Consider the following 243,793-nt stretch of genomic DNA (forward strand, 5'->3'; position numbering starts at 1 on the left):
TTTTTTTTAAACAGGCAAGCTTTTTGTTTAGAACAAGAACTAAAACAATCAGTGGAAGTCACCACTCTCCCACAAGGATAATATTAGAGAATCAGTGTGTTACTAAAGGGCAGTATTTTTGTCCTGGGTCTTACCAAAAGCAACCTCTTGCTGATATACTTCCTTTTCTCCAAAAAAGTTTTCACCAAGGGCAAGTCTGAGGTTTAAAATGAAGACTGCCGACTATTTAAGTAAAAATAAAATAAAATAAAATAAAATAAAATAAAATAATCAAATGTGCCTTTAATTAGAAGCATTTGCAGAGAGAGAATTTACAGTATGTTTATCTCTGTAATGCAAAAATGAAAATGATCATAAATTAATTTTTGTTAAGATGTTGCTATTTTTTTTTCCCTTTCTTCGTTAGTTCACTTTATACAAGTGGTTCCTTGTGGTTTGTCTAGGATATCAGTAAGCATGTACAATTAAGCCAGTGAGAGGAGTACTGCAAAACAGATGTGGACAGACCCAGGCATAATTGGGCGGGTAAACTGCTGGAAGCACCAAGCAGGGAAGGCCCAATCATGTTCTTGTTTTCTGATCTCTGGCAGGGGAATGCAGTTGGCTGATAGTGGGTGTTTTGAACAGCCCTGTGGCTTTGCGGTATTACTGTGCAATATCATTTGGGAGACCAGCTGGATTCCTGATGTGGAATTATTGTTCCCTGGCTCGGACGTGCTGTGGAAGCAGTGAGCCCCGCTCCGAACCTCTGGGGGCAACCTGCCTTGCATAGGAAGAACGGGGGAACAAGCTCTGAAAAGAGACAGCTTCACTCCTCGAGCAGATGGCTAGCAACTGCAGGAAACAGAATCAAAGTGAAGTGAAGGAGGCCCAAGAAATGTGGGGTGGATCCAGGACCCTCAGATCAAATTGGGAATAGCTGTGAATGAGTAGAATGGGTGTAAAGATACGGTCTCATTTGTCATTCCTAGTAACTACAGAAAATCAAGCTGGAGTACTGAATTAGCAAATATTGATATCATATAATTCATATGTCAGGGTTTTTGCAACCAGATTTTGTGCAGATCTGAAACAACATTTGCATACTGAAACTATGAAAATTTTGTATTTTTATGTAAAGCTATATGAGACATTCCAGAGACCTGTTCAAGTTTTCTTCAGTGTAAACTTTAAATTAAATATAACCACAGCAACCAGTTGCTTTTCTCTTAAGAATTTACTCTGGACCTTCTACAGTGTTTTCTATTAATAAAGATAGTGAGAATTTAATGTGAGCTGACTCACATACCCAATAGGAAAAGATGAAACAGCATACTAAGCAGTCAAACATCACTGTAAAATCTAAACCAATTGTACAGTTTAGAATAACAAATCCAAGTTTTTATGAACCAAGCAAGTGTGTTTCCTTTGTTGGCTCCTCACATCAGCACTGGCAAAGGATCATCGTCCTTTGCTCCTTTACATTTTGTGAGAGTTGATGCACTGGAAGAGGAACCTGCTTTCTCTAAGGAAGAGTGTGCAGAAGAGATTGGCTCCTCTCTCCACACCATACCCCAGAGAAGGTACTGCTGACTCATGATCAATGCTTGCAAAGGCAATATCTATTTTATGTCAGCTGTGAACACTAGCTGATATAAAGACTCTTCTTATTTGCTGCTACTAATTACTTTGAAAAAGAAAATGGTGCTATTAAAAGCCCCTTTTTTCTCTGCCAGCACAAATGAGAGTGTCTTCTCATCTATTTTTTATACAACAGTGGCTTGTGCCTGTCCAATTTGACCCTTACCAGTTGAAATGAATGTAGCAGTTCTTCATTCTGCAAATCCTAATGGCAATGCACGCTATATTTTGAACATGCTACATAAGCCACTCATTGTGGCCACACTTGTGTTTTGTGTAGTGGCTGTCAGCTGTGGCACTCTCATTCCCTTTCCAAGTCACAAGAACCCCTGGTAATCCAGCAACTAACTCTGTGAATTTGGAACTTCAGAATAAAACTGAGGTCACCGAGAACTTGTTTGAAGTTAGTTAAAACCATCAACTTTAAATAAATGCATTAAAAATCTTGGGGAGAGAAGGAGGAAAGAGAAAGAGGTGAGAAGAGTTGCTTATTTGTTCTATGAAGAAAGTCCCTTCAATGAACTGGACTGAGTTCAATCCTGGTGTTTTTTTTTGGTTTGGTTTGGTTTGTTTTTTATGTGAATATCAGTCAGAATTGGATCATTTAATCACAAAATATAATTTTATGGTAATGGGTATGAAATACCTGATTAAATTTACAGTCTTCTTGTTTTACATACCTACTGGTGTAGGTATTTATTTGGAGTTCAAGGCAGGTCCTTTATTTGCAATCCAATCTAAATGACTTACTGCAGGTCACTTCCACATAATATAAAAGTATAGTTTGGAGATAACGAGTCCTGTTTCTTTTCAGGAGATTTTCAGCATTTGCTATATGTTTATTGCACTTTGACCTCAACCAGAAACTGAAAAATAACTGTTCTGTATTTTCTTGGTACTTGTGAGTAATCTCGTTGGTTAAGTAACATCTGTGTAAGTAGTTGAAGTAAGATGCTCACATTCATTTGATGGGCTGAAGGGAAGAGCAAGAAATTGACAGGAAAAAAAAAAAAAGTAAATTTTCATAATTTTGTTTTATAAAGGTAGAAGTTAAACTACTAAGGCCATGTTGTACTTCAAACTGTTAACAATGCAGGTATTTGTGTTACTCCGGCTACTGTGGGGAGCTTCAGCTGTTGCTGCAGAATTTCTGGAAGCACACACTAGGCAATTCAAGACAGGACTCAGTTACCATGTGTGGGCCTGCAGTCATATAATCCCAATTTTACGAACAACAGTTCAGGTGGAAACCTGCAAATCTATTGGCATGTTATGTTTTCTCAGTCACTGGGCAAGAAGTGTTTATTTAACACCTTAGAATTAGAAAGGCTGTGAAAATAAGAAGGGCAGCAATAAAATATAAAACAGAGTGGACAATCACCAACATTATTTTAAAATTCAAATTTAAAAGGTAATATGGTGGGCAATTATGAGCCCAGTTCTGCCACTTCCCAGTTCCAGGAATTCCTTCCTATTTAAAATCAGTGGTATCTTGAGAATGCAGAAGACAGGTTAATTTCTATTGTGTTTGACTACACAAACAAAACCCTAGTGCAGTTCAGCTTCTCCAAATTCAGTCTTTGGTATACATGATTGAGTTTTTTCGGTCATGGAATTGCAAAATGAACATATGCTGAGGATTACATATGAGGGAAGAAAGGAAAACCTAATGTGACAAAATATGTACCCATCCATCATACTGGGTTTGCACACACATGTATCTAGGAAGAACTAGTATCAAATGCTCAGAAGGTCTATATTGCCTATGTGTTATGCCCAAGCTGTCTACAAAGTTTTCTTTTCAAAGAGCCGTGCATAAATAACACATGTGAATTCATTTTTGTGCTTTGCAGTGCAGGCATCTGCATTTAACAATGATGACCACAATAAAATCAACGTTTTCTTTCTGAGAAAGAACAGCTCCAGAAATAATTATCCCAAACCTATTTAGCAGCTAGCAGGTTGACTAATATGATGTAGTGCAATACAGATGTAGTCATCCAGAGGAGCCTGAATTCTGCAGAATTCTGCCCTCAACAGGTTGTGAGGTGTAGCCTTGCAATGGAGTATTTTGCTCCAGTTCAACATTAAATATTAATCTGCTTTCCATTTGTAGCAGAATTTGTGTTACTAATTTTTAATTCTGATGATTAAATAACTTTTTCTCCTAGGACAAGGGAAAAGCAGAAGTAGTTGATTAGCATTTGACAGTTTACTACATGTATATAATATCTTTAAAAGACCTTGCTTAGAAAGATACAGAGCATTTGCCTTCATTTATTCAACTGCTTTGGTTAAAATTCTGCACTACCTCCTCTGAGCTCATTATGTACAATAACATTTAGGCTTTAAAAATTATGGTGCAAATATTAAGGTTTGATGAATATCACATTTGCTTCAGTGAAATTAAGCTAGCAGAGAAATGCCTCCCTAGGCAAAGGGATTTGGGTTTGTTTGGGGGATATTGGCTTTTGTTTTGCTGCCAGGCCAATATATCTGTTCTAGTTTGGTTTAATAAACCAGCACTTGGGAGGTTGACCAAAATTCCATTTTCAATGTACAAGTTTAGCAGCCTGTTACTTCAATAGTGACTTTACCTCAAAAGCTTTCAAGTTCTAATGTGTACATCTTTGCTGTGTGTAAGCTTTCTGTGCTTTTCTTTTTTTTTCCCACTTTTTTTTTTCTTATTTTATCAGGGTATCACATGTGACAATGATGCAACTATTTTCCACATCTATCTTGTATTCTCACAAAGGCTGGTTGTTGTGTGAGGTTATCCTTCTCCCCCCTCCCCCCCCCCCCTTTTTCACTAATAAGGGTTGACGTAGAATTGGGAAATGTGCAGAGAAGGGTAAGGAGAACAAGAGGAATGGAGCAGCATCCATATAGGGAATGACTGAGCAAGCCATGTCTCCTTAGGCTGGAAAAGGACAGTTGAAGATGTCCTTTCAACATCAACTAAATCATGAGAGGCAGGAAGTGAGTAGATAGCAGTCTATTATTCACTGTCTTGAGCACTGTAGAATATCTAGTAAAGCAAATATTATGAAAAGTTAAAGCAAAAAAAAAAAAAAGTCATATTCTTTATTTAACTCACAGGCAAGCTATGAATCTCTTTGTCTCACAGTTCTGTGAATACAAAATCTGATGGGGAGTCAAAGGGAAACTACACAGGAATTGCATAAAATTTGCATGTGATGCAGACAGTCCAAGAGTGATGAATGGTTGCAGGCTGGGGCAGCCCTTGCTCAGCTCTCACAGTCTTCCAGGAATCTTCTAGGAATCTGCTTTTGGCCAGAAGTAGGACACTGGGGTAGACTGATCTTTGGTTTTACACAGTAGGTCTGTTCCTATAATTCCAGTTAACGTATAAATTCATCAGATGTGCTAAGACTCTTATCATAGTCACTATTAGCTAATTAAGACAAGCATTTGCAATATATCCTTACATCTCCGTGTTCTCTTTTCTATGTCCTCATCTATACCAGAAAAGTCTACCAGGTAAAATATATAATAAAGAGAGTGAGACAATTGTGCAAACTCCAAAAACATGCCTACACTTCACCATGTTGAGCTTAAGTTTTCTCAGTCCACCTTAAGTTGGTAATATATTACCTTTGTTTCATTTGGATAATAAGCTTGCATTGCATTGAAGATCAAAATTTTGACTGTAGATAGGTACTTAGACTCACGTGTCTTTGTGTCTTTGTTCTTAATCTAATGGCTCTTTTTTTCTTTTTTTCTTTTATTTATTTATTTTTTTATGATAACTTTTTCTCCCTTCTATTTGATACACTGAACATAAACAATAAGCTTCTACCATACCGCAGTTTGTTTTAATGCTAGGAGCCAAAGGGTTTGGCAGAAAAAGTTTTCGTTTTGGTCAACACAAGCATATGCTTCTGTTTTATGTAACTAATACTAAAATGAAAGTCCACAGCAATTACAGCCCATTTTTCCATTACCACACGTTTACCATTCGTAAGGTCTCTGTAGATCCAAGTTTCATGGCGAATGCTTTTTTGTTACTGCTCAACAATTGTATCTGATTTTTGAACAGTGAGAAGACAGGATCTCTGCCAAAATTTTTAAATCACCTATATAAAAATGCAAAGGCCTGGATGCAGAATTAAACACTTCTTACTTATCACAAACACATGTAAGCCTTTTATTATTATTATTCCTTTCTGCATATTCTGAAATGTTAGAATATCTTCTCAACGTATGCGTAGGGAGAGTGTGTTTTATTAGGCTTTTAGAGTCACTGTGTTTAGTTATCTCACACACAGATGGTCTATCATTGACTTTGTGACAGGCACCAGGGACAATCCTATCACTTCCTTCTGGCCAAGCTTTTAACTAGAAAAAAATATAGTGGTAATAGAATCAGCTAGATGGTATTATAATCCATTATAATTATATTATAATTGGTTGGACTTGATGATCTTGAAGGTCTTTTCCAACCTAAATGATTCTATGATTCTATAATTACTTAGGATTATGTGCTTTATTTTATGGGAAGAATTAATCGTAAACTGTAATTTCCTGGTAGTTTTTGATAAGGCTTTCAACAAACTAATTTTTCCTTCCTTTTCACGTACCTGCAGTTGGCAAACTGGTTTGAACTGGATCAACATCCCAGGCTGCTAAGTACTCCAAGAACACCAGTCGTCAAAAAAAAAAAACAGACAAATGTGGGAAGGGACATGCTCAGAAAGAAAAATCAGGAGAAATCCTGAAAGATTCATCAGACATTGTCTTTGAAACAGGAGCTTATTTTTCCTAGTATTTTTGTTCAATCTACTGTGTATCTCCAGACTCAAAAGGGAAAAAAAATAGAGAGGGAAAAGAAATTTTTAAAATGTATGGTTTACACTCTGCAGTGGATTATACTCCAAGAAAGTTTATCTGTGTACGAAAAAGGGGACATTCAGTCAGGCTAAATGGTTCAACTAATCCTCCAGCTGTTGACTCAGAGTAAATTCATGGCCCTTCAAAAAATCACTGATGTGACTGTCCCTTTGGGACAGCTGCAATAGAGATAGAGCAATCATTCAGGCTGCCTTGGGGCGATTCAACACAGCAAGGACTGAGATGCTTGTACTGACTATGCTCCCGTCCTCCACCTGCAGTGGGATGCTGTCTCCTGGGGCAGGAGCACCCCCAGCCAAGGACTGACCATGTGGTGAGGCAGGGCAGCTGCTCAACAGACTCTGTGGAAGGACTTGCTTCATGAATATTCCCTGTTGGACAAGGTCTGTCATTATGACATTTACGAGGCATTTCTGTGACTTCCCAGGGGTGAGGAGCTGAAGTGCCTTCAGCCAAGAGCTGTGCTTTCACAGTACGTTGAATAGGAGAAGAATGTGTGGGTGGAGGGCAGAGGTGCAAAAGAGAGAGACACAGTACAGTGGCAAGAGCCAAGCAGCACAGAACATTATGGCCTGATTCTCCAGAGATTACTTCAATTTGCAGAATTTAAAATAAATAAATAAATAAATAAAATGTAGGTACAGACAAAATTCAAACCAAAGAGTTTATAAATCCATAGGATGCCTGTGCTCTCCAGGGTACCATTTTTATATCTCTCTGAATTGGATCCTGAAGGTCATAGTCAAATTTTTCTTGGCTTTAGCTACAAGATCAGTGTGTGTTCTGGCTCTTTTCTTTTTAACCATTTTGTGTTTCTTTTTTAATACATTTTAATTTTCTCATTATAACCAAGAAGCAACTACAGAAAATTTTACACATATTGTAGCAAGATGAGGTTCTGGGAGAATATTCAGGAAAAAAATAAAATAAAATAAAATAAAATAAAATAAAATAAAATAAAATAAAATAAAATAAAATAAAATAAAATAAAATAAAATAAAATAAAATAAAATAAAGAGGTGCTGTTCTCCTATTCTGGCAAATGTGAACTCATCCCTACCACACTGTTGTATATATCTTGGTGTTTTTAGAAGATGTCACTGAAGAGATCAAAGAAGCTATCAGTTGTGATAAGAATCTCCATTTGTTGCCAGCCCTCTCTGAGAGCTTGTGTTTGCTTATAAAATGCCTTTTAAATATAAAACCATATATTTGAGCATTTTGCCAGCTTGTTAGTATGACCATAAGAGGTCTCAGACTCTCAGCTTTTATAACTATATTCCAAAACTAGAGTGTTTTCACGAACTGGCAAGTTTCTAGTTTCTGAGACAAAGTATGGCAAAATCCATCATTTCAAGCTATTAACACTTGTCCCCAGTATCCAATGTCTAAGGACCTCTACAGTTGTTCTCCAGTTACCCAAAAAATTACCTGTACTGCAGTAAAGAAATTATGTATAGCTAGAACTGCAATTTGGTTAACATAATATTTTACAAGGGTCACAAAAAAGGTCATATTTAAGAAGAAAAATATCATAAAATCTTCATTAACATGCTTCAAATACAGTAAAGATCCCTGATCATTTTGATACTTGTATTTCCATTGTTAATTCTGGAATACTTCGGCTGGAGACATGCTGAAGAATTTAGCCAGTCTAGTGTAGACTTCATTAAATAATTTTTCAATTGGGGACCAATATCTTGTTTTAATTTTGAGCAAGAGAACAGACCTCATGAGAAACCAAGTCTTTTGTTGAATGCAAGTGTGAGACACAGTGGTGTTTCCTGAAGTTGTGGGCTGTCTTCTGACCTTTTCCCTGATCTGCATTGGTTGATGACTCTTAGTAGTTATTTCTCTGCTTGAGTAACCATCCCTGGAGGTCTTTAAAAGACGTTTAGGTGTTGAGCTTAGTGATATGGTTTGGTGGAGGACTTGTTTATGTTAGGTCAGAGGTTGGACTAGGTGATCTTGGAGGTCTCTTCCAACCTAGACGATTCTGTGATTCTGTGATTCTGTGATTCTGTGATTGTGTTCTGGGACTAGACACTACCTTTTCCCAAACCTAGAAGATACTTCTCTTAGCAAATGCAGATACATTCCTAACAAAAAAAATCACAAAAGCAAGATGCAAATTTGGATTATACCTGATGTCAGCCACCTCTCCTAGCTCACATTTAGTGATACTTGCAAGTTACTTGAATACTAAGGGATTTCTTGGCTGTACCTGTCAAGGGGCTTGTGTACTGATTTTCCATGCTGGCTCTTGCCCCTGACTTTCTATGTTCAATAGACACAGAAGGTCCATTTTATGGAGGTATCTATGACTGCAATTGTATTTACATATCTCAAAATTCATTATTAACTTTAGGATCTCTGTCTTGCAGTCTTGGTTTAGTAGTTGTGTAGGCTTTGTCATTTATGTTGCTGAAAAGCTGCTACTGGGCTCATCTCTCCTAACAGCTTCCCAGGTTCATGCTTCTTATTTGGGAACAAGAATTAGTTGTCTAGTTCTCTGGTTATTCAGTATTCACCAGGATTTTCTAATAATTTAATGAACTATTTATGCATCTGTGCAGATACTCTACAAAAGAAAAAAAATAATCTCCTGTTTCAGAGCTGGAAAGCTAAACATGTCAAATAATATCATGGGCATTTGCACTTCTCCCTAGCTCACGTCTTTACAACTGTTTCTCACCTGATTGAACCACTGAGCTTGGTTCATGCACACAGCCACAGCCTTGTCCTGGGTGTGCATCTCCTAGCTGAGCCTGTTAACACTTTTGTACTGATCTTCTCTTCCCCACAACACAAAAAGCAGAAAGTGCCCTGTCCTTTTGGCTGCTATTACAAAATCAGAATGTCTGTTGTGTATCTTTGTCCCAGGAATACACACAGAAAAATAAATAAATAAATACAGCTTTTACACCCCAAATGCAGGACTACAGCATTCCTGATTTAATGTACTTTGTGTTAACAAGAACCTGTGTGTTAACACAGAATTTCAGAATAGTTGAGGTGGGAAAAGACTTTTTCTCCAGGCTAAATAATCCAAGCTGTCTCAGCCTTTCCTTGGATGTCATATGCACCAGTCCCTTTACTGGACTCAATCCAGTATGTCCATGTTTCTCTTGCACTGAGAAGGCCAGACCTAGATCTGACATTGCAGTTGTGCCTCACCAGTGCTGAATACAGAGGAAAGATCACCAATCTTGACCTGCTGGCAATGTTCTTCCTTACACAGCTCAGCATGCTGTTCACTTTCTTTGCCATGAGGACTGAATATGAGGCTGTCTCATGTTCAATTTGTCCATAGGACCCCTAGGGCCTTCTCTGCAGAGTTGCTTTGCAGCCCTTCAACCTCCAGCCTGTTCTGATTAATGGGGTTATCTTTCCCCAGCTGCAGGACTTGGCTCTTCCTTTTGATGAACTTCATATTTCTGTCAGTCCATTTCTCCACCCTGTTGAGGTTCTTCTGAATGGCAGCACACCACTCTGGTGTATCGACTGCACCTTCCAGTTTTGTATCACCTGCAAATTTGATGAGGGTGCACTCTGCCCCATCATCCAGGTCATCAAGGAAGATGTTGGACAGTACTGGACCCAGTAGGGACCCTTGGGGCACATCACCAGTTCCTGTGTCTTTTCTGGGTTGGGTTTAAACTTTTGAAGCTGCCTACAATTTCAAAGGTGACAATGACTTCAAGCAATCTTTGCATGTACGCTTTGCCTTTCCCATTCTTCAACAGGACTTCTATAGGCCATCAATCCCCAAGCCTGCTCTTTTTTTTAAAAAAAGTAAATCACTATATTATGTTGTCATTAAAGACTTTTCTAGGCCTGAACTGTTATTGGAAAGACCTAAAAATCCAGGTATTTCAAGGTATGTTTGACTCTAACATTCTCAGTACATTCCTAACAACCTCCAAAGACTGAATAAAACTGAAAGCACTGCTTTTTGAGGAGTTTCAGTGGCAATATTTTATCTGATTGTTCATTTTCCTATATAGCATGTATGCGTTTTGTATTTCAATGACAAAGGAAGAATTCACAAAGACTCACTTCAATGGGGAGGTATGTCAACGATAGGGAGTTTTGGGAGGTGATTTAGAGTAGGAGCTTAACTTTAGACACTCTGAATTGTACCTCTAAAGGAGCCTCTTTCTTTCCATTGCCTGTAGAGGAAGTGCAAAGAGATTAGCCTCCATCAACACTACTCTAAATGTCAATGCAAAAGATTGCATATGATGGCAGTTAGGAAATCAGATAGTTTAATGCAGCCATTAATTTAAAAAACAAAAACAAAACATTAAACCAGTCCCACCATACATTTTCAGAACTGTAAATGAACTAGAATTTCAATGTTTGGAAAGATTTTTGTAATTAATTGCATCTGTAGAGGCAACAAAATACTAACAGTGTCTGAAAAATTACTCCTCGATGCCCTTAGCACATTTAAGTGAGCAAAAAAAACCCACACAGTTTTTTCATAAGTGCACTTACAGTACAAAATGAAATAGTTTGAAGAACTGTCATTCAAAATATGGTATATAACTGTAGCAGCATATAAATAAAACAGGGTGAAAACTTAGTTAAAATATTTACACACACTGTAAGATTTAATGTTTCCCCCAAAAAACAACATTTACAAAGATGGTTGATATAGTAAAAAAAGCACTTAACCCCTGGACTGTGTGTATGCGTATTTCCTGGTAAAGGTTCATGGTCGTAGCACAAGGAACCATAAATCCAAGGAAGACACTGAGGTAAATGTGGGAATTAGATGCTCTTGGGTTCCATTACATGTGGACTCCAAACTGGGGTAAGAAGGTTGGTGCTTTTTGCTCTCCTTTGAGTAGGGGTGAGGAGTAAGGAACTGTACCCGTATTTTATTAATAGTCAAAATAATAATAATAATAATATAGTGGGCAGTATTCCTTTCTAAATTCCAGGCTTCATCAGTATCCACATTTTGCATCAATCAGGAGCCAGCAGCAATTTGGTAGGATTTAAACCAAGATAAAGATCTTTTTGTGTGTAGAATATTAATGCATTTCCTATATGAGCTACTGAAAATCCGGAAGGCTTTTTTTAGAAGGCTCATCCCAACCAGATGAATGAATGCTTCCAATGTTTATATATGTAAGTGATGTTTAGAGATCTGGACTCCTCTTAACTTTAAGAGAATTTTCTTCAGTTATATTTACCAGCATAGACACCATGTATCTATGTTATACACCACATTATGGATGAGAACACAGAAAACTATTATACACCCAAGATTATGCATTTACACTGTGGCATTCTTCTCTAAAATAATATTTCTGAAATGTTAAGAAACAGTCTGATTACATTCATTATTCATGTTAATTTCTTCTATTGTTTGTTACTGTGAAATGTTTTTATTAGAGTGTACGTAACTTTATCTACACAAAAAAATTCAATAAGGTGTATTCCAATGTAATGCAAATATGGGACTACAATACAATTCAGATAGGAATCATAGCCTTTCTCCAACATTTTCTCCTTCAGTAACTGTTGCAATAGAAGCCTATTTGAGGCAGAAGAATGAATTGCTACTTTAATGATTTTTTACTGAAATGAACAAGACCTCTAACATGCAAGAAAACTCAGCAGGGCTGTATGAGTTAAGCAGACTATTAAAAGAATACAATGTAGGAAGATGAACTAGACCATTCTAGTGCATATAAAACATTTTCTCATTAATGCTGTTTTATTCAGAACTAGTCAGAGATTTATTAAATACATTATCAGTTTACCAGAATTTCTTTTATTTTCAGTTGCTGTAGTATTTTTTTTCCTCTCTCTCTTTTCTCCTCCTAAGACTCTAGGATCGCTCAGTGGTAATTATTAACATGATATTAGTATTTTGGCCCCTTATATATAAATTCATGTTAGATATGCAGGTACTGAGCCATGGAAACACCATCGATTTTCAAATGAGGAATTCAGGGGGACATTCATGGTGGCTGAGTTATGGCAGATTCAGTATTGTGGCTGGGCTCTGTGCCAGCCTTACGATCCTTCCCGTATTACCAGCCATTGAGGGCATGCAGTCGCTGGTGGGGATGTCAGCCTGAGGCTGTATAAGAAAGCTGAGACCCCTGGAAAGCCAACCATATGAAAGGCAGGTCTGAGGCAGCTTGGCAGCAAGTCAGCTCCTAAGTAGTAATGTTTGTATTAAAGATATTCTGCCTTCCACACTTAATAGTAATAAAGTTTGATTGAAGACATGTTCAAATTGCACTCTGTCTGATGCCAGGTATTTAATATTAAGCAGTTTGGGGAGTTTTGCTATCTGAAGCAAAAGGGATTTAGATTTATTCCAGACTTTCACAGTAGAAACTTGCTTTATGGCCTGGAGCCACTGAAACAAGAAAAAAAAGACTACTGGAGGTCTGATCATCTTCCTTTCGGCAGAAAAACTCATGGTTCTTCACATGCCTTTCAAAATTGTCCCACTGTAGGAGGAGTTAGCTTTTGCTGCAGAACCAGGAAATCCCCATTTTGCCTTGAAACTGCTGCAGGGAGCAGGATGATTTTTATTTTTATTTTTCTGAAAACATGGAACTCAGGACTCCAGTGACGATAAGCTTTTGTCCTCCCTCTGTCTCATGCACAAATACATACTCCCTAACTCTTGTGTTTGCAAAGTTAAGTTTGCTGCAAACAAGAGGATCAAAAACAGAGAAGCAAATTAAAAGAGCTACAATATACATATTGGCTTCTTTGTGTGTGTGTGTGTGTGTGTGTGTCTGTGTCTGTGTGTCTGTGCGTTATTTAGAAAGCCTCCTGATCATAAGCCAATCCAATTATATCTGAAGCCTTACTCATGATATTTGAACACTCGATGGCATATCAGCTATCCTTGGGGATCCACAGCAGGCTATGGCTATCACATAAAACCTGTATTAGGTTAATACACAGCACTCCATCTAGAAGACAGATAGAGGGACAGCCTTGCCAGTACACATTCTTCATTTACTTTTCAGTGATGGGAAATACAATGCTTATATTTGAAACTCTGATTAAAGAATTTATTGGCTCAGCATTTCATATCACTAGCGAACAGCACACATGCAAGTATGTGTTATATTCATTTGGATTTGCATTTGCATGGATGGTTTTACCTATAATGCCACCAAAGACATTTACAGGATAAGAATTGTCAATAAAGTAATCTGTATACTTAAGGAGATAAAGCCCCACCTGGAGCATAAACAAAGAATTTCAGATTCAGAGCCATTGGCATAAAGGGTTTTGAAATGTGTCTACAGGATGTGTCTGCTGTTGAAAATAAGTGCAGGCAGCAAGAGGAAATTACAGTGCATCCTTCCACGCTGATTTATGGCCTGGGAAAGCAGGTAACTGGCTAAAGAATGCACACAAGTCACATCTTCTTGTGAGCTTTCGGTTATACCCTTGCAGCAACAGCTGGAGGTTGTTTCAGGCTCTCTGCTTAATGCAGAGAAAGTTTTACTCTTCCATCTCAATGCTTTTTTGTGTTTTTAACTTTTTTTTTTTATTATTTTTATTGTTCTATCCTGGCCTATTTCTAGGACAGGAAAATACTTTTCAGACAAACCTATGTGCCTCTCCTAATGACCCAGCGACCTCAATCTCCAATGCTTTGTGGTTTCCTGTTTGGGGAAGCGACAGAGCAGCAACCTAAGCTGTTGCAGCAGATTGCTCCCAGTTGACTGCAATGCATCTGCATTTTGAATGCTCTGTATTCCCCGACCAAAATAGTCGGGATGGCAGTGAAACATCTGCAATGAAGAGTGCATATTTCTTCCTTCTGCTGCTGGAGATGCCTGGCTAATTTGAAAACGTTTTCAGCTACAGCAACACGATAGTTTCAGCTTTGTGCTGCTGCGTGCAGCCTGTGTTTTTCCCTTGCTGCAGGGAGGAGGGGGAAGAGGAGAGGGAGTTTCCCTGATGTGATTACTTGTGCCAGATAAACTCTCCATAAATCTCTTCTTGAGGAATCCAGTTCATTAAAGCCCAATTAGACACCAATGGCTTGCTTTACCTCATTAAGGCTAATTTAAAGTAGTACTAACATCAAACTGCTTTTAGGGATTTACAGCCAGAGTTTCGGTGGACTGTGGACAGACAGATATCAAGACAAAGGCAGTTCCCTTTACCCTGCCTTTCTCTCACACTTTTGAACATAAATCAGTATCAAAAGAACATTTACTAAACCTGCAGCAGCCAAACTCTGAACATGTAACAAAGATATTACCAAATACAGTAATTCACCTGCAATTCTTTTGTTTCTTTATTTAAAGTGTAATATTTTTCCTTTTGCTAAACTAGGTGAAAAGACGAAGAAAAAAGAAAATAGGAAAAAAAATAGAAAACAACAACAACAAATACAAAAAGTTGAAGTTCCTACAGCAAGTTCCTATAGAATTGGCATTTGTTGGCATTACAACCACCCAGTAGACTGCAGCACTGCAAGAACAGGTTTATTCAGCTTCTGGACCAATTATATTTGCAAGAATCAGTTCAGTGAAGTCGGTAAAGGAGAAACGTATGGATATTATGAAATACTCGGAATTTCAAAAACTCTCCAGAACAAGGATGAGGTAAAAATGACCCAGGTAACATGCCCAGAATTTTCAGAGGTCCAAGTCTGTGTGACTGTGTATTTTTGAATTTTTGATCTTTTTCTTTCCAATCTGAAAGCAGAAATGACATTAACTGATGCTTCAAAAAAATCACTATCCCAGAAACAGCTCCAAGAGTACTACAGGAGACCACCTACACACATTTATGTGAACCTATAACTCTATTTATTTGGATTCATAAACTTGTGTTCCCAGAGGCTTAAAAGCAATCAAGAATTTTGATATGTAATCTATACTGCTTATCCAGGTTTTCTCAAGCATTTCCAGAGACATGAGTAGACTTGCATTGGTCTTATCAAGAGGTGTATAGGGGCATTGGTCTTGTCAATGTGTATAGGTGTATAGGGGTCCCCTTGTTTCTAGTCCCAGACTGCACACTGTACAGGTGGGTTTGCTCAGGTACCTTGCTTTAGAAGTTAGACCAGGTCCCACGTTGTCTTTTTTTTTTTTTTTTTTTAATTTTCAATCAACCATGATATTGCAGGAGCATATTGTTTTCTAAAGTGCTGCTAACAATATTTCAGAGGGTTTACTGGTGGCAAAATTTCAAAATTTTGAATAGCCATATTAGACAGAAGACTGAATGTTGCACTAAGCCACAATATGGGTATATATAGGCTCGTGTACACACACACGTACCCCTATGTGTGTACCCTATCTGTCAGATAAAGGATGTCACATTACACTCATTCCCCAAAAAGAGACAACCTCAGGAATTATTACAAGCCCAAATGTATGTTCTTGTATCTAAGACTAAACATACTTAGATACTTAGATAAAAGTATTCGGGTATAACACAGGCGTCGGTGCAATTTCTCAGTCTAAGACTCCTAAAGGTGAAGGGCCAGGTCACGTGAGTCAAGTGTTTGAGCGTTTGAACTTGAAGTCATCTTTTAAGTTCATAATAAAGTTGGACAGCAGCAAGACAGAAAGATTGAATCATGTTATTTTGTTGTACTAGAGACATTGCAAAAATTTGATCTATCAAGGAGAATTAATAGCTTAAAAAAAGAAAAACACAGTTCTTTTCAGTGAAACCCTCAGACAAACTGCAGGCTGGGAGCTCATCAAAGCCACTGGGCCATGCAAATATTAAAATAAAAAATAAAAATATTTATCCATCTCAAATGGAAAGTTATTTCTGATATTCTGACAGGAGGCTAAAGTTTTAGTGGCAAGAGAAAATAAAACAGAACTTTAACCTCAAGTCCTCCAGAAGTTCTGTTAAAGCTTGATAGTCGTGTATCTTAGTAACAAAGAGATAAATCATAAACTAAGACTTTTGGAAATTCCAAATATCCATAGTTGCCATAGCTCTCATTTCCCTTTGCTCTCTCTGACCCTCTCAGGGAGCATGGCTAGAAATTGGATCCTGAGAAAAGATCTCCCTGCTCTTGAAGCTTCGTTGTATTCTTTTTTTAATCGTGCTACTTTGTTTTTCCTAACAGTCACTGCTAAAAAATGTCCATCTTTTCTATGCTCCTTATCAATTTGAAAGCAATGGTACAATCTTACTGTTAAGATGTGCTTCATCTGGAAAAGTTTTCTCTGGTGAAGTTCATTGGAGAAATCTGGAGATAATTTTACATGGAAAACCTGAAACCTGTCATAGTAATTTAGGTGACATGAAGTCAGTTCTCCCAATTAAACTTAATTTCCATATTCCTCACAGAAAATTCAGTATCCAAAAAATTTTACATGCCAGCTAAGGGGAGTTTTTAGTAGGAACCATGAAGAATAGCTTTTCTTCTGCACTGCCTGGTCTGTGAGCAAGTCTACATTTACCCCAAAGTTAAAATCAACAGTTAGAAACTCTTAAAAACTCCAAACAATATGGTTTGGTGAGCAGCTGAGCCAGTCAGAGTCTGCTGCTACCAGAAGGCAATGCCTTCACCCACTGTTCCTCCTTGCACCCTCCTCCTACTCCTCCTCCTCTCCCTGCTGCTCCCCCAGGCATTGCAGTCCCCCTGAACAAGAAGGGAAAACAGAGGTGCAGGAACTAAATGACAGCAGCAGGATCACACAGTAAGCCAGAGGAATTCTGAGATATATATATTTTTTCAATTCCAGCCCTTGACACAGGTCCATGCTGTGCCTTATCTAAACAATCAGAGATAGGCCAGCTTGCAAAAACAGGAAGAGGTAAAATAAGCACAGGGCTCCTTTTTTTTTTTTTTTTTTTTTTTTTTCCTCCCTCCTTTCAGGAAAAAAAAAAAAAAAAGGCGGTAAAATCAAAGGAGCTGATTTTCTGCTTATGTTTGGAGGAAGGCATTGATCTCTAGATCAAGTTTCAGTTTGACAAGTAATACCAAATAATATCCAGGTTGTGCAAGTCAGAGATGAGTGCAGCAGTGTGATTTTTAGGCCTATGTCCCAAGGATGGGAGGCTCAGCACTGGTGGTATCCATCTGTCTCTCCTCACTTCACCCAATCATTTTTGAACCTGTTGGCCAATTTCAATCAAACATTCATGAAAGGGAGTGTCTAAGGAGAAAGACACAAGAATGAATGCTCATACAAAAGCAGGGATACAGTCTTGGGTCAATCACGAGACAGAGGAGAGGGCCATGTTATTGTGGTATGATGTAGGAGCTGCAGAGGAGGTTTAATGGTATTGCAGCAAAGCAGAAGAGAGGAGCTGAGGCCATTACACTGAAGAGTCATAGGAGACAATACCATAGGAGTCCAGGTTTTTTAATTCTGCCTTTTCTTTCATGTATGAATAAAATAGCTTTGTGGGTTTTTAAAAACAACATCAGGTGTCTGAAATTTTCTATTCTAAACCCTTTCTTTTGAGTGACTGTCTGCTGTCAAAGAGGCAGGAAGAGCTTATCTGTTTCAGTCTTTTTGGGAAGGAGATCCTAACCAGAAAATAAATACCAATACATTTATATGATTTTGAATCTTACATGTCCAAAGTTTTCTGAAACAAAAATAAACCCACAAGCCCACAACAATGTCTGTATTTATTTTGGCCTTTCAATGTGAAGTTTTTTTACCAATGTGTTCCCAGTTGCTAAAGTAAATGAAAAATTAGGTCTGAAATTTGAAATGAGACACCATAGAGACTGACCTAGGAAGAGAACCTCTTCCCCTAATTGTTTTCCAATGAGTCAAGGACAATGCAATTCCACTCCTGAGAAGCATGATGAGTTCAAGAGAAAGCATAAGCTGATGGGCACATTGTGGATTTTGCCCTTTGGAAATTAATGAACAAGGTTCCCGTGAAACAGCCCTAGTGTTTTCAAGTCCATTCAGAATTAATGATGGAAAATACTCCTGGCTGACTCAAGCCCAAAAAAGTAAAGGAATATCATCTTGCCCTCCCTCTGCCACCCTGCCTAGGAGAACTTCAGGGTTAAACAAATCTGTCCATGGGATAGCCACTGCCTTGAAATTCTCCACACTACCTAACAGGTGAGCAGCTGCAGCATTAGTAACAAACAGGAATTTCATCAAGACTCAGTCAGTATCAGCTTTGAGAAGAGTAATAACATGAACATGCTTTAGTTTATAAAGCAGGCTGCATGAAGAATATCCCAATATTCTGCTCAGTTGTGCTCTTGCCTTCAAACCAGACAGCAAGAAAAAATATGTCTGAAGGAAGATTTTGTGGCCTCCAGCACTTGATAAATTAATGCAAATTAATAACTGATCTGTGACGAGCTGTAGAACCAGGGCTGCACATTTGTATTGCTGCACAGAGGTATGTAGGGGTATAGTGCCTCAACATCAATCAACAGAGGAAGGGGAAAAGACTCCAAGACGGCTATCGCCCAAACAGCCAAGCAAAGCCCTTGTAGGCTTTCCCAGGGAGGCTGGAACACTGCCTCATTTATTCCAGATGTAACCTACAAGACTCATTTGTTCTGATGATGGCTAGATAGCTATATTTCATATATGTGTCTCAAATGGTAAGTGACTAGTGGTTAAAAATAGCAATCCCACAAGCACCGCTCACATTGGCGAGAAGGAGATGTGGGATCATGCTTTACAAGACCATCTTTTGTTCTGGGTCCATAAAGGCAGAGAACATGCCACTGAGAGTGGCACAAGATGACTCAGCTTGGTTGTCACATGTACTGTAGCTCAGAAAAAAAACACCAGCTCCTTAACATTTAAGTCCAATATTCAGCCAATGCTAACTTCTCTGGCTCTTGCATTTTTTCATCTATAAAATGAAGATATTCCATACATCACTCAAGTTCTGAAAGACCTAATTTGTTAGTACTTATAAATTAGTTCTGGTGTGGAAACTGTGCAATGACTGATCTCAAGAAACACTATCAGGGCTCCAGAGTTTCTTCATAGGAACAACTGTGATGAGATCCTCTTGAAATAAGTAAAAATTATTAACCAGGTATTGTTATTTGGCATCAGAAGATTCATGAGCAATCCTGCAGAACTGAATTGCTACTTTCTACACATAAAAGTGTAGCGTTTTTTTGAACACCGATATATTTTGGCCTAGAGATGTCTCCTGATACTTGGTAGATTTTCAGATTAACTGCAATATCATTTATTTTTTTTTTTTTGTATTTATTTACGAGTTTTCCCCCTTGAGGTTTGATCTTTATTACTTTCGAAAATATAAAGAGAGTCTGAAAAGACAGTCTGTAGGTAAGTGCAATATAATTAACAAAATTAATCAATGTTAGCAATATAGGAAAACCTCATGAAAACAAAAGCAACAGCTAATGTGTTAATAGACTGACTAAAAATTTCATCTCTCTTTAGAAAATCCTATAGTGAGAATGTAGCTCGAACATGAGGTTTAAATAAGGACATTCATTTAAAAATGCACTGAATCTTGCAGATCAAGATGAAATAATGTTGACGAAAATGTCAAAAAAAAAAGCAGGAATTTGGTGGGAAAAAAAAGCAAGAATTTTTAATTTATTTTGGTGATCAAAATGCAAATTATGATTTATTGTTTCCACTGCTGCTTAAATTCTTAAGAAAATTTGCATACCAAATATGTGTATTACTTTCAAGATTTTATATTTAATAAATAAATATATAAACACTCAATTGAAATATACAGTTCTGGGAAAAAAAAAAAAAAGCTATATTTTCATCTTTTCTTATGTACACCTGAAAGAGATCCATTTTGCAAAGTCAACGTCAATAGTTCTAATCAGGATAAAACTAAGCCCACTGTATGTTATCTCTGTCTTCAATGACCCTTTCTGGAGAAGAAATCACTCTGTTACAACTCTGATTTATGGATCGCTCCTGAAGTAAAATCATGTGAAAATATGAATGATTCTAAATTATGAATTTTGCTTTATTTTTCATAAAAAAAAAAAAAAAAAAAAAAAAAAACATGACTTTGTTAAAAGCATCTGAGAATTATGTTATTTACATTTCAATAAAACAAGTGATGTATTCCAGTATGCCTTCTAAGTTAGACATTGGCAGCATAACTTTTTGGACATGAAAATTTATTTTGAGAGTTCTAATGAAACGTAAGGGTGTGTTGTTTATAGCAAATAACTGCTAAAAGGTTGTTTGTTTGTTTTTTCCTTGTGATTTTGCTTAGGAAATATATCTTTGGTTTTAAAAGAGACATGACTTTTCTCAACAAATCACATGATGACAAAATTGTGATAAATAATACATAGATAATTCTTCAGAGAGTTGTTTATTGGAAGGGACAGAAGAAGTGAGAGAAATACAATAAAAGATAAAAAGAAGCAACTTTCATACATAAACTGGAATGTCTTGAGGTAAAAAATTAAAACAGAACAAAACAAACAGAATTTCCTCTACGTTTCCTGTCAATTCTGTGAAGAAACATTTACATCTTCAACAATGGAACAAACAGATTGAATAACTAAGGGGCGATTTTTCCCCTTACAGTAAGTTCAACCTCTGCACACCATTGCTTTCTGTACAAGAAATGACTGAAATAAGGAAAATCATTTGGATTTTCAGATTTTACTGTGCTAATTAGGCAGAGAAACATTAGGACCTGAATACTAGGGTGAAGTTGCAATTAGCTGAGATTTAATGAGCTGTGTAATGATAAGTGACAGGGCTATGTAACTTTACAGCCATAATTTCCTGACTAGATGAACTCTTAAACACTGCAATCTTATGTCCTACCCCAAGGCACATTGACCTTTCTAGCTGCCCAGAGGAGAAACAACTGCCTGCAAAGTTTTTAGGACCTACACAATATTTTAGCAACAGGAACTTCCTATAGTTTCAGGGCAATTTCTCACTCTGATCAGAGCAAGAATAATTTTCCTTGCTAGTCTAAACATTTTTTTTTTCCTGCTCCTTATGATCTAGTTTATGTGGATAGAAGATTTTGTCTGATGACAAGAGGATCATCTGAAGTAGCCACAGTTAGATAGGATATCAAGGGCATCCAATATCCACAGCCACTTCAAATACAGTTTGGGTGATGGAGAGGATGCACAAAGAAAGCCTATAATAAAACACCTCATAAAAGGGGACCAGAAATGCAATCCCAGAAAGAAAGTATAAACCAACAGTAGAAAAAATCAATTTGTAACATTCACAAACATCAAGGACAAAGTCTGCTAGATAAGCATGGGTCTGAGAATCAAATGATCTGAAACTATTAATTGCTTCTGATTATCCATGACTTTTGACAAGTCAGACTCTCTCTGCTAGTCTTAACATGGGGATGTTACAGCTTAAAAATGTTATTTAGAGTCAATGAAGTCTTCAAGTAAAAGAAATACTTTACATAGAATTTTAATCCTTCTAGGATAGATAAATTATAACACATGCCATACCTGTGTGATCACTTTCAATTTTTTCTTCTCCACTCTCAGGTTGCCTCCCTCAGTGCATAGCACGCATTTGTTGTAGCTGAGATAAGCACTCTGTGGAGCAGAGCCTGAATTTTACTCCTGGTCTGTTGTCAGCCAGCTCAGAGGGCATCCTGTGCTCTATACCTGGAAAGATCCAAAATACCTAGCTAGATTCTGTCCATAGTAAGATTTTGGAAGAATTTAAGTATCTGATTCAATAAAGATGATAAAAATCCCATTCTTCTACAAGAAATGTAGAAGGTCTTGGAGGCACCCAAGACCTTGCTAAATACCAGCACTGTGTATACATGCAGCAAGAGGCTGGGCTGAGCAAATGGGTTCCCATTCATATTCCTCCATGGTCCAGAATTTCTGCATAAGTCATGGAAGCATCAAACATTTTGGATCTGGCAGAAAGCCCAGCAGCATGGGTCACATTTATGGAAAATATACACAGATTATATATACATATATATATACACACGTATATGAAATATAGGTTTATATATATAGTAATATAATATATATATACACACACAGTATATGGCACTGCTTGGGACTGCAAAACTGAAAACTTTTTTAAGAGGGCGGCAAGAGAGGAAGTGATGAAGAAAACAGATTAAACATGTCATCCCCCAAATGCCGCATCTGTTATCTCTGCTTTTATATAACAGTGTGTTATGGTGGGTCTGTAAAACTAGCAATGTGATACTGGTGGTACACTTACTGAAATTCGCATGCAGATAGTTGTTCAGTTATGCAGTTTGGAAGTTTGGAGGCTGTGAAATGTATGGTGACATGGAAATCCTTAGCCATGTTACCTTTGCCTTTCTCCACTGCCTACCTTTCTGCTTTCTCAGTGGCTTGATGCATAGAATGATTTTTTTTTTCTTTTTCTGGGCCTGACTGAAAAATAGATATTTTTACTTTGCTATTTTTCTTATTCTCTTCCCTGATACAGTGCCTAGCCTGGCTGGCAAGTAATGTTTACACAGCAGAGAAGGCACAGCTGATGTGACAAAGAAGCAGGAGCACATTAAGCTGATTTTGCTATGAGAAGATTAATGTGTAATGATGCTGTGTGAGAATCTTGGCCTTATCTATATGTGAAAGGAGTCAAATACAATTACAACTCAGTTAACATCCTTCAGAATTAATTACTAAACTGTTTTTGTACTGAAAAGCAGGAGGCTTAGGCCTGGAAAAGAACTACCAATGCTTCATTTGCAGTATTGCCAATACTGCAACTCCTCAAGATCACCCCACAGTGAAGTCTCCATTATTTAATTCATTAGGCAAGGAGGAATATGTGTAAGGCTGATCTTAGCATTTCAAGGCTGTAAGTACTTTGCTGGGGAATTCTAAAATCTGTTTATTTCTGGTTTGTCAGACCAACAAGATGGGCTGCAGGCAGGGCTCCAGGACGCAGCTCCCTTCTGCCAAGCTTATTCTTGAGAGCATCCCTCTCTACCTACGTCTCTGGAAAAAGGCAAAGACCAGGCATGGAGGACATGGATTTAGTTGCAGACTTGGGGAACTCACTGCACATTGATATTCTGTCCAGGTAGTATTGCTGGGGGAAAGGCAGAGCTATGATTTGTCTGCCTTTGGGAAAAGGCAACTGATTCTTTTTTTCTTCAGAAAGGACAGGCTTGAGAAAGGACAGGATGTGACGAGGAAACCCCTTTTCAGCAGTACTGAGGGAGGGGAGGAGTGGGATAAGGAAGCATCCAAAGGTCTGAGACATCTGGTTACTGCTACTGCCTTTGACCCTGACAAGTCTATCTCCTATTCCTAATACATATTCATAGGGAAGCTGCATATCCACAAAAATCAGAGTTAATGGGCTGCTGATAGGCCTTGTTTTTCTTTATTTCCTCCCTTATCTTTACAGGCCACTAACTTGTGCACTTACCAGACTCTGCACAACAGCTTTCAGGGATGGGTGGATAACATCCAACTATGACAAAAGCTTTCAACAACCTTCTAAGGTCCCAGCTGAATAACTCAATCAGGAACACAAAGACCACAGAACAAAGTGCCAGTAACGATTACATCCAACCTTTCCCAAATAACTGCCACAACATGCACAACTACCCCTTGCCAAGTAGCACAGGAGTGAATAGTGATATACCACAAGCCTTCAGAAAATAAGCAGGAGAGTCCCACAGTCCACACTGGCAAAATCATTCCTTGTTCCTTGTGGTACATGCATTTTGTACCATGCTCATATACCAGTGGTGCAGCATAATCATGGGTGCCTGGATAACCAGTTTTCTATGTTAATGTTTTTTATGAAACCTTTCTCAGCCAGTCACAGGAGTTTGAAGAATACAGTGCATCATTCCCCACCCTACTCCCCACCCCTTTTTTCCTTTTTTTTTTTTTTTTTTTTTTGTTAATAACAGCAGCCACACATTTAATGCCAGAAGATGAAATGTATGAGAATTAATTCCTGAGGTCTTTTTCTGATTTCAGTATGAACAATAGAGTCAAAGTTGTGTGACAGCCTTGAAAGATGGCCAGATTGCTCATGTGCCATATTTTAATCACTGCCTATACCTGTTAGCATAATATTTCCTTGAAAGTGGAAGTATAAAACATCTGAAAATTTTTGATATTAATCTGTAAATAATGCAATGAAACTCTTAAACAGCTGCAAGAGGGAAAGGTACCAAATTCTTTCTACTTTAAAGACAGCTTGATATAATCATATGTCCAAGCGTCAGAAAAAATACAACTTAACTTCCAAAGCATAGCCTAGAAAATTGTCCAAGGGGGGAAAAACAAAACAAAACAAAAACAAAACAAAACAAACAAACAAAACTATTCTATGTTCAAGTACTGCAAATGTTTTCATAATATCTTGCACACTTTATCACTAGTGAAATAATATGAAATCATTAAAAACTTCTGAAACACAGTGGAATCTAATGTGATTTGAGAAGATGAAGCAGCAAGGAATTTACCATGGTTTTGATCCCTCCAGAGGACTGAGTCTGATTCAGTCATCTGTTTTGTAAGACTTTCCAGCCAAAAGTCCTCCTAATGCAGCAGCTCCTGTACATATAACTGTAATTTATCAAAACAGATAACTGATGGAAAATATCCATCTCCTGTTCCAGTGTGAGTAGTGCACAATGAAGAGTAAGTTACCATTTGGAAGCAATCACCTTCCCTCTCTTCTCTCCAGTTTCTCCCAGTAATTCCAGTAGTCTTGGAATTACTTAGTCCTGGAAGTCAAAGAAAAAAATTGTGGTTACATAACATGAGAAACCAGTTGCTCCTGCACATTGTTCGGATGGGTTTTCTAGGTCTGGCTGCTCTTTGGTGCTTTGGAGCATGAAGCAGTGAGTACCCAACACTTACAATGATTTCTTTCAGTGCCTGGCCAGGTAGGGAGAAAGGTCAGCACTGGGGCTCATAGGCCTTGGAAATGGTGAAGCCAACAGATTCCAGTAGCTGCAGGAAGCTCAGTGGTGCATTTGGGCAGGCAGACTGTTAGGAAATTTCTGATTTATAGGAAAAAAACTTGTGCAGAAAGGGACAAAACCACCAACTCCAGGTCATTAATTACATAACATTAATTACAACATTCACTGAGAGTCTGGGAAACTGGGAAATTTTCCTTCCATCCTTTCTTCCTCCCTTCTGTCCTTCTCTCCTTTCACCCTTCCCACCCTCCTTTCACACTCAGTGGCTGTCTCCCCATTATTAGTAAATGAGCTGAGGTTGGGGCATGGTTTCCAGCACTGGCCCAGCCTTCCTGCACCCCTGCATCCCGGCAGGAGGCTGGCCGTGCAGGAGATGTTGCTTTCCTGGGAGGGCAGTTTGGGGGCAGCCACTCAGTTTTGGAGAGGGAGTTGAGGTATGCGGATACAAGATGAGCCAGTATGCTTTGCCGTAAGGATATTAAATAGCCTAAGGCATCTTTAATTCAATAGTGTCAATGTAGCTATTGAGTCTAGGAAGTACATAAAGAGGTGATTTTATAAGGGATTAAGAAATAAAGTCTGCTGAATGGGAAGTGAAGTCTGTGAAAAGGTAGCTTCGTCTCGGTGACAAATGGGAAAACACAGCTATTATACATTCCCTGGAGGCAGCTAATGCATGAGATTTCACTGATTTTTAACTAAATGAGATGTTTAAAGGTCTATATTGTTATTCAGATCAAAGTGGGTTTTATTTAAAAAGATTTCATTTCATTAAAGAATTCTTACTTAATTTTTACCCCAAGTAACTATTAAATCCACCCATATTCTGAAGTTTTCTCTGTAAGTTCAGGGCAAGTGTGCTATGTCATTCATGCTTAATGAAATGCTTGAAAGCAAAATTTGGTTTATAAATGAGAAAAAGGGGACAGAAGTGGCTGAATTATTTCTTAGTGAATAATTTGCTCAAAGTGGAAAAAAACTCACACTGCAGCTGGGAAGCATGACAACGGTTGAAAATTTATTCAGACACATGGAAAATAAAGCATATTGCAGAGGGCTTAAGCTAATTGTAATCACTAAGTTAAAACCCCTTCTGGCTTTTGGACTCGCCTGGACCAGTTGCTCCCCTTTGTATTTGCATGCTGCACAGATAAGCTGAGCAATACTTGCCCCAGCAAGTGCTCAGTCAGGATCTGTGTGCTCAGTTCAGTCCCTCACTTCCAGCTTGTGGCATGCAGATATGTTCTCTGACAAGGACCGTGCTCTGCTTTGGAGGACAAAACATCCATCACTCAACAGCACAGACGTTGTGCAGCTAAAAAGCTTTGTAATTAAGAACCCTCACAATTGCATTCCATAATTTATTCATAGTATCAATTACAGAATTCCTGGTAGAGGAAGTCAAACTAATTATATCTTTAAGAATTTAAATTAGTTTCTTCTGTTCAATTAAGGCAAGCCAGAAACTCTTCGGGGTACCCACACTGCCAATGGCAAACTGTAATAGCTTTGCAGCAAGATGGCCTGCCAGAGCAGCCAGTGGAAGTTGGATCTTTGGGAAACAAAAGCTCCTCTAAAGCCATGTTAGCTACTTTGGTCTTGGGGAGTGACTGCTTAGCCTGCTTTTCATGTAAAACACAACCATCTTTATATACAGTTGTAACTCTACAACTTTTAGAAACAAGACCCATGGCCAGTACTGACCTTTCAGGATGATAAATAACCTCTCCCCACGCATAAACATGGGTGAAAGCAGGCGAGCTGTACATCAGGAAAAATTTGTCCAAGACCCCAGCCACCCTCTGGGGTGTGTCTTGTCCTCCTCACTAATGATGAGGTGCCTTTCCTGACCCCTCAGACACCTGAACCGAGGGGATGGATGTGGTCCTGTGTCCCCAGAACACAGCTTGGTTGTGTGCTGATGCCCCCCTCATGCAAAGGGGGTCCCCACAGGCTTCATGCTGGCGTTGATGGCTCAGGGGGGAGAGCTAGAGAAGCTCCCCTTCACACCCTGTGGCAGTGCTTTCCTCCCAAATGGCCTGGCACCTTTTCTTTTCACTGTGCCAAGGACATATCTGTGGCTTTTTATTTATTTATTTATTTATTTATTTTTTAAGGGAGCTTAAACTTTCACCCCAAACCAAAGCTACTGTATTTATATTAGACCCCCAAAAGAAAAGCCTGACATCTTGCAAAGAGAGTGGTGTTACCAACACTACCACTTATAGAGAATATTGTAAGCATTTTCCAACGTATTTTCAAGTACCAAATGAAAAAGCACTGGGTATAGAGTTTGTCCGTGTCTGCTCATGCCCTGATAAAAGAGCAGTGGGCCCCAGGACCCATCACAGCAGTTATTACAGGACATTCCTTCACATATCCCACACAGTGAGCTGCAGCTAGCTGCATTATAAATCCAGCTGTATTTTTAGGTGCATTAGTGGTCGCCTGACTACAGCTGAGGCTGCTCAGAGATCAGATGTTGGGTAAAGATTTTTTTTATTCCCCCCTAACAAGTTCTTTCTACTAACAAGTATAAACTCATTTTCCAGATATTTCACCCAAAAAACCTCAGAGCTGGAACTTCCATCTCCTGAGCTGGGGGGCTGATTACTTTAAGGGAATTTTCCAGGGGGATTAATACGCTGCCAAGTAGTTCATTGTATTTCCTGATTGTGAAATGAGCACATTACCAGATCAAGCAAAACCAACACCTTGCCTTTGATCCATTCCTCACAATACATCAGTAATCTTTGGTAGAAATCCACAATCTCTGGATCACTGCTGAGTAGATGGGCAGGAGGTGGGATGCGGGCAGCACAGAAGCAACAGGGAAGCTTATTTCTGCACAGAGGCAAGATTAAATACTAGGTGCTTGAAACCTCTTGTATCCATTAATACAGCTAACAAGGCTTTATTGTCTTCATTGTATTTTCAGTTACAGTTATGCAACTCCAGTCCAGTTGTAGAAAGTGCGGTTTCTCACATGGGTGGTTTTATTCAGTTCTTGGAGCAATGCAAACTGTGCAAAATCATGACAGTCTTCAGGCCTCTGTTGTAAGGGAAATTTTCTGGGAAAGTTGCTGTAAATTGAATTAAAAGTACCTCAAACAACACAGTCTGTACCTATTTCCTACATTATCATGCAGAGATGCAGTGGCATATTACAAAAATCACTATATGAATAAGAAAACTCTCTCATGATTTTTGAAATCTCTCTTCACTTCAAAGTCTTAAATCATTTTTTTCATCATATTTGTGTTGGAAGTGAGGAAATAAATGGCATCAAATACCTTTCCAAGTTCCAGAAGATGGTGCATTTTTCAACAGAAAAGAAGGTGGAAAAAGGCTTTAGTTATTTTTTTTTTTCAAAATAGTCATGCTTTAGATACCACAGCCACAATCCCACTTTCTCCCAAGACAGAACAACAGAGGGAAGCAAAGGTGTTATACACAATTCTTCTTTCCCCCTCTGTGAGAAAGTAGGTACTTAATTTTGTTTCATGCATGCCGTGGAATGAATTGAAGCTGATTATATTAAACCCACTTCCGGTAATATTTTAGCACACACGTGGTCAGTTGAACTCCACACTCATGAGATCAGATCTGCAGTTTTGTTTCTGGACACTGTGATGGGACACAAAAATATAGTTTGTGAAAAAGAAATGAAGGAGGTTTAAATTTAAAGTTTAGTCTTTTACATATCTCTTTGTAGCAAAACATAAAGAGTTTGAGCTGCTTTTTATCTTCAGACAGTCAGTAGTAAGTCTTCTATAAGTTATGTCAAACATCTGATCTCTTCCCAGAAGCAGCATGTATAACTAAGACTCATTTAAGATTTTGTTTTCCCTTTTTTTAGATAATTCCATACCAAGCATAAACAAAGGAATAGGAAGTGTAACTGGACATGTAATTTCAGCTTCTAATTTCATCACTGAAATGCAAGAAAATCAACAATTGGACTTCAGGTACCAAGAACATGCAATTGCTCGTATCACTGAAGCTTGTTCACAACATTGTGAGCAAGTCTACTGAAATCCTCAAATGACCCCTACTGTAAGGGGAAGAGCTTTGACAAAAAAAATGAGGTGGAGGAAAGGTGAGCCCAAGACCACGCAATTATGATGCTCTGTCTCTGATCTATGTGGAAAGGAATGCCTCTCCAGCTAGACACAAAGCTCTTGTATAAAACATGATTGAGCTTGAACTAAAGAGATATCAAGAAAGTCATTAAATCTTCAAAATATCTTTACTGAAAGTGTCTTACGGTCTAAGCTTTAACCTAAATGAACACATAAGCCAAATGTTAAGTGTATGAGTACTTTCTTTGAAATCAGCGGAGCTGCTCATACACTTGCATCAACATACAGTGAAATGGATGAGGAGAAAGAAAGGATAAACTAAACTTACACTAGCTGCATTTCAGATATTTCCTAATGCTGCTTTAAGAAAAAAAACATTTATCTACATTAAACTGTATGTTTTTTGCTTGTACACCAAGTGGCATTTGTTTGAGTTATACTTGGAGCTTGCTTGGCAGTAAAAGAAATTAGAGAAGTTAATATATTCTGCAACATTCTTAGAGAGGGAAAGAAGATGGTTTTCATTATTATATAGCAAACCTGATAATATCTGGAGAAACAATCACTGTAAGCCAAGACAAATATCCCTGTTTAAAATACAAACCCTATAATCAAAATTGTCTTCTGCTTAAATGTGTTTTCGGTCACTTTCTGATGAAGTTTAAATTTGAATCTCATTCCAGTATTAATATTAAATGACTGTTTACATTTCTTATATCAACCCCACAGTGAGAGAAGAGAATGCTTTCATAGTGTTATACAAAGTGCTCCTTCACACCTGAAAGGAATTGTATTGAAAGGAATTTTAATTTAATTTTAATTTAAGCAACTTCCAAATGATAACATAGCTCTAACATAAAGACAAGTCTAAAGTTATCAGTTCTCTGTGGAAGCTAATTTAGAGTCATTTGTACAGTGTAGAATGGATCTCTTACTTTTTTAACTACTTGTTTGTACTTACATTTGTTAAATATTCATTTTGTATTTCATTGTCTACAGGGACGGAAGTCTGTGCTTGACCACACAGAAAACTCAGTCTGAACAGAAATATCCTGGTCTTCCATGAATAATGGGTTTTCATTTTCTTCTTTTTCCCACTTACCACTAGATTCTGTTTGGTTTTGGGATACAATCCAATTTGAAATATTAAGGTCATTACAAACTTTAGTTTCCATTCAAATATCTGTGATACTTTGCCCAGTTCAAGGTGTTCTCATAGAAGCTTTTCAATCTGGATTTTAGCTCAAAAGAAGTAATGTTTTTTGAAGAGATCTCTGTTTTTATTTGTTTGTTTGTTTGTTTGTTTGTTTCCAGCCTTAAAAAGACACTGAGAGAAGGTTCATACATCATACATGCAGATAAATAACAAATCCCTGTAGGGCTGAAAGTGGACTGTCCTTACCTGTGTTACCATGGCAGTTAAAAAAACTCATTATGAGACAGCTCCTGTTCTGCCAGGCACAGTGAAAACAGACAACAAAAATACAGCCCCTTCAACTACTTTATAGGACTTCAACTTTTATTTTATAAGTCACTATGTTATCCATGCATTGTACTGTAAGAAAAGTTCAACTACTTTGGATGTTGGCTAATTATCACAAACTGTATCATTCAAAGTAAATGTAATGCACTTTATTTTCTTTAACAGCAACCAGTAAACACTAATTATCATTTGCCCTGAGGTTCTACTATAAAAGCAAAATGATCCTTATGTTTCAACATGTCTTATAAAATGGCCTGGCATGTATTTCTGTGAAGTATCTCACCTTGTTTAAATTTAGTCTTTGTGATTACCTGAAATTTAAGGTGAGTGAAGGTGCCATTTATCCCACTGTTTTATTGGAGGTCTTATCAGACACATTAAATCTCTTACAAAATTGTTCAGTTTTTCACTTTTGTGTCCCACAGCAAACCTTTCATTTCTAAACACCAGAGCTTGAGGTTGTGGAAGAAAGCACTGAGTCAGGCTTAGATGTGGTCTGCACCATCTTGTATGACTCTATGACATTTCTGTCACAAATCAGTTCCCTTAAGATGGCAGCCAGTGGGCTCAGAAAAATAAATTAATGATATCTTCTTAGTCACTGAACTTCTGGCCTGAACAAATACCCCTTGTCTAATGTACTGTGATAGCTTTTATTACTCACAACGATGTAATATGTGAAAGAATCTCTCAAATATACTAAATCAGAGACACAAAATTCTTACTTACATTTAAGAGTTCATACATTACTTCATTTTTACTGAGACAAAGATTAATGGAACAGCTAGTTAGTGTAAATCAGCTTTGTGGTCCAATAATTTTGTTATTGTAAGGTTATGAAAGTCACCTTCAAACATTTGTTTTCTTTCTACTTGACATTCTGTTGTTCAAAACATTTATTTTTCATGTGTATTGTGACAAGTTAAGGAACATCAACATCTCAGTCCCACTATGGCATTCAGAACCCAGCAGAACCAGGTCTTTCTAGTCATGTCATTAAATAGTATTATTTTCTTTTAGGAATTTAGATATTTAGATCCTTATCTACCCTGGTTTGGTAAAGAATTTGTTGGGCTGGAGAATAAACACAGTCTTTGGTGTTCCTAAGGCATCTTAAATTCCAGTTTGAGATAAATTTTTCATGTGTTTTGATCCAAACCTTATCCCAGTATGGAGCACAGAAGCAGATTACAGCATTTTGTTTTAGACATTGAGGACAAAAGCAGGCCCTGCATAAACAGGCATTTATGTAAGTTTTACTACACTGCTTTGCTTTCACTGGCCTTAAATTTACATTCAATCCAGACCCTGTAATATTCTGAGTGACAGTGTTGTGACTTTTCAACAAGGCTAGTCTGAAGCAAAGAATGGCAAGATACGTCAGGAAAGGTAAAATTCTTTATGTAGAAAATTTGAAATTGGCTTCCTGTAAAAAAAGATATAAACCAACAAAAAAGTCAGCCTTTGAGAACATCCACCATCAAACTCTGGTTACCCTAAAGTTATGTCTGTATTTAACCCCCAAGCAGGAAAAACCTTGTCTTCTGACATATAAACATCTCATCACTGGAGGAGAGCAAGTGGCTAAATGTGGACATACGTTTACAGGTTTTTATCTGAACTTGTTCCTACAGTTTCTGAATTGTATTTAATGAACTGTTTTTATAGTAGCCTCATGAGATATAACATGCAGCTTTTCCTACTTTACATTGGGGACACCTGCACAAGGGGTGCTATGGGCTCATTTTAAGCCTTTAAGGGCATTGAGGTAATTGGAATCAGTCAGCACTGGGACTAAGACAGAATTTAGGTCAGGTGAGTCCACACTTCACTGAACCAAGAGATTTTGCAGGTTTTGAAACAAGGGGACATTACACCAGTGGAGTGTTTGCATGGATTCATCCTCATCAGGATGATATGTGCCTTATGCAAATAGTCCCTCCAAAGCCAAACCAGGTACAACCGTAAAAGCTGGCAAGTGTCTCTACTCTCATTTTGCTGGGCAGTTTTCTTCACCTCCTAGCTGAATGATATCAACATCTCCTTTTCCTGGACTGGATGTCCTGGCACAGAGGATGGGCTGCTGCAGGGCCAGCTTGTCTTATTTTGTTGTTGTTGTTGTTTGTTTGTTTTTGTTTTGTTTTTGTTTTGTTTTGTGTTTTGTGTGTGTGTGTTTGTTTGTTTTTTGAAAATGTTAATGAGAGAAATATCATTAAAAATATTTCAAAGGTTGAACTAGATGATCTTAGAGGTCTTTTCCAACGTAAATGACTCTTTGATTATCTGCTTACTAGAGAAGTCGTAGCCCAGCTACAAAGAACAGACAGTACTTACAAATACATGGGATGAAAAAATATTTATCAAAAAGCAAAGTAACACTTTAGACATACAAATTATAATATTAATAAGGTAGAACTTAATGGGAGTTTATCTGTGATTAGAAACTGTCAATACCATAACCCTCTTGGCAGCTACAAGATGGCACCATCGGAAAGAGCAGTATCTCCTTGTAGTCCCTGGCCAGATGTGCCTTAAAACAGAGCTGCAGCTCTTGAATATGAAACTTATAAAGCATGTGGTTGAGCATGCACCAGCTCTCTAGACTTCAGTTCTTCCGATTTCCACAGGATAAGTTAAACCTTCAGGGCTCGCTGACATTTAGTTAAAAGAATTAAAACATCTCATGAAAGACGGAATTGTATAAATGCAGTCCGAAGGCACTCTGTTTGAAATTATAGCCATGGCAAATGCTGCAGACTGCTCTTCCTTCCCCTCAGCCCCTGTGGCACTGCAAGGGACTCCTCTGCCAGGTAGCTCTGACCCCCACAGGGCCCCTTCCCAACCTCCAGCTGCTCAGCTGCTTTCGATCCCACTTGCAAAATCCCTATCAAAGTAGGCAAATGAGACCACTTAATTACAAACAAGAGAATAAAGAAACAAAGAAAAGTAAAGATCGTGCTATAACAGGGTCACAAAAACTACCATGATAAGAAACTGCTCTGAAGTTGCTCATAACCTTGGTGCTAGGATTATTGGTGTGAGTATAGTACCCAATAGCTGACACAGATTTCCCATCCCAAGACTGGAGGGAGTACTAGAATGATTGATTCAGCGAGATTTAATATAAAATTACAGTGCTCTGTTGTGTCTTAGGGCAAAAGGATTTCTCTGTTAGACTGCTTAGCAATATATTTTAATTCAGCTTTCATATGATGACTATAGATTTCTGGTCTTTTCATTTTCCATTTCTTTGCCACATTCACATACTCAATTCCTAATGAGCAAAAATTGGGAATATCATAACCAAAGGCACTCAAGATTCTGTGGGCAAAAGCTGTTGAATCATCTGGAGGGTTTGAATAAAAAAATCTCATTACTTACACTGGAAATTGAGCAGTCCAACCGCATAGAAATCTGATCCTTTAAAGTATATTTTGCTGAATGATTTTATGTTGTTATCCAGGAATACAGAGGCATAGCATACAGTTGTTTTCAAGCTTCTAGCTCACTGCATATATCAGGTTTATTTAAATATTAGGTTTATTGAAACAGTGTCTATACTGTTTGTGACTGCAAAGAAAAGCCCAATGTCTGAGCAGAAGAACAGGTGCAGAGCATCTGGAACAGTAGCACCAGGGCCAGTGAACCACCTCATTCATCCCACTGAGCCCAAGGTGTAGTTTTATGATATAGCTGAGCCTCTGTGGACGCAAACTACTTGCAAAGTGGCCTTGCTCTCTTCCTCCCACTGCTTCCTTTGGGCCAGCTCTGGCAACTGCTTGAGCACAGAGTAAGACAGGTTGGGGAAATTACACAGAAGAAAACTTGCGCTGCAGCACCAGTCTGCCCCCAGAAAGAGGGAAGGGAGAAAGAAAAAACTCTTCTGTGCACTGAGAAGATGAGGAGAAACAGCTTTGAAATGTAAGATTCTTACTTCTCTTTAGGTAAGGCTTAGTGTATGATTAAAAACCTGCTAGTAATAAATATTTATTACCTTGTTAAAGATCCCTGAGCCAGCTCTGAAGGTGCTAACTTACCTACACAGCACTGTACCAGGCCCAGTGAGGTCCTCACTTGGGACCTTGCATTCTTCTGGGCTAGCTCAGATGTTGTACTGAAGGTCATTTGTGGGGTGACACATTGTATGCTGCGGTTCCCCAAGAGGCTTACATCTGTGACCTCCTCCTCCACCCCAACCAAGGGGTCCCACCCATCTCCTTGGGGAATAGCTGTGCACATTCCCATATTCACCCCTCTCTGTGTAAATACTCATGTAGCCATGATACACAAGAGAGGAAAGGTACATGATCTGGAGGAAAGGATAGAGCAGGGCTAGACTGGTTTTGGCACCCTTACATTGGCAGAACCCCAGGAGAAAATTTTGATGTGTGCTGGTGTGTGTTCATAGTATAGCTATGGCAGCAACTCTTTCTAGACTGGACTGGCCCATCTGTTGACAGTCAGCTTCCAATATGTGTCCTACATTGCTGTCATTTAAGAGACTGACTGCCTCCACTTGCTTCAGAGCCAAGGCCAAAGGGTCAACAGAGCCGTTGGACCAGAGCCCTGTCAGCAAAGACTGTGTAAATGTTTTGTGTATCTCAGTTCAAAGTCTTGCATAGGCAGACAATGGGGTGGTCGACTATCTACCCCTGATTTAGCCTTTGGGCTTTCTGATAGAAAAGTTTTGCTGTTGGGTTCAATTATAGTTAGAATCGATGACCCACCAAATAATAGTGAGACTTGCTTGTCTCAGTTATAGTATTTCCTATTTCATCTAGTTTCTCCACCACAGCATCTTCAGGAAATCAAATGCCAAATGAAAAGCAGCTGGCACAGGCTGAACCCAGCAGGAATGCAGTGATTCTGGTCGAGTGAAAAGGGAAATACTTCAAAAAGTCTGTCGTACGTAACTGTCATCTTCTCTTGCTTATATCTCTGCTCATGTCAGCATGCAGACCCTAAATCCAGATAATCCCATCATCAAGTTTAGCAAATCATTAGAGCATCAGCAAAAAAAAAAAAGTCTTTGACTTCTTGTAAACAAAGATCTGATCTCAAACTGTTTCATCATTCTCAATGTTAGAAAAGTGGAAGCAATGTGAAGAGTTTCATTCTGGCAGAAAAGTACAGTCTACCTGTTCTGGCAACTGCAGATATCCCTAATGTTCAGCCCTCTCTTTGTTTTCCAAACACTGCTGGTCAAATTTCAAAATTTAATCTTCACATTCCACCATCACCTCAAAATCCACATATCTGATTTCTCAGATTAATTATACAAGACCTAAAGAAAGTATTTTTTCTTATCAAAGGAGTTTAGTTTTCAAAAACAGAGTCTGAGGAATAAAATTCTAGCAGTTAAAATGGAATTAATCTACCCTTAAAGCATTCCTTATCATTTCCTTTTGGAAAAAGACTTTCCCCTTTCATATTATGTGCATATTTTCATTACCATAACTCTGCTTTTGCCCAAGGCAGGGGAGAAGAAATTTCCTGAAGCACAAACAAAAAAATAAGTTCAAGCATGATTCTATTAAGGGAAAGGCAAAGAACAGTGAACCAAGGCTTATTTACTCTCATAAATCTGAAGAAAGACATATATGTTCAATACCATAAAAATCCAGGTACCCTATAATATTTCCTATGAATAAAAAATATGAGGGCATCATATTTGCTCTGAAGGTGGACAGTGCTTATGGGAAAATGAGGCCAGGTTTCTGTTTCAGGAAACATGAGACCAGCTTTATACTATGTTGGTATAAAATGATCAGCTGAGGTGGATAAGTAGAACGACTGCATTTCCTAGCTTCTCCGCAAATAGCAAAGTTTGCATTTCACTTCTTTATAAAAAGAAGAAGGATTGCTTGTTTATATGTCTTTCCTGGCCTGTGCTGTATGAATTAACCAATTTCTGTGAAAACAGACTGACCTATTTTCCAGAAATGAAAAGCATACTGAAAGGAGCCCTTATACACTGGCTAACCAACAGTAACATCATTTTAAAACAAAACCAACCCTTGTCAGGTGGTTGGGTTTGTGTTTGTGTGTGTGTGTGTGTGTGTGTGTGCGCGCTTTTGCTGTGGTTCATTACTAATAAACAGCAGCTTTCCTAATGAAGAAGTCAAACAAGAATCCAATACTTTGGAGTAGCTGCAGAGAACACAACTATAATGATAACAATATCCTTCAACCAGGATTTGACATGTGTTAGAGGTTACTACTGCTGCCTCTCAGTATTACTCATCTACATATCCATGACCTGCAAAGTGAGTTTGAAGGGCTTTGCACTTGCACATGAACTTGCACTGCACCAGGTACGGCATAGCATGGTCCTCTCTTGGACTCCCAGCCATGCAAAGCTGACAACAATGCTTGGGAAAAGCAAAACCTGACTTGGTTCAAGCAGAAAGAAGAACCAGGACTAGCCATTTCATTGTTTCCCCAAACCACCAAAATACACTATCTGCTCAAGAGTTCTCTGAGCCGAGACAGCTTGTCCCACTGTTGTTTTCTTTTGCAGGTAGTGCTGTTGCTCAGTTGCCACAGGCAGGACCGTGGGCTAAGCAGGCCATGAGTATGACACATTACAATAGTCCGTGTGTTCATTTCATTCATACAAAAATTTCTTTGGAGCAAGGATGAAGACTTGGCTCTAATCCCATAAATGGGACTTGGCCATTAATTTCAGGTGGTCCAGGGTTTCACCTTAGACCCTTAAAATCTAACAGTGCAGACTGTGAATAAGTTTCAATTAAAAACAAAAAAACAAAACAAAACAAAATATAGAAAAGAATGTTTAAAAAGAAGCAGATCAGCTCTACCCTTTAAAAATCCATGCTGTCACATAGAATTCTGATGCAAACTATTACACATGAAAAAAGCCCCTCAGATGTTGCACTATAACTACCATACTATTTCTTCTTGAAGCACCATAAAATCCATTGTGCCATTATTGAAAAGTCGATGATGTGTGCTCCCTCAGCTGGTTAATTCATGCACATTTCCCAGAGCTATGCTATTGCTGCTGGCTGAGTTTTGTACAGCATGCTACAATATCTTTACATATGCAAACAGGTTTTTGTCCCTCCTCTCCCCACTCCACCCACCCCCCAAAAAAAAAAGAAAAAAAAAAAAAAAAAAAAAAGTTACAATAGAGATAACAGTGTGGTGTGGAGAAGCAAAAAGTACAACTCAGGCCCCTGAATATTATCTTGAGATGATAACAGTAGTACCTAGAGATCCCAAACAAAATCAAACATTGACACTTTCTTCTCATCTCCACACACTTAATTAGACTTTTCCCTAAAAAAATAAAAATAAAAAAAAAATAATATATATATATATATAAAAAAAAAATCCGTCCTTAAATGGAGAGCCTGAAGCAATATTTCTGTGCTCTTGTATGTGCACTTAAGATGTGACTGTAATTCATTCAGGGAAATATAGTGTTTTCTGCTATGGAATTTTCTAAAGCTTTATTATTATCATTATTATTGTTGTTATATTCATGTTTATTTTTTAAAGCATTGTCCTTTCAATGGAAAACATGCAGGACCGAGCACATACTCTCAAACACACAGCCTATGGAATGCATTCATTGTAAATATTCAGTGCAGGCTTAAAGAGGCAAGTAGAGAGCTTCTCATCCATCCAGCTGTAGTTTTACTTGGGACATCAGGACATTTAGTCTTGTCTCTGTATCAGTTTTTTTTTGTTGTTTTTTTTTTTTTTCCTTAACCAAGGAAAATTATTTGCCAGTCTTTTATTAAGTTATTTCTTATTCTTGTTACTCTCTCTTCCTTGCCTTCTTTTTCATGTAGATCTAATTGAAATGTCGTAGCCCTACTTTCTGTAATTAAATCACTGTAAAGTAGAATGCAACTTCAGTATGTTTAGTGAAAATATGTAGTTACAAGTCGGCACAGCAAATTTAATCATTATTTTTAATGTACACCCTTGGGATAGACTGAAGTATTATATGCTTCAATTTAAGTGGATGTTTCCTCAGGTACCAAGAATTAAAATAAGAATTAAAACCAGGGCTTCTATGAACTAAATTTCTCCAATGTATACTGTTTTTCAGTACCTATGTTTCTTTATAAATAGCCACATATATTACAGGTATCTTTCATGAAGAGCTGTGTTGGATTGTTTGGTACATTTTTAGTACGCACTTCATTTTTGGCTGTACTAGACAGGTAAGTTGAAAAAAAGTCATAAGAGTCTAGCTGTCCTATTTACCTATGCGAAATTGTCACTGAGAAGTGCTTCTGGAAAAGCAGCTTGCTTATATAATACCATCCTGGTATTATATGGTAAACTAATCACCTTTTTGGTTTGTTCTTATCAGAGATACAGATAAGATATCCCACAGTATGAACAAAATATTTTGCTTATAAGAAATTTTGCAGAAAGATGAAACTAAGAAAACTTCACAGACACAGCTGAATTCAGAGGAACATGGCAATCTGCCACAGCATCCTATGGAGACAGATTCCTGATTCTCCTTAATACCAAATTCATGAAAAAAGAACTGAAGTCTCAGAAAGGTCTCAGATTGTTTTCAGAGTTTGAAAGTATGCAACCTCTAGCAAACTTTCAGATAAACTCCAGGGCTTGGTGACATGGCAATTTTTCTAATTTCCAAATACGGCTGTGAGCGTAAATTTAGAAAACCAAGTTTGAGGATCCAACCTGATCTAAACAGTAGGAGCTGTGCTATCCAAATGAGAAACCATTGAAAATCTGATAACATAAAAGTTCCAAGGACAGTTTCATGGGATTATTGTAATAGTGAGTCCTATGAAGGTGGTAAAATGAAGAAAAAAAAAAAAAAAACAGCAACAATTCCAGGCAGGTCTCTGACCTTCAAGAATAAATCCAGTGAGAATAAGAAAACAGTAAAACAAAAGCATTGTCTGAAATTTATCTATATAATTTATCTATAGTAAGTTTTGGAAAGTTAGTTAGTAATTTACCTCATACGCTTTAACCTTAATGGTACCATCCACTGATAGACTGTTTTTCTGAAGTAAGTTCCTGATGGAACTGGGAAGGAATGTATATAAGAAAGACGTATGTGACTACTCTCCCTATGAGGTATATGGAGAATTTACATCCCCTTTCCCCCCTTTTTGTCAGGTGATCTTTTGCTAATCTGGTAACTAAACTGAAATATGCCAATAGAAACCTTAAGAAGTAGGCTCCAATGCAGAAAATTACGTTGTATTTAAAAAGCTTCCCATTCAGCTAGGAGGAGGAGTGCAGGGTTTACACCAGAAAATTCTTCCTACTCCACTTTGCCATAGGAAGATCCTAAATCTTCCCTTTCATCATTTTGCTCACTGGTCTCTGTCACTGAATGCAAGGCAATGAAGATTTATTTCTCAAACTCCCAAATAATTATAATGTAAGATAGTTTCCAGAGACTGGAGGCAGTACTATCCAAAGTCATTTCTCCACTAACATAGCAATCATTTTTCTGGTAGCATGGAAATTGCTAGTAAAACTGGTAAGTGTACTGGACTATAAATAAAAATATAAATCAGGCTTATATAGGAAATGTTCACCCTATTCAAGGAACACATTTTAAAGTATGATTATTTCAAATACACAGAAGGATTCTATATAGACTTTTCAGGATGTGATTGTTTGCATTGGTAGCCTTACCATTAGAAAACTCATTTTGCTAAGTTTTTGGCACTTTAAAAGATACACGGTTGTATTCTCTGTATTTGGTGTTGACTATGTAATTCCAGACTGAGCAGTTATCCAGAATTCACATATTTTCTGGGAAATGCAGCCAATAGTAAAGGACATCACAGGTCACAACATTTCTAAATTGACCTTTGGAGACAGCAGGTTTTTTTGCAGCGAGATGATATTTAGCATTTCCTGGCTCATTTGAAGGAAATTTGCATGGTGTCTATACAAGCATTAAAGCTGAACTAAGTTCTGTTTTTTTGTTGTTGTTGTTTTGGTTTGTTGTTTTTTTGTTTTGTTTTGTTGGTTTTTTTTTTTTTTTTTTTTTTTTTTTTTTTTTTTTTGATCCTGCATCTAGCCAATAGATATCATTCAGTCTCAGTAGAAATGGGATATGACAGTTTTCATCTGGTTAAGCTATAAACAGTACTGTTGAAGGAAACAGAGCTGTCCTTTTGAAAAGACAAAGGCAGCAAAGTGTAGCTGGCTTTGGCTGAAGCCCTGACCAAAAGGGAGGCCATTTTCTCTCTGAAACGCTGTATATGCCTCCATGATTACAAGCAGGCAGCAAACATGTTTAAGATTGGAGGGACCAGACCCAGGGTGATGAGTGAGAGAAATTTGTCAGGCCTGGTGGCAACTGTCAGCAGCAACAGCAAAGACTACTTATTTAAGTGAAAGAATGGAGGGCATAAAGGTAAAAATGGCCCACTTAAACTTAATTTCCTGTAGATAGACATGCATTTCTGGAGATTTTAAACTTGCCTTTGCTTTCCTCCCAGTTTTAGGGAAGGGGACTGTATTGGGAGGGGGGAAGATGATTGAAAAATGTGAAACTTATAAAGAGACAGCTGAAATCAGTTTTCTGCACTAGCCTTTGATTAGCTGTTCTCCAGCTCTAAAACCCTGAAGCTAAAGGAACTAAAAAACCAGCCATAAACAATGAACGCTTTGAATTAGCTTCTCTTCATATGTCATGCAAGAGGAGGGCAGTCACGTGCCCTCAGCAAGTGGCCACACAGAAGGTCAGCCAGAAGCTGCAGCTAAATCCAAGGGAGGGAACTAAAAGCTAAAGGCATCTTCAGGGACTCTCAGGCAAAGACACATTATGATCAAAATTAAGCAAAAACTACATTTGCTAACAGAGGAAAGCAGACATATTGTCAACCTACCTGAACCTATGGATGGGGTGTGTTTCCGGCATCTGGCCCCATGCAGCCCAGCACCTCTGACCTGTTTTCTTCAGTGCTCAGCCTCTTATATGATCACTTGTGACTGCTCAGTGACACAAGGAGACGATCAATCTGGAGGAAAGTGAGTATGTCTAATGCAGGAAATTCAATCCATCCACCAGAAGATTTTGTTCCTTAAAACACCATTAAAACTTCAAAACACCAGCTCACTATCTATCTCGACTAGGAACTTAAAAAAAACCCTTGCTAGTTAATAATATAAATAATTAATAATACAACTATAATATAATAAAAATGGCTGACTGTTTGGAAGAAATCATTAACATTTTTAAATCATTGTCCTATTCTGAAAGCCATTCAAGTAGGCCTGCAGAGATCCAGGCGTGAAGTCCACTGGTGGGCTTTTCATATATGTATGTTTATTTTAAAAATAGATGAAGGATGATGCTTGCAAAAAAAAAGATACTGGAGAAAAAGCTTTTTAAAGGAAAAAAAGAATTGATTGGAGAAGAGCCTAAAGACAGACACCATACAAATCCTATGAAAAGTTTCAAACAATATTTACTAGAGATAACATAGTTTAATTCTTGTTTTTGGGAACCAGGAATTGTAAGAATGAATTATGAGCCAAGAGATTTTTTTATTATTTTGAATCAATTTAACTATCCACCATTAATTTTCCCTTAAGTTTTCTGTTTCTAATTTTCCTTTCTTCATGTATTACAGTCAATTTGGTGCCCCAGAGAGATTTCTGAAGACCAGTGATTATCACTAAAAGCAGTAACTTCTTCAAAGCTCCTTTTTACTTAAATTTCTTTAAAGTGCAGGTGAGAAAAGTATGTTGAACTAAAAAGATTTCAGAAGTTACCCTGGAGATGTTAATGGTATGAATTTTTGGAAATCTAAAGTGCAAGTGCTCAAAAAACGAAATATAGTATTATCAAGGAAACAGAATTTACCTGTACAGAACCCTCCTTACATCATATTCATTTATTATATATCCTGTTGCATTACTTTAACTAGAGCTAAACCCAACCTAATAATAAAGCAACATTTAGGATGCATGAGAAGGTTAGCCCTAGCTCTTCATCACTGACAGTACCTGTGGGTTTTTGCCTACTTTCCCAGCATGTTGTTTCTTAAAATTAAAGTAAATAAATTATGCTTACAACCATTAGATTTTATGGAATCAAGACACAGTTTCCCATTTGGTATTCCAAACAAGCCCAAGAAAAACAGACACCATATTCCATTTTATCAGCCATTTAAAAAAAAAAATAAAAAATAAAAAATAAAAAACAACTAAACAGCTTTTCAGCTCCCATTATTCATCAATTCATCATTTGTGAGTTTCTGTCTGCCCCTCAGCCACTGCGCTTGCAACACTCCAGGAACTAAGGGAGCCATCCAGAGGAGCAGGCTTGCATAGCATAGGATGGAAATTATTTTATTTCCTCTAGTCAGGAAAGAAAAGTGTGCTAAAGTGAAGATGCTCATTTACCAAAGCAAAAAGAAAAAAAAAAAAAAAAAAAAGACTAGATGGTTATAAATAGATGTACACTTTCAAAGATGCAAAGGCAAATGCAACTGCCATTTCCCTGTGATTGCACACAGTTCAGAGAGCTCCCTGTCTCCAATGGTTTCTTTGTGTCTTAAGAGCCTGTTGCTAAAAGGTAGTTGGCAAGCACAGACCATTTGCTCTCAGGTATGAAGGAGGAAATATGCATTCAGTGTTTGCACTTGCAGGATTATCCTTGAAAGTATGAAAAATCCTGATACACAAGGCCACTTGCTTATCCATTGCTAACAGACTTTTTGTCAGCCCTCTCTTTTTCAATAAATGAAGTTTGCTATAAAAATATTATTACACACAACATTGTAGATGTTTACTGACATCCGCAAATGCTAGATGTTTCCCTAAGTTCACTTACATGTGCCACCAATTTCAGTGGCACATGTTAGAAATAGTTATAATACCAATGTTATAATATGAATATGGCTGTGGAAAATGTGCATAAAAGACATGGCAGCTACTGTATTTTCCCAGTATGTTCTGTATTATAAGTGTTGGACCATTTCCATTGTAAGACCTGTTTCCAGTTGCCCGATTTCACTCATGTTAAGTTGACATTTTCTATGCCAGTGTTCTGATCCAAGACAATTTAGGGGAGAAAAAATTCGGCTTTACTTGTTATCATTTCCAAGAGTCGTCTCAAAGCATCCTGAGGATATTCCCTTTAAACATGTCTTGTGTTTCTGGACTTTGAAGCAAGTATTTTGGCAGGATGGTTAGTAAGTTACAGTGTGCCAGAGGACATGAAGCCTATGAGGAAAGAGGGGAGGACAGGAGAAGACGGGGTGTTTGGGTTGAAGGTGGTGGAGGTGGTCTTCTCACCCACAAAGACAGGATATGGGAGTACAAGGAACTTGCACAAGGAAGTACAAGGAACAGGATATGAAAGAACAAGGAACTGTGCTGCAGGGAAAGGTGGAGGTGGCAAAAGAGAAGTGTCTGAGAGAGTCTGAGAAACCCAGAGCATGCTGATGTGAGAAAAAAAAAAAAAAAAAAAAAGACAATTTTCAGACAACAAGACTGAAAGAATTGGCTGAGAGAGAGAAAATATTTTGGCAACTGGAAAAATGGGAAGGAAAATAAAAAGTCAGGGCAGAGACAGGACTGGCAAAGAAAGAGATGGGAGGGAAAAGATAGAGCAGAGGGTCAAACTTAGGGTTAGAAAAAAGTGATAGAAGAAAATATGTCACAAGCACAAGGAGGAAAAATAAACACCTTTGTAAAAGAATGTAATTGTCAAGTGAAGGACTCAAACATTACAAGGTTTCCATGTCAAGGTTGCCTGTGAAACCCCACCCCAATCATCTTTGGGGCATTTTCATCAGAAATTCCAACTCAGAAGAGCACCCATTTGCTCATGACACCTCTTCAGTTTTGTTTGACCATGACAAGAAATTCAAAAAGAGGCTGAAAAAGCCTTAACCCATTATTCTGCTGGAAGTAAAGCCAGACAAAATACTATATCTGGATTTCTAATAGCTTAGTCTCCCATAAAATGGTACATGTTACAAAACACACTCAGTGCCAGCTGTATCAGAAGATAAATGTTAATTTTCAAGAGACATCAACAAGGAAGATGAAACATTATGACAGATTACACATGTATAACAAAGAAAACACAAAGAGGAGATAAGGCTGGTGAAAGCATTTGTTTTCAAAGTATGAAAGTAACAGAGAAACAAGCAATACAGAGTTCATTGCAAAGAAAATGCTGCAGCTGAGATCCTTGTTAGCAGCAAATGGGCCATGTTCGATAAACAGCACAAATAAAGATGGCATTTCCAATCCACTTCAGACCCAGAGGGGAACAGACGCATTGTCTGACTGCAACTGTTTAAGAAAGAAACAAAAGAAGCTCTTATATTGCTTCTTCAGTTAAATAGAATTCTGAGTTTTTATCCAGGATGGCATGAGTAGGTTTGCATTTGTCACAAACAGATTTTTTATAAGTATATTGGACAGTATTCTCTACATGTGTGTATCTCATCCATAACATCATCCTTTCCTGAAAATTATATACTAGGAAACACAACCTTTCTCAAACAAATAAGCAAGCAGCACACAGAAAAACAGGCAGAAACAGATTGCAGGGACATCTATTTGAGGGCAAAATGTAATTGTGATTTATGTTAAGAGGTAGGGAAAAAAAATCTAGCAAAGTTTAACAGGCTGCAGAAAAGTACAGAGAAATTATTTAAAAGCATTGTGAATATTTAAGATTTGCATCAATATCCCATCCATTATGATCATTAGGATGCAGAGTCACTGTTTAATCAGAAGAAAAAGTTCAGCTCAGGAAATCCCAATATAAAACAGCAAGGTGAGAAGTAATAGGAGGTGTGGGGCAATAACACTGAAGAAATGAGATGAGAGCATAGGCTGAATTTTGTTCAACTGTGCCTCGTCAAATTCACTATATTTCCTCTCATAATACAGCAAATAAATGTGGGTGCTACTGACAGTGTTGTTTTCTCCTTTATCTTTGCAACCAGACCCTTCAAATAAGGTTTTACCAAGATAATGATCTTTAATACTTAAATGCAGTTTGTTTCAATATAAAGAAAATACAGGAATTTCTGAAACAGGTTCCCTTATTTCCCATAAACCTTTAAAATATTCTAAATCTTATTTTCAATGGTGTCTGAAGTATTTAGAAGTTCCCTTTCCCATGGCCTTCTCTCTAACTCTCTTCTGATAACAAGACTTTGGAGAGTAAGTGTGCCTCAAAATCCCTTTTCTTCATCAAGCAGCCAGAAGAACCAGAAAGGATGCAGTAAAATGTCACTTTAATTCCTCTCTTCTAATAAAGTTAATTCTTCTGCATTTTGATGTAAGGGTGAAATACTTTTAAGGGTCGCTACTGACAGAGTTACAGTCACAAAACTGTGCTCAGCGTCCACTGAATTCTTTTGATGCCCCCTGCAGGCCAAGCTAGCTAGAAAGGCTAAATTCCTGCTGTAGGGAAAAAAAAAAAAAAAAAAAAAAAAAAAAAAAAAAAAAAAAAAAAAAAAAAAAAAACTGTGGGGGGGGGAACCCTGTAGGTAGGATCAAAATACCGATTTTATTAAGAAACAAAACAGCTTCCGTTTAATCTTGTCTCATGTAGTTACTGATATGCAGTCCTGACTGTTCCAACATGCACAACCAGAACTCAAAGCAACTCCAGATTCCTTTCCGCTGACCTAATTGTGCAGAGCAACGAAGGCTGACAGCAAGGCAGTGCAGAGATGGGCAACACCAAATAGGGGGATAAAATTATTTGTGCCCATGGTATGTGAGGCTTGGAGGAGCCTGCTTCATCGTAGTGAGGACATGCAGCTTCCTCTGGAGATATCAGCTTGCTGTCAAACCCCATCACCTCCCTCTGACTGTGAGTTGTACAGATGAGCAGACTTATGAAATTAGTCAAATCTGTCATGGCACGGCTAACACAGGGTCAGTCACCTTGGAGAAGGTGGGGGATTCTCATCTTGGCAACTTCTCCCTGCTAAATGCCCTCCAAGGCTCTGTACTACTGGCCAGAGATTCAGTCTTTGCTGGGCTCTGTCCTCCAACTTGGTGCAGTGTGTCAGGATCCTTGGGGACAATGTGATAAAACTTCACTAGCTGGTTATTTTTCATTATTTTCCCTTCTAACCTTGGAGACTGCACACTTTATATGTTTCTCATAAGGGATTTATTTTGCTAGCAGTTTGGAAAAGACTGGCTTTCTGAGATGAAATATTCTACTTCAGTACTCAAGAGGAAGGAAAATCTGTAATCACACATCATTAAATGAATCACCCCACTACACCAGCAGAATGTAACAGGATACAGTGTGCTATGAAAACCTGCTTTAGAAAGTTAAAATGACTCTTTCTTTAAAAAGCAGGATCAATCACCCATCAATTTTTAGAGAAGATACATGAGACCTAGAAGTCATGATGCCAATATGGTGGGGGTGATTCCCAGCAAAAGGGCAGATAAAGAAGAAGCAGAAGACAGAACTTTCTAAAGGATGTATGTGAGATGAGTTGCAGGGAAGAGAATATCACTGACAATAGATAATTAGCAATGGGAAATTAGTACAAAGGAATCTAAGGTTGTAATAACCTTTTTGTTCATGCTGTCATATGCTTTCCAGAAGAAAAAAGAAAAAAAAATCCCTCAGAGACACATCATCTAAGTTTGATGTATGCACACAGACTGATCTGGGATCATTCTGGACCTCTTAAATCAACCTGCAGCCGTTTGGAGCCAACAGGCAGCCACCAAGGGCCTTGTGGGTGGGAGGGGAAGGACACAAGGTGCAAGAGAGATTCTCCAGGGGGATCACTGCTGTTATCTGGCCTCTGCTACACAGATGTTAACTCCGAGCTATTTTGTGTGCTTCATTGATACCCAATGTCTAAGGTATAGTGCTTTTCTTCTGAAATGTCATCTTGCTGTTGTGAACCGTGAAAGAACTGCTGTGCAGAGTCTGGGGAGTGGTTTGCTTTGTTCTGTAGGGTTTATCTCTGCCAGCCTCTCACATGATAATTCTGCCTTGGCCAAGAGGAATGAAAAGGGATTGCTGTTTCAGGTCTTGCTTGATGTAAGGAAACCAGAATAACTTTTTGTATTTATTCCTTGGAGGGGACCAACGAAACTTAATTTCCTTCCCCAAAAGAAAGAGGAAATTAAAACAAGTGTTTAAAAGGAGTAGAATGTATGCTCAAAACACTTGTGAGGAAGTCAGTTCTGGTTAATCCACACCCAACAAACCACTATTTTGATAAAGTTTTCAAGGCATTATCTGTTTTTACTCATATGCTGAAAATTCAATATAGTTACAATTCAAAGGACTTCTTTATAAACACCATTGTTAGCCTCAGGACATCTTCTGATTTACTCTGCTAATGGACATAATTCAGACTTCCTTGTGCAAAAAAAAAAAGGGGGGGGCTGGGTGAGAAAAGGCCCTGGTTTCAGCAGACAGTAAGGACTGGTTAGGTTGTACAGCTGCACAGGGTGCCAGTGGGCAGACACAGGGCATTCAGGTTTGTAAGTCTGTCAGTATGAGGCATAAATGGATGGGCAGAGATCAGATATAAGGAAGAATCTTACATGATGTGAGTGGTGAGGTTGCCCAGAGAAGCTGTGGATGCCCCATCCCTGGAAGTGTTCAAGGCCAGGCTGGATGGGTCCTTGGGCAACCTGGTCTGGTGGGAGGTGTCCCTGCCCATGGCAGGGGAGTTGAACCTGATGATCTTTAAGGGTCTTTTCCAAGCCAAACCAATCTATGATTCTAGTCCAACATTGTGCATCTTATTCCCCCAGAAAATATTACTTATAAACACCCACACTTAAAGGATTTGATCTTTCCTTGACAGACTGTAAAGACATAGAGAATAAGGGAAAAATCACACTACCAGCATCTGAATGAGGGTAAGTGCTAAAAAGACTTTGTTTCATGCACCAGTCTTTGGGAGACCTGTTCCAGTGTGAAGCGCTGAAGTTGTATGAGTTGTAGGGTTTTGATCCTTTGGGATCCAGCTGAAATCTCCCTATCCTCTCCATCAGACACATCTCCAGACCACTACAAATGTCCTTCTTATATTGCCCAGCTCTGAGCACAAATACAGCAACACACACCTGAGCCAGGATCCAGAATGGGAACAGAAGTGCTTCTCCCATAAAACAGAACTTGTAAAATGGGGGGTGGAGAGGGAAAGTAATTTAACTTACTGTCTTATTTCTTCTGGCACAAGGCACATTGCTTGAACTAATTTTATAGGATTCTGTGTTTTTACTACATATTTAGTAGCAATTTGGAAAATTTAAGCAGTTTTTAACTTGTTAAGAGAGAGCATGAAAATGAAAACCTCTTTGGTTAACACAAATTGTAACTCTCATGATTTTATTTTCCAAATTTTGAGCAAGTTTTCAGGGCAGAGGTCTCATGTTTCTAAGAATTCCTTTGAAAATGAACTGCTTAGCAGTGTGTGCAGTAATATTTCAAGCACCAGCAAAGTTAATGATTCTGCTGTTTCCATATGAGCATACATTAGGCTGCATTGCTGAAGTCTCATTTAATCTCTTGCTTTGATTTTTAGTTCCCGCAGTTTCAGAAATTGGCAGTGACAGGGGTCTCCAGATACCCAGTGAGGCTCAGACAAGGAGTTTATAATGTTGTTTTCACTGTGTTGTGTTTTCAAAAGGTGTAAACAAGTGCAGCTCCTTCAGACTTCCTCTCGATGGCTTGCAGTGCTCAACCTCTTTGAACACAGACCTCTGCTGCCTTCTGAGGTCCCATGCCAGCTCAGCCAACCAGCAGAGCTGTTGCCTTAGACAGCATCACTTGATCATCCAAGGTAGGAAAATGTATCACAGGTCTGATACAAAAAAGGAATTGGCTGCTGTGCTTACTTTGCTTTGCCTAATGGTCTACCATGTCACTCAATTTTATCCCTATCTTAACATAGTATGAGAATCCTCTAGGTACCCTTTATCTAGTATCTCCTGCAGAACAAATTGCTTTCCCTTCTTTAAGTTCTTCTCACTTTCACAGCAATGCAGCAGAAAAAAAATGTTTCTGATGACTTATGGCAGGAAGCTGATAACATGCCCTCCTGGCATAACTGAAGGAGAAGTGGAAAGCTTTCATAAACACATTTTAAAAAGGCAAGATCAAAAACAGTACATTGCAACTTCAGAGAGGCCCAAATTAAAGAGTTTGCATTTATGTCCTGAATCTCTGGCACTCTGGGATTGTTCAGCTCTCAGATAAAGATATAAAGCTGATTTTCTATGTTATTACCAGTAAATTCTGAATTTTAAAAGCAGCACTTCTAAACATTTTTAGGTACTGGTGTCATTACTCTTTCCCAAACAATGAGAAAAGTTAAAAAAATAATAATATATGAGAAAAAAAAATAAAAAAAAAATAAAGAAAGACTACATAGTCTTCAAGCTATTCAGGTCAGAGGTCTTTTTCTTCTATGTCTGCAGTGCCCCACCAACCTGTGCTCAGGATCTTGAGACTGTGGGAAGAATACTGAGGAATATTTTCATTAGAGAAAATCTCCCGGATAAAGCCCTGAGGACTAGCTAACACCAAAATATTTTTCATATGCATGTTCTTTTCAAATCAATAATCACATAGTGCAGTGAAATAAGATCCATAATTTTGACATTATCAAACCAAAGAAAAAAAGTTTAAAAAAAGTCTGTCAGGCTTTCTGACTGTTCAGGACTGCTAGTAAATGAAAGAAAAAAACATTAATTTTGTGGAGTTTGACTTCAGATGTTATTCAAATAATTAGATAATAACCCTTCCTTGAAGTGTTCTGGCATTACATTTTTCAGCAGAAAAGAAATAAGGATTTTTTCCTAAGTTCATTTATACTTTCATAAGTATTTCAGCAATATAATACAACAACAGAATACATGTAGAAGATCCAACATCTTCTCAGCTCAGGATTCAGGAAAAGGTAGTTCACAAATGGTTGTAGCTCTAAAATGCATGCACAAAACTGGCAGTATAAAACAAGGCCTACTGTTCATTTGAGGACAGGGTCTATGGTGAGGTACATCTGTTTTAGCTAAAACACTGCAAAATAAAACAGCTAACCAACAAGTTTGCACCCATGCACTAACTTGTCCATTCAAGGCTTTAATTGCATTTATAAGAGAGACCATAAAATATGCAACAACAGTGCTAGAGCAAAGCCCAGCTTCTGTGACTAAGATAAACAGACACAGGAGTACTGATTCAAAGGGCCAAGAAAATTGTCTGAGGCTGGAGAGGATGGGAGGAAAGGTGGAAACAGCCTGAAAATAGTGTTAATGTGGCTTTGTGAATAACTTCTGGCCATTGTGTGAGTCCTGGGGAAAAGGCATTTCTTATTGCTGAAATGAAAATCTGAAAGAACTAGTGAGCAAGAAGGTTGCTCAGTGTCTTCAGGCACAGGAGGATCCATCCAGCCTCAACCCACTTATACCTGAAAGAAGAGCAACAACCTGAACAAGGAGCTGGAGTCACATATTTGCTGGTGCTGTTTAAATGATTCATTAGTTAAAACCCAAGCCAGAAGATGAAAGTGCCAGATTTTATTAATTCTTCCACTGTCAGAGCCTGAAACCAGTATCTCTTGCTCTGCAGGAAAGATCCATTCTGATTTTCTTGTCCATTAAAAATATCTACAGCAGACAGCACCAAAAGCTCCCTGCCCAAAATACTACTTAAGTGAGAAAACAAAATTCAGAGTTCCTTTCCTAATTTTATGAAAAAAAAGAGGCATCCTAAGGAAAACAAATCAATCTTCTTCACTCACCTACAACTGTAATTTACTGAAAGTCTTCACGATTTTGCAAAATATTACAGGTGAAGCCTCATTCATACAAAGGCCAAGCTGTATTGCAAACAAAGTTGCTTTCACATTGCTCTTTATAGATTGCACTAGAGATACAGACAGGTTAGACAAAGACCTTGGTAAATCACTGGATTAGTTTGGGCTCGGCAGTTTTTGGAACAGAGCTGTTTTGTGTTTCATAACCTATTGCAGTATTAATTTGGATTGTAAAGGCTGAAACAAGAGACTTGGTGGTTACACCTAGAGGTGTTTCCTAACCATAAGAACAGGATGAGCTTAATCTGCTCTTTTAGTCTGTCTTTACATTTTTCACGCTAAAGAAAAACATTGTAGAAAAAAAAGATAGTTGAATTGTAATACTGCTAAATTCTGAGAAAAAGCTTCAGCTTGGTCTAGCATCTGAATTATATTGGAAGTGATTCAGCTGAAGATGATACTAACTGTTCAATAAGCATTGTTCACTCCATGACTTCTTTAGACAGCAGGAATCAATAACGAGCAGTCCATTCACCAAGCACAAGTCATTGCAATTTAACTTTCTAGCACGTCCTGATTTCCTGACATGACCAATGCACAGACTGTTTTGCAAAGACGTTTAATGCAAATCAGCCATATTCTTTACCATTCACTTAATGTTAATTGCCCTGCACAGACCATGGAGAGGAGATTCTTAGCAGTAAATCCTTGTGGTAGGACTTCCTCAGCATAGCAGCAAAGAAGTGAGGCTGCAAATCAGCCTCTTGGGACTTTAGTCACACCTGAATGCTTAAAAAGACACCTGCTTCCTGACCAAGCTTCTTACAGTGTTCAGACAGGTTTTACTGACCCATCATTTCTATGGAAGCCTGGTTTTGAAAATTAATGTCCATTGACTAATTAATTGATATTAAAAGAATTTGACAGCACAAGCAACTTGCTCTGCTGGGTTCCTCTTGACTGAGGTCCAGAGACATGCCACTCTGGTTAAGTATGATTAACAAGACAGCAGGAGCCCACAGTTATGCTGCAGAACCTTTAGTTCACATTTTTACCTCTCTCCTGGAGTAGTATAGTCACATGCAAGTGATGTGTATGAATGCTAAGAAGAAGTAAGCTGATTTAGACAAGTTAATGTCAGTTACTGTAATCTCATAACACAATCATACATGAGACAGTGGGTTTTGGTTGGTTGGTAGGTTGATTTTTGAACCAAATCACTTACTTTCATATCAACACAGCTAATAATGTCACAGGTGAAAGGAAGGTTAAAAACACACTTTGTTTTCAAAGTTGAAGTGAGTGGTTAAAAGTCTGGTTTCTCTTTTGACAGATCCAAGTAAAAATACACTGAATATGATGGAGCAAAATACTTAATATAGGAATGTGGGAAAGGCAGGATTCTAGCTCCCCAGAGTTCTCTGAACACCTTTCCCTCCCCCATTGCATCAAGTAATGCAGGACAGAGAGCAGAAGACCTAGTAAAGCTGTGCTTCCCATTACCTTGAGCACACACTGTGAGCCGTGTGCTGCATTACTCAGCTGCACATCAGGATCTGGCTATTGCTTTTCATAATTTGTCTGTCAGAAAGACCAAACTTGGCTATCTTATAGTGGCAATGCAAAATTCATTTGTCGTGCTGACTTCAGTTAGAATTTGTCATTCTTTCAGTGCTTATTTTGTTCTTCTAGGCATTTATTACATTCTTCCCCAGTTCAGCACTGTAATTCCTGATGAAAAGCAGGTGAACAGAAGGCTGTTCAAACACCCCTTGTGCAGCTGTGCAGCAACGTTGTGCTACTTGTAGTCTTCTGCACATGAAGGAGATGAAACAGAAAATAATGCTAAACTGTGCTTTTGCAACAATATGAGAATCACATTTTTTCCACTCAGATAAAACCATTTGACCTTCATTGAACAGACTGCCCATCACTGAGAGATTTAAAATGGATTTAAAAAAGGAAACAGTTAGCAGGAAGACTTAGGTTTGAAAACACAGATTAGTGAGTAGACAACCAGGGCAGCCCAAGGCCACTTCCAATATCCAATACCAGTGACTCACTTCTTGAATTTCTTCATTTCATCTCATATGGTGCAATACCGTCACGGTGCTTCACTCAGCTAAACTCTCACCCTGCATTGTGCTGGGCATTGCACTCCCAAAAGCCTAAGATGGTTTTGTTTAATGGCCTTTGCTTGGAGACTTCGCTTCTGGGAGGGGCAGAGGTGGACCTTGCACCACCATCCCATAGGCACACATCTGTGGAAGGAGTCACCAAAACCACAGCAGCATGCTGAGGAGGGAATGAATGAACCAAAACAGCAATTAGGGGCGGTACCCTGTTGGATCAATGCAAATGTGAGAACTACTTCCTCTTAGTCCGTTTGATGCTATTGCCACTTTTTGACATAGGGAAAAGGGATGCAGGAAGATGTTTCTGCTGAAGTTGTTAATTTTTTATGAAGTTAAGACTTTGATACAAAGTCAGGGAAATAAGTGGAATTTACTTCAAAATGGGAGCTTTTAATTCAGTCTGCCTAAAGATAATCTTACTGACATGGGTAAAACCTGTGTCTAATATGTCAGCTTAATATTTTGACAGTGTAGTGTTTATGTGTTGCTTGGTAAGCTCTATTGTAGCCATCTGGTAAGCACATTAATTCTTCCAGAGAAGAGAGAGTGACAAACACAGCACAAATTTGCCCAGTTTACATGAAGGCTTTACACCCCACTATGAGGTCACAGCACCCTGCCTCTGGAGCAGTGCTCAGCAGCGAATTCCTTCGCTTTGGAGAATGCCAGCCACAGCCCTTGCACTCACAGGGACCGTGTGCCTTCCTCTCTCAGTGGCTGACATGCAATTCTGGGAAGCATAAATACAAGGAAAGTAACCCCTAGCAGACTGCCTGTGCCTGTGGGACGTGCCATCAAACCTCTTGGAAGTGCTACTGCAGCACTCCAGTATGTGCCAGTCTGGTGCCGTCACTGTTTCCACAACATAGCAGGAGCAAGTCACAGGAAATTGTGTGAAAGGAGTAACAGTATGCAGAGGACACACACACACACACACAGAAAAAAAAAAAAAAAAAAGCTACAACTTGGATTAGTAGAAAACAATTGAAATAAAAGCTGGCGGGCTGTATCCAGCAGGGTAGAAGATCTGCTTTCAGAAAACAGGCAGGAAAGGTGTGAGGGAACATGACTTCCTTTCACAATTGTTGGTTCCCCTACCTTGGCACAAAAAGAAAGCACACAGATTTTGTGTTTTTCAAGGTCACTGGAACAAAGCAATTCCTTTCATTTTAAACAGAACTGCTAAACCAAATTCTGCTACTCCTTCCATAGGTGCTAGTAGATGAGCCTTCCCATTGCCAGCTTTGAGATGTTCAAAGAGAAATAATACATCAGGCAGCACAGCTGGGGACGACACAGTCTCCACCTCTTTTTTTGGCACTAAATATTTCTGTCATCCCCTGCTATCCTCGTTTAAGGTTTTGCATTAAAAAAAAGGATCAGTCCTCTAATGTCATCCTCATCTCCTTATTCTCTTCCATGCAGGTAAGACACTTCCAGTCTGGAGTTGTTAATCAGGTCAAACAGGCTCAGGTCTAAAGGAATGTGCTTCTCACAGTGATTTGTCATCACTTCCAGCTAAGGCAATTGTTTTTGGGGCAGTGTCTCTTTAAGTCATCAGAAATTTCACCCCAATTCAGCAAAAAAATGTTTATTTATTTATTTATTTATTTATTTATTTATTTATTTATTTTTAATAAGGTGTTCCAAGATGACTAAACGGTTTATATTCAGGTTTCCACATCTAGAAGTACAGGTGTCAGATGGTCATTATAGAAGGATCTTTTTACTGACTTTCAGAAAAAAATGTTTGAATGTTTCCTACTTCCATTAAGTGAAGTGTAAATGCTCTGAAGCTTTGGTGAGCAGCAAGCTACAGTTTAGGAAAAGGATAAAATTCCTCTAACACAGGTCTTTCAGATGAGTGAAAAACAAAATACCTATTAAGATAGTAGGTAAAAGGGCCATCATCACCTGTCCAAAGTTACTGTGCTAGCCTTTGTATTCCAAAAACATTGCAATTAAAAACTGTGTTTTCATTGTTGTTATGTTGCTATACGGAGGGATGGGAAAACAGCCTTGGGGTGAGTGACATGTCTCATGAGCACTTCTGTGAAGGTGAAGAGGGTAAGAATTTGGCATCCAAGGCTGTTCTAACTTTACAGCATATTGCAAGATAAGGACAAGCCAAGACACTTCTTATTTATGTTGAAGTTGTTTCTCAGGAAATAACTAAAGGCAGAGGTCTTGCTGGTTTAAGGAAGTTCAGATTTTCTATATCTTTCGTCTACAAATAATAAGCTCACAGAGAAATCCTAGTTTTTTCATGTGAATGACAGACTATTAACTTTTAAAATGAAAGGTCAGTTTGGAGTGGATCTGGCACAGAAGAAAAAAAAAAAAAAAAAAAAAGAGAGAGAGATAAGCACATTACCTTGCCATCAATTCACAGCTCTGGCATCAGTGCTATTCCGTTCACTTCCACTCACAGTCCTAAGTAATACAGAGAATCCAGCTTACAGAAACTAAATCTGTACATAGTTAAATCCACAGCCATGGAGTTTGACATTACACTCAAAAATGATTTATTTCCTTTGGGTAAAAGCAAAATATGGAAGTTTCATCATACATGTTTGTCCCTGCAAATGAACTACTATAATTAAGGAAGGAGCTTGTGGTTAAGACATGTGACTAAAAGGCAGCAGTGACATGGGCTGTTTACAGCAGCACTACAGTTTACATAAGTTGTGTTTTGTGTCTGTAGAATAAGGATAATTTAGTCATAACATAAAATAGTCAAGATAATGTTTATTAAAATCCATCTGCAGAAATAATTCATAGGCATGCTTTATACCATATGCAAACACAGTCATGGTGAGAAACCATATTTTAATTCATTGAAAATGCATTTTGAACATTTTAATGAATACTAAACGCATCGAGAAGTTCAAGTTACTTACACGATCTTCAAACTTTCCTCTAATATTAAGAGTACTTGATTTAAAGGGAATTTTATTATGGAATAGGCTTGAAAAGTTTATAGTACCACTGATTAATTAATACATTCAGAGTGTGGAAACGTCAGGTTTCAACACATGCTCAATAATCAGAATGGCAATATCATTTCTGAATATCTTTCATCGCCCTCACAGTAATTCATCAGTTTTTAGAAGAACAGATTTCAAATTCAAGATTTGGTTATCAAACAAAGCGTACCTGGTAGACAGAGAAGAAGTATAGATTATTTCACAGTTCACAGAAGGAAAAATGCTAATCCTCTCCTGCATAATGCACTCTGCCCATAGGCCTTTTCTTTGAACAGCTTTAGCCAGAGGAATTCCATATTACTCCCATACATATCAACTGTAGAGAATCAAGACTTGTAAATTAGAATTTTATTATCCCTAACAAAGTTAAGAAAATAAACTTAGTATAATACGTAAGCATCATTTATTCTTCCATTTTATCTGACAAGAGCTTTTGGTGACTTCAGGAAAGACTGAAGTAAGAAATTAATCACTGCTAGTGGCCACTATCACCAAACGTGGCCAATTATTATTTTTGAATGAGGAAGTCACAGTAGCCAAAAAAAAATTATTCATAAACACAACAGCACAGCTTTGTGTCCTCAGCATAAACCTGAAAGACTTAAGCAATGAAATTATTGTATATATTTTCAGCAAAATCTCCGGATTAGTTTTGAATGAAGGTCTCAATAACTAAATAATTCACCCCTCTAGGACAACTGATGATATCATGTTCTTACTTGCTAATCTGAAAAGATTCCTCATTTAAAAGGTCAGAAAAGTACATAGAAACTTGCTTGTAGGTGTTGCAGCTACAACTGGGGTTGTTTGTTAATAGTGTGCAAAAAAAAAACCACCAACAAATGAACAACCAGTGACAGTTCCAAACGAAATAGACAAGCAGTGACTAAGTCAGGTGCTTGAGAGATACCAATACAAGTGTTTGGCATAGAACAGGCTGGCAGAACTGTGGAAATCAGCTCCTGTGGAAATCTCTCATTCTCTACTGAGAGTGGCTTGTACCCACTTTCCTTCAAGAAACTTAAAAAGTCATTTTGGATGGCACTCTTTGACAGGAAAGACCTTATCAAAGAGCTGTTTATTTAAAGGTCATAAATTTTCTACAAATTCCAGTATTCTTTCCTGAAAAGTATCTTGAAACAGTGACGTTAACAGAGAGATATCACTCTAGCACCAGCTTAACTGGTGTGTTTTCTTCTAGACTTGTTCCAGCATATCTTTCTGGTAAACTCATTTGCTGGTTCTTTTTGCCAGGAGAGACTGAGACAATACTCTCCCCTTCAGACTGTAATAGATTTGCATTCTGGGATTTATTTGCAAAACTAATTCGAGCACAACTTCGGTTAGGATTCATTTGTCTTCTATTTTGCTTTGAATGCTAAAAGGAAAATTTAAGATTTGTTAATTTATTGTTTCAGTTTGGATGGTAGAAAAATAAAAAAAGTCTCAGGGAGCCACACTAGAACAACAGTGTGGCCAGAACTAAAGTGGAGGAAAGGAAGTGCCTTCTCTTACCACATGTCTAGGTGAGAGAACTTTTTGACCCAGGGAGCTTCACAAAACCTAGAGAGTGCATTAGAAAGTCTTTGGCAATGTCTATATTGCAATGACATTGAACTAGACAAGACTGTCTTACTTCCTCTAGTGTAATGATCTCAGCCACTGTAGGATCCCATTTCACTATATGTAATACAAATCCTTATATACACAGACTTAAATAGATTAGGATTATTCTCAAACATGCAAAAGGCTCAAGTAGGAGCAATAAGACTGCATAAAACAGATATCAACTCTGTGATGCTGACACCATCACAATGCTCTTGCTGAAACAAGAAGCATGATTAGTAAAGAGAATAAATTGTCTTGCTAAAATGAATTCCTCATTCCAGTTCCTGAAAACCAAGTGGACAAAAAACAGTAAGGCAGACGTAATCTCTCTGGACAAGAAAAGCTGGAGTTTATTTAGGTGAAAGATTTAGTAGAACATCCAATTTACGGAAACTCCAGGTGGGACTCATTTCATGGTTGGATTCAGTTCCAGCAGAACAGAATCTGTTCCTCACTCTAAAATAGACACCTATGACCTGGTCAGCTGAATGGTTTTTTAAGCTCTGTTGATGATACTGACAAAGTCTTGACTGACTATAATGGGATCTAAATAACTAAAGTATCTAGGTGCCTAAATGTAGATGTCTTGATATAGTAGATCCCACCCTCTATGGGGTGACTTAAATAGTTCTTCTTAGTCATATTCTCACAGACAAGAAGATCAAGGACCCAAGAAGGCATCTTGACCTTTGTAAAGCCTGAAAGAAAATCAGAAGTCAAAACAAGAAGCAAAAAATAAAAATTAAAAATCAGTTTTCCATATCTGCTTATTCACAAGCTATAGTTTTGACTTTTAAACATATATTGAGATAAATTATAGCAATTAGAGAGAAAATTTGGGAAAAAAAAATCAAAAATAAATACAACTAGGCATCAAATAGATTGTATCTTGTTTCAAGGTCATAAGGACATTCTGAAGCATATTGAGTTTAGAATAACAAATATCTACAGCTTGGGATAGCAAACTGTAGTTTTAAGAAAAAAATATTTATGAATTGCAGAGAAAAACTGCTGCTCATGTTAATAACACTAAAAGAATTAACACTAAAAAAGAAACAGATTCTGGATTTTGGTAAAATAATTTACTGTTTTGACACCAGTTCTTCTCTGATGATTTGATCATAATTTATTTTCTTTGAAAATAGTGGCTTGATTCCTGGGTTTACTAACTTCAGTGACCTCATCTCTTGACTCCATCCATTGCACAAGTACAAGTTCTTCTGGCTTCTTTACTCTCCTTAATGACAAGTTCACACAGATTTTATCCAATACACTTCTTCCAAAGTATTTTCCAAGAGCTTATCTACAAAAAGAGTTTTATTGTATTGTGGTATCCTCTAGTTTCTCATGTTTTAGGGATTCACCCATCTTGCATCACTTCTAGAACAGGTAGGCAGACATTGCCAACACGGTATTTCTCTTCCATTTGCAGTGGTAGCTTCATCTCTAGTTGTGTCCTATGAAGTTATAATGCTTAATCATTCTCTGCTACTGCAAGATCCATAGGGAGTGCAGTTTCTAAGAAGATAGTCCAATTTGTTTGATGTCATAGTCCCTCAGGGAACTGCATTTACGACTGAGTTGAATGTTAATGTTCAGCATTCCATATTCTAAAAATGTCAAAAGGTCCACTGAATAATCTCTGTTGCTATTTCTTTGATGCAATGTCAAGGATAAATATTAATGGGTCTGCTATAAATATAAGCTTTTGTCCTTAAAAAAAAAAAAAAAAAACTTCAAAGAGTATAAAATCCACCCCAGAATCTTACATGTACCAAATCATGTACAATAAAGATTCGTTGTATAATGATGACATTAAAGTGCAGCACACAGTCTTGTCAGTAAAAATTCATTTAGCATTTTTTACTTACAGGCATCAGAGGGAAATGAGTTAAGACAGTCCTGATACAGGCTGTGACAGAAGCATTTGTCTTCCAATGCTTGCAAATAAGAAAAAAAAAAAAAAGGAAATAGGAACTGATTGAGAAAAATTTCACTGGATTAGTATGAAGGAACTGTTACTCACAGATATAATCTGTATAGTACACCATACTTGGTAGAAAGATTTTCCATCCAGCGTAAGAATGAAATCAGTAGTCATAAAAACAAAAAAAATGATGTTCAGCTATGCACTCGAGCTCTGACTGAACCTTTTGACAATTAGTTTGTGATTCTAGAAGTAGGGTAAGGTCTTTTATTAAGAGGCAAAATAATTTAAGATTCATTTAGTGACTAATGTTCTCTATTTCCAATGCTATGAGAACAACACTGTGTAAGCTAATTTTAACATGTGGAAAGAACATTTAATTTTATCAGAAGGAAACAAAGAAGAATCTAATTTATTCTCCACATGTGTGCATAACCCCCATTGATATTAATAAGAGTTAAGCAGCCTATGGAGAGGAAAATGGGCCCCCAGATGTGGCAAAATGTTTAAAGAAAATTATCTGCAGCTTTCTAATGACCACAGAAATAATTTCTTCTTCTGTACCAGTGGAGAGAGAAAACGGGCTTCATATCCAGCCAGTTATGAAAGGTTTGTGGATTTCCCAAGGCTAGATATATACAAGCAGCAGTACACAAATACACACAGACAATCACAGATGTGTATGTGGGTGGTTTCTCACATTATCATACAAATGTATCCTTCTCAATCATTGCCTCTTTCCAACCAGGCTGGTCTATGGCATGTGATGTCTGAAATTCTGCTGTTCTTCCCACTTGCTGTTGCCTCCCAGTTAGGGATGAAAGGAGATAAATTTCACTTACTTCATTTGTTCTTTGAATTTGAGTATTCCCCATGCCATCAGATGTAGCTGACAGGACCAAGAAAGGCTGGTAAACAATCTTATTTGCCTTGTGCCACATTGGGCCCTAATTCTACTAAGTAGCATTGTTTTGGAGGGTGAAACTTAGCAGCAAATTTCCTCAGCTACCCAGTAGCACTTCTGCAAAAGGGTGTGCTTTGACTTTGTCCTTCATGTTGTACCAGACATTTCCTTTTTTTTTTCTTTTTTTTCTGGATGAGCTTGGTTTTAACAGACAGATTTTAACTGAATGACTCACAACTTTCTTTTCACAATACTGAAATACTGCATCGCATGTTTTTTGTATAGCCAAGAACTTAAGATCTTGAACCAAATCATCCTCAACGCCCTCCATTCTACCCAGCTAGGCTCATGATGGGTCAATGTTTTTGCATATGCATGCTTATTTACAGCTATTTCACATACCCTTCCCCCAGTTTTATGTTTAATCTGATGTGCAATTCTAGAATCATATGGTTTGTGGTACTTGCCTCTTATAAAATTCGCTAGAATTTGCATTTCACTCAGTGTTTTTGCATGTTTCCAAATGTCAACGTAATAATGAGAGCAGGACTTCTGAGCTTTATTGTTATTGTTATTATTATTATTACTATTATTATTATTATTGATTTCTACAGAAGGAAAGGCAGATTGGCCATGGACACCTCTGCTTTTCTTTTGAGTTATGTACAATAGGATTTTCAGTCACTGAGGAAAGCTCATTTGTACTCTGGATTTTTTCCTGTCCTCTTCAGCTAGTCTTATGTATCATACAAAATGTTTATTCAATATTTAGTCAATTAGGCATGAAAGGGAGGAAGCCAAAAAGCTAGTTTAACCAAACATTCCCTTTTTTTTCCCCTAAAACAAATGAACAAACAAACAAATAAAAAACAACAACCATTTAGAAAATAAATAAAAAGCTATTACAGGTATTAAAGGCATGCCTTGGCTGTGAGGAGAAATTGTCTCTCTTCCCGGTATCGTGGTGTCATAGTTTACCTCTGATGTTGATTTTAAGCTGGAAACTTCACTTCTCCTTGGTTTTCTTTGTCAGCCATTCCATTGTCAGCCTTACATATTGATTTATTAAACCTTTATTTATGGTACAGACCATGTACATATTTATAGCAAACTATTTATGGTATAGATGTATTCTTTACTACAATAATTAAAATATTCCCTCAGTGGTGCTTTTATCTTTGCAGACCCAATATACCCTCCTATATCACAAATAACATGTTTTTAGATACAGACAGATTTACTCAAGGTATGACTGTGAGTTTCAAGGGAGATGTTTTGATGGCATTGCATTTGATGAAGGTTTGGTTTTAAGTGCACTGGAACCAAGACCTTGGGAATCAATGGAAAAACAAAAACCACCACCACAGCAACAAAAAGCACGGGTCAAATTCTGAATAGCTGGAATGGCTGGAATAGCCAGCAGAGGTGCCTAGAGTGTCAAGGAATGCCTTGAGATCAACAAAAAATCAAGTAATGCCTAGAGTTCAAAAGACTCAGCTCCAAGAGAAGGGAGTCACAGGCACTCTGTGTGGAGGGCAATGAGTTCTTGTCTTCCCTGTTTCACCAGAGCTGTTTCCCTTTAGGGTCAGGGCTGTCACATACTTCAAACAGACCTGACTCAGGAAATGAAAGGGGCCCAGCAGCCCAAAATGTTAAGAATTCCCATCCCTAATGCTTGGTGTCTCTGTACTCTTTAGTGTCTGCATACTAGTTAATTATATACATTTCAAAATGTGAGGTGAAGCTTGCCTTTTTTTCCTGGAAGCTTAAGCAATAATTGGTTGGAGCATACAAGCAGTCTTATCATTAACTTCTTGGTAGAACTCCATCATATCACTACTTATTCATTGCTTTATTTTTTTGACTAGATGCTTAGAGCTACAGCAAGGGATCTCAGGCTTAGGATAGATGCTTGGGAAAACTGAATTAGATAAACAAGGTATTCCATGATGTCGTGATGTCTTAGAATAAAATTGAGGTCTGGGATTCCCAGCAGCTAAGAAATGCAGAACTTCTTTGGTATTGACCCCTTTCTTACAAACCCATTAGTGCTCAAAATCTCATTTCTAAGCCTTTTCATGGTTGAGAAATGATAAAAGTAGATTTGTTGGTAACTGTGCTTACTTGACAGCTGCCTTTGGTGTAATGGTACTAAGCAGGTATTTGGGAGTTTTATTACTCAAGCGGATGTATTTTTATTTATAAATACAGCAAAGCTCTGATCTTGGTGAGTAGGAACATTTTTCTTTCCTAGTTTATTTTCTCCTCCCACTGCTACTAAAAATATAGAGATGTTGCCTTTTGGCATTACAATTTTTAATGTGGTGTATTAGAGTTTCCAAAGCACATTGCTTTTTATGATACATGGTAGCTTGAAGGAAAAGAACAGTATCCAGCAGGGAAATGAAGGGTGAAACACTGGCCTCTTTGAAGTCAGTGAGAAAAACTATTACTGCCTTCAGCAGAGGCAAGGTTTCATTCCAAGCATTAAGGGACAAATGTGGAGCCATATATTGATTTTATCTCTTAGGTAAAACTGTAGAGAAGAGAAATGCCTTCATCTGGAATCTAGGATGCTTAATATCAGTAGGCCTTTAGGAAATTGCATTATATAGCTGAATGGTATGTTGGCACAATGAAAAATCAAAAATCTCTGCATTTGACCTCTCATTCTATAAATGAAAAATAAATAAATAAGTAAATAAAAAAAAAAAAAAGAAAGAAAGAAAGAAAGAAAAAAAAAAAAGGAAAGAAAGAAAAATAATAATTAAAAAAAAAAAAAAACAAGAAACTAACAAACTAACAACCCCATAACCATCATAGTCTGTTAGATTTCTGTTTATGTATATAATACAAAGTATCCAGATCTGAACATATTTGAGAATAAAACAGCTGACCCTGTGGTTTATATTAGTAAACTACAAAGTAAGTGCACAAAAATACATTTAGATAAAATTGTAATAGAAGCAGAAAACACTTATTAAATTAAAAATGCATTAATATGGGATATCTCCTCTAGTAGCTGCCCCCCTATCATTTAAAATACTTTATTTATTATTTTTTTTTTTTACCAATTAGAATAATTTGGTATTGTAGTTAAACAGGGAAAATAGAGAGATAAATAATTCATGAACATCTGAAGTAAATAACTTCTAAATAGATATTTTGACTAATTTACTTTTGACAAATAAAAGAGTGAAGCTTTGTTTTTGCAAGAGTCTGATGAATGCAATTTTCAGTATTTTCTGTAGCTGAAATAAAATTTATTTTGGACAACTGCCCATTTAGTTTCTACAGGCTCTAAGCACATGACTTTTAGATAACAAATCAGATAGCTCCACCGCTATTCATGAATTTTGAGTATCATAATACATTTGTGCATTGAACAGTTGTCAAACAAATGCATTAGCTAAAATTTGTCAGAAAAAGGAAATGCAGTAAGGATGCTGGAATAGCAAACTAATTATTTAATTAAATCTTTATAGGTTTGCATACAATTCATACATGAGAAAAAAAAAAAAGACAGACCAATAAAAACTGTTCTGCTCTGAGCCTCATTCTTTCTTCCATCCTAATGAAAGAATAAAGCTGGGGCTTTGATATCACTGCATTGTCATGGTAATTGTGAAGCTGTGAATTCAACATGTTGACTTTACTATAGGTTCAAGAAAGAAGAAATTTTGAACTATCAGAAAATAATTTATTTAAATGTCAGTCTGGATAAAAGGACGTTTAATAGAAGCTATACATTGCACATCTCAGAGCTTCATTTTATTTTTAAGTATAATCTACTTGAAACAATTCCATAAGAAAATCTGAGCTAGTAGCAGTACATCCATATTTCATGTTGAGTTGATTAACACATAGTAACATGAGATCCAGAGTATTCAGCAAAGTGGACTGACTGTTAAGTTCTTCAACATCATTTCTGTTCTTCTCGTTCCACCTCTCCACCTACATCAGAGTCTGTCACAGTTATATCATTTCCGGTAATTGCAGACAAGAGGTTGAGAGTAGCTTATATACAGGCCTGACCTTCACACTAAACTGTGATCCATTTTGTTCAGAGAGAGGCGCTGCAGAATCATGGAGAAAAATCCTCCTTCCCTATCTATGTGGTAATTGTCTGATACCTGTTACCTGGAACAACAAAAAGCTTTACTAATGAGTCCAAAATTATGAGTATGGTTCATTAAAAAAGAAAAAAAATCAACCTTATATAGATTATACTTAAACCGTATCTAACAGATTTTTACTTTTTAAAATTGCATGAAATATATGAAAAAATAGATATCTACTTAAATATTTAGTAGCCTCACGTTTCATTGCTAGAAGAATTTAAATGTAATGATGTCATTCTCCAAACTACGAGTCATTTATTACTCTGTAAAGGATAACTAGTTTGGACTTTTAAATTCTCTTCTCCAAGGCAAAGGATTTGAAAATTGCTGCTTATTATTAAGAAAGGACAAGCCCACTAAAGTTCAATTTCACTAGAATTTTTTTCTGTACACTTTTTTTCTCTGATCAGGTCTAAAGGCAGTTATGTAGTTGACTCTAGTAATTTCAGAATCTTTATCAGCTTCCAATTACAGTTTAGAGCTTCACTATATAGAAAAACTTTGGAAACAACGTAATAAGGAAATTCTCTGCTCCAGTGAACTCTCAATCTGAGATTTAATTAAAATAGGATGTATGAGACAGGAAGAAAGATGAAAGGACAAATAGGATGAATTCATAAATTAGTCATGGCAGCAGGTTTAGCACTCACAAGTGATGACCAGGCTATTTGCTACTTTTTGTGTGTGTGTGTTTTGGCAGAGCTAATAAAATACAATAGTTGTCTCTAGTTTGTTCACCTATTAAAGATGCAGAGCTAAAAATTGCACTAGGTCTCAGGGGTCTCAAACCTTACTCTTTGGAGTATGAGGAAAAAAGTGAGAAATCACAGAGAGTTTTGAGCTACATCACCACCTGCTGTTGCAACCATTATGGCTCACATAATTTATTCATGCCAAAATGCAGTGTGCATCTGCTATTTACTGATATTTTGGTTTATGTTTCTTATTATGGCTTCTGCTTATATTGAGTAAAATTTTCAAGTACTGTGGAAAGTATATAAATATGGATTATATATTGCTTATAACGGTCTTTCACTTCTGTAATATCAAAGAATGAATAATGCATTTCCTCCCATTCCAGCTAAGTAATATAAACATCAAAAGAAGGATTAGCGTTTTAGGTCTTTAACAACACTAAATCTTTGTGTCATATGTCTTGCTGTCTTGTGCAGAACATTTATATTTCTATACCTATTACATAATCAAAGCAGTGGGCCAAACATACTTTCTTTCCTCTAATTTACATAATTAATTAAAAGCCAACATTTCTTGCCAACATATCTACACTCACACTGAAATAATAAATGCTAGTTTTCATCCTGGAATACATTTGCTAACTAGGTTTCAAACTCCTGTCCTCCCCACAAGGCGAAAGTTTATCATGCAGAGTAAGCCATTGCTGCTTTCTGATAATAACCCAGCCTTCAGATACAGTGGATTATGCAAGATGCCATAAACATAATCTGAGATGCCATTACTGCAAAGCTCGAAAGGCTGTATGGATCATGCTATGGATCCTACAGAGGCTTGGCTGCCAGGAGTCAACATGAAGTTTGTCTGTTAGCATTGGATGAGGGGGGATTCATGGCTAAGGAGACTCAAGATGCACTGATTGCAGGCCAGATTATTTTAGGAGAACTCTTACGAAATGGCTCCTGTGTAATGGAGACTTCAGCAAGTAGCAGACAGTGATATAAATGCTTGTTATAGATGAATTTATTTCAGACTGACTAAGCTAGACTGATGCAGAGCTTCATGCCTCTACAGGCCCCGTCTAGTGACCTACCTAATCAAAAAAAAAAAATTTTTTTTTGTCTCTACTTGTATTTCAGACCTCTTTCTCTGCAGCTAAGCAGGAAGCACTCTGCCAAGTCATTAAAATGAAGGAAGTTCTAAGCGGAGGTCTTTGCCTCCCCAGTGAAAGTGCCTACTTTGTATAAAGTTGAATGAGAGGAAACCAGGATGTTAAATATGTGTGAATACTTAGATATGCAATATGCAATTTAGTTAAAAGGGAAAAAACTCTGGAGTCTGGAAGGAAAGCAGCATAGTTCTGCCCACTTTCCTTTATTTGTTATTTTTAGGTTTTCATCCTGCTGTTTGGGGGAAGGGTGATATTCTGTTTGCTTCTATCTTATGGAAGCATAGAAACCTATTTATCAGCTAGAATTTGCCTTCTCAACTTCACAAAGTCATTGTAATGAGTTAGCTGTGATACTAATGACTCTGTGTGGTAGGCGGGTGGCCTGTCTGCAGAGCCTTTGTTTGGAAATAAGGACACTAACCAGGCTGTACCAGTTGTCTGAGGAACCAAGGCCACTCCTGAGGCCACCTGATAGCATGAAAGAAGTATAGACATACCCTCATCTGTCAAAGTCACAGTGGTTTATATTGATGGATCTCCAAATGTAGGCCCTTATCCTGCTCATACCTATAATTTTACTAAAATATGCCATTCCACCAGAGTTAATGGCAAAATGAAATTACGCACATGCTTGCACGCTTACAGATTCAGGACTGTACCATGAAATATAATTCTTTCTAGATGCATCACTTAGGTTTTTGCTGGGATCAATAGGTCTTGTGCTACTTACTGCAATTCTGTAGTATTTACTCATTATTAGTTATTTGAGAACAAAATGTGCATAAACTCTGGTTTGAACAGGAATCCTATTCTGTAAAAGTAAGACAGTGGATAATTAAAGAAAGGTACAGAAATAATATAATCCACTAACTGTTTGGAGAAACTTTTTAGATATTTTCATGGATTTCTTTGGAAACAGCAGCAATGCTTTAGGGTTCCTGTAATCTTCCAACTATTACTTTGGGCTTCCCATGTCTACTAGCATTTGGAATACGTTTCAACAGCAAGTATAATGTTATTTTAAATATTATATTGCTAGCTCAGGCAGACAGTCACTTCTTCAGAATTTAAATAGAGTCCAAGAGCTGATTTGGTAAGCTTCCTAATCCCTAGGTAAGTTCTCTCTCTCTCTCTATATATATATATATGTATATATGTATGTATATGTATATGTATATATATATGTATATGTTGAAACTCTGTCATTAAAAACTGCATTGAATGATTCTAGAAGCAAGGCAAGCTTCAAGAAATCTTCTCCAGGAAAGAGAACAGAGAAGTCTACAAATCATTCTCATTTGTAATACAAAGCATAGGTTGATATTTCCCCTCTGCAAGTCACTGTTAATGTCAATGGCAATGTCCATACGTGTGGGGTTTCTAAGACCATATATAGGGAAATGTCATTTTACTGAGTAACCCAAAACTTCTGGGAGATGGGGCTTCTCATAAAAGTTCAGCTATGCAAGCTGACAGTATCATCAAGTTCCATCAGGAGTGTAAAGAGAGATTTTTATCAGATTTTTATGAAGCATACAGGTGCAGAAAACCTGTGGACAGTCTACATCAAAGAGAGTATGCAGTCTACAATTTATAGTTTATTCTTGTTATCTGAGTGTTCCCACTTCTAGCAATGGATAAAGCCAGACTCTGCACAAATTAGATGAGGACAGAATCTGTTCGCAATTTCTGCAAAATAAAACTGGGATTTAACTGCACTGCCTTCACTTTACACTTGTACACTTAAAAAGGCTACTTTTGTTTCTTTCAGATTTGCTTTCCCTTTTATCTAGTAATTTCCCTCTAATTTTCTTGTTCTTTGCTGCTCCCAAGGAAAAGGCCATCCTGTCTTGAAATGTAAAAGTTTCTTTTAATCTACAGGACATTTCACTTAACTTTATTAATTTACTTTTAAATGTTGCGGAAATTGAGGTTACCTAACCTCATGCCTGCTATTATCACAAAGATATCAACATTTGCCTTCAAGTTTGTAACCAGACATTTCCATATTCAAGGACTTTGTACAGAAAATACTTCATTTGTATTTATTGGAATACCCAGAGTAGTCATTTTCTGACAAAATTCCTCTCTTGATTTATGGCTGGAAAGATCATTTAAAATTAATCATGAAAATTCTTTTCTCTCTGCAAAATCTCAGCAGAATGATTTTTTTCTCTTTTAAAAATATGATTTACCAAATTACTTAAATATTATTTGCCAAATATTTCTGGTCTAATATTTAGAAATATGATTAAATTTGGGGATCAAAATCCACTTTATTCTGAGTGAATAGATAGGTAAAAGGAAAGGTTTCTTTTCCCTGTAAGGATAAAAACATTATCTAGGATCAGATCTCTAGTGTAAGTGATCAAAACCAGGAGCATGAATATTCAACTAATATTCTCTAACATCTGCTATTTACTATTGCCAGGAACAGTCCACTAAATTTTATCACCAGAACATTAACAATAAGCAAAGTCTTAAGCACTATACATTCAGATGGTACAAATGGAATGTAATTTTGGACAAGTATGCAGGTAGATTTATTTTTGCAATATTCATTCAAAGTAAATATATATATGTATAAATATAAAATCACTTCTTGAGGTCCTTCAATATCTACTTTGCTAGCATGCTCCAGTTAAGAGGTTAGGGAGCACCCTCTTTCTTTTTGTCTGGGGTATCTTTCCCACAGATTCTATTAGTTTTGTTAACAACACTGTATGTCCCCAATCATATGACAGTTATCTGACTGTTTCTGGAAACAGATGAGTGCAGGATTATGAAGAAGAAAAATGAAGACATGTGACAGACTATGAGGAGACAAATTAGAAAGAAAGATACAGCAGGAGGAGCAGAAAAAATAAACATGTAAGAGATGAGTGAATACCACTTCATAACATGATGTACTCTATGAGTGAACAATTTACCATTACAGTCTTGACATTTACCATATTGCATAGCATACTACAATATTTTTCTACATCCCAGGTTTCAGCCTCCTTTTATGACCTAATCCAGAAGACAAAAGAACCCTCTGTCTTTCTCGTTTCGTGTTTTTTTTTTTTTTTTTTTTTTTCCCCAGCATTTAATCTTTAAAAACGTGTGACACAAAATATTTGGCCAAGGACCAAAAAGCAGTGACACGCCTGTAGTATTTTTCTGTATGTCAGGCGGTAATTTACAGATTAATAAGAGTTAGCGCCAAAGCTGGCTGTAAAGGTTTCTGCCTCTCACATGGCGTGAACTATCATTACAAAAGCAAGCCTGGAAAAGCAAGTCGCACCAGACGCGCCCCCGAGCTCCATGCGGGACTCCCGATGGGGTCGGAGCCCCGCACCGCTGCCGGCCGGGGCTGCGGGGATGGCGGGCACCGGCTGTGCGCTGGCCGCTAGAGGGGGTCTCGACACCTTTTTTCCCGAGGAGACATGGGACCCGGCTGGCTGGTGCAGCGAGCCCGGGTTTTATTTTGGCACGAGGAGGAGGGGAAGGGGCTGGGTGCGGGTGACAGCGAGGGCACGCAGTTTGCACGATCATTGGAAAGCTGTGCGGCTGGGTGGATAGGGCTTGACTTGCCGGAGAAACTTTAATGCGATTCCTCACTCGTCCCGAAGTAACTTTATTTTATAGCCTCTCTGTTATGAAACATGGAAGGCTTTCATAAATCATCATCAAGGCAAATGGGTTAGAGGCTTCTTGCAGATCACATGCCAACAAGACTTGCCATGCCGCTCGGCTTTTGACAACCATCTGACAGCTGACCACCTTCCTGCTGCCTTTTTGCCCTCATTTAATAAAATGAGATGGAAGCTTTGGCTGGCAATAAAGCGCTGCGAAGGGAACATAAAGAGCGGTCAGCAGAGAGGAGCTTTCAACTGATGCTTTCTTGGCTCGTCCTCTTAGGAAGTCGCCCATTAAGAGGCAGGCCAGTGCCCTCAGCACGGCTGACAGGCACCCCCGGGGGGGTGTCTTTCCCCCCCTCGCCCCCCGAGCCGCCGGGCCCCAGCTGCGGTCGCCCCCCCACACACCCCCGCACCACCTGCGGCCCCTGCAGGGCTCAGGGAGAGCCCGGGAGTGGCAGGGAGAGCCGGGGAGCGGCAGGGAGAGCCCGGGAGCGGGAGGGTGTGGGCTTCTTTTTTAAGAAAAAGGAAGCCATGTGCGGAAAAATAAAAATTAAAAATAAAAAAAAATAAAAAAAAATGAAGAAAAGTGAGGGTGAGAGGTGCCAGGCGGAGGAGGAAAGCAGCAAGCAGACAAAGGGCTGACACATGCCCTGCCCCAGGTGCGCAGCCCCGCTGATGGGGGCGCAGAGCCCCCTCGGCGGCAGCGCCGTGCCGAGGCGCTCAACAGGCTCCGGCGGGGGCACGGGCACCGGCACCGGGTAGGATCAGCTCCGGCCACCAGCCCCGTGCAGGTTTGGGGCTCGGCCGCTGCTCGGTGGGGCCACCGGGGCTCACCGGAGCGGGACCCCCCCTGCCCGCCGCCGCTTCCTTTGTGTGCGCGGGGGGAGCGGCGGCGGGTCCCCCACGGCGGGCTGTCAGCGCTGCCCGCCAGGAGGCGGGGAAGGGAAGGGACGGGAAGGGAAGGGAGGAGGAGGAGGTGGAGGAGGAGGGAAGGCGAGGCAAGGCAAGGCAAGGCGCAGGCAGGCAGGCAGGGCGGCTCTCGCGTCCCCGCCGCGAGGTGACCCCGCTCACCGTACGGAGAGGGGCGCTGGAAGCCCCGCGGGGTCTTTTGCCGGCCCCTCCGAGCGGCTTCGCCCAGCCCAGCCCCGCGGCGCGGCCGGCAGCGCCCCGGCGGGGCTCCGCCGCCTGCCGCTCCCCGGCGGCGCAGGAAGCGGGGCGCGGGCGGCGGCACTTGGCCATGGGCTGGCGGCAGCAGCGGCCGGGCGGCAGCGGGGCACCGCGCGGGGCTCGCAGCTAAGGGGCGAGGAAGAGGAGGAGGAGGAGGGACCATGGCAGCATCCAGTAACTCCAGTCTGTCCGGCTCGTCCGTTTCCTCCGGTAAGTTTCGCCAGCGGTGTCTCCCCTCCTTCCATTTTTACCTGTCCGCAGCTCGCCGTCCCGCCCGCCCCGGGCTCCGCCGAGATGCCCCCCCCTGTTCTCCCCGATCCCCCTGCGGGGGCGGTGGGGCTCGGCTCGCACCCCCCTCCAACCTTTCCCACCCTGCTTTTGTGTGGGGTCAAGGAGGGGGGTGTCAGCCACCCCCTCGGCAGGGCACGGGGAGAGCCCTCCGGCTCCCACGGGCACGTTTTGGGGGGTAGTGGGTGGCCGGGGGACATTCGGGGACCGCCTCGCCCGCCTGCACCCCCCCCGGGCACAGCGCGCCCCTCGCAGGGCACTGCCACTGGGGCTGCCCCTGGCCGGGGGTCGCGGCACCCAGGGCGTTTCGAACCACTTTAAAATACCCGCAACTGGTTCCCGGTTGAAAACGAACTCAGTAACTAGCTAAAAACGCTCCGGGTGAAAATATAAAATAAATTACACGCGCGGGGGCCGTGCAGGGGGCTGAGGATGCGCTGCGTGCCCTGGGGCTCGGTGGTGGTGGCATGGGGCTGGCATCCCGCCTAACGCCGGGAAACAGAAAAGTTGCGTCTGTGAGCGAGGCGGTCTGAAATGGAAAGCCTTGGTATAATAGTACCGCCGTCTGCTTCTTAGCTCACTGAGTTGTTATTTTAACGTGTGAGTGATAGTAGACCGAAGGAATTGGCAGGGAGCATATCCTCAGCGTTATCCTGGCGTTTATTGGGCTGAAGGAGTAAATAGAGGGATGAACAACTTTGGGGTTCAAAGGACTTGTGACTCAGTGTTTTATGTGAGGTGCCAGACTGAGAATTTGTAAAAGCTCTTTTTAAACATAGCAATATGTGCTGTGAAAAGCAGACAAGCTCCTTTGGCTATCAATACAACTGTAGAAAATATAAATAAATTTAAAAAGCAATGAACAAATGTTTCTTTTAAAGATGGTGTATGACTTACACAACTTACTATATGTGTCCCTGCTCCAGTATGTGCCACTTACAGCCAGATCCAAAGAAGGAACTGGCTCCTTAAAATACATATTTATTCCAACCCTTTTACTAGCAACCACTAACACTGCAAGCCCTGATTGCCTTAACCAGAAAGCACGTAAAAGAAGTAGGCATGAGAAATTGTGTTGTGTTCACATTCATGATGCAAGAGTCGCAAGACCGGAATGAAAACAAGCAAGAGTCAACCCAACTCAGTAGCCTACTAGTTAAGGTCCTCATCCAGGCAATGTGACTTTTATTTGATGGATCACATATGTGATTTTTACATCTGTTACGTGAAAAACTTAGAAATAACCCTAAAAAGCTGGATTAGAACCCATGATTCTCCTCCTTGGTGATCTAAGCATTAAGCTGCAGAAGCCTGTTCCCTGTGTGCTTTGCTTCTGTGCTCCATGAGTCTCCAAGACTTTCTGGCACATTGTGCCAGCCTCTGAGAAACACTGCTCAGCACAGGCTTCTGAATCCCCTCTGGCTGTACTGAGTCAGGCCCCAGGATCCATCCAACACTGAGCCCTTGCAGTCTGGGTTCAAATGCCTGATCTGAAAAGAAGAGTGGGAGTTCAGAAACATCATAGGTCTGAGCATTTGGTATTGGCTAACTCGAGGTGCCTTCACCTGCAGTTAGGTGAATCAGCACCAAGCTTAGCGTCTAGCCTGGGAACTGAGCTCTGCACAGGTGCACATACTTGAAAGTTAGGGGGGCTGGCTCTTGACAGCTCTCTGCTTTGTATGAAGCCCTTTGCTACAGCCTTCAGCAGTTTGTGGTCTATCTTTTGGTTTGTATTTTTTTGCAAGGACAAGAACAGCTGAGCCTTGGCCCACGCTTGGGGCTCTTAGATGCCACAGTAATGCAACTAATAAATATTGTCAAGTGCTTCATAAAATAACAGAATACCCTTCACTTTCAGACTTTACAAAGTTGGAGTGCTTTTTTTTTTTTCCCCAGTGCATTCAGTCTGTGGTGTGTTTTTTTTTTTTTTCTTTATATGTACTAATCAGAAGTTAAATTTGCTGCAGCATGCTGAAGTTTCCAATATTAGCAGACACACCATATCTGACTATGTGCAGCTGTATTTTGGCTGTCTGTGGTTTCAGTTCTCAGAACTCAGCAAGTCTTAGAGCATACTTTTTTACATAATCTTACCAAACAGTCTTGCTTTTAAATTTAATTTGGTAGAATTTATGTGTATGTTTAACTTACCAGTATGAAGACTTCCAAATGACATAATTATTTCTACTCAGGAGAAGAAGGAAGATTATAACACTACACTACACTTTACTAATAGAAACAAAGTTCATGGCTGATAGGAGAACACCAAGCTGCAGTACTCAGCTCTACCACTGACTTGATGCTTGGCCTTGATCAAGCTACATAATGTGCTGCTGGATCATTTGTCCATCTCTAGGAGCAGTGTAGTGTTTGTCCACCTCCTACAGAACTTCTGAAGCCAAATTAAAACATTGCTTATCTAATTCAGATCTTGAAATAATCTAGGAACTATTTTCCTACTTGCAAATACATTTTTAGCTTAAAAAAAAAAAAGTTTTTATTTATATGTGTGCATATGGGTGTATCTTAAGATACATATATATACAAACATTCTGAAAATAAATAGGACTGTTCTTCTTGAGAGCATATAAATAATTCAAATTTGAGAGCACTGCCAGGGTTTGCTCTTGTTTTGAGGTAACAACAGAAGTCCAGAAAGTAGTGTCTATAATATATGTGTTCAGTTTTGAGCACTACAATGTGATAATTAACAATCAAGTCTTCCTTAATTTCTTCTGGGTACTTCTCAGGGTACTAGCTTGTAGGAAGGGGGCATATGCATGAGTACATATTGAGCTGGTTGATAGCCAGATTCTGGTCCATCTGAACACATCTGAACACAGTGTGGTGCTAAGCATCCTAAGGTTTTTCCTAAGATTTCATTTAGGCTCTACTACCTGTATGGAAAGGCAAGGGTTAGCTAGAATCTGTCTTATAAGAAGTAAAAGGGTTTATTGACTGAGTGATAATAGTGGGAATTAGTGTTTGAATGGCAGATGGGAATTTTCATTCCCTTTTTTTTTAAAGGGATGATTTCTTCCATCTCTTACATACCTTTCTGAAAATATGTATAGTTCTCTGTTTTTTAATGTTCATCTCTACTCTTCTTTTTTAAAAACACACATTCATTATTTTGGTAAGCACAGCTATATTGTAGCCCCATTAAGCCCTGGGCAGGGGGGGAAATGTCAGTTCATGAACACTGGTGCTGAAACATGGGAATTTGTTTCTGCAAATTACCATTTGCCTCATCATGTTTCTGTTTTGATTCCTGCCAGTTCATGTCAAAAAGAATGTTCAACAAGTCAAAATGCTAAACAATACAAAAATATGTCATGTGAGAAAGCTGGCCAAGAATTTTATGGCGTAGATATTTTGCCTTCCCACCTACAGTTCTGTGAAGGTGCAAGTGGGATTTAGACCTTGAACTTGAACCACTTGAAGTTGTGTCTGTGTTAAGACCAGAATTTCCTTCTGTCCTGGAGCAGTCATTTGTAAGCACTGCCTACAAAGTGGCATGGCAGGGTGGCTTATTGGAACTGTAGCAGACGGGGTGCCGACATGCTTGGAGACCTATGAGATATAAACTAATGTTAATGCAAGTATTAGTATTTAGGGATGTGTTGCTCCTTTACTTTCACAGCTTGAGAACCTGTCTCTGAAGAAGAATTAGTGGTTTTGGTGCTGGTCCCAAGAGCTGCTGTGAGGAGGAGGCTAATCATAGTTCAGGAGCACTAGGTACTTGTCGTGGAGCCCATCTGACTGGAATCTATGATGTGTTTTTTTTTCAATAAGCTAGCAGCTGGTGGCAAGAAAATCTACAGGAAAGAGCAGTGGATTTTTGTGTTGCATTTCTCCATATATAACTCTCTCCTTTTGGAGACAGAACCTATGCTGCTCTTTGGATATTAACTCTTGCATTTAAATGTGTTGGGGGGGGGGGGGGGGGGAAGGATATACCATGCAGAGGGAAAAAGGTGGATCTGCTAAGCAGTTAAATTAAGTATTCTTCTTTGGACCTTGGGTAAATCTGCAAAGCATACGAACTGCTCAAATTATAATTACTTTCAATGGGAATTCCACTTCATTTTCCCACAATCTCTTTTATAGCAAATGCCCAGGTGATCTGTCAGCTTTATGCCTTGCAAGCCCCTTAAATTTTGTGCTTTTCTCTAGCTGAAGTGCTGATTCAACCATAAGTGGTATCTTTTCTTGCTATCCTGTCCTTGAAAGAGAACTGTGCATGTTTCTGTGCTTTCCTTCATGCTGCTTTCAATTTAAGATAGACCTATTTTCTTGCTGTTCTCCATCTTGGTGCTGACCCTTATTCTCATTCATTTTGATCTTATTTATTTATTTATGAAATTTCTCATCTTTTTCTGTCAAACCTTTTACTTCTCCCCCTTCATTACCACCTGTCTCCAGTTTACCCAGCAGCCAAATACTGATTGTTCATGATAGATGAACTTCAGGCTCCACTTTGTGGAATTTGAATTCAGTCTTGGTTGAAGACACCTCTGTACCTCTCCTCTGGTTTTCTGAGGAACAAAAAAATCCAACATGCTTCCCAACCAGTCTCCATGCAGTCATATTCATGGGTGTCGGTTGTCTCCGGCTCCATGCTGTTGTGCCATCCTAAGCTAGCAAAGTGGCTGGAAATCCCATCTGCCTTCAAGACTTTGAGTTCTTCTGAAAAAGAGCTCTGCTTGAAAAGCCTTCTGCCAGATAGTCTCCCTGTAGTGGGCGGGAAGGTTAGAGAGCTTGGACTTGTCAAGTAAGAGTCACAATCACACTGTCACATTCACACTGAAGGCAAGTGTAAATGCAAGTCTGCTGTAAGGAGGTGTGCCACTAGGCTTTCTCTTCCAGCAGGACTCAGACTATGCCAAAATCTTTGCCTTTAAAAGGCAAATATAAAAATATATGCTGGTGTACCCAGAGCTCCAAAGATAAATTTTCAGGTGCCAGAGAAGCCATGGATGCTGAAGGGATAGCTGTGCACCTTTCCACTTCCCACCTTGTCTGAGGCTTCTTCACGTGCTGTGTGTGTCCCAGGTAATACCCGTCACTAGGCCAGATGACTGAGCTGGAAACTCATAGATGAGCTTTCTGCTGCAGGCCTGGAGATGGGCTTGTGTGTCTTGTCTAGATATTTTTACTTTTTGGCTGTGTAGAATAATTAGCTGTTCTAAGATACCTATTCTCCCTGCAAACCTTTGGCTTTTGTAAACTGTGGCATCTATATAAAAGATGACTGTTATAAATTCTTCTTTTAAAATCACCAGTTATTGGTGATTTTTTTTTAAATTGAAAATTGAAAACTATATTTTTCTGTCCTGAAGCTCACAGAAAAATGCATTTAAGTATCATTTAACCAGTGATCCTAAATTAATAACAAAGTTTATGGTTTGAAAACTCATTCTTGTCATAAATTGAAAAGCGACAAATTGCTTTTTTCATAAATGAACAGAGATATGTTGTTCAAAGGCAGCATAGTTCTCAACTATGTATTTTCACACATACTGTGCATTTCAGGATAAAAAATGGCTTACTGAGGAAAGAAGAAAAATCTTTGATGGTTCTAGTAACTTAACAAGGTCAAAATAAAATATTAAAGGCTCATGACTCTCTAGGGGTCATGAAGGTGCTATGATGTGAAATAGGCAGATATATTATAAAAATGAAAGTCAACACAAGCTGATTTTAATTAAGATGCTAGTAAGTGAGAAGAAATGAAATTACTATTGTACACAGATTCAGAGAGATTCTAATTGGGGAAAAAGATTAGTAAATGAAAACAGATGTTTATTCTCAATGATCTAGTAGAAACAGCGTTGTGAAAATGGTACATGAAAGCTATTTAAATAACGCTGCCATTATGCTGATAAGGTGCTACTTCTGATTTTTAAAAGGGCAATGAGTGCTTTTTTTTTTTTTTTTGCTTTTTTTTTTTTTTTTCTTCTTCCTGTTCCTTATGCCAAGCTTCTGCTGGCCAGGGTGTTCTTGTTCTAAATTAAAGCTGAAGTCTTTTGTATTTGGTGATTATAAAGAACTCACCATTCTTATTAAAAATAATGAAAATTCAAAAGGGAATAATGGCAAAGTACCCCATCCTGATGTAATGATTGATCCAACAGTTAGCTACTGAATATGTAGACTGTGATTACTGAGAATAAAACATAGTGGAAACTGGTATAATACATCTCTGCTTCACAATTTAGCTTATATTTGTACTTGGTGAAGCAAAAGTCTTATTTCTCTTATGGATCTGCTTGTTTCAGAGGCATATGTGTAGGATCAGACGAACAGTCTTTCATGCTGTCGTTATGATGACCTTTTTGGATACCAGTTCAATTGACTAGTCCTTGCCTTCTGTTTGATGTTTTTAAGAAGGCTTAGCTATGCCAAACACTGAGCAATGATAGGAAGGAGTATTTTACAATACACACAATCCTCCTGTACAGCTGCACCCATAGCGTTTCACAAGGTTTCACTTTTCAAATTATAATCATTTGGCTACTATCATGCATAGGTAAGTTTTTAACCTGATGTTTTATGTGAAGAAATACGTTTTTTGTTGAGTTGCTTTTTTTATATATGCAACCAAAGCATCCCTTTGGCTAAAGGGCAGCCATAGCAGGGTAGCAGGGTTTGCCTCGGTTGCAAGGCTGAGTGCTGGCAGAAGGCATTCCCATGCTGGGGAGCCAGTCTGTTGTCGTTTGCTCTTCTCTCTTACAAAAGGAAGAGATACTTCAGAGATTAAATATTTGGAGAACTGTGTGTTAAGGAATGGCACATTAATATTGCATGAAGAAGCTTTTGTTGCAGGGAAATGTAGCAGGATTTATACAAGAAGCTTTAAACCTGTAGTTCTGTGTATGTCACATTCTTCACAGGTGTAGTCACAGTTTGTCTAAGAATTACATACAGTAGCTTGTGTAAACGTATAGCTTTAACTGCTAGGAATAATAACCCATTCTTGCTGTCTTTTTCTGACCTTTGATTATGAGAATGTAAATTCGAATTTTATATTTGGAGGCAGTTATTACAAACTATGAATCATGCACAGTTCAGCAATAATAGTTTCATCACCCTGTTTTACTCAGCAATAATCCAAATCCCAGGGCTGGAGAGTGACTGTAGTTCTGGTACCAGAAAACTGATGCTGCAATAATGTCCTTGTAACACTGATGTGCTTTAAAGTTTGCTGGTGACGGGGTTGAAACTTGGTCTCATGCATTTGGTGAGGTAAGGACGAATTAAGGGGCTTTTAAAATGCAGAAGAATGTGCAAGTGTCCCTTGCTTCACTCCTGTTGTTATTGATCAAGGTCATCGCAAAACAATTAGTTCAGTAAATAAGACATCTCTTCTGAGGATATCTTTATCAGGCAGTCTGATTCCCCCTAGACAAGGTGTCTCAGTTATAGTGTTGATACTGACAGTATGGAAAGTAGTAGGTGGGCCCTTTCTTACTGTCAGGAAATCACACGTCACCTACTATGACCTATGTGTCAAGTCATATTTCTGAATTTCTTCTTACGAGCTTGTCATGAAGGTATTCCTCTCCTTTCTTCTCACCTTCTTGTGTTCAAACAATGCTCTTAGCTTAAAAAAAAAAAAAAAAAAAAAAAAAAGTTATGAAGTGTCTTAGTGGTGGAAGTGTGTTTGTGGTGTTACGTTTTTTTTATTTCATCAAAGAAGAAAATCAGATGCTAGAGTTAGAGAACTTAGTTTGTAAATGAGATTCAGCTTGTTGAGCAGATGTTTAATTGCTAAAAATTTGTCTTGGCAGATCAATTGGTTAAATGTTTGGCTTCATTTTATGTCAAGAAAGAAAAATGAAAAGCATGTGTCATCAATGTTCATACTGGGAATGGCCATCACAAAGGCAGGCAGAAGTTCCTGGGAGAATACGGTTCTGTACCAGCAAAATTCTGGAGGGCCTATACTCTATTCAAAAGCAAAAGGAATCCACCGGCTATTTAAACATTAAATTTTCCATCAAAAGACACTGAATCTACGTTGTAATATTTTCCTGCTATGTGAAGCTGCACTGAATCCACCTTAATTCCCTAATAAACTAGATCGGTGTGCCCCGAAGCAATGAGGAGAGGACGAGGAAATCATGAGAGGCCCAGGCAAATCCTCCATTTTCAACTTTTCCAAGGAATGTACGTGGTTGCTGTTAAAGGCAGTAGTATTTTTGTGTGTGGATGAAATACTGCCTCATTCAGAATGAAATATATTTAACCCTGCCTATTGGGGGTCGCTGGTCCTGCATCACCTTGTGGAAAGATGTGCACAGTGAATCCTGAGGAGTGCTGGATATCAATTCAGATTGAATATAGAGTAGGCAGTTTCTACATATTGTGTGTGAGCATGTGTAGGTTAATAGTAAACAGCCTAGCTTGCACTTGGGAGTTTAGGGATGGGTACTGCCTAGCATAAAGGCATTAAACTCTTTGACACATAAAAGTAGAGACGCTGGTGACTGATGTGGGCTTTCAGCATGTTTAGATGACTTTATAGGCCATACATCCAGTGCTGTTAAGCACAATGGTTTATCATTTCTGTCTAAAGTCCATGAGCTGTATGTAGGCTGGGAAACCGCACGGGTGAAGTATATACACTATATGCCTGCCATATCCTCTTACTCTTCTTTAGGTGTCCACTGATAGTCACTGTGGGAGATAATCTACCCATCTGACCTGCTGTTGCTGTTCTTACAAATATAGCGGGTAGAGTTACTGCTGAATCAGCACTTCTAGGTCATGCTTTCTACAGCCAACAGCTTCTAAAGGATAGGAGAAATCTGGGGCTTGAAATACGGGGTGATGACATTCATTGTTCCAGTTTTAACAAACAAACTGAAAAACAAACAGCAACAACAAAAAAAAAACAACTCCTATGTTGCGAAGAGTTGTGATGGGAAGATCTTATTAAGGGTGTACTACATAGAACAGTGTATAGAAATAATGGAACATGGAGCATTCACCTGTTTCTGCCTTGGCAACTCAGGGAGAAAGTTGTCTAACTTCTCTGTGCTATGTTGTTAACTCAGTGCACAAAAATCAGTCAAAGTCAAAACAATCAGATTTGTCTAAAATCCTCTTTCTTCTTCAGAATGAAAAGCTTTTCCATTCTTTTCTTTGCTCTATGAACATACAACCCAGCTGGATTTATGATCCAGCTCTAGTTTGATCACATTTCAGTCTCTTTGATTCATGTATTAAGGCTAGGCATTAATGAACCTCTAAGAGCTAGAGCAGAGTTTTTTTATATAAGGTTCCAAGATTTAGGGCTTTACAAAAAAAAAAATAAAAAAAATAATAAATGTTGCTATCAAATTTCTGTAAAATCCATTACTTTTTTATTATTCTTTAGTGCATGGAAGTGTCATAAAGCTGAATTAATTGTTTGTAAATGATTTTGTTTTTCAATGAAAACCCCTTTATGAGCACAAGGTATTCAGTCCTGACCCTTCAAGCTGCTTGGTACCTTCTGTTCCCACTGCACTAAGGTACTAAATCAGCAGCTTACTGGATTGGGTGGTTGCTTCTCTGAGTATTTTTATGCAGTTTCCGTTAAAGCAGCATCTGTTGTTATGATGGGGCAAATTATTATAGGCTACACAGGAAACCTCCCCTCCTCCAAGTACTGGTACATAACATATTTAATATTTGGTGCATTTGTATCATATATATAGAATATGTCAATTCATTGATGATGAATTTCCAAGGATTATGTACAAGACTTAAATTATACATAATTTGTATAAATACCTGTTTCTCAAGAGAGCATGCTCTCCATAACTCCTGATCTCTTGCCAGGCAAACCAAGATGATAGACGGCTTTTGGCTTCATGCTGTGATAGCTCTCTATTTGTTTTATTTTGCAATCTGAAGCACACAGTTAGGTTGTTTTATGTTGACAAAATTATTTACTGAAAGAATATTGAACTTTTTGATGTCTAAACAAAACAGAAGGACAAATTTCAATTTTAAGCTTTCTCTGACCATGCTGATTTGAGTCTGACATATCAATATGTGTTGAAAATTTTGCTTAAGTTCAGAGAATAAAAGTGAGTGATGACTTAAATAGGAGTAGGTGTCGTGAATGAAACTGCAGCACTCATGGGTGAGTGTCTGGGGCTCAGAGACAAATTAAGCTTATGGAAATAGTGATTGACAAGAATGCTTTTTCCTCCTCTTCAGTTATGACACTAACAACAGCACTAAACCTGCAAACCCCTGAGAAATAAAACTGATGAACTGGAGAAGGACTGAGGTATATAGATGTCCAACTAGTTATGTTTTTTGAAATTAAGCAGATAGGAGAATGGGATATTTTGACTTACGTTGTGTAGACTGAAAAGTAGAGATTCCTGGATTCTCTTTGTAAAGTGGGCTGCTGTGTCAGACCATGGCAGTGAGCAAGGAAGAAATCTATAGGTTTTTAATGTAGGAAGTCCAGGCATTTTGGTAGTAGATAAGTACATCTCAGCATGTTAAAGAGAGAAGCCATAGGTGCACTGATGGTGCGTTAACAAACATTGTGTCATTAGTTCACATTGGGTTCAAGCCATATCAAGCATTTCTGAGGGAACAGACAAGCAGAGGAGGTCCAAGATATATCCAAAAGAATCACTTATTGATTGTGGAAAAACTAGATAATACCCATTCTTCCTGTGATTGAACTAAAAGTTGACCCTCAAACTGAAGAAACATCCTATGCAATAGTAGCATTTTAGGTACGTGTATGATAGATACAATGCGATGTCAAGGATAGGAGGTTTAAGGTGGAACTCCAAGAGCTACATTTCCATTGGTGCAGCTCCTGGTGTGATAGCCATGGTGGCTTTCAGTATTGCAGTTTGTGATTTCTCATGCAGTGTGAAAAAGTATCATGAACACAAAAGGAAAGTGTTTTCTGTGCATGCTGTTAGGTAACGCTATGTCATGTTGCTAAACAGTTGTTTTGTTTCCTTTCAGAAGTGATGGATTACTTGATTCAATCAAGAAAAAAAATCTCCTCCCAAATCCATTACATTGCTTTATACCACTGGTTTTAAAAATAAAGCTTAAAAAAAATAAATTTTTAGTGCAACCACAAAGGGTTAAGGGTATTATTTTTAATGATTAATGTAACAGTAAAACTTTAAGCACTGGAGACTTAAGAAGTCAATGCATACTGTGTGATTTCTGCTAGAACCACAAAATTTGGCAGATATGTACAGTTTATATATGGGTTTATCTGCACATTAAAATTATTTGAACATATGGTCTTAAGAGCTGTAATGACAAAATAGTGTTCAGACACAGAAGTATTCTGGAATAGCTATCCCTGAACACTATTCTGTTAAGTTAAAGTAATGTAGATCATTGACTGAAAAGGAGGAGAAATATAGCATTAATTATACTAATTTGTCAAGTAACACTGAGCTTCCCCTTTTTTCTTTTTGCCTTTCTGCGGGATGTATTCTTGAAAGCTGGTTGCTCCCTCTTTTCAGAGAAAGAATGCCTTTCTGTCATCAGAGACTTAAACCTGAATCTGCCATTTTCAAGGTTTTTTTTTCTTCTTTTATTTAGTTTGGTGTTGTTTAGCACAGGACCTGAATGTGTTGTGGTTAAACAAAGAAAACAAATAATAAAAGGATAAAGCAGCATGAAGATAAGCTGATTCATTTCAGTAAAACTTTGCAAAACAAAATAAATTGTTATTAGTTAGAAGAATTCCTACCATGCATGTAAAAAGTACAGTCAGGGCTGGAGGTCTGCATTGCTGAATGTTGTTAAAACACGATATAATAATTGCTGCATTTTTATTTGTGCTGAGATGTATTTATAAGCAGACAGTGGCTTTTCCATGAAAACAGGTTGATGACTGTATAAATGCAGACTAGACAACAATTTGGGTTCCAAAGTCTTGTAACTTGAAGAATGCTGGAAGCATTAGCATAGTTGGTGTAAACTGCAGTCAAAAGGGTGTAGAATTGGCACAGTGTTATTAATTACATGTATTGAGTGAATGCATGTATATGCTTAAGAAAATATCAGCAGGAATTTATAGGAAAATAGCAAGAATATGCCCCCCACTCCCTCCAGCCGTTTCTTTAATTCTGTTAACTAAGGAGGAGGCACATTACCTTCAAAGAGCTGCTGTAGAGGGCTTTGACTCATGAAAGCATTCTCTGTATTGTATTTGTTTCACTTCCTTTGATCTCTTTTGGTTTGATGAGTACGTGTCATCGCTTGGTTTTGCAATTGCTTCCTCTTGTGCAGATATGACAGTAATAAATATATTCACTGAAGGGTGTAATTTAAAATTTATATTATTCACAGTTATTGGCAAGTACTGTAGCCTAAATGGTGAAAATGAGGGGCAGTTTGGTTCAGTTTGAGTTTTTAAAACAATTGATCCATCTTATCAATATGCATAATAAGCTTATCAAAACAGACTTCTCAAAAATTAAAGATGAAAAAAATCAATATAAAATGATTGTAAGTGTAAGTGTAACTGAGTAGTGTAGTTTACATTCCCTTTACAGGAAAAGGCTTTCAGCTTCACCTCTTAAGCAGCTTTAGAAAACTGCATGCTGACTCCTGGCAATAGTATATTGATTGAAAGCTTCCAGAGTGTCTAGAAAACAGAAGTGTACACAAATTAGTCTGAAAGTGATGTGTCTTACAGAAAGTCCATCACTGTCTATGGTTTGTAAGAAATATGTTAACTTCAGAAGTACTGGATTTACTGCTGTTATGTAATAATCAAGAGCTTATTTTCAGCAGGATTTTTCTAATCTTTTTTTTTTTTTCATCATTCTGTAAATTTTTAACTAAGCCTCACAGCACCTGTTTCATAACTGGGGGACAAAAATGACAGAAAAATGAAAACACTTATTTACTACCAGGGGCTATAACTAAAATCAACATAAAGTTTAAATAAGAGATATTTCAATAAATATTCACAATTTTTAGATGGTAACTTGGGGTGTTTTGCCCATATAAGAGACATATTTAGAACCTTTTTTTCCTTTTGTTTGGTAAAATACAGTGTCACAAATTTCCTATATGTTGTGGTTCCCTTCATAAAAGTAGTTTAGGGCATGCTTTGTTGAATTATATTTCAACAGTTGAATTATATTTCTTTGCTTTTCCCTCCTTTCTCATATATATTTTTCATTCTCATTCTCATATATATTTCTCATTCCCTCCAAATGTAGATATGTCCTATGCTCAGGTTTGGGATTAGAATAGAAATATGCTTAAACCAGTGAAGTGACTCCAAGTAACGTCAGTGATGAGAGCAATTCTACCCTGCATTTGCGTTCCAACAGTTATTTAGTCTGATACTGATTTTCCCCATCCTTGATGATCAGACTCTTCACTAGTAAACGTTTCAGAACAGATTTATTCATTGATACATACTTGAAGAAGTTGATGCTGTTCATTTCTGAGTCTGTTGAGTACCATTTGGAATAGCAGCTGCTGAGGTAGTGATTTGGACGTGTCCCCTACTACCCTTGAAAGGAGAAACATCGTGGGCGCACAAAACCTTTCCAAAGTATCAACAACATGCAAGTCGGAAAGCATTTGCATATTTTAACAGATTTTTTTCCCTACCATGAATGTATTTATTTCACTTGCAGATACAAGTCTGATGTCAAGCAGAAATGACTTCAGAATTTTTTTGTATATCCAAGCCTCCGTAAACCTATGAGTAAGGGCATTTTCTTTCTGATCATCTGCCAGGTTGTGACAAACTTAAGGAAATGCGATCTTATGGGTAGGACTCCGTAGTCAGCTCAGTTTACTATATCCTGTGATTTAGCAGATCCTGCAGTCCATGTAATGGGAGATGCCAGCTCTCATTTGAGGGAACTTTAAGAAGGAATGAGGAGCTTACCTTCAGGTCTGCACCAGCTTTCTGAAATACTAAGAAAAAAAAAAGACTTTTGTAGTGGGGTTATTATTTGAAAACAAACAATTTTTAGGCCAAATTTTCAAGTTTCCACAAGTCAACAAGCTGTGCTGACTAGGCTATATATTATCTGTGTGTCTGGTAGTATTGTTCTTTTTAATAGTTTCTACCAATTTACCAAGTCCAATTGTCAGGTAACTGGGAGTTTTTTTGTGGAGCCCTTTATAAAACTGACATAATGTTAGTCCTCTTCCTGTCCTCAGATAATGAGGCAATTTTAAGAGACAGTCAGTCACAATGCTGTTTCACCCGTGAGTTTCTTATGAAGTCTTTACTAAACATCATCTGATCCGTACCAGTTGTTACCCTTCATGTGTTTGTTCTGTAAATTCCACAGAAACCTCAGTGTGAAATGTATGTAGTCCCTCGTAAAGAAATGTTCTGTTCCGGGGGCTTCCCTGGGCTCTGTGTTCTCTATGTGCATGTCTCAAAATACTCAATTATTTTCTGCTGTGGCCTGTGAGAGCTCCTTTTATGCCTTGATCATCTATTGGCCAGAGTGGTAGGCTATGAATTCAAACATGAAAAAGGGGTTGTTGTTAATTCTTATGTCTTCTGCAAGTCATTTCTCAGGCTGTATTTTGGCTTGTTGTATTGCATTTTCAGTTTGCTTTGGATTTATGGTTGTTGGTTTTTGTTTTGTTCTGATTTGTTTTTTTCATCTAACCTGCTATAGTTGTTGAGTCTTTCTACTTCCTTCATTCGGACATGACTCCAGCCTCCAGAAGGATGTTTCCTTGCTTCCAATAACCCCTGGTACCCTGCAGTTTAGCTCTGCCGTTTTCCTTTTCCACTTTTTGAAATCTTTTTTTGATAGGTGGCATATATTTGCTCTGGGCTCCAGTATGGTATCTCTGTTCACCATTCAGCCTGGAAGGGTTTAACTATGTTAGCTTCCCCATTTAGCTTCCTTTTAGCAAGATTTAATGTGTCCTCCAGGGTGACTTATAAATCAGATTTCAAAGGTTTTATCAGTCCTGTCAAAATTTCCTAGTACATGTATCAACACTACCTACAGTTACAAATCCATTAAAAATGTCCAAACTGTAAAAACCATGTGTGAATGTGTAAGCACGCGTGTCTGCGCATCATAGATAGGGAATAGATAATAGTTCCTGACAGGAAGAATAATTTTAAATGTAGAATCTGGGCAGTCAAATCTGGTTTCTGTTTGTTTTTATCAGGTTCTAAAACAGCAGAAAGTGTCTCTTAAGGTGTAACATCGCCTTCCTCAGCTGACACTGCCTTAGGGAGTGTCCAGCTTCTTCTGTGTCTAAGGAGTCTGGGAAGTGAGGTTTCGGTTGTGAGTTATTGCAGTCTGGAATTGGGATCAAGGTGGTTTAGCATGACAACCTGTACAATTACAAATCTAATGTGGAGCCAGAGTACTCAAACATTTATTTCTGTAAGTATCTGGAGCAGTCCCCCGGCATCTCTTTGTCACAACTGACTATGGTAGAGCTAGTGGGTGGTGAGTATGCATCAATGGGCCATAATAAGTATGGATTGATATGGTCTAAACAAGCTTAATAAAGTCCTGACACTTAGATGTTTTGTTGTTGTTGTTGTTTATTTGTTTGCTTTCTTTGAAAAATCTTTTTAGAGACTCAAAAAAAAAAAAGGGTAACTAGATCACATCATAACACATTGTTGACAGTCTGGTCAAAAAGGAGGGAGGAGCAGGATTAGTCATTTTTAAATATTGTAATTGAAGAAGGTAAAAGACTTCATAAACAATGAAACAAAGAGCAGACACTTGTTCTTTAAATAAAAATGATGCATTTTGCTTAAATTTAGTAGTAGAGTTGATATACATGTACTCAAAAGCTGTCATGTTGATTCTGGCCTATTCCAGGCAAGGAACAGAGTCAAGTGAACTTTTCCCTTAACCTTCAGACATAAGCTCCATTTATGACAATACAGTATTTTCCACGCTGTTTCTGAATCTTTCTGTATGTGTTTGCTCTTCCAACATCGACTGAGCTTTACCCAAAAGTGAGTTTATTTTTAGACGTTGCAAGAGGGATGGCTTGGGGGCATGAGTGAGGTTCAGAGGCAGAGCAGCCTGGTGGTGCACCTTCCTGAGAAATGCTTCTCCTTGCCTGGCCAAGCCTGAGCAGCTTTTTGCTACCTCAAGTAGGGCCCACTGCCCGCACCCAGTCCCCACTCCGTGGTACTCATTGCCTGCTCCTGTGAGCTGGTGGAGGGCATGGGTTTATAAACAGGGCTGATAGTGAAAAGCAGAAATATCCTTCCATAGCATGTGCTGGGCAGGGTTCTCCACTCCTTATTCCAGTACCTAAGCCTGTTTTTTCCTTCTCATGGCATGTAATTCACTTGTAACAGCTGTTACCCTCAGGCTTTACAAAGTGCCAGTTCCATCAGCACCAGCTCATTTTCTGATGGGAAAGTGTGTCCAAAGCTTCTTTTCAGTCTCTCTTCTTGCCCACATTTGTGTGTATGTTCTCATTAATGCCTTTAAAGTCTCTTGATGTGTGTAACAAGCCATGGCTTTCATGTAAAAATAAATATTAATTGTATGTGCATTTTGCTAATTGCTTATTGTTTGAGGCATTCTTAGGTTTTGATAGAGCACTTTTTTTTTTTTTTTTTTTCTTTTTCTGAATTTTAGCACAGCAAACTATACCAGGAGCTTTCTAAGACATATATTTGGTATTAAAAAAAAAAAAAAAAAAAAAGTGAAATGAAAAGATTTGTACAATAAAAGCTTATCACCAAGTGATAAGAAGCCACAAAGTTCCAAAGTTGAGAGCACAGGTGTACATCTTCACAGGCCACTATCAGCATCAACACTTAAATGTTATTGTCAGCCAACAAAACACTTTTTCAAAAAGCAAAATGTAACATAGTTTGTGCTTACAATATTGGCACCTCTCTGAAACACTGTTTTATTAGGTGTGTGAGCTGGAATTCAATAAAGTTATTTAGATGAAACATTCTTATTAGACAGAGAAGGCAATACCTCTGTAACACCAAAGAATTAGAAGAAAAAAGGGCAGAAGTGCACTTGTGCATGAACATTTTAGAGACCTGTTTCGCTGTTTAAATGAGAACACTTGATTATTTTTTATTTTTTTTCTTATGATGCAGCCTTATATAAATATATATATATATATATATATTATTTTTCCCATTCCTTTGAAGCAGCAAACCGGAGACTTCAGTGTTGTGTGACCCCTTGTATTAACTTGGACAAATTCCAAGAAAACTTTTCTGCTGGAAGTAGTACCAATTTTCAGGTTCAATATTTCCTACTACCTGGGTTATAAAGATACTGTGAATTTCTGTGCAGCTGATGATTTGTCTTTCCAATTCAATAAAGCAGATACTTGCAGCTTGTTAATTATTAATCCTTGAATTCAAAGTTTTCTAATCCTTTCACTTTCTGTTTTCTAATCTAAACTGTCCTTTTGAGCCATTCTAGATAAATAACACCTACAGGATATTATTGTTTACAATGAGAATTTTTAAACTGCAGTTTTCAGGTGCTGAAGAATTGATTTAACTTTCATGTGTAAACTATTTTACAATTTAGACTAAGACAATTTCAAAAACAGAGTGATTACCAGAGTCATGTCCTTTTAGGAAGTGGATTCTTCTAATTTAAACACACTCCATGAACATTTTTTAACCTGTCAGTAACTTGACAAGTTTAAATTTTCAGATTCACAATGATCTTAAGTGACATAATAGATTAAAGTGAGGAAAATAAAATCTTTATTTACATGAAACTCTTTGGTTCCATTGAGATTAGGGAAACAACTCGTTATACATCAAATAGCCTCAAAGGCAACTCCAGAGATTACACATATGCTAATTATACTTTTTGGAAATATATAAAAGTGTTTGAAAAACATAAACTTTTATATCTTTTTAACAGGAAGTAAATGCCCTTTATACTTAAATTTCTGGAACCTCTTAGGTGGAAGAGTAAAAAAGCTGTGTAGAGTGGCAAAATGGAATTGGCTCTGTATTTCTGCATATTTGATCCCTGCAAATGTTCAATAACATATAATGAGGATAAGTGAGAAATCCAACCAGGAACATAAAGAGAGGCTCATTCTTGCAATGAACACCATATGGATAGACATTTCTGCTTTTGCAGTGCATCACTGCTATCAGCGGGTCCCTGCATAGTCCATGGGTCAACAGAATAGAGCTGACTGCATCATCAAAATGAAGTGACAGCATGTCTCAATTGGTTGGCTAAATGTTGTGTGATATTCTTGATAATGAGGATGAAGCCTGTGATTATTTTGTTTCCATTAGCTGTTTCAGCTGTGTGCTTCATGCAGCTATTCTGACAGTCTTTATTTACTGTCTGGGATAGCACACGCATAGGCTTGGATTTGGATTGAAACCACTTAGTCCTAGCAACAATTAAGGGGTGTCTGGTGGGCAGACTGGGGGATGGAGGGCTACAATAAGGAAATCTGTGACTACAGGGGCATCTTAATCCTCTTTCCTTTATCCTGAGTCCTCTGAACTATCCATATCCAAACCATCAGGTCCCAGTTACGTCCTGCATGAGGCTCTACCTGTAACATTCCAGGTACTGTTCCTATCTGCCTTTTCCATGCATTTGATCCTATTTTCCTTTCTATCATGACTTCCTGCAACACTCCCTAGTTTCTTCCACTACCTCACAAATCTGTAAGCTCCTTGTTACAGTACCTTCCATATTTTTTTGCTTTCTTGGTTGTCCAAAAGCCACCATCTTTTTGTTACTCTGTAGTTATACGTGTGCTTACTGGCAAGTAAATGTGTGCTTGCTGAGAAGGTGGGGTGTTCGTCTGCAGGGTGATACAGTAGGAAAAAAAACAAAAACAAAAACAACAACAACAAAAAAAAAAAACGTAGGATTTTCCCATTGAAACCCATCAGTAGCATCAAAGCTTTTGAGTTCTCCCTGTCTATCCCTCTATGCTGAGTCTCTGTCAAGCTGTGGGATTTCACCAAACCTGCAGGAACTTAATGACTTTCAGATCTCTGTTGAATGGAATTGGGAAACAGGTTCAGAAGTTGCAGTAAACCCTATTCACCTAAGGGAAAAGCTTAAACTGCCATTTCAGAGCACATACTTAAGTGAAACTCAACTTTCCAGAGATGTGAAAGCTAGTTTATTGTTTCTCTTTGAGTGACTGAATGTGATGCCTTTCAGTTTGACTAGCTACATACTTTCAAAAAAAAAGGGGGGGGAGAGAGAGAGGGGAAGTATTTATTAGAATTTGAAACATGTCTAAGGATGAAATAGTATCAGTATTAGTGAACTTTCTGATTAATTAGAACACTGAGAAAATTTGTCTTCCTGTGACTTCATCAGAATTTTTCCCTTTCATCTTGGAGCCCATCCTAGCAATAATTGCTGTATCTTTATATCCGCTTAGTAAAGAGATTGCTGTTAAATCCTTCCATTCATTTCCAAGATGGTGCCTGTTCTAGGGCCAGGTCATGCACCACCGCACAGTTTGATTGATGGCACTAATACCTTATGCTCATGAGAGGCACAGAAAATTAAGGAATACACTATAAAAAGGGTTTGGAGGGTTAACTCCTGCTGCAGCCTTGCAGCACAGAGCAAGGTGAACAGGTTGGCAGGGGAATCTGGGAAGCATTTGCTGCTGCACGGGGGATTTGTAGGTGAAGAGGCTGTAAGTGCCCCAAGAGGAGCTTGGCGATGACACTGGAGTCATTGCTGCATCTGCTGTAAAATAAGTCGTGAAGTAAAACCAGTGTGCTAGTTTACATCTTCTAAAAAATGGCACTACAGAAAACATGTCTTTCCACGCACTGCTGGGAGATCAGTGCAAATCCAAGGGCATATGTTACGGTCTCCTTCAACCCAAATGACAAACCATCTCCTCCTTCAACCCAAATGACAAGCTGACTTCTGAATGATCACATCTCAACTCTAGCTGTTTTGCGAGCAGCTGTGCTACCATCAAAGTCTATCATACATTTTAAGAGTTCAGAATGCATTGATTCATGCAGTGGAAGTTGAATCTACTTTATTCTGTCTAGACGTGCTTTTAGCTGAAATGTCTTGAAAAAAAAGAATGTAGTTTTGTAAAAATATAAATATGACAAGTAGTGTCTGGATATAAGTGTGGGAAGGGACTACATAACTGTTTGATTGTGATGGTTACATGTGAAATCAGAACTTGTTGGCTGATGATAATGAATGGGCTAACACCTTCCCCCACAGTAAATCTGTGATTTTAAAATAAATACTTCTTGCATGTAGCATGCATTTGAATGACAGACATGGACACGGAAGCTCCCAGTTGCTCTTTTTACATACATTTCTGAACACTTAATACTTCACAAATACACTTGAAGTGTGATGTAATAGATTTCAGAGAGGTATGATTTATTCTGAAAATGATTTGGCATGTATTAGTTGGCAGGTAGAGAGATGAGGGGGTCCTTTTTTATATAGTTTTTTGTTTTTGTTTTGCTACTCTGTAAAGTACTGTGTAAGTTTTCACTGACAATTTCTGCCTTCTTAACCAACATATGGAAAAGCCACAATGTTGGCATGAAGTTATTTCCCAGTAATAGTGTCAGTGGGGTGTTATTTCACTGTGTTTAATGCAGGAAACTATTTTGTGTTCTGTCTGTAATTTCGGCTTTTCTGAATGTTTATTTTTGGATTCATAATGCTAATATTGACATTTTCTTCTGCATTTTGAAATGTCTAATATAAGGGATAATGATATCATGTAATATTTCCTGTTGATCTTGTGTTTTTCTTTTTGTTTTTAGTTCTGTCTCCTTTATGTATCTGTGATAAGTTTTTTGTGGCAGATATTTAAGAATAACTATTCTAGGAAAAGTTGCAATACAGAAATGCCACATTTTTATCTCTGAAAGTCCTCATTTATATTTTTCATATAGCACTAATACAAAACTTGAAGGAATTCTAACATTAAGATCCATCTTTGCTGTGTAACAATGAACCTGGTTCTCCTCTGTTGCCACAGAAAGCAAAGCTGTCAGTTAAGGTCAAATACTAATTCTCTACTAAAGGCAGTGATAGACAAGACAGGAAGAATGGAGTGGGATTTTCACATCCCACTGTGTTTCCTAGCTTACTGACCAAGCAAATTTGATTTGGGAAGAAACTGAGACGAAGTATAAAGGCTTCAAAGTCTTTTTAAATAATAATAGCCAACATTTTTATAGCTTATTGTAGATAAAACCCTGGCTGTGTTGAAGTCAGCATTAAAAGTCCCACTGACTTAGGCAGAGCCAGGATTTTATAGACAGTGCTGGTAGCACTGTCAGGATGTTCATTGATTCTCCATGGCCTTGTCTAGGAGGTGGGTAAGTTTTGTTACCTCTAACTTGCAGACCAAGATAGCAGGATGGAATAACTTCCTCCTGGCCTTGCTGAAAGTTGGTCAGCACTGGGACAGTTATTTTGGGTTTCACAGGTCTCAGTAGTTGTCAGTTCATGTCTGACACCATCTTTTACACAGAGCATTTTTTGCACTGTGTACCTACATATTAATTGAATATTCCATTGGCCTTGTTTTTTGCTTGCCCATCTTTCTACTAACCCTTTCATTTATCTTATACTTCAGCAGTTTTTTCCCCTTGCTAATTTACCATGGTTCTATTTCTGGCTATGAGATTTCCTCTCCTCCTTTTATGGCCATAACAGAGCCCACTTGTAAATCATCCCTCGTACTGCACTGGCTGCCTTCTTTCTGCAAAACGTGAGCAACTCTATCCTGTCACTGTTATGTACTGACATTTAGCAGATGTATTTTCATTGTTCCAGAAGTACTATTTTCTTAACATTTAAACATGGTTTTGTTATCGTTAGGCGCTTAACTTCTGAAAATAAGTTTACTAGCATTCAATGTCTCTTCATAAACTTAGACGATGTATTCTAATATATGTAAATATTTGTTCTGTGTTTTCCCTTCACACGGAAATAAACCGTACAAGCTTAATTTTTATATTTCTGCCAGTTGAAGACAGTTCAGTTGGGTGGTGTGAAATTCATTTTTCTGTCCTTGTATATTGTATTCTATACAAAACCTTAAATTACTTTCACAACAAAGACATCATCTGAACAAAGGTGGACAAGCCTGGTATATCCAACATCTTACACTGTGCTTCTGCTATCTTTCTAAATTTCCTATTCATTTCCCCAGTCTGTTACTTGTTGTGCTTGTTCCCAGTGTAATGCTGGCTTCTTTCCTCTATCAAATTAGATCTGTTGGAGTACCATGGCATGTATTGTGATTTAATAGTCATTAACTGGTTTTCTCGGTGGACAAAGGAAGGCTGGCACATCCGAACCACAGGATCTCTCTCCTTTCTCTTCTCCCCACGTGCTCCCCTCCAGCCTCAGGCTTTTCACCAGCTGGGGTCTCATCCGTGTTGCCTGTGATTTGGCATGCAGTTTTGTCACTCAGTAAAAGTAGGTACCCATTTCTTCCACAACTGTGGTGATTTTGTAATGGTGTCAGATGGCTTGTGGTAAGTGATCTGAATCGGAGTTTGAACATAATTTGTCAATATAAAGCACCCTTTCTATGTTTGTTAGTCCTTGATGTCTTGTTTTTCACGGGTACAGCAAAGTTATGCTGAAATTTGCAAGTTTAATTCCTTATAAGAAAATGCTAAAATGTGCCAATTTGTTAAGTAAATTGTCACTTGCTTTTTTCTAAACATTATAACCAGTTCTGGTCCCAAGATGGTGCCTTGTACCCTGCGTTTTTGTCTGGGAAAAATCCAAAATCCAAGCAGTGTATCTCTCTTGGTCCTGGTTGGGAAATCATTGATCTTTCCTCTGAGAAGTTCCTTTTTACCCAATTTCAACAAGAAAAGGTAAAAAAGTCTTTGGAACAAATAATTCTCTGTGATTGCTGCTAATATGGTGGCAGTTGTTTTTGGGAGTTGCTACCTTTGCTAGCACTTTGGGTTGTTCTTCTTTCCAAAGCAGCTGCTTGACCCATCCCTAAACTCCAGTCTAGAACTCACCAAATCTGTACCTAAACTGTGTGTACCTTTGCCTATGTCATCACATCACTGTTGATCTCATATATTTCCAGAGAGGAAGGGAGGGAAAGACAGAGGAGGTACTACCATATGTCTGACCAGCTCAATTTAGTATACGTTCAGTGACTGTACCAGGCTCTTCATTTTAAATGCTATTATCTACTGTTCATGGAGGCATAGCTGACATACTTGCACTGGATCACATATATTTAAATGCTAATAGTTGCTAAAAAGTACTCACAAACTGTGTAGTTTATTACCAGAAGGATTTACCACATGGTAATCACATTAAAACATTATTACCACATGGATTAGCACTATTTCCTTATCTGTATGAATTATCTATAGGTTGCTTCAAATAAAAAATGTGAATATACTCCTGTAACCTAAATGTGCCTAGGGGAATACCAGTCACGTATTCATCCAGAAATTTTGGAAATGCATCCAGATAGGTACAAACTGTGATATTCATTGATTCCTCAGGTCCCTGAGATACTGACTAATACATAACAGATGGTGATAGTAGGGTTCATTCAAGATTTTTGAGTATTCCAAGGTGCTTGATTCTGGGAGTGATCACTGAAATCCAAGGATACTTTATTTTTATGGAGGAATTCAGTATTACTGGAAAACCATTTCCATCAGCTCTCACTCTTCCTGCATTGTGTCTGCATTATGAACAGGCCAGATGGTGCCTTGCTGCATGTGAGCAAAGCAATAATTGCAGTTCTCAAAGTGAATGACTACATTTTGCAGCATGACACCAATTTTATATGAAAATGAGGCCCCATGTATTGACAGACACCAGCATAGTGAATCTGTGGCCCACAGAGTGGGAGTGGACTTGCATTCTGGCTATTCCCTCTTATTATTACTTATGTCCATTAACAAATGCCTATGTAAATTAGGGCTGTTTGAAGAGATGTTGGCTTTCGGTGATGTTTCAGAAATTATTCCCCTTCCTCTCCAAGGTTGCACATTTCAGGATTCTGACAACTTGCTTGCAGTTTTATGAAAAGACATTAAGTTTAGTAGTTATTATTTTGTGTTTTGAAATAAATAATAATAATAAAAAAAAATGGTAGAGCTGGAGATGATTTTCCTGCCATTTACCCTTTATCATTTATTCCAAAACATTTGCTTCTGAACTCTATACAAAGTTGTTTCCAGCTCCCAAATAATTTTACCAGGTTTATTGTTAAGTGCATTCTTGCTCCCCCCATTCCCCTCAACAGCTCTTCTGACAGAAGTCTCATTACTGAACCGTTTAGAAATGATTAAACAGCTGTCTTCTTCTCACTTTCCTTGCTCTTCTCTTTTCACTTTGCACTTCTTGTCATTCTTTTCTACTCTTGCCCTTCTCTCTGAAATCATGGTGTTCAGCTACGTGTTCTGTCTGCTGCCATCTCCCCCCACTTTCCTTGCTCAGGTCTCGCTTTCTTGAAGTCCAGGTCCTTGAACTTGCATCAAGGGGGAGAAAAGGGGGAAGCAGGTTGTCAGCTCCAGCAGGTCTTAATAGGAGAGGGATGGAAATTGGGGAGGGGAAAAGGGCTAGGGGGGAGAAGGTTGCTAGGGATTAGGTTTCCATCTGCCACTTTCTCATCTGCCCTTACTCAGGTCCTGTGCTGCCAGTGCTCCCTTCCTTTTCTGACGTAGCCCTGCTGTTGAAAAGAAGGAAAAAAGGGTGGGCTTTTGTTTGTTTAAAGGCATAAAAGCAAGAGGGAATTAAGCTAATTAGTCCATCCTTATTAGGCACCATTGACTGTAGAGAGTAAGCCTGAGTAAATTGAAGCTAGCTAAAAATCATTCTATAGCTACATTTACATCCAGGGGAAGCCAAAGGTCCATTTTTCCATTTTGCAAATTTGAAAAATACAAAGAGATGTTTTTACCTCAGTGTTAAAATTGAAATCTGTCATGTGAACAATTAATTGTATCACCAGTTGCTTTCTTCCCCCCTCAGTGATTTTCCAAAGAATGTGAAAACTTCTTAAACAACAATTTTGATTCATGCTCAAGTCTGCTTTGCAGTGTGTTACAGCTTGGATTGCATGTTGGAGTACCACTTCTAAGAGAAAACTTGTTACTGTATGTAAGTTTTCTGTTACTAACATAAATTACCTCAGGAAAACAGTAATAAGTACATTTATAGTATATTTACATGTTTTATGAATATGAGTGGTTTAGAAACAAGAGTGATAACCATGCTGGGAACATTGATAATATTACTAATGGATTGGAAATTGAGGCACAGGAGTAGTCTGTCGTCTGCACAGTGCAGAGACCAGAGTCAAAGTGAATTCTTGTGAGCCTCCACCTCCCACTTTGGTAGGACATGGCTGGACAGAAGGGAATCTGTCCATATTTTAAGTGATGCCAGATACTTATGGAAGTACACACATATACCACTTTCTCCAAATACTTCAGAGCATGACAGCCACACACTCTCAAGCATGGCAGCAAGCCCAGGAGCATTTGGAGGGTTGGGAACATCTTCCAGACCGTAATCCCTCCACTTGCCCTGCCTGTTAGACTAGAAAAGCAATCATGCAACTTGGTTCTGTCATTCTGTAACTGGTGGTGTCTTCCAAGCTGCTGGCAGGCTTTTTCTCTGGTGTGTGTATGTGGGAAGCCAATTTGCATCAAAAAATGCTGTTAACTTCGGACAGCAGCAGGTGCAGGTGTTCTCTTGCATATAGGGCACATATAAAAGAAAAATGTGCACTAGATTTCATTCCATGGACAGCACTGCAGTTTTTCTCTTCTTTTGTTTTGAAAGTAATCAGTTTAAAAAAATTATTATAAATGAGATAATTGCTCCTGTCATTCTCTGAAATTATGAGCATGAGCGTGTATCATTAGTATGTCTCTCTCCATGAGCTTTACCATATTTTTAGATGATTTGCTAGCTCTTGAAGAAACCAGTTTCGGTGAAGATATTTTCACACAGGGCTTTAAGACAGATAAGAAAAAACAGTCGTTTACAGTACTTGTAACAACACCTTCACCGATACGTCTCATTTTTGAGTATCCTTTTATCTACATGTCTAAAATTAAATTAGATCTCCATTACTAAAATTAGACAGAAGAGTCATTGGATTAGAAGTGCTTTCTTTCTGATCCTTAACTGAATGAAAGGAGCTTCTTTTGATAGAACTGTAATAGAATTAAATTCTCTATGTTTCATCTCCTGAAATCTTGTGGATGGAATATTAACTTTATTATATCCACCATACTAACAACACCTTAAAAGGTGGGTTGGAATTTTCTGGACAGGAAAATAAGGTTTATGTGAATAAGAGAGATTAGTCATTCAGCCTCACATTACCCTCACATACTGGATTTTTGTTCAAGGTAGCCTTTCATTTCCACCTTACACAGACAGAACCCCTGTTGTATTCAACACAAGTTTTGCTTGTCTGAGGCAGCATGCTTGCCCTAAACTTCAGTGGATGACACTAATACTTAATACAAAGCTTGTGCATAAGTATTTTTGCTAATTGGCCCCATTGCATTCAGCATCACTCAGCTCAGGCATCTGAAGAGTTTCAGGATTAAATCTACTTTTTGGCACTACTATGCAATGTATGTGTTTTGTATGCTCAAGTATTTGTATGTTGCTATAATGACTTCTTTTCCACTCCAGAAATCATCCATAGCTGAATCCCAGCCAGGTTCTCCTCTGCTGATGTCTCTGGCTCAGAAGTGTTGACTGAATCTTCAGTAGAAATTATACAAGGGAAGAGCAACAATCCCAAGAGCATCTATACCTTTAACACATCTGAGCTTGAGCATTGAACAGAAACATCAGAAAATAGTATACAAACCTTACATTTCACAGTGAGATATATCTTGTTAGCTGGCAAATGATTATTCTAGTATTAAAAAACAATTTCTTCCTTCTTAGAACCACAAAAAAATGGCTATGTTTTCCCACAATTTAAAAAATAACAAGATTAAATGCCTTTAGAGTAGTTCAGGATAGCTTGCACTTGGGAAAATTCAACCTTCAGGGTTGTTGCAGACGGTGGATTCATTTGGTGTGAAACCAGCTCTCCACAAGAGCTTTCCCATGCTGCTGAGGCTGCTGGGAGGTTCTGGCCAAGGGGATTGAGATGTGATTGAAAAGTGACATTTTTCAAGCACTTTGATTCACTGCCTATGCCAATCTCATGCTCTGAGGTTACTGGTGGCCTGCAGGGGTGCAGCAGGATATAGGATGGGAAGGAGTCCTCTCTGGAAACAGATTATGGCTCAGGACCACTGTTGGGCACAATTTAATTTCATCTGAACAGGGTCTGATCAATTTTCTGTGTATCTTAACACACAAAAATTAAAAATTAAAGAGAATAAAATGTAATTTCTTTGCCAACATTTTAATAGTTGTGTTTTTGTAGGGGAATGAAATTTACACCTCTTTGAATTTATCTGTGAATTTATCTTTGATATATACAAGCATAAACAGCATTTGCACTTCTTTGTAAAAACTAAGTGGCATAGCAGAGCAAGCTGGTGTTTAAATTTCTTTCCCATAATTGGGTCACTTTTTTCACCAAGAAATTTTCCAACTGCACTGAGGTTGTTTTAACATGATGCAATGTATTCTGTAATGTGAGCAATTCTCTTTCATGTCTTATGTGTCATTTTTAGAAACACAACTGTAGAGAAATATCTTTGAAAAATGTGAAGATATTTGCAGTTTTCGTGACCTTCTTTTATTAGTGGATGTTCAGGCTGTTACATCTTTTATGTCAGCAGTTCCCAAACTTACTTCTTTGGACTTTTTCCTTCCTCCAAGCCTTGAAGCACAGTTTTCAGCTGTAAGTTCAAGTGCTGTTCTGGAGTACAATGGCCCTTGTAACCCTGTTTCTGAGTGTCAAGATCCCATGTGAGCTTGTGCGCCCATATTCAGACCTGATGCCCTGTGCAGCCTGACCTTGCTGTCTTTCATAAAATGTGACAAAAATGACGTTTACCTAGCATAAAAAGATTCAGGCCTGCATGAAGGTGGCAATTTGTTGTCAGAGAGACAATGGACATCTAGTAGGAAGATGGAGGGTCTCCAGGGTTCATGGGGAGGCACTGACTGTGCAACATTGTTGGTCTCCTATGGAAGAAGCCTAGAAGAGAGCATGGAGCAGGAGCTTTGAGGTAAAAGCATTACCTACAGTAAGATAAATGAACTACGGACCAAAGATGAGGAGCTAACGAAGTTGTAGAAGTCTTGCTTCACCAACGAAATAAAAGAAATGTTCAGAAATGTATGAAAACACTTGTGGTGGGGATTAGGCTTAACTAGGGAAAGAGGAAGCATGTAAAAAGCAAGCAGACCTAAACATAGATCAAGTAAGGTGTCCTGGTTTCAGCTGAGATAATTTTCTTCCTAGTAGCTGGTAAACTGTCTTTGTCTCAACCCATGACTTTTCCCTTCTTTTTTTCTGACTCTTTCCCCCATCCCACTCCACTGGTGGTAAGAGAGTGAGCAAGAACTGTGTGATGCTTAGCTGCCTGCTGGGTTAAACCAAAGCATAAAGGTAGTGTGCAAGACTACATGTAGGTGGAGCATATTATTAGATTTAATCTGTCTTAATTTTAATTTTATATTCGGTTTTAAGAAATAAGATCTTGGACAAACTGTTAATTACTGAAAGCAAAATTGCTCCTATCATCTCTTTTTAGGTTAAAAGAGACTTGAAATGGTAAAGGATAGTGAAGTTCACAGAGAGACAGGATGTGACTGGAAACGTTTCCTTGTGCACAGTGAAACACTGATCTAAAAAGGAAGTGTTTGAAGGGTGGATAAATGTCTGCGTGTATATTTAGCCAAAAGTTCCCATTACAAAGGGAAGCAGTGACTGGAAGGATCGCCAGGATCAGGACACGCAGCAGTGGCAGCAGAGAAGCCATCTACCTGCAAAGGGGGAACACAGCCTTCTGTCTAGGCTGAGCACTGGCAAGGGTGGTCTGGCCCGAAAACATTTCTCTTATTTGCCTGGGGTCATTTCAACATCAATATAAATCATCACTTCAGATAATTCTATTTTTCACATGTTTCAATGAAAGCTTTCAAAGTATTTTACAAATAGTGTTTTGATGGATTTGTGTAATCTGTGAGGTCTGTACAAATACACCTATTTTAAAGATAAAGTTACTGAAGCATATAGATGTGATCACTATTTGAAATAAATGAGCGGTGGAACTGTAGGAGAAATTTGAAGTCCAAACTCAGTTTTGTTAATCCAGGTATATAAATAGTCCCAAGACAAAGGCTTAAAATTCACAGTAGCCTGTGAATTCAAAACTCTCTTTACAAATATAATTTTCTGCTTTTTATATATGAAATGTATTAAAAATATATATTTTCTGACTTTCTGATTGTTTATTTGAGGACAAGAAGGTAGCTTTATCTTTTTAGAACATGCAGTGTTTTCTGGAATGCTTGATCTAGAATTTATTTATTTATTTATTGTTATTGTTGACTCCACTTAACTCCATTAAAATAAAGTTGTGCATCTGACATTGTAATAATAAAAATTTGTACTGTCTTTCACTTCAGAATGCAGCTGAACACATTCTTTCTCTTGATATTTCTGATGAGTATGTGATAGCTGTAACAGTATTTCTGTGTAACTTATTTTGACATATTAACTTTTTGATGGGAATTTTCAATTGAGTGAATCTTTTCGCAAAACAAATACTTAATAAATTAAAAGTTTACTCTCAGACAGTGATGACTAAATTACAATGTAGGAAATATTATTCTGACAATAATTCAGGTATCTTAAGAGTGATTTGAGATTGTGGTCTCTTTACACAGCAAAGCAGCTGAAGAATAAACAATCCATCACCTCAGTGTATTTTTGCCAGTTTACAAAATAAGTAATGCCAAATGAAGAACAGACTTCTGGTTTCTAAAAGCAGCTTTGCCCTCCCATGGAGAAAAAATACTTTGGGGAAAAAATAAAAAATAAAACAACCTTTAATGTAACTAGTATATCACAAAAGAAAAGAAAAAAAAATATCCATTAGTTTTTCTTAGTTGTTGGGTTAGGGTCTTTAGTCATTAGTTGTCTTTCAAGTGTCATTTTCCCCATATGTATGGAGATCATTTCACTTCTCAGAGCACCAAGAATGTGTATATGCTGAAGGCAATATCTGATATATAAAATTCAAGGAGAAAAAAAAAAAAAAAAAGGCAAATTAAACCAGGGCTTAGAAATGCTGAGGAATGGTAATGTTTCATTACACTTTCAAAACACAAGAGTTATGTTGTTTATTAAAATAACAAGCATATGTCAGACAAGGCTTTTTCCCCAGTTAAAACCTATAGCAGGACTGACAGAACAGGTAGTGCTGTTCAAGCAGCATATATGCTAATTTCTCAATGCTTGAAGTTTATCCCTTTTCCTGCTTGCTAAATCTTCTAAGTTGATTAGTAATAAATCACTTTTAAGCCAGGGCACAGGGGAGTATGGTACAGAAGAAAATGCAAGGATGACAAGCTCATTTACTGGCTTAGCACACCAACATCTTGGGCATACTGCCATTAGTCATCTTGAGTTTGGAGTTCGGTTCAAAGAGATGCTTGTCAATGAATTTCCAAAAGGATGTGTTATTCATTTCCATAACGATGCTCGTGGTGACTGCACACTCCACAGAAGCTATGAAGAAACTGGAACTTCTTCTTTGTTCTTGCTCTGACATGGGAAATATGGTGTATACAAAGTAGCTGCTTTGGTATTAAAATTAATGAATAATTGTGCATTGTTGTCTGTCAAGAAGAAAGTTGAAAGCACACTTTTTAAAACTCACAGACTTTGCCAGGTGTCTTTCTGTGCGAACAGTTGTTCTGCAGTTCTGAGGAGAAAGTGCCCTGATTTGTTGGGTGGGACAGCCTCATCTGAATGGCCTTTCTGGGGCTACAGCAGCTGAGAATAAACAGAAAAACAAGGCTGAAGAAGCCCTGAGCCCTAACAGATAGCATACCCCCTGACATGTGTGAACTGTGTTCACATCAGTCCACCACCATCTCCTTTGAAAGAAGGGCAGTGTCAATGAACTGTCATTGAATAATGGCTCTTAATAAGCCTTTACTGGATGACAGTTCTAATGGCTGTCTGTATTTAAATGCTTCTTCTCACCCTGTTATTTAAATGGAAATTATGTCCATTTACCAAGTATTTTAGAACATTAAGAACACCAATAGTGAAACAAATATTACCTTAAGTTATAGCCAGGAGGAGGAAGAACTGCAATCTTCACACGTGAATGTATCAGCAGATAACTGCTGTGGTTTGTTTCCTGAGATGTGGAGTAGCTTTCTCTATGCAGAAACTGATTTTTAACACAATTCAGAAAATGGGTTGGTGGCCATTTCTGTCTCTTGTAGGAGTAAGGCCAGAAGGTGCCTTCTCAATATCCAGGGCTTCCTATTTTGGTTGAGTATGATGGAGACAAGGTTGTTGTGAGAGTCTAGCTATGGGTGAATCCAAGAAAGTCTCTAAGGATGTTGGCAAAGCCCCTTGACTGGGCCCTAGGTTAAGCGGAGGGAAGAGATGTTCTAGAAGGATATCTGAAGTAAATGTAAATGCAGGTCATAGAAAAAGAAAGTGAAAACCCCAGAATATGAATTTAATCCTACCACCTGGGAGAAAATCTTCTATTTACTTTTCTACCTCACTTGGCAGCATGAAGTATTCTGATCATGGAGGTGGATAAATCTGCCTTTTAAAGAGCTATTATGGTCAATGACAGGAATCAGTGATGTCATCAGAAAGCGTTTAGAAAATATTCTTTCAGAAAATGACGCATCTTTAATTTCTTAGAAGGAAGATCCTTGCCGGTGGAGAGCAAGGACTGGCTATTGACTGAGTAGACATGGAGGAAAAATCCTTACGAAATCCCCAGTGTTTTGGACATTTTAATAGGTCTTATTCAATAGCTTCTCAGCTAGCTGTCTTATGTGGCCATAATACTCACTGGAAATTGGGCCTTGGTGCCCCGAGTATTGCTGTGTGTTGGAAGTGAGCAAGCCTGTATATGCATTTTACATGACCTGCACTGCATAGATCCTACTTTAACAGTTCTACTATATTTGCAAGAAGTCTTGCTGGGTGAAGTAAACTTTCTATTACTTTTCAAGGATGTCAGTAAAATTAACTCTGTCAAAAACAATTTCTTTTTAGATAAGATTCTGTCTCTGAAGTCTTTTTTTTTTTCCCAGAGTAATTGAAAATCAGAAAATGGTAGCAAATGCTATCTTAATCTTTATACTTAACACTTTGTATTTTATTTTATGTTTTGACATCAACTTTTTAATACCAATGAGTTCAGAAGTAGTTGTACCTTCCCTAGCAAAACTGATTTCTCCTTCTGGTAACGCAGAACTTTTTTCTTTTTTTTTTTTTTTCCCTCTCTCTCTCTCTCTTTCTCTTTTTTTTTTTTTATATTTTTTTTTTCCTGTATAAGCACTTAATCAAAAATTGATTATACCAAACCAACTAAAAATGTCCAGGGGAACTTGAATCGGAAGAATTCCCAATACAGAAAATGAAAATCAAGTGCAGCTGGATCAATGTGATTCCTGTTCTTAGTTATTTATACAAGTAAAAGGAACTAGGCTATGCTAATAAGCAAGTCAGCCTTTGAAGTACAAAGCATATGCAAATGCGTAAGCCAAAATTTGGAGTTTGGAACATAATTAAATGAGCAGAAGAAATACTGAGGATGCAGAAAAGTTACTTAGTGGCCCACTTTGCAAGTGGAGTTTACTGCATTTTTTGAATCTGTCTTCAGGTCCCAAATCATTTTCATAGTTCTGATTGTAATTTCTCTTGTTAAGCAATACTGTAAGCTATTTCAATTCATGGATAGACCTTTTACATGTTAGCATTTATACTTCTTACCTGCCGTTTATGTAAATAAGGGACTTTTACACTTAGCTTTGCAATACTCAGATTTTAACAAGCACAGCAGTTTTAGGAATGCCTAAACTTATGTAATTTCGCTTCATAATTTTTCATAGCTTCTTTCTAGGAGCACCACTGAGCCAATATACTCACCAGCATTAAGGGAAAATTAAGGGGAAAGGCTGGCACAGACCTAGAAGTATGGAAAAGTGAACAATGAGCATATGGAGTTAGAAGATCAGGAAAATGGTAGGAAAAAAAAAAAAAAAAAAAAAAAGGACTTGTGAATAGATATAACTATTTTAAGAAGCCAATATAGAGAGTAAAGAAAAAGGAAAAATAACAGGGCAACAAGAGATATTTTAAACATTTGAGTGGTAGAAGAAATGAGTAAATTAAATTAAAGAAGAAACCTATAATTTTAATATGTAAAGTACAGGTATGTGCCTTCAAAGCATCCGAGGTCCATGCTGGCTTTTTTTGTTTGGTTGGATGGGCGTTTTACATTTTGGCTGTCCTTTGAAATCTGCAGGTGCTTTAGCTGAACATTTTGTGTGCTTCTTAGTACTATTATGAATTTTTAGGGAGCGTGCTGCAAGAGGTAGTTACCAAATGTCTCCGCTTTCATAAATAATGAAAGGTGAGTGCTCTGTAATGTGGGATAGAGCACACCCCACATTATCCAGAACATGAGAGAAGTTGTTCTGGGAAAATGGTGTTTGTAATATGCAGTCCCACTAATGGTATTGCTCACCTGGACAGGTGTTGCAGCATGAGGCTGTATACATATAAAATCTCAGGATTAGGTCTTAAGGAGCAGTATTAGAGTGGTACCAGAGTATGTGCTTGGATGCTGATTTACCACTAGATTTCTTTAGTGCATTCACCAACACACCAGAAGAGTTTAGTGACAGATTTTGAAGGCAGCATCTGATACCAGTGAAAGGAATGTCTAGGGAGAAATATGTTTTCTGTATATTAGTCATTGTTTTGCAAGACTGTTGATGACAAGATAGTAGCTTTTTGGTTTACACTATAAAGTTTCTTATATGACAGATAGAACTAAGAACAACAGTAACAAAAACAGAAATTGCACTTTATCTTAGAGGAAAAAGCTATGTAGGATACTTTGACACTTCCCAATATGTTTGCTCTTCTGCATCTTGTTTTCTTGAAAAAAGCTTTCAAAATGAAGTTGAAACATGGATTACGATGTATGCCTCACTTATGTGTCTCCAACTTTTTTAATAGGAGAAAATGCAATAGTTGTAATAGTATATATAGTAGTAATTGTGCAATGTAAATCTATAGATTGTTTCAAAAGAGAAAATACTCCATAATGAAAAGAGTCTTCAGAAATGTGTCTGGTTTGCTGAAATTTAATTATCAGATCAAAATCTTTTTTACCTCCAGAGGAGTCAGTCTCCAAATTCACAACTTTTAGAACAACTTCAACAAGTATAGAAAACATCCAAATCTAGAAATCTCAGGTAGTAGAAAAGCATTGATTTTTAGTAATATTGAGGGCAACTTAGAAAATATTGGTATCCAAAATAAATACATTGTTTTTTATATGCATTATTAAAAATCTGCTTTGAATTCTACATGTCACAGCTCTTACGAATATTTCCTACTTCTGATTCCTGCTTAACACAGGTCACAAAAGTAGTTGATAAAGACTGAAAGGAAATGATTGTTCAGCACTGCGCACTTGCAGTCTTCTTATTAACTTTGTTTGCATCCTGGTTTTTAAACATGTAATGACTGAATGTTTCACATCAAAAACAGAACTTTGAAGATGTGATATTATAGATTCTCCTTTCTGGGACTGGCAAATGTTTTGACTAGACATGTCTTTTATAGTCAAATTTTCTTATTGCCATGCTGCCCGTAATGCTTGAGCTCATGAGGTAATCACTGCACAAACAAGCATTTACCACTTCAGAAAGCTTTTTCATTCTTATTCTGTGTCCTACATAGTATAGGACACTTTTGCTGGCAGAAGTAAATGTGTTTAAAGATTACCCTTTTTATGAAATTTCTTACTTTAATTTGCTCTCTGTTCAACAAAGTCATCTGGGTGTGCGTTGTACAGTGTGGCTTCAGTCATAATTCTTCTGCTGAGGAAATTTACCAAAAGGTGCAGGTTTTTCAAGAATGCGGCTAAATACGTTGAGATTTCAGTTCACATGCACAAGTTATATATTATTCCCCCATGGAAAATGAGATTTTTGTATGTTAATATACTCTTTAGAAATGGCCTCTGTGTTCCCTAAATTCCAGGAGTAACTGCTGGCTCAGGCAAGCTGTCTAGTCCACGTGGTTGGTATTTAGATGGTATTTATTTTATTTTACTTTATTTTATTTTTCCAAATATGGTCTTGGGGGAAAAAAATGTTAGTTTGGTTTGATGTTGTCAGGCAATTTAAGATTTCACAGAAATACAATTATTTCTGAGAATGTTTACCTGTGTCAACATCTCGTAGCAATAGTTGAAATGCTTTTAGAGGATGAAGGGCCAAGATGAGTTATTATAATTGTCCAGAAAGAGGTTGCTTGAACATTGGATACCTCACGTCACTCCAGAAAGCTTTATGCCATTGCAGCCATGCTCATATAATCTAGGTAGACCTACAGTTGTCAAATAGATCAGTAACAGAGATGGAAGTTGGTGAGATCTGGAGAATGATTTTTATCTTATGTTGAACTAGAAGAATGATTATGAAGAATAGCAGTGCATGAAAACTGTTTGAACAGGGGAAGACACAGAAATTGCCTCCACCTTTCTGAACTTAAGTGATAGATAAGGTAGTGGGTAACACTGTGAAATGACAAAAGATACAAAGCAAAGAGAGTTTAAGAGACATGAGTTTTACATTTCAGAATAGAAAGGTCCTTTCTGAAGATTAATTGTCTTTTGGGACCTGTTAGAACTGGGTGTGTTAAAGAGTCTATCTTTCTTTTAATGAATTAAGACCTGAATGTTTTAGACAATAACATATATTTGCATGATGTGGAAAGTGATTTTTTTTAATGTTACATGTATTTATTCTGTAAGTTCAGACAAATGCCTTAAGGAATGAGGCTGGTATAATCAACTTCAATATTAACAAAATTTTCAGCAGGGAGAGGCTGTTAATACAAAATTAAAATGACAGTTTAGAATTATTTTTCATAAGAATTCATCACATATTGTACTGCATATGTTGCTAGAATGTTGCATAATCTGCATAATCTGGATAATCTATATTATAATAATTTACAAAAACTAAGTCACACAGATTCTGGTTTACCCCTTTGCATAGTGTTACTGCAGGAGTGAAGTTTTTATTTCACACCCGTCTTTCTGTGCAGTGAGAGGAATGCTTTTTATAATGGATTGACCTCTAGTTGCACACCCTTGTGCAATAATCATTTACATTTAAGTCTATAATTTGTTTTCTGATGTCTGTTACGAGGAAGTAAGGCATGACTATACGACTGTGAAACATCAGAAGTGTACAGTATTGTAAAATAACCAACCCAGCACTATTGATTGCATTTGTTTCTGTCATGCTTCCTGTGTTTTTGGTTTGTGCTACATATGAGGCTTTTCTAATAGGAAGCTTGATTCTGAAAGCAGTGGAGCATATCAACAATGAAATAATTGTATCGAGGCTGATAGTCAGAACTTTTACCTACATGGTTTTTGTTTACTTTATGGGCTTGATGCTAGTCTAGACCTGCCTCTAATGCTACTAGCTTCAAAGCTTCTTAGGTACGATGGGAGCCTCCCTCTGCCTTTTTTTCCTCCGGCAGCGTGGTTGTTTGAAGCTGCTCTTTGTTTTCAGTCTGTAACATCATAATGTTAGTCTGTGTATACCACAGCCATTCAAGTTCTTTCAACTGTATATAGTAATCACATTTATGAGAAAGCTGATGGGTTGTAGACAAAATGTTCATTGATGGTGTAAGAAAAAGGTGTTACCTTATCAGTAACTTTCAAATCACCTCTCTTGAAGAGTCTTGAATGGTGGAGAGCGTCCCTAATAATTCAAAATATTTGAAATGCAAAGATGAAAAAAAAATCAAAGCCAAATACAGAATACATTTTGAAGACTAATTAACTATACTTTGATAGTGTGGAGCATCCAAAATGAGGCATTTGGTAGGCCTGCAGGAATCCTGTTGCATGCGTATTTAGAATAAGTAGGCAATTGAACTTCTAGGGACATCACCATGTAACAAAACCTCAGTGCACGGAACTGAATGTATGTGAAGATTTTCATTTGACAAAAAGGAGATAAAAAATTGAGATAGAGCAGTGACATAGCTAACAACTGGTGAATAAGATGTGTTGGTTTTAGGTGAGCAGCTCTGAGAGCAGCTGGTTTCAACTTTTTAGAGATGAAAACTCTAGAGATGAAAAAAAGTTGCAACTTTCTAGAGATTAAAAGTTAGGATTATGAATCTACTCTTTGGAAAACATGACCAGAGTGCCAGCTGTGCCACAGTGCAAAGTCCTTAGCATTTGAGAAGTGTGAACAGTTAACATTGTGCTGATGAAGACAGAACTGGGAGAAAAGACAACCTCATTTTTAATACTTGATACTTGAACACAAGCATTTACATGTATTTTGCTAAGTAAATGCACATTCTTTATAACACAAGCTTTTTGTTGAATGATTTGCATGTTGCTTTTCCTTTTATTTGGTTCCAAGTTTTAATTAATTCTTAAATGTCTTATAGTATCTGATTTAGATACCATGTTCTGTCATAGGATGTTGACTTAGTATCTGAGTGTGATAAGAGTCACTCTTAATTACCAGGTGTAGGCTAAAGAGTATTTGGAATACCATTTGAATTTAAATATATGTTCTGTATGTATCTTCATTGCCTGAACAAAAATAAATAAATAATAAGAAAGGAACACAGCAATTTCTAACAATGAGTAACGTGGCTGGCAGGTTAATTGCAGGCTTAGGCATGAATATGCAAAGCTTGAGATGATTCATGTTTGCAGGAATAAAGGGACAATGAATGAAGTCTTTGGCTAGATGTACAGTTATGCCAGTAAGGCCTGACACCAGAGAGGATGAATATAATACTTCCTTGATTGGGCAATCACCATGATCAAGAACAAGTTTTTGTATGAGCAGAACTGAGTTTCCTATGGGTTTATAACACACTCTCTGTGCTGCACAACTTTGCCTCCTCACCACGTTCTTCACCACAATATCTGCAGCTGCAGTTCCCATGGTCTTCTGTGCTCTCTTGCCTCAAAGCAGTCTCTTGTGCTTGCCCCAACCATAACACTGCCTCTTCTCCTTGTGGTCCCTTAAATGCCAGCAGGGCAGGATGCAGTATATATTGCTCTTAAATTTACCAAACCAGACTCTTAAATCTCTACTGTGGCCTTTCTCACATTGGTAAGTCACAAATTATATTTTCAATCTTGAGAAAGCAGCTGATCAAATATAAAGGTAACCTTAAGGCATTGTTTAATTGAAAACAATATTGAGGCGTTCAAAGCTGGAATTTAAGTGGAAATTTTGCAGCTTGAAACCATATTCGATCTCTGTTGGACTGTATGATCACAATGGCTTTTAATGGCTTTTTCTAGTCCTTAGGATGCAGAGAGGCTTTTGACTAACTCTCAATTAACTCTCACCAACTGAAGAGGAAACTGAAGAACTATCCGTTCCATCTGTTACATATTTACAGATGAGCATTTGAGTTTTACCACTTCTTCAACAGAGAAGTGGCCAGCAGGTTGAGGGAGGTGATTGTCCCCCTCTGCTCTGCCCTTATGAGGCCCTACCTGGAGACTGCATCCAGGCCTGGGACCCCAGCAGAAGGCTGTGGACCTGTTAGAGTGGGTCCAGAGGAGGGCCATGAAGTTGATCAGTGGGCTGGAGCGCCTCTCCTATGAAGAAAGGCTGAGAGAGCTGGGGATGTTCAACCTGAAGAAGGGAAGGCTCTAGGGAGATCTCAAGGCAGCTTTTCAGTACTTAAAGGTGCCTTAAAAATAGATGGAGAGCAACTTTTTGCTCAAGCAGATAATGATAGGACAAGGGGGAATGGCTTTAAATTAAAAGAGGAGAGATTTAGTTTAGAGGTTAGGAGGAAGTTCTTTGCTCAGAGGGTGGTGAAGCACTGGAACTGGTTGCCCAGAGAAGCTGTGGATGCCCCATCCCTGGAGGTGTTCAAGGCCAGGTTGGATGAGACCCTCAGCAACCTGGTCTAGTGGGAGATGTCCCTGCCCATGGCAGTGGGGTTGAACTATATCATCTTTAAGGTCCCTTCCAACCCAAACCATTCTACATGTATGATCCTTTGATTCCTTTGCTGCGTCCTGGATTAGGAAAGTGTGTTTAATATATCCATGCTGAGTAATGGGAGTGGTGCTTCGTTGTGATTTTACAGCCAAAAGAAGCTGCAAGATTTGCAAGGTGACTTAGGGTACTAAGATGTATCTGAACAGCCGACAGCCGTCTAGCACAATGTGTTTTTAGCTGCAGCAGCACTTCACAGCAAACACATAATGAAAGGTAAAGTACTGACTGTATTTGTTGCTTCAGAGCAGTACAGTTGCACATGTGTTTCCCCCTGGTTTTGCTTTATGCTCTGTGACAGCAGTGCTATTTGGTGAGTGTTAATTAGCTCTGTTTTTTTTGTGTTGCTCTTTCAAATAGCCAGAGTGATGAAAAGAGATGGAATGAAAAGGAGCACTGGCAATAGTTTTGTTTCTTTGCTGGTTTTAAATGCTGTAGTTGGTTTTTTTTCTGTTTGGTTGTGGTTTTGTATGTTTCTTTTTTTTTTTTTTTTTTTTTTTTTTCAGTTTTCTGGACAAGCTGGGCCAATTCAAAAAACAAACAAACAAACAAACAAAAAAACCACGGTTAAAGTAGTTTCTTCTTTAAAGGGTGGGTACCTGTGGTGGTGGTGGTCTGTGTCAAAATGGGGTTACGGTGTCTCAGAAAGCAGTGACAGGTATTTTTTTGAAGGGCCACAGTGAGAAAGCAACTCAGGAAAGGCCTCCCCAAAGTGAGCCCTTGAGCTCTGAGAAGACCTAAGTCATGTGTTAAGGGTTGAGAGCAGACCAGTGACTGCAGTGTGTGTGTCACCAGTGAAACCAAGAGCATATTGCAGTGGCCATCACGTTAATCTCCTTGGAGAAGGAAGTTGTAAAACTGAACAACAAACCAAACAGCCTGAGTAATGCCCTTTGTACAAATAAATGTAAAGAACTCATCAGGCTTATTTTATCAAAAATGAGTTTGAGAGAGAGCTTGATTACAGTGTAGAAATTCCTTCACAGAGAGGAAATGGGATGTGCTAAAGACTTTGTTCAGTTAGTGGAAAATGAGTAATAGAAAGAGAAACAAGATAAAGTCAAAGTAGGAACAAGGTACTCATTTTAAAGTCAAAGGATGAATTTGTGCTGGGACTGGTGCTGTCCTTATGCCTTGATTTCTTCCACTCAGCACTGAATGCTTTTCAAAACGGTATGTTTCTATCAAATAGCAAAAATAATGATGTGATATATAGGACTTTATAAGGCTCAGGCCTGGTGTCCTGTGGAACTTAATAAAATGCCCGGATCACTTGGATTGAAGCCACTAGTGTAGCTGTTAAGACATCAGAAGAAAATGTATTTCAGATGCCTATTATACATGCTGACGCATTTCAGTGCAAGTACTTCAATGGTTAAGCTCTTGGTGTGAATTAGTCACAAACTTATTTCAATATAATGATTTCTGTTTGTCTTTTAAGCCTCTTATCACCTCACAACACTTTTATTTGTAGAACAGCATTACTAATTAGTATACACATAGTACTGAAAACAGTGGTAGGCAAACAGTGCTGGAGAGCCAAGAGAAGAAGGGTAAAATATTGTTTTATAGGCAATTCACAATAACTACTTTTTTTGCCTGAGTGAATGAATGGCATTGACCTTGTGGATACAGAGCAAAGTGTATGATGCCATTTTTCTATAAGCTTATTGCTTTAGCAGTATCTCAGTTGGAGAAGAGGAAGTTGGAGGGCGATGGGATTTTCAAAAGCATTAGGAAAAAACATTTGAAAAGGTATGCTAGGGTTAGGCAATGATAGAATTATCATTGGTGGTTGTTAAGACAACTGTAAGAACTTTTAAAATTATCAGTATTTATTCAGAGCTTATTTTCTTCTAAAGGAAGTGTTTAGGCAGGATTGCAGGATTTTGGGGTGTAACTTGACGAAAGGTTCCTTTACTATTTTTAGGAGTTAAGAAGCCTCTTTGTTAGCCATGCAGTCTTCTGAGTGATTTAGAAAATATAGTTTAACTTTATGTTGTTGGTGGTTTCTTTTGGCTTAGTTGTATGGCCTTTTCCTTTCTTGAAAAGGAGCTGCGAGGAAAGGTCAATGAGTACAGCTGATGCCTGCTGGAAGGGGAAAGTAGCTTGGCATACAAATCACCTGCTGATTAGGACCCTCCTCAGAAGAATCTGAGTGCTGTAACTGAAAGCAGTTTTGTATTTTGTTCACAGCTTCAGTGTTGGTAAGCACTAAGTACCCCCAATTTTGACTGTACTCAAATCTGAAAATGTTCATTTCGGGATGCAGTTCATGATCTTATACATTCTGGACCCTGTATCTTGTCAATCCCTTAATGAAATCTGTTCTTCCTCTTAACCTTCCTCTTTCCCCTTGCACACTGGTCTATACAAAAAGGAATGAAAGTCTGTCCTATTTAATAGAAAGGACAGTAAGAAACCCTGGATGAGTCTGAAAGAACTGTCAGTAATAATGGGATTTGATTCAAGATTAGGTACAGTGCTCCAGTATTTGATGTTCTCTCTCTTTTTTTTTTTTTTTCTTTCTTTTTTTTTTTTTTTTCCTTTCTCCAACTGTTCTACTGTGCCAAATGAAGCAACACATCATTGTTCTTATTTTTGCCATCCTACCATTTAAAGCTAAGTTTGGGTCAGGCGTGAGAATGATGTTCTGTTTCCTTCCCTGTCATTAGAGGGGCTTTGGGAGCTGAATGGCTTTTCAAGAGAGTTATGCATTTCCTTTTGTTTTTCTCTCCAGCACAGCAGGATAAGCTGCAAGCTGGTGAATTTTATTTCTCTGAAACATTCCCCTTGGAAACTAAAATGAAGGTTGTGCCACAAATCCAGCTCCAAGTACCCAGCCTGGGGAAGGGATGACATCTGATAATGCCCTTACAGGATCTGATGGGTGGTACAACAGTTACTGTCTGCTGGAGCCGTCTCCGTGATGGTAGCCTGACCCTTTGCAGACCTGGGAACTGAAATGATAAAATCTGCACGGAATGGGTATGACAGGAGAGGAAAAAGTAAAACTTCAGTGTTGTCACAGTTCTCTGTTCATTTGAGGAAAAAACATGCAAAATCAGTATTGCTAACCAACATTTAGTGTCACCTTTTTGAACTTCCTCTGTTGAAGCATGTTCCCACTAAGGAATGTTGGTTTTTATTCTGTCTCTTGCTGGAAATCTTAGGAAAATGGTGAGAGCTTGCATGTGGGTGTGCATGTAGAAATAGAATCCGCTCTTAACAGGGAAATCCGTCATCCATGTCTTATTAAAGTTAAATATGGCAAACATTGCTTCAGGAGCCCTAGTGTCTTCCATAAACTCTGATGTCTAACTTTCATTGTGTTATTACAACCATTAGTAGGGAAACAATAATACAAACTCAGAATAAATAATAAATATCGATATATAGATAGATAAATTGAGTCAGAAAAAAAAAGGTGATAATCTAATCTAATCTAATAAAAGAAATAGTGTTTTGCATTCAAAGTTGAAGGTGAATCCTCGCTTCATTCAAAGCCTTCAAAGAAGTCATTAGGAAAGATTAGACGTATTTTACAGAGGAAGAAAAAACTTAGCAGATCATGAAAATGCATGTGCTCCTGAGGCTAAAAGTATTTTTTGACAGTATTGAGCTTCATACGGTGTCATCTCTAACAATAGATCTAAGCTGAACAGGTGATGTTCCTCAAAAGACCTACAAGAAGGAAAATAAAATCCTTATTATTTAAAGGATATAAGTATGTATTAAAAAAGGAATGAAGATTACAAACTATTAAATGTGATTTACACAATTGGAGATTATCCGGAATGCACAGTGACGTTAACAGCTCCAACCCTTTCAGGTTTCCATAACTGCACAACAGCTACAACTGTGTATATTTGATAAAAACAGGTTTACTTGCCAGCTAAGGCACAACTGATGTTTGTGGTCTGCAGAGAGGTTTCAAGTAAATAAGCTTTGACTTTTGAAGTGATGTTAAAGTGGTTTAAATGGTTGTAACAAAACATGTGGAAAATGTCTCTAAATAATAGCACAAGAATTTTCATCACCCTTCGACAGAGAGGCTTGCATTCATTTTTGGAAAATTTTACCCTCTTAATCTAACTGCAATAGGAAAACAACAGCAACAACAAAAACCACAAACGTACATTAAGAACTGAATTTTTAAACTGCAGATTCTCGGTTCTGCTATTGTAACCTATAATTTAAGAGTGTATATTGTTATTGCATGCCTGCAAGAGAGTAAATCACATTAATGCTGGTGTTTAAATATCAGTTTCCTGGGGATGGCTGCAAAAAAAATACCTAACAGTTAAGCAGATCTTCACTTTTCACTTTACATTTGTTTAACGTATGCAGATGCCTTTGGAATGAGCCAAGTCAATGCCTCTCAAATGTTCCTTATGTAGGAAACTTCTTAAACTCAGGATTTAGAAACTAAAACAGTGATTTCCTGTCTCTGTGTCAAAAGAAATCATTTTAATTACTTACAATTCTGTTACCATTTCCTACCTTTGTTTTAAGAAGTTTGAAAGTATTCTTAGCTGAAATAAGTACAGTTACAGCTACTTTCTGAGCTGAGTTATAGGCGGCTTTGGGAGTTTTTCCTTATGATAGGCACTTAACATTTTAAGGTTAAATTCCTGTCAGGAAAAAGTGGTACAATGCTTCTTCACATTTTGTAGAGCCCTTAATGACAATAGGAACTTTGCCTATGTAGCAGCAGCAAAGTTTGTAGCAAAAATTTATACTGTGGATTGGAAATTAATTCTCCTGTGGTGACTTCACGTAAATAAAAACTCTTGAGGGGCAAATTTTGCACTCTGCTGAAATCAGTTTGATGTGTGTGTTTTCATCCAAGGATTGAAACTGATCCCATGAGATCTTTTCTCTAACAGGATTCTCTTAATTCATTTCAGCAATAGTATTTCAATTTTAGACAATTGAAAGTACAGCCTAGCTCTTAGTTATCTGGATGAAGTCTGTGCATATGCATGCATGTGTTGTACATCTCCTTTGTGCACAGACACATTCAGGACCTCTTCATAACCGCAGATGAGGAATTCTTAACTTCAGATTAATTGCCCTCCCAAAAGTCTGAAAAACGTAGTGATCAGGTTAAACAATATTTTTAACTGGTATTTCTCTGCTCTTTTCTTCGAGCACATAATCACATAGCAGCTGCTGTGCTGCAGAGGTAAAGACGAAAATCCTCTCAAAATCTCCACCATGATAGACTACTTGTTATACTGTTCTGAAGTGTCTTCTTTGTGGTAGGAGTGTAGAAATGTAGCTGTCTTGGTGGGAGGGCAATGGAGCAGAAGAGGGTTTTTATTCCATCCATCATACAGAGCACTCAGACTCTCTGGGAAGCATCTCTGTAGACTGTTAAAGTAGCATAAACGACTAGCTAAGGTTAGATCCACAACTTTTAGAAGGTTAACTTGTGAGAAATTCCTAGAAATACATTCCCTCTATACAAGGTTTGGACAATCTTAGCTCTGATGGAGGGACCAAACCAGCTTGTCTCAGCAGCTTTCCAGTATCTACTGGGTTCTGTCCAGATACCCAATGCACAAGCATGTCTTAAATGTGGTAGAGATTGAATCAGATTAACATAATCTGTTTTAAGTATAAATTACATGCCAGTCTGGGCCATCATTTCTGTGGCAGATTCATGCAGAAGAAGACAACCCTGATTTTTATCTTTTCTGAAAAGAATACGTCAAGTAATTCATCCTGTGGTGGCCCTGACTTATTCTTTGTGGCTTTTTACAGGCTTTCTCCCAGTGGAGTATCTCTGCCAATGCCATGCCACCAGAAGCTAATTAAAAGTTTATGTTATACTTATCTCTTCATCCACCATCGTAATACCATTTTATTAGCTTCGCACTCTGTATACCTATGTGCATTGGATCTTGACTAATCAGATAATTGGATGGATCTTGTTAATCAGCTTCTAATAAGCTTTTATTGGAGACTTTTGGCTGAGATTTTAAGACTACGTTCATCATGGTTGGCATTTCTGTTTGGATGTAGCATGATAAACTTTGAAGTCCAAATCTGACAAGTTTCACTGTTTGAAAAAAAAACCATGTCAGTGAGCTAGACCTGCCCATGTGATGGGAAATAAGGATAAAAAGAGAACAAGACATAAAACTTTTTGCAATTGTTCATAGAGCCAGTGCTGGGAAGTGAGAAAGGTACTGAGTTCTTGGTGTGCTCAGGGAGCTATCCTGGCAGAAGCTAAGAAGCATGCAGCTACTTACATAGCAGCTATTGCCAACACCAAAATGTGTCATTGCAGCTTTTTCCCAGCCCATCCTCAGTTGCTTATCATTGCTGTCTTGCTGTTCTCTCAGATTTTCCCACAGATATGCTTGTATAAGTTATTTCCTGACCTTATTCTGATCAAGATGAGCTTGGTTACTTTACACAACCTTAAAAAACATGACTTTGATTAACACTACTTGCTACATTTCTGGGAGCTGGGACATCTGGCAAGAGGGCTGTGCAGGGAAGCTGAGCAATAATCTTTTCATAGAAAAGTTGGTTGGAAGGGACCTTTAGAGGTCTTGAATCAAAACCATAGCCAGCAGCACATCTGGTGAACCATGATGTTTTATCCAGCTTTATCCAGCTCAGTCTTGAACACCTTCAAGAACAGGGATTGCACCAACTCTCTGGGCAGCCTGCTCTGCTGCTGCCTGACTGACGAGTTTTGTTTAATCATGTCCAGTCTGAACAATTCATGCTGTGGTTTGTGGTCATTGCCACTTGTTGCATCGTCTGCCACTACCCAGCAGAGTTTGACTCTGTCACCACTCCAACTGCTCTTTAAGCAATCGTAGACTGCTGTTAGACTGCCTCTTGGCCTCCTCTTTGCCACATTAGCAAATCTCCCTTAAGCTCTCATGTGGTTAAATAATGTGCCCTCTGTATTATTCATGAAGAAAACAACATTAACATTATTCAAGTTGTTAGTTCATGTTCAGTCTGGAGTCCACCATGACCCCCAGGACCTTTCAGCAAGGCTGCTACCCAACCAGTCAATACCAGTATGGAGTTAGCCTGCCCCAGGCAGAAAACCGTGTACTTCTTGTTGAATTAGATGAAATTTCAGTTGCCCCAACCCTCAGTTTATCAAGGTCTTTCTAAACTGAACCTCTCAGGGAGAAACTAAGTCAAACAGTAATTTCCTATTGTCCAAAAAGTTGCCAAGGAGTCTGTCTTATCATTCAAGTAGCTTATGAAGATACTGAACAATATCGGCCTGCTGTTGATGTTGGGGTACTCTGCTTAGTACCAGCTGTGAACCAGTTGTAAAGTCATTGATTTTCACCCTTCAGGAATGGCAGTATGACCAATTTCAACTGACCTAAAAGTTTGTTTCTAGCCTTTACCTCTTCAGCTCCCAAATGAGTATGAGGGGGGACACAGTGTCAAAAACCTTAATAAATCAAAGTATATTGCATCTACCTTTCTCTCTTCATCCACAGAGCAGGTCATTTTGTCACAGAAAGCAATCAGCTCAATCAAGCATGCTCTGTCTGTGTTGACTGTTTTTTATTGCCTTCTTGTCCTTCATGTGCCTGGAAGTGAACTCCAGGGAACACATTCCCTGTCCTGTCCAAGGAGTGAGGCGAGACTGACCAGCCGGTTGTTCTCTTGGTTTTCTTCTTGCCTTTCTTTGCTTTACACACAATATTCATATTTTTTGGCTGTTGAGAACCTACTCCAATCATGCAGTTTTGCACAGAGAGTGGCCACACAGTCACATCAGCCAACTCTTTTGGCACCCTTGAATGTACCCCATGTAATCCCTGCTATTTGAACAAATACACCTTGCGTTGCTGGTGGGTCCCTAACCATTTACTTCCCCACTGCCAATTGCCCATCTCTTTCCCCAAACCACAGTGGTACACGCAGAGGTCTGGAAGCAGGTTTTTCTGTATTTCCTGTCAGTGGGCTGTCTACCCCGTTCATCAGTGAACCCACATTTTCCCTGAACTTCCTTTTGTACTGGCATTATTTGTAGGAGCCCTTCTTGTTTTCCTTCACGTATCTGGCTAATTTAGCTGTAGCTGGCTTTTGACCTTCCTGATGTTAACCCCTAGTGTCCAAGCAATGCATGTATATGTCTTCTCTCTTGCCTTTTTAACCAGCAAACTGCTACTTAGAGAGGATGTGTATCTGCAGCTTGGGTGTTCATTAAAGCACACGGAAGCTGGAAGCACTCAGGCGGTGTTCCTGTCGTTCTCCCTCTAGGGCAGAGGAGTGTCTGTTAATGATACCATCTTAATATTTACACCATTTCAGTCACCTGCTTTTGTACACATGTAGTAGGTCATGAGAAGCTATTACTTTTCATACCCTTAATGGCTATTTACAGTATGACTAATTTATCTCACCAGGCACTCTGTTACAAAATACCTATTATATTAGGATACTAGTGCAAGTGGCCATGTTGTTCAAAAGAATTGCTATGGTTCAACATAATACTTTTCCAGTTATGCTACAGAGTTACTGCTCTTGATTTCAGCTGAGTTAAAGTGCCATAAAAATTGAAATACAGAAAGTGAGCCTGCCTGCAGTTTGTGTATTTTTCACTTCAGAGACAAAATAATTGCAGCCAGCAATACTCTGTATTTTAGAGTTTAGAATAAGTAATGCATCCATATACTTTTCCTTTGGTTATTCAGTGTGGGTACTGATGTATGCTGTGGGACTGTGTATATCCAAAGCATGCTAGAGTAGGTTAGCGTGCAGCTCTGGTGCTGTAATTTGGGAAGGAGCTTCCTCCAGTTCAGCTGACCTGCTCTCATGTTCTTTCACTGAGCAAATATTGCTGGCTTTTAGTAGAAATAGTATGTGGGCTTAGACAGACATTTGGTCTTCCTCTGGTTTTGACACTTTTTGTTTTTACAACTTTTTAGAGGTGATACTTTCAGCTTTCTCTCATTCATAGGTAGTTGAAGTGAAATTGGTTACATTTTATTAGTAACTAGAAGATTTTTAATGAGGTCAGTAAATGTTATGGAAGACTTTTTGAGTCAAACTTTCAGCATATCTGCTTGTTTCATTATGCAGCATTAGTAGCACAAATATGCATAGTTTACATTAACTGTATTTCTTATTTAAGCTGAGTGTTTTATCCATGGGCTAGTTTCTACTCCCAGAGTGTAACAAAAGAGCAGTTGACCTTGACCTTAATTCAGTTTACCCAGTGTGACATCAATGTGTAAGGTCTGCTGCACAATTGTATTTCAGAATTATGTTTCTTTTAAGAAGACATCCCAAAGGTCACAAGAGACACTTCTCAAAAGATTTTCAATAACAGCTTGTTTGCAAGGTGAAATACCAAATCCATAAATGAATAATGAATAGAGCTGGAATTGGATATATAACAATAACTTTTAGAAGAAGGCAAGGCAAAAATCGCCTTTTCCAACTTGAACAGGAAAAAAAAAAGTACACTACTTGAAACAGAAGAGACACCTGGAGTATGAAGCTATTTGAGATTTGTTTTTTGTTTGTTTGTTTGTTTTGTTTTTCTGGATAATTTTGTCTGTTCCATTCTGCTTGGATTTTTTCTTTTTGTTTGCTGAGAACTTTTGTCTCAGTACTTCAGTTGCTTCCTGTGCTTATCTGTTCCTTCGTGGAGTTAGGGAGTACTCAGTTATTCATGAGGAACTAAATCAATCATCACTTTCTCATGTCATCTTGCATTGCATCAACTTCCTTTTTCAGATGAAATGGATGGGTGTAACACTCTATGGCGTCTAGCAGTGCTCTTTGCTGGCCTGTTTTTTTCAGTAGTGGTTGCTCAATAGCGGTTTAAACACTTAAACATTGCAGATAATTTATGTTTATCCATGCCAGTGCAAGGCTTGGATTTTAAGCACCACTGAGGTAAAGGGGCATTTTTACTGCAGTGATGTTTTACCATTATCCCTACAGTCATAATTGGAAAGATTTGCATTTTTAGTGGAGCTGAGTAAGGATTAAGAGCATAAGCAGGAGAGAGGTGGGTTGTAGAGATATAACTGAGAGCATAATTTGTCCTGCCAGCATCCCATAATTGGTAATGATGCCTTAGAAGAAGTAAAGAACTAGGGATTTTTGTCTGCAGGACTGCCAATTAATTCATTTACTAGGGGTTTGAAAGAATATTTTATGGTGTTTGAGAGCTGCCACCTAGCAAAAAAAATACCATATCATTTAAAGTTTACTTTTCAGTCTGGAACTGCACTCAGGGTTGAGTACAATTGAGGTTCTATTGAAACAGAAAACAGACTGCCCCCAGTGCCTGGCTGCGTGTGCTCTTCCACCCTGATTTAGTTCCCCGACGGCATAAGACTCTGCTACCTAAGTTAGTACATTAATATTCATTGGGTAGATCAGCATTGCACTGTTGGAGCCAATAAATTTTGGTTTAGTTTAAAATCGGAGATCATATTTTATACATTATGTTAGCATACAATTTTTATTAGCATATCAGACTTTGAAAGAGTGATGCATTGCAGCAAAAAGCCAACTATTTCAAGTAATTGCTATTCCATTAAGTAGAAGTGGTGGTTTCAGCTTAAAAGAGTGGGGAGAAATGTTTGGCTAATGAAAAGAGCGCTCAGAGTGATAATAACCCTTTGATGTAGTGAGGATGCCGGTTGAAAATATCCACCTCCGTGGTCAGGATGTAAGGCCCTGAGCAGCAGGCAGTGACATGGGAATGGGCCAGTCTGCAGAAGCAACTGCAGAAGGAGACTGGGAGGCCGTGGTGCCCGCTAAGGCCTAGTCCCACTGCGGAAAGTAAGTAAATAAATAAGCAGTAGCTGAGATAAACACTTAGCAGCAGGTTTGTCTGACCTGACCTGCTCTTTTTTTTTTTTTTTTTTGTCTAGAACAAGTAGTACGAGAGAGCAGAAACCACATGAAAGCCTTTGGTTGGAGGGTTGCTGGTAGGTATAGACGTGATCCAGCAAATTCTGCTGCTGCCGCTGCAGCTCTGCTCAGCTGGAGCGGTGCCGACGAGTGAAGACTAGAGGCTCTTCTCACAGGAGCCATGCCGAGGGCAGGGAATCAAGGCAGGCCGTTTTCTTATTTGCTTTCCTTGCCTGCTCTACCTCCTGTGGTGCTTTGAGCAGGTACAGAGCCACTGCTTTCTGGGCCAAGCACAGCCACTCAAGTTCTTTCTTGATTTCCTTCCACTTTCACACCATTCAACTTCTGCCTTCCCCTGCCACGGAATAGGAGGGGCTGTAGGCTGAAAGCAGAGGGGAGACGAAAGAGATGTCTCTCCTGTGAGGCTGGGGGAAGCCGGCTCAAAGCCTGCCTCCCTGCTGCTGGTTCCACCGCCTGCTGCAAACATTGCACTTTGGAAGCATTGAAGAAAAGCTCCTGAGACGCATTTCAACTCATAATGCAACAGCAGTTTTCTTGCCTGTATCACTCTCCAGTGATGCTCTCAGCAGCTATGATTGATTTCTGTGCCCCAGATGGAGCACCACAACAGTACCGTGCTATTTTTGTTGGATTAGAAATATTTACTCCACTGAACTTTGCCCTGAAGATTGGATTTGCTTGTTTCTGTCTCCCTCTTTCTATCCTACCCCTGCTTTGTGCTAGTGTAGAATGGCGCTTTTTTTTTTTTTTTTTTCTTTAATGTGCTCTAGTATTTGTGGTAGCACAAGTATTTGTTGCTCGTTTTACTTCAATATCTAAATACCAGGTTTGAAGTGGGGTTCTGCTACTGCACAGGGCTCAGGGTAAGATAGCTCAGATGGATGCAAAGCTGCCTGCCCCAGAGAGGCTGAAGGAAAGATTGTGTTGCTCTTCTCTGTCTTACAGGGATGGAGAGTAACACAGGGAGTATTTGGAAGAGACTTGTACATTTGTATATGCTTGTTAATGTATATGAACACGTTCAGAAAAAAAGATGGACCTCAGTGAAATTTTTCATCTAAATTAGGATATATCCACTAGAACTCATCCATTTTTAAATCTGATTACTGGTCTTTGGTCAGGGATACCGTGTTTTACTTTGTAATAAGTAGAGATACAGGTTTCGGTTCTGAAATAAGATTGTCTTCACAATGTTTATGGGTAAAGGAATTGGATTTAAACAGGATTTGAATTAGCGTTTCATACTGCCTCTAGCCTGGGATTTTGGCGTTTTTTAGCTTAGTTTTTAAAAAGACTTAGGATTTTTTCATCAAATTAGATATTTATCTCAGTGATCAGCAAAACCTGTGTTCAGCTGGTGGAAAGTTTGAGGAGCATATTTCTGTATTTCTGTGGGATATGTTAATCTTGACTATTTCAGCAGTTCATGTAAATTCTGATGAAGGAGAAAGCTTCTGTAGTTATGGACAGGGATGCAAAAGTCAAGTGCCTTTTCAGTGGCAAGAGTTCTGGTCTTTAAGGAATAAATCAGAGTGTGTTTAGTTATGGCTACTGTTACATCCTGCATGAACAAAAATATTATAATTGATAAATATATGTTCTTGTTCATTCAGTGCGGAGTAGAGTACATTCCAGTCATTGATACTGAGCTTACTGAGAGGAACATGAGAACCATCTGCTAAGTTAACCCCATAACCACTGGGACATCTGAGCCTAGGATGCTTATATATAATTCTGGGCAGATTTTTCGCTGTAATAAATCACTCCCACCCTACTGAAATCCGTGGAGCAATGATAAGTTTTACAAGCCAAAGTTTGGCACACTCTGATGCTGAATTTTTTGCAAAATTGTAGTATCATGGGATATCAGTCAGTTGTAGTTTTTATTCATTTTTACCTCCTAGAAGATTTGCCCTTAGCACTGGTTGTGTTGCTTTATTCCCACTTACATTCATTTTCTGATAATCTTCAAGCTAATACATATTTTGCAGTACCTTTTAAGTAAAGCATGTGAGCTTTTTTCAGCTGTTGTACAGAGGACAATAGTGACAGTGGTTTGAATGCAGAACAAGTGGTGTGGGAATGTAGTACACTGGTCTAGGATATTCAAAAAGCATGCCTGCTAGGCTAATACTGCTGTACAGCAGCAGCAGCAGTCAGGGCAGAGCTCTGAAATCACAGTTTTGATTTTGAAGGATGTTGCAACTTAAAGTTGAATCTGTATTAAGAGAAGTTATAAGGGCTACAAAGGCTTTCTTCAGAGCTGGCATCAAACCACTTTGGCACCTAATCAGTCATCTCTTCCATTGTTGTAATACCATTGGAGCATTTTCAAGTGAGTCATTTGAGATATCATTGGCATCTCCTGCTATATTAAAGGTGCCTATAATACATTTCTTGAGGAGGTGTGCTTTGCAACTAATCATCATGAAGCACAACCTCGTCTTGATTTTTTACTTAGTGCTTTTGCGCAAGACCAGTAGGTCTTGTAGCTGGAAGCCCACATTTCACATCTCTTTTTAGCCAACTGTTATGTCATCATAAATTGTCTGTGGCAGGACTTGGCGTTCTCCTGAATTTCGCTATCTAATGGCACCAACAGTGTGCCTTGTCTACCTCATCAGATATACATGACTGCTTTCAATTCTGGCCTGATCATTCCAGCGGGGACTGATTTTTGGACCCTAATGAGTGAGAAGCTGGGAAGAGATGTAGTTCTTCTAGACAATAAATTAGTTTTCAGAATACATAAATGAAAGAAGCATTTCTCAGTTGAAAATGTTTACTGTTTGGGGACTCTGAACTAGACTTTGCACAGCAGCAGTGTGAGTAAATTGACTGGCATCAGATAAAATGATGCACTGAAATCCAACTGCCAAGCAATAGGGAGGGTACAGGCATGTCTTTTAAAGTATGGTAAAATCAGGTGCTATTCTCTGGTGCACCTTAAGCAGGGAAGGATACACTCACAGTGAGATGCAGTTTGCTTTTGAATAATTCACTCTTCGGGAGAAATAAGTTATTACAGAACCTTGATCCAGAATAATTGTATTATTTATGTGATGTGTCACTTCAATAAAAATGTATCATGAATGTATTGAGGTTGTTTTTTCTCAGGCTTTCAGAAGGAACTAAATCTCCACCATTTTTCCTAATGTTTATACGCAAAGCTTCCTAATGTAATAATAAATCAACTGAAGTTATCCCTAGTGTGTTTGTTTGATGTTCCATGGTTCTTAATTTTTTATTTTTGGTTTTAACACCATCTTCTTCTGTTTTCTGGCTATCTCAGTGTTGTAGTCAGATGAAACTCTTTTCTTAATAGTTAGGGGAGGATGCACTGCTTTGACATGGATAGCCCTCCTGTTACCCTTTTGCTTTTCCATCCTTTTTCCTTTTATCTGTTGGATGCTTGCCGCACACTATAATCACGAGCACTTTTAGGTCATCAGCTGCTGTGTTTTGTTTTCAGACTGCACTTGTTAGCAGTTGGACATAACGCCAAATCTGATTTGGGGCTCCAAATGCTACCATAATGGGAATATTTAATGATAATAAAATGCTTTTCTTTTTGTCTCATATGGAGTTCCACCTAATCTGACTAAGCAGTCAGCAGTTTCTAGGCAGATCTAAATTAAATATTATTACTCTATAAAACCATTTAAATTTGAACAGCCTTTTATTTAAGATGCATAAACATTTCTCAAATATTCCATCTGTTACACAAATTATATGCTGTAAAAGAAGCATTTACTGCTTACTTGTAAAAATAAAATATAATATTGGTAAGTCAGCTGGAAGCTTGTAGATATTCTAAAAAGATGACAAAGCAGATAAGCAGTAAAGCTAAGCTGAAATTACTGTAGAGGTCTTTCTGAATAGCTGTCAGTTTTATGTTCTCCTAACACAATAATGGGCACTCCCAGGAGGTGTGAGTCTCATGGGATAATTATTCTTCTGAGGTTTAGATGGGTTTTGCTAAGCCTTTTCCACAGATGGATAAGATTGCCTTATAATTATTCTCCTCCTCTTTCAGTAGATTTTTCTAATGTAGAAATTAATAGAATTAATTCTGTATACATGCACTATACTTACATTACCTAGCATATTAATGAATTTCAACCAATATTGAATGATGCTATCAGATGGCAATAGTAAGTGGTCTGTTTAGCCTTTATCTTACAAATTGGTTTTAAGTCTCACTGTACTTGCCTTTTGAGAGGTGTTTCTTTTTAATATTCAGGTCTATTTTCTGCTGTCATCTACTCTCAGGATGGTTTATTTTTAACTATCCTTTAAAATAAAAAGCCCAAGAAGTAAATGTTTAAAATAAATGTATATTCTATAATTGTAGAACATTTTTATGGTGCCTGGTGCACAAAGCTGAAATGGTTGCTCAATCTCTCTCTCTAAGCATCAAATAATGTTGATGAAATGAAGCAAAAAGCTTAACCTCGTTGGGGTAGCTTGTAGGGCAGCACACTGCCAGTCATTAGTTGCAAACCTCTAGTGTGGCCAAGCAAACCTGCAGATGACCAGCAGCCTCAGCCACTGGATTCTCAAGAAGGTCTGTATTTGGGGAGGTTTAGCTGCTAGGATGATCTGACAAGCTCTGACAGGCTTTCCTGTGTGATATAACAAACATAGAGGAAAAGTAGGAAAATCTTAAAAAATGATCTTTCTCATCCATTGGTGTCTTTACAAGATTACATATCCACAGTAGCTGTAGAGGTGTCAGAGATGAGAGTACTTGCTCATCCTTCACACAGATTTCCTGTCTCCTAAATGGGAGCAGGTCTGCAGGACGGTGGCTTCTAGTAAGATTTGCAGTTTCTGCTCTGCACAAACCATTCACATTTGCTTCAAAAAATAATAAAAAATGCATCATATTACTTTGGAGATTTACCAGATTTTCAAAGGGCTGACTGGAATTTGTTTTGTTATTCCTTCTCTGAGCTCCTGAGTACCACCAGTCTAACTATGCTGACAGTTTTGAGTCTTTGAGCATGTATACACACGTTTGTTTTATGTGAATAAAAGTATTAATAATTGAATCTTGTTCTGCTAGATGAAGACCAATATGTTATAAGAGGAACAAACCTCTGTTTAGTTACATGGTTAGGAAGCAATTGATATAAAGCATCTTTTGTGTGTTCATAGCTATTGATCTGGTGGCCTACTGATACCTCTGTACATGCTCTGGAAGTTGGGGTACAGGGACATGGCATCTCCCATAATTCTGCAGTACATTTAGCTGGGTTTCAGAGTAAAAAGGCTGTGATTATTTAAAGGAACTATGGGCGTTTAAATGAATTCTGACTCATTTGCTGTTCAAAGGAGAGGCCATGCTAGCTCAGAAAGATCCTCTACCAAATTTGTTCCACAGGAAAAAAAAAAAAAAAGGAGGGGAGGGGGCGGGGGGGGGTATGAGAATATGTGACTTCTGAACTTCATCATCTGGAGGGTATAAATCACAGTATGAAGTATTCTTGATTACTGATACTGTATTGAATGTTGGTTATTGCTTAACTACTGTAATCTTATAACAAATATATGTTCTAAGCTTTTGATTAATATTGCTTCTTTTCCCTCTGCTGTAAAATATTATGCATTTTTGTGCCAAAACCATAACCTTATTTATAATTAATTGACGTTACACAAACTGTTTTAGTGGGACAAGTTAGAGGATTTGTTTGTGGTACCTGTGCATATCTTTAAAAATAGCTTAGAGGAAGAGGATTTTTTTACTTACTGTCTTGATTTTAGGATCATGGATCTAATGGATGAGCTTTCAAGTACTGGCTTGACCATCCTCTGAGTGTATCTGTAAGATAAGTGGGGTATAGAGGAGTGAGAAACATTTTTTTGTGTGTGATTTCTAGAAGGGCAAAAAACAATTCCAAAGAAGTTATTGAGAAAAAATTGTGGTTTCTACTTCCTTTGTAAAGATAACCAGCCTATCTCAGATGATGCAGAAATAAAATCAATTTTTATACTGAGAATTCTTTCTTTCAATGTATATAATTTACTTATCACACACAAAGAAGCTTCATGTGTTCTAAGATACTTAAATGAAGTATTTTTTTGTTTTATGCATCTTCCAAATTTGCAGAATAGGAGATCTGGATGTTAATCAGGCTGCAGTCACATTTTCCTTTGTACATCACATGTGGCTGAATTCTGTCCTCCCACTCAATGCTGCTGTAGGCACTGGTAAAACCAAGGCCCCCATCTGCCCTCTGAGCACTCTTGTGGATATGTTCTGGTTTGATGATTAAAACATTATAGAAACTAGGGGTTTGCCTCGTACAACACACTATTAACCACAGTGATTCTATAGACAAAGTGCAGCCAAAGTTGCAAGTTGCAAAGCAAAACTCTTCTCCATGCCTAGGGTGTTTTGTACTGCCCTGGTGGTTGGTTTGATCAAACTTATGGAAGACCTAAGCATATTTTAAATTTTATAGTGTTTCATACAATGTATTTGGAACCACATGATACTGTAAGAACTCATTATCAATTGTAAAAGTGCCAGGCAGTAGTAAAAAGCTCCTGGAAGAATTACAGACTTCCACAAAGCAATTAAAATTCCTCCTGAGTTAGGAAACAATACATAAATCGTATTCATCTGAGGGGAAAAAAAAAGGTCTCAAATAGTTTTCTAGCAATTTTAAATATTGGTACTAACTGTTTTATTGCTAAAATTGCAGTAGAAAAGTGAAGCTTTTATGACATAAGAACCTTGTCAACATAAGCATATTATTATGGAACTTAATTTAAAGAAGATAAACCTTTCGCTATTAATCAGATCAAAATTAATAACTGTAAGAACAGCAGTACTAGGGGAGCAGTTAAATTGTGGGTGGCGGTATTACAGAAAGTCTTGTGAAGTGTTTGCCTGTTTGTACATATTTGAAGAGAAGGTGGGTACCGCAGGAAAATCTGACATCGATTAATCAAAGCTATTTAAAAAAAAAAAAAAAAAAGTTGAACATCCAGAAAGTAATTTCCCGTATTTCACATGGAATAATAATTCTATTGGCCATGAATGTAACTGACAAACTTGAACAAAACTACCCACCAAAGAATGCAATTAAAAGGAAAATGATTTTTTTTTTTTTTTTGTAACAAAGTACACAGCTACAGCATTGCTTCTTATACTAGGAGTGGTGATTGTTCAGGGTTTTATCAGAAAGCTGTGGGAATGATTAATATGCTTTGCAGGTGGGTGGTGTTTTTCCTGTTTTTCATGCTCTAATATAGTATAGAAGCAAATATTGCAGCAAATGCTGCAGGAACTATAAAGGAAGCCAAAGAAAGGTCTCACTATTTGCTAACCTGTTATTCTTCTTCAGATCCTTAAGTGTGCAGGGTAGTTCCCATCTCTGATATTTGAGGCCTGAAACTGTGTGTAGGCTACTGCACAGTTCAGCAAGGTTTCCGGTATCTGAGTAGACCTTGTGATGAGTACAATGTATTTTGAGATTTTTGTACATTACCGACTTAAACTCTCTAAATCACATGTCTTTCCTGAGCACTATGAACTGCTAGGTTTCCACTTGTTTCTGAATCTGCAGTGTTTGTCTTTAAAAATACTTTTCTGTATACAAAAAATACTTTTTTGTATTTCTACATCCAGAGAGGTGTGAATGCAGGTGGGAAAGAGATGAGTGCTGGGAAGCTGTTGAATAGCATCCACTGTCAACTGCAGGGCTAGAACCAGTGGTGCCCTTGAATAGTCAAAAGCAAACATTCGTGCCCTTGGTCAGAGAGATGATAAAAAGACACATGTCAAAAATAACAGAGTTACCAAAAGCGATGATTTGGATTTTGCTAAAGGTTAATAACTTTTCAGGGAATGTATTGGCTCCTTTGACAAGCCAGATAAATGGGCATCATGTCAATTTATGAGTGCATTTCTGGAACAGGGAATGTGCTGACACTATTTCAACATAAATGTTCTAATTGAAATACCTCGCCGTGATTACAGTGACCCTTTTAATGCCATTTTTTGGCATTATTGCGGTTATTTCGGTCACATGCTTTTCCATATAATGCATGGATTGCTTTGCTGAGTCTAGGGATCATTGACTGAGAGCTGGGGAGAGGGTTGTTGGTTCTGTTGTATTTGTTGGGGTTTTTTTTAGATTGCAATAAGTAAATGACGGGAAATACATTGCCACATTCTGCACAGTGATAAAACTACTTCAGTGGAGCTATTCTTATATGCCAGCTGATGATCTGGTCTTGATTTTTAGCCAGGAACTAACTGGTCATTAGTTAGACACTAAAATATATCTAAGTAAGATACGAGTTCTGCTAATGTGATGTGATTTAACTTGTGTCATGTGTTTATTCCTACCAAAGAAATACCAGTCTCTCAGTCAGGCACAGCCCCAGTTGTGCCATTTTAATTTGTGGATAGTTCTGGTTTCTTGATTAAACACATGAAAATGTGAAAATAACTATTACATTTTAATTACACTGGCTTTAAATTGAATAATGGTAACAAGCACTCAAGCTTAATTTTTAGTGACCAGATTAAATTTAATGGCAGCCATTAACTAAAACAGATTTTTGGCAGTCAAGCATGAAGGAGATATTTTGTGACTTTTTTTTCTCAGCATCATCCTTTATAGTTTTTAGACACAATGCTGTGATGACTTGAACAAGGAAATTCTTAATTGTTGCTCTGTGAACAAAATGCTTCAGAGCACCTCAGTCATGGAGGCTCTTAACTGGCATCTGAAGTCAAATAGATTAAAGGTGATTCAGCATGAAAACAGACCTACCTGCCTAAGATTAGGTAGTGTGGATACTGTGCTATACTATTAAGTCATATAGATTTCCCAGAAAATATTTAAATCATTCAGAATATTCACATCAGCTAATTTAGACCCCTCTAGGTTCTGTGATTTGTCATCTGGAAGAATGTCTTTAATTGCATTTCTTGGGCCTCACACAGTATCCCTGAAAGACTGGTCTCTTCAAAGGACTTCTAGAAGTGGAGTTGTACAAATACTCCTTTCTCTTACAGTTTTCCTATTGCTATTGGGAGCTGTATATGTTCCTTCTGTCCATTTTGAAATTTTGAAAGATAGAATTCTAACTTTCTGACTTGTCTGGCACATTCAGTTATGATTTTCTTTAAAACATGCAGAATGCCATGTTATAAATTGTTTTTAAAATGTTTTAAAAAGCAGGCAAATGTTTTAATTGAACAAAATATTGCTACAGTTGAATGATCATAGCTGTCTGAACACTATTCACCCATTGCAGAAAATGCCTCTTTAAGCCTTTTTTCCTACAGGTTTAGCTGTGGGTTCAAATAACTCATATCTTTTGTGATTTTTTGGAGTAGGTCCCTCACAATGCTCTTATGTCACCATAGTATTTCCTTTGATACTTGATAATTCTTCTAAACTATTACATTTGCCTATATGGGGGATCTTTTACCTGCATTTTAGGAAGGCAGATATGTGCATGAAACCAATTTTTCCATGGACTGACCACCTGCATACCAGTGAACAGATACTGTTTTGAAGTCCAATGCAAAAAGCAAGAGAGAGCACAATTTAGGAAGACTCTTATTTGTAGAATGGACTAAATGAGCTACATTTATAGCAGTGGTTTCTAATAATAAGTTTATGATAGGCAAAAGCAAAAGATACAAAATAGCTGTCAATTTACATTGTGCTAATTAAAAGCTTACTGTTTCAGCCTAATTGCTGTGCAGGATAGAACTCCACCCCTTTTGTGAGCATTTTTTGACATTTTAAATTACACACTATCACTGAATTTTTTAAAAAGAGAATAGCGCAGCAGGAAGCACCCACAATCTGGATGAATATACCAATTATAAAGTATGTTGCAAATAAACAATTTGATCATTTCTGTTGCTGAGCCTTACACTGGAAGTTGAAGTGTCTCATTAAGGCAAAAGTTGAAGTATGTTTCCATATTCTAGTTGTCCATGTGCTGGCAAAGAGAAAGTTCAGCAATAAAGCTGGCAACTACTGGCTGCTTCTGCAGGCAAATGTGTGTTCTGAATGAAACATTAAACAAAGCTTTTGACACACTGAAGTGTTTCAGCAGCTACATCACTAATTATTAACTGCAGGAGAATTAATTTTGCTCTTCAAAGGAACGTTGACTTTTTAGGAGTCAAAGAGAGGTGCTCATTTGACAGTATGATTATTTGCAACTTAGAAAATAAGAATATTCTTTCTCAAAGTGCAGTCAGGCATGCTTGTAAGGGCAGTTCCTGTGTGGAAGAGAAGAAACCATAACACCCAAATGTATTTGCTAAATGACTGTCAAACATAAAAGTGCCTATTCAAAATAGCCAAAATTGCTGCAATGTGAGATAGTTGTGTATACATATATATTAATTTACAAGAGGGTAAAACAAATGAAAATAGCTATTCACCATTCAACATATTGGCCATTAGGGGACCAGATAAGATGAAAATGAGCCTCGATAATTGTTAAGTTTTAAGCACATAATGGAAATTAAATAATGCAGTGATGTTTTACATGTTGAAGAACTGGCCTTAACAAAGAAGCTACTTCACTACTCTTTTCACTTTAATCTATCCAGCCATAGATGCTGGGCACCAGCCAGCTGAAAGCAGCTCTGAAGAAAAGGAGCTGGGTGTCATGATGGATACCAAGTTAAACATGAGCCTTCCATGAAGACAGCCAAAAGCTATCTGGATCTGGTCCTGAACAAGCAGTTCTAGGTGGCCTGTTTGATCAGGGGGCTTGGACAAGGTGACCTGCAGAGGTCCCTTCCAACCTCAACTATCCTAGTCAATTGTATAATATAATCCTAGTTGTATGAAGAAAAATATAAGAAATATACACGTGTCTTTAAGAATACAAATACTGTTCATCTTTCACATGGCATTTTACTCAAAAATTACATGTTTGTTATAAAATTACATATATAAAAATAATAAAAATGTATTTAATAACATGCTAACAATGTATTGGAAACAAAGCTATCAAAATGGAAGTGTGGTATATGGTAAAAATGTGCAAAATCTTTTAAAGGGAAATATACAAAAGACTTTAAAATACTAATAGTCTTTAGTTTTGGTCCTGAAAGTAAAAATAGAAGATGAAAAAAATTAGTGAATCATTTATCTGTACACTGCTAATAAGCCAGTCCCTTCCAAACTGGCTCTTCCTCACACATACAGGTCTTTTCTTGCACACACAAATCATAATTTTAAAATGAGTTGTTACTGGAAAGGAAGTCTAAAGTTCAGACAATGATGGCAGAAAATCCAAGCTGAGACAGTGCTTCCAAGGTGAAGTACAGATTTTTTTTTTAATATTATACTAAGGACAAAGGCCATAAATAAATAAGTAAAGTGTTTTACTCCTATTTTGTACTGGCTATGAAGACACTAGCATAGTAATGGTGACCCTTTGATAGCTGTCTTTTTCTACTAGTCTGTATAACTCTTTAGTACTATAGAGATTCCAAAAAGCACTGATTCCTAAACTGGGCATGGCACATAGCTACAGTTTGGAGTTTTGTTACTGTTCCCCTTATAATTAGAGATGCCACTTATAAGTTAGAAATGTTTGAATTGTGTGATGTAATTTGTGATCTTTTCTGTAAACCAGTTTCCTCTTTCCAGTGCATTATCTGTTTTAGTAGTCAAAAGAATTGGTGTTTTTGCTTAATTAGTGTCTTAGTAAAGCTACTTTTTCTAGGTCAGTCCCAGTGTTGGTAGTATAAAAACACAAATGTTGGCATTACAGGCATTACATTGTCATCTTCATAAAGTACAAGGAAGTAGTAAAAAGCAATTCAGACTTTCCAGTATCTTCACAGCTACTTCCAGAAAGGTGGCACCTTTGGTACAGAGCCAGGAATGGAGAATAACAAGGCTTGAAGTACATGGATAACTTTGCTTACTATGTAATTACTGTAAGCCTCATTTCTCAGAAATTGCTTAAGAACAGCTCTAAGTAAAGTATTAACTTATCATGCATCATCTACAGAAATAGTCTTCTACCATCTTGCTTCTTCAAAAAAAAAAAAAAAAAAAAAAAAGTCTTGTGTAGTTTTACTTTTTATTTGACTGCTTAAATTTTGCCAATGTTTTAGCACTAACTGTACTCTCTTTACACTTACTCAGTTCTATGGTGCTCCATCAGATTTATGAAATAAAATTTATTCCTAAAAGCCTTTCCATTTTCTTTTTACAATGTGAAGAGTAAAGCAAACTATGTGAAGAATTAATCTGCCTTTCCTTATTCCTACTTTCCAATTCCACAGTGTTATTTTTGGTTTGACACTTTTGGGTAGTATCGTCTCCTGTCCAATATAACTGTATTAGCGTGTAGTGAGAAACATTTTAGTAGCTGTCATATTCCACAGGTGTCAGCTTTCACCATTCCTTTTGCCTTTCTGTTTACCATTTAACCATTAGTGTTTTGTTTTAGTCCTAATAACCTTCTCAACTGTTATGTTTCAAAGTGTTTAGCTAATGGTATTACCTGTAAGACTTCATGGATGTCTTTCACGCCTTTTTTGCCTGTTTGAGTTTTTCCAGTTTAGGAGAGGTGTGATGACACCTTGGTTTTCTTTTTTTTTTTTTTTTTTTTTTCCTTTCCATTTCTGCTGCAGTAATTATATTAAGACTTGAAATAACAAAAATGACATAAAGTTCTAGGTATTGTGTAGTTTTAGTGATGCACTGGAACAGGTTGCCCAGAGAAACTGTGGATGCCCCACCCCTGGAGGTATTCAAGACCAGGTTGGATGGGGCCCTGGCCAACCTGATCTAGTGGGTGGTGTCTGTGACTGTGGCAGTCAGGTTGGAACTAGATGATCTTTAAGGTCCCTTCCAACCCAAGCTGTCTATGATTCTATGAAAGTGTCTCTAATTTCAGGCATATGATAGCTGACCCTGTGACATTTACTTGATTTTTTTCAGAAGTAATAATCATTTTGTTCTTTTGGTTTCTCCTGTCGTGACTGCTTGCAACCCTGCTTTTAGCTATCTTTCTTTCTGAATTTAGACCTGTCACTGTTGAAAGCATGAAACCCTCGAGAAAACAGCAGTAGGAGAGAGCCTGTCTTATCACCTAAGAATATATCAGTGAAGCCCTTTTTCACACTCTGCCTATCACAGTTATGTTAAGCACTGTGATCAAAGTTCACATTAGGAATATAATTTAATGAGATATAAACTTGGAGCACTTGTAATTTGTGCCGAGTGAGATACATTTATTGACTGATCTTGGCCAAGAAGATCAAAACCAAGGTCTGTGGTCCTTGCAGAGATTGTTACCATGTGCAGAACTGCAGACAAAAGCTATGGGAGCTGAGGTGTCATATACTAATGGAGTCAACCACCCAAACAAACTATTAATGGCAACTTCAGTGAATGTGCTGTTCAGCCTAGTGATGGAGAGTGAAGTACAATTGAATTAGTAGAGCTACCTTAGAATAAAGGAGGAATAATATAAAAATAAATAAATAAATAAAAACATGTCCCATGCTTGCAGAGGGGCTCAATGGCTTCTATCCACAGATGGAGCAAAACATTGATAAATGGGCTCCATTAAACATTTCTCTGATCTTTAGACATGACCTCTCTTTCCAGGTTGTATTTAAGGTAATTGTTCTTAATTTCCCTGCAAATGGATGCCATCAGATATCAGGCACAATAGCTTGACAATAAACAGTAATAATAATACCACATGTATAGTGTTTTGTTCTCTGCACTTTAAGAAGATGTTATCAGCTGGTGGCATCACAAAGGATGCTGCAGGAGAACATGGAGTCAGTGCCCTGTGTTTTTCCTGAGCGTGCTGCTCTTAAGAATTACTTTAGCTATTGAGGAATGGTTCTGTCCACTCTTTCCTGGGCCAACAGATTCATAACTGTGACTAATCTAACATAATTATCAAGTGTTTTGTTTTATGACTATCTCCCAGATGATTGTTCTTCACCTAGACTACAGTATTTCCGCACCATCAGTCTGTCTAAAGCTAATGAAGCACTTTATGGCCACTTGTAGATCAGCTTTCCTTGTTCAATTTACTGTGCTGTTTATAATTAATTTGGAAGATTATAACAACATCTGATACTTGTTTTTTCATTGTTTCTCCAACATTTATTTCCTTTTCTGAAGTCACAAGTACAGATAATCTAATATTTGCATTATTTCAATGTTTCTCCTACTGGAAGAAAACTATTAACAAGCAAATTCAGAAATCCCTTTGCAGTAGTACAGAAGTATGGCAGAGGAATAAAATACACAATATTAAGGAATATAATACACAATATTATGGTTTTATGGTAAACTATATAGAGAGCAACAGATGTATAGAAAAAAAAAAAAGAGTAATATATTACCATTATAGTGTAAGAGGAGAAAAAATTAGCCTGCTCTTGCATGAATAAATTTCACTGGTCTCATGAATAGCTTCATATAATTTAAAATAATCCTTCTGTATAATGAACTTGCAAGCTAATTACTCTTGGATTGCCACAGTACTGTATGACTCTGTCAGTCTGGAAGCGTTTTAAATTTTGCCAAAGTTGTGAAGTGGATCCAGCTGAAACCGAAATTGAATGGGTTTCCCAATCAATATATCTGCAAATTGTTGCAGCATATTATTCCAGGCAGTAACTGTGATAATTGCTAGGTTTTATCCTTTTTTAAAAACAATGGAGTTAAAAGTGGCAGATGGTAGTTTAATGATTAACGTTCCTAGTAAACAAACTTTTGCATGGATATATTTAAAGTGGTTGTGTGTATATAAATAGACAGAGAGCGTGAGCCATGCAACTATAATTGAATTGCATTAGCATAACTTAAGTAGAAGTTTGGTAAATACCAAACACCTTAATTAACTTGCACAGTATTAGGAGATTAATGATATACCCTGTATAAATGGCTCTTCAAAGTGTTTGGCAACATGACAGTTCAGAGCCAAACTAATTCTTGATACCCCGACCCTTTGTGGTTGATGTATGGCAGCTTAGTTAACTCCTGCACTTCAAGCTTGGCCTCTGCTGGGATTTGTGGATGAGTAACAGCAGCCTTTTTTACCGAGAGCTGGAAAGCTCCCTGTGGAGTGAGGTTTGTGGGCTCATGTACTCAGCATGGCCCTCAAGTGGTGCCAGTCTCCTTTCCAGCCTAGAGAGCCTTCTGTACCCTGAGCTTTCAACATGGTTTTATTTTAGCTCAGGCTCTACAAGCTTACACTTTTAGACAGAACCTCTGTTCCCTCTGCCAAACATTTACCCAGTATTGTTGTATAACTCTTCCACTAAGAGAAGATATCAACTCTCTTTATGCCCTGTCGATTGAGAAGGGCAGTAACCATCTGTTTTCAGTTTTTGCAGTCTCTTTCTAACTTTTTTATTATTATTATTGCTGATGCAGTTTCTGAAAAATATGCAAATTACATATTATAGACAGTTCAAGAAGTGTAATTGAATCTCATTGTTGGAACTGTCAGACCAGTGCATTGGAGTCCAATCTGAGCTGTGCATCTTTTTAACTACGGCCTATATTGGTCATTGATACTTATTCTAAATTCTTAATAGTGGGGTTAGAAACCTGATTGAAAACCAGTAGCAATTTGTCTCTTTATCATGCCAAATAAAGTAAATAAAGAACATAGTTACCAGTCTAGTTAATTATTTTAGAATACTGGTGAGTCAGGAAACTATGCAAATTGGTAAGAAATTAATTCCTGACGTATTTGAATGATTTGGAAAAAACACATTGGATCTACAAGTGGCTGAAATTTATATTCTTCTCTCACACAGAAAACTGTACTGTAAATGAGCTAGTATCTCTCTTGGGAAAGAAATGTGAATTTTGCTGACAAGCTGAGGGCTCTCAACAGAAAAATGCATGCTGACAGGTTCACCCAGTGGCCAATTGACTGATGTCTTTCTCCCTTTTTACTTCTGTTTCAGATGCTGAAGAATACCAGCCTCCAATATGGAAATCATATTGTGAGTATACTAGAAATAGGAGTAATCTTAGTAATTTGCCATGGTGTCACAGTTACTTCTTTTAACTTTTTTTGTTAAAAATAAAAATAAAAATAAATAAATAAATAAAAGACATAAATGTACTAGGTTAGGTGCCTGTAGAAATTACTAAATTGGACAATAGTGAAACTTGAACTGTTCTGGGACTCTACAGAACAAGACTCAGCAGTGTTAAGAGTCACAGCTTTTCTGGGTTGCCTCACTAATGTGGAAGTCCTGGGTTTCATCACTCCTACACTGAGATTTTCAAGAAGGGCTCCAAAGGTAGAGGATAATGTTTCATGTGTTTACTAAAGGTCAGACTTGAGTATACTTGTCTTCTTATATGGGTTACCAGCTCACTTTAAAATAACAATATTTTTGATCCTTAGCAATATAAACTGATTTTTGAAGTGGTAGTTTAGAAGTTGAAGACACCATTATCAGTTCTTAGAACCTTCCTCTCTGTCTCTAGAAGAGTGATTTGGAGCGCAGAGCAGAAGTGCATATTTTATGTTTGTTTGTTTTTTTGGTGTTGTTTCAGATGTATTTTCTAACAAAATAACACAGATCTAAGACAAAATACTGCCTTTTAAACCCTTGATCTTTGTATTTTAAACACTTACTGAAGCTTTAATGAAACTGTAGCTTTGAATATTTTTCCCACTGTTTTTGGATACAGAACTATCCCAAGCAAAAGTTAACCCTTTTATTTTGGCAACTTCAAATTCAGTACGGTACCATTACAAAAATGGAAGTACAAAAAGACAAGGATCACAGTAGTTACATGTGTGTACATGTATAACTTTAAAGACTTGAGTAAACTTGTTGGCTTCACTTAAATGTATATTAAACTACCATGCTGGCTTCAAAGACATCTACGTGAGAATGGCAGTCTGCCTCAGAATGGACTAGGATTCTTTCATCCAAAATTTGAGTACAAAACTAATTATTGATTACTTCTTAGACCACTGTTTTCTAGAGACTTATTTTTGTTGATGCAGTATTTTAAATATATAGTAAACAGGAATGTATTGATTTTCGTTGGACAATTCCAGTGTACTTTGTAGAGCACTTGGAGAAAAGTAGACACTTGAGTGTGTTCTTTTAGAAGAGAAACCAGTCTTAACCAGCCTTAAACCAAAATTAGTGGAAAATATCCTGTTGACTCTGACGAGACTAGGATTTGAAATAACAGATGTTTCCTTTAAGGAAGTTTTCATTAAAAAAAAAAAAAAAAGGAACATGCACATGCCTTTACTTACTTTCTCTTAGTCACCTCACTAGTGTAACAGGCAGGTCAGTGCATGCAGTGAAAAAGTTTGGTTAATTTTGCCCAAGAGCACACATAGTCCCAGGAAACTTAAATAAATAAATAAATAAACTGATAGAATATGAATATATAATTTTCTATTCACATATACGTAGAATGCCAATATTGTGGTAGTGACAACATCATAGCATCAACGTCTCAATCCCATACATGAATGACCTTGGAAAAAGTTACGCAGTTCCAAAATGCAGATGGCAGTTTAAGGCTACAGATGAGACTGCTTAGCCACAGACATATGTTTTTCATTGCAATGTTTGGTAAAATATGCTTCTTTAGCCTGCTAAAATATCACAATCTGGTAAATTAATTATAGAAATTATGTGTAATGCTAGCATTCATCTATGATGTAATCTACTCCTGTATCTCATCACAGTTTTAAATTAGTTTGTGTATTTTACTATTAGCAATTTATGTTTACTGCCTATTTAACAACTGTTTTAAATGTATTTTAGCTGGTAACTTTTTTTTTTTTTTTTAACATTTGCTAACTTACTTTTAAGATATTTTGCATACAGTTTTGACTTCTTTTAAAACTGATGCATAAATTTAGGTGCTCTTTGTGGTATTTTATTGACATAGTAATCGATGCTTCAATCCTTCCAGCTTTTCAACAGAGGCAGATTTTCCTGTTTATGCAGTCAAAGTATTCAATTAATCAGTATCCCGCATATCCATGAGCAAATGCTGGTCAAAGTGGAACAGCTTTCAGAATCCACGTTATACTTGGCATAATTCACAGGGTTATTTTAGCTGGATTTGAAAAAGATGGGTAGTTCTAATGTCAAAGACCTTCACTTGCTTACGAAGACCTGTTAGAAGGTACATAGGTTTCACAGATCCATATTCAGGAATGAAGCAGTGTGGTAAGGTGCAGAGTATCTGTTGATGCCATGGTTCAGCTCCTTGTAAAGTTCCCCTGCTTTCTTCCTTCTTCAAATAATAAGCACAATATGTGACACTCACTTTTGCTAGAAATGAAGGCCATGCACTTAGGTTCCTAATTAAGCACATGAGTAATTCTGCAGAAATAGGACAGTTCATATTGTTCAAGCTGGGCACATGGATAAATGCCTGGCTTTTGAGGACAAAGATGTAAAACTAAGGAACTCTATGAAACACTCTCAGGCAGAAGGCAGTGTATTTCTTTGCTGCTTTATGTAAGCAATGATAGGATTTTTTTCCTCTCCACTGGAGCATCATTGAGCAGTAGTCACACATGAGTTAAAATAGAAAGCTTGAGTTCCTGGCACACTGCAGATTGAAAAAACAGTATGAAGACAGTGATGATAGTCCTTCTTCCCTGGCAGAAGAGGAGTAAGTGTTGACTTTCACATGTCACCCCTTTGTTACCTACACAGAGCAGATTTCATAATTAGACAGTTCTTTCTAAAATATATTGTATAATTTGTCTTATTCATTCTGGTACACAAGTCTCATCCTGTAGCTGGAACAAAAGAGAGAGAGAGAGAGATTCCAACTAGTTACTTTACATCTCAAAGAAATATTCCTCTAGAAATTCTATAATCAATTAAAGTTTTTGTTACCTTTATATGCTCCTCAGTGATTATGATGCTATGAACATTGGCAAGATATTAGAATTATTAAACAGATAAAGATTGTTTAAGGGCCATTTAAAAGATGCTTGTTTTTTCCATTGCACTGCTACATTTCGGTCCAAAATTCTGTCTGTATTATTACTGTGCATTTGCTTCTGATGCTGGATTGAAAAGCTAATCCTGGTCTGGTGCTGTTCTCTAAGCAGTAATAATACATTTTCTTTTTGCATGCAGTTGATTTTTTATGAGGTTAATTTTCTCAGGGCTAAAATAATAGTGCATCATTTCACTCAAGTGTAATCTTTTTTTATAACCAAAGTGAGTTTGCCTCTAACCTGCCTCTCAGTTCTACATGCTGAGATAGACTGGATCAGATGTCAATTGCTGCTTACCGCTGTATTAAATAAGTATGTCTTTGTATTATTTAAGTCAACCATATCCTTATAAATTGGATTCTGTTTTAAGACTTCCAGCATTGATGAGGGGAAAATGAGGCAGAAAGTTAAGGCTTGTTGTCATTGGAACAAGTGAGTAAGTAAGGGTCAACTGCTGTCTGAACTTCTGACCATCCACTGGACTCAGCTGAGGTCTCAGCAGCGTCAGCCCAAGCGGTGAGCGCCCAGCACATATAATGAAATCAGGCAGAGCTCCAGGATGTTCAGCACTTCTGAAAATGAGGTCACTTAATGAGGTGTCTATGCTCATTGGAACTTAGCTGTAGGGCACATTTTTATCAAGTCACCTTAGCCATAATATTTCACTTGTATTCATACTCATCTGCAGACTTTCATATAGCAATCATTCGTAGCAGAAACAGGAGAGAGCCTTTCTAGAGAAGAACACAGCTTTCGGTAGCATCACACTTGCTTTCCTCTATAATACTTCAGTCTGTGAGATACTGTCTTTTCCTAGTTCTTCACTTATGTGGGTTTTCACTGCTCTTTTACCTCCCTGCTGGGTGGTTTTCCAGGTATTCTTGTATGCCTGTCTGTCCCTGCTGTTTCTCTCTCACTGTACTGTTTGCCTTCCCTCACCATCATGTCAGTGGTGGTTCTCAGTCCTTTCTTTCTGTTCCCAATCTGACTTCTCTCCCTCAATCTAATGGTTCTGCATCTCTCTCTAGCAATTCCACTGGGCTGTCAGTTTGATGTCTTTCCATTCAAAGATAATATGGCCAAATCTGAATGTTTTGTCTTTTCCAGGAAATCATTTCCCATTCATGATGTTTTCTGTGATTACCACCATTCACAAGCTCAGACATGCTTGTTACCTGAGGCCATTTTATCATCCTGCACATTTAAGGCAGCATGTAGATGATGATGATGATGATGATTATTATTATTATTATTATTTATTTGTATAGTAATAATCTTATTTTATTTTTCTATGATGTATTTCTAAATCAAATGTCTTTCTCGGTTCAGATTATTGTGCAGATTAATTACTCGTGCCTCTCTGAGAATGACAGCAACCTTCTACAGTCTATTCAAAACACAGTTATTAAGATGATTTGTCCTTCTAGTACTCATCATGAATCCCTGCACTGATTCATCCCACTGCATCCTATCAACATACAGTTTTCTGTATTTGCTTTCAAGTCTTTCATATAAATGCCCTCTCTTGTTAGTCATTTCCTCCTTTGTTTTGTGAAATGCTGACTCTTCTCCCCACCCTTGCTTCTGCAGTGATACCGGCCTCTCTGATCCTTTTGGTCATTTCAAAGAGCTCTTTACTTTTTTCATTTCTTTTAAATGCAACATATCACAAGATGTAGGCATCATATGTGTTTTTCAGACTAATTTCTTTTACACCGCAGCTATCGAGGTTATTTTAGAAACAGCTTCATTAGCTTAATTTGCTATGTCAGTTAACAGTTTTGATTATTGAAAAATGGGATTTTTATGAAGTATAATTCTCAATTAAAATTCAAATGAATAAATGGGGGAAATAGATCTTTCACTTTAGATGGTGAGGAAGCAATCATATTCTTACAATATTTTCAATCCATAAAGTTCCTTTTCTTTACTGGAAATGCATGAGGGAAGAAAAAAATAACTTTTCTTCTTTAATATGTTTAGCATTAAGTATCAGTACCTTGCTGAATTAGAAATTATGCTGAATTTGAAACATTCAGAAATGGCCTTTTAAAGTCCTGATACTGGGCTGCAGAACAGATAGAGTTTTAAGAAACGGTCTCTGATTTTTGAAGCAAAGTTTTCATGCTTTGCTTGACAACTCTTTTGGACACACATTTCATACAGTCAGAAAAGTGTGGAAGGAAGGCTTTGAAATCTTACTCCATGACACAATTGAAAGAGGTAAGACCACTAGTTATCATAAATCTTGAGCAAAAGTGGTGGTAGGTCTGGCAGTGCTGAGTGAAGCAGGTTAAATCCAAATTCTTAGTACAGATTTTGAGCTGGAACACATCCGTATGCATTAAAACTGACAGGAACATGAGTTATCATGCATTCTCTTGATATGTCCCTCTTACGAACCAGGCATAAAGATTGGCTTGGGAAAGGGAGAGGATATGGGTTTTTTGACCTTAATATTAGCCTGGTCCCCAAAGCTTTTGCATTCCCAAGAGAAACTTGGGTGCAAGTTGAGGACTTCCTTGCTTCTCAGCTTTCATTGCAGCTTCTCCTAGCCCCATTTGAGGAGAAGGTTCTGAAGGGAAGAGAAGGTGCTGAAGAGTAATATCTAGCATTTCCATTCCCTTTCTGGAACAGGGCTCCAGCATTTATCAAACCAACTAACATTTATTTTCCTCCCATAATCTACCAACTTTCAAGACTGAGTTTCACAAGCATAATTCTGAGCTTCACAAGCATTATGAAGAACCTTGTCCTAGAAACTTGGTCTTTTTTTTAAAAAAAAAAAAAAAAAAAAAAAAACAGTCATAGACACAACATGATCTTTCCAAATACAGCATACAGAAGGCCTTCCTCAAGGGAGGCAATCCAAACCTTTGGGATTTTTACTGGAGTTATGGAGAGACAGTCTGTCTGCACTGGAATTGATTACTGTCACTGTATGTCAGCTCCCTCTCATGACTTTTGAGTGGAAAGGAAGGAAAGGATCTCATTAAATACTAGAAGTGAAGAAGCTGGGGGCCAGGGTTCAGCAGCTACCCCTGGCCTCAGCTCTCTCTCCTGAAGCCCTCAGAAGATTCACAGAATTGATCCAGGGCCATTTGAATGTGGTGTAATTGCTCTGAAAGGAATGTTTGCTTGCTCATAAATAGTTGCCAGCAAATTTTAAAAAGAAATAAATTATGAGATTGTGGTGAGGTCTTTCAAATGGGCTGAACTTTTTCTTGGCCTATCCAAAAAAAAAAGAAAAAAAAATGCATTGCTAGTAAGCATTCAAGCATTCTGTTCTTCAACCACAGTATATGCAAAATTGAGATTTAATCCTGAGAAACACCTAACAAATACTTCAAGCTAGTTTTCCCAAGTATAGAGTCAGCATAAAAGCATAAAAAGAGATAAGGATTCTAAGAGTTAAAACAATAATCAGTTTTACTAGTTTGCAGGTCAGCAACCAATTTTCATGTAAATGACTTACATAAGCCTAAATACCTCAGTTTGCTGTCTTTTCCTTTGCATTTGCATTTTTCTCTGCAGCCTCTGGCTAAAAGACTCATCTGAATAAAAGTTTGTATATGTTGCAGTCTTCTAATTATCTGTACATTTTTGTCTTTGACAGTGTATCAGTTACAACAAGAAGCACCACGTCCCAAGAGAATCATCTGTCCTCGGGAGGTCAGTTCCTCTTTCACTGCACCTTGTTAAATCTGATGAATTGTCAGCAGAATATTATTACTGAAAATCTTTTGTACAGTCTGGGTGTAGTATTCGCTTTAACTTTTTCTAGGCCATTATTCTAAATAATCATTTTCCTTAAAGTTCATTAATTGAAGCAGTTTAATATTTGCTAATTAGGCATGGAGGCCTGATTCTACCACTAGGAGCACCTTCATTAGTGAAAAACTCATTAATCATTGCTTACTGTGCTCTTCTGTATACTACCTCAAGTTTTGTGTTTCTTTGTCAAAATGGAGCAGCAGAAGGTGTATTTCCCTCCTGCATCTGCATATTAAAGTATGCACGATGTGTTTCAACATGATTCATGTAGTTCCAGTTTGTAGAATACATTTTGCCAAAAATTAAGTTCAAGTTAAAATAGATAGCTGGAGAATTTGGTTCTGTCGCAGAAGCTTTAAAGATTGAAGAATATTAAAAAATACATAGGAACAAACATTTTGCTGGGTCATCTTGTCTCCCTGTTTTCTTTTATTGTATTTCTCCATCTCTACTTAGTTAAATATGTCAGCTCCTCAAACTACCCTGTGTAATAGTAATTGAAAACATATGTAGGCTTCTCTGCTCAATCAATAAAACTGTGATAGCCTTATCTTCTATAATGTCAGGGGCAAATTTTGTGCAGATAGAAATGTAATGCTAGTAATAGAAATACTGAACACATGAAGTGATTACACGAGGTATAAAAGATTGTGTGAAAGGAGATAGAAACTGATGATCATGGGTATGATATATAGCTCTTTTCTCAAACATAATCCTGAGCTCTGACCTGCTTCCCATACTGTGTATCCACTGAAGTAGAGCCCTAGAAAAATGTCTGTCAAATATCAACAGATGCAGAATGAGAACAGTTTTGTGTGGAGCAAGAGGTTTTGTACCAAGGCAAGGGTAGATTAAGTGAGTTGCCCAGGGTCATGAAGCAGAGACATTGAAAAGCCAAAAACTGAATCCAGTTTTTCTGAGTCCACCAAGTACCTTCACTAAAAGGCCATTGCATTCTTTTCTTAAGTGCCATCTACTAGTTGTTTCAGAGTAGGATGAACAGGATCTTGGCCTCAGACTAAAAGTCTTCAAGCTCTGTTGGTTCTCGATGTTCCCAAGACATGTGTGCAGGATGGTCAGAAGGGAAAGCAAAACACATGAATGGGTGAGGAGCCCTCATGTCCTTCTTTCCTCCTGTCAAATACAAAGATAGGAAAGAAGGAGCATACTGTACCCCTGTGGGACATGTGTGCTGCAGGGTTTTAACAAGACCTTCCTCTCCAACATTCTCGTGCAAAGCAAATGGTAGGTAGGTCTCCATGGCCATGGTATTTTCAAAAGGAGAGAGTGTTAAAGTTTTTGCTAAATAAGTATCATATAACAGGTATTAAACTATTAGTGGCACAGCTGAAAATAATTAAGATGAATTCTTTACTTATGTCCAATGCAGCCATAAAGGAGTTTCTCTCTTTGTGTGAGATAATAGTTTATCCATTATCTTATTTATCTTTTTTCATACTGGAAGTACTTTGAAGAAGAATTTGTCTTCAGAGAATCTGATTGATAAGCATTGACTGCTGAGGAACCTTGCCTACCACTTCAATTCATCTTCATGTGAATACAAATGACTTAGCCTGAATGAATTTAATCCAAAATTTGTTATGCTAACTCTAATTAAAACATTTTTAGCTTGCCTACATGAATGAAAATTTGGATCAAGGTAGAATGTGATTTTGATGTAGAACAGCAATTATATTTTTGTTCTAGAAATGGGAGTATCTACAAAAATAAGTGGAATAGATGTGCAATTGTGAAGTTCTCACCATCATACTGTATTGAAATTTAGTTTGAAATCTAAGTTTCCTTAGATAAAAAAAAAAAAAAAAAAAAAAAAAAAAAAAAGTTATATACAGTTGAAGTTATCCTTTGCTTCCTTTTCCTGATGTTTAGAGACCATACATTATTTAGTTCCTGTTCAGGACACTTCTAAAATTCCGCAAAAGAAAAGTTTAGATCATATTTTATTAGCCAAATGAATAAATAATTGTCAAAGGAGTGCATAACAAAAAGTAAAAAAGATGTCTGATTCATATAATTTGGGTTTGTTTGTGACTAATGAGCCATTTTAGTGGCTCACTTTGTAGACTGAAGACAGTCCTATTTTGATTTGTTTTGATTGTTTATTTGTTTGTTTTAATTTAGTTAAACAACTGAAAATAAGAAGCTTCATTCTAAAGCAGTATGAATTCCCACAAATGTGATCTTTGATTGATTTCTATTTATTTGCATTTTGAATATTTGTGTAGATCAACTGTATGAGTTCATATACCTGACTGATAGAAACAGATTCTCTAGCCCCAAAGCTCCTCAAAAAATCATATTAGAGCACTGATGATTTACTTCATTTTTCCATATTTATTTATATATTTATTTATATGCTGGGGTGGCATCATGATGTTTAGATTGTTCCATGTGGTTCTTATTATTGGCTTTATATAAAGTAAAGCTACATATCGGCGTTACAGAGCATCACAAATTTTTTTTTAGAGAAAATTCAGCACTGTATTCTCATAGCAACTGTCAGCTTCTCCTTAATATACAGATTTTAGGGTGGGTAGTTTTTCTTCATTTTAGTTTGACATTAGTGTATTTTAAAGAATGTATAGGCTTGCTTCACTAAAGGCTGTGTCTTATTAATGTTGGATTGTGGTCAGTTACATAGGAAAATCTGAAAATTTAATTTATTGTCATCAGTGGGAAAATATAATAATTGGCAATATGGTAGATATTTAGTATGCAACATAATGCTGATCCAACATCTGCAGAGCAGGACATCTGCAGAGCAGGTGTCAGCAGGATGTGTGAATGACAGTGAAAAGATTTCTCTCTCCATGTGTGAATATAAGAGCTGGACTTTTTTGAGGGTGTTCTCTTGTGTAATTTAGGATTCAAATTACTTCAGGCAAATGTGGTAAAAATTGCAAATTATTTTAAATCCTTCATGCTCATGGGAAGATGTCTTTCATTCATAATTGCTGAATTCTGCATGTTCTCAAGGAAATTCAAGCATTTTTCTGAAAAAAAATCTGTAGCACCAAGAGATAAACTTGTGAAGGGTTGGTTGGTTTTGCTTTCATCACTTGGCACTTTCATCATTCCTCTATTTTTTCTATTGCTGTCTTCCACATTGTCTGCATTCATTTGCTACTCCGTTACCTCTCCGTTGCTCCATAGTCACAAAGGTTTTAGGCTCAGATCTCTGCAGTTCTACCACCTGATTTGTGTGGGTTTCCTGATTAACTATACTGTGGAGACAGAAGTCACCTCCTCCTGATACACAACCACATGGAATAAAAAGTGGGACTGTAAATAAAACATGAACATTTATATCTGTGTGTCTTTGAGTTCTGGTATCATGACTTTCTTTTTCTTTTCTGTCTGCATAAATATCTTGTCAGCAAAAGCAGGTCATTCCTGCAATGGGAATCATATTGAATGAACTGTTAAGGCTTCGGGTATCTAACGGCTTTTAATTAATCACCACTGGCAGCATGAGTAGTGTGAATATCTACCTTCCCAATAACATTGGATTTCTGCCAATATCCTCATTTGTAGCCATATTCCTTCCAGCAATGTTTTAATGATTTATTTTTTAAATAGAAAAAAAGTTTAGTTTAAAAGCACCATTCAGGTGGAAAGTAGCTCTTAAATATTGTGCTTGCAGATGCAAGTGTGATGATAGGTGCCAATGAATCAGATTCATTTTATGAGGAAGCCGTATTATAATGCATCGTGTAGGACTTTGTCTACAGAAATGATCAACCAAAAAGGCATTCACAGAAAATAATTCAAGTGTTTGACTTCCTGTTTTTATGCTGAAGTACCATTTTAAAAATAGTTTTAAGAAATAGTTTAGTAGTAGTGTCTTAGTTGTTGACAGCAGTTTTTGAGGCAAGTGAGTTTGTGTGCTTTAGACCTTTCATGTTCCTAGCAGTGCTTTGGCCAAGCCAGTGTCAGCAACAGTGAGAAACTTGTCTGAATTTCCCTAGTGTAGGCAAAGCCTCAGAGCCTTAACTTATATTATTATGTAGAAAAATGCCAGTTAATTGCCTTCCTCCTTGTTCTGAATTCCAAATAGGTTGTGTCAGAAGCAGAAGTGATTTTCTCTGCCTTTAAAGCATCAAAATTATGGTTCCTTGGTTAAAAGAAAATATGGTTACAAAAGGGGAATCTTTCCTTGAGAAAATAAAAATAAAATGCATTTTTCTTTGCTTATATGATTCAAAGAAACAAAATACTGATGATGTTTTTAGACTGTGCAGCTGAGAATCTTTCACTCTAACCATCCAGAGGGTCAGAACTGTTTTGACCCTTTGGATATCCATTACCCAGATTCATCAAAACAAGTATTTAGTTAGTGTCATTTCATAGAGCATTACTGTTGAAATGGTCACTAACAGGTTTATAATTATATTGCCACCTTGTACTGTGCTAGTAGAGAACATACAGGATCATTACACATCTCCAAAATTGAACCACTGAAAATTGTTCTTTACACAGTTATCCTCAGAGTCTTCTGAAGCATGGGATTCAAGCTGATAATAATGCAATTATTTATCTATCTATCATTTAAATAATAGCAATATTGATAAGTTCTTTAAAAGATGCTAGTTGCTTTTTCTAAGTCCTGCTTTCAGGTACAAGAATATCTTATAATTGTATATAAGAAAAAAAGCTTTTAAACAACCAGTTCCAGAATCAGGTAAGCTTGAGCAAGGTTATTGAATTTAAGCCTTAGTAAGATGTTTGCAGAGCATATCTGACTGGATAATAAGTATTTAATTATTGCAATAAGTCTTTCATGAATTCCCTTATTCTGCTCACTTAATGATCTTTACAAGCTGAATATTTTCTTTTTTCCTCTGCCCTCATATTTCTAAGAACAATGTCCATACTGCAGTAAAGTACTAGCGAGCTGTAATAGGCATTGAAATTGGCCATAAAATTGGTGGTAAATAATGAGAGTAAATGGGAATTTTCATGGCACTTGTTCAAATCACTCTGCTGCAAAAAGTCAGGCAGCTTAAGACCACAGTATCATGAGAAGGTGTGTCTTACTGTCAGTCCTGAGTGCTTATCTAGAATTATTCATAATATTATATTATCTTTTTCTTAGAAAGAAACCTCAGAACACACACAGTGACACACCAAGAGACCCCATTAGCCAGCAATTAAATGAAAATGAGCAGAGTTGTTCCAAAACCTATTTTCATTAATGAAAATGTTTGTACATATAAGACTTAATGGAGCCTATATCTTCAAATTCTTATAATATTGCTGCTGCTTTAATTGTGTTTTTATAATCCTATCTTTATGACAGAAACAAAAATTAACAAGGAGGACACAGCAGTAGACTGTGGGTTGCAAGTGGAGCTTAAGAGCAGTTTTGAATAGACATTGATTAGGGGGGAAAGTTTGTCAGCTGAAATCTGTTGTTAAAGTAGAATGCCTGGCTGTGCTGGAAGGGACTGAAAACAGTTGAAGGCCAGGAAATGTGTTTGGTTAAACTGGGGTGGATTACCCAGAGAATCATTAAATGTATTGTAACCAGTGTCTTTCCAGAATGACCACATGTGGGTTTTCCTACTATGTATAAATTGCGGGATTTCACCCAACTGCATTTTTCTATGGTATCTTCATGGTAGGTCTTGTCCCAGAGAATGCCTGTGTTTTGCAGTATTGGATGAAAGAAAGAAGGGAGGCTAGACTATTGCTTGCCCAAAATTCACTTGTATTCATCACATCTTCTCTCCTAGAGTACATCAGGTCTCCCCCCATAGCAGTAGTAGTGTTGTGGAACATTCAGGTGAAGGCACATCATCTTGAGTTCAACAGTCAACTGACTCCTGAGCAGAGGAAAGTTTTCTAAGTGTTCTGCAGATGTGATAATTAATTTTTATTGAAACATAGCTAAAACCTATAGAATAGGTTTGTCTATTCCAATTGAATTTCTTCAGGTTTGATCTACAAATGTTCTAGGTTACAACTCGCAAATTAGTCTGATGTTCCTCTTTGCCAGAGAAGTACAGTATGAATCAGTTGATATGGTTTTTGACCATAACGAAATAGAATAGGTAAAACCATCTTTTTGAAAGACAAGATGGCAACTACTGCTTAATGAGCAAAAGCTATATCTAGCTGTCTTTATGGACTGATGATCTTTCTAATTGTCCCTCTTGTTTTGATTGAACATTTCCTTGGGAATTTTGACCCTCCTCTTCATTTCTCCTTGACAGTGTGTGATGCATGTATGGGTTTATGATTTTGCTATTCTCCTTTTTTATTTATTTATTTCCTTTTATCTTTGATATATATTAATATTTTCATCTAGTTCTTTTTAGTTTGGCACAATGTCAAATTTAAGTAGTTTTCAAATCAAAATAAATGAAAACTTGTTCCATATCTCAACTTAGATAAAGTTTATCAATAAGCCTAGGTGTAGGAGAAAATTCTGTGTGCTTGTACAGATTTACATATCTGTTCCAATTTAGGCCACTATTCCTTGTGTCTGGTTAAAATAATATGTAGAAGGGGGTTTCACTGTGCCTGCTCTGACTGATATTTTGTGAGATGTCTGATGTCTTTTTCTAGATTCAAGATTAGGACACAGAAAACTGAGCAGCTGGTGAATTCTTATTTCTTCAAATGAATGAATAAAGAAAATTTATTTATGTGTCTGTATTCATCTGTTTATCTTACTTCCTATCCTGCTACACATGTATATATATGTATCACATATATATATATATATATACACATACACAGAGAATTATCATATCAGCCAGTTACACACTTATGATCATACTTAGGTATAATCATAGTGAAATTTGTATTGATTTCAAACCAGGAATCCTGAATTTCCAGGGCTCAAAATGGAAATTCAGAAGGTTTGCAATGTAAATTTATATGTATCCTTTGTTTCTAAGATACTTGCATATCTGATTGAAATGCCATCATGACAAAATAATATGTATTTCAACTAAGTAATGTGTGTGTGAGAGAGAGGTGTTTTTTCTGAACACTGTATCTGAAGGTTATCAAACTATTCAGCTTTGTCGAAGTGAAAGCATCTGTAAGTTACCTGATTGCTCATCATTTGGGAAATACTCTCCTACTTAGTATTTGGCAGATCTAATAAGACCTCCACCTTTTTCAGAATTGGGAAACATAGCTAGCAGTAACTAAGCTCCTTTATATCTGTTCAGACTTTGCAGGTAGCCTGACTTAAGAGTGATATCAACTGTTCCCGAGTACAGAGCAGAAGTATTCATGGAGTTAATGACAGGAGATTAACAAAATGAATATTATTCTTTCTCCTTGGATTTTTGCTTTCATCCTTCCACTTTCCCCAAGGATAGATGTTCTTCTGGTGTAATGATGTAGCGGTACATATCACACCCCAAGATGCTAAACAGGGTCTTATTCAAGGCCCTCTCTTCCTACCCCACTCTCAGTTTTGTTGTCCCATTTCCTGATTTTCCTTCCACACTCCCTTTCCACACTTGAGTTCTTAATCAGTCTGCAGCAGATTGGTTCCTTTGGTAATTTGCAATTACATTTTCTAGGCCCCTTGCAGGAGGGACGTATTTTTACATCAAATACTAACAGTGGACTGGTTAAAAAGCGTGGCTTTTGGGGATACATTAGGGCAGGTGACATAACACAGTGTGTTTGTGCAGATGTACTGTGGACTGTTTTGGCATGTGTCATGAAGGTTTTAGTGCTTCTCACTGATTACAGAAGTGCAAGCAGCATTTATAGCACTGATATGGATTGCTGTATTTATCTGCTGCTGTTGGGGATATTTGCCTCCCATTTAAATGACTCAACATATCAATCTTGGAAAAAGAGAGCATAGTTTAAATACTATATTTAAATTTTTCATCTAACATTCAAGGTAACATTGATCTTCCTTTTTACATTTAATGATGCCCTTACTGTGTAAGTGGAAACTACATAACAAAATAGATGACTCCTGCTTTTGCTATTGAAGTTGTTTGAACCTGACCCTGTCTCCCCTGACTGTTTAGCATCAACCTCCTTGATTAAGATTTATTTCAATTTATTTTAGCTCATGTTCAGGAGCTCGTTATTTTATTAGGTCACAAAATATTTGGTTTTTCTTTTTTTTCTATTCTTGTTCAATTATGATTTTCGCTGTTAGAGCTGAGTGTACACAGAAATGTATTCTGTTTTACTGACTGTAGCAGATGTCAGTGTCGGGGAAATTTTTATAACCTTCTGGAGTTTAAAGTGTTTTGTCTGCTGTATTGATTATTGTATACTGGACTGAGGGAGCTTGCTCAAGGTCATAGATAGGAAACTAACTCGAGTTAAAAATACCCTCATACGAGATGCCTTAGAGCTTTTGAAAGTTTTGCACACAAGCAAACAAACCAACCGGATTCTTGTTAAATTCTTTGTCTTCAAAAATGATAGAAATAACCTTGATGGAATGGAAATCAGTGTTCAGTAAGTGCCACAGAAAGAATCAGAGCTGCTGAGCCTCCTGCGTTTCTTTGTGATGCATTGTCCTCCCAAGGAAGGATCATTATGCACCCTACCTTCTCTGTAGGATACAGCAAGCCATCAGACCAGAGAAGTTGTGTGGCTTTGAACAGCAGTTAATAAAAACATTCTTTTGAGTTCTTTACTTCTGTCATTCCTTTTGTGTTCTCCCTCACAGTGAAGCATTCTAGTCCTGTATCCTCCCCAGCTGTGTAAGTTTTACAGCAGAATGTGTCGTTTGAAGATATCCAGCACAATTTGGCCCTTCACTGTGCTTGATAGATCTAAACTGTTTTATGCTATTTAGGTTAGGGGTGACATCACCTGAAGGCTTGGCCTTCTCCTCTACACCACTCCATTCAGTCCACTGCCTTCTCCCTGCTGTCCTGAGGGCGTCACAGAGGTGGGCATGGACATTGTATAGCTGCGGTTTTATATGGGATTTATATAACCTATTCAGTTTGCTCCTTGATAATCTCGATCTCCCAAGAGCAGAGAGGAAGAGGATGTATCTTATATATTGGCCCAAGGAGACTCCAGAGGTTGTCATCCCAACATCAAGAGGAGGTGTTTGCATACGTTCTTCTTAGAGCCTTCCACAGGTGAAGATTTCATGACCACCTCTGCTTACTTTTTTTAGTGCTTAATTATTTTTAACACTTTCCTAAGATCCAGACTCTATCATCCTTTTTGCAGCTTTACTTCTTGTCACGTCTAGTAAGAATACACTGAGCAGATTATTTTATTTCTCCTTAAAGGCTGCTCTCATACCTGTCTGCTACAGCCCCTCTCTGTCTTCTCTTCCTTAAGCTAATCTCTTTTCATGTCTTTCACATTTGTTGAATCATTGCTCATTATGGTTATTTGTTCCAGTCTTCCTTGAGATGTGCCCAAAACTACATTCAGGATTCCAGTTAGAGGCTTTCTGAGTGGAAATTGCAAGGAGAGGATTACTCCAAGGTATCTTGTTGGCTGCACTCTTGTTTTCATATCCCAGTGCTTTGAGTGGCATTCTGGTTTTGGTGGTTTTTGGAACAGACAACATCAGTGATTCATGTTCACGTTATGTTTTGTAATGATGCCAGGATGCTTTTCTGTGGAAACCTGTCTAGCTGTTGTCCCTCTGGTATTTTGAATGCTTTTGACATCTTGCTCCCAGCTACTCTCTTGTCTCAGCATCAACACAGTCCCTCACCATCATATGGCTGTATGTGTATCCATCAAGTAGCCATAACACTGTCATCCCCACTGCTCTGTGACTAAATGACAAAAGAAGCTGCAGACTTCCAAAACTGTTCATGTGATTTTTCTTTCTGGAGAGCCTCTGAAACATGGACAGTGCAGACATAATATGCTCTGGTGCCTTATGCAATGCTGATTTCTTTCTGAGGAATGTCTTTGTTCCTCCCTCATCACATAGTCAAAATATATGAACAAACTCATGAAGTTACGTGGCCAGGATAGGCTAGTTGTATGAAGCCTGTCCTATCAGTCATACTGAATGCCATTGACTGGAAATCTTTGAGGAAAAGACCAGCTTTTCATGAGGTATGCACATACTAACTGCCTATAATTTGCCTGTCCTTGGTTGGGGCGTACAGATGTTACACTGCTGCTACTTCTACTGGCAAAATTATCAACAGGCTGTATGATGTGAGGCTTTTTGCAAGGACAAGAGTTGCTTTTCTCTGAAAACATTGATGGCAGCAAGCCTGAATAAGTAGTATCAAGAAAGTAGGCAAAAGGTAATAAAAAGGGGTAGATAAACTTTTCCTTGCAAAAAGAAATGTTTCCCAAGTTAACTTGCTTAAGAGGCATTGAAGTAAAATAATTGGTCCTATTTGGAGTGAGAGTTAGATATGTTAATTGATCTAAACAGATTTTTTTTAGAAAGATGGGGAGGCAAAAAAAAATGTATTAAAGAAGTAATGAAACAAAGCATAGTTTCTACTCCAGTACTGTTTTTACTATTGAGTGCTTACAATTTTTTGTAATCCTTTTCTGCTATTGATTCTGAGGCAATAGTTTGCATTTGGCAATTATGCCAAAAGCTGAACAATTCAGACTACATTTTCTTTATAGTCTGGGCTTCTTTTGAAGAATTCTCTTCCAGTTCTTCTATTTCTCTTTTACTGAGCTGAAAATGGTATTTATGGCTAGTTAACTCGAAATACTGAAAAATAAATAACATTGTTCCAAACAGAAAAATGTTTATATTGAACTTCCTTTGGGCAAATGCCTCACTGCCTGCAATAAAGTGACCACACTAACATTTTAAACTCTTGGATCTTATGTCTCTGCTCATTCTGTATAATGGGGAGATGAACAAAAAGCTATGCATGCACCTTATTGTTTCCTTTTCCTTTTCGTATTCTCCTTATGGTTGTATTGAAGCAGTGGTTGAAATAGGTAGACCTACAATGCTATTGTGTGCTGGGCCTTCTGAATTACAGACAGACTGCTGTCCTAGAGAGGGATTTTGGATTTCTTAGTTTTCATGCCAACATTTCTGTATTTCAGCTTTGGCCACTGAATAAAGAAATACGTCTTGTACAATGAAGATGAAGAGAAATTAAATTTTTTTGGAAATGAGAGTTATCTTAGTTCTGTGATAGTACTTCAGCAGAAAGAATTCTTCAGGGCATCTTCAAATCTTCAGTGCAGTGTGGCTTGGATGTAGATGCTTGCAATGAAAATCTATCACATTAGGGCATACTTACCTCCTGCCTGCATGATTCCCAGTAGTTTTGTGATGAGTTATCTTGCAGAGTGGTGTAGGATTTTAATACAATAATCTGTACATTAGCAGGAGTATGTCACTCCAGGGTGAAACCATCCTGACCAAAAGAGGAGCCACAAATCCCAGGACACTACAATTCAGTAAACTTCAAAATTATGTAAAGGTAATATATTGGATTACCTTAGATAGCTAGTGTGTTTTTATGAAGAAGGCTTATTTCCTTCTCAGCGTTGTGTTTAAACCCCAGTACAACTGATTCCACACCTTGAATATGCTGTAATGTTGTAAAAAAAAAAAAAAAAAAACTTGTAAAACTAGACCAAGTGTACAAGTAAGTCTGTTTTCTGGCATGGGGAGAGGCAGTCTGGTTTGGCAGGCTGGGAGTCAAGGGAAGACTGTGCAGAGCCTCTCAAACATGCTCCTAAACGCTTTTGGAGAGAGCTGGCAGAGCTGTGCTGGGCTTCATTTGTCTTTGAGCATGCTTCAGGATTAGATGTCTTTGAATGTTGCTGGCTTTGTAGGAGTACTGAACTCCTTACTGAAATTAATGATTTAAGGCTGTTTTACCATACTGCATGCTTCCTGATCAATATGACTATAGTTTTAAACAATTTTGGCATTCACTGATAATTCATAATTCATACAACTATGCATTTCAATAGTAATTTTGAGTGTTTTCCACTGAGTTTCTGGAGCAATTGCCAAAAAGGCCTGCTCTGCAGCAACGTTTTTGGTTTGAGATTGGCATTAATACCTTTTTCTAAGCCTGAAAATTGCCAACTCACATTTAAGTTGAAAGTTGCCACTTACTTTTAGTGGAGACAGAGAATCCATTTTATTTGCTCTCTCTGTGGGAGTAGTAAAAGAATGCTGCAGAGCTCTTTAAGGCAAATATATGTTTTCACAAGTTAAGGCCATTTTTTGCCTTACATAATTTTGTTTTATGCTTGTATTTTGGTTGCATCTATCTGTGTAAGAATCCAAAATGATTTAAGCCCTCACAGTTCTCCCAGTGCTGGATATCTAGAGAGACTGGCCAGGCTGATGTATAAAACCACCTGGGAAATGTGGTCATTTTTCATCAAAGAAATTGTGAGCTTATGAAGGCTATATGAAAAGTGATAAAAGTGTTCTTCATTATCTATTAAAAAAGGAAAAAAAAAAAAAAAAAAAAAAAAAAGGTGCACATGTCCTCAGAATAAATTTGCTTATTCTGGGCTTGTGCAACAGGGAAGCAGTCACTTGTCTACCTGTGGATTTCCTGTTCTGTCCCCAGTGAAGGATTCTCTGCATCGGATCTGTCCGACTTTGTGTGCATGCATGAGAGCCCATTTATAGCAGGAGAGGAAAAGCTAATCCCAGCTGAATTTCAGTCACCTTTGCCTTCTGGGATATATAGGCTTTCCCTTGAAGTCTGTACAGAGTCTGCAGTGCAGAGCAGAACTACTGGCTGCTTTGATACTTTTAAGCTTCTGCTCCATCAATTGTGTAGGCTTTTGGTTTATTTCCAAGTTCAGTCCAACATTCTGGTTTTGATCTAGAGACCCTGATGTTATTTTGATCTTTTATCTCGCTGTAACTTTGTTTCCTCATATTTGTTCCTAGCAGTGAAGTTGGTTAGGAGCTTAATGATTATTTCAGGCTAAAGGTTGCAGTGAGCAGAGAAGAGAGGTTTTCAATTGCGGTGCACCATAGCTTGCATGTATTTTCCTGGATGCTCTGGCAGATCTGGTGCTTCACTTCACAAAATACTGCAATATCTTCCTTGCCTAAAACAAAGCACTGACATTTGTGGCCATTTTAGACACCTGGGTACTAAAAAGGAGTTGAAGAAAAGGGGTCTGTTTTATGAAGGGGGCAAGAAGATAGGATTTGATGGGCTTTCTGTGGATATTCAGAAAAGCAAATCTTTTAACTCATGAACAGCAGGAAAAACGGAAATCACAGTGTGCAGGGCATTCCAGTCAGTTGCTTGTTAAATGACAAAAATGGCACAGACAAATCTGGATTTTTGCATAAATGGAGTTGTGAGAGGGATTCAGAATGTACCTCTATTTCCTCAGGGAGGTATTTCCAGAATGCTTTAAACTGTTACTACATATTTTTTTATATTTGTGGGGGAACTTGTGCTTACAGGCAATTTTGAAGGTTGGTGCTAGTACTGCTAACTCATCTATTTGTATTTCTGAGGTAGATGGAAAGTGGTGGGGTTTACTCTGTGTACAGAATCAAAGCAAATGTATTTTTAAAAAGAAGCAGATTCCGAATCCAAATGAAAGTCACACTTTACCTTATGTGCTGTGAAGGTTTTATTTGGCTTACTGTGGCAATGAAAGTTCCTCTGCTTGTTCCTTGTCAACATTTTCAATGCATTGTGTGGCGTTTTTTCCCATCATGGAGAGGATTACATGTGGCAGCCTCATGTACACCTAACTCAGCTTCTGATACCCATTTTTTAATTAAGTTCCCAACTAAATATATACTTTGGAGGGTCACAAAGGTCTAATAAGGATGACAGGTCCAAGATAATAAGGTCAGGTCAAGCTACTCAGGATGAACATATCAACAACATCCTCTACCTGAGGTAAAACAGCTTTTTTTTCTTGAGTTCTTTTACTAGTGAAAATATGGCAGTATTCAGGAGTATGACTAGGCTGGTTTAAATAGTGACACTTTTAACAAAGACCTCTCTAATCTCTTATAATTTCTGTGTGATGCAGATGACTTTTACATGAAACCTTAACACTCCTTTCAAATTTCCAATGTTCATATGAAAAGTGAGCTAGGAAAGTTTAAAAAAAGAAATTGAATTCATATGCTGTCATTTCTGCATTGCTGTATATGCACACAGAAACACAGCACCTGTAGGAACTGGCAATTCCTCTGATTTTGCTCTCTCTTCTCTTCTGCGTTTGCTTTTTCCTTTTATTCCTGCCCCTTAGAGCTCCAAAATGTTTGCATCAAGGTATTATTCTTGGGCAGGAGTTTCAAGCGTTTGATACTGCTATTGTTAGTGCTGTGCTAGGAAAGAAATGCCGAGCTAGAAAAGAAGCCCAGTAAGGACTTGATTGAACTCCCATAGGACTTCCATTGAAGATTCTCATTATCTTGTACAGACTTTAGTTCATTTTGCACGGTATTGGAGCCTTAGTGACTGCAGGGTACAAAGGCGGCTGCTTCAATTTAGTGCAAGGTGTATAGATGTTTGAATCAAAAAAGTGACATTTATGCATTTGTTATTGAGAAGTAAAAGGCGTTCATCAATTTAAAGTTTTTTATGAGTGAAATAATGAGATTTAATCAAAACAAGAACAAAGGTCCTTATTGATTCTATGATTCTAGCGAGATAAAGTGGTGAAAATTCAAATTCATTGGTTTTATCCTAAGTAATAAAATAGTCCTGAAACCACAATTTCTTTTCATGTGTGTGTCACTACGTATGAAGGAGTAATCCCATTTACGTGGGCAGATTTACTCAGGTATGCACTCAAATTATTTTAATAATTGGGAGACTTTATATATACATGTATCTTTTATTGAGTCCTGCTGCACTTACGCATGACAATGCTGGCTGAAGTTACAGCTGGGTAGATGACACTATTGTTAAGCTGAAGGGAGACTGGAGAGGAAAAATCATCTCCTTATTACAACACTCGAATAAATGCATATATCTGAATCGCTTAAAATCTGAAAATTAATACGTAGCAATAAATTACGTACTAATTGAATCGATTTCTGCACATGGTAAGGTACCAGTGCCCCAGCCCCTGTGTGAAAGCTGGGGAAGACGTGCCCCCTGCTGGCATCCTCCTCCTCCTGCTGCACAGCTGCCGGCCTCCCCGCCGGCCTCTGCCAAGACACAGAGACGCAGGTTGTAGTCCTGCTCCTTGATTTACCTGTCAGCCCTCTCCAGGAGCTATGAATTTCTTGGAAATATCCTCACTTAGCATCTTTGCTGCATTCAGTAAGTTAGAGCTCGCCTCAGCGGTGTATGCAGTTCATCAAGAAGGTTATTTGGCAATGACAGCAAACACAGCAATGTAAGTCTTCATCCAGAAAGCCACGGTGTGGTTGTCCATGGGTTGGTTGTATGCAGAAGCTGCAACTGTTTAGACCAAATAGGAAATTTAACAATCAAGGCAAACTGAAGACAGAGGCTATAGAAGAAATAAGGGATTATGAAGCTGGGGACCTTGTTTTTTTTTAGAATTTACCAAAAATGCTTGAGTAAATTGGTGCTTGAGAAATGAATCAAAGTGTCAGACCATCCCAAGTTTCTGTATAAAAACATTACATTCCTAGAACTTGGTTCCAAGCTCTTTAAAATAATTGGGAGTCCTTCCAGTGACTTTGGTATACTTTGGATCAGGCCCTCAAGTTCTTGAGACTTGCAGGAATTTAAGACTACGTCTAAATCCAAAAACCTAGTTTTTCCCAAGGATAGTTTGGATAATTTTTGTTTTGTTTTGTTTTTTATCTTTGGTTGGTTGCCATATATAGGCAAAAAATGTTTTTAGGAAGATAAAGGATGTGTAAAAAAAACAGTCTTATTTTATTAAATAAATGGTAGAGTGGCAAAAAATACAGTAAACTATCCTTTATCCATTTGATCAATTTTATGGAATTATGTGTAGTTCCATAGGTTTTTTTCACCATTGATACATGCTATTCTCTGCAGAAATACATCAATACAAACACCTCTTCTTGTTTCATTTTTCTGCTTTTCTGTGTTGTCATGTTCCAGTCACAGTTTTGAATCTGCAGAATTTCAACACTTAGATGGGTGCAGTAGTACTCATAACGAAGCACAGTTTATGTTTCTTATTTAAAACCAAGTGTGTTTAAAATATTTTTTCTTTTCTTTCAAAATTTAGGTGGAAAACAGACCAAAGTATTATGGAAGAGAGTAAGTATCTTTCTCTTTTACGTATCTGTTAGCTGTATCTGAAAGTTGTAGTGCTAGAATTAAAAGCAAGCAAACACACGAATAAAAAACACCACCACAATGGAGTTCTGAAAAAATATTTTCAAAATATCTCATTTTGCCTTTTACTTCAGCTGAAAGCTAAATACCGTGAATGCCTAATATTTTAGGGATGTTACTGTCCAGTACTTCTGATCACAGTGGACTGTGCCACTATTGCAGGCTGCGTGTTTGTGTTGCTTCTCTTAGGACAGTTTGGGAAGGAAAACAAACAAAAAGTGTTTTTTTCCTTTTATTTTGGTTGTCACTTTAATCTACCTGTGGTCCTGCATTGGGCTGGGGACGAGAGAAGCATTTTGTCACTGTCCCTGCCTTTTGAAGTATGTTCCTGTGCTTTCTCCACCCTAACACCCAGACCTGGTTATGGAAGTATGCATGTATGCTGCTGTGTGTCAAAATGCTATTCTCCCTGGTAAAGTCACAAGGTCCAAAATACCCTGAGAGTTGGTACATTTCTATTCTAAGACAGATAAAAGAATCACTAAAGTACAATTCCTTTGTGCTCAGCAGTTTTCTTGCCTATGAGTAGGTTAAAAGGGGCTGGATTCAGCACTGGCAAGGAGCTCTGAGCAGGTAGAGCTGAACAGAAAAGCCACTGCAGCAGGCACCCAGATCTCCTGGTTACACACCATTTGCAGAGCTGGCATTTGGCCTTTACTGCTGAGGCTTAACCCCTTATTGCTGGAGAAATTGCTTAGATCCTGTGTTCTATTTTTCTTCCATCCCAGACACATAATCTGTGTTTAATGATCCTTTCCTACTATCAAAAAGCTCAAGAGCCAGCAGCTTGCCCCTAATTACTGTAGTTTCATTTTTTAATGTTATCTTAAACAATTGGGAATTCAGATCTAGCCACCAAAGTACAACTGAGCCAAAGATAGTAAGTACCCAGCTAAGTAACCCATCACGCTGTCTCAGGCAGGCTTTTAAAACTATTACCACAGTCTTTTACCGAGGCAGCTTCCAGCCTTTTGGCATGCTGTAGGTTTGTGGAGTTGGCAGGAATTGCAAGAAATCACCTTTGTGAGATCACATCAGTTATTGCCACTCAGAAAGAAGATTTCAGAACAGCTGACAAGTAATTGACTCAGTATTCAGTAGTGCTTGGAAAGAGAGTCAGGAATTTCTAGGGAAAGAAACAGAAAATAAAAATATATATATATTGCTGTATAAATCCATGGGGTGGCTGCATTTTAAGTATTGCAGGTTGTTCTGGTTCCTCTCTCCCCATTCCTCCTCCCTCCTTTTTAGAGAACATATAGAAGAAATGAAAGGCAGAGCAAAGTGATGGGCAGCAGCACCTGCCATATGAGGAAAATAAACAGGCCTTCCTCAGTGGATGTCCAGGAGAGGGACATTCAAGGTGTCCCTCTCATGCTCATTGCACAGGATGCTGTGGATGCCAAAAGCATAGCAATATTGAAGGGTTTCCAAGTGAGGTTCTCCGATTCATGAAGGGTAAGGTCACAGCTGATCAGACACAACTTCTGGCTGAAGCAGTGATGGACAGACAGGGATGAGAAGTGAAAGTATTTCACTGTTTCCTGCACTCTTTCTGTAAGCATTTATTGTCTGCTGCTGTCAGAGTCAGGAGAATGAGTTCAGGCGATCTCATACAATGTACAGCTGGTTTATGCCCTTGCATAAATATACCAAAAACATCTACAAGAAAGCGTGGACTACCTAATACTTACTATACGCGGTTAAAGAAATTTCACAGGTGCTTCAATATCCTGTCCCAGTGGTTTCTTATACTGAGCACCAGGAGAGCTCTCTTACTAATATCTTACCTAAAACCCGCTTTATTTCATAATGAGCTTCTGGCAACAAATAGCCTGTGCTCATTATTTTTAACTAGGCATATGAATTGCCATGAGTTTACTGGTAAAGACCTGCTTAAATTATTTCATCTAGGGGATGCTTGTTTTAATTTGGATGTGGCAGAATATGACTGTGTCCCTACCAGTACAGAAAATATGAATCAGTTTACATATATTTTAGTATAAAGTCACTATGGAAAGATCACCTAAACCTAGTATTTCCAACATTTATTAGTTGTGAAAAGACAACTTAAGAGAACAGAACAATTGCATTTACATCCAGAGTGTTTTTCTTCTCTTTCACTACCATGCCAGAGGCAGTATTAGAAACATGCCACTTCATATGTATTGTCAGGAAAGATAAAGTGCTTAAGGCCAGTACGTCTTAGTGCCATTTTTCAGAGACAGCATCAAAAATAGAAACTTTGAAAACCTCTGAGGAGACCCTCAGAGAATTATCAGCCAACAAAATGTGTGTAGAAGTTAAGACTTGAACTGCTGTAAAGCCTACATTTCTACTTAAGGAAAGATTATTGATTATTGTAAGTTTAATTGGGCATCCTAGGGCCTCTTTCTTTCTTAAAATAGCAATGGCAAAAGACTGTTTTGCTTTTTTCCAACACTGAATGAGGAACTGAAATAAAGAAAACAGAATTGTTCTCAACGATATTCTATATCTTCTTCTACTTCAATATGTACAGAATAGAATTTTGAGTAATTGTTGCCATTTTTCTGCTCAGTTTCAGCTACAAAATTAGGTAAGCAATGTTAATATAAGACCTAAAGCAAACCAGTAATAGGAATGACCTCTTATTTTAATTTTGTCATCTCCATTTTCAATAAAAATGATACCATTATTGCCCAATTTTCTATTCTGTCATAAAGCCTCTAGAAGGGAAACATAGATTAGTAGAGGAGAAAAGTTGTGAAAAGATGGGGTATTTATGGAAAAAGATCTCTGGGGGACACCAAACTGTTCTTTGCTCTTCCTTCTTCACTTGCCCTGTCCTTGCATTGGCAGAAGGGATCGGTTTGAGGTTCAAATTATCACAAAGGTGTGAGACAGTGTTGTGTCCTGTTGCATGATTTCAGTTTTCCAATGGTTTCTTGGGTAGAAGGGGATGCATTTCTGGTTGAATTGTTTTGAAAGTCACGGCAATGTCTTTCCTTAGGTTTCATGGCATCATTTCTCGGGAGCAAGCAGATGAGATACTTGCTGGCGTAGAAGGAGCATACATTCTTAGAGAAAGCCAGCGGCAACCCGGCTGCTATACACTTGCTCTCAGGTAAATGCTGTTTTAATAGAGGTTTATAGTTCAATTGTAAATGTATTTAATGCAGGAGGTTTTGTGTCAGTCCCTTTTGAGTAATGTCTGTGTCCATGTCCACTGGACACTTCATGGTGTCAGGTTGGTTTTGCACCCTCTTGTCAGCAGTCTGACAATCGCAGCACTGCTATTATTCAGTCTGTGCTTTAGCACTTGTCTAGGAAATTCCTTTTCAGAAACAGACTATTCTTTTTCAACATTTTTGTTACCTAGAGTTGAGTGTTGCAGTGAGATAAACATGGAGCTTCTCCTTGAAAATTGTATGAGCTGGAGGTGAGGACAGAAGGGGGAATGTCCTGGCAGGGGACACAGACAGGTTATTCTCCAAACTCTGTGATGTGTTTTACACAAACACCAGCAACAATAGGTGATATTTAAAGAATCAGACTCTAGAAAATCCTCAAGTCCAGCAGCTGACCAGCTGTCAAAGGCAGTATACCAGAATTGAATTTTCTTCTCCTAAGTGGAATTCAGGCTTGCTGGAGAAATACAGTGTGAACCATGGGATGCTTTTGCTCAAAGGTGGAGGACACTGCTACTCACCTCAAAAATTCAGGGAGATCCCAAGCTACAACCTCACTGCCTTTCACAGGTGACTTTCCTTGAAAATACAGCTGCTCTTGGTGTAGCTGTACCATTCAAAGCCTGCCTGCATGACAATCTTAAAGCTGCTATGAGTTAGTAGGAAAAGGACCAGATACCCTATTATGTTTTAGAATCATAGAATCCTAGAATGGTTTGGTTTGGAAGGGGCCTTAAGGATCACCTAGTTCCAGCCCCCCTTCCGTGGACAGAGACACCTACCACTAGACCAGGTCGCCCAAAGCCCCATCTAGCCTGGCCTTGAACACTTCCAAGAATGGGGCATCCACAGCTTCTCTGGGCACCCTGTTCTGGTGCCTCACAGCCATCAGAGTAAAGAATTTCTTCCTAATATCTAATCTAAATTTTCCCTCTTCTTTTTAAAGCCATTCCCCTTCATCCTAATACTACACCTCTTGACAAAGAGTCCCTCTCCAGCTGTCCTGTAGACCCCCCTTAGGTACTGGAATGCCACTGGAAGGTTTCCCCAGAGCCTTTTCTTCTCCAGACTGAACATCCCCAAATCCTCCAGCCCGTCTTTGTAGGAGAGGTGCTCCAGCCCCTTGATCTATCTTTGTGGCCCTCCTCTGGGCTCGCTCATCCATGTCCTTCTTATATCAGGGGCCCAAGAGCTGAACTACAGCACTGTATGGGCTGCTGCAGGGAAAGTTAACATCCCAGCCAGACCCACTACAAGCATTCCAGGTGGAGTCTCATGAGAGCAGAGCAGAGGGGGAGAATCACCTCCATTGCCATGCTGGTCATGCTTCTTTTGATGCAAGCCAGGATATGGGTGGCTTTCTGGGCTGCAAGCACTCATTGATGGCTCGTACTGAGCTTCTCGTCAACCAACACCCCCAGGTTCTGCTGCTCAGGGCTCACCTCACCTCACCTCAGGGCTGCTTCCATCCATTCTGCTCCCAGCCATTGTTTGTGCTTGGGATTGCCCTGACCCAGGTGCAGGACTCTGCACTTGGCCTTGTTGAGCCTCGTAAGGTTCACAAAGACCCACCTCTGAAGCCTGTCCAGGTCCCTCTGGATGGTGTCCCTCCCCTCCAGCATGTCAACTTCTCCACACAGCTGTGTGTCATTGGCAAACTTGCTGAGGGTGCACTCAGTACTTGCTGGGGGGTTGACAAAACAAACTCCTTAGCAGTGTGTTACAATGCTTACAGCATTATTCTTTCTGTGGGACATGCACAACATAAAACTCTTCCATTTTCACCCTCCTGACGGTAAGCCAGAGTAGCAAAGATGCTCTAGGGAGTTATCCCAAGTGATATGGTGCTGACATCTTCCTCAGAGTTCATATCGATGTGCAGATGGTAGAGCTGGAAAAGCTGGTGAGTCATGCCAATTACAAAGTGTTGTAAATTAAAAGCAACTTTTGTCAGCTGAAAGAGAACAAATGTGATTTTTTAGGGTTTTTCAAAGACATTTCAAAATAAAGAATAAAAAGATCTACAAAAGGATGGGGATTATGGCAAATTCCCTGCTGTTTTGACACAGCAGCATGATTTCTAAGTCCATTGGGAAAATTATTTGTAGACTCAAAAACTGAATTTGATTATAAATTGGAAATTCATATGAAAAATGTGGGTAAAAAGTAAGAGACTTAAACAGTTTGATTTGAATGCACGACAAAGTATGCAGAAATATGCACATTTGATGCAATATAAGGACCATTCAACCTAATGTCATATCTTTAAATCCTTTAGTCAGGAGTAGGATTCCACCTTGGTGTTGTAGCAGAATGTGCTACTATATCACTTTGCTTTTTAATCCATTTTTTTTTTTTTAAAAACATAGCTTGCACCTACCATAAATAGGGCTACCATAAATAGGGCTAGCATTACCCCACAGAACATGAGGCATCTAATTGTGCCCGTGATTTAGGAGCTCAGTCTCCCTGCCTTCCTGTCAGAGGGTGGTTCAGACCCCAGGGGTTTTAAGTTGTTTGTTAGAGGTGTCCACCTCTCTTCAATGAGTGATGACCCATGGCAATTAAGATTTTCCAGTTTCTGCACCTCAGAAACATTTCAGGATGGAACAGCCCTTAACACAATTATGCATCCCGGTGTAAGGTCATGTCAGTGACAAGATGCCTTTCCATTTGCTGTGGTAGTCCCTTTAGGATTTAAATTAAACCATTTATGTGTGCGTCACATGGCTTGTTGCAGACAAATTGGCCTCAGGTCTGTAGCCCACTCCATGTGATGTAATTAATTTCAAGTGTGAATTTCGGTTGGGATACCACAATGACGCAGTTGCATCATGTGCATATTCCATATGCAATGTAGATACATACACTCGTCATCAAAATTACCTCCTGTGTGTTTTGCCAGAGTGAATTCTTTCTCACACTTTTCCCTTTCTTCTCTCCCTCCTTTTTTTCTTTTTTTTTATTTCTGGTACATGCAGATTTGGCAATCAGACCTTAAACTACAGGTTGTTCTATGATGGGAAGCATTTCGTTGGGGAGAAAAGATTTGAATCAATCCATGATCTGGTAACAGATGGCTTGATAACATTGTATATAGAAACAAAGGCTTCAGAGTATATTTCCAAAATGACGACCAACCCCATCTATGAACACATTGGATACGCCACTTTGCTTAGAGAGAAAGTGTCCCGGAGGTTGAGCAGAACAAAAAACGAATCAAGAAAAGCAAGTGTAACAAGTGAAGAAAATACCCCAGTTGAAAAGGTATGTATTCAGTTTAACATTTTGGCAGTCAGTCATTCTATCAAATGTAAAAGAAAGTCTTTTATCTAAAGACAATTTAATATATATTTTTATATACGTCATCAAGTATTACTATCCCACTGAAATGTTTATATCCTGTTAATGTGATCTTGGCTCCCAACTAATATTTGACTGGAGCCTATGATGAAAGCTTTCTAACAAGTAACAAATGCAAATGTTTTCATTGTGTATATAAATGTATATGCATATATATATACTGGCTAACTGCAACTGAAATTGTTCACAAGTTACATTTCTTCATCCATGTATACTCGAGCGTATTCCACAGTAGGTCTCTGATTATGAACCTGGTTCCCATCGACCGTTCACCATAGCTCAAGTTTGTTATCTTTCCATTCACAGTGCAAAGCTCCTCTCTTCTGCCAAGGCCTTGGTTTGTGGGTCTGAAATTGGGGTGTCATGTGTCTTCCTCCTCCTCTCACTTTCCTCATTTGAAGTGGGCTTTCTTTGATATCCTTCTCTCATGCGCTCATATTCCATAGCATTGTATGGACTAGGATTTACTTATATAATGATATATTGGGAATCTCATGCAGTTAACGTCCAGCTGAAGATGTAAAATTAGAAGTTCTTTTACATATGAGAAATAGTCTTGTATCCACAAGACATGGATATTTTCATTGCCTATGTGGCAGGGCAGTAAGAACTCTCAAACAAAACTTTTTTGGAGGCAGATGTTCATGGTGAATTAACTAGTTGACATTTGTGAATGTATTCCTCCTGTATAACTGATGATTTTGGTGTTCTGTGTGCTGGCTAGCTAGCTGGGAACTAGAGATGGGTTGTATTTGGGAATCAAGGGAGGAATTCGCTGTCATATATTAATATTGAGGAAAAAAAAAAGTTTTTTGTTTTTAATATGTATCTGTGTGTGTATCCTCGTCACTCTAGGACATTTCTAGCATAGTTATTATCTGTTGGGTTCATGTATCGGCACTGACTGATGATATACTGGGTTGGATTTCGCAGTGGTAGCAATTGCTCCAGTAACTGACCTGGCATGTAAACCTATTCATCCCCTGTAAGAAATTAATTCCATTAATAATGACATTTTTAAAGAAAGGTATACTGCCTCAGGGAAATCTCATCCCATCTCTCCTTTGGAGAATGGACAGTATGTTTTAGATTTGATGGCATTACAATTTGCTAGGGGACTGGATGCTACACAGAGAAAGGTTTCCAATTTGTTTGGTTGACTCCTGCATTTGGACACTGGTTGTTTGTTAATGCTGTAACAGGCACAAGAAATTGAATTTTGACTGTTAAATGACTGTAGCATAATAAAACAATTTTGATCATTGACAGTCATGCTATGTTCTCCAGGAAATTTTTGAACAAAGAAAAACAAAAGCAAAGGTATTCAAAATTTCAATATTTTCCTAGTTTTATTTACAGTTTTTGCAGTTGAGGACTAATGGTCTTTTACGTACTGCATTGCTCTCAAAGACTTCAGAGGGAAGTTTTAGTAGCTTGTATTTCATAACTGATTATGTGGTGTGTTTTGTTTTTTGTTTTTTGTTTTTTTTTCTGGGAGTAGGATGTTGTTTTTCTGGCTAGGCAGTTTGGGGTAAGTACTGAAAAAACACTTCTAAAACAACAATGTGCTAGCTGTTATGAAAGAGCCCCTTCCCTCTCTCTTTCACCACCTCCTTTTTGCTGACATAGGGTTTTATGCAGCTACACAGTAGGTGACTCTAGAAAACTGTTCCAGATTAGAAGTAACTGAGTTTTAAGGTGAATTTTCAGCCAGATTTTATACCCAGTCTTCCTCATGTGAGTGGAAATGCAGCACAAAGGACAGGGTGAGACTTTCATCTGATAACAACTCAAAAATAATAATAATGATAATAATAACGGTTTACAGTGACTAGAAAGCTCCATCCCTATTTCTGGGTACCTGTGCTCAAAAATACCACTTTTGGACCTGATGTAGCTTCCACTGTTGATTATAGTGGAAATACAGCTCTGGATCTCATTAGTGGTTGGATTAGGTCTTTTCATCTGTACTTCAGCTGAATGAAATTAAAATGTTTAAAGTATTAGTTACCTCGGAGGTGATTTGTGGTGCAAATGGCAGTGCCTCAGGTCCTTATCCTACAAGCACTTATCTAGATTTTTGAACAGTCAAGCAGTGGCAGCCTGCAAGCCTGCATTCATGTAAAAATAGCTGGCTTCAGCTAAGCCATTGCATTGCTGGCAACTGTCTCTGCCTTCCTCCCACTGAGGGAAAGCAGCAGAAGGAGAAATAGCAGCTGTTTCTAACACACTTTCCTTGCCAAGAGGAGTAGGAGCCATCACAGCTACAAGAGGAGCAGGGCTAAGTAAGCAAGGTGGTGTGCTCACACGCCACATCAGCTAGGGCCTCAGCACTGATAAGTTAAGAATCCCAAGGCTCTTCTTCACTGTTACCTGTAGTTTTCCATCATCTCATGCAAATCAATGTGAGAAAATGCTACTTTAGGTGAATTATTAGCAGCTGAAAGAAAGTTACAGAAGTCTTTACAGTTCCTACCATGTTTGCTTTGGCTTTATATGTTCCTAGGAGAAGCTCAGGAGAGGTTTGGAGAGCAGGCAGAGATGCAGAGACTGTCATTCCCCTTTCTTCCTCACAGTAACCTCAGATTGAATACATCATTGAAATACTGAGTGTTTGTCAGTAATAGTTCAAAGAGACAAAGGAAGCTAAAGGGAATCTAATTCTCGTTCTCATACAAATTTTAATGTCTTCTAACATACAGAAATAAAACCGAGAAAGTGGTAGTTCAGAGGTATTAGTATCAGATTTTTGCTTGTGGTTGTCATGTGTTGTACATTTCAAACAAAGGGTGTGCTTTGCCCCTAGATCAAAGCCTTTGCCTGCAACTACTCCAATAAAACTCATACTACTAGAATTAAATGTATATTCATGATGTGTATTCAATGAATATTCGGTCTGACATATTTCTGCAGAGTAACTTATTTGTTGCATGTGTGAAAACATAATTGAATTCTTTGTAAGCTGTACTTTCTCTGGCTACTTGAACAGGTAAAAGGTAATTTTTCAGTAATTGAACTGGTTTATTTGAAAGTGCTGCCTGGAGTATTTTGAATATTTCATAAATGATGGGGGGTAAGCCTTACACGCAGGACAGAAACTTGCATTATTTCTCAAAAGGAACAAGAGAATTTAGCACTCTGAGGTTAAGCATCAGTGCTTCTGTTACAGATTAGGCTTTTTACAAGTGAAATTTTGTTTTATACTGAAACCAATTCCAGAGTGTGAAACTGCAGCTGAAGGCATTCATCTCCTTAGCAGATTTGTTACACCGTGCTGGGAATCAGTCCCTTCCGTCGTGTCCCATGTTGACAGCAGAAATTACTAAATGTCTCAGTCATTGCGGAGCTGCGGCTCCCCTTTGGGTAGGTCGGGGGAAGGTTGTCACCAAGGCACGGGCTGGCAGGGGAAGCACGCATTTGAATGAAATGTCTTGGTGCTGCCTGGGGTATCTGTCTGTTCCCATAATTACAATTTCTTGGAGGTTGTAATTAGTGGAGTCATGCCCATTCCAAAAGGGAGGTGTGATATGAGGGCTGGATTAAGCTGTTGTTGTTCCTGCTTTTTTACCCAACATCTTTTGTAATAGGCCAAATAAAATGTTTGCTTTAAGATACCTAATGCTGATGTCTCATCCAAAAGTTATTTCTGTCTAATTTTGAAGAGGTACTAAATTCATAGATACAGACTCCACATTTTAGTCTGAATTGTTTGAAAGATCTTTAATCTAAAAGGAGCCACAAAGACTTTGGGGAATAAAGTGTTGCAGGAGAAGAGCATGCTGCAAATATTTCCTTAGCAGTGCAGGCGATTGTCCTTTTAACATGGTCCAACTTTAAAAGGGATTTTGGATAGGGAAACAGATTTTTGTGTAATGTACATTTGAGCACTGTTTGTTGTCTGGTTAGGGCTGTGACTTTGGCTTGGGCGGGCTGTGATCCCCTGCTTCGTGCTCCATTTGTGGAACGCCATACTTGGGGAAAACCAACGCATAGTGGAAGGTTTAGGGCAGATAAGGACCTCGTGCTATGGAGGTAGAAGTATGACTCGCTGCGAGCAATTAATCCTTGTGTAGGAGAGAAAAAATTGCCATAGTCACTCAGCAAAATACGTCATTTCTGAAGCGTTTATCACTACCATATATCATGTTATCATGAAACTGCTGCCATTACTGCGTCAGCCGTCTTTATATCTCTGGCAAGGAGAAAAAAAATTATTTCTCTCTAATCCTACAGCAGCAAGTGAAATTTGGGAAAATATATTCAAAGAATTGAAATGATGAAAGTAAATGCAGCTGGAGTTTAGGGACCGTTCTAGGCAGGTAAAAGCAGTTGTTGAAAATAAACCATCCTGGCTTTCTCTCTCTCTTTTTTTTCTTTTTTTTTTTTTTTTTTTTTTTCTCCAGTCTGCTGTTACAGAAGAGCATTTCATCAGTTTGGGTTGTCTTGTAGCTTCTCAAATATTTATGGTAGCATGGGGAGAAAGATGAGAATGGAACACCGGAGTACAAGAAAAACTTTGACAGCAGTTGAGCTGCAAGTATTTGCAAAAGGGTTGGTCTTAACCTGTCTGAGAGAGGACAAACTACTGGTAAACGCAGTAAAAAATAAGGAAGGTTTTGTCAGTGCCAGGTCTCCACTCACTTGCATCCTGGCAGAGCTCCCGTCGAATTCTCTCCAAGGAGGATCTGGCTCAGTCAGTTCAAGCATACCAGTTGCACATGAAATATGAGCATGCTTGGAGCTGGGTCTGGAGTGCCTGTTCTGCTTTCTGGTTGTGAACGCATGCCAGGAGCAGCAAGAGGCCTGCAACAATGACAGCCTAGGAAGAATCATGTAGCATTTTGAGCTCAACCAAGAAAGAGGTGCATGCGGAGAGTTGGCTTAGCAGCAGGACAGTGCAGACCACTGCGTATTGCTGCTTGGCACGGTGACCTCCCAGTCAGTTGTGCTAGAGCTCCTTACTTTACGTGCATTTATGTGCAAATGACAAAGCCCATTGTTAATACCATGGCTACAACTAAGGAACTGGAAAGATAAGCATATTACGAAGTCTGGAAGGTTGTAGATTTCTTCGGCAGAAAATCCCACACAAATGATAGATAAGAAAGCTATTGCTATTAAGGCAAAGGTGACAGAAAAGGAAGAATAACTTTGCTAGAAGTAGAAGTTGGTATTACTGTCCTCATTAGTCATGCTGCTCACACACAGTTTCCCACAGAATGAATTGCAGGACTTCCAGGAAAGACTGTTTTCTAACATCCTTTAATTGTAGATGTAATCTGGTTATGAAACTAAATTTTGTTAGGGGCACTACAATTTTCCTTACATCAAAATGGCGCAGGAGATAGCCAATTTTAAGAGAATCTGGTTTGGTTCAGTTTTTATAAGTATTTGCACTTTTACATTTTTATTCACACCACGTCCCTTTTTGAAGGCCTTTCAGCCTCATCCTACTTCTCCATCTTTTGTCTCTTCCCCGAATTTTCTCCAGGTGCTGCTGTTAGCCAGTGATAAAGAAATCTTTTAAGTCTTTCATTTATTCATTATTCTTTCCATTCTGCAGCTCCTCTAAACCTCTAATGATCCCATTACAGGTTACTAGCTAGTATTTAACTCTCTGCTGAGATGTCTACCCAGATGTTGAGCATTTCCTTTCAGGTGAGGGCTGCAGGGTACAGCAATGTGCTGGCAGCAGATCAGGGGGTTAAGGGGATAGTGAGCAGAAACATCTGTTCATGCAGGCTCTGGGCTAGAACCGCACTGATAATTTGAGCTGGTGTGTTTTACATTGCTTAGTGAGAGCAAATTAAAATGCTCACTTCTACAGGGACATTAACACCCCACCACCACCACCACCTTCTTTTATTAGGGGTTAAGGTCTCACTCCTGTATGCACATCCACACAGTTCACAAGGGATTCTCCATGGCAGTACTGATTTTGTGCAGAAGATGTTCAGGCACCACGCTGATAAGCAGCACCATAAAGCCTGCACATGAAAATGGCCTTCATCTGCAGATTCCAGTAAGACATGCAGTGATAAAAGGCATGTGGCATTTTTGCATCTACAAGCAACAAGCTTACACGTCAAAATGTCTTTGGGAGTAATTAATTCCTTTCATCAATCACTCTGGCTTGTCCTGAACAGCAGTATTCTGTACACACAATACCCCCTGTACGTACTGAACTGTGGCATGCCCTGACACAAGTACTTAGCTACATACCCCACTGTCTTCTTTAAATAACTGTTAGCATTTAGTATTGATTTAACCAAGAACACTCCTTGGTATTATACTACAGTGAGGAGTAGTTTATAAAAATACAGTAGATCTGGCGGTAAGCAGATTTATATTTGGAATGACAAACACCATCTTCCAGAAAATTTAGCTGCTCAATGATTTTCTTTTGCCTTTTAATGTTGGCATTCTTTTTGTATTTTCCAGTGTGTCTCATTGTGCCTCTTTACAGCTTCTTTTTTTTCTTTAAAGCATCATAAATATGAAATAGGTAATATATAAGGGATAAAAATAAAAGCTACCAAAATACAATCATGGAAAATATCTTTTTCTAATCCTTCCCTCTGGCTATCTATATTTGTGCACAGGATAACAAACATTTCTTTGTGGCACACCTAACTAGACTAATACCTAATGTTTTGCTTGATTAGGAAAGGTTTTCTGAGAAGAATAATTTGGGCTCGTTTTAACAGTAATGAAAATTGGTGGAATCAAGAGAACAAGAGATTCCATTGCAAAGTGTTTGCTTACATTGCTTCTCTGAGCTGGTAATGTCTCTCTAGGTTGCTGTGATTTGTTACATTAATACCAGCAGCTGAGGATTCATGACTTTTGCCTTAAGCATAATCAGTGATACAATTATGCCTGAAGAGAGCTTGTAAGTTTTAGACAATGCTAATTTACACAGATGGCATGATGTGACAGATATGATCTGATCCAATTGCTAGTGACATTAATGGGAAGACCCTCATGATTTCACTGGGTCTTGGAGCAGTTCAGGGCACTACAAAGTATATGTAGCAAAGGTGAATATGAAGTTTGTTACAGCTGAAGGATTTCCTTATGCAGTATTTTGTAAGGGTAGCCTAGTGGAAACCATGCAAAAACTTCATGCCTGAATCTACAACTCCAGGTGTAGATTCTATCTACAACTGCAGATAGATTTTCTCAAATGAGAATGTCAGATTAGTACCAGAAATGATTAGACGCATCAGAAGTGTTTTATAGTCGTGCTAAAGCAAATGCTATTTGGCTCTGTATTTCTTCAAGTGCAGTACTGTATCTGCAGCTAGGCTCTGCTGAATACATAAATTAATCTTTTCCTCTTGGGTATTTTCCTATTATGAACTAATTAGTAATTTTCATAAAGCTGGATGTTTGTTGCATAAAAACATGCCTTATTTGATATATTACAAATAAAATGTTTATATGAGGTGTTTTTTTTGTCTTGACTTTTATACTCTTTAAATAGTTTGATGGTATTAAGTTAGTATAAACAAGCTTACATAGAGACTGGGTTGGAGCTTTCAGTACAAACAATGCATTTGTCTAGTCACTGGAAAATAAAATTCAATTTTTAAAGTAAAAATCCATACTTGATTATCTCACACGAATCTTGGAACAGGGTGTAGGAATTGGCAATAAATTCTTATAGGTGCCTGTAAACTGCAGACATTTGATCTTGGAAAACAAGAGTTTAACTTCTTAGCAGTAAGAAAGACACTTATTTCTGTTAGTGGAGGATTTGGAATTCGTGTCGAAAGGGATATGTTTAAATAGTGAATGATATTTATTATTATTATATATATATAATAAGTATTTTAGTTATATTGTTGTTTGTTTAGGTCATTTATTTTTTTGACTAATTCGAAGGAAAACAATAAATTTGTCCTCTGTGTTCATGCTGGACATGAAAAGAGATGACAGGCCTAAAATGCAGTGATGAACATTGCAGGTTAGATAGTAAGGGAGAAAAAATCAAAGGACATTGAAATGCTGTCATGGAGTGCCTGAGGGGATAACAAAATCACCCTCATCTGATGGCATAGAAACACATTAGAAAATATCTTTGAGAAATGGCATAGGTATCACTGATACCTGAGGTAGGAGGAAAGCCTGCTAAGGTAACTTTTAGTCTTACTTCTCTGTGGGTTTCTGTGCATGAAAAAAAAAAAAAAAAATGTTATTTAGGTTCTGATTCATCCTATCGAGATGAACACTTCTTACAAACCTAGCTAAGGAACGTAGTGATTTGGTTCTTCCCTGTGTCACTCAGAGGAGGGTATATTCCACCTTGCCTTCTGAATTCCCACTTCATTAGCAAGGAATTAAGTGTAACTGCTATTGTGATGTCCAGCAAAATGCTTAACACTAGCCAAGATATGCTAAGCTCTTCCTCTTCCATACCCTGTATGGTCTGCAGATCTTCAGCCAAGGAATGTCTTGCCTGCCTTTTGGCTTCCTGTCCCCACATGCTGCTTGGCACTTGTCCCATCACATCCAGATATTAGCCTTTCTGAGCATACAAAGTGTATGTCCAGGCCATCAAGTCCTCTATGTTGGCCCATAGAGGAGTGTCGTCCTCTATGCCCGGGGTGCAGGAGGTCTCACCACTAAGCCCTGTGCATACTTGAGTGAAGACAGTTGCAGAGGCCAAGCTGATACCCTATCTTTCATCTGGGCTGACACCGTAGGAAGACAGCCTAGCAGCACACACCCTCACCCCAGAGCTGGGAATACTGGGAACCCAGTGGGGGATCTGCCTGGTTAGCCTTGGCCTGAGCCAGCAGCTATCAGGTAGCTGCAGCGTCAGCCACAGGGCTGGTGGAGCTCACGGGAGCCACCATGCAATGGAAAGCAGCAGATTTGGCAGGCGTGGGCAGGATGGCAACTAGTAAATGGGCACAGCAAAGGACCCGCTATTCAAAGTCTTCTCAGCTGAGGCTTGATGACAAAGGTCGGGGACCCAAGCTTTTTATAGCTGTTAATATTTGGAAAAGAAGACACTGTGGTGTGAAAAGTACAAATTGTAACAATGGGCTCTTTTTTGTAATGTATTCTCAGCCCTGTAGAACAGTGAGACTATGCACAGTCGTCAGCATGGGTTATAAAGAATGAATACAGCCAGTTAGACTTGATTGCCTTTTTGATAGATTTACAAAAGTACTGAATGAAAAGAATGCAGCAGATGCAGAATAATTGGATTTTTAGCAAAGTAGTACAATGTCTCTTGAAAGCATACTCTTGACGTTAATTCAAATTGGTTGGTGCATGAATGTGCTCACATGGACTGAAAATAGGTAGAAGAGTTTCGAGCAGAGTCTAGATAGGCAGCAACTTGATACACTAGGGAGAGGTAGCTGATGAAGTACTTCAGGGACTGCAGTTTCATTTAAGATTTTTATTGATTGGGAAAATGAGTAAACAAGACATTACCAAAAACTCATGATGGTTTGTGCTGTGATGTCGCTCAGTGTACAAACCTAATCCCTAGAAACATAATGAGTGTCCATGGCAGAAACATCAAGAGAATTTAAGAAGATGATTTGGCATGTTTTGTGCGCATGAGAAGGGGTCAAGCCCCATACATACATAGAGTATCTCTTCTGTCAAGAGTTGAGAGGGTTGTGTGCCTTTAAGCCATGTGTGCCACTGTTCAGCAGGTGCTAGAGGGGAGGAAGAACATTATCATAACCTCAGGAGGAATTCTGTATCTACTAAATGTCAAGAGAAATAGTAGTTGTTACACTTCAAGAGCCTTGAATTTCTGCTGGTTCATCCATCTATCTAAGACAATACCTATTGATGTGGTAACATATTGTCCCCAGCAAGCTACTAGCTGGGAACAGTGCGTCAGCTTCTCAAAACGATTCTACCCAGTGTCTGTAGGCAGGGAGATGCAGAAAGCAAGCCCTGCTTCCCTCACTCTGCTCATGTGCTGGACCAGGTGCCATTTGGCCGGTGGAGCAAGTCAGCTTTTTGTACATCCATCAGGCTTTTTTGGGATCTTAGCAGTGGGACAGATCCCCAGGTCAGCTCCCAGTGCTGCCTGCACTGCTCACTGCAGTCTGAGGAGCAGGCTTCTCCAAAGGGCAAGATGGGCTGGGAACTGAGTTTGGCCATTTGGCAGAGTCTATCAGGAGTTAAACAGTCCCAGGGGATGAAAATACTTCTTTCACAGGACTGCTGTACAGTGGCTTTTTGTTTTTTTGGAGGGGGGAGGCAGCGAGGGAGAAGACTCCTCAAGATATCTCTGCTAAACTCTACACCACATAGACTTGAAGGGAACAGTTTTGGAGGAATCGATTAAGATGATTTATGAATGAAATTGTCCCAATTAAACACTAGGTGGCATATTTACTTAAGAGTTTCCAGAGACCGTACTACAGCATCTTCCACAGCTGACACCCATTTGTGCTGGTGTGATGGGAGGAATACCTCGGTGCAGTTTCCTGGGAACATGACTGCCACATGCCTTTTTTAAACAGGCGTTCAGCATGTTTTTTAAAAATGAGACACAAAGACGTAATTGCTTACTTCTGCCTCAAAGTTATTCTTTAGCTGCAAAAGTCACCTGTATATCAATGCTTAGATTATTAAATGTAGTGTGATACGGTGTAGATGTACATGACAATGGTCCTATAGAAGGCTCTAGTCTAAGAGAAATTGTATGAATAGTGATGGGTTAAAATGTAAACATGTTTGGGCATGACTTACTTATTTTACTTGTCTGAAAGGATGAATGTAGGAATAATTAATGTTTTTAAAAATCATATGAAGGAAACCTAGTATTTCTCCTCATGTAAAGGCAGAGAACAGCTTTTTATCTCAGAGCTGGTATTTTAAGGTAATAATGTCCTGTGGTTAGGGCAAAATAGTCAAAGGCAGAACATATGCCTTTCTTCTGTGTCTGTGTGGCACCTGTTAAGTCAGCCAGGCTGCAGTTTTCCATATGCTGCTGCTTCTCCATCTGTGGGAGAATAAACACAGCAAGCTCTCAGAAATGCCTTTTCACACAGTTCATCCTTGAGAAACCCCAGTACCACAGCCATTGCTGGGGCAGAACACTTAGCCTCTGAAAAACACCATATTTGCTAGGTCTATTCTAAAAATTCTTTGTTCTTCCTCTCAATATTTTAAGAATACAGCAATAACCTTTGGAGTAGCTGCAGATGCCCTGGAGTAAAGATGAACTTCTTCAGGAGTGCAGGAGTTAGCTGCAGTGCTTTTTGCACAGGTTGTTGCAGCTTTCCCTGGAAGGAAGGGCATTGTAGGTCTCCAGCTTGCATCCATCACCAGCTGGGTGTCTGAGACCAACGCTGTCTTCCATCAGTCTGCCCTGCTGTAACTCATGCATTGACCTCTGATTCAGCACAGCTATTTATAGATATTCAATCCTAGCTCTTACAAACAAGATGGGATGTATACGAAGGGAGCTAAATATGTAGGTCTGAACTGGGGTGTGTTCATTTTGCCAGTGCTGAGAAGTTTGGAAAATAGATCTTGCTACGAGAGCAGGATTAGGGGGACAAATCCTTTCCCGTCAGTCTGCCTGATATTGGCTGTGCCCCAGACAGGCCAGTCCTCTTCACAGGGAAAGAAAAGTCCCATTCCCCATCCCTTTTCTGTCCTCTCCTCACCCACACAAAGCAGGCTGTAGCTATGGCATTATTTGATGCCAAGAAATGCGGTGGGGCAAAAGCTGAATGTCCTGTAGCTTGCCTTAGGACATGGAAAATTGTGCCCAGAGCATCTGTGCTCTGGCATTAGGAGAATCTGTTCAGGTTTGTTTTGCAGAAATGAATTTATACATATATTCATTTTCAGTAGAGTCTTTTGACACCCATATTCTGTAAGATTTCTATGTCTGTTATTTTCCCAGCTTGCAGGAAAATACTAGTAGTCCAGCACATCATTTGGACTGTGGAGTGACATCTGCCCCCCTGCACACAATGGCTAGGTCCCTAACCACAGCTGGGATGTATTTACAAGGCTGTGTTTTAAAATACAAGTAGAGAGAGGCCTGGGCAACTCCAACTGCCTCAAATAAATTAGTGTTATTAATTTATATTTTTTTAGGAAGTAGGGGAAAATAATTTCCTTTAATTCCCCTCTTCCCCTCCCTTTGATTTGATTAATTCAATCAGTGCAGTTTCCTAAATCCATCTGGGCTATAATGCATTGTCGAATATGTCAGGCCAAGTGAATTTACAGGCAAAGCTCAAGGCACTTCCAGAAGGGATGAAAATGAGGTATACTGCCAGAGATTGGAATAAAGAGAGTGTATCTTCAAGGACATTGTTCACATTACTTGGTTTCTTGTAGACCTCAAAGTACTGGGAAGTTAAGGGAAAAGGCTGGATAGTGGTTTCTTTGTGGGCTGGCAGAATCCAGACTGAATAAAGTCAAGTCATAATTTGATATAACTTGCTTCTTATGGGACGTTGCGTGCAATGTGGGATTTGTATAACTTCCATATGAGGCTTTGTGTAGGGAATTTTTGCAAGTGTGGTTTTTGAATAAGCTCTCAATTCAGTGGCTTGTTCATTCTCCACATGTGAGCTGTGTATAAGCTCTGTACCATCCAACTATAGACGCTAAATTTCATAAGAAAAAACAAAAGCTTCTGTACTTCCCCTTGTCCTATTCCTCACCAATTTTTATGTTGCAAACTGGAAAGGGAAGAGGAAGCAAGGAAAGGAAGGAAAGGAAGGAAGGAAGGAAAAGGAAGGAAGAAAGGAAGGGAGGGAGGGAGGGAGGAACTAGAAATGTGGACAAGTACTATGTGATACATCTGCCTTCGTGTTGTGGAGGGACAGGCTACTGAACCGGCACAGCACGGGCAGCTTGTACAGCAGTTTTTGGGCTGCTTGTTCATCACACCAGATCAATAAAGTACAGTTCACAGTGCATGGGCTACTGCTCTGACCAGGTTACCTGGAGATCTGGGTACACGCATATCACTAGATAACAGTAAAGGGGAGATTAAAGCACCACACAGTGGAGCACTGCTGGAGTTGAGACATCTACCTGCTCGGTATCTTTTAAGTAGAATTTTTTGATGGGAATAAATCAGTCCAGTTAGTTCAATTTAGTATCTAGAGTTTCTGCAACACAAGAAGAATCCCTGGAGCAAAATTTGGGAATGGAGTACTTATCAGACAGTGCCATAACTATCCATGGAGTAATAAGTGTTTGTAACTTCTCAAATTCAGAACCACCCTCCTTGGTGCAAACAAATGAGGGTAGTGAATTTGATTCTTCTGCAAATTATGTTTAAGGTAGAAGAATGCAAATAAAGGGACAGTGACTGAAATGTTAATGCTTTCTTGTTATATTGCCTTTTTCAAATTCTTGAATAAAGATAAGAATCATGACATTAATAAGAAAGAGGAGGCTAAGTATTTCAGCCATTGGCAGCCTTTCTGATTGCATGTAGATTGGATTAACAGTTGTGGAGGTTTGCATGTAATAACAACACCTATTTTTATCTTGCCAGGTGTTGCTAAGAATAATTTAGTATTTTGAGTAGTTATGTTTTTATAGATATGTACAAGAATCGAGGACAAGTAACAGAATATTTAATAGTCCAATAATCAGATTTTAATAAACAAGACTATTCAATATTTGATAGCACTTCCAATCCAACATAATATAAACAGAGCTAATTGAGAGAATAGTATATTCTTATAAGCTTTGGATATTTTTTCTTTCTGTATAAATTCAGCAGCTAAATTTGTGCATAGAAAACAAGTCACAATATTCCCAACCTCATACTACTTCAAAATATATGAGTGCTCAACACTAAGTTCTGCATTTTAGGGAGGAAAAACAAAATAAAACAAAACAACAACAACAACAGATACAACAAAATTCAGTACCACTATAATAGAGTATTTATTGCAACAGGGGAATGTATTTTTCACAAGACTTTCAGTATCAAAATTATACTACAAATGGGGGTTGTCCCTGCAAAGCAGAGATTGGCAAGTAGTAAACAGTTCTATAATAATCCGTGTGGGACTGTGGAACATTTTGGATTAGATATGTACCACAGGTAATACTAGTTTATCTTTTTATTATTGTTGTTGCTTGGCTTACAGTTCAGTGTATTTTAAGATGCTGTCTGTGGCCTTTTGTGGTATAATTACATTTTTTGCTTGATCTGTAATTTAGTAGCTGGAACAACAAGACAAAAGGTTATTTCGAATCAGAGCTGACAGCCAGGAGGCTGAAGTGCTGACATTAGTCTGCCTCATGACAGGTCTATACCTCACAATTCGTCTGTGCGTGTGTCTGTGATATATTTAAAAAGCAAGAAACCTGGCAGAAAGGATTCTCAGCCCACACAGAGGTGCAGGCAAATGGCACAATAATGAGCCTCAAACTGCCTGTTTTATTTTCAGTATGATGCCTTTTTTTCTTGGCTCTGCACCTAATGAAAATAGTTGTCACACACAGCATCAGAGTATTTTTTTTATTATTATTATTATTTTTACTGCTGGAAGGCATGTCATTGCTCTCTGTCCTTCTCAGTTTTCATGCCATTAGTAGTACATACTCTGTTGCACTTCAATCTGTGTTGATAAGCTGATGGTCTGTATCACCATTTTTACATAGAGCAGTTGGTTCTGCAGTGGTCTCATTGCCTGTTGTACTGAGAACCTGAGAGCTGCTGCTGTGTTCTGCATTTACTGACCAAAAACACTGGATATTCCTATCTGCCATTCACCGTCGTAGGGTTAGATGCCGTGCCCAGTTGAATTAACCTTCATATTCCAGAGGTTGGTGAAGTCCTTTCTCTGGGCTTCCACCAGATCCTCATCTCAGCTTCCACTGCACATGCAATGTTTTGCACAAGTGGCTTCACTTGGGGGTACAATCTTGCTTTGATTCACAGATGGAAAGGCTGGAAAGTACATATGTGCAAAGATGCACAAACAGGGAATGTAGGACATGAATGCCTCTCTCTCTCTCCATAGAATAATGTGTGCCTGCCACACCTGTAATTATGGTTGTTTTGTAAAGATGTTATCATGATGGTCTATTTACAATAATAATACTAAGGCTCAGTATATTTTGTATACCTAACTGCCCTCAAAAGTCAGTTTTTTTAAAGGAGAGGGTCTGGCCGAGGTGATGTTAAGGACTGGCTATGGCTGAGTTTAAGGCCCATTTGTGCTAGTGGTGCTGTCAGTGAAGGTCAGGGTGGTACTCAAGCATGCATCCGTGTGCAGGAAGATGAGACTAGGCCAGATTTGACATTGTGGTCACAGCCAGTGTTGTATTACAGACAGAGCCTGGGATAAATCCCAAACAGACAAGTAAGACCTCCGATGTGTTTTCTTTTAATCAGCATCTTTTTATTGGTCTCAGTGGCAAATGCAGAAAAGACAGCTACTCTGAAGAAACCACAGAACCATGAGTGACAGAAACAGCATTAAAAAATTTAAAAAATGTTTACTCTTTTAGTCATAAGCCCTTTTCCTTGAAGATTCTTCTGATCTACAATATCAAAGACAAAACACTTTGCCTTAACAGCACTTTTACAAATGATGTCTTGATAGCTGAGTGTATCGGTTCTAAAAATTGCAGAATTTTTAATACATTTATATAGCTAGTATTCAATACAGAAATGATAGTGCTAGAAATATCATCAGTCTCCAAAGTCTGAATTTTCAAATACCATAACTTTAATGAATCTACTCAGATGGGTAGATAAGCATATGGCTTGGATCTAAGCATAGTAACATGGGCCTAGGATGAGCTATGAAGTGAATTGACAGTCAGCAGTGAGGTAGAGGCAAAGGCTAGGTTTGAGCATAGCAGGTTTGGGCTCTTAGTTCACCCCTCAGTTCCATATGTGCCACTGCCTCTCTCTGCAACTCTGAGTTGGACTTCACAGTGTGTATTTAGGAGAGACTTCCTAAGCAGGGTGCCCTTTTCTCAATTAAACACTTTGCAGCTCTCTCACCTATGACTTTTTTAACCCCTCATGGGTGTTTTTCCAGTAATGGTGTTTCAAGCTTTACCTTCCTTAGCTTTGGGTCCTTCTGTTCAAACTAATTTTTTGCTTTTTACAGGACTCTACTTTTTCTCTCAAAATCAAGCTTGAGAACCTTTGGTGACGGAATAAAGGAGTCCAGGGAACTTGTTTTGGCAAAGTAGACCATCCAAGCTAGAAGCTGATAAGAGAGGTATTAAAATAGAGCCTCTAAAAAAAAAATGTTAGCACGGTTAAATCCCACAGCTTCTGAAGCAGGCACTTCAAGCAAGGAAGCACTGCTGAATTTGACCCTGCAGTTCTGTAAAAAAGTGTATGCCCCATCCCAGTAATCACTTTTTTTTCTCTATTTTAAATCTGTGTCACTAACTTTTTAAAAATCCAGGTGCTGTGGTGTCACTTCAGGAGAGGTTCAAGGGGAGCTCAGCTAAGCTTAGCTCAAGAGGAGCAGCAATAAAATTTGACACTGTTTTCCAGTACTGCAGTTTCCTCCAGCAACACCGCAGCCTCTTCCTCTTCCACCAGACAGGAGGGGTGTAGGAGGCAGTGGTTTGTAACTAGCCTGCCTCCACTCCTAAGCTGGTGAGCAACAGGAATGTGCAAACAACAGGTCTTTAGAAAGCCCTGTGCATTGGCTGCTCCGAACAGTCACCACCAGTTTGCCTCAGGGTAAGAGACAATGAGTTACTGCTTTCCCTGAAGGGAAAAGTAGCACTGTGCCCTTGGAAGCTGCTATTGCCACCCTTCAGCAGAGGGATACTGCAGCAGCAGGCCATTGTTGATAGAAGAAGAAATTAAAGCCTCTTGGGAAGAGGCAACACTAAGCTCTGTTGTATGATCTCATCCTTTGCTCGTCCATGGGATGACCAAAACTGATCAAGATCATTGCCATGTTGTTGTATCTATTATAATCCTGGGGAAGGAAGAAGCTGTAGCACCATGTTATTTATAGCTCTTCCAATTGGATATTTGTAAATCTTTCCCACCACTTGTATACCACCCTGAAGGGCAGAAGGTCAGTTGCAGTCCCAGTTCTGCACCCAGGGTGAAATAAGAAACAATTTTTGCAAGAATGAAAATGTATAGTTACTCAGATTCTCTTGCAAAAAGTAGCATATGACAGGAAATTTAGGTTCCTAATACTACTACTGAGAAACGCAGCATTAATAATTTTCTTTGACAAGTGACGTCACTTCCAGAGAAGCAATAAGGGGAGAAGTAAACATCAAAAAAATGAAACAAAGATCTACCCACTGACCACGCTTAGTTCTGTTGACTTCTCTTTTTGCTTAAACAACACAGATATGTTTCTAAATAAACAAGTAAAGTTGTGAATTATTGAGGATTTACAAATGGTGAACAAATAAATTCTTTTTATCTGCTGAAGTCAAAGCAAAGAGTGAAAAGAAGTCTTCCAATGTCACAGCAAAATGCCCATACCTTACAGATATCCCCTATAGGTTAAATATACATAATATGTAATAAAGGCCTGGGTCCAGCTAATATGTAACACTGAGCTGCAGTATTCATTTTCAGGAACAGAAATTTAGATTTGGAAACATTATTTTAAGGTCATGGTAAATATAAATATATATACATATATATATATATATTCTTATTACAATATACTTTAAGGAATTCCACCTCCTTAATATTTTTCTTTTTTTGTAGAAAAACAACAATTTTTTTCAAGCGTATGTTTAGGTACACAACTATGCAAGGAAAAATATTAAGCTATCATCCTGAAAACCACCCTACACCACCTTTATTTTTCCTCATTATTTCCCCTCTTGCCTTCCCAGGACAAGAAAAAGTCTTTCTTTTGGCTTGTTCCCACTTTATGCTTCAGAAACCCCAACACAGATACCCTGGTTTCTACCTATGGAGCATCGGCACAACAAAGAAAAACAGTCACCTTCTGCCACAGCACAGAAGATGCAAGAAGGACCAGCAGCAAAGGGGTTAAAGGGAGTCCTATAGCAAAGATTTGCAATGCCTTCAAATTCTAAGCACTAAAATCCATGAATCCCTAAGAGAATAAATCTTTGTAAGACCAGATACTTCTGGTTGACACAAAGCACTTGGGGCCAGTTACATGGGTTAGTTGTGTTGTTTGGTTTTTTTCTGTGAAGAGTGGAAATGGTGATGCCTGGCTCCTTATTGATTTCTACTCTATCTTTCTGCACTTCTTACTTCAATAAGCCCAGCAATCCCTCCAGATCTCTGGCACATCCCTCCCTCACCCCATTCCTCCTGCCCTCTTCTCTCTTTGACACCTCCTTTTCACTACCTGCCGAGGAGGCAGCAGCATTGCAGCTCCTCAACTCCACTGCCAGGCCAGCCAGAAGAGCTCAGGAGCTCAGACTGCAGGCTGCATTTCTTGCCTCCATCCAGCTACCAAATTTCATGGAACTCAGATATCTGTTCCTCCACCAGCTTTGCCTGGAGACTGGTCAGGGGAATAAGCGTGACAAATTGGCACATGCTGCAATTCTGTGAATTCAGGCTAATTTGAAGCCAACATTGCCTTTTTTAAACTAATATATTTTTTAAGTTCCATGGGTGCAGTTTCTGACATCCATGTTTTTTTTTAACCTCAGTCTAAGTGTAGATGTCCACCTCTTTGCAAACATGCCCTCTCTGCAACATGCCTGGTTGCTGTGGTTCTGCTGTTTTCCACCACTGCCATGTAGATGGCTTCTGGGGGTTTTACAAAAAGGTACACTGGTACATTGCGACATGCAAGCTTATTATATCCAACAGATTCGATTCAAGTAGTTTGTTTTTTTTTTAAATAAAATCCCAAATTTTGCCTTCCCCTGAATGCCATAGCTATAGCTGACAGCAATTTCCACTGCTTCCTGGCTGCTAGGAGAAGATGCGGCTGTGGGTGAGTTGAGCATCTCACTGACAGCATCTAAGACCTACATGTTTGAAACTGGGAGATGGGTGGCTACTGCTCCTGCAGAAAGTGGCTGGTGTTTTAGTAGGGGATGGAGGAAAAACAAGTTTTATATTCTGTAAGTATTCTTCATGCTTGAGAAACGTGCAGCTACCAGCCTTCTCCTCCATTTTCAGAGGGACTGAAGTAAGGAGAGCAATTGCTGCTGTCTTGAACACCTGAGAATAGCAGTTTTGGAAGTGTCAAAGTGCCCTTATCTGTAGCTAGATAGGATAAAATGGAGGGGATCTCTTACCTTGTCCTCCTCTAGCAGAGATGCCTGAGAAACTGCCCATTTTTACCATCATCACTAAAAATGAGAGCTCCGGGCAGTTAACAAGGGGCATCACCCTTACACCATCTAGTTAGGGCCCTGGCTAGGACCTCCAGAGTGGGTCCTGTGTCTTTACTTGAGTAGACACTGTACCATTCAGGAAATATGCTTTGAACCCTTTTGCACCGTCTAGTTTCCATGACTTTGCTTGGGATTATGTGTGCTCAGCAATACTAAAATATTATCTTGCAAAAATATATATTGAGTGGTCTCTTCTCATTTGGTTTGGCTTAACTCTCCAAGTAGGCAAGTTCTCAAGCATGTTCTCCGATTTTCTGACTGCTTTGGTTCCAAGAGAAATTGAATTTCCTTCACTTCTTTAATGAGACTTCCCAGTGAATTTCTGTCTTAGTTGTACTGAGGGATAAATGCCTGATTTTCTCCCTTTGGAAAAGGCCAAAAAAAAAAAAACACAAGCTTGCAGCTCTGCTCATCCTCAGCCATTTGGCTGGGAGGTTTCCATATCATATGTCACTCAGGCTTTTCTTCTCCAACTGCAGAAAACTGCACAGATGAAGTTGAAGGAAAGTACAAGGCTTTTTGACAGCATTTAAAAGATTCCAGCTAATTGAGTTCACTGGGAATTTTTCTACGCAGCATTTTTTCTGATGAAAACTGCCAGCTCCTTGTGGAGGAGAGTTAGTTCCAACAAATTACTCACTTCAACAGAGACAGCCTGAAGGAGCCAGAGGTAGAAGAGGCCAAACTCCAGCTGGGCCTAGAGGGGTGGTGTTTGTAACCCGTGACATTATAGGGCTCAAAAAGTCTGTGTGGGAAGTCTCACCATTGCCCTGTTGTCAGCAAATAATTATGAAAATCCAGTTGTCTCATGCTCTTCCCATGACTGACCCATAAACAGCATCATAAGCTGCTTCTTGTGCTTTGATTTGTAAGCTTTGGTCCAGCCTGGGTGATCCATTGTGGGGTTCCCCGGTTCACACCCAAGGAATGGGATTCATATAGCTTCAGGAGTCAAAATACAAACAGACAACATTCAAGACACTCTGAAGTGCAAAATTACGCATTAGGAAATTTGGGAATGCCAAACAGAGGATTGTCAGCACGACCCTAGCTGTACATTTACACCATGGAACAGTTTTTAGTTACATGATCCCATTTCTTTTCTGTGGGGCTCTAGCTTCCCTCAGTGTACCAGAGAAACTTTACTCAGCTGAAGAAGCATGGTTACACAATTGAATGTGATGTTATCCATTGATTACATTCAAGTGGTTTAAAAACAAAAAACTATTTCTGACTTTTGCCTTTCCCCAAATGCCACAGTTATAGCTAACTACAGTTTCTGCTATTTCAATGTCTTGATGATGATTGTTAAGTGATGTCTGTGGGTGAGTGGGTGGCTGTGGTTGAGTATCTTTTCCTTGCTATTTATGGAAGTGAAAGGCATATGACGAAAAGGAAAAAAAAAAAAAAAAAAAAAAAGGCCACTGCAGTGATGAAACTGGTTGAAATTTGCACAATGGGCTGGATTACATCCCTGCCCAGACCTCGTTTGGTTTGGTGTTGGCAAGTAGCTCAAACATGTTCAGAGACTAATGAGGCTACTTCTGCTGCTGAGGGCACAAATTAGATTCTGGACAAGCATTGAGTAAATGCAGGTGAAACTAATGGGATCTGTTCTCTGAGTATAGAAAATAATACGGCGTATTAAATGTTATTAAAAAATGCAAGCTGCCACTCCAATTAGGTACCAAAAAGGAGAAAAGATTAATATAATGAGTCAGCTTCTTGTCAATGAAATGGTAATAATACCAGCCTTTCCTCTAGCTCTGATTTGGGGAAAATTGTTGTGCAGCATCCAGACTCTGCCACATCCCACTTCCCCAGCGAGCCAGGGGGTGAGGGAGTGGAGTTAACATTCAGGATTCAGAGGAGAACTTGAGAGGAATGTGCATTAGAGAAAAAGAGCCTGTGCTCATGTAAACACAGACAGCATCATAAGACTTAAAGGGTCAGAGCTCAGCCTGAATTAAGACAGAGCTCTCTTTTTTAACGTTTAGTGTTCAGAAGATGAAAGAAACATTGCCCTAGAAAAATCAGTTTAAAATTCTGCTAGATGCTGGGATTTCTCTTTAGAAGTAAATTGGGACGTTCTTTTCTTTTATTTTCTTTGCATTTCAAAGATTTACATGCATAGGCAGTGAGTAATCATCTGTTCACTGCGTGCAAGTCAGCACAATGGAAAAAGAGCCACCAGCTTCTTCCATAAAGTCATGGGAAGAAACAAGTAAAACAAATGGCGCAGGGAGGGTTTGACTTCCTGAGAGCGCAGCACGGCTGAATAGAGCATTTCTTACCACAATGGGTAAGGCAGTAAGGTCTGCCAGCTTGTGGTTGGTACAAGCAAACTTTTTAGTCACAATGTTGTAACAGAAAGGAAAGCAAAGCAAATCAATCAGACATCTTTTCCAGAAAATGCTTCAGAGGCTTTCTCCCAAGACCACACTTAATCCCTCAGTTGTCACTTGCTTTCTGTCACCCAGAAGCAAGTCTCTGCTCATCTCACAGATATCCTGAGGATTGCTATTAATATTTCCTCTTCTTACTACTATCTATTCTCCATAAAAGCACCGATGTGTACTAGGCACTTTAAGGACAAATAAGGAAGTGAGCTTCTTTTCCTAGAAACTTGCAATCAGTAGGGCTTTGCCTGAAGTAGTGTAAAATGAATATCTCTAGGCTGTATTTATTTATATGTTACTTGTAATGATTTATCTTGCATTCCTGGCTATGACAGCTCTTGTTTTACAAAATCCAGAAGTACACTAGGTGATCCGCAGCAGAACTTAAGCAGGACCTGCAGCTGGAATGGTACTCCAAAAAAAAACAAAAATCATAATAATAAAAATTAAAAAGAGCAGGTTAATGGATCAGTCTTGCCTGGTGCTTTTTCTTCCATTTTGCCCTCCAAAATCTATCCATCTCAGAAACTGAGCCAAGTAGGTGTTCCCATATACTGCCAAACTTGTATGTTAGAAGGAAATGGGAGAAGCCAAGTTCCAAGCGCTGATGGAAAGTCACTGGGGAGAAGGGAATGCTGTCCAGTTAGAGTTCCAGCCCAAAACTAGGGTCAGAATATTATAGGTGGTTTTCTTACGCAAAGCATCAGAAACTCAGAAAGTGAGTGGGGGGCAGTGCAGGAAGGTGTAGCACCAGGGACTGCAGCATGATGCTGGGTGCTCTCAGCATCCCAGGGACCTGGTGGCTGCAACCTGTGTCATGCAGAGCTGCTGGAGACTTTGATCTGAAACAAAGGACGTAGAAGTACTTCATCCTGAAGGTGGTCAAGCAAGACTCCATCAAAGACTACATGAGAAAGAAAAAATTCATGGGTAGTCTTCTTAAGTGATGCAAGGTGCTGCAATCTTGTCCCTGGTGGCTGGGAAGGAATGTTGGCCCACATAACTTCTGCTAATTGCTGATACCATGTTAGGGAAAGGTGATTTATCTTCCCTTAGTAAATAGTTCAGGTTCTTACTTACCCAGCACACACACTGACAGTAAGTGTACACATCTGCTCCAGATAGAAAGCTATTTCAATTGTAGACTTTCTAGCACTATCTTTTTTCAACAATAACATTTGAAAGGCGTGCAGGAAAATGGACAGGTGGCACTTTTTGCTTGAAATAAAAGCTTTCTTAGTTTGATTATGCTCTGAACAGAGGTGCATATTAAAAAAATAATAATAAATTGCTCACTCCTTCTAACTACTGTACTTATTCCCTATATATCAACTACTACAAAATTCAGTAGGGTGGGACTCTACTGTCCAAAACTGTGATTCTGAAATTCCAAATATTTGCATATTTCTAATGAAACATCCTGATAATTATATTTTACCTGTAAGCAATTTATTTTCTCTGGTTTAGAGACAGACTTCTGGTACATGAGTGTGGTGTTTACTGTGCATGGCTCCACTTGGCATGCAAAGTATTTCTTTTGCCTGTAACACATTTTTCAAATACAGACAGCTAATTAAATTTAAATATAGAGATGCTTATATATTGATATGCATATTATATGCTTATATATTATATGTGTATAGCATATCAAAAGATATATACATATGCAGATATACTGAAGATAAATACTATAATGTTGTAGTATGTGAGTATAATAGATTCATAAATATGAAATACTCCCACTATTCTTTGGTTTCCATGCAAAGTTATTGTCTATCAAATGGATTAAAGCCTGTGGCTGCTGCATAGTGAAGCAGACAGCTGCTTAATATTTATTTTTATCTTTGTTGCTGAAAAAGTAGATCCACTGCTCATTAAATTAGTCCTGGTTCTTCCAGTAAGCACAGTCTATCTCCTTCGGCAGAAGGCCAGGTTAGAGACATTTGGAACTTCTCCAGCAACACCTAGTTTTTTTGTTTTTTATTTTTCAGAAAATATACATTTAGGCTTGGAAATATTTCATTAAAAAAAAAAAAAAAACTTTACTGAATACATGTTTGCACATCACACCTACGTCCTCAGCACTCACACCTTGGCACTTCCTTGGATTTTTTTTGGGTGTCCTCAGCCTTGATATAATCTGCCTGATAAATTGGCCAATTATGTTAGAATTTAATGATCCTTGGCCCTTAGGCAGTCTGCCATTGAGCTGGGAGGCCGAAACACAGTCCCCTGGCTGGCTGGCAGATCCTCCCCAGATACTGCAGATCTGAAACACTGTCATTTTCCCCAGAAAACTGCTTTCACCAAATGCCTACCATTCCCCTGCATTTTAAAATTTGGGGAAAAAGACAAGAAATTTTACAAAGAACAAAAGCCTTGCTTTTTGGACACATCTAGTCCAGTTACACTGTTTGATAAATCACCACATTAATCCACAACACCTTGTTCATAATATTTGCCTCTTTCCTATTATGTCCATGAAATGGCAGACTCTATAAATACAAACACATACGCACACACACATATATATAGAATTAGACAAAATATATTGCCTGTAAGTAGGTAGGTTCTTGTTGTGCCCAGAAGGGCAGTGCTGGAATTCTTCAGATAGTTCTTAACTTTGGTATTTCTTGGCTCCCAAGCATTTTAGTTTGCAGTCTATTTATAAACTTCGGAAGTTATTTTAAAGATGTATTTTTAATGGAAAGTCTAACAGAGGCTCGTTTAGAGCTAAAATATTTTTAATTTTTCAGTAGATGTTCTAAAAATATTTTCTCTGTGTACAAATTGTTTTAGTTGTGTATGTGTTATGGATGTAAGACTTTTACTATAGCAAAGGTTGGTTCTCAGGCAGACTGGGGCTTGTTGGAAATTACAAAATGGAGTATCTGGTTGTAAAACAATCTAAATCCCATTATAATATCCAAGGAAAGATCTAGGTTCTGATAAGTATTGAATAATTTTGTCCTTTGTACTACACATTTCTCTCTTGAACTTGTGCCAATTTATTCTCTGAAGAAGCAGGGGATCTGGTTATTCTGGGCAAAAGAGGGACAGCAAGGAGAAAAACCTGTAAAAGGTGTGTTCTTAGTGAACTGGAAGGAGGCTTCCACTTCTCTCTTCCTCTTTGTTTGCATGTTAATCACTAATTCAGCACTTAACCAAAGGAGAGCCAGGAGCTTTAGTACTTCGGGTATTATATGTAGTGCACTTTTAAAACACTCTGGTAATTTGCTGTTGGGTCCTTGCTCCATTATTTGCGAATTCTGCTTCACAGCCTTGAAAATGAATGTCTTTTTCTGTTGCAATTATGTTCCATTTGATAAATATGAAAGAAAAAGGAGTTGTTATGAAGGTGGGGCAGCTTTCTAGACTGTAAGCTCTTCAGGGCAGGGAACAATCTTTTCCTCTGTGTTTGTACAGCATTGCTGTTGTCTTGAGCTGGCCGAAGGCTCAAACTCCTGTGCACTATTGCAATGCAAATAATAAACACTACTGAAAGCAAGGAGTCTGTTCAGTCAGTGGGAGTCTTCACCAAAGTATGAACATGGGGAAATGAGATATCAAAGTCAATGCTCTCTTATTTATGAGCTATTTAGCTCATAGTAGCCATATAAAATGTTAATGAATTTTATAAATTAGCCATGCAGCTCATTGATACTTTGCAGACTTTGAAGATTTTCTGATGATAAATACAATATTTCTTATTAACAATAAATAGCGATGCTGTGCAGACTTACCAAAGAAAAATTCTTCTTATTTGTGACTCTACCATTTAAAAAAACAAAACAAAACAAAAAAAAAAACTCCTTGAATCCTAAAGGGCTCCTGCAAATACAAATCACTGTAAACTGCAGAATTCCTAAGGCACACAAGAAAGTACTTCTGCAAATCTAGAATGTCTGATCATTCAGTTCACTACATGAACTACAATATATCTAACCATAGAGGACATTTCATTTAAATTAAAAAAAAAAAAAAAAAAGTTCCTCTAGGCAATGAGTTAATATATATTAGTGATTCAAGACATCTTATGAAATAAAAATGAAACTTCACCCGTGGAATTAATTTAGTAAATATTTTTTTCTTATCTGATGCTGCATACAGTTATGAGAGTCATCCCAGCTGAATATGAACAGGAAATGACTAGAATATTGATAATATGGATGGCTGAAGCAAAGCTGCATTGAAAACAGTAGCCCAAGTGCATTCAGTAGGATGGTTGGCCCACTTCTAGCATCAGACAGGCAATTACACAAGGGCAGGAAACAGAAGGTGAATAATACACAGGGTAAAAGGCCATCATTGTGAGACAGCAGAGATCCCTGCTTGGAGCTGGTACCCACCTACAGAAGAATCTGGTGAGGCAGAATTTTCATTGAATTCTTCAAGGGAAACTCTTAATTGCTCAATAGTAAGTAATAAAAGTACTGCAGCTGTGAGTTGTCTTTGACGTTGTACCTGTGGAGGAGGAGTGCTCTAAACAGATTGCTCCAGCTCCTCAGAAGAGTTTCCTCATTGCCCAGCTGTTGTTTTTCTCATACATTGCTGTTGTGGAAAATCTGCCAGATTCTGCACAATTCTTTCTCACCTGTAGTATTAACTTCCCCTGACATTGTTCTGTGCTAAACTACGAAGTTAATCTCCTTATTCTGAATTGATCTCTAAGGCCCTTTTGACCTCATTTGGCGCTTAAGCACCTCATATGGTTTTTAAGAAGTGATGCTCCCACCATCCCATTCCCTGGCAGACAATGTGCCAAAGCCAGGTTACATGGCCCTTACTGGCTGGGTCTATGTAGCTGGCACCTGGATGTTTCCTAACTCTTCCCTTTGTCAGTGAGCACATATGTATCTCATGCTGCCGAGACCATCCTTGATCAGTATGAACAGCTGGGAAGACAGATATAATTACTTTTTAGTGGTCACGTCATTAGCTGAGAGACACCACTTGCTCGTTTCCAGTTGCTGCTTCTTTGTTGTGGGGGCTCCCTGGGACAGATGTTCCCTTTGGCCTCCGCCCTGCAGAGTCCATGTGAGTGCAGTTACAGGGAGGTGTAGTACTTGAAACGGAAATGAAATCTGTGGAAATGAACAGCTTACTCACTACCTAAACTTGCCAAGCAATTCGGAAGAGGACTCTGTTGCCTTCGCTGAAGCCCTGGTTCCCAGCAGCTTGGCTGAAGCTCTCAATCAGCTGCAGCTGAAGCTGGGTGACTTGATGAAACAGCCTGCAAGTCTGCTGGATCACAGCTGCTCCTTCAGGCCAGGGTGTTTGCCTGGTGTTTGTTACTGGAGCCAGGGGTGTTGCTGCTCTCTGGCATTTGCATGTGGTTGTATCTAGTAAGGGCTTTATTATTGTTATTTATTTCTAAGCCTACGTCTAACTGGGGGCTGTAGTGATTTTCTTTAGAAGCAGGCATTGCTGATCTGTCCCTGCTGTTACTTATCTGCATGTAGGGGTACTCCTAAAAAGCAAACTAAAAACTGGTGCTAGAGCAACAGACTCTTCAGTGGATCATAAAGCACATTTTATCTATTAGTTTGCAAACAAATTTTAGATGTTGCGTTCTGACCTGCAAAGCTTTATGAAATTTGTGAACTGTCACCTGAAAAGATAATCTTTCTCATCACAACATATTGCCGCCGCTGAAGTTAATGAAGAAGATTAGTAAGGAAGGAAAAAAGTCCCCTAGTGGAAAGGGTTCATCCTAAACATCATGAAAGCGTCCAAATCTGTTGATCTGTGGAGTATCATCACTTCACCATGCAGTAGTGAAGGCTGTGAAACTGGTGTGTGAATGAAATGTGGAGCATGGGGAAAATAAAAGCAGCTGAATTTCTTTCTATGCCGATTTTGTAATTATGTTAAATTACAAAGAGTCCATGTTGGCAAGTTGCAAAAAATTGCTATAAATTAAAATAAAACAAGGGCAGGATGCAATCATGATGATGCTGATAGAAGATGGCAGTTCGTTTAATGAAATCTTTCTGTATCACAGCAATAGTAAGCTGACTTGTTAAACCTCTTAAAGCAAATTAGATGATCTTAAAATGAAGTGAAAATGCATTTAAGTGATAAATTAACTTACTTTGTCTCAATCTGTAATACAAACAGTGCTCAGCCTGTTTTTCAAAATGTAGAGCCCAGGAGCAGTTATTCTTTATGTTACAATTTTAAAATAAGTTAAAAGTTTTCTCCTAATTTGGAAATTAACTTAGTATAAATGGAAGCAATTAGTGTGGTGTGAAAATGTACTACCCAAAATGATGCACATGGAGCTATGGTTTTCTTTCAGTGCAGTGAAGCCTGATTTTAGCTTTTGTCTTGTGCTCTGGAAAGTAATTTGTATAAAATGGGGTTTAAAATGTGGCATTGTCTGCTTCTTGCTGAGTAAATCCTTCATTAATGCCATCTGTATTAAGCATGTCTCTCCGCTCCACCAGGTCTGAAGTGTGATACTTTGCAAAGAGCTGAGTCTTTCCAAGGCATTCCTTCAGGGGCGCTTCTCTTGAATCAGCCTTTGCAAGGGCATGGCAGTGGCATGGCTCCTTTTTTGTGCTGCCGAGGTTAAGTCTATCTTTCTTTAAGTCCTGAGAGAGCAAAAATGAAAGTAGAAAACAGCAGTGATTCACACCAGACTGCTGAAGACATGATTTTTCTGTTATTCCTCACTTCAGCCGTGAGAATTAGGTTCTTTCCTACTTCAAATTATAAAGTATTTAGATATGTGCTTTTTGTTTTAGTAGCAGAAGAGCCATTCTCAGTGGGGCTGAAGCTGTCACTGCAGATTAACGGAGCTCTGGGGACCAACAGATAAACAGAAAGAAAAAGAATGCAAAGCCCCCGTGTCTCTGCAGTGAGCTTGTCCAGGGGAATACAACTCTGCTCTCATAGAGAATCTCCTTTGAAACACACATTTTATCAAAGCAACGTAGCGGGGGCTGTAGTAGCATTGGGAAAATTTTACAGTTTTTATGTTTACTTCATTCTGAACTGTGATAAATGTAAAACACTCAACTATTTATGAACTAACACTGAGGAAACAGGATAAAATGTAGCACAAATTTTGAGTTAGAGTGGCTGAACCTGTTCCAACTGTTTTTCATGTGTTATTAACTGTTTTTAACAAAACGTTTCCAACTGGAAACAGAAGATTCCTTGCTAAGGTATTTCAAACTTCAATGTTTCCACAGGTTAAAAAAAAAAAAAAAAAAAAAAAAAAAAAGAATGAAAAAGGGAACGTGGTCAGAACTTCCCTGTGCAAAGTTCCCAGCCTGATGAGTCACATATTCTCCAAAATGCTGTTTCCCTGAAAATTCCCCCCCCCCCTCCTCCAAGTTCAAACATGCTGACTAATGCACAGTTCTTCTCCTCAGATTAGTGAAATAAAACCCGGTGATATTTGATGAATCAAATGAGTCCTCCCTCTGTTCTGTCATAACCCCTGGCCCAACTCCATGGTGTGCTGGAAGCCTTCAGCTCCAGACGAATTAATGGCAGTGGAAGATGTGCAGCACAGCACCAGTTTGGGCCCTTCCAGTATGTGCAGTTGTTACTGTCAGCATTGCTGAGACAGTGAAAATCAGAGTGAGTTTGATGGCGTCTGTTATGTCTCTTGTCTCATCAGCATAATGGTTTTCTGCATTCCCATCCACTGGCCACAGCTGTGCAAATCCACTGAAAGCCGTGGGTTTATTCGAGAAGTCTCGCAGATAGAGCTGGTTTGTACAGCTGCGCCGGAGGGAATAATTTGAACCTTATTTTGTGTGGTTATATGCAAGAAGAAAAGGCTTAACTTGGTTCTTGGGGTAAAACCACACAGAGACAGTGACGTCTCCCATGGAACCTTATCTTTTTATCAGCAAAAACATCCTCCTGGCTCAGGAGCTGGGGCACGAGCTGCCATGGGGCACCACTGGGTGGTGGGTCCCAGTCTCAGCTCAAGCCATGAACAGGAGTCGGTCTGTGGTGTCCCCAGTCACTCAGGGAAAGAAGACCTCGATGACAGAAGGTGCTGGGGGCTTGCTTGATCCTGGCAATGCCCCTGTGGAGAAGATGCTCAATACCTTCCTAGAAGGAGCTTTTTATTCTTGGTGGAATGGCTTCACCTTCACACGTGTCTGTCAGTTGTTGCATAGGGAAGGTGGAATAAAGCAGATTGGAAAAATCATTTCTGATCCTTTTGGTAATGTTTAGTGGTGGTAACATAAGGAGTGTGATAGCAGCTGTGAGGCCACTTTGATGATCATCTTCAATGAAACATACCTAAGTGCAGTGTAACCACTTCAGTGCAATAACACACACAACACAGTGGGTCAAAATGGACATTAGCGTTTGCCTGATTGAGCTTTATTTTACAAATGTTACCAAAGTATTACTATTCCTTGTAAAATTGTACTTCTGTTTGTCATGCTATCCCCCCTAAACTCTAACAGAGGCTCATGAGTGCTTAAATCTTACAGAAGCCCAAGTACCATAGGCAGACTTTTATTTTGTCAATTTTACAGCTGGAAAAATGGAGGCAGAGAAAGGTTAATTATTTCATCCCAGTCTGTGTGGTCAACAGTGTAACTGTTTCTGAATTCAGAAATCCTGCTCTGATTGCCAGGGACATAATACATACCCATGATTGCTTATTTACATAAATCAGTAAATAAAATCAAAATTTATGTATACTGCTAGCTTGTTTCAGGGATTTTTCCACTCTTTGGAAAGATCACACTATTATTTCCATGTTGGGACTTTCTTTTTTTTTTGATATTATTTTGCTAGGAACTTCATCTGTTGCAAAGCAAAAATCTGTGCTCTGCAGAAAAACATGACGGTACCAAATACCACATGCATTCAGAGGCCAAATTTCCCTGATCTAAACAGTAATCAGATAATCGGGTGATGTATAACTTCAGGTAAATACTAGCCAGGTAAACTGCAGAGAATACTTTAGCTGGATGAGATCACTGTACACGCAGTCTAGTTTGGGTGTTCTCCTGAGAGTCTGTCCTGGAGCACCACACCAGCTGCCATCCCTTGGTATCCAGTGATCAGAAAGAAGAGAAGTGAGAGTGATTTCATAGGTCTGGAGCTACATTCATGGGAGAAAAGTGACTACAAAACTAACTACAGTCTTGTGCTGTTTAATTCCTTTGACTTAAGTGGGGCTATAAAATATGGATGAAATCCTTTACAGAGAAAAAATATTCTTTATAACAGCAAAGCTAATTTATTCTGTGTTTCCCCAACCATTTCTTATGAACGCCTCATCGCAAGCAAAACAAAATAAATAAGCTGTAAGCCAAGTTGCTGCAGTTGAGCTACAGGCATTGAGAGAGAGAGAGAATACAGCATCAGTCTTGCTTTTTGAGAACTTTAAAAGTGCTGCTGCTGATAGGACAGTATCTATTCAGATTAATTAAACAGCTGTAAAAGGATATAAATACAGAAGTGCTGGCAACTGCACATTTCAAAAGAAATGCATTTTGTTCTGCAAAATACAGACTTTTTCGTTTGAGCGGGCAGACTCAACTGCACTTTGAGTTTATGCTGGTGGTAGCCCCATGGGTCCAATGGAGTAAACCCCGGGCTGGGCAGTGATGTCATTCCCTCCGCTCTTTTTTAATCTCCTTTTTGTGTTGAGAGCAGCCATCTGTCCCCCTCCAAACAATGACGGAAGCAGCTGTGCAAGTCCTGCCATCAACAACAAAAGCTGCCACTTCATACCAGAGGGCAGCGGGCTGGGGGTCATGGGGAGCTGTAAGGACATCAGGGTCAGGTGACACCTGATGCTGCGCTGTACAGGAAAATAAAACTGGGATTATACAGCCTTTATGTCCTCATTCACTAACAGAGAAGTAAGGTCAGTCTTTGTCTGAGTTTCTCTTCAATGGCCATGGGAATGCAAATGTGGTTTCAAAGGTAGCAGTACTGCTACTTGCCCACAGAGTAAAAGTGGGAACAAAAACAGCTTCAAGCAACAGGCAAGGCAAACATGACATGAAACAATGCTTTCGAAGAGAAAATAAAACAACTCAAATACATTCTGGTACTTTACACAAGTTCAAAGTCTAGGATCTCAAGTGGTTTGAGTATCCTATAACACGCCCTTAGAAAAGCCCAGTGAACCGTGCTTTTTCATGTCTGGTCTGCAGCATACAGTAGCTCCTTGCTTCTTTGTGGGAAAGGAGAAGCTGATCAAGGGCCTAGTGCAGATCAGAAGCTGCATTCAGGAGAAGAAGAAGCTGGTAATGCACTGAGCTGCTTTTTCTGCAGAGTGGGCTGGAAGGAGCCAAAGCAGGCTGCCTGCTCTCCAGAATGCAATTGCCCCTTCCTGCAGGCAGCTTTCCACTTTCCAACAAATGGATGAATTCCTACCGCAACAACTTTATTTCCATGCTGTGTCCAAGTGGAGAAGAGAAGCTAATGCAGGCTTAAGCTCTAGAAATCTTTCTCCTATACCATGGGGGAGTGTAATGTATAGGGTAAACTTCATGCATATAATGAAATAGGTAAAAATTCACATATGAGAGCAGAGCTTCCTGTCTCTTCTTTAACCCCACACTGCTTTTCTCTGCATGGATTCCTGCTCTGTTTCCAAGCAAACATGCATTTTAGAGCCATTAGTCAGAAAAATACCAAAGGTTATACAGCCATGCCACTAGTTTTGGGATGACAGTCAAGGGTTTGACCCTGTCTCTCATGAGTGACATTCCTTGAAGCTTGATGGGACAGAAGCACATATATCACAATCGAGTAAGCTGTAAATACCATATGTCCCACCTCAGGGGAGCTCATGTTGGGACATGGAAGCATTCATGGATGTACAGCTCAGCTCAGACTAGCCACAGCTGGCCCAGCACCAAACCCAATAATTCCTTCCATGCCACAGTTCCACTTACTCATGTGGGTAGTGGGTTCTTATTGCCCCCTTTTTTCTTTTTTTTTTTTTTTTCTTCATGCCATCCACAAAGGATACTGGAATACAAGCTTGCAGTCATAAAGCACAACATTGTGTACTTTACATTCTGTTTGTTTGTGTTGTTTGTTTTTGGTTTTTTTTCTGTACATACTTTACATACTGTTCTCTTATTTGCTAATTGCCTTCTTTGTGTCCTAAATGGCATAAAACATTATTTTCACCTTACATTGCCTGCCTAGTTTATGTGTTATTACAGGAAGAAGTCACAAGATATGGCAGTAAAACAGGGCAGAAATATTAGTGATGATTTAAAAACACATTAGTCCATTTCTAGTTCACTGCACTACATATTTTACCTGACAGTGTCGTGACTGCTGAGCAGAATTATAGCTCTGTCATGCTCTTTGTAAGTTTGAGACTGAAGCTTTAGAGTTCCTTCACAACACCCAGGAACTGTCAAAACTAGAGAAGAATCCTGTTTGCTGCTTATTGTTGATATTGGCACTGTCTTCCCTGCAAATTGCCTATCATCTCCATCTCCCTGTGAGCTCTGAACGAACAGAGCATCACACTGTCGAGGATCAAGTCCCAAACTGTTACTTTCCAGGAACAATTATGTTTTACAGATTGCCAGTTTGTTAGACAAGATGATCACTGGTTCACAAATCACTGATTCACGAATTATTTGTTCCATTTCACTTACGCACATCTCTTCTTCAGTATGCATTAAAGTCTCTTGTTTTAAGCTGTCTTAAGCTAGGGCAAAGCTCGTGGTGATGCTGCTAGCTCCTGAGACTGCCACAGCATACTTTACATTCTGGCAGCTCTCTCGACATTGCTCTGAGTCCCTCCAGAGATCAGCTGGCTCTGCCGAGTGGTTAGTGGCTCAGAACATAAATGCCATTTCTGTCTGATTCTGTGATTTCTGGGAAACTTTCCTGAAAACTATTTTGCTCTTTGTTTTGTCATGATCCCAGGGGACTAGAGTTTTGCTCCTCTATATGAACAGAACCTCTGACTGTGGTCCTTAGGATTCAGCCCAGAGCACATGCAGCTAGGTAGCCCTCTAAAAAAAGTTTACTCACAACATCATACAGTATCCAAACTCCAAGTGAGAAACAGAAGCAATTTCTGTATTTTATTTTTTGAATTTTATTTATTTTCGTATGTTTGGTTTCAATGTATTTGGAGCAGATAGCTTGTTACTGTATTGCTTTGGGATAGCACCTGTTTATAGGGCATAGTACTGTTTGAGACACAGAAATGAGAATTAACCTAAAAGTGAGTAGGTAGGCATGTTTTTATCATGCTATCTACATGTTTGGGTGTGTGGTGGGGCATATGGTCAAACATACAGGCCTTATGCCCACTGGCTCTAAAAGACAGTAGCGATACAGCACTGGCATTTTCTGTCAAGTTCACTCATTTCATGTCCTGGCATTAAACAGACTTAACACCATCTCAGAAAGCATGGCTCTTAACCCTGTGATTTAGCATGGCACCCAACCAGCTCCTGCAGTGCATCAGCAGCTATGCTCAACAACTGCACTGGAGCAAGACCAGGGCCCCAAGGACAGGATATCTGTGCTCACGGCAACTCCATCCTTGTTCCTGTCCTTCCATGGGCACTGCGGCACTCACATACATTGCCTTACTCAGGGGGGACATTCTTGCTTTCCTTTCCATCTAGACTGGGAAGTAGACGTGTTAACTTCTCCACTTCATTATGGTAGCTCAGCATGCTTGGCTTTCGTTCAAACTCTGCAGTCTCCTTGCAGGGAAATGACTGTTTTAATCGATGGCAAGCTGGCTTTCCTAAACAAAGTGCTATTTCTTCAGAAAGGAAGAGCTTCACAGTGAAAACATAAAAATATGGACAGGTCAAATACGTGTATAACTTATATGCTCTGAAGCCAGTATCCACTGAGGGTCTGGATAAAAACTATGATGTTTACGATATTTTTTTAAATCTGTCTCTTGACTAATAGCCCCATATCTTGCAGACAGCATGAGTCACTTCCCTCGTAATTCAGAGAGGCCATTTTATATCATATTAAGTTCATTATGTTGCTAGGCTATTTCCTCTGTGGGTGAAATGTTAAAATGCTGGCTACCTGTATAGTCAGCATTAGAAATTTGTATTAATTGTGTACCGACTCCTCTACAGTTATACTTTCTGAAAAAAACTTCATCCAGTGAGTCCAGATGAACTTACATATGTAGCTGAGTAACAAATAATACAGTAAACTGGGTAGTCCCTGGATTCAGAGCGTCTTAGCTATCTCTAAAGCATGGCAAGTATTAATATCCAAAACAAAGTTCAGTTACTGTTCTATAATTACTCATAGATATAGTTCAGGCCAATAAAAAAAGGGTACCTTATTCAATTTATTCTAAAATTGAATAGATGGTAGAAAAAATAGAAATAGAAAAGAGCTCAAAGAGAGATTAATCTTATGTAATTTTAGGTAGCTTAAAGTAAGCTGTCTTTCTATCTCAGTCATCTAATTTCCTTATATCATCCATAAAAGAGCTGCAAGCACAACCATTTGAAACTTGGTCTGTCTTAGAAGAGGATGAATCATTGTCTGGAGGTTTCTGTTTTTCTCCTTTGATTATGGAGAGAGCCCAGATAACTGTTTTAGATTAGATTCCTGCCATCCATCCCTCCAGTCCATCCTTAAATGTCTGTTCTTTAGAAAAATACTGTGTTAGTTTTGTTATCTGAAGAACATTATTGATAGAATAACAAGATCACTGCAGATTTTTGACAAAGATTGGGATAAATATTATGTTTAATTTTGGTCTGACTACAGACTGGATCTTATCATAGATACTCTTTATCATTTATAAGTGTGATAACAGTACTTATTCACATACATTGCAGTCAATCATATGTGTTGCATCCACAAAGAGAACAAGAAGTAATTCAAATATAAAATCAGTGCAGTTTTCCTTAGAAAGCCCTCTTTGCAAATGAAGTGGTTCCTGCCAGCCCCACTGTGGGGGCCTTGGTGCTCTTCTTCCTCCGTGGTGACAGCAGTGGCATCGGTGTCTGGTTCTCCTCTCATTTGCCTCACTTAGCCTTCACCCCCTGCCCTTTCATCCCTTTACTACCATTTGGGTCATGAATACTAAGCACAGAGGAGAGGCTCATGAACTTGGCCAGGAAAACATCATTAATAACCTTGACAAGTATGGAGATGGATTGTAAAGGATAAAGGAGAGAGTAGGAGGAAAGGAAGTTGCTGCAATAAATAGGCCAGACCTGCTGTTACCATGATAATCTCTACAGGGTTATTTGGGGGAACAACTGAATTAGCTCATCCTATACCTAGATCCTTTCTTTATTTCTGGACTTATTTCTTCCTTGATACCTACTATCAACTTAAAATACAGTACATATTTATAATAGTTTACAAAAATAAGAAACATAAGAACTATTTTAGACACATTAGGTATAATGGCGGGCATGGAATGCACAGCTTAGCACATTGTGATACAGTGGCCTGCATACAATAAAAGGTTTTAGCCCACCCATTATTTTTAATTGGAGATGAATATGTAATTGCATGCCACTTAATGTAACCTCCAGTTGTTGTTCCAAAACAGACAATAGTTTAGTATATTAATACTCCATAAGAGGCTTTCATCAACTATTATTTTTAGTAACAGTCTCTGTTGCCTTGCTGAATCTACAGCATTTCACCTCTGGTTTACTACATTGTTTTGAGAAAAATAATCATGATGTGTACAGAAAAATCTGGTTGAGAAGGATTTATAAGGGGGATCTGAAGTTTAAGAGAGATTATATTTCCATTTGCTGTAGGTAAATTATGTCTTTTATCTCCTTTATCTGCAGGGGAAGGGATTGAGTACCCTGTCAGAAAAAGGTGGATATAAATGACAATTGGTCACTGTGATGCTAATAAACAATCACATTATTTTAGGAGAGGTGTAAAGATTTCAGTTCAGAACTTCAGAGCATTTACTGCAGTAATCCTTGTAAATGACAACTTCTCTTTGCTCTGAACCATGTTGTCTTCAAAAGAAAAGGCTGTCAGTGGGGGCACTCTCTCCAGTATAGTGACTTTAGGCTCACCAAAGAAAATGGCACCAGCAGGGAATTGCTCTTTTCTTGTCTTTAGTTCATGTCAAGGATTCTTGGGGCTGCTTGGACTTGCAGGTCCTCAAGAGACCTTCCAAATATCTATCCACGAGTCTCTTCTCTCTTCGGTGGTGAGGAGCACATATAAACCTAGTTAGTACAATGCTACCTGGTGGGATTTGGTGGTGATGGAAGTGCATCCAGAATAGTACCCCAATATCAATAATCTGCTGCCATAAACATCTACAGAACATTGTTGACAGTTCTTCAAACTTAGGATGTGCAGAGGAACTGGTTGTCATTAAAAAAAAAAAAAAAAAAAAAGTTGCAACTCTGAGGAATAAAAAGCAAAACGATAGATATATCTTGATCCCCTTAAAAAATAATAATTAAAAAAAACTATATTGTTTGTTGTTTTGTTTTGTATTGTATTTTTTAATGGGGCCAGACCTTGACAAAGTTCAGTTTACTGAGCTGTGGCTCACATGAAAGGAAGTCGGTGGTGGAGACAAGAGACTTGGGTTTTTATTGGTAAAACTACTTCCTCGATGGACCTGTGTTCAGGGGAAGCTGTCGCTCTTGCAGCTGCAGCTGCGTGGAACAGAAAGTAGCAGACATCTAATGTCAATTATTTTGTGTGTGTTCATTTCCTGAGAGCGTGTGGACTGTGTTCCCCTCAAAAGCAAAACTGAGAGCAGCATCAGACCCATTTCTGTGTGGTCTGGTTCCTTCCTTAATGGTGAGGTGTGTGTTGCAGAGCTTCACGGTCCTGCACGCTTTTGTCATCTGTATTCACCTGATACACATCAAGAAACTTGCCATGAGAGGGGTTAATTTCTTAGGAAAGTGTGTTTTGCAAGAGCAGGTTCACAAATGCCGCTCTGCAATCATTGTGCTCTGCTTTTTGTTTAATACATCTTCCACGGAGATCTTATTTCCTCACACTGTTTCAACAGTAGAGAAGCCTTTTGGTGTCAGCTCCTGCTGCTGTGGCAAAGGGCGGCACAGGCTGGCCACAGTGCTGTCACACAAAGGCCTTTCTCTGATCGACCTCCATGGCCATATCCATCCTATGCCTTGTGTTTTGCTAAGGGTGCACTTAGACTGCAGCATTACTCACTGGCTTCTTTGGAGTTGCCTCCTGTGTGCACCGTGAGAAGAGCTTGGTGGGAGAAAACCAGGAAAAAGTCAATAGCTGCAAGATTCTTGCATCATGTATCATCTCCATGTTGTGCTTGCAATTGAGCAAGCGCAATCTGTCTGGCAGATTACTCAGTGTGCCGTGCCTGTGAGGAAACAGACCTCCCTTTGACCTATGACTGTATTTATGTGTGGCGTTAGATGTATTTAGTTAGGGATCAGCCACTGGTTTGTTACAACTCCTCATCACGCAGCAGGCTTCCTTTTGATGCTGGTCTTGTCCAGGAAAATGTGCTAAGCTGCTCCTCTGCTTGTTGTAGTTGTGTCATTGCCTCATCCCCACCAGACACATGCATGTGGGTGGCAGCAGCCGGAGAAGACAAACCATGGCTCTCCACCTCACCTTTCCCATGTGCGTTGGGAGGCCTGCCGAGGAGTAGGCTTCCATTTTCTCCCCCGCACACACTGAAGGATGAGACTCATCTTTCAGCCAGTCCTCAGTGCTGCCCACAGGATTAAAACTGAAATCACGCAACATGTACAAAAATGAAAGCTTTCAAAGCTAAAATTTATTCTTTCTTGCCCCCAAGGCCTTTGTTAGCAAACAAGATGGCAGTGTTTTAAGGAAGAGACAATTGTGCAGTTCAGCTCATTCTACAGAGGCGTGCTGGAAATGTCACAGCAGCTGAGTTGCGCTCTCCCCCCACTTTTAATTTTATTATTCTAGTTCAGTGACATTTATTTTGCTGTAAATGCTCAATTTGCTATATAATACTTGTGTTTTACAGAGAGAGTGACAAACTGAAATCATATGTTACGCAGAAATCCTTTGGTTTGAAAATGCAGACAGGCTGTATTTGCCTTTCAGTCTTTACTAGTTCAGACATTTGGTCACAACCAGCAATAATATTTTTAGCCACTGGCATTCTCTTCCTTAGCTGCAGGCTGACTTGTTAACTTGATCAAGAGATACGCTTTAAATGAGCTGACACCATATTCTGTGGAGTAAATTTTGTATTAAGAAAAAAAAATTGATAAAAGAAACCGGTTCAGTTACTGGGGCTGGCCTAGGGTATCAGTGCCTTAGAACTGGTTGCTGGTGAGAATTTGGTGTTACTGCGGTTTGATTTTGATTTAGAGAGGAAGGGGTTGTATTGCATTCCAGCTCATCTCAGTTTCACAGCACCATTTTAGACACCCAACCTGGTCGGGCTTTGTATGACTAAGCTTCTTAAGAGGATGCACTCATGGTCGGCCTTCTGTACACATCCTGTGTTTGCAAGGGATCCCATTAAACCATCGAAACAGGGCCCAAACAGGGCAGATAAAGTAACCTAGTGGATAAAAAAAAAATAAAAAAATCACACATGATAAACAGTAAATACTCATCTGCCTTAGTCATGTGAACTAGTTTGGCTGTTTTCCGCCTCCAAGTCAATTAAGTTTAATGCTTCTATGCAAACAGTCAGAGTTTCCATTAAATACAGTACTGCGTGTTTGATCCTAAGATGACACTCTGATATTCCAAAAATAGTGTAATTCTAAGACGTATCATCGTAAGCCTGATGCTTGAGTATCCAATCTGCAATGTTATGTAAAAAATATTGGTTATATAATGGGATTTTTATCAGTCCAGTGACATAAATACAAATATTAGAGCATCATTAGGCAACTGACCTCTCTGTGACTTTGGATCTGTTATCCTGGAAGTCAGAGCAAAAGTCACTAATATATTTTTGGGGATTTAGGTGCTGTAGCTCCAGAGGTGTCTGGAAACTCAGAGCTAGTTGGCTTTTCTTTTTTACAGATGAACATAAACACATTTAAAATGGTACTGAGAACAGAAACAGTGGTGTGATGAGAACTTCAAGCTGCTCTGAAGTTTCTTTCCTGATAACCCTTATTGAAGCCATTACCTCTGGGTACGAGGGGTTGTCAGGATGTCCCTCAAACCAGAGCTCTTCATGTCTGGAAGTACACTGAAAGGGATCTGGGGGAGAATAGTCTGTCTTCATCTGCTAGAAAGCAGATAAAGGTCCTGAGCTGGCAGAAATCAGAACTTACTAGCGGGAGGACATATGGAAGAACAGCAGGGATTTCCTCCAGGCAGAGCAATATTAATACATACATCACTGCTGCTTGTCGCTGGTGGTCAGATAACAGTGCCATGTGCTGGGGAAAGGCTGGGCAAGCAGCAACTGCTCCAGGAGTAGCAAGGCTGTCTGGAAATCCTGCCTATAGGGCAGCAGAAGCTTTGCAATATGATAGCTCATAAAAAGGAGTGCTATAAGTTACCCAGCAAAGAAAGGAATTATGTTGTACGTAGAAATAGGTGTATCATTTTGTAGCTGAAAATCTGATTTTGCTGGTTGCAGAACTTCTTGAAAACCCTAAGTAGGGCACTATATGAAATTGCACAGCCTGATGTTACCAACAGCCGACCATCTGTCCCCATGGGCTTTCAAATCAAGAAATCATCCTTTCTAAGAGCAGGCAATCTATAGTGTGGAGGTTTTAGTGAATTAGATGAACCTTCCGACTTTTCAGCCTGAGGTAAAAGCAGACTGAAAAAAAAGAAAAAAGAAAAAAAAAAAAAAGACGCAAGTTCAACTTCACAAGTTAACATGAGTAAATTAAACACTTTAATTTCACGTGTATTCTGGGTAGGTTGAAGTGAGGCAGACTGTAAAAGGTTGATGTGGTCTTTAGTGTCTCTAGCTCAGGGAAGCAGTTTTCCCAGGAGCACTGGCAAACCCTGGTTTGCTCTGCCTCAGCATATCAAACATTAGACACACCTCAGAGAATTACATCTTCCCTTAAATGTTGTCCTTCTCTCATGGTTGGAGGGTGGGCATGTTCACTAAAGGAGCAGGAGAGAGGAGATGGAGGGAGGGAAAGGAAGGGCTGAAATTGCTGCCCAGGGGATGCTTGATGTCACATGTCTTCTGTGTCCTGGGGAGGGGATGTACCTACCTGTAAAGAACTAAGGTGCCTAAAGTAGCACTGCAAACTGTAGTACAGGCTGGTTAGGCTTCAGATCTCTGCTGTCACAGAGCTGTAAAGTCCCTTCCCCTCCCCAGTCTATATATGTATGCAAGCAAAGTGAAGGACAACAGCTCTTTCTACCTTGCAGGTACTGTTCTGCAAACAGGGTTGTGTCCATGGACTTCCTACAGCTGCCTGAATTTGCCTGTCCACACTTAAACACCGCATGAGGTTTCAGGGCTTCCTAGCCTGTATCCCCCCCAGCTGAATTTCCAACTTTCTCTGACAGTGATATCGCTCCATACTACTAAGCACGCTCTCACAAAATATTCTGATTTAAAACATGACATCAAAGTGCTGGATTTCCCCCTTGTAGAGGATATGAAAGAAAGGAGAGATTTTTAGCCCCGTAAGATTAAACAATCATCATGGTTTTAAGGGCTTAATCTGCTGGCATGCAGGCTGCTGGCTTATAAATCTCCGAGTGTAATTGGATGCAGCATCGGATTCAGTTGTGTGGGCTTCTCCGGGGCTTTTTTGTTTGTTTGTTCATTTCCAACAGGCTGCAGAGCAGCAGCGATCTTCCCCTTGGAAGGCGTTTGGGCGTGAAGCCATAAAGCCGTGCCCCTGGCCGGTATTTCGGCAGCACCTCTCTGGATCCCACTGCCTGAGGAGGGAGGGAGGGAAGGGGGGGCTCGGTGCATGAATTCGAGCTATTGTTTCAGACGCACATCTGCCTTCAGAAATAGCACGGCACAGGCCGTTACTTATTCAGATGCAGAAGCTCCTTCCGTCCCACAAGCCGGCCCATTCGAGTCACATGCCAGAGGTCTCGGCAGAATGGGCTGCAGCTGCTTCAAATCTGCTGTCTAACATCAGAAGCAGTTGGACAAACTGTGCTGTACTGACGGCAGCGAGCCTGCCAGGCACCAGGGAAGACAGGGAAAAGATCTGGGACCCGAGCACGATGTTCTCGGAGGATCTGTGGCTGGAAAATGAGAAAAGCTGCGCCGTTGTTCACAAGTCGAAGCGAGGAAGGAAGCGCCAAGAGCTCCTGGCTGTGGCCCTGGGGGTGAAGGTGGGAGTCAAGGGGGCACTTCTGTGGCAACCTCTGAAACTCTTTGCCTATTCGCAGATCACCTCCTTGGTCAGGAGAGCAGCCTTAACTCAAAATGACAACCATTTCAACTATGAAAAAGCACACAATTTTAAGGTAAGCGTGACTTCCTATTATTTTCGGCTGAAAAGTTATGTTTCAATGCCTTGTGTTTTATTTTTTGCTGCAACTGTGGATTTGCAGGCACCCATTCGTACTAGTTCTGAGAATAACTGTTGAAAAAAAAAATTGTTTCTACTTTAAGTTCCACTGACTGCATTCCTAATATGTCTCCACATAAATACTTAATCCAAATAATGTTTTTGCTACTTGCTAGACTACTTAATTGGTATTTTAGTTCTTTTTGCCCAGATTCAGTTCTTTTTTGCTGTTGTTCAGAAAAAACAAGGTACTCTGTAGTAATTGTCTTTACCTTAAAGTGTATCCATTTTTACTCGATTAAAAAGGCCCCTTTTCAAAATCCAGCTATTATCAGAAGCCACTAGCACCAGCATAGCCACAGCAAACATTTTGTACCCTTTCTGCTTTCAAGAAGTTGAGAGCGCTCTGGTGCTCACCAACAATACGGCAGAGTGCAGTGGTAGTTTTGTCTCCTAGCTTTTGTTCCAGCACCATATGCTATAGAAATGCTCTTAAGAGCCCCCCCAAGCCATAGGACCTAAGCTTATACTTGCTTGTCAAACTAAAGCAAATAGCTGGACAAGCCCAGGGATGTTTAACTGGATCATTTTATTGCTGTCTTATGCATGCAAAATCAGATTTTTAGTTTTTTTTTCCAAGTGCTGTGTCTGGCATGCTGAATAAGGGAAGTGACTCAGCTTTGGAAATGGACCTTTCAGGCACCTTGGGCTTAAATGTGTTGCCAAAAGGACAGTGCTCGTTCCAGAGTTTGCCAGCCAGTTACCGTACCTAATCTTGTCAATTTGCGATTTGATGGTTATCAGGGTGGATACAGAGGGAATAAGAGGCGGTAACATGACAAGAAAGGAAAGCATCTCAGCTTTGAAAACTCAGTTTGCTTAATACTCCTTGAAGATGCTGATCTGGGTCACTGTCAGAGTATTTCAGCTCATTAGCAGAGAATTTTCTGATATTCATCTCTGGCGTGTGAAAAAAAAAGGAGAAGCACTGATGAAAATGATTTCACTGATTTTGTGGTTTAGTAAAAAAAGGTTTACTTCTGTTTTTTCTATATATTCTTCCATGAAGGCATTGCTCTCCTCTACAATGCTTCTGCTGCAGTTGGTAGATCAATAATTTAATATTAGTGAGCAAAGCAAATAATAGCATCCCTCTTCTCATTCCTCCTCCTTGACCCTGTGTGCAGAACAATCAATATTTATCTCACTGATCAGCACTGAAGGATATAGGGGAAGTATGCTGTGTTTTCTTGCTTGATTAAAACATCTTTCATTCTTTCTGGGTTTTGCCCTCATTATCATTTTAATATCAAAACTATTTTAGTTTAACAAGAAAATATTTTCTCATGACTGAGACTTTTTTCCACTTTGACCCATGCATTCTTTCCTCTTCAAAATTCCCCTTGTTTTGGCTTTGATTTATAATTGGAAATGTGCCCAGTTAACTTTGCGTTTGCACAATCTAGCTGTTGTACAGCCTCTGTTCCTTTCTGTTTCAAAAGAGTCATAGTTTTAACTGGAAAATCACATGATTAAAATATGTATCTATTTAAAAGCCTGACAGCAGAAAATCGTTTTATTCTAGTAAAGGAAATAAAATACTTATGAAAGAAATATTAAAAAACTATGTTGTCCATAAGGAAAGGTTAGTCAAAAGTGTAACATTTACTTAATGAACAAATATCTTCACTATGAAAATGTAGTTAGTTTTCTAAAGGAGCATATTAAAACATGTCTAGCTGCTCAACAAAAGTGGATAGAATGCTTAGAGTAGAGTATTTGGATTTAAACAACAGCTAAATTCAAGTCTATCTTTAGTACAGTCTGAAATTAATTATGAAATATGTTAAGAAATTATTTAAAAGAGAAAGAATGGCTTTATGGGTTTTGGAGCAAAATTCTTAATGACTTCTGACAGCATTCAAGCTATGACAGTCTGGGATTTTTCAGTAGGAGAATGCTATTTTTCAGACATTCAAAGAGTTGTCTTCTGGGTTTTTAGGTGAATACTGACATGCATTGTATCATTCAGTTCATAGGGACAAAGGTGACATGTCACAGTGTTCATCAGAATCTTGTCATAGACTGTTCTTCATGAACAAACAGAAGCTTTTTAGTTCTCTTCCTGAAAAATCTTAAAGATGGGCACAATTGTAGTGAAACTGATGAGACTTTTGTTGATCTGCCAGCAAAGTTCTTAAAAGATCAACTAGGATCTCCCTCCAGCCTTTCCAAATCAATATAGAAATTTAAAAAAGGACCACTGGAGTTTGGAGAGTGAGGGCACCAAGTTATGCCAAAGCATCCCTGCGTCCTTATTCAGACTCTCTTCCAAATTTCAGGGAAAACAAACACACAAAAAAAGATTTAAGATTGAGTCTGATTTGTTAACCTAGGTTCATCCTGAGCACACAACACAGTCACATGGGTTTAGATTTGGAGCTGGCGTCTGTCTGGCGGGACAACTTTGCATAAGCCAGTGTAGACATACCGTAATTCAGGAAGGAGAATAAATCTCTGAAGCCCTGTTCAGAAAAACACAGAGGTATTTCTGTAACTACGTGGGTTTCAGCCTAGCTGAATTGCAAAGTCATCTTGCATTTCGGCAGGATTTGGATCCAGCAGACTTTGGCTTGTGCTTTACCCACCAGTTCGTGACAGTGTCAGGCTCGTGCCCAAGGGCAGCAGCATGGAGTGTGGAGATGCTCAACCTGTTTTGTTCTAGGTTAGGAGTTCGTGACAGGGCCTTGGTGCTGCTTTAAGTGAACAAATATAACCGAATAATATGCTTTTACCCAAATATTGCTCCTGTTTGCCACAATAGCTTGGGCAAACCCCACAACAGGATTTGCTACTGGAGAGTAAAGGCAGCTGATTACTTGCAAGTCAGAAGCTCTGCTGGGAGAAAGGAGGCTCTGGGATACATTTCCCCTTGCATTAATCACTGCAGACAAACACTGCTTCTGGGACACAAAAGCATTTGTGGGAGGCATTTTTACAGGCATCATGAAGATTGTGTGTGTATTTGAACAAAAATAACAGTGGAGCCAGCTTGTCTTCCCTGCAAGCAGCCCTGGATCAGCAGGAGTCCGCAGGAAAATACAAATCCACATGTACTCAGGTGAAAGTCTGAGGAAATCTCTCATTTTCTTTGGCCGCAAATAGAAAAGTCATCAAGCACGGTCAATTAAACAACTAAGTCATCTCAGAAGCAGCACCATATAATTCCTATTAAAACATGCATTTCAACCCAAGGCGATTTTTAGTTTGTTTGTGTAATATTTCTGAAGGGATCATTTTGTCTTGTCACTGCACTGGAACTCCTTCACTTTGGTCTTAGTTTCTCCCTCTGTGAAGACAGCTCATGTAAAACTCCAGGCACAGACTCAGACTTACTGACATAGATTGTGCCCATGGGGGGAGCTCTTCCATTTGGAAACAGGGACACCGGAGGACTGAAGGATGAAAGTGGGAGCAGAGGAAGGCAATAGTAACTGACACACAGGGGAATACTGGTTGACAACCCAAGGGTGGCCAGCAGAGAAAAGAGGGTGAATGTAAGAAACAACTTTTTGTTGAATGGCATTGAGGTGGAAATGAAACAGAGTGAAGAAGTTAGAAGGAGTTAGTCAACGTGGAAAGAAAATAAATAAAAAGATGGAACAATACAAGTATGGTGTATAGTCTGAAATGTCCCACATTTGGCTTATATGAATAAATACTTCCCTGTAAATTATTGTTATCAGTTGGAATTGTTTGTAGACTATAACAAAATGAGCCCAAAGCTATGTCATATATACACAGAGAACTCTGGGCAGAACGGGATGGGGACAATAAATAAATCTTGATCATTTTTTCAAAAATCTAAGCCCAGTAGATTTGTAATGATGCAATTACAAAGGATGGAGCAAAACCTAAAAACCCATCTGAAAACTCTGAGACCTGCTGTTACCTCTCCTTGTTTAAAACAGAGATCAGATCAGTCTTGCAGGCAAAATTCCCATTTACCACTTGAAAGTGCTGTATGCTTTGAGCTGAGTTCAAGTGTTGTGTTCGGAAGGGCAGACTTCCTTCACTATTTTGGTAAAAATTAACAACAAGACAATAAAAGACTTCAAAAAGTTCCTTGTATCTTAGGAGATTTTTGCACCTTCATCTAGAAACTTCTCAAGGTCTCCTTTCTGCAGTTGGAGGAAGCAAGTATTTCCCTGTTTCGGCCTGACCAGAAATCAGCAAGACTAGTTTCTTCTCAGGGTATTTCAGTTGGGAACTTTACATTTGAGCAAAAATGCAGAGCCGTGAAAAATTAAAGTGACTGCATAAATTAGAGCTAGCCCTTTGAGGACCACCAATCTGAAGAAAACAAGGGCCGGGTGCATGGTCAGCACTTCTCAGATGGAGTGGTAGGTGCTTCTGAGTGAGCACTGAGGACTATTTCCCATTAATGACAGGAGAGATCAAGGAATAATCAGCTACCATTTTTCTAAATACGTTACAGCGAGATCAGCTGAAATAAGCTTTATGTAAAGTGAGCAAGTAGGCCCCAAATATCCTAGCAACTGAGATGTACTTCATGCAGAATGGAAATGGTGCAGTTTTTAAAATAGCGAGTGAGCTTTTACAGCCACTTCTCGCAAGGTTAGCCTTTGTAAACCACCACAAAGCAGAAGAGGCAGATAGCTGTCTTCCCATAGCAGACAATTCTCACCCACAATTAAATGCAGGTGCAGACCTACTAATTATGTGGTTATCAGTCTAAAAATGGTAAAGATGGAGGCATAATTCATTTCGTCTGTAGTTTTGTATAAACTGAAGGTCACACAAAACATACGCCTGAAACTCAGGGCATCAGCTGGTGTTAAGTGCTGCCTTGCCTGAAATTTTATGGTACTCCCCATTTAAAATAAAATATTAAACGAGCAAGAAGTGTATGTGTATATATGATAAATCTTAAACTCTATTGCAAGGCATTGTTTCCCAGAGATAAACATTTTACTGAGAGGTGAAACAATATTTTAGAAAATTTGACCCAGTCAGATTTTCTAGCTGAGACCCTTCAGACCTATCAAAAGGAAGGAAGAATTGACTGTGGGTAATTGGTCAGAAGTAATTTGTGGCTCTTTAAAGTAAAAATGTCACATTTTTTATCACTAAATGAGAAAGAGGGGTCCATGCTAAAATCACAGTACTTAATCTTCCCTCTCAAGAGTACAGACTTGTTTACATGTGATCCTGCAGCCAAATGGGGCTAAAACATTAGCGAGCTAAACGCTTGCCTTAAAAGTTTACAGAGTTTATTTGAAAAGGACAACAGCTATTTCTTACTCTACGAAGTAAAGTCAAGAGCAACTTTCCCCATCCCAAAGGGCGGAAGCGGCCTGTCAGCAATCTGCCCCATCGGTAAACACCAACACGTCAGAAGGAAAAGGAAGCATCAGCAGCCTGAGCGTGCATGATTTATGTTTTGCTAACCTCAATTAAGTCTCTGGCCAGAACTGGCTCGTACCATGTCCATTCACACAGGCATAGGCCTCACTATTTATTCTTCTTTTCAATGAAAGTGAAATGCTTACTTTACCAGAGCACACATCTTAAACAAAAAGCTTTTCCATTGTAGCCTTTGTAAATGCAGTTGAGGAAGCAGCAGTTGTGTGTAAAACATGGCTTAGGAGCCAGTGTGTTCTCTCAGTATCCAGGTCACTTTATTTCTTCTTATTTACTGATGTGCAGACTGCAGTAAAATGACATTTAATGTACCAAGAAAGGGCCCTGTGACATCTTTTGCCTATGTGAGTCCAATTTACCTACTACAGCGGGGAAGGGTATAGTTTGCTTACATTACCAATGGACTCAAATGGGCAAAATCAGATCTTTACTGAACTACCACCTGGAACGAGTGCACAAGTCATTCCTTATCATCTCCAATGCAAGTTTGTAACAGTCACCTTGAGTTGTGGTCAGTGTTGTTGCACACGGATGCACAGGTAACGGCATCATCAGTGTGCTTAATAATTGAGTGCATCAGTTTTGCACTAGATATGTGGGTACACGGCTTTGTGGGAAATCAAAATTGAGCACATTTATAGGGATTTTCTGTTACTTCATTTCCCTTTCTTTCAAATAATCTCTTGAAGAATGCTTGAATCTCAGAAAAGTGCCTGTTTGGTTTGACCTAGTCAAATAGAAGCATTGACTATACAGTTCATTATTAGTTTTACTTTTTTTCTCCTCTGACTAGTGAACCTGGTTTCTTCCCCTCTACTAGAACTAAAATGTCAGCTAGCAAAAATTATTTGTTTTTAATGCCGTACGCAGCCCAGTTCTCTGTTATGTTAAGCCTATTGAAAGATAAACTTTGAGATCAAAGCAAATTTCTGTTCCCATGGTTTATTTCATCTAGACTTGGGAAAGATGTGGGCACTGTGTGCTAACGATTTACTCCTACTGAGTCTTCTGTTGTTTATCCAGTTTAGTTGTTCCATCTGTCAGACCATCTGCCTCCCAGTGACCCCATTTCTTTTTTCCCCCCTCTGTTTGTATTGCAGGTCCACACGTTTCGAGGTCCGCACTGGTGTGAATACTGTGCCAACTTCATGTGGGGTCTCATCGCTCAGGGAGTGAGGTGTTCAGGTAGCCCTCAAACACTTTCGGTCTTTTTCATGAAGTGCTCAGGCATCCATCCCACCCCACCCCAGACTGCATGCCCTGCAAGAGGGAGGAGTAGGGGTCACTTTGCAAAATGTGCCAAGAAGTCCTGTGTTGCCAATTACAGCAGTGTCATTGCCTGTCATATTCTTTGTCCCACAAAGCACAGACTAGTACAGGCACCAGGTTTTAAACAGAAATAATATGTATGTAGCATCCACAGTCCAGATCTTTTGTTAGAAAAGGCATGTCTTTGATAGGGTGGGTAAAGAGCATCTCACCTTCTGAACTATCAGAAATGGGACAACAGCTCTCCCACTTAGTATACCAGACAGCCTGATTTTACACAAATATGTGAAATGTACTTGGAAGAAAGCCTACATGTGCTTTGGAAGATTAACCCTAGCTTTTGAAACACCGCATTTAGAAGTTTTGCCCTGTGTGATTTACCACATTGGCTGGTTTGGAAATGAATCCATCAGCCCTTTGCTGAAGTTGACATCCATTCAGTAGTGCCTTGGTAATTCATGTGCATTGGTGCATACATTAAGAATTGTTCTTTATGGTGTCATTAAGTTTTCACCTGAATGTTTTTATGTCTTAAGAAACAAGCACTGGAAGTGGCAGAGCCAGCCAGGACCCAGACTTCATAGCTTATCTTTTTTTTGCCACCAATTGTCAAAAAGTACCCTTGTCTGCAAAAAAACTGTCACTTGTTTCCTATAAAAATACCACGTGTTGCTGCAAGCTTTAAAAAGCCCACCTCAACGGAAAGCAAAAAACATGACCTTCATTTTCCCAGAAGGATTTGTTTTTTGAAGCCTCTATAACTGCATTAGCATTTTAATAACATCTAAATTATTTTAAATCTGTTCTCTTATGAAAAATAATCATATCACAAAAATGCAATAATAATTGCATCATGATCTTTTGAATTCAGCAAGTTAAATTATATTTGGTGTATAGCAAATGGGGTTTCTTTCTACAAACCTTCAATTCCTTCCACATCTCAAGTGAATGTGATCTTTAAGGTCCCTTCCAACCCAAACAATTCGATAATATGTTTCTGCCTTACCTCTCCCTGCTCTGACCCCTGGGTGTTCCTGAACTCAAACTGGCACCAAACAAACTTGCCTTGACCTTTGCCTTTCAAGGCTGGAGGAAGTGGTTGTTACACAAAATTTACAAAGTGGCTTGAAGGGTCAAAATACCTTTCAGAAATGCTAAGTTTTAATAAGTGTGTCTTCAGTGCCTGCTATATCTTTTCTGCCTGTAGATGAATGATGGTAACAGAAAGAATATGAATGGGCATTTTAAAAGGAAAGAAAATGAATAGCAGTTTGCTTTTCATGCTGTTTGATCATAAACACAAGTGTCCAAAAACTGACCATCACTAACACATAGAGCCGTTTGTTCACATGCATAAAATATTAAACTTATGAAAAGGGTTATTTATCCAGTATGAAACATAATACTCTCCCTCATTAAATTATCAGCATTTAACTCTAAGTAGACAGATGTGTTTGGACTTAACTTGACATGCCTGGAGAACAGCACTGAGAACAGTACGAGGAGGGTCCTGAGTGCAGCTGCTCACATTCTTTTGGATTTTGCACAATAATGTATTATATGCAGTAACAACTGTATGAAGAAAGACACAAAAACTCAGATACATTAAATGTGTAGGTATGTTTGCAGTGATTATCTGATTTTGACCGATTAACATTTTATTGAGAATAATACTAAAATGTGTTGCAAGTAGTAGGAACACGTTTACATTTTGAACAGCTTGGGCAGTAAATCAACAAGAAAAAACAGTAATCAACTCACTAGTGATGATGCTAGGCATTTTGAGTTAGTCCAAAAGGTACTGGGTGATAGGCGTGACTGCAAAAGCATTGAAACAGGAACCACATTTCTGTGAGATAATGTAACTCACGGTGGTGGTGTTTGCTTTATTGAGGCTTATAAATTCATTTGTCTGAACATTTGTACCTATTTGGAAAATTCAATTTGTGGAAATCAAGCAGAGATGCTTAAGTTAATGGAAACCCACCAGTGCAACCAGTTGTTGACTCTGGAATAAGACACCAAGAACAATATGAATCACTCTCGTTTACACCATGCCTTTCACAGCATTTTATATGCTCAAACTGTTGCACAGACTAAACAGAGGGGTCACTTTAGTCACCAGCAAAGTGACAAGACCATGGTGGTTTGGCTGTAACTGATGAGCAGAACGAGCCAAAATGCAGAGCTGCAGGGATTCAGAACAGGAGGTGAGGCACACTCACCCACAGAGCTGCAGAGTTTTAGTGCTGTGCCTTAAGTCTGTAGCTAAGCCACAAGCTGGCCAGCAGGACACTGTCATTAATGTGCTAATTTTATAAAAGACAAAACTGAAACACAAAGAAGTTAAAGTCCCACACTTTCAGCTGCAACACCTAGAGCCGAGTGTCCAGCAGCGACCTGACCCAGACTTGGCAGGGGCTGTCCCTAACAGGTCAGGGTGTGAGGAACACTCGGAGCTTTTACGGCTTTTTTTAGCAACCCTGCTGGAGTTCAGTTTGCCCACCAAAAGATTTTTACAGGGTATTTCTGTACTCAGCCTTCTTGTCTTTGGTAATTCTGCAGCACCAAGTCCTGTCACTGTTGTACATCAAGAGGCCAGCAAAGTCAGCAGAGGGTGGCATGGAAACATCTGATATTTTCTATTGCCAGCTGATGGGAAAGTTATGCCCCTTACTTGTGCTAAGAAACCTAACTGATAGACAAAAGCTCTTAGCATTATCATTAAGTAATGATCCTGGCCAACTTTGTTTCCAGACTGTGGGCTGAATGTCCATAAGCAGTGCTCCAAGTATGTGCCCAACGACTGCCAGCCCGACCTCAAGAGGATAAAGCGAGTCTACTGCTGTGATCTGACCACACTGGTGAAAGCCCATAATACCCAGAGGCCAATGGTGGTGGATTCATGCATCCGAGAGATTGAAGCAAGAGGTTTGTATGCTTCAGGACAGAGCAGGCACGATAAAATGAAGATGACTTGAATTTACATGTTGAGATAGAACAGAATATTATGTTTGTGTACACTGTGGACAGGATGAGAGAAGGATTTTTTTAGCATAGGTGATAACATTGCTTTGCATCAGCTAGTAAAATTAAATCATGACATTTCATAATGCAATTTACTGAAATGCTTTCTGAAAACATGTCAAAACAGGTATTATGTTACACTTTTGAAAGGGGTGAACTTTAAAATGAACTTTAAGTTCATGTTTAAGTGTCTTTTTTCATTATTTTCTTTTAACATACCTACAGACACTTCTAATTTCAGAGTAATCAGTTTAAATCAGGCCCATTATTAATAACCTTTGAGGACATTGTGGGCAAGAGCACATAAGTGGCTGGAAATGACTCAGACAAACAAGGTCACAGACTGTGGCGTTTTGTGGTGTTTTGCAAACTGCCCAGGATAGGAACGTTTGCATGACACTCACCTACTGACTGAGGGATTCTGTGGCTCAGATAGCCTGCCACAGCCAAAACTCCAGTTTGTGACAGGCTTTTGCTACATGGAGAGGTATGCCAGATTGAAGAAGTACCATCTCTACTCCAACACATCTGCCAGACAGTAATGATCACATATTTTTGCTTTGGATAACAAATGTGTTCATTGTGCTGACCAATAAGCCAAATTTCCTTGTTAGTCATAGGTTTAGCACAGAAATCTCATAATGTTGAGTTCATGGCATCACAGTAATCTGCATGGCAACACATTGATAGTAGCCAAAGGGATTTCAAAGCCACGCATCATCTCCTGAAATGAATCAAAGATTTACAAGTAAATCCCCTGCACTGCTCTGTAAAGCTCTACAAGGATTATATCATCATTGCAGGGACAAACACAAACAATAGCTTGGACTAAGACAGAAGAGCTTTACTGAGATGATACAGCAGTCAGCTACATTGCATTTGAGATATAATCACTTACTTGTACATTTATTGATTAAGAGAAAATCTGCTGCCCACTCTCTGTTTTTTCAACATGTTTAAATTTCTCTCTCTAATTGCTGTAGGACTTAATTTTTCTACTAAGACACTGATTTTATTCTTAAGTAGACAATGCACACCGGGTCTCGTAGGTAGGTTAGCACTTTGCATAGTCACAATAAGAAGCTCTGGGATTAAAATAAATAACATCAGTGTAACTCTGTGTCGTTAGCTGTGCCTGCTCTGCTGGGCTGCTCTTTGTTTTATGTTGGCTTAGAGTAAGGGTCGGAGAGCATAAAGCAGGTCTCTTGTGATGAAAGAACTGCAGAAGGGATGTACCAACATGGAGAACAGCATCCATCACCTGTATGAGCTACATGTATATCTAAGTAAAGGCTGACAGCAACATTGGGAACAAATGTGCTCATAGGGAAAGGCAGTCTCTTATGTACATTGCTATTTATCATTAAGCGACCAGTAATAGCAAAGACAACCTCTAAGGCTTTATTAATTAAAGACAAATCCAGGAAAATCACCCACATAAAATATGTAAATCATTATAATAGCACATACTTCACCATTAACAAATGGCAGTATTTTCTTCCAATATTACCTACTGTGTATCTACTGTTATTTTCTGAGTGCAACAAAATCAGAAAATATAAACTCATCTTTAATCCTGTAAAAACAATTTAAAATTACCTTGAATATTCCTTAAATGCTCCAGAGTTTCATGTTATAACAATAGTTTGCTGCATTTATCCAACATACCATTGTTCTTGCTTTGTTGCTTATGAGCCTGTTGCTTTTTAACCTGTTAGTTATTGAAGCAAAGTTAACCAAGAACTTTTTGTTTCAGGATTGAAATCTGAGGGCCTCTATAGAGTCTCAGGCTTCACTGAGCACATTGAAGATGTGAAAATGGCCTTTGATCGAGGTACATTTTAAAATTCTGTACAATTTTTATCTAACCTTTCAAATCTAGGACTCTTCAGTTCTTTTGTACTTATATGGGTATCATGGTAATGAGACTTACAAAAGCAGAAGTACGGAAAGCAGCCTGTCTTTTCTGATTTCTTATATTAATCTGTTGTACTTTTCATAAGAAGAAATTATATTTCATAGTTGGAAAGAATAACTGAACAGTCAGTAAGTAAAGGTAGGCAGAAGGCTAAGTGCTCAGGGGATTGGGTGATTGCTCAACCCAGCAGAACAGCCTGGGCTCCAAGTTCAAGCATGAGCCTAGGTAGTGCCGGGGAAAGTTCTTGATCCTATCTTAAGCATACTCGGTGCTTTATAACATGATAACATTTATGGGTTTAAGAACCAGGAACTGCAACTGAGCGCTCATTCCTCATGCAGCCTTGCAGAAAGCACCCCAACCACTGTGCATGTGATTGCCATTTCTGTGCCTGCACAGCCTGTGAGAGGCTTCGCCCCACGTCCACCTCACTGGGCACATGCCTGGTGGCATGGTAGGTCCAGGCACAGGCCAGGAAGTCAGTCCGTGATTCATCGGGGTGCATGGCCAGACACAGGCCGTGAGACAGGAATGTTGTTGCTCAGGCAGGGCCTGAGATGGGCAGGAGACGTAGGAGAAGGCTTCAGGTGAGACTGGTCAGGGCCAACAAGGTCTCTGGGTGACCTCAGGGCCTGGCACATACCACACTTACTGTGCCTGAATACTTCTTTGTCTGCGGACAGTTTGTCATGCAGACTTCACGGGCAAAAAGTCCAGCTATGTAAGTGGGAATTTCCAGTGACTGTTGTCATGTTATTCTCAAACATCCTTTAAGAAAGCAATACAAAAATGTGTTGGATGCTTGAGAAGAGAAGTACATGTTAAGGAGGGAAGAGTTTAAAGAAAGCAGACAGAAATTTATGTCTGAGGATGACTTGCATACTGCAGCTGATGTAGTTCCTTTGTAAATGCTCTAACCATGGGAGTCAGCTCAGTTTTACGGAGTATCCTGTTATTGTTGCTGATGTTCCTGTCATAATCTGGTGGCAATCCGCACTTGATTTCGACCCGCAGCAAGGAAGAAAGTGTGATTTACTGGAAAAGGCAGCATCTATAAACAGGAAGAATAAAGTCACTGGCAGTATCAGATTTCCAAAGGAAAAAAGTATGGATAAACATGGAAGCAGAGAAAGCAAGAACTGAGTTTGCATACACAAGCTGTGGAGAAGACCACTGGCCATAAATTAATAAAAAACTATGTCTTCATTATGTTTTAACAATCTCACAAAGGAAGAGGGATAAGAAAGAAGAGAATTGTCATGTTGCCATGAATAATGCTAAAAGCAGTGGAACAGTGCACAAATGCTTGCTGTGATAATGCATGACTACAGTGTTGCTGAGACCAGATGCTGAAAACTTCCCCTTCCACTTCTGATAATGTTTTCTCCTTGAAATTAGATGGAAAGCAGAAGGATTTTTATTGTTGATTTTTGGGGTTGTTTTTTGTTTGTTTGTTTGTTTTCAGAAAGGGATTAAAAGAAAACAAAAATAGATTTTTTAACTGACTTGCGGGCTGCACAGCTAGAAGGTGTTGTCAGCTGACAGAAGGTTAAATTGGCAAAGGATTTTCAACCTGACAGCTCAGGGCTGTTTTCCCTGTCAGATCCAGGTTTAGAGAGAATGAGACCCTAGCCTTTCTTCTGCACCTCTTCCCCTGTGTCACCCTAAGAGCCAGAGCAGCGAGAAATGCAGTATCCAAGGGGCATGGAATATCCCAAATCTCTTATGCATGTGTCAGAGCAGGGAGGGAAGGGAGCTGAGAGCCAGGTGCAGGCTGTGATAGTCCCACATCCAGGAGTGCCTGGGAGGTTTTTGTTCAAAATTAATTTTCTATCCAGAAAGTGAAATTTGTGGGAGTTTTACAAAACTGTAGTTTCCACATTCACTACAAGAAATTAACACCCATGTAGCAAAAAAAAAAAAAAAAAAAAAAAAAAAAGGATTTTTTTTGTCTGAAATGGGAAATGGAAAATTCCTGGTCAGTTCTGCTTAATAAGTGCACTTAAGATAAGTGTTGCAACAGGAGCAGCTGTACCTGTGGCCATGTCACTATGTCAGACATCCTGTCCTGGAGCTTACTGCATAGCAGAAAGTAAATGTGTTTTAAAAGAGCGTGGAATAGCTAGCTGTCAAAGCAGAAGTTGAGAGCAGAGGTATGAACCAAAGAAGAAAGCAGTTTAATCTAACTGATAATCCAGGCATGATACTAGGGGCTACACACTGGCCATGAATAAATTTAGCTTGACAATTTAGAGGCCACTTTCTAACCATCCGAAAGCAAGGCTCTGAAAGAAACTTCTAATAAAAGTAGGGCTAAACATCTTAGCTAGCTTGAAAATGGAAGTTGAGCAATTTATGGGAAGGATGGCACTGCGTGGTGCCTGCTGTTGCAGAGTGGCACACTGTGATCACCGACCTCCCCCTCTCCTTCGTATCTGAGCCACTCCCTGGGCACCCAGCTTGAATGCTCTAGTATGCTATTGCGTCTCTGGAAATACAGCTCTTAATAAGTGGTTTTGAAAGAAAAAAAAATGAAATCCTGCTATTTGAGTATGTGGGATGCGTAGTTCAAATAATGCCGTGAAGCTCTCTGTTTTCACAACTTCTCTTCATCAAGCCATGGGGTAGGGAAGACAGGATGATGTATGGACTGGGCACACAGGGCTGACTCGGCCATAGGGCACCTCTCCTGTTGATTTCATTTGCAGCTGAGGGGGCACAATAGACATAAGTCAGTCCTCCCCATGACTGATTGTTCCAGCCTTGTCAAAGAAACACTGGCTTGTTGCTTCCAAAGAATTACAGTGAGAACAGAAGAGCAAAGTCAGGCTTGAAAGTTAACGTCTCAGGAAGAGAATGGCATTCCATGGAATATTATTTTTGGCTGTAAAGCTGTGAGAGTTATTTTTAAAACTGGGAAAAGTTGGTCCATATCTTGTCTAAGCAAAGGCTGCCTTACAGAGCCAAAGTGGTGTAAATACCCCTGCTGTAAGGGAGAGTTGGGCTCTCCAAGGCACCGACAATGTTCCATTTCAGTGATTTTCATAATGAGAATGAGGGAGGGGAATAATGTGGATTTATTCTTGTGAATGTTGGTGCTGTACAACAACAGTTGCTCTCTGTGAGCATTGTTGAGCTGTGGCGCTCTGACAGCAATAAAACACTCATTGTGTGCTTTACCCACAGAGCTGCCATTGTCATAAATGCATTCTGTCCTTCCACTTGTTTGTATGACTGGCTGGTACAATACACTTGCTAAAAATATTATGCTGTTAAATATTACATGAGTACTCAAAGGGATCCTAACTCATATTCAAACTCCTTTGCTAGTGTGTCTGAAAACCTGTCAAATTCCAAATCAAAAAAAAAAAGGAACTTAATTAGAAATGTAATTCAATATTCAGAGGACATAGCTGAGACTTTGAGAATGTAATACTCACTCCATTTCCTTCTTTAATAAACTAATGATGTATTTCTGTGCATCCAAAGTCAACTGAAACCTCAGAGGAACAGAAAAAAAAAAAAAATGTCTTGAAATGTTCAGACTTCAACACCATGCTGCAGAATATGTTGAGAGTCAAAGTAACAAGGAAAGGGGGATGATGGGTTTTGGGTATGATTAGGTATATTAAGCTTAAATGAACTGGATGTTTGTAATCCTATATTTAATTAAAAAAAAAAAAAAAGCACGTATTAATATATTCAATCATGTGCAGTGTCTTTGCAATGATGCTGAAAGTGATAAATACAATCTGAGGAAATTTACTGTATTGAAGAGTTAAAAAGACAACTGTGGTAATGCAGAAGGTGCATATAATGCATATAAAATACATGTAGTTCATACAACGTGTTGGTGTAGATGAACTCCTGTAAAATAGGTGTTATGACTTTACCTGAAATGGATGAATTTTCTTTTTGTAGTGCTTTGAATTTTAAGTATGTTTAAATAAAAATACAAATCCAGGAAATTGGTGAATATAAGAAATAAGCCTGCCAACGGGCCTTCAGTGGCTGAAAATGAAAAAGAAAGACAATCCAAAATCTATTAAAGGAAAGGAAAATACATCTTCCCCTAAATACCCACTGCAGAAGTGTAGGTTTATTGTAACAGACATATTGTTATGCTTAGCAAAAATCTCAAAAAAAAATCTTCAGTGCATTTCCAATGGATGTACGTTTGTCTTTGAAGTGAAGAGAAAAATCTTTGACTCAGGAATTAACGCATTTTTCCTGGAGCAACAGGTAAATAAGAGGTGTGCTTGAAGTATGTATGTGGTTTGAAGTACCTCTAGCTGAAGTGCCCCTTTAAGGAAGCATGCTGGGCTGCTTTGCAAAAGTACTAAATAAATAACACTTTCATTTAGTCTACCGGCGACCTGGATAATAGATGCAACCCTCTGCTTTGCTATATCTGTCCAGATGCAGCTGCTATCTCCTTGAAAGTATCTGTTTCCAGTGGAGCATTTTGAGTGCTCGGTGTCCATCAGTTAAAAAGGACTCTCCACACAAAGCTTTATAGGACTAATGCTACCAGGCCTGAAGCGTGTGGATTAAACAAAAGATTGGGGCAGTGTAAACATTCTCCTAGGGGTTATTGATGCTGTATTAAATTAAATGCTGATGGATGTATTCAGACTGCTCAGCCACATCAAGAAAGGCTGCTTGTTTTAAACACTTAAGCATATAATCTCCTCTTGATGAGAACATGTAGGGCTATTAGTCTTAATGAGAATTATGTGCATACATTGGACAGGACATATTCCTTCAAGATTAATGCCATAGGTTTGTATAAAATGTCTACAATCAATATAAACTGCTTTATTCTACTGTGAAAGCCTTTATCACCATCTTAGAAGCAGTGTATCAAGCACAACCCCTCATCTGTCTACATCAGGGTATGTCTACAAGCACCAGCTACTGTGAGACAAGAAAGGCAATGGATTTTCAGTGTGTCAGCGCCTCGGTGGTAAACAGTCCAAGCTTGTTCTTGCACCTCCTGGCAGACACAAGCGAACTCACTTCCACTGCTCAAGCAAGCCTAACCTTGCATGGCCCCAGTCATCGTGTGGTCCCAAGTTTTTACTGGCTTATCTTCACTGCCTCCTGTGAGGGAAGTGCTGTTATCCTCACTTGAAAGGCTAAAAGGTTTAACTTATCTCGAAGTAGCCTGAGCTGAAATTAGGGATTAAATACAGACAGCATCAGTCCCTGCTTGACCACCGCCCTATCCCGTCTTTCTGCTTAAGACCACCAAGGAAGAGGCACAGAGAAGAGAATGGACACACGTCCTCCAGGGAGGGAAGGATACCCAAATTTCTCAGAGTGGGGAAGCACATGGGTGTTAAGGTACTAGATAGTACAGAACAGACATAGTCATTTGAACTTGAAAATAATATTGATTCATCCTTGCTGGTAGTTCTTGTAATTTCAGTCATTGCGAGCCATGTGTTGCTCATTTTGCTGACCAGCAGCAATTGGAAATTTTAAACTTGTGATTAAAAGAGGTCCATAATGGAGTTTTGGGTAGCTGTTACAATGTATTGGGGGGGGGGGGAAGTACGTCATTAAAGTTGCATAATTCATCTATTTAGTTGTTCATCCGTTACAACTATCCATATTCATTTAACAAATTGCAATCCACGTTTGAGAATAAATCGTGTAGCTAAATGCCATAGCATGTCTATTTAAATTCAAATCTTTGCTACAAATAAATAATTCAAGTACAAAGACATTAGAAGGCATCCAGAAAATAAGAAGGCTTTCTGACTAGGTAATCAGCATAGATAGATTGGTGCAAGACTGGAAAGATTTGGATGTTTGCTCTGATTTTTGCTACTAGTCTCCTGGGGACATGGGAAATTTATGTTATTTCTCCGTGCCTCTGTTTCCCCAAATGCAAATAAAAATAGGGATTTATACTCCTGTGCATTGTTCTGTGGATACAAAATGCAACAGCGAGACAAGCTATTATAGCTTAATTTCAACATTTAACAAATTGGCCAAATTCAACAAATGTATTATTAACATGCCTTTTTTATCCAACATTAAACATCATATGTGAGATGCTATGCTGCAGATATTGTCTTTGCAACCACAAGCCTCACCAAAAGATGTCAGCAAATAAATTATTTAGAAAATGATATGGAAACCACCATTTCTCATTCATCCACTGTGAAGTTGGTAGCAATATAAGCAATATATTCTCATTTAAGCCTTCCAAATGCTTTCAGGTTGTTTTTTTTCTTGTCAGGTTGGACATGGTAAATCTGAATTAGAAACCTTGCCTTGCTTCAGTCAGAATGAGACTGTTTTCAAAAAGATTTCTTCTTCCTCTTCTAGATGGTGACAAGGCTGATATTTCTGCCAGTATTTATCCAGACATAAACATTATTACTGGAGCGCTGAAGCTATATTTCAGAGACTTACCGATTCCCGTGATCACCTATGACACCTATTCCAAATTCATAGAGGCAGCAAGTAAGTATTGCATAGTAATTGGTACTGTTCTTTAATCGCATTTCCCATCCATAACGCTGTTCACATTGAAGGAAAAGACAGACAACAAATTGGAAAGAAGGGCATTGTTCTGTATGTTGCTTCTCAGACACGTGCTTCTTTTACATGAAACTTTTGCCTGATTGTCAATGGAGAAGGAACTTCATGCAGGTAAAAAAAATAAACCTAAGAGTATAAAAATACTGACTGGTTAGTGAAAAAAGTAAAGATCTGAGGTAACTAAAAAGTAGCACACTTTCTTCTTTAAAAAATATCCTTCGTGATTTTGAAATGGCACACAGTATACCAATAAGCAGGACATCTGCATCACCATGCTGGTTTCCCCCACTTCTAGCTCCACCAGCCTTGTGCTGCCCTGGCAGCCACAGGCACCTCTCTCTTGCACTCTTAGCTTTCTCCTTAGTCAGAAAACTTAATCTTGCTTGCCACTCGTCTTACAAAAAACATGCTCAGGGGAAGCAAAATCACAAATACAAAATCACAAAATACAAAAATCCCTTAAAAGCAGGACATAAAGATTCTTACTTTTCTAAAATTTCAAGCTCCTGGTGTTATTTTTATGAAAAGTCTTGGGAGACATATAATTCTGACTCAGATCACACCTTAGGAATCTGTATTTTTCATGTAAAACACATGTAAATCTCACTCATATTTTTAAAGAGATTGCCAAAAAGTCTTGAGTAAGCACTGAATACTCACACATCACTGATACCTACATACTTAAATATGTTCAGCAATCTCACTTTGTTTATGTAATTCCATGTCACGTTAGTCTCTCTACCTAAATTTAGCATAGTCCAGTGTGCAACAAGAACAGTCTCTAAAGCATATGCTTTATCCATGGTCCCATCTTGTTTGGCCAGCTAACAGAAGTAATCGTTCATGAGATTTTATTAAAAAGTCGGTTCCAGGCAGTGTATGAAGAGGTACTTAACAAAGCTCAGGTACTGTACCTATACCGACCTGTAGCTAGAGCTGCAGACCATGGAGATGACTACTGGGTGGTCTTTTTTGCTGATTTCTTTGTACAGCCATTCTTTTGAGGTTGCAGAAGTTGCTGATAAGCTTCTTGCTTAGGAGTTTAGTGTTTATCCCTGCAAGCACAGTCAATGGCTTGTAAAGGACTCCATAATAATAACATCTTCCTGAATTACTGCTGTTTACAAACGAAAGGCTTTATTAACATTAATCCTGTTTGGTGTTTTTACAGAAATCTCCAATCCTGATGAACGACTAGAAGCAATACATGAAGTGTTGATGTTACTTCCTGCTGCTCACTATGAGACACTTAGATACCTAATGATTCATCTCAAAAAGTAAGTTAATTGGCACGTAGGATAATTCTTGAAAAGCGTAACAATTTTCTGCTTTAAAAGAGCTATGTTACAGAAAACCCTAATAAAGCTTCCATTAAGGCACTACCACTAAAACAGCAACATTACAAATAAACAGACAAGCTATATTTGTATAAATGACTATAAACTATGCACATATATAGCATAGATTCTTTTGCTGGCAGATTATTGCAAGCCTTTGAAGAGTTAATTAAGATTTGTCACATTTCTATGAGGCAGATAATACCTGAAAAAATACTGGAATGGTAGGTACTTTAGAGATGTGTTAGATGTTCTGTGGCAAGTCATTGCTTCTACCTCCCCTTACCTCCTGCTTTGTCTTCCTGCACTATAACCCTAAAAGGAAGGAGCTGTCTCGTACTAGTTGTTTGCTCACATCATCATGAAACCAAGAATCAGGAAGGGCCTATTTTTATACTACAAGTAAAAGCAATACAGGCACTTTCCAGTTATTTCATTTCTCTCCTGGTTTTAAACACACACTGGCTCATTCATTTTCCAAAACTTCTTTTCTCAGAAGGAATGCAAAATTTTCAAAAGTACCTAAATTTCATTTTGTGACTTGAGGATGTACTCCCAGGTTTTCAGATTTTTTATCTAGATACTTGGGAAAATTAGGAAGTGCTCTGAAAAGGCATAGGATGTCTCACTCTCATTAATTTAAAGCAAAATTTTTTTTCAAATACATGCTAACTCTACATCACATGCCACAGAAAGCCTTGTTTGTAAGTTTTTTAAAAACTGAAGCTGAGTAAAGACTGACATCTCAAAACGTGCCTTCATTTAAGAATATATTGCCTGAGATATCCCTTTTCTGTTAGTTTATGGTGCTATTTGGAAACAACAAAAAAGGGGATAAGGGAGGAATTCAACTACTCACCTTTTAATAATTTTCTGTTTTTTATCTGCACTATTCTGCAGTATTAATGACAACATGAAAAGGAAGATACCTCAACTCACAAAAAAAATTGCATCAGAGGGCTCGTGTGATGTGCATTTCATGCTTAATTCAGTTTTCATTATGCAGAGACTTTTCTTCATTTTGAATTGTCTCAGGTCATTACACTGAGTAATTCTTCCTTTTGATGAGACATTACCTAGGTATGTGGGAGCTCCTTTGGACTTTGCAAAAATGAGATGTGTAAACACCCAACCTTGTCAGCACATCTGCCTGGACGATTCAAGACAACCCACATTAGCTTTTAAGAAGGCCTGTGGAGGGTGCAGACAAGCCAGGGACCTACATACAAGAGCAGTGCTTTCATGTCCTGGCAGCAGACTTTTAATAGCCAAAAAGACAATTTACTTGCCTTCATTCTTTTTCATGAACTGAGCTACTGATGAGACTAAAAAAAAAAAAAAAATCAAACAGCTGATTGATCCCATTCTCTGAAATACTTGCATGCCATGCAATACATTTGCTCTCCTTTTCCAAATTGTAGCTTTCAGCATCTGCACTGCAATCAAGCATGTGCCAGTTCCTATGGACAATTTGACAGTGAGATCTCAAAGAGAAAGAGGGAAGGTTCCTCTAGGGTCAGGTTATGCTGTTCTGTAGGTTAGACACAGTGTCCCAACTCCAGCTCCGTAGAGTCCTTCCTGCATGAAGAAAACGTGCTGATGTCAAGGAGTCTTTTATGTAAAGACTGCAGGGCCATAGCCTCTATACCAGCACTCATTGTTAACGGAAAAGAAAAAGCATTGAGTTGTTAGAAGCACTTCATATTCCTTTATCAAATGAAAGGGACACAAAATTGAGCTCAGCCAAAGTTCAGTATGTTTCGTGTTGCTTTTGAAAATAGTAGAACTACCTTCCTAGTATCTGTTTATTGCCTTTCTCTCTCCTCCCTTGAAAGAATACCCTAGCATAGTCAAGAAAATCCTGTAGAGGATGTCAGCAATGAAGAATGGATTTGTCAGTCAATTAATTAATTGTTTTCTTCAATCAAATAGGAATTTTCTTTCTGATAATATTTTACTCAGAAATGGAGGAAATAGAGTAGAATGAGCAGTCCCCCCTGTGGTGAAACTCCAACCATGCTGGAGTTTCAGTCAAGCTGAACCTCCTGTGCTCACCCCAGGCTATGCTGTCAACAAGCCCCATACACCTGCACAGAGGTGCCAGTAAGATGTATAGTAAGATGTATGTGTCATTGCATAGCAGTTCAACACCCCTGCTGTGTACAGGCACAGATAGAAAGCAGTGCTGGGCATATAGACTTGCACAATAGCAGCTAGAGCTAGGCAGCCTTGGTTTGCCTTTCCTCCTTGCAAAGCAACAGCTAATGTATCTGTGTTAGATATGATACAAGGTGGTGACACAGCTGTGAGTAGGGGCACTAATGGATTCCTGACCTGAAAGAAAAAAGAAAAGGTGATTTTCCTTGGCATAGCCACTCTTTGCAGAGAGGTAGTGTGAGAGTAGAAGCAAAGCCTGGTCTTTTATGCACCTTGACAATGAAAAGACTAAATGTCCCATCAGGTTTCAGCCTCTTTGTGGTCCCCTGGTGGCATCCACTGCCCAGCTGCTGCCAGCTGGGCATTGCTATGGACAGAGCGGTCTCAGCTGTTGCCAGAAGAGCTGGCTCCTAAACTAAATGTGCTCCACCCTTGCAGAGGATTTATGTGTGGAAGAGTTGTCCAACTTCACACGGGCTCTACTTAGTAACATCAAGTGTCTGGTCCATGAGAGACCGTGGCTGTCTCTAAACAGCAGTGCGAGAGCCCTCTCAAGACTAAACTCAAATTCCAAAGGGTTGCTGGGACAACACTGATGTAGTAGTAGTAATTTGTACCAGTGGAAGCAGACTTTGTATTTTCCAGTAGGCCTAAGGGCCAACTTCTCTGCTGCCAGTGTTTTCTCTAGCCACATGGAGCCTATCTTCTCTAGAATTTACATCCCTGAACCATGTCAGGGAACAAAACAGCCTGGGCTCCTTCCTAGAGGTGCCTCTGGTCTCTGTGAAAGATGGATGGCATTTGTAGCCATCCAGCTTCTAGCTGCATGGAGCCTGCCTGAACAGAACAAAACACACAGAGCAAGCTGCCTTTCTGGACTGCTCCAGGTTTCAGCCTACTCCTAAATATAAAGAATAAGCAAAATGACTCATCTGTTGGTTGGCCTGAGATAGCCAGCAAGCCAGAAATGTGTGATCAGGTTGGCTGCTGAAGGCTGGAAGCATGTCTGTGAGCAATGGGCCATTGGTCATCAAAAGAAAGTCTGGGTTCATGGTCAGCATCCATACCTGGTGTGACGCACACCAAGCACAACATGACAGAGAAATTTAATTACTGTAGAGTAGGGGACTTGCCCATACATCATAATTTCAACCAGGATTCTGTTTTTCAAAAAAGAAATTGCCACTAATTTATTATACCTTAATGGGTAGCCATGTAGAATAATCACTCCAGAGTTACAGGAGGGGTGTTTAAAGACACTGGAGTACACAGCCCCACCATAACTGCATTGTACTTCCAATGGAAATAGTTACTGTGGAAATAGGTGCTACACTGAGTGAAAGTAAAAATTGTTACCAAAAATTGTCCGTATCTGGCAATGCTTAATGTGAATCAGGACTGCAGGTTAAGATACAATATGTACTTTTCTTCTGGGAAGTGAACTACTTACCTTGTTATTTATTTTCTTCTATTTTAGGGTTACTTTGCATGAAAAGGAGAATTTTATGAATGCTGAAAACCTGGGAATAGTGTTTGGGCCTACTTTAATGAGACCTCCAGAGGACAGTACCCTGGCTACTCTGAATGACATGCGGTACCAGAAGCTAATTGTGCAAATTCTAATAGAAAATGAGGATGTTCTCTTTTAGACAAACGTAGGTGCATCTTCAAAGCCATTTGTTTAAAAATAATTAGTTTGAAGGGAAAACAACATTTCTTTAATTTTTTAAAAAATGAAGGAAGAGTTCCTTGGCTGCACTTCAATTTCTGCAAAGTTGCAGATGGATGCCAAAATGTTTAGGGAAAGCCTATGTCTCATAGACATATGCCTCTTTGTAGAAGGGAAAAAAGAAGGTCAGAAAAAATCCTCTCACCTTGTATCTTTTGCCTTGCCTCAGATGTATATTTGTTTTGAGAAGTTGCAAACAATTTTATTGTTAACTTATTAAGAAACACAAAACATATTTTAATATGGCTAGAGAAGCAAAAAGGTACTTAATCAGTGTTGCTTGTATACAGCTATACATTTCCCTCTCCATAAGACATAATTATATATGTCAATTGTGAAACAGAACCTATATTGTAAAGATATTTTTACTTTACCTAGCTGAAAGAATGACATTTTATTTTAGCAAACTATAAATCAATGCGGTGCATTGATTATTTTCCATGTAATTCTTTCCTGCATTTTTGCTATGATATATTGAAAACCATTACCACTAATGCAGTATTATCCTGACATACCTCTTTCATGGCAAATGTTTTAAAGGAGAATCTTGTGTGTATTCCAACTTTCCTTAGGTTTCTTTGCATTTAGGCACTAGCATTCTAAGATTGTATAGTACACTTCTAACCGTTTCATATTTCCTGAAACATAGTATTTTCTCTTTTTTTTTTTTCTACTCCCATATAAAATATGGTATTGAGAATTTTTGAAAGTCCTGGTGGTAATATCAGTTTCACATGCCAGATTTATTATTTTTTTTTTGATCACATTAATATGTAAGTTAAGTGATGCTGGGACACTGGATATTTTCTGGCCTTGTTGAAAAGTTAGCACTTTTTGGGTTAAATATGAAGGATTTGTTTTTCTTTCTGTAAAAATCAAGCTATGTTTTGTCATGTTTCTGTATTTATAAACGTACAGTAAATCTGCTGAAAATGTAGGTATTTCTCTTGAATGTGTTTCCTGATGGTTTGTTAAAAAAAAAAAAAAGACAAAAAAGACAAAAAAAAAAAAAAAGAATATGTAGGAAATGTGGAAGTTGGTAAATTTAATTATTACCAAATTTTAATATTTTTCTTCCCTCACAAACATTGACCTGCAAAGTTCATAGTCTAACTGCAACTTATTCTTAATGTTAAAACTGTTTCTCAGCATGAGATGTTTCTGCAAGCATAGAAAATCAGCATACTTTACTACCACACTCAATTTTCAATACAAAAGAACTATAATAATTCCTCATCTTGATCATTTGTATCATATGCTTGGTAACTCAGTTTCCTGAATTATTTCAGGGAGCACATGTTTCTATTCAAATTGAAAAATATGTGTAACTATGATAATGAACGGAAGTGGAGGGTATTACTGTAAATTTGTTGTCTTCTAGAGAAATAACTAAGGGCTAGATAGATTAACCCAGATTGCAGAGCAAAAGCTAAATAGTCTGAGTTCCCAATACTTCTATAGATCCTCCTGACTTGTACAGGACTATTTGTTGTAGGTTATGTACTACTTAATACTGTCATAAAAATGATCTGGAAATGGTTTTATTTTGTGAAGTGAAATATGCTTTGTAATTTATGATAGTGTAAATGGAAGGAAAATCCCATTAAATGTGTTAAGGAGTTCTGGTGTCTGTCACTGTCCATACGGCAAACCGCTGAATGAAAATCAGTCTCCTGACATGGCTGGAAAATACTTGGAAAACTTGGAGTAGTTTTATTAATGCCAGCAGTTTCAGTGGTACTCAGGTGCCCATACTACCAAACCTCTGTGCACATGTATTTACTATCATTACTCTCAACCACATCTGTGTAAAGCTTCAAGCAAGCAAAGAATCAAAAATATCAATCCCATCAATTCTATGCTTTCTAAAAATCGATATAATCATAGCAATTTTCTGATCCCTTGAATGCAGACATTTGAATAGCAATGATTTTATTTATTTTTTCTAGTCCATTCAGTTAAGTGTTATATTTTAAAGGCAAAAAATATATATATTTTAGTACATTATTTTTGCAGGAACACAAGCCATTCTGCTTCTGTTTCTCCCGTTCCTTCTACCATTAGCAAACTGGTAGTCTTCACATGTCTTCCAGTCTGGGATCTTTGCCACATATACCAGCCTAGGGATTCAAAGCAGTATGTTTAGAAATACCCATGCACAGTGTCTTTGGAGGGGCAGCAGTTTCTCTTCTGCTCAGTGGGGGGAAAAATACAATTCCGCATCTCAAAAGCTAAATACCTAATGAAGCTTCCATGTGTGTCTTGGCTAATGCGTAGCCACCATCCTCAGGGACATGCTTGCTGCGGAGGTAGAAGGATCCTGTCCCCTCCATACCCTGTTAGTCCTGTCTTGTACTGTACACACGTGGTCTCTTGTGGCAGACTTGCTGTGGCCACCACAGCTGTACCTGGGTCTGAGCAGCACCTCAGAGGTCTGATATCTCTGCTCCAGACTCACCATAAATGAAAAGCCAGCAGAGTTGTCTCCATAAAGCTGATTGTCAATGCAAACCTGTACTCCACTACACAGAAAAAATGTTGTGTCTGACTGGGTTACATCAACTCCTTCCTTTCGCTTCAAAGCATTCAGCAGAGTGTGATATCGATCTCACACCAGGCACTACAAGACAGCAGTCAGAGTCATTTGAAAGGAGCTCCAGGAGGTTCTGGTTGTGCTGGTGTAACTTCCCTGCGAGGTCATGTCACCTAAGGCAGCTGTGTGTCCTGGGAAGCAGGTGAGATAGCTGCATTTCACTGCAGCTGAATGTTAGGCAGGAGCCTTGTTGTTCTCCAGCTCCTGGAGAAGGGCCTTTGTGGCCTGCTGGGGGGGGCAGCAGTCATCATCATCCATGCACGCTCCCCAAAAGCCATTCTGCTAGCCCCATCTTCTGGTGTGATGGGTGCTGTCTGTACCCTGATACAACCAGTCCTTGGAGCTACCACGGTGAGACAGCTCACCTCCTATAACGCAGAATTGTCTTAGCCGTGCTTAGTAAAACATTGCATGGAGTTAATGATTTATAACACAGTCACTTTCGTACGTGCTGTGGAGCAGCTGAAGGCTCTTCTTCCTAGTTTGGTCTTTGCAAGACTCACTGCAGTCAGGTTTAACTATTCTGAACCTGCTGGGACAACTCAATGAAGGAATTGTCTCATGAGAACAGTATAGTCTGATATTTACAGCCTGTATCCCACACACTGCACATCCCAGTCATGCTCTCTCCTTTATGCCCACAGGATTTAGTTTCCCCACCTGCATCCTTTAGCCTCCCCTGAGTCCCCTGCTGTACACCCCATGCATCCCAAGCTGGAGAAGGGGCTGCACATGCTGAGCCTGGCTCCAAGCAATGAGTGTGCTGAAAAGGCAGCTGGCAGGCAAGACTGTACGGGGAGGTGCTGAAGGGTTTCTTCATTTGTCTGGGGCTCCTCCACCCAGAAACCAGTTGTCATGCAACTTTATGATCTCTCTCCTACTGTCAAATATCATTGAAATTGGACAATTGGATTCAAAGGTTACCAATGAAGAAGACAAATTTGCAAAAAGAGAAACAAAGAGCCTATGGGCAATACATTGTTTCTATGATAAAACTTCTTATAAATAAAGTTACAAAGGACACAGCTTTGCTCTCAACTCCACTGCTCTGCAAGCAGATAGCTTAAGACACAGAACAAGTGAATCAGCATCACGTTCATTTTATTTCTAAACAAAAGGTAAGACTGCAGTTTCCTAAACACTTAGCAGTCTGAAAGCTCACACAGGGTTTGAGATTAATGAAGGAGACAAATCTGCAGAGATGCATGACCTTAGGTTTTGGGAAGATCTGCATCAGGTTTGGGATCTCTTATAAGACAAGGTGCTTAAGGAAAGACCTGAGCAGTGTGTGACTGTCAAATTTAAGATACAGGAGTGGGGAGGGAATGTGGGTGTAGTATTGGGCAAATCACTGGTGTTTTTAAGACCTGAGATGTGCCAGGAGTGCCTGTGGTAAGTCAGCTCGGCTGAAGGAAGACTTGAAGTCCCATCACCAAAGAGGTGAAAGTGAGCATAGGTACTGAGAGCAGTTTGCAGAGCACGTGGAGCACTGTGTCTTTTGCAACAAACTCATGCTGCACGATGCTGATCTGTGCAAACAAGGCACCGAGAGCTGACTAACCGTGTTTGCACAGGGCCCCACCTGGACTCACACATCCGGAGGGAGAACACTTTCCAAATCCATCTTGGCTGCTGCTGTCCCTCTGCCTCCATCCCACCTCAAGACGAAGACAGCCCACAGCCATGTCAGTGCTGCCAGTGTCACTCCCCTCACAGCCCACACAGCCAAGTCCATGGCCAGACAGAGCTGCTGCCCTGCTGAGAGGTCAGAGAGGGCAGGAAAGGAGACGGTGGTGGGTCGAAGGCTTACGAATGTCTTCATGAGTGGGCACTTCTCCAGCAGTTCAAGCTCCCCAAAGGAGCAGCAGCTGGAGAGGCTGATGTTTTCCCTCCATGCTGCGATTTCCCCAAACCCTGCTCATTAGGCACATGCAGCAAGGACCTGCCTGGCATCCTTCTTAGTTCTTCGTCTGCAGAAAAGGGAGGAAGAAGATTTGAGTGCCAACAGACCCCAGCACCGATAAGCAGGAACCACTGAAAACTCTGAGCAGGAAGGTAATTGACAAACACTTACACAAGGAGAAGAATGCCATCTAACTGGATCCTCAAAGCAGAATTATATTGCCGTATCCCCTAAAGCTATCTAAAGGCAATGAAGAGACTATAGGGCTCATAGAGATAAGAGTAAGAGCATCAATACGTTTTATGTTCCTTAGCTCATAGAGATTCATTCCTTGATTAAAGCAACAATCATGGTTAAGATTCAGAAATCTGAACCTTAAGAAACTGATTGTTGCTGAATGCCGTAGGGCTTGCATATTTACCACATCGGTGGGTCTTACTGGAACCCGTATCTTACATTCTCTTTAAAGGCATGGTCTTCTGGTTATAACTATGCTGATGCTCTGGCTAAAGCCAGGATTGGGAGTTCAAAGCCTGAAGGACCTGGACTATTGCAGGATGGTGTTTGGACTGCAGAGAAGAAGAAAGCATGTGTCAGATGAGGCCCGAACCTTATAAGCTGTGATAGAAATGAGCAAAGTGTTATGACCTGTCAGAGTTCAGTTTACGGCGAGGTGGGGGTTGGCCTGTTCTCCCACGTGCCTGGTGACAGGATGAGGGGGAATGGGCTTAAGTTGAGCCAGGGGAGTTTTAGGTTAGATGTTAGGAAGAACTTCTTTACCGAAAGGGTTGTTAGACATTGGAACAGGCTGCCCAGGGAAGTGGTGGAGTCACCATCCCTGGAAGTCTTCAAAAGACGTTTAGATGTAGAGCTTAGGGATATGGTTTAGTGGAGGGCTGTTAGCGTTAGGTTGGAGGTTGGACTCAATGACCTTGAGGTCTCTTCCAACCTAGAAATTCTGTGATTCTGTGATTCTGTTATCCTTGGGGGTGTCATGAACCAAGCTTACTGCTGGAAGCTGGAACCTGCATTCACTGCGTGGTCCTGCAGGACCTCCTGAGGTGGGGAGGCTGAAGCTGAGAAGAGTGAAAGTGTTCTCTTTCCTAAAAGTATGAGTCACTTGTCACTATGAAGATGAAGGTTAGAATGAGGATTAGGGTTAACTTTAGGGTTTGGATCTAGAGATCCTGAAGAACACAAATTTGAAGATACCTTTTTTTCTGTTCCGCTGTAGGGCAGGTATGTGTATGACCAATGCATATGAAGAGGCAATTTACCATATGCTGTTGACCAAGAAGATCAGAAGGGAACCTGGGGTCCATTGGTGTTTATAACCAAACTGTTAAGGGTCGGTTAAGAATCCAAATACTCAGGAACCTGTATTTTTCCTCAGGCTGCTGCACAGCCCTCAGTATTAGGAACAGGGCTGAGGTCAACAAGGGAGGGGGTTTGGGCGTGGGAGGTATGAGGGTGAGGGGAGTTCTGGGCATGAGTCTAATGGTTATAATTAAGGTAGGAATTAGCGTTAGACTTTGGAAATCTAAAGCCTAAGAACAGAATTGGGGTCAGTGCTGATACATGTGGAGGAACTCTTACACTGCATTGATAGGCACCAGTGCTTTACTGTCTTTTTTGATGAAGCTTCAACCCTTCATTTTAGGCATGGGTATTGTTAAGGTAAAGCTTCATAATCTATTGTGCTCTGAGCCAAATTTCTTCTTGAAGCCAAACTTTCCATTGAACAAAGATGATCAGCATTAACGCAAGTTAACATCTGACATTCCTCTACAGGACTAGCTCCTTTCATAGAGCTACTGTTAGGGCTTGTGTAAGTAACAATATTGTTCAGGCTACTGTTGGAAGTAAGATTAGGAGAGTTAAGACTACATCTGTGTCACTCAATAAAATGGGGCCAAGGACCTCTCCCATGCCAAGAAGCACCAACTTGCCCTGTCCAAAGTATCTTCACTGAGGTCTTCTCAGGGCCCTTGGTAGCTATCACCTGTGGCCTTTGAGAATATTTTTTTCTAGAAGCACTGAATCAAAACATTGTGATTTAGTGTCCATAACAATGCAAAGGCCATGTTGCAGCCCATCAGACTGGTGTTTTTATTCCCTGAGGCCGAGATGGTGTAATGCATATAGCATGAGGAGTGGTTGTGTATTGAAATATTTGAGGGTGCAAAACCTGTTACAATAAATATCAATAAATTTTATTACAATAAATAGATTTTACAAAGTACACAATAAATAAATAGAGTATAAATTATTATAAAACTGGAGGACTGTGGAGGGAGACAAACTGGTGTAATTCTGTCCATTCTGTCTAGGAGAATAATCCCTTGCTCTTACGGCCTCCAAACCATGCCTGAACAGTGGGTATTAAATAACATTAGGCCAAAATCATGCCAGGGTGTCACCACTGACAATATGACTGATTGATGAGGTACAAGGTTCAAACTCGCTCCCTGGCTCTATTTTTTCGGCAGTACAGACATAGGCTGGGTATGAAATGCTGCAGTTCTTATCAGATACTGCAGTCCCACAGCATTTAGCAGCAGTGTGGTCTCAACAGGGAAAATGTTCCTCTCTGCAAAAGGGTTGGAGTCCTTCACCATAGTTAAGGCAAAGGCTGAGGTTTGAGATGCTGCTAGCACTTTGAAATCTAAAGCTTAACAAACTGAAATTATCACTGGCTTCTTCATAGCAGACAGTCTGACTTGGATGGGAGCCAATTCTTCGTGTGTTCTTTTCCTGTACCTATGGCACCCTTGGTTATAATTAAGATGACATCTAGGGTGTGTGATCTAAGAGTTTCAAGAACTGTTCTTAATGCAGAATGCTGAAAGGCCCACTTGTGCCAACAGCATTGCAAAGTTTCTTTCTAAGGGCCAGTTGCTCAGTGGTATGTCAGGTCAGAGTTAGAGTCTTAACTTGCAGAATCAAGTGTGCTGTTGAATGTCACTGGGAACATGGACTTACGAAGAGCTCTGCCCTCTGTAGGTGCCAACACCGTATGTTCTTCTTTAGAGGAGGCTCAAACATCGTTGGACCCCTTTCATATAATTGTATCTGCATTTAATATTGGGGCTAAAGTTATGTTATGCTTTGTTTTACTCTTAGTTTTTGAAATGAAGTTAGTCTTTGAGAACCTAAATCTTGAGAATCTTAGTTCTGAATTTTGGACAACTTGCTGAGTTATGAAGTGACCCGATGTCAGTATGATCCAATCCTGCAAAAAAGGAGCATGTTACAATAAGGAAGAGACAGACTCCTTTTATAATGTATTGGGGTGTCTGCTAGAATCCCACACATTTACCCAGTTGGGAATACAAAATCACGTTAATTTTATTCTCTCGTTCTGCAAAGAAAGGGCAGAATTTAACTGCAGCAGTCTTAAAATAAATATAGTATTTAACTTCCACACATTGAAAGAACTATGTAACTGATTGTTTTGCTTTCTTTTTATATCAATTCTGTAAATATGTGCACACTGAAAGAACACAACAACTGTTTACTGTTGCAGTAAGAAAGGGGCAGAACATACATTTTTCACTGCCAGAGCTGTTTTTATATAAACATTAACCTCAGTGACAATCTTGTGTAACTGTGTTGTGACTGATTCATAGCAGTGACTTTCAGATGCAGAGCAGGTTTTGCTGTTCTCCTGTGCAGCCGCATACACTCTCCCACTCACAACATCCCTTATAAAGCTTTCTGAACTGCCTGTCTCCTTTCAGGAGACCCTATTTTCAGGAAAGTGCCAAAAGGGACAAATTTCCTTCATTGCAAGTTTCTTAGACTGAACAGAGAAATGCACCGATCTGGTGAAAGTTTGGTGTTATATCAGCTAAGAGGTCAGGCCTATGGTAATCAAATTAAAATAAACAAGTAATACACTGGCAAATGTTTTGTATAAGCCTGTAAGAAGAGTGGAAGCTATGAATGTTAACCAATAATGTTCTGTGACAAAGACTTAAATTTGTGCTTATTTCTCCACAAACTCCCAGGCAGTTTTGGGGGACACAAGATGAGGAGAAATGCTGCTGTTTCTTGCTCCGTAGACACAAATGTGTAGCACAGCAGCAGGTTATACTCACTGGGGGAAACAGCCCCATGGTCTCAGAGCCTGATGCCTTGATGCTAGCAGTCTTGGAAAATGTTAGTCACTTGCTTGTTTGGAGGCAATGTAAAGGCTCTCTTTTCTTGCTGGAAGTTACTGGTTTCTTCCAGAGTAGGGATTTTTTTTGCTGTTGAAATCAGCGAGCAGGACAGTTTAGAGTGCTTTCAAGTGTGTGTGCGTGCATGCTTCCTTACCCAAGGCTTACCTTTACGGGCTTTCAGGGAAGCAACAAGCAGCAGGAGGTGAACTGCAAAGGGGAGGAGGCCGAAACACCTCTGCTCCCACCAACTCCTCCACAGGCAGCCTCGAATAACGGAGCGCGCAGCTGGTGGGTGCTAGGAACCGCATGAATTTTAGGAGTTTTGCTTCTCCAAACAAATCGCCGCTTTCAGCGCGGTGCAGGCACATCTCACTCCTTCTCTGCGGCTGAACGGGAATAAAAAAAAAGGCGTTTTGTTTTCCTAAAAACCCGAGGGCTGCCCCCGCCCGCGGGCTGGGCCTCAGCAGCCGTCCAGGTGAGCGCGGCCGCCGGTGCCGCCGCTCCTCCCACACCTGCCCGCCCGCCCACCGGGGCCAGCCCCGGGCCGGCCGCCGCCTGTCGCCGCCTGTCGCCACGCCGCAGAGCCGCCTGCCATGGAGCCCTAGGGGCGTGCGGCGGCAGGGGCGGCCGCGCTTCCCCGGGGACGAGCACAGCGCTGCCGCAGGTCAGTGTCGCCGCCCTCGCTCGCCCCCCGGGAGAGGGGACGAGCAGCAGGGAGACCCCCACCCCCGGTCCGGGCCAGGTTAAGGGACGGGAATAGGGGAAAAGGCAAAATTGGGGCATCTCTCTTAGCGCCCTGACGCTCGCCCTCCCTTCGCAGAGGCAGCGCCGAGATGGCGGACAGCGCCGCGGCCACCGCCGCCGCCCCCGCCGCTAAGGGCGGCAGCTCGGCGGGGCACTGGTGGAAGTCGCTGACCGGCGGCAAGAAGAAGCACAAGGAAGCGGCGGCCGCCCCCTCCCCGCAGCCTCCCTCCGCCGCCCCCGGCCCTCGGGAGGGAGCGACGCCCCCCTTCGGCAGCGGGGAGCCCCCGGCGGCTGCGGCCGGGGCCGGGGCTGGCGGCGGAGCCCGGCGGAGCCTCCGCGTCTCGCACTCGGGGCGCTTCAAGGAGACGCGCAAGGCTCGCACCTCGCTGCTGGCCGACAGCCCCCAGGTCTTCAACGGCGGCGAGCCCGGCCGCGCCGCCCCCGGGGGCCAGTAGCCACGGCGGGGGGCTCGCCCCGCCGCTTCGCCCCGCTCCTCGCCCCCCTCGCGGGGGCTCCTCGGCGCCCAGCGGAGGCTGCGGGGGGAGCCCCGGACAGCGAGAGGAGCCGCACGACCGCTGCGAGGAGCAAGCCTCGGCATCGAGGGACGATGTGATTGTCTTCATGGTGATAGCGATGAACTCCCCGCTGCGGGTACTGTGGTGGGCAGGCTCAAAAGGTGCTATCCTGGGGTCTCTGTGCCTTCCCCGGGCCCCTCCGTGAGCCAGCGCTTCCCTGCTCACGCCTGCGGGCCAGCTTCTCCCCGCTCTCCGTCCGAGAGACTCTTCACACGCTGCCTTTCGAAGGAAGGACTTCGTTTCGGGGCCGAGA

At 39.0% G+C, this 243,793-nt stretch overlaps 2 protein-coding genes across 2 annotated transcripts; both read left to right on the forward strand.

Annotated features, from left to right (window-relative positions):
• The first annotated feature begins 71,888 nt into the window (after positions 1–71,888).
• On the forward strand, positions 71,889–235,142 carry CHN2 (chimerin 2). Its single transcript, XM_084282987.1, has 13 exons — positions 71,889–72,253; positions 138,425–138,463; positions 145,082–145,137; positions 161,362–161,393; positions 164,464–164,577; positions 167,623–167,908; positions 210,004–210,081; positions 216,671–216,755; positions 219,597–219,770; positions 221,623–221,700; positions 228,124–228,261; positions 229,511–229,616; positions 233,311–235,142. The coding sequence occupies exons 1-13, from the start codon at positions 72,205–72,207 to the stop codon at positions 233,480–233,482; spliced, it is 1,407 nt and encodes a 468-aa protein (XP_084139113.1). The 5' UTR covers positions 71,889–72,204; the 3' UTR covers positions 233,483–235,142.
• Positions 235,143–242,869: 7,727 nt separating this feature from the next.
• Positions 242,870–243,420, forward strand: PRR15 (proline rich 15; the record flags this gene model as incomplete). Its single annotated transcript, XM_084281601.1, has 2 exons — positions 242,870–242,885; positions 243,042–243,420. The coding sequence occupies exon 2, from the start codon at positions 243,055–243,057 to the stop codon at positions 243,418–243,420; it is 366 nt and encodes a 121-aa protein (XP_084137727.1). The 5' UTR covers positions 242,870–242,885; positions 243,042–243,054.
• Between the last annotated feature and the right edge of the window lie 373 nt (positions 243,421–243,793).

The sequence above is a fragment of the Netta rufina genome (genome assembly GCF_964035555.1).
Source record: "Netta rufina genome assembly, chromosome: 2".
NCBI lineage: Eukaryota > Metazoa > Chordata > Aves > Anseriformes > Anatidae > Netta > Netta rufina.

Excerpts from the sequence above, each read along its gene's own strand:
- CHN2 (XM_084282987.1), top strand. The coding sequence starts at position 72,205 with ATGGCAGCATCCAGTAACTCCAGTCTGTCCGGCTCGTCCGTTTCCTCC. Across the intron at positions 138,464-145,081 it reads TCCAATATGGAAATCATATT|TGTATCAGTTACAACAAGAA; the intron begins GTGAGTATACTA and ends TGTCTTTGACAG. Across the intron at positions 161,394-164,463 it reads CCAAAGTATTATGGAAGAGA|GTTTCATGGCATCATTTCTC; the intron begins GTAAGTATCTTT and ends GTCTTTCCTTAG.